We start from the raw sequence: 288,358 nt of genomic DNA on the forward strand, positions 1-288,358 counted from the left end.
GAGGTAATGACATACAGGGTATGTGCAAATGTACATGAACAGAAGAGACGGAAGAAGGTGATCAAACATAATAATGCAACTCCAACAGAATTTGACCTTATCGCTAGATCATGCAGAGGTGGTTAAGGCTGAGTGGGATTTACAGATATTATTTTGGCCACCAGAGGGTTCCCATATTTTTTCATTTGTGCAGCTGAAGCAGTGAGAGAATGAAGAGGGTAGAAAAGACACTTCAAAAAATGTGTGAAAGCAATAAAGATCAAACAAAATGCATCCGCAAAGTAATGCCAATAATCCACCTGCAGACCCAATTTCATTACTGTAAAATTCAGTGACTGCATTTTGCAGAAGGGAAATAGACATTTTCTGCACTGGTTGCAGCACCCTCATTCTGTTTTGCACCATTGCGCATGAGATGAAGATTTGAGCAGCTGACGATAAATTCCGTGTATGTAGGACACCTATTAAAGGTTTCATGTGATGTTAGAGTGAGTAGGCTAGTACAAAAGAAACCCCACAAAGTAAATAAGATTTCAAACGTTGTGGTATTGTCAGGGCAAAACCCCAGATTCCAAGTCAAGTTCAATCCTGCAAAGCTAGTAATGGCAGTGCTATTTTCCTAACTTGGCTTCAGTCACTACCGTGACTCTCAATTCTCAAATAATAGGTGATTCATCTTAATGATATTTAGGGAAGGAGTCACAATGGCTTTGATAAGTCAAATGATGGTCAGATATTTTTCTTACAGCTCATTAATTTTCCCAGGAAATAATGGGCCAAATTCTGCTGTTAGTTATGCTATTGAAGTCAGTGTACTGGAGATGCTTTTTAATTTACGCTAGATCTAGATGTCCTTCTGACACATATAGGATTGGCTCTTGGGTTTGTGTTTTCTGACATGCTTCATCAGACCTCTTGAGGCTCTCCTGAAAATGTCAACCAGAAATATGTTTGTTGCAGCAACCTGATAAAATCTCAGTCCAGAGAGTGTGATGAGGGACAGCCCCAGGTCTGAGCAGGCTCCTTGGAAAGTTTATTCAAGGTTTCATGGTTCCACCATAAGACTCAGAGCCCTGGAGGGGGAAAAAACTCCTTGTTGCCTGAAAGAGCAGCATTAGTATTCGTAGGGCTGCAGCAACTTTCCTTTGGGGGACAGACATCCAGGTGCTCGCTCTTCCCCTTATTGGTAAGTATGGTGACCAGAGGAGGCAGCCCATGAAGGTGTGCTTGTGGCTTTCCTTGTTTTGCCGCCAGCAGGAGGAGATTGAATCGGCTGTGCAGCCCAGAGAGTAGTTCTTGAAAGGGACTGACCATTCTGCTCCTTCCTGAGATAACTCAGAAGTCTTCACTGTTGTGCAGATTTCTCCTTTGTCAGCATACCAGGAACTCCACCAGCTTGTGCAATATGGTCCAAAGGTTCAGAAAAATCAAAATCTCTTTCCTTATTTGAGGTCAGAGACTGGTGCCTTCAATCATGCCAAAGGGAGACTTACTGCACAGTCCACTGACTTCAAGGAAGCTTCTCATGAAGAAATCTATTTATTCAGCTTGAATAATGGGCATGAGAGCTTGGCTTTTGATAACACAGGCACGACAGCTTCACAGGTGCTACAGCTTTCAGTATTATTCCAAAGATTCAATTTTTATTTCTAATAAGATGCTGACCTTCTAGACTTCATATGATGCATTATAATTAGAAGACTTATTGAGAAGCCTAATATAATATTATACCCGCTGGGGAGTCAAAAGTGCAAATAGTAAAAATATCAAACCTCAATATTTAATTAATTGAAACAAATTAAATTTCAGCCTATTTCTCATTTCTGTCAGCTACTTAAAGTTGCATATGAACTTTAGAATTTATGCAGATTTCCCCACACATGTTCCGAGTGGGAACTTCAAACAACTAAGATCTGTGTTTATAGCTACGCTTTTCAGCTTTTCAGAGACGTTCTCAACCAAGACCTTCCAGCGCTCTGTGTGGGAGCAATTCATTGAATATGACTGCTCTAGTCTGGTGCCTAAACGGGACTCAAACACTTGAGAAAACCTAGCCTTTCTTCTTGGTGCAGAAGACTTCTGGAACCCTATCTTTTAAAGCTCCCCAATCAGGCTATTCTCAAAGAGCATCTTCATCCCAAAATGTAGGCAGAATACAGAAGAAGGTATAAAACCCAAATTGTTTCAGCAAGGCAGTTAAAAGTGAAAGGCAGATAGAAGCAGCTTTCACAAGAGATGAGGTGTCTTCCATTTTTGTGACATTTCTGACCTTTATCCAGTGTACGCAAGGCCTTGCTTGTAGACAATGGAATTGTGCAAAAATAACTGAAGAGCTATTGCAGGTGTATTAACCAGATCACAAAAACAGTCTACTTGTCCCCATTCCTTGTAATGATATCACTACCAGGACTGCATTCATTTGGCTCACTGCTGGGTAATGATTTGTTTTTAAAAATATATAAATAAATGAAAACAGGCACTCAGTAAATGAATCACCAACGATGGACCTGAAGCTCCTCTGAGAAGTTTATTATTGCTAGACAGTCAGCACGGCTGCGGTTTGTCTGTGGAACTGCCATTCTGCAGTTACATTTCTTCACAGTAAAGAAAATTTACAGTACTCAATCAACTGCCACAGGTCCTTTGATTAAATGTGGATTTACAGTACATGATAGCCCACAGCAGCTTAAGTACCGTACAGTGTGTTGCATAAATGCATGTTCAGGATTATTACACATACCAAAATAGACATGTACTTGAGAGAGGTTGTTATGGTTTACAATTCCCTTTTCACTTTCCCTCTCTGTGGTAATAACTACACATGTATTGGCCTTAAACACCTACATGTTTTAAGCACAGGTTAAATTATAAAAGAGATTGCAACATCTTCTTTGTCCATCATCATCTAATAAATCAACAGGTCCATTTCTGTGGATTGATGTAATGGCATTTATGAGCATTGGCAAAGTCATATCCACTTAACTGATGCAATTAAGTAGTGCCGTGCTCTTATTATAATAATAATGGATTGACTGATGAGTAATTTATTTCTTTCCAATGTAACTGACAAAAATAGATTATATTCATAGACAACGCAATGTATTTGGATCATAAAACTGATGCCTTCTCAAATCCACCATTAGCTTAGATTTATCCTCACCAGAGAGTGGTGGAAAACACTTTGAACCAAGTACCATGCTTAATGAGGAAACCTAGCCCCGATGCCAGCAGCTTAAGCGTTAAGTCCCACAGAGAAGGTGAATATTTCACTAGCTATTTCTCATAAGAGAAGTGCTGCTAAACACCGTCATAAAGAACCAACTCTTAGAGCTGCCAGCTGAGCTCCCTCGTTTGGGGAAGGAGATGGTTGTGTTTCGTTTAATTTTATTTGATTTTCCAGGAAAAATATTTCCTTATTGCCACTTGTTACTCCGTGCATTCTCCCTGACACTCCTTTCCTATCAATATTGCCTGGAGACCTGTGCAAGTGAGTGCTTTCATCACCCTCAATGTGACCTTTTGGAGTATCTTGTTATTTCCCTTGTTTATGACTGTCATTTACACATGTGAAGATTAAGGGCCAAATTATCTACTAGCTGGGAATTGGCATGGTTTCGCTGACTGCAGCGGAGCTGCTCCAATTTACAGGCTGCAGGGGGTCTGGAGATGGGCAAGAACAAACACCCTACCTCCAGACACCCCAGAATTTCTGCACTGCGGCCTGTCTCTGCTCATGGCCCTTACTCTATCATCTGTTTTGGGTATAAAATCTCAGAGTTCCCCAGGGCATATTACATCTATTTCCATCATAACTCCCTTTAAGTTACGACAGCAGCAACCCTGTCTGCTGCTGAGTACAAGCCAAAACTTCTAAATTCTTATTTCACAGTTTCGTAGGGTTCAAGGACAAAAGAAACCACCAAATTGTTTCATTTGACCTCCTGTATAACACTCAAAGAACAGAAAATATAGCCTGAGATTCCTGCATTAGCAGGGAACTGATTAATTGGGATAAGCCCAAATGATCCCTGTAAGATTTTCACTTTCTGGGGAACAATGGAAGGGGAAGGATCCTGCCTTTTGCAATCTGACCTCATGGAAAATACCTGCCCAACTCCAAAATCTGGAAATCAGCATGACCTGAGTCCAGGAACGAGGCATGCCAGTCAAGGCTTGGGCAAGGACGATTCAACATGTCACCTGGGAATACTATGCTGTCCTATCTGGAGGCCTTTCTTTATCTGTTGGACATATTCTTCATGTTCCAGTATGTATTTATGTGTTTGTTTGTGTGTATACATGCAGTTCTTCACCATGGGGAAATTCCTTCCTTGGTCCCTGAAGCCTGAGGTCCAGTGTTTGTTGTTATTTGAAAGCAGTTCAATTTGTCAGAAATAACACGGGGAACAATCAGAGCTGCTTGTCCTCTGCATGGATTATGAATGGAAAAAAGGAGATTTCACAAACTCCAAGGCCAGCAGAGATCACCACAACCACCCCTTATTTCTGACCGAGCTGTCTGTGACACCCTGATGAGGAGGTGAACAGGCCTGTTGATGGGGGCAAACACCTTCACTGCTAAAAAAAGAGATGAGACCTCTATTTCTTCTCATCAAATGATGGCAAATACCGTAAGTTTCCCTAACACTGACAGGCTCATCTTCAGTGTTACATCAGGAAGCCACAGAGATCTTTCAACTACACAGCATGATCACTAACATAAAAGTAGAAGATGTGGTTAATAGTATTGGCTGGCCTAAGAGGGAGAGAGAGAGATCTACAGAGGTTTATTTACTGCTGTAAGTGTTAACAAAGTTTGAAAACAAGGTGTTTTATGATTAAAGACAACAAATAGGCTAGTTTCTGCTCACTGTATCCAAATATCTAATGCAAGGTTAACTCATTGCCCTCACCCCCAAGGCATTATGTATTTAATTTTCAAGGCACAATTGCACATTACATGATGACCAATAAGATCATCAATGTTGGCTTTTGTTTCTGCTCTGGAACCTCTAAAAGAAGAGAAGCATCTGATCTCTGAGAAGGTGTGATCTATGGCTGCACTCATGCACTCATATATTATTTATCTTGATCTACAAGTGATGTCTTATAAAGGGGCCCGTGGAGGAAAATAAGAGCCATTTGTGCTACCTTTCATCAGAAATGTTTATACAGAGTCCTCTCTCTCTGACCACAGAGCAGACATCTCATTCCTGAAACTACACCTCCTCACAGGAAGAAACTCTAATCATTCTCACCACTGCAGAATGTCTGGTTCTCGTTGTGACCTAAACTCACTGCTTTAAATGCTCCTTCTTCCTCACAGATGATGTAGCCAATACCCTTATCAGACTGCTGATGTTAGACCTTGAAGTACGAGCCTCCTAAGTCCCTTCTCTGATCCACCTGAACAGAACACAGGATCTTTGTTATCGAATAGCTGTTGAAACTGACTACATATCTTTGATGAAGCCCTTTGGCACAGGAGAAAAACAAAGGTGAAATAGCATCGCAGTGTCAAAGGTACAATGTTAAATGCTGAATCATGAGAAATTCCCACGTAATGAGTACCCAAGCATGCCTCTTCTAGGTGCAATACCAAGATACTGGCCTCTGAAAATTCAGCAGAATGGATTCACTGTACTGGTGACAAACATGAAGCAGGAAAATGGTAAGAAAGCCAAGAATAATGACACTGGTGGACAGGCATGATCCAATGAAGAGAAGGTTACAGCTTCTGGCTTATTTATAGCCCAACATTTTTCACTGTGCTGCCTGGAAGTTGAAGAGCTGTTGTGACACCACAGTCACCATACAGTTAAGGTCTGGAATGTGATGTGCTGGTGAGTTAAGAAAAACTTTTTGATTACCCATGCTTTGCACCTGGAATTTAAACCAGGGACTGGGTATGAAATAGTGATGGATGTGCTTTGGAGATAAGAACTCACTCACCATGCTAATAAGGTTCTTTTTTTTTTTTGTTACTTTATTTTTCTTGTGGCATTTATTCCAATTCAATTACAATAATTGAAGTTAATTTTAAAGACATATTTAGCTTATTGAAACTTGAGAGACATAGGGGTAATTGGCACTGGGTTTCAGATTTTTCTGAAAGAAGGATAATCAGTCAATTTGCAATAACGAAGCAGTGTCTTACTATGTGGTCAAAGGGAAGACAAAAATGGTCATGCCTGAAGAAGAAAGGGCTGCTTCTATTTTGGTGAAAAAAGTGAGAATGAGGTGGAGAAAAGCAGCAGAACTATTTTGATGATGGGTCAATAGTGTCAAAGGAGGATCATGTTCCTAGCCTGGGAGAATGGGCAGCATGAAAGATTAATGTTTTTCTCAGCCGGGTAGACTACTGGGTCCCAGCAAACTTCATAACCTAGAGATATGAGAGGAAACTTTGGGGGGAAAAAGAATGTTCCTGATTCTCTGGCTACTTCTAAAATACTGTCCCTGGTCTTTCCGCTTAGTCAGCTTCTCTAAGAAGGCCTCAGGGATCAAAAATCAAGACAGCTGTTGCCAAGAAGTGTGTGCAGAAACAGGTCAGGCTTGAAGGATCAGTAGATACTGAGTCTGCCAGAAGACGTGTACTGCTGTGAGATGCTGTGCCTCTGCCTATGGGTCCTGGAAATGAAGGCAAGCCAGACAAACATGAATAAATTGTAGCACACAGAAGTCGTCAAGGAATTTAGAGGGATTTTGTTTTTCATGTTTGGGGATGAGGGAACTGTGTCGAGACAGGACATGCAGCTTTTTTCTATCATGTACATAGTTGGAGCATGTTGACATGGGAGATACAGACTAGATCTGCACTGCCTTTTGCAGCCATGCCCAAAAGGGCCTCTGTATTTTCTGGGTCAAGTAGTGTTCATTGGTTCTCTCCTGTTCTGTCCAAGATCAGAGTCTTTTGGGTGAACATGTCACATCCATCAAATAGCAAGTACCATGGCACAATGCTACACAGATTCATGGATTTATGTTCACAGTTTTTTCTAGTTCATACCACTATCATGATAATATGCTGAAAAGCAGGGATATGGCCCAACCACTCTTCTCCTTTTTGCTGTCTGAGCAATCCTTGTGCTCCTGCTGTTGATTCTGCTGCTGTAACTGGTCACTTTTGCAAGTGTCAGACCACCAAGGATGTATGGAACAAGCATCCCTGTAAGATGAAGCAAATCTGTCCTGTGGTGGAAATCACAGGTCTCTCCTGTGATTAAGGGCGAGTGGAAGGTTGTTCTTTACCTCCCTTGGTGCAGATATTGTCTGGGGCCAATCCAACCTCCTTCTTCCTCAGTTTTTGCTGGTTTTGGCGAAAAGAAATGAGCACCTACTTTTTGGACTACTTGGTCCTGAAGAGCACGGTCCAAGAGCAGCAGGCAAAGCCTTCCCATAAGGATGCTTGTACTTCACAGTCCTGTGTGAAGAGTCGGTAACTATTGCCAGCATCCACATGTCACCTCAACAGGTCACCAGGTCAACACAGGTGCAAGAGACAAAGGGACATTTAATGAATGCCTTCCTGTAGTATCAGCCAGAGAGGACCAATACAGTATCATTTAGAAGTATCACTTGCTGGTCTTTGTAAGCCCCAGCCAGTCGCTAGGTATGATTTCACCATTAGCAATCTCCAGGGACCAAGAACTGACATCCATGTGCAGCTGACCCTTTTTCCTGCAGGAGACACAGTCATCAGCCGTGCTAGGAAACCACCTGGACTGTGGCTGTGCTGTATATTCCCTGTACTCATAGAGCCCAGCACAGATAATCGAGGCCCAACCAAGGATTTTAGCCAAGCCCAGAATTGCTGTAGACTAGAGATGAAGTATGGCCTTTGATTCACTCAAACCAAGATGCTGGAGACTCAGGAAAAGGCTAAACACCAAAGTCCCCAGTGCCATCTGCATCACTGCAGCCGGCTGAATCTGCCACAGCTTGTGGAGTCTGTCCAGCAGAAGTGCGTACAGGAGGAGCCAGTCCCACAGGCCACTTTTATGCAGCCTGACACTGGCAGTCCTCACTCCCAGTATGCAAGAGAAACCCAGGAAGCCATTTCCACTTACATATAAAGACAAGTAAGCGCTATGCACACAAAAAAGCTAAGGCTTGGGCCTGTGTTGTCTCTGCAGTACTGAAGAACTCTTTCCTCCTCTGCTGACCCATATCTCACTCCCTTTTTCTCCCACTTGAATATTTTCCTGCACCATCCCAAAGTCTGTGAGGAACAGTGTACTGCTGTCTAGCATGCTTTTTAGGAGGCCCCTTTCAACCGTACTATCTTCTCTTTATCATGAAGACACAGTGTATCTGGCAACAAGCCCCTTTCATGGCCATTGCCTTTCCAGGGAAGTTTCTCTGTATGTCCAGACACTAGACAGCCTGGACCTGGGAACACTTTCTGTAGAAGGCCAAAATCTATTGGGAGATGAAGGAGAGCACATAGCTTTGATTATAAAATGCATTTGTTTCACAAGTGAGAATTAAATGGCTTGGCCAGGCCAGAAATTCTAACCGAGCACATAATATGAATATAGGAAAAAGGAAAAAGAATAGCCCAAAGGCATAACATCCAGCAAAACTACCTTCAAAGTGGGACAAGGAATCAATGGTTGCACACATCTTTCCCCCTTTCTTTCTCCCTACTGGTGCTGTCATCCATAAATGATGGTGCAAAATATAAGGTGTTGGAGCATCTGTAATCAACAGCCTCTGCTGCAAGAGATCCTGGCTCATATTGACCAGTGGGCAGCCACTGCGTAGATAATAGCTAACTGACATGAAGTGTGAGAACAGGCTTCATGCCCTTGCGAGAGTGTCATTTTTTTCTCAGGACCTCTCTGCTTCAAGAAATTGAAATGAAGAGTGTCCATGGTATCACACTGCATGAGACACAGGCTCGGTGGAGTGGACATGCCCATTGCCCAGTAATGCAGACCACACTGAGATGGGGCTAGAGTTATTTTCAGGTCTTTCCAAGTTCCTCTGAAGGACTTGCTGAGCACCCTGCTTGTGTTTGGGTGTGAAGATTGGTGGTAGTACCTTGAGAGTACCTAAGTCTGAGATCTCCCAGTCAAAAATGTATGAGTTTGCCCCTGTCTCTTGCATCTTAAGGTCAAACTTAGCATGTGGATGGCCAATTTAGACCCAAGATGTGAACTGATTTCCCTGCAATGTGTATTGTCAAGGGACCAGCAAGAAAAAGAGAGCACTGCGACATGACATTATGTCTATTCCCACATTGCACTTAGATTCCTAACATTTTGTACAAGGTCCTTCACTGACACTGTGTAGGGAAACTGGGCACTTGTAGGTAAGGAAATTCTTGTGTGGACCAGTAACTAGATAAAAGATGGGAAAACAAGGGTAGGAATGGATGGCTAGGTTTCACCATGTTGGGGATTATCAATGGAGTTTCACAGGGACCTATGCTATTCAAAATACTCATAAATAAACTGGAAAAGGAGCTGAGCAGCAAGATGACAATTTTTTGTGATACAAAACTGATCAACAAAAGCAATGGAAAGAAAAATAAAAAACACCAAAAGCAAAAGTAAAAGCAAAAGATGATTGTGACATGCTGCTGAAGGATTTCATGTTACTTAGTGACCAGCTGAAAAAAACTGTCAGATGAAATTTAGTGTTGATAAATGTACGATAGTACATATGAGGAGAAAGTATCCCAATATAAGAAAAAGATGGTACGTTCTCAATTAATTATTACCACTCAAGAAAGGGGGTATCAAGGAAAGGTATCAAATAAAATTATCAAGCAGCAGATTTAAAACAAAAAAAAAGGAATTTTTTCTCAATACACATAATTAAACTGCGGAACTCATTGCCACAGGATGTTGTAGAGGCCAAAAGTATAAATGGGCTCAAAAAGCAATTAGACAAATTCCTGGCTGAAAAATTAATCGAGCGTTACAAAACACGAAGATGCAGATACAATCTCTGGCTCACGATGCCCCTAAGGCACAGACTGCTGGGAGGGTGTGCCAGAATAAAGTATCACTGTATGGTTGCTCTGCTTTTACACTCTTCCCTTAAATACCTGCTACAGGCCATTGTCAGAGACACAATACTGAGCTGGGGAAGGATTTCTGCAGCCACTGTTACGGGAATAGGTAGTTATGCATAAGTTAAGGAAATAAAATAAAAGTAGGAACTGAATCCATGTAGGGGCTGCAGCATTTGTGATTGCTAAAAAAATCAGTAAGAGAGGATTTGACAGTTGTAAAGTGAAAAGAGATTGCTGTAGTACTGAAAAACAATAGAAGAGAATATAAGTTTTAGCATAAGGGCCGATCAACATAAAGTAAATGGGTATCAGTCTTGCACTGTTGGGTAGAGAGGAGGCTATCCACTAAGTGGCTTGTAAGGCTTATGGAGCCATAAACCATGTTAACAAATGAAGTCCACACAGAAATGCTTTCTAAGACATCGTTTAGTAAAAGACATCAAACCAATCTGTGGAGTTATAAATGCCACTGCCATATTTCTTGAAGCTTACCTTTTTTTTCACTAGAATCTGTGAAAAGCCATCTGTATTTAAATGACTGTAGAAATGGTGAATTGTTTCATTTGGGAGTTTAATAAATGGTTTGCCCTAGTTTGTCAGAGTTTTCCGTAATTTTACATGACTGGCCACATAAATTTGCTGGAAATGATCAGATAGCAGGAGATTGGCACAGCAGAGGAATTCCAACAGAAGCACAGAGTTAATGAATCTCCACCCATGTCCAGACATGCGGGTGGGGAGAAGTCCAGCCAGCAGCACCCAGCTGTCTTCCTCCGAGCCAAGCACACCAACTGCGAGATGAATTGCTTTTGCACTAGTGATTGCACCCACAGGGCGGTGGCAGAGACTGCTAAGAATCTATATCCAGCCCCCTCTGAGCATGCCTCTAAAGATTTTTCAGGACATGTCCCAAAGAAAATTATTACGACACTGAAAATCATTGGTGTAGTGGATACAGACTGCTACGTAATATCTCCTAGCGTTAAAAAGCAAGTTCTTCTTGGCAACTCGCATCCACCAGGACGCTGCAGCAGATCCCACGTATTTCAGGGGAGCCCAGCTCCTGCTGAAAGCTCAAGTGCATCTTCAGCTGTGTGGGGACCATGGTGCTGGGTCGAGTGGGTGTCCTGGCCTCTGCGCAGCCCTCACCCCATGTGCTGGGGCTGAGCAAGGTGTGCTTCAGCTCTTCATGGGCCGTGGCTTGGTGTGGTGTGGCATTTCTCCTTCCTAGTACAATCAGTCCAAACGGCAAGCATTTGTTCAATTCCTGGGTTGTAAAGCGTCTCATTAACTGTTTCAGCAACAAGGTAACTTCTTTTTAAGTTCACAAGTCTATTATTCCCCTTAAGTTACCCATGTAGAAACTCTTCCTAAAGTTAATGAATGTGAAGGGAAAAATATGCCCTGAAGTGCCTATAATTTCTGGTTATCCAGATATTGTCTGTGCTCTGCGAATCAATGCACTTGAATCTGGTCAAATCTGTAGCCAGACAGGTTGAGAAAAAATAAATTCAGCAGAGGTTTGAACTTCTTTCATACATCTTAATAGGGATATTACGCTTAAAGCCCTTTGTGACCATTTAAGTGATAAGACTATTAAAACTAGTGGCAAGAACAGCCCTCATCATGAAAATGCATTTTAAGTGTCAAGTGGATACAGTGTTAATCTTAACTATCAGCACCCGTGCACAAAAATTCACGAAATCAGGAAAAATGCATTGCTGCTCCCAACTCACTATCTGGGGACAATTTATGGGTTTTTCCTGGTTAGTTCTGATGAAATGCAAAAGCCTCTACGAGGACAAGAACCTTATGTTTACAGAGAAATGGAATATAACAGATTTTTTATTTCTTTTTCCTCCTGTATATTTGGATTTCTTCTGCTCACAGTCTATGACTTTCAGCTACAGGCTATGACAGATCCCTTGACAACTCTAGTCTCTGCGATAAATTGTTCAAAGTCAGACCTGGGGCTGTGTCAGTTCCTAGAATATCTGGGTTTTATATCTTCTCTAGCCTCATTTTAAATTTAAATGATAACAAATGCAATCTGACCCCAGATGGAACAGAACATATTTTTACATCAGATTGGTGTTTTTACTAATATGACTTTGGTAAGCATCTCAAACCCCACAATCATTTATGCTGAACCCCTACACGCTTTCTAGGAGGAAGATGAGCCATGTGCCGCCTTGGAAATGATGCACAATGCCAACTACAGGCTGGCATTGCCTGGCAGGGAAGCAGTGCCATGGTCTTCTGGGCACATCTATTGTCACTTTTGTCCCCAATTCCTCTATTTCTTTCTGAGTTGGTTTTAGCAAATTATTTGTTTCTTGTGAGTGTTGGCAGTGCCATTTAAATGGATTTTTTTTTTAATGTTTTCTTTTATTATTTATAACTCATTTGCAGATTTATCTGTTGCATTTACCTGTGCTTTTGAAAACATACTGCGTAATCTGTACTCTTCCTTGAATTCCACAGTGACAGGATTTGGACCCCAAAGGCTCTTCCTTTTTCCTTCCCCCACACCCCTTTTACTAAAAAATAAATAAATCTGTAAAATACTTTATAACAGGCTGGCCCCACACCTCTGTTGTTTGGAAGAGGTGGTCAAGGAGGGCCTGAGGCTGCAGAGGACAAGCCACGCACAGAGAGGAGAACAAACCTGACCACACAGCTGCATGGCAAAAAGGCTCCTTTGTTTTTGTGGGCAAAGGGAAATGGCTTGTGGCTTGGGCTTTATGGTGACAGAGCTAATGGTCTGAACTGGCAAGGCACTTCTTTCAAATGCTGGTTGAATTCGCAAACCTTTTGCTCTGGTATTTAAACCTAGTTCTCACCTGTCAGTAATCTCTTTCCTCTTTTCAACCAAAGGAAAGACTTGTGCCATGAACAAAGACGAAAGAGACCCCACATATTAGTAGCCAAGATAAGGTACCAGTATTTAAACAACACCAAATGCTCAGTTCAGACAAAGAGGGATATCTCTGATGAGTCCAGTGCAAATACACAGCCTCACATCAACTGTGGTCATCTACAGTACCCGTTTTGGTTGGATTTTTTTCCCTCTTTGACCCCTCATCACCTCTTTATTCAGCCTCCCCCAAGCAGAGCATGATGTCTGACTCAAGCTTTTGAACTCTCTGTGTGTAAGTAGGTTTCAAAGTAAGCAAACAAGCTCATGCATCCCTTGCTTGTGTAGGTGTGTTCACATATTTTTATTTATTAGAAACAAAATAAAAACATGAGCTGATACAATTAAAGATGTCTTTCAGACAGTGGTCTGTGCTGAGAAATGCTTGCACCTGGTATCGTAATTTATAATGTCTAAGAAACAAGTTGGCATTAAAAAGAATCAAATGACAATGCAGACAATAAGATCCAAAAGTCCCTCCCAAACTACCAAACAGTACAGAATTGGCTAAGATCGCTCTGGCTATGTTTCTAATATTTGAGAGTACTGGTTGCCTGCTATGCTTAAGCCTTTGATCTTACAACTTTGCCAGCTGACAATAAGATAATAAGTGTTAAGGACAATACAGCAAGAATAAAAATCAGTGCATTTTCTAGGAAGGCACTGAGATGGGATGTGATCAGAGAAGCAAAGTGTATATGAAGGGCACATTTTGCTCTCAGTTGTCTAATGTACATGCAGAGTTCTGAATATGGCCCATTGACAGAGGATCAGTTCAAAATGTTGATTCAGCAAATAAAGGAAAAAGCAGTTATTCAACTTTTTTTTAACTCCCTGAGCTGATGGGACCTTTATTATGCACAGTTCTTGCTGCATCTGTTTGTTAATCACATAATATAATTAACACTACCAAAAGAGGACAGAAACTATATAACAAAGCAACTGAAAAACTATCCTCACCCAGAAGAAAAAGACTGAAAACCGGAACTTTCATTTTATATATATTTTCTGGACTGAGTGAAACAGTAGCTCACCAGGTCTGTAAGACATCATCTCAGAGTCTGGGAAGGACCATGAGGCAAAGCTCTGTGAGCCACTGAGCCTGGAGAAGGCTTGGGGCTCCTGAGCCCTCCAGATCCTGGCGAGACAGCCACAGTTGTGCCCAAAGTGACCATGGAGGTTGAAAGTGGGTGTGTACCCATCTCAGTGGCCTTTTTGGAAACACTAAGTAGCCACAGCTGAAAAAAATTGGTGCTGGCTTGTAGGAGACCACAGAGAACAACTGGGTAGTTTGCATCCAGGGAGGCTTTCGCAGTAGCCAGTGGGATAGGGATGGTCCCAGCCGTGGTGAGGGGAAGCTCCTGTGTGGTTGCACAGACAGCACACGCGGTCCCTGCCTGCATCTGTCCTCGGTGCTTGTGTGTCATTCAGGGGAGAATTTGGATCACAACCTGTATACAGGTCAGAGTGGCACAGAAATGCCAGTGGTCAGGGACCCCACTGCCTTTGCCTGGCTGTGCCTCTGTCTCAAAGGCTGCGATGCAGATGTGACTCTGCCTCGGCCAAGAGGGACTCCTGCCTTTTTGCCCTTCAGCTCTAGGTCAAGGCAGGGATCATCTTATGGAGAAGCCACCTAGTTCATCTGCTGCTCCTTTCCTGCAGCTGTAAGCCTTTTGGGTACTCCCAAATCCACCAGATTTTTGTAGTGAAAAGGGAGATGGGAATCAGCAAGAGAACAGCTGGTAAAACTAACTCTGCTCTCCTGCTTCACTGGCTGGTATACTAACTGTAGGCAACTGGCTAAAATAAACAGATATCACTGGCCCCTTGTCTTGGTCAGTTGAGGAATACATTCTCCTTCCGACCGACCTGCTCAAACCCAGAGTCTCTGTAGGTAGTACTATACATATTACGATGTATTAGAATAGGCTGAAAGGAATTCACACATATATTTTTAGCAGTATTATAGGAAAACAAACTTCCACTTTTCTCACACCAAATAAACACCAGTGACACTCAAAAACAATATTCAACAAAGGTAGAGTGAGGTCCAAAAACAGAAGTCCTAAGAAACCAGTTTGCCACCCCTATGGGATTTTCCAATGGTGTGTGACCAAAGTTCAGCCTAGAACTTGGCTCTGGACCAAACCCAAGGCCAGCAGCGCCTGAGTTTGTAGTTTTTTAAGAGATCCAGTCCTGCCATATGTTTACCAGCGATATCATAATTGTCTGTGCAGTACTCAGTCTGCTATGGATTTTGCAGCAGCTGTCAATAGCACTCATTCATCACGGGCCCACGATAATTGAAGCGCTCCATCTGCTTCAGGGCCACTGTTATCAACAGTGATACTTGTGTCAGTAACTTACTGAAGAAGGGCCTGAACTTGCTCGTAGTGAAAAATCAATGGGAGGATTCCTGTTGACAGAAGTGGAGGCAGCCCTAACCCTTTCAGTACTGAAACCCTGAGCGGCTGCTCAGCATCTGACTGCACGGCACCCATCCCCTTTCTGCCCCCGGATTGCTGGGAGGATGCAAATGCAGGCAAAGCTCTGCCGTGATCGCACAGCCTTTGCAAACCAGTCCTGCAAAGCACAATGGAGAGCAAATTGCCGCTGAGGGAGAGGGCAGGCAAAGTAGAAAAATCAGAAATGGGCTGAAGAAACAGATGATGTCAGCTCACTTGGACAAGAGAGGCAGAATTCAAGTTATGCATTCAGTTTAAAGCCCCTGACTGTATAAACAGTCAGGCATGTTTACGGGAAAGTGCTAAAGGAATTAATCTGTTACTCAGCAACACTAATCAAGACTCTACCCCATGCAGTTCATAAAGTCCTACATCTGTGCATACCTTTATATTCATGTTCACAGTCAGCCCCATTCCATCTTCTGTCTGCTGGACAAAGAGAAGGAAAAAAACAAGGTCTGTGCAGTAAAACCAGTTATTGTAATAAAGCATTATTTTTTCTCAGATAAAACAATTATTTTCTATCATTTGCAGTTCTCTTTTCTCCTATTTTTATCTACTTGTAAAAAAACCCACCACCCTCTTTTTCATCTTGCATTTTCTTCCAAGAAAAGAACAAACTTTTGAAAACCAAGGCAAGTTATGACCTCTTTAACAAAGAGGGGAAAACAGAAGTTGTTGTCCCGCTGTTGCAAGTGCAGATGAGATCAAACTAGAACTTTAAATCAGAACACCCTTGAACTTTCAAGGTCAGGTTCACATCTAAACTTTACTGCTAAGGCGAGTCAAAGCCTGTGCTCAGATAGATGTGGATAGCTCCCACTGAGTTCAGTCAGCATTCGTTGATTGTAACGGTAATATTTTTGTTGCGTTTGTTTGCTCCAGTGCAGATTCTCAAGGATCTGACTTCATTTTCATTCTTTCTTGTTCGTACCCTGTATAAGAAAGGCCGCTTGCTTGAATACATTTAGGTGCTCTTTATACACAGAACGATGTAATATTAGGAAAATGAGAACTTCAGCGAGGACAGCCGTCCTTGCAGTGTCACTTCGACGGCGAAAAACAAAGAGTGCCAAAGGTTCAAAGAAGATAACACTGCAAGGTCTCAAAATACAAAGCAAAACCTTGACTTCACTTTTCATCAGAGGAGGACAGAAAGTAAGGCACTCTTCTGTTGGGTGGTAATTTAGATGTTTTTTGAAATGTTTTGATGTTTGGTACATTCTAGACCTGTAAGGTTTTAAGGGATAGGTAACATTTTTTACTGGAGCCATGGGAATAGCTGGAAAGGGCAGTGCATGTTTGAATTCCCTGCCAGTGAAGGGACTGAGTCGCCCAGATTATCTTACAGCACCACAAGATGGAGGAAGGTCATGTACGATCTCTGTATTGAGGTGACTGAGAAAACTGAAAAGGAAGTTTCCCATGTTGTTGTCTTTGTCTTCTGTGGATGTCTCTTTACTTCCTCCAACACACAAGGAGTCAAGGTAGGGTTTTTTTCAGCAAAATGGGCAGGGAGAAAGGAGAGAAGAAAAAGCAACAATGAGGAATAGTCTGATGAGTGGCTGAAGTCAAACTAGACATGACCCCAAGAAACACAGACGTATTCCTTTGCTAAAGAGAATCATTTCATACGAGAAGGAAGAGATGAGATTGTTTTATAAACTTTGATTTTTAGAAGAGGCATAAATATTCCGACTAAAAAAGATACCTTTCTTTTCAATATTTAATGAGCCTTTATTTTTGTCCATCTACTTTCAGTACATGAAAACAAGCCTTTAACACAGGAACACACTCTCCAGCTGCAGTGTAACAGATGTGCAAACCATTAGTATCTGCTACCCATTCCAAGTCATTAAATCCGAAACCCTGCAGGAGGAGTCAAAGGTACCATCAGGGGACCTGTGGCAGTTATGATGTTTCTACTTAGCTGATTTCACTGGAAGGGCCAGTGTTTTACCTTGAGGCATAGAGGGGAGTAAGGAACTCAGAGCTGGATTAACTGTGGACAAAATGACTATGAAAATGTACAGCTTGGGTGATAAGATCAGTTTCCTGAGCCCCTCACCACGGTGAAGGGGAAATGAAGGGTGCCTCACTGAGAAGGGGAGGTGTAAAGAGGATCCAATGAACTTAAAACCAGAGTGAAAACAGAGAAGAGCCTAGTCTAAAATGCTCCAGTGTTTGAGGAAAAGGGCAGTGCCAGGATTTTGATTCATGGGAGGTCAGCTCCAATAGTGAACTGAATAGTTCAGGTTGGACAATCCAACAGGGCAGCAAGGGAAACCAATACAGAAAGTGGTTAGTGTCCAGGCAGGGTCTTCATCCACGGGGTGATGGGTGTGAAGATCCACGATTTGGGAACCACCCTGTCATTTGCATTCAATGCTCCTGAAACAGCCACCTCATCACAAGCTAACCAGCAAAGGGACAGTCCAAGGACTGAATGGAAAGATGCACCTGCCCAGGAAGCCAATGAAAGTGCAGGCTGGGGAGTTGAGGTGTCTTCTTCAGAAATCCTCCTGGCCCCTGCCTGCTGAGAACACAGGCAGCCCTGGTGGGTGCTGAAAATGGACCTTGGCAGAACCTGACTCGTCAAACAAGACCAGAAATGTCATGCATCTTCCAGAAACCCAGGCACCTTGGTGTGCCCTAGGCATCCAAATCCCTTTCCCAGTTCAGAAGATGCTACTCCTCCTAAGACAGAATTTCTCAGCCTTAGAATGCCCCAAATTCACAGCATTTTTGTAGACTGCCTGGCATTCCGGCAGCCGGATGACTTTCTGATGTTGCATGTGGGTGAGCTTTTGCTCACTCTCTTGCCATCTCTCTGCAAGCAGCGGGAGCCGGAGTGGGGCAAGTGTCACAGGCAATATTCAGAAGCAATTCCGGAAACTTTATTGCTCAGAAGTGGCACTCGGCCAGCAGAGGAGAAAGAGAAGAGCTCATAGTTGTGTGCTTGCACACAGTGACAAAACTGCTACTGATGAATCAGAGAGAGAAATCTGGAGAGGTGACCTTGGGAGGTCACAGAAGACTCGTTTTTGCCAACAAATATGAACATTTGCAATCAGACTGTGGCCTGGTGCCAGTCACTGTTTTATGTGCTATCTCATCAAAACATATGAATTTTCAATAGCTGGTTTAGAGGCCTACTTGCTGCAGTATTATATCTCTCCAACTCCTACAGGTTTTGAATTGTACAGATACAAAAGCAGGGTATTGAGGAAAGCTGGCACTTGGATTTGCATTGTTCTTGATGAACATTTTCCTGCATTCTGAAAATCGCCAACTGGTCAAGTGCCGGAAGGTCACTAAGCAGCGTGGCAAAACTGATGACAGAAGGGAGGCAAAAAATCTCTGGAAAATGAAACTCCTCCATTGTCCAGCCTGGAAGGTCAAAAATTGCCATTTTAAGATTGCTTGTGCTAACGGAGGCTCACCCACCCTAGGTGTCAGCCCTTCAGAGAGAACTACTGTAAATATCGCCATCTGTGATGTTCCTGGTGAAGGACTCTGCTGATGTAAAGGTTATTACTCATTTATAAACATATGGCTGTTGAAATCATTCGGTCCTCTATTCATAGTGGGATTTGTGTTTTGATGAAGCTCAGTTTCAAAACAAAGACGTTTTTTCGCTACTCAGCACTAAGGGGACATTATCAATTTAATTTATATTAATAAAAACAACAGCAACCCACTGTGGTAAATTCTTAAATCAATAGATGTGATTTGACATTAAAAAAAAAAATCCCATTGAAAGCAGTCGGTCTGAATGAGCACCACCCAGTGCAGCCTGAAATCAAATCTACAGTGACCGTGAAAAAGATCGTGAACAAAAAGACAGAACATTCTGCTGTTCATCATTCTCCCAACTAAACAAAATAACAAAAACTAACAGAAAATGTATGCCTTTTTGGCATTATTTCCATTTTGAAAATCTAGAAAGGTAAAATACTGAGGTTTACAGTACTTGAGCTGACAGCATCTTTTTAGTGATACAGTGGTAAAGAAGGCTCTGCAAGTGTGTTTTCAAACTATGGATTTTATTGCCTGTGTGTGTGATGTGTGAATATTTGAGCATGTGCGTTTGTGCATATACATGCCTTTCAAATGAGCCCTTTAGATCTAAGATCCCATTTCCTCCATATAGTCAACAAAGACCATAAAGCAATTTCTGTAGGAGCAAGAGTTCACGTAGAAGACCTGAAAGCTAAAAATTCCCACCAAACCAGTTCAGACACAATGCATAGCTTACCTGTTGTCTGTCTGCTTCCAGAAGCAAAGGGACCGGTTCATCTGACTTATTGTAAATGTCTAGCTCAGGCTGAGACGAATTGCTTCCTAAACTCCATTGACTTTGTGGAGAGTTTTTATTAGGCCCTTGATTAAGAGTTTTGATGACAGCAGAGCCTGTGTTTGCATGGCTGTCCCTAATATTATGCAAACTCTGAAAAAAAAGTATTTTATTTATTGCTGTATTGAGATATCTTGCAGTAAACCACACCCCCATCCACAAATAGGCATGGCTGGATTCCCCATACCAAGACATCTCTCTCCATACTTTTTACCAGCAGATCAAATAAAATAAGAATTACCAATACATGATCCTGTCTCCTAAGAAACATTTTTCCTGGTGGGAGACTCATCTGCCATATTTTAGATAATGTCTAAAAAACTTTGTCACTGATACTGCCTTCGGGTTACTCTAACATAATACTTTAGCAGCCAGCCCACATTTCGTCATTAATAATATTTATGTAATGCAGCTGCAAGGCTCAGCAGCCCATTACGTCATCTCAGCTGAATGAAGAGCAAGTTACACTTTCTAGATCACAGCACTGTGATGTTCACATTACATATGTTGAAATTCAATAATGAAAAGAACAAAAATAATGGAAACAGCTATGTTGGCTTTGGGATTTTTAAAATTAAGCTTGGGGAATGAAGATGAAGATGTACTTCAGCATCAGGAGTTTTTTACCTTTTTTGTGTTTAAATCAACTTAAAAATAATTTCATTTTCTGGAATGCTGAGGTAGTTATTTTTATAGGCAGTCTTAGGTTAAGACTAATACTTGAGCCCCTGAAATACAGTGAAAATCCATTGGAATCCATTGGAGAATCTTCATGACCATGAGAAAACTTCAAATACGGAGACCTGGACTTTTTGTATGTGAAAGTGCGAATATCCCTGATCTATGGCATCTGAACACCAAACTGCCACGGTCCTTCCTGGAGAGCTGTGGGACAACGTTTGCACTACAACAGAACACCCTGCACTTTCTTGTAGCAGAACTAAACATATCAATGCAGTTAGAAAGTTCAGTTTCTAACTTACTTTCTTCAGTTAAAAACTTCAGTTTCTAACAGAATGTGTAAAATTTCCAGGATTTGGAATTTTTGAATGGTAACGGCTACTATGTTGAAAAACTTCACCTGTACATGTTTATGTTTTTCCTCTAATACACGTCATTTAGTCTTTGAGCAAATACAGTTTCACCCTTGCTACATGCCTGGCAGAGATGTATTAATTATCGCTATTTGAACAGTAAAGAATAGAAGCACAGAGAGGATAAATAACTTGGCAGAGCCAAAAATAGAATCAAGATTTCCTAAAATCCATTCCAGTGCCTCAACCAGAAACCCATTCCTGGGAAAAGACCAGGAAGTTTACCATACCTTTCCCCCCCCAATTTTTTCCATTAAATCACTGCAAAAGGTCTGTGGACATCTTGCTACAGTTTAAATAGTAGCTTAATTCAGTTTATCTTGAACCTGTTTTAGATAGGCTTGAGATAAATCAAAACATCTGGGCAAGGCAGCTATAAGTTTTATTTTTAAGCCCACTGTTTAACTGCTGATGATTTCTCATAGCCCTGAGACATAGGTCAGAAGAATTCAGATCTGCTTCTCACACTGCAAAATTCAGAGATATTAGATTTAGGGACTTTTGTTCAATTAAGAATTACAAGCAGACCATTTGTTGCAGGTCTGCTTCTCTGTGAATTTTAACATCTTAGCTACAGTCTCTCTCCCCAAAGCCTAGAAAATTGTCTATTGTTTAAAAAAATTGTTTAAACTCCTTGTTTAAGAGTTTTTACAAAACAGATCCAGAGACAGTTTCATCATTCCAAGGCACCGTGCCTGGGGAAAATACCTGCAGTACTTCTTTTACTTTTCTCCCAAAAATTTCCGTAATAAACACTAGAAGTGAGTTTGCCGAGTCTGTACTTACAGGCGTAATCTCCTATTGACACATGTATAAATTACACGGGGAGAAGCCCTATCCAGTCACAGTGTAACGCTCTATCAGTGAGATTTCTGGGATTTTTGAGCAGTGTACTCTGTATATGGCAACTGCTGGCTAGTGTTTGCCTATTCTTCACTTGCTTAAAGCCTCTGGTTTTGTCCTGAGGGTCCACGTAAGGTCAACTTCCCACCCCCCAACAGTGGCATAGAAAACCGCACTGAAGGTGGAAGAAAATGCCTCTCCTTACTGAGCAGCCAGTGTTGATAAAACAGCTCTCTGTTAGAATAGCTTTAAGGGCAAACAGTGAGGAGGTTTACCCATTCAAACAAAGTTAAGAGTGAGCAAATTCTCTTAAAGATGTACCTATGTCTGAGATCTTTGTTTCGTTTTCAGTTACTTGATAGAAAATAAAGATAAAGCCAAGAGCAGGCTGTATTGAAAAAATCCTCTGTGCTCCTGAAAATGTTTCCCTTGTGTTCAAGAGAGAAATGTAGGAGAAGGCCACTTTAGCCAAACTGATATTAATATTTTTTAAAAATAAATAACAAACTCTTACAGCATTTTCTTTTTTTTTTTTTTTTGAGCCCTTTTAACCTTTTCTTTCTTGTTATTTTTCTCATTATTTCTGGGAGAGAACAAGCATGGGGAATGCGCATGTTTTGCCTTGTCTAATTTACTCGCTTTTACGTGCTCAGGGCTTAAGAGAAAGCGATCAAAGGTGAGGCTGCGCAGGTTGTAAACACGAGACTGTGGTTATGATATTTGCATGTGATTCTGTCACCCACTTCCGTTTGCTCGTCCTCTCCTGGAGCTTCAGATGGCATCTCCACAAGGACTTCCCTAAAAACATATCCATTAATAAAGTAGGACTGTGGGGTTTTCTTAGGGGTTGTCTTGCTTGGGGATGGGAATTGACTGGTTGGTCCAGTTTCAAATTTAGATGAGGGCCAAACTGGAAATTCAAGATGCTGTTAGGAGAGGACCACAAACGAGGAAGGAGTTGAGCCCAAAACATGGGGGCAGCCCAGAACCGCCTTTGCCATTCTCACCAGGATCAAATAATGACTCAGAGCTCCCTGAAAGAGGTGCAAGTCAGGAGCCTGCCCGACATGAAACACATCTCCGCCCGCTTCCGGGGGTGCATCCTTTGAAGCAGATGTCCTGAAAGACATGCATAGGTTGCCAGGGATGTGGACAATGGCTTCACATGCAGCTCCTATTTAAAGAGGAGGAAGAGAAATCTCCTATGTCTCCTCCAGCCTCAGCTTCAGCTGGTTTTATATTTTCTGCTCCTTGGAGGTGGAGGGGTCTTCTCTGCCCACCCATATTATCTCTTCCATAAGGCTGGTCTCACAATGAAGCTTTGCTTTTCTCCCAGGACGGAGCCTACTCTAAGCTAACTCAACAGGCAAGTGGTTCTCAGCAAGGACCATGCTGTAGACTACTCGTCCTGCTATCTGTGGGCCAAATCTTCAAATGCATGGAAAGGCTTTAGTAAACAGGCTTCTGTGAAGAGTTTTGGGGTGACCTCAGGACTGGCAGGACAGCATGGTCCACTGTGCTGTTCCCCAGTGGCCACCTAGCCACGGGGAGGCAACGGCCTGTGCTGCCTTCACCTAAACACTGGCAAACCAGGAAAGGGCAAGATGACAGCCACAATCTCGAAGACGCGCGCTGTGTTGTGTGCCTGGGCTCACTTCAGCCCTGCAACCCCCTGAAGCATTTCCATGGATGGGTCCTGCATTGTGCATTGCTCCCCTTGGATCAAGCTCTCTTCAATGAAGCCCTTCCACAATGCTCCTTCTGCTCTGCTGGCCCAGCTCTCCCATGGCAAAAAAAGCACAGTATTGCCCTCTTGGTGTATATTCCTGATTTAACAGGTTGTTATGGGACATGCCTATTTTCTTTATTCCCTCCTAGGTGGCATCTTCCATGGTGAGGAGCTCAGACCTGTTCAATGAGAGCAGGACCGCATCAGAAAAGGCAGCACAGACAGACAACTTTACCTTCTCGAGAGCTATGAGCTCATTCGCAGAGATAGAGCACTTAAAATGAATTAGTGTATTCCAACACAGCAAAAGCTATAAATAGAGCGCTTATAAATAAACCAGCTTTGTCCCTCGCTCAGGCACCAATTCAGCAGTCTCTCCCTCCATGCCTAACACAGGCGTGTACTTACATCCCACTGATTGCAATGGGATAAGGCACTTGCTTTCAATTAGGCATGTTTGACTTAATTTAAGCCATAATGCTAAATCTATCCAGGTACCAACCCTTCTTTCCTGCTAAATCAATAGTGCTTAGGAGCCTAACCCCCCTCTGTGAATCCAGTTCTTACATTTTAGGACAACTTCAATGTTTTATGAATGAGAGGTAGATGTTTCCTCTTCCGAACGCCTCTGTTCGCCGTTCCTAAGTGACTACTCTTCCTTGCATAAGGGAGCTACTATTTGCATAGGACATCTTTCTTATTCCAACACATAAGCAGCCTCCTTATGTTGTGAAAGAAAAAACATCACAGCTGTTACAAATCTTCTGAAACAAGGTTTAGTTTGAAAGCAAACGCGTGCAGTTATCACATGTAAGCAACTCTAAACAGCCATCACTATCATATCAAACACACTTTGATAGACCAAGCCAAAAAACCCTGACCCTTTCAGAGATGTGCATTTCTGGATTGGCAAGAAGAGCTAGAACATATGGTTCCAACACATCTGCTTGGTCAAACATCCTGAGGACAGTGCTGGCATACTCAAGGAAATAGCCAAACATTTGATATTATCACATGCAAACTTGGTTCAGGCCACAGCTTCACACCAAATATGTGCAGACTGAAGATAGCCACCAGCCATGATAATGCAGAGATGCTTAAGATGACCAAATCGATCTCTCTGAGCCTATAAGCAGTTTTTTATATAGCTGACAAGACGACCACGGTGACTCAAGCAGGGATCCTGGTGTAAGTGGACAGGGTTTGCACCACAATTTCTGTTCTAACATACCAGCTCTGCTAGCAGTATCTGATCTTGAAGTTTAAGTCTGGCTGGAAGGTTTATACTGACACACAGAAATACCTTGGGTAATAAATTAGCTTAAATACAGCCTTTCTTTACCTGCAAATTGCAAACATGGTTTTGTCCTTGCCATGTTTGCTAGCTCAAGAAATGTCATGTGGATATGTGAGACGCCTCTGAGCGCCTGCCGTCAGGTCACTGGCCTCTCCAATGAGTCTCACTGCCTCTTTAACCATTTTCTCCTTGGCTGATCTTTGCATCAGAGTGCAAAGCTTTTTCCTTGCAGAAGTGATGTGTGTTCCTGCTTACTACACTGTGTGCATTTCAGTTTCTTTAAATTTAGCTGCAAGTTCATTTTCTTTGCTTATTTTCACAAGCTTTCTGTACATGCACCAAAAATACAGTCATCAGTGCTTTATTTTGTTTTTAAATACAGCAGCTAGTTTCAGAATAAGCTGGCAGGAGCAAGTGAAAAATCTACCACATTTACATCAGCTGAGCAGCAGTCCCAGAGGCTGGAGGCAAAGCAACGCCCAATACCAAGATAAGATATTGGGTTTTGAAATGATCTTTTTACCCAGCCTTAAAAGCTACCTCTTCTAATTGAACCATAGCACTGGGAAGAATTTTGTTGCTTCAAAGAATTCTGACATAATTAATGCCATATATTAAGCTTAATGGTGGGACTGACTTTATATACTATGAAGTCATGCATTTAAAAAAATTCACTTCCCCTAGTGAGATGCCAGAATATGTTGATCTTCAGAATCTTTATTATTTATTATTTCAGTCTCTTTAAATGACAGAGTTCCTTGTATTTGTTTGTACACACAGTAGGAATGATTGCAGTATCACATGGGCTGCCAAATCATAAAATCAGAGAATCTTAGAATGACCACTGTGGGACCCTTCCACCCTGTCTCTGAAACTTTCTGAGGTTGTCACCAAACCTCTAAGCACAAAAGTTTCTGCGGAGCCCCCTTGTCTTCTGTAGGTTTTGAAGCAGCCATTAAGTTCAACTGTGCACCCCACCATGCATAATCAAGCCCATTTCTCGCAGGGGATGCTGAAGGTTGTTCCTCTCTCTTGTTAAAACATGAGGCAGAAAGCACTTTTGGGTTGTTCACATCTGTGAGTCATTTCAGAGAAATCCAGTCTGCAACAATGGCAGAAGGTATTTCACACACTTAGAGTCCATGCTGATGGTGTCCCAGGATCTTGTTCTGCACTTGTGTTCTCTTTAAAAACACAGTCTTCTCATTTCTCCTCAAAAGAGAAATAATTTCTTTGTGTAACTTTGCATTTTTTTTTACGGCAAATGGTAAGAGCATTGAAAATCATAGAACATTTCATTTTGTCTTGGTCAACGCTAAAAAATCTTATGCTTTAAAACAAATTTATAGTATCCTCCAGCCACGGTGTCTGGAGATGCTAAAAGAATCTGCAAATGTCACCTGGATCTTAAAAACAAACACATTCATCTTTAAAGAAGACAGATTAAAATAAAGGGCCGAACTCTACTCCCACAGAAATTTACCCAACAGAAACATTTCTAAGGCACTGAACAAACCCTGCAGTGGCTGAGTCCTCAAATATTCTGTATTAAGTACTGTCTCTGGAGAGGTGCTTAAAAATTCATAATACGGTGTATCTATTGATGTATTTAACGGAACTCTGGAGTAAGGAAGTAGAACTCTCCACCACTGTCAAGATAACACTGCCAAATTTTCCTTTGGATCTGTACACCTCCAGATGAAAACCTGAGTTCCCTTGGGGCCCAGATATTATAGTTGGAGCTGACAGCTTGGATCTCTATTGTGAGAAATTATTCATGATATTAGCAGTTCTTTCCTCTTAAGGTAAGCATGTGAAATATTACATCTTCACTCAGATTTCCTGCAATAACCTGATACATAACTCAATATTAGGAGACGTTCCTCGGCAAGAACAAACGTGTAAGCGTTAGCGTGGCAGTATAATATGATAAAACTCGATACCAGGATGTAGCTGTTGAAGGGAACTTGCAAAGAATAGCAACTATATAGACATTACATCAAGTCGGGAGCCTTTTAGGGAAGGCAGCTAGATACATGCACTGTGAGGCTTTCTCACTATATATCAAGTCTTTCCTCTGCATGAGAGGAGTTCAGCTTTACAATAGAGCTTCACTCTCTATTGCACTGTGAAAATATTTGCCCTTTTTTATCTGTTACCCTAGTCTAACACTGTCAATAAACTATTTGTTGAATATATGGGAGTAAGCTCTGTGTTGCTATTGAAATGCTCCATCTGAAAATTCTGATATCAAACATGCAAGAAACAAGAGGAAGGTTAAGCCCTGCTTTGGAACAGGGAAAACTTTCCATTGACTGTAGCTCCTTGGTACATGGTTTTCTGCTTATGTGACTCCCAGTTCAGAATTATACCATTCAGGAGTAGTGAGGCACGGGGAGAGGAGACGTGCAAGGGATGTACACTACGCATACCTAAATGAAAGCAAATTTAAGTCATAAGGGAGTCTCAGCTGGAACAAAGTGCAAATTAAATCAACTGGCATTATTCTCTACATTTGACCAAAAACTGACTGTGCCTAAAATGCTCTGAATACTGCATTTTTTGTCAGCTCCACATTCTTCAATGTTAAATCCCGCTTTCCCCTGAGCAAATAAACAAGGGTGCAGCTGATGATTTGATTTCAAAACTTTTGTTTCAGGTTTCACTGTGTAATCGTCTCACAGAGTATGCTCTCTGCTTGCTCAGGCCCAAGTTATGCAGACTTTGAAATACAAAGAGCAGAAAAGACTGAGTGCAAGCTCTTCTAACTTCAACACCTGAGTGACCCTGATCTCCTTCTGAAAAGGAGATTGAGGTTTAAAAGCAAATACTGTCCTGTGGTCTGTACAATTTTAAGTAATCATAGGCACATATAATGAGCAGCTGTAAAATCCTAACAAATGAAGCATCTTTCCCACCCAAAGGGGAACAGTTCTACAGTGTTATTTAACTTACTTATACTTTTCCAGATATGCTTGATATGAGAGGTATAGTCCATAGCTCATATTCGCACTGGATAGCTTTATACCGCATCTGCTTTTCCAGAATACAGCAATCCCTGAAGTACCCAAGAAAGTCTAAGGTCTCAAGAGGTCACACATGCAAAAGAGTTGGACCTGAATTAGCCCAAAGCTTCTCAGCACCACCTGTAAAATCAAATATTGCTGGACCAAGGATGAGGGGCAGGAGCATGAGGGAGGCAGGGATGCTTTTGCATGGGAAATAATGGTAGAGAAGCGGTGGATGTACCAGGGATGGGAGGAGAACTGGGCTTGTTGATCTGCAATGGCAGAAAAGGTTGGGGCAGTTGTGCCTCCTGCTTGCTGAGTGGGATCTCCCCCTTTCCCAGCAGGAAAGCTGCTATGGCCCAAGCCCCAGTCCCACCATCATCAGCAGCAGCCAGGCTAGCTTCTGGCACCCTGGCATAAGCAAAGTGGGCAGCGGGTCCCTGGCAGTCCTTGGCAGTCCTGACAGACAAATGGATGCTTTGCTGACCACAGATGAATTCACAATACTGCTCTGAAGGGAGTAACATTTTTTGTCTCTTTTTCACAAAATTACAAATGGAAAGATTAAAGAAATTGCTTATGACTTATCTTGTGGCAAGTGGCAAGAATAAAATGTGCACTTCCTGCCTAAAAGCCATGCCTTTACCCATAAGGCCACCCTTGCATCCCACTGACATAGCTGAAGAATTACATTGAATGAGTCACCGGTAACTATTTATATTTGAGGGCTTAGAGCACATGCTGTTAACCAGAACACAAAAGTTACACTGGGCTGCTGCAAAGAACAACTTGCGGATACCCAGGGAAGGTCTCACTTGCATTTTCAATCCATCCTCCCACGCTATCTTTGTCATAGGGCAACAAGTAGCACAGTGGCATTTTTATGTGTTGGTTTTTTCCCCACCCACTCTGATTTCCGCCTCCAATTTGACCTTTTGTCTGCCACAGATGTCCACTGGAAAGCCAACTGGGTCGCCACATCGCATAAGACCAGCCCCTACCCATTTTGATGGGCAGAAGTTTAGTGGTCTCCAAGACACTTTTCCACGTCTTTTCTACTACAGCTGAAAGATGTAAGGAGGAGAGCTGAAAGATTTGCATGGCCCGTTTTATACAAAAAGATCCCATGGACTCATGCAACATTGTGGTCTACAAAGAATGAATCAGGTAAAGTATGTTTCTGTTCTTCATGCAACTTACAGTGTAACACAATCTCATTAAGAGGTTTAAACAGGAACACAAGAAGCTTGTGTGTATATATATATTTGCATGGACTAGACCTTTGGGTGGTGTAAACCTGCATAATCTGTAATTCCCATGCACTGGCAACGCAGCCCTCTCCTGGTGTGGAATTTACTATGGCCTACGCGTATTAGGTTAAAAAGTCCAGATTCAAATGGAAAAATAAATAATTGAGCATTATGTTAAAAGCTATAATAAGGCTATCATCGATTATTAAGGTACGTTTAATAAATGGTGATTCAGTTGTTAGAGTCCAACAAGTTTCATGTAACCAGAGCTTACAAACATCTATTACATTTCCTTTTGATGTGCTTATAACCATCTACAATAATTATGTATGTAACACACTCATAAATCTACTGACTCTATATTAAACCTCTCTGAACCCTTCCTAAATGGAATCTTAATACAAAGAGTGAAAAAGGTACTCCATTATGGAAATAGATCCAGAAAGCAAGAAACATCTAACGTTAACAATTTCAAATGCATGTGAGGGACCTGCAGTATTTTGTCCTTTCTGTGCAAATATGTGCACAAAACATATTCTAATCAAAACTGAAAAAAAAAAAAAAACAATTCAAGAAATATATTCTGAAAACAGTGAGTTGTAGAGCAGTAGATACCTAAAGGCTGCACTATTAATATACACCTCACTGTATATATCTATTATGATATACCTCGGGTTTGTTGTTTCAAAGAAATTATCTTTTCTAGAATTTTTTTTCCTTCAAAACCAATAATGAAAACATAAACATAAATGTGTATTTCTAAACTTAAGTCAAGAATTAAGCCAAATCCTGCTCTTCACTGCAGCCGTTTTCCTGAAAGTGAAATCTGAACACTTTATAGAAAAAGCACAGTACTATCTTGGAGAGAGGTTTGCATGACATACTGCTTTAATAAAGTGCAAGTTTTGTCTCTCCCACATGCAAATTTGTTCCCATAGACTTCATTGGCCAGAAGCTCTAACACAATTTGAGTATTTTAAAAAGAAACGAATAGACGGATTAATGCAAAAGCGAAGCGCTTAGATAATTTTGCATAGGTTTGCATACTGGATTGTCTGCAGAAGCATTTCACAACCTTTATTAGTCCCTGACTAAGGAAAAGAAGGAGGCATTTTCATTTTTCAGAGATGCATTTATACTGTGTAATCCTGTCCAAGGATCACCTAAGTTTGATTGTTTAATCATTTCTTTAAAACAATGCAAATGGAAGGCAAAGTTATTTTGATCCACCACCACAGGCTGAAAGGCCTTGGCTGAGATTTCATACCAGACAATAGAAGAAAGACTGCAAAGAGATAACAAGGAAAACATGATTAAATCACAGAAGTGACATAAAATCAATAGAAGCAGGCAAGGATCAATAATTCTTTGCTCTGAGTAACAGTCAGTAGTGCTTGTACTCATTTTCAGATTTTTCCAAGATTATTTCCTATTTGATTTGTGTAGATGGAGACTTTCTTTACAATATTGCTCTTTTAGCATTTTTATTAAGATTATTCTTTTGTAGATATTTATTTCCTAATTCGTTAGCTACATTGGCTTCGTTTGTGCTGGCTTATACAGGACCCTATGACTAATCACAAAATAGCAACATATAGCAATTATTTAAGAAAAGTTGATGTGAATTTATAGCCATAGTAAAGAGGAATTTTCAGCTTTTCATACCTGTATAGCAGGTTTCATCTAGTTCTTCATTTAGTGTGTCAGTTCACAGCATTTGTTACTAAAAATCCAGAAGACAGTGACAATTCATTAAATCAAGACGTTCTAAAACAGAGCAGCTGAAGCAGAGAGATTCACTGCCATGGAGTCAGAAGGATCTATTGCATTTATGGCGGGGCAAAAGAGGAAGAGCACCAGACAAATTGCATATTGCAAATCACCTGAGTTGTACAAACACATCACAAATAAACATTGAAGCCTATTTCCCAAGCTTTCCTAAAAACGCCTGTTACAAAGCAGCCCAAGCCCGTACAATATTCCAGTAGAAACAACAGTACAGATACAGACCCGTAACACCACGGATTCTTCCCATAGTGGATCAAGAAGAGAATATATATGGTCCTAGTCCTGGGTTAACAATTAACACAATGCTAAACCTCAGCCCCTGAGAACTGTTCATGTACTAGATTGCCACTGGGTCTAAGGGTGTAACTGCCCCATATGTTATGCCCTGCACTTTGGGGTCATGGCAAAGTCTTAAGATGGGTGCCCAACATTCCCAGACCCCAAGCTGGGGTAGCTCGCCCATGGATGTCAGTTTTCATAACTATCCCCTGTGGAACTATCCTACCGTATCAGCAGATATGAGTGTTTAAAAATCACCAGTCAGGCTACAGAAAACACAAGTCTGGCTTGCAAACCTCAGGAGGTTAAGAGAAAGTTATTTTTCTTTGCAATCTAATGCTTGTACTGATAGGCTTCATTCCAGTCTAGTTTCCCTTTGCATCATCAAAGTTGATTTCTTCCTTATGAAGGAAGGAAAAGATGAAGTTCTTACCTAGATGACTCTCATAGTAGATATTTAAAACACCACCAAACCCCCCTGCAGTTTACCTATGTTTCAACATTTTGATCCCAGTGAGGCCAGGAGTTTGTCCCAAAGACTTGGTAAAAATCATGATAGTTGGTAACATCAGGCTGCTTTATGTCCTAGGAGGATTTTAGCTCTTACATTTAAAACCTGTGAAGAGCCCCCTCAGTTCCTTTTGGTGGCTCTTTCCCATCATGGCAGAGTAGTTGAAAGGGCTTCACTTTAGTTACAGCAGTATGAAGCGGGAATAACACCATGGCAAAAATAGGTCCCCAAAAAGGAATGAGAGGTACAGAGATTTTACATTATCTATCTCCAAGTATATCCTACATGTAATAATCTAGTAACTCTTGGTGTTCTTTCCCTCAGGTGTTTTGATTGTAACTACTTTCAAATACACCTGATATTTTAACAATAAACTTACTTAAATTGCAACGTAATGGAGCTGACCTCACAATCTGACCTTGACCCTCTGGCCAGATGAAACAGAAGATCACACAAAAGAACCCACTTTGAATTTTCTGGAGGTGGAAGGAATTTAGAAAAAAAGGTATTGAAAGGACAAACAGAAAAGAAAAATCCCTACAGCTCTGCAGATGGGTGTGAGGTCCAACAACTGTTCACCTTTAAGTATAAGGAATAGGAAACCATAACAACACAGTCCACATAGGCTCTGGGTAGCTTTTCCCTAAGGAGAACACAGCAGCCACAGATCCTTCCTGGCTCAGTGATCAGCAGAAGGGGAAAAAAAAAGAGAGAATAAGCTGAACTATTTAATCACCAAAATGTCCTACCCAGGTGGAGAAAACAACTGGAATAAAGCTGAGGCGGTAGGACAGTCAGCTGTGTGCCAATGTTGCCTGTTTTAGGCAATAATGATGTCCTCAAGGAAATGCACAGTTCTGCATGTGCACAAGACGGTGAAAGTCCTTGAACACTCATCAGTAAATGGTCAATATCCAAGTTGATCTGAGTGCCTTAGGCACATGAAGTAGGTACCAGAATTATAGAAAGCAGTATGCTCAAAAAATTATCCTAATTTCAAAATATTCACACTCAGTAGGATGTGGTTCTTTATAGACAAGTATATTATTATCAACCCAAGCTGATGAAAAACTTCTTGTTATATCTTGTAATCGTCTCACAACATTTCCTCTCAAGCCCATGTCCAGTGTTAGATATGGGCCAGACAAAGTGAACAGGAGACACTAGCAGCTGTCAAATTTTGTTCTTTGGGAGCTCTCCAAAAAAGAGCACAAGTTGCCAAGGTACAGAGGAGCTAAGCAGACATTAACTTCATATAACCTTCCCTTTCAAGCTTATTCTTCTAGAGATTAAAAAGGCCTTTGGGGATGGAAAATATAAATTTGCTACAGGGAAAACTTAATGCAACATCTATATTAGAGTCAGGGTTGCATCTTTAAAAGCACAATTTCGCATCTTTCATTTGCTTACACAGTAAATAAAGTGGAAGAAGTGTGTATGTATTTGGGGGGTATATACAACTTCTAGTGGTCTTCTAAAAACAGAAAGAGAGGAAAAAGACACAGCTCCAGCATATCCACTGTTTAGACAGCACATTAGTATTTGGCAGGGACATACCAAATTACACCAACCTGTGTGAAATCCCTATTGCAAGAGAGAATGTAGGAGAATGATGAGGTTTAAGCAGTAGACATCTCATGGAAAAGCTCAGTGTTTCTCTGTCTTTTTAGTCTGTTTCCAGATCACAAATGTCCATGTGCCCTAGCAATAGCATTTCACAAACTGCTGTAACTGCCAGGGCTAAAGCTTTAGCCCTGTAGATGACAAGGCTAGAATAATGCTGGGCAAACAATATGGGACTGGATAGTGACAGTACTCTTATCGTGACTTACAGGGCATGTCAGCAAAATGTTATGCAAAATTCAAATTCAGCCTGCCTAACTAACCCTCTCACCTCTAGCCCTCCCCATCGGTGGCTAAAGTCTTTGGTGGCCAACACAGCCGTACCTGTGAGACACAAGAGAGAAGGAAAAGCGATGTGAACATGATGGGTTTTCTAAAGACTCAGAAAATTTTAAAATAATTCATTTGTGAAGTATGTAATAAACAACATACAATTATATGGTGAGCTATATAGCAACCTCTTTTCCCTGTCAGTGAAACAATCCTTGAACTGTATAGATTCATACACCCTCATATAAGCCACAGTGGTACGACAATGTGACACATACATATACCTATACGTATGTATGCAAACACACAGGTTTAAATGGCATTTCTGGACTGTCTGCACCTGCTTGCACTGCTTACACCTTGCAAACTCAACCCAAAATTGTTTATATCTTGGCCAATGCAATCACATAATAACATACTCAGGAGCATTTTGAGGTAATATTTTTCATGTGTAGACAGTAACATCTCAGGCGAATGCCGTAGTGGGAAATAATATTAACTGATAGAAATGGAAATACAATATAGAAAACTAGCTTGGAGAACCCCCAAAATGGAAGGAGACTCTTTCATTGTGATACCAAATAAAGTTCTTTTCCTCTTCATGAGGACCTACAGGATTTACATTACTTCTTCAGCAAGGAGTGCTCGGGAGCACCCCAGGTTGTTGTTCCACAGTTCTTTTGACAAAACATGAGAAGAAGGTCTCTTTCTCTGGGCTGAGCACACACTGGGCATATAAATAATGAAAAAAGAAATCTGTAGCTGTTCAAGAGTGGTAGGGCAGCATGTTTCTAAAATACTCCTCCTGGAAAATCCACAGAAAATACGGATTTCTAGACGTTTCCTTTGCCTTGTAGTATGAAAAGAGGAAAATAAAACAAACCATTTATTGATTTTTTTTTTCAAAATACCACATTTTAGTTCTTTATATCTTGCTGTGATAAACAGACACTGCCTTCAAGCTGAAAGCTTTCATTTAACTAGTTTTTAATTGCAATCAGAAGTTTATAGTCCAACTATATATAACCCCGTAAATCATCATTAAAATGCCTCCAGTCATGAAACAATGACCAGAACAATAATCACTGTGTGTATATCAAAAGTGAGAGATTTACACTCCAACCCAGACAATAGCACAACAAAGCAAATGTTTGCAGTCTTCAAGAATATCAATGTCATTTATAAAGTATGAGTAATCAAATCAATACTGTTGATATTAATCAGTATCTGGGTGGACCTTGTTCTTGGACTTAAGACAGGCTTCCTGATAAGATAGTTAGCTATTCATATTCCTTTTTAATAAACAAAAATATATTTCCTTGAAGATATAACTTTCCAGCTATAACAACGTGCCAGTATGCTGATGATTTATAAACATATTATAAAACGCAGCAATGCAACAGCTGTGGAAATAAAATAATCAGCCTTCCACCTCTCTGTTACATTAGGTCAAGCCTCTCATTTGCCTGTAATGACAATAAGGAATAAATAAATACCCCGGTACCTGATGAGGGGGGTGAGGCTGGCTATTCTCAAGTATGTGCTTTGCATGGCAATCAATGATGTGTACTGAGGGAGCCGAATGACACATTTAACCACTCACTATTTATAGGACATGTAGACGATGTCTATTCCAGAGACTCTTACCTAGGCTGAACTAGAAAGGCACTTATAAAATTGAATCTGCTGCTCAGAGCTTGGACTCTGCTGTAAATTACAATCTATAGTTCTGCCTGACTGCTGAGCCATGATGAGCTCACCGAGCTGCTTGAATCCTCGCTGAGGCCGTGGTTTCAGTTTGCATTTTATGCAACTATCCTTCTATGTCAGACGCATACAAGAAATAATAATCAGGAGGCAGAGAAACACATCACCGGGAAAAAAACATTTTGCAAGAGCAGCTTCTGAAAGGATGTATTACTTCGTCTTTACAACACAGGCCTGGCTCAGCAGCCCTGCTGCAGTCTCATAGTAATGTTGGTAGAATTAATCCAAACTTGTACCAGCATTATGAAAAAAAGAGAGGAACTGCTCCTTTGCAAGTCACAATCTTTCTCTCTGGTTTCCCTCTCATTTGTACCTCTTTTATGGGGCTCCGTCACCCTGTGGCATTTGCAGGTCACAGTAGCATTCATTGGGTGTAACACTTATTTAAGCTTATCTGCAGAAAAGAACCTGGCAATGATCTACCTGGAGCTCTTTTGCTGCTGGAGATGATCCAGGTTTTCCTTTCCTTCCTTACCCCCCCCTTCTCATCGCACGAAGCAAATACTAAAACCTACCTTGCTGAGCCTGTATTTTGCAGGAAGGGGACTGAAGGTCCAAGGTCAACAGAACATAACTTCCTTCAAAACAATGGTATTATTTGGGCTTTTACATTGAATTAGGGAGAGCAGGTTTCGATCCCCCAGCCAGCACTGGAAATAAATCAGAATCATTCAGCTGTACAGTCAGACACACAGCACACCAGGTAATTCAGCTGGCTAACAAGCTGCAGCAAATAATATAAGTTTGCATCCGAAATTAAATTTGCATTTTTGTTGTTAAAATCGATCAGAGAATGGTTCATTCAATTCAGTTCAGTTCAAAGCCTCACAGTAGTGCTTGCATGCTTCCTACCTTTTGATTAAAGTCACTAAGAATTATCCCCATTGTGCAGAGACTAGCAAAGTAAAACTAAAATATTAAAAACTGTTTTGTCTGCCAAGCACAAATAAGTGTTAAGCTGGCAGAGCTTGGAGCCTGCCAGAACCTCATGATTTCTGTACTTGCGTTTGTCCAATAAAAATAATTCTGAACATTTTAGATCTCAACACAGCAACTCGCAGCATAAAAATAGAATGCTTTGGGATATCAATTTTGCAGGCAGACATACGCTTTCAGGGAAACCAGCTAGATCCAGCAGAGCTGGGACTGCTCCTGTAAAAAGTTCATGCTCATCTGAGTTCAGCAATCCAGAACACAGGCTGCTAAAGCAGTGATCTCAGTAGCAAGATTTTTGTCTTGTCTCACCCCACCGAAATGGAAAATACTGTAGATCTGGAGAACCACTGATTCAAAGTGTGAGTTGGCCTGAATGAGTAAGAAAGAAATGAAACAGGTCAGCCTTTTTTATTGATGCGCCCTCAGAAAAATAAATCTTTATACAGGGCATGTATATCTCTATGTGCATATGTATACACACATGCATAATATGTCTTATAATCCTAGAGGTACGTTAGTGACCATGTGTCCAAAGTCTTGCTGAGGCAGAAATGTAGTCTTACAGCCAGATAGATTTATTGCTGTCGTTGTTGTTTCTCTGAAGACAAATATATGATTGTCTTCTACCACATTTTCCTCTGCACACAAGTCAAGTCTTATCCAGGAAAGACAATCAAAAACAGTGCTTAAGATAAAAAGGACAAGAAGTTACAATATAAGCTGGAAAATTAGGTATGGCAAATCCAGCACTATGTCCGCAAGCTGGCGGAGAAGAGACCTCAGAGGTCTCTCTACCATGTTTACCTTCTTTTGAATAATTCTGCAGCAGGAACTCCATTATGGCTACGACTAACAGGTTTCTTCCTAGCTCCCCCTAGTGAACCCAGTGACTGCCTCCTGCTTCATCCCACTGAGATACCCTCAGCCTAGGCCAGGATTTACAACAAATTGATATTTTCCTTTAGTGTAGACACTCCTTGCATTTAGACATAGATATTATTTTTTTCCTGAGTCACTGATGGAAGAAGATGAGACCTTTGGAAATTAAGGGTGGGATCCGCTTATCTCTAACTACAGTCCATGATAAGTTAGATATTTACTCTAAACCAGTTGTCTGGGCTACACCTGCAGTCAGTGTAGAGAGACATAATCACCTCCAGAAGGCTATTCGTTGCACTCTGTCTCTTTTCACTGACAATAGGGAGGACCCTAGACAACCCGTTTAGATTAGATAACTAAGTGTCAAGGGGATAAATTTAGGTGAGATGAATCCCTTGTGATTGGACGTCTTAGGCTTAACAGTATCTTCAAGACCTCACCATACCTGCCTCGTTGAAAATTTATGTATTTGACTTGGCATGGCAAAACCTGGCCCTTCTGGTACTCTTCTTGTTAAAGCACGTTCTTCTTAACAAAGTTTCTTCTAGCCTCAGTACAGAATTATGAACAATTTGATTGAACAAAGTAGCACAGAACCTTCTAAGAATGATGAGCCCAGCACCATCACAAAGCAGGTAGCAGGATACCTGCACCTCTCTCCCACAGAAAATAACTCTTGAATGAAAATATAGAACATTTGAGTCCACTGCAAGTTCAGACAACCTTTGAACCATTGACGTGGAAGCATAAATCTCCAAAAACTAAGCAAATAGTTGCTGGGATGAGTTCATCCTTTCTTCTTCTGTGAAGTATCCATAGGAAAACATTTCCTTGAATATCTTCTCACTTTCACAGATTGGGTTTCTACATGTACCTAACAGACTATTCATAAAAATTTTGCTATGAGAATTGAAACAAACTGATTATTAAATGCTGCAATGCAGCAGCACCCAAAGGCACTGACCGAAACTGAGGTGCCATTGAGTGAGGGGGTGTGTAAGTACCTTGGGGCCAGACTCATGTACTTTTGCTCTCATTGGATAGTCCCAAATAGTCTCACAGAAGCCAATGGGATTGCTCAAGGAGTATGTTACTCAATGGGAATAGATGTACCAAGATTTGGTTTACCCTGAGGATCTTGCAAGACTAAAGAATATGGGTGAAATATTTGGTCCCATTAAAGACAACAGCAAAGAAAACAAAACAAAACAATTAATTTCAAAGAGAAATATTTCACCCAAAGAATAGGCGAAGAGAGGAGAACACATCATCTGCACGATGTAGTCAGAATGGCAGCAAGCACTGCTTAGCTACCTGTTTTTCATTCCCAAGGAAAAAAAACACAGAAACATATACAAAATTAGTGGAGAAACAGGCAATCAAAATGTCTACAAATGGTATACCATATATATGCACATTTACATCTCCATTGTACACTTCTCCTTTAGTTTGCTTTCTAATTTGAAAATATGAATTACACAGGTTGGTTAGATCACACGACATGGCTTTATTCCTCTTTCCTGATGGCATAAACCTACCCATAGTCAGAAATGGGTCTGAGCAAAATATTTTTCTGTTGCAAACCTCCAGTTAGGTGAACATAGTGCTTGTAAAAAAAAATCACACTCATTTAGTGGTGACACAAGCTCGGAGCAGAGGTTCTGATCAAAAGAAAATGTGCATGTGTATATGAGAAAGAGAGAGTAAAAGTCTGAACAATCTAATGGCTGGGACATAATGAGGGATTATTAAAAAAAAAAAAAAATTAGGATACTGTCCCTATGGTGATGAATTATTTATACAACTGATCAAGTTCTCACAAGGAAAGACTGAGAAAATTCACTCCCCAAACAGCTCAGGGGTTAGGACACACACTGGAAATATGGGAAACCCAATCCTCAGTCTTTGCTTTCCAGCAAGCAAAGCAAGGCCTTCCTGCAGTCTTCTGCATCCCAGGTGCAAACAGAGACTGCTGTCAAGTATGCTTTTCTGTCTCTTTTTTTTTTTTTGTGAAAAGTCTTCTGGCTCTTGCTTTCATCCTGATGTGGAAAGCGGTTGAACTTCTCATTATGCTTTATGGTGGGAAAAATTCAAGACAAGTTCTTCCACTGAAGACTCACATCGTTCAGACAATTGGGCTCACCTCTGCTATGGGAGTCAGCAGAAAAGCAAAGTTACTGAATTTTGGGAGGAAACTGTGCCACTTTTAGCATCATTCCTTTTAGAAAAAACAGCTCTAAACTCAACTACGTAATGGTAATTTCCTCATTTAAACCTTCAGCAGGGCAGGTAGGAGCAGGGCCCAGGAGTGAGCAATACCCACTCTGGGTCATGGGGTGAGGAAAGGACAGAAGTGCACTAATCCAGGAAATACCTGGAAATGTTGGGGCTCCTTTGAATATGAGCACCGTCTGATTGCACCATCGCACCTGCCAAAAACCACCCTGACTCTCAAACAGAATGATGCAATTTTCTGTGCAAGTGCTACAAAGGTACCCTCTAATCCTTGCCTGGGTTAAGTGCCTTCGTGTCAGGATTCTTAAAAGAAGTTTGCTGAATATTATCATTCTAACTGCCTTCTGTCCCATATAAAATATAGCACTCACAGTGGAAGCAGCCAGGTGTGGGTAAAACACAGCTTTCCACAAGAATTTCTATATGAAATGTCCTTCCCTCAAAATCAACGAAATATTTGTGGGTGAAGATAAAGGGGACACGCAGCATACGCTATACATAACTGTTCTTGTATTTTGAATCTTCATGATGATCTCCATTTGCCGAGCAGCTGGGGACAAGTTGGGAGTGAGTCACAGATTTTTACTGTATGTGTGTGTGTGTGTATGTGTGCACCCATTCACATGTTACACAGCAAAATCTTCTAGAGTTTGGAAAGTTCAGCTTTATTACAGAAAAAGAATTTCAGTCAATGGTAGTATAAAAATGATAACAGATTGCAGATTTTGATTCATAAACTGCAAAGTTACTGGAAACATTAATCAGGAACACAGTAGGGGAACACCTAGAAACCTGTTGTTTAATTAAAGATAGTTGACATAACTACAGAGAAATCATGTGTAAGCAAACCAGAATTCTTGACTTTTGGATATAGCACTGTGCAAAAGCATAACATCACATGTAAGTATTGGTTGAAGGGCAAGCCACTCTGTTGATAAAGAACTGGCCTATAGGTTAAATCCATGTGAATTCAGGTCAGTATAGGAAGGCATAACTCAAAAAGGTTAGTATGTGGATGAGAGTTGCTCATATAGGTATGCCAGTGACCTTAAAGAATCAATGAACCAGGTAATTAAATAAGCCAGACTTTACCTGCTTGGAAAGATGGCCATTAAAGAGTGCTCCAGACCTGGGATTAACATCCTGAATTAAGAACATGAGATGAATAAGACTGAATGCTATGGAGGATACATGCTGTATAGTAGAAGCTAATACTAAGGACAAGAAAGAAGTATTAAATAGAAGAAGAAGTGGAATTTTTTTGTGTTGGTCTAACTCTTCCTTTTCAACCTGGATGAATTTTAGCACTGCCCTCAGTGGCATCAGCTGTTGGTGCAATGCCATGTTAGACAAAGAAGGACCAGGTTGCTGCAGTGGTTAGTGGCTCCAGAGTGAAGTTTAGAGACTGAATTCTGCAGGAAACTGGACAATACTAAAATGAAAAATAAGAAATAAAAAAAAATCCACATAGCTCCAAGACTGCAAATCAAAGGAGACAGGTTTCCGCCAGAGCAAATCACCTATGGTGGAGGCTGTAGGGGTATACAGATAAATACAGGCCATGGAGGTCTGTCAACCTGAGACATAGACACAGTAGTGACCACTAAAGTGGATGGTAAAGTCCCAAGTCAAAGGGAACATTATCACCTCTACCACTGTGCAAATCACTTCTGCACTTGAGTTACAGTAACACCCTTTCCCTCTTGTATTTGTTTAAATAACAAGGTAGAGAGTTGTTTGTGATTTCACATTTAAAAATCAAAATTCAAAAGATGGCTCAAAAAGATGGGACCATGATTTCATTGACGGTTTGTGGTTGTCATTACAATAGATATACTAGTAACAATAATAAATGTTCATTTAGTTTTAAAAGGAGGGAACAGAAAGAGAAGAAACCAAGGGCACTCAGAGCAATACTTAGATTCAGGGAGTTCATCTGCACCATGTTCAGAGAGGATTGTTCACATTCATTATAAAGGAAAGTACACATATGGCACGGGGGGGCGGGGGGGGGGGGCTGATTCTGTGTCTTTTAAACTGGCAAAGTTCTTCTGATATTTTTATTGTAAGGTTTAGGTGATGAGAGAGTGTTAAAAAATGTCTAAGCATACTAGGGATGACAGATGCCAGGAGATTGTCTCCATTATTGGTAGACCTTTCCTGAAGACAAAAAACCTGAGAAGACAAGGCTGAAGATGACTACTGAAGGCATCCTCACCTAGACTTCTTTTTGCAGAGCTGTTGTAAACAGGAGCTACAACTCACACCTCGGACAGGACAGATCTAGATGGGCCCTTTGGCTTCCTTCCATCATAAAATCCTTAGGTTTTGTGAAGAAAATAGCAAATTCATGCACATGCTGCTTACTTCAGAGCAAAACTTGGTTTACAAACTCAAGTAGTTTAAGGATTAAAAAGTTTAGTCTATCTCTGCAAATGAACTTTATCAAAGTGCAGGTAAAATCGAGCCTTCAGGTAAACAGGAGCATTTGCCAAGTGGAAATCCCAGCTCTTTGTATATTTAGTAATGAGTGAAGATAAGATTTCTTTTTTTGACAGCATGATGGATACAATCATAAAAGGAATCATGCTGCTGTAACAGAGTATACTTGAAGAGTGAATTTGATGGCTACGGCTTTATTCCCAAACACATCTTACCTTTCTTTTATTTAACGTACATGAAAGCTAGTTTTTCTGGCATGTGAAAATGTTAAAGTTTTGTTAGTTTTTTTTTTTACTTCCCCCCACCCCAATATAGACGTGTTACATTTTATTGTCATACTCAGATCTGCTTCCCAGTTCAATAATCACTGACTCATTCAAGCATATTTATTTAATTTTTTTATAGGTAGAAAGGTACGGTAAGCAAAGAAACACAAGCTCTTGGGAGAACACAAGCTCATAAATTGTTACATGTGATTCTGCTACTGTGGGTTAAAGGAGGGGGCAGCATCAAGAATGTGGTGAAACCAGATGGTTTGAACCCTGGTATTTCAGTATAAAAGCCATGTTCAAATCTGCCACAGATTAAAAATGAAATTAGCTTATTGGTCTCAGCCTGTTACTATTTGGATGTTTACCCACATCACAAAAACAATAAGATCTGAGGTGACTGACAGTCTCTGCTTAGAGAAAGACATCATAGCTGCTAGCCACTTGTGACTGAAACCTAACGACCTAGCTCTACTGGAAAGCTCATGCAAACATTGATTCTACTGTACCTCACTGAAAAGATATAACACCAAGATAACTATCTTTAATTAGTCTTAGCATTCACCTGAAACTTGAAGGTGCTTGAAGCACTCACCCAGAGGATGTAGCTAAGCATAAGTTCCAAAGACATGAGGGGCATTCATCATAACTTACGCTTTACTAATTTGTGTGAGATTCTCTTTTCCTTCAAAAATCTGCTGAAGAAAGCCCAGGGCACCTCACTTTGTAACACTAAGTTCACAAATTGCACAAGTAACAGAGGTATCTTCCAGCACTCCTCCTTGGATCCTGGATGCATCAAGAGACCCCAGCAGAAAGAAGATGAAAGCATGGAAACAGGTTACCCACAATGCATTCTCAGTCATAGTGTCTCGTTCCATGACTGGCCTCAAAATGAGGCTGTGAAGTTGAAATTAACATTTTAGCTGGTATCAGCAGGCCAAGACAGTCCAACTTACCTACCTGGGAAAAGATCCCACAGGTCACTGCCACCTGTGCCTTGTTCTCTGTCCACGGAGGTATAGGGGCCTCCTCTGAACCAAGCTACATCCTTTCACAGTACTTAAATCATGCAACAGACATTCGCAAGGTTGAACTGCTCTGGTTTTAGCCTCTGATCAAAAGTAGATACAGGACCCCAATCTAAAATAAGATCTACACCTTCGTACCAAATGCAGTCTCAGTTGAGGTCCTTCACAGTCTGGTAGTTGATGGTTTACAAATGAAGAAAATGTTTCTTATATAGCAGGGGAAACTGCTCCTTTTCACTCTTCAACTGAGAGAGAGTAAGTAAAATTTACCATTCTGAAAGGAAAAAACAGATGTTACTTTTGATCATATTACTTCTTTAAAAGTCTTGAAGTCCAAATCCCTGCATTTCTCAGCAAGGAAGAACGTAACAGAGCTCTCAGAAAAAAACTAAGTTGAAAACCTAGATTTCCATTCATGAATACATGACAAATCACCCACAAAGGTGTTTGTTGCAAAGGTCCTGCAGGCCTCTGTTGCTCCAGGAACCATGGTGAAGGAGAGCAACCCACTGATGATCATCACTGGGAGAACTGGTAGCAACACCCTAAACACTGGGTAGAAGTTGGCCTCTACTTGGCACCTAATAGGTGTAAATTGTCTTGTCTAAAATGCAATGGGTTGGGAGATTTCAGTCATTCCAATCACAAATTGAGAGAGGAAGGATTGGAGATTATGTTATTAATTTAGTTAGGGTTTTTTTCCCCCTCAGAACCATTTTAAGCATTACTTTTAAAAAAATGATCAGGGAAAAATTGTTGGGTTTTTATGTCAAGAAAAAGATTTGCAGATTTTGAGCAAAAAAATCTCTAGCTTTGCTGCTTAGAAACAGGTCTTTGGAGTTAAGGTCTGCATTTTTGAAAATTTATATGTTTGTTCTGCAAACTCTTTATCAAATGCAAAAATAAATTAAGTTCATTGGAGAGGAAATATTTATGATCTCTCATAAATGATATTAGGCTCCAATAACCCTCGTGGGAGCATTCTGTGGGCTGTGCATATGTAGAAAATCTGGTCTAAGAGAGTCCTAATCAAACAGGTTTGTACAGAGAAGTGCCCCTAAGTTCAGCAGACATCCTTCCCACAAAGCGCTCGCCTCACAGCGCGTTGAGTGGCGTGAAGAAAACGCTGTGTTTTCTCTCCATTCTGGAGCGAAGCAGGTTTCCTGGCAGCTTTCATCACCCTTGATCTCAACCCTTAACGCTTTTTTGTTTTGCAGATATTCTATAGAAAATCAAGAGTAGGCATAACTTAACACATTTTAAATACTGTAGCATAGATCTTTGACGCTGTGCATTGCTTTAAGAGGACCTCTCCAAAGTCATTGTGATATGTTATGGAAATATACAGTACAAATGCTTTGTCAAGAAGAGCTCTGCCTTCCTACAACCTGTCAATGTGTTGCACTAACATAATCAGAGGTAAATCTTCAAAATGACATAGTATGTGAATATGCCAGATTAGGATATTACTCTTATAATTATTGACAGTATATGAACTAAACATGACTTCTGTGGAGTCATTCCAGTGAATTCTGCCAATGCACATCAGGAATAGTGTTCACAATACTTTCTTTTGAAAAATATATGAGTATATAATCCTCAATAGGAAGTTACATATTTTCCTTGGGGAAAAAAAGATTGCATAAAAGGCCAAAGAGTTTGAGGGGGACATAGAAGAACACTTCAGCCCTCCTCTAAGAAGAGTACGTGATCAGCACTTACCTATCAAGTACCTGCTGCTGGGGAATCTGCAGAAGGGCTAAAAGGGGATGTTGTAGTTCTCTCTCCATGAAGCACAACAGAAGATGCACAGTGTTGTAGCCAGTGCCTCTAACACACACTTGTTCCAAAAGCTGTATGTTTAGTAGTGAAGCCATTTATATGTGTAAATAGGTGATTCTGATCTGGCAGAAGAAGGAAAGCTAGATAAACTTCTTGGGATCGTTTCTGATTCTATCCCATAATTGTGCTAACCAGAATCTAGAGTTATTTTAAATAGCAAATTTGAGGGTTCTAATATTTTTCAACTTCAGGAAGAAGAAAAAAAAAAAAAAAAACACAACAGGAAAAAAGAAAGAAGAAAACCCTGTCCTTAAATTCAGGGTGTGAGAGTCATCTAATATATTAAAAGTACTACAGTTAGAACTAGATTTCCAGCACCCCAGCCAGCTGGACATGGCTTTGCAGGTCTCAGACTGCATGGATCCCAACAGAAGTACGTAGGTATAAACAAAGACAGAATTTAATTACAAGTGCACATTTTATTGCACAATACTCCCTCAAAAATGCCTACATGAAGTAGAAACTTGACGCTTAGTTTGACCATTTGTTCAAGGCTCTTTGTTAAACAGAATGAGTGCAGTGTAATACACGTAATACACTGACATCTTCTTATGGGTCTGACATTTACTAAGGTAATAAATTAAAGTAATTATGTTAATGTATAATAAATGTATTCAACAGGAAATAAAAAGTGTACAGTGCAAGAACAAAAAAAATCTTGTTTTTCTAAGTGGCTGTCAGGTACAGAAGACTAAGATCTCAGCAGAGATTTTTTGGAGGCTGATAATACAAGCATAGTTTATAATCCTTATTTCTAGCGAAAATATAATATAACACAATGAACTTCAAGACATCAGATTAGAAAATGGCAATACAAATTAAAGATATCCATTCTCCATGTGGTGTTTGTGACTTGAAGAAAGAAAGATGTGGGGTTCTTTTGCTTCTTTCCTCTGTAGAAGACTTGCCATCTGCAGTCTGATTCTTGATTCACTGAACAACTTGGACAACATTTTCATACCTAAGTGACATTTTCAAAAGCCACTTATGGATCTGTAGGATTCAAAGAAGTACTGCGGTGACAAGGCTGAATTATTTACCACACTGCAGCTCACCTACCATAACTAGCCACACATGCTCTCCTAGCTTATTGCACCTACCAAGCATCATGAGCTTGCTTAGACTGTCCTATAAACCTCTTCTCGTACATTCACCACGAGTAAGGATGCCCCTTTGGAGTGAAGCTGTTGCAATTTGACCTTGTGATGGAGCTTGCAGATGCACAAGTCACTCCTTGAGAAGGGCCTCTGTGCTACCAAATCACCAGGGGTCTTTAAAACCTTCCCCCCTCGGCTCCAGCCAGGCCCAGTGACTACTGTTGGCTGACCCTCAAAATGGGTATTTACACGACAGGGTGTTTAAAGGGAGAATTTCCTCCTGGCTCCAGATAATTAATGGAACTTTCCGTCAAAAATTACTAAAGCTCGCACATCATTTAAAACTGTCTACTCAGCATAGATACTCCAATTATGTAAGTATCCAGTCATTTTTGAAACACTCTGAATATAATTGCCTCAGCAATATCTAGAGATGAGGTTGGCCAGAAAGCTTTAAAATGTATGGATGAGACCTTCAGCCAAGGCAAGTGAGGTATTTCTCACACTACGTCCTATTAACAGCAGCTGAGGACTTTTATGATGTTTCATTTTGCTACATCAGATTGGAAATCTTAATATGCCTCGTTCTGTAGATTGTTCCACTTACTTCAATGGGTCTTCATGCAGATAAGGTGAAGTACAAACAGTACAAATAAAAGGGTAGGTTCTTTGAAGAAGAGACCTTCTTGGATTTGTTTGGGTAGAGCCTGGTAAAAGGGTGCTTGATTCTCTCTTGGCTTCTAAGTTTGGCCACAGTAAACAGAAATGAATAAAAACAGCAATAACAAGCTTCATCGATGTCTGCAGCCTACTTGACTTGCCCTGGGATTCAGCTGGATACTAATAGCAAAAAAATACTGATTAAGGCTAAGTAATTTTGCTCCAAATTGAATTCGTTTTAACAGCATAGAGGAAGGGGAAATATTATCCTGCTCTTTGCTCAGCAGATTTAGATATAATGACATAATATGAACGCATTCCAAAAATTGCCTGTCTTCAGGTAGTGCATTTTGGAGCGATTTCAGAATTCCCTTAGGTTATATCAGCAAAACGTTTTCCCCTGTCTCAAAAATCACTAAGCTCTCAGTGCCCAATTGTCTGTGTCACTTACCTTGTTTACATGGTGGGTTATTTTCTAGCCTACGGTCTGTGCCTTATTTTGCTAGGCCGTCCTTATGCTACTTTGTGACTATTTTGATTTTCAAGCCTCCATGCATAAATTATGATTTATTTTGCTTTCCAAAAGGAAGGCTGAGTGAAGTAATAGAGTGTGGGTTTTTTTGGTTTGTTTTTTATTATGAATATTTCAAGAGTGTGGTTTTTTCTTATGAAGAAAACTCTGCACTTCCAGCAAATTTAATTTTTTCTTCTATATAGAAAAATACACACAGAGAAGAGCTGAAATAAAAAGAAAAACAGTAACTTTTGTTTGAACCTTAAGAGATGCTAAGTTCTCATAACTCCAGCATTGGAGTGAGAGATACTTCATGCTCCGCAAAAGTGGCCTTCTTTGGTCACTAACGTTATTTTACATATAAGTGGGTACACTGTGGACGACGGTATTGTCAATGCGTTGTTACTCCATGCCCAGAGAGAAGCCATGTGCAGAAAACATGGTTGTATGAATAAAATAAGCATCAACATCAACACTGTCTGATTTTGAGCATTAGTAAGGCATATTACTCTTCAAGACTTAGCTGTTTTTACGATAGCGAGAGCCAAAAGATGAAGGCATAATTGAACTACTGCCCAAAGGCAATTACTGATTGAAATTGATTAATTCTACAAACAAATTTGACCAATAGATTAGTTGTCACGTTACGGCAGATTTGGGCAATACTGCCGCAGTTGTGAAGGAGACATAACCGTCTAGCGTGAATAGTTAATACAGTTTGTTACCCTGCAGAGTTGCTTGTTGAGTTACCCAAGGAAATCTCACTGGGGAACTGAGCAGGGCATGCTACTTTGATGCTATAAAACCATTGTGTTACCTCTCTGCTTTTATGTATGAATCTGAGGAATTGTTAACAGCACCAAGAGCAGTTTGCTCTGAGCATCACAAATGTAGTGGACTTAACATCAAAGTGATGCAAAATCCACTGAAAACAACAAAAAGGCTGTGACTGAATCCAGAGGACTTTGAATCAAGGCCTACCAGGGTCAAGTCTGCCATCCTAATGGGTTTTCTAAGAGGATCCTGTGGGAAATTGGAAAAAGGATTCCACTTTCTTGAATCCAGGGATTACCGAGGTTTCAAGATATTGCATTTGCAAAATCATCTGTTCAACTTCAGCTTCAGCTTCATTCCTCTTCCAGCCCGTGACACGACAGCACAGGAGCACAGAGCTTTGTGGTTGCACAAAGGACCCTTTGCACCCAAGAAACCTCCCTCCCTCCAGCCCCCCAGGAAAGATGCTTCAGAAAGCCATTTGAGGTAAAGATGATCGATGCTGCTACTGCATGCCCAGAAAGAAGCTGCACTAAAGAGTTCCTTACATCATCACGTGTCAGAGGATGGTAGGGTCTAGATGCAAATCTTTCTGCAGTTACCCAGTCCTTCCAAGCCTGGAGATTAAGTGGCTGAAATGGGCATTTTGTTACATTATTTCTGAAAACAACCCATAGACTTAAAAAGATGCTGAGTGTGGCAACCTGCTTCTAGCTCCAGCTTCACACTGATTTCACAACTGTTATTAGTGACTTGGTTTGCATGGGTTTCTACACAAAATTCGAGGCTTTGGTTTTAGCTTAGAAAGGCCCACGTGGCTTGAGATGAATGTCCAGAAGACTTCCTGAACTGTCACACAATCCAGCTGCATATGTGATGGATGAAAGACATCCTTCTGAGGTTTTCTGATGTTAATATAAGTAACTTGATTAGTTGACTGTGCAGAGGATTGGGCCCTTCTCTGTTCATGAGGACGTATTAGCTGATGGAGCATCCCACATGCAATTTCCTGAGCTCTCATATCTGCTTCTTCGCTTGGAAAGGACAGGGTTTTGTTAAGCTTTCAGGAACATTTCAGAGCCCTTTTTTCCGCTATCAAGGTGTTTTAGAGGGAAAGGACATAAATGAGCAATGTGATAGATATGGGGAGCTCTTATTTTGGTTGGGCAACAGATGAGGCATATGGGTAATTTATTGCACTATAATTGTGTTATGTGATATCGATGCTGCAGTATTAATGACTGCAAAGTGCCCAGATTGATTCAGATGGCCATTTACTGTCATTATTACAAATCTAAATAAATAAATAAGAGCAATTGAATTGATGTATCTAAGAAGTGTTTCAAAGTCACCCGGTGACATATATGTAGGCGCTTGTGAACAGAGAGCGACTCAAACAAAATCAGGGACATTTTTTATTGGGGTCAGAAAGAAATAGAACAATTAAGTCATTTTCAGTCATATACAATATACTAGGAACTGTTTTAACAATCACATTGCTAAACTGACTGGCATGAACAAAGCATTTTAAAAAGCTGGGGTGTAAATATGCCAGGAAAAAAGAAAGAAAACATGTAAACTATGCTCAAAAATAGTCTGCAAATGTAAGGAAACAAGAAAAACTAAGACAATCATGCACATACCTCTCCTGCTACCATGGCCCAGTGAATACAGTGGTTACCATGGCTGGATCTGGCTATGAGGTGGACTTTAGAGGGCAAGCTTTGTTTCTGATCTCTGCCCAAACAGAGAGCCTTGATCCAGTCTGTTGGTTTGTGTACTTTGGGCAAGCCAACCTCACACTGCAAGAGCCAGCAAGTTAAGTCTGAATTTATCTCATGCCTTCAGGCTTCTCTTAGCATCCCCTGTCTGGCTGTCATATCATACAGACCGGGAGATGTATTATCACTTGATATTCCAAAATATGACTCTGCACTTTTCCCCTAAAATGCAAGAACAGCGCAAGTCAGACAGCTAGCATTACTTGCATTTCACAATGCTATTTATGTATCCGCCTTTTTTTTTTTCCTGAACACAAAACAGTAGCTTAAAATGTAGATCTTGCTAAAAGGTAATTCTTCCATTAACCATTTGTGGAGAGTATTGATATATATCGAACACAGGCTCTTTTTTTTTTTTTTTTTAATGTTAAACTTACACACTTATATTAGCTTCAATAATCCTTGGTAGTGAGAGCAATGAGAGCAAGCCTGTTAAATAACTTTTTCATACTCAGAGATACATTTGAGAATAGGTGGGAACCCAAGACAGCCAAGTATCGATCTGCATGGGAAAAAAAATCTATTTTGGCTCTTCATACACCCACAGCCTCTAATGATCATTGACTCAGTTGCCCAGATAAATTCCTTAGATAAATAACCAAAGCCCAAATTAACGTACTAACCATTAATACTCCAGTTAACAATTTTTATAACAACAACAAGAAGAAAAAGATATGATTTCTTTTGAAGGTTTATCTTAACAGTGTTTATATGATGCAAACATTGGATCTAAGTCACCTGCCAACGACCAGTAAAGCAAGTCAACATTACAACCGGGACTAAACATTGGATATTCTCATACTCATGGCTGGTGCTTAAGCAGATACATTTCAATATCCCTTAATTTTATGGGTCATCAGAAACTTAAGAAATATGTGCCGTGCTTAATTCTGGCCTCCATGCTCACTCACACACATATATGCACACATCACAATTCAATGTGTAGATGGACAAGAAAATAACTTTCAAATACTTGGTTATAAAATTGCCTGCTATAAAAAAAATAAAGCTCCAAAACTTGTCCATTTGGTTTGTTGCTGCCTTTTTTTTTTAAACTTAATACCTGCTTTCAAACTTCCAGTCCTGGGGACTGCAGAAAGCTATGTAAGCTGTGAGGAAGATGCTCGGAGGTTACTCCCAACATCGAGCTCCCCTAGCGGCTGCTTCCCTCCCACCTTCCCTGAAACACCTCGGTTGGGATTTTCCCCACTCCTGTGCAGAGGGAAGTGGTTGAACAGGGATGCAGATCACAAACCAGGAAGGAAAAAAAAAAAGGTTATAATCATTCCTGCTTGGGGCTTTTGGTATGGGAAAATGTTGGGTTATTCAAGGAGAAGCGAAAAGACCGAAAAGAGGAATCTAAGGGTTTCTCAATAAAATCCAACACTATGTACTGCCCTGCTGAGAATATAAGGAATCCTGCGGGAAACTCTGCTTTAAAGTTGGTTTAACAGCAAATGTACACACAAAAGGTAGGTAACAACGTCTTAGGAATCATGCTGCCTGCATTATTTCTTGTGTGTATGATGGAAGGCTTTATTGACCATATTCAAGCCAGTGATTAGCATTAATCCACAAGCGGATAGAGATGAAAACTGCAAAATCAATGCACGTAGACACAGTTATTCTGGAAAGTAACCATTTTCTGCCTCTCCATATGCCAGAATATTTTTTTCCTGTAGCAGAAATGCTTATAGACCATTGCCAGACTAAGGGCATATTGAAGCAGATACCAGGCTTCAGCCACATCACTCCCTGAATTTTGCTGACAAACCCAAATGGATGGAAAACTATGAGCTTCATTTTCTTGTTGGCACCAGGGGTTTGGTTTTTTTGGAAGGAAATTCCAAGGAATAAGACCCATTCTTCTTGTCACTGTAAAGGTATAGTTGCCAACCTGCCTATAATTCTGAACTGAAATTTCTAAGTTGATTTTCAGGATAGATATCGCAATACCACCAGGATAGGCAATGAAGGATGTGTAACAATTCCTTTAAATAAAATAGTTTAGCATCTTCATGAAGGAAGGTGGGGTATATAAAACAAACAAACAAAGCTTTAGATGAAAAGCCTCTCTGAGTGTCCTTCCATTTATACCAGTTTTACTCTAGCATACCCTCTGGTTTCACTGAAGTTAGTCATGATTTACTTCTCTGTCAATGATCGCTTGGGTCCCAAATTTCCTGGGAAACATCACAGGTGCAAAGAGGCTACAAGAATGAAGCTTTAACACTCTAAAAATTGATAATTTATTAAAAAACCTTATACTGAGGGGGACCACAAATGGTGGCTGTTAAGGTTGGTAAGTAATTACGTTAAAAGCTAACAAACATTTGCCTCTCCAGTTTTCTGAGGGAAACGTCCTGTATTTTGGGATTCATCAACCAAAATATAACGGCGCAAGAATACTCAGGGAGCTTAAAATGGCCAATGAGCAACCTCACTTGTGTGGTCTGAACCCTTCCCTGGCTTTATGCAGAGCAAACAGCAGGCAGCACGTCCACATTTCAAAAAAAAAAAGAAGATAAATAATAACTGAGATCCTCAGCTAGCTTGGCCTGGGCCTGGGTGCACCCACTGCCGCCCCTCCTCAGGCCGGGCCCCGTGGGGATGGCGCAGGCCAGTGTGGCCCCACGCATGGCCCCGCAGGGTGAGGGAAGCCTTGGAGCTGCCGTGGGGTTTGGCGGAGCCACTGGAAGAGCCTGTACATCAGCGAGGAAAGCTGGGCCATGGGGCTGTGGTGGATGCTTGCACAAGAGCAAGAAAAATAGGGCTCCGTGGGCTCAGTGGTAGATGCTCCTGGGACTGTGGTGCTTGCTGCAGCCAGGAGAACCAGGGCTCCAGATGAGCCAGGGGGGTCCCCCCCATCCCACCAGGGCTTTGGGGCCTGACAGGGAGCCCAGTGGCAGCTCCATGAGGAACCCGGCTGTGTGGGCAGGGGTGGTGGAGCAAGTGAGTCTGCACCCAGGGGCCTTCCCCGGTATCCTCACCCTGGGCAGCCCTGAAGGGACCCTGGGGGCCGCTCCCTGTGGGGGACAGCAGTGGCTTTGGTTTCTGGTGGCATGGGGAGAGGGGTGCAGAGCATCTCACCCCCCCAGAAGACTGGAACAACCCCAGCCTCCCTCCCCAGGGAGCAAAAGAGCGGCCTGCAGGTTTGGGGGACAATAGGACACAACATTGATTTTTATAATCCACAATCGAGGGATTAATCCGTCTAAAGAAGGCATCAGTGCCCGACCGGTGGCTGTTGTTGTTGCTTGGTTTGGGGTTTTGCTGTTGTCGTTGTTAAAACGCGAGTGCGGGCAGGGACGGGTGTAGGTCGGGCACTGATGCTGCCCTCAGCAGCACAGGGCTCGGGCTGGTGGGTGCCTGCGGCTGGCGGGGCCCGGGGCAGGACGCCCCTGGGAGGGAAACCTCCTCCGGTCCCTTTACCCGACGACGTGACTTGGGGGGGGACACGGGGGTTATTTTTCCCCAGAAGCTGTGGCATTTAAAGAAAAGCAAAGCGTAACGTGGGCAGGCGCATCCCGGAGGCCCGGGAGCGGCGGGGCGGGAGCGGCGGCCCGGTCCCCCGCTGCCCGGCCCCCCCGCCCGGCTCCCCCCGCCCGGCTCCCGGCGGGGCCGCGGCCAGCTCCAGCCTGCGCTGAAACTGAGCAGACCCTCCCCGCACCCCCCAGCTCTGCTTTCTTTCACATCTAATTTGATAGGAGGGTGATTTCAAGCTTCCCACAGTTACAACTTTTCTTGATTTCTCCCTTTGCCCCCCCCTCCCCGCACATTTATTACTCGCATTTAATTAATTCCTTCTTTGCGTTTCCTTTCCTGTTAATCTTTGGGTGACTGCTTTGTACATATGGCAATCTGATAATGAGGGAGTTTATCCTTATTCTCTATACTTCTTCATTGCGATGTCCACCCGCCTAGTGCCTGGGATATCGATCATCTTTCCTTGGGGAGGGGGGCAAGGTAAGAGGGGTGATAAAAGATTTGCAGTATCCCACACCATTAAGAATAGCTTTTATTCCTTGGCACTGTTTAATCAACTGTTATATCAAGTCACGCTGTTTAAGCAACCACATCAAAAGAACATACCCCCTTTTGTATAAATTATATATTCCTTGTATCTGTCTTCTCACATGCACGCAGACGGGGAGATAAAACTTAAGTTTGTTTTTTAACAGCATGAAGCAGGTATTTAGCTGTTATACAACTTGTTTCTGCAACTAAGTTGGTTGATAAAAACCTAGAAGCCAAGCTGCTGACTTTCTAACTTTTTACCCATTCCCAAGTCAAAACTCCTAAATGTAAAGCTCGGAAAGAGAAATCAATGATTCATTGAAACTCTGCAAAGAAACATAAATAACAGAAGAAAAGTATAGGCGAAAAAAGAGGGGAGAGCACCAGTTAGAGTCGGTGTGAGAGCTTCGGATCACTTCTTTCGGCTCTTTTCTAAAGTTCACATAAAAAGACCACTTTGTCCCTTGAAAAGTCCGTGCTGTCTTGCTTGTTACAGTTTACGGATACGCAACTTTTTTACCACTTAAAAACCAATTTTAAAGGCCATTTTCACATGGTTTAAGTTGATTACGACTCAGCTCGATGTCACAGACCGGAAAACTCCCATATAATTGCTCGCCCCAAAGACCTTTTTTTTAAAGAGAAAAAAAAAAAAACTTAAATAAAGTTGATTCTTTTTGGGTTTTTTTCCTGAGAGAGTGGACTTTGAATTACTTCAGCATGTCGTCCTGGCATTTTTAAGAACTCCTAAAAAACTCCTGAAACTTTCTAGGTCCTAGGACAAATTTTATTTTTTTAGGAGCAAAAGTAAATGAGCTCTTTACAGGCAGAGAAGTGTTTGTTCATATGGGACTCTGCTTTTCTGTCTAACCTGCTCTATCAGCCCCATCTCTGCAATTTTGCTCGTCTCTCAACACCTTTGTCTGATTAGTAGCTTTTGGAGATCGGGATAAAGACATCACTTGCCACGCTGCATGAGATAACAATTAATTTAACATTAAACTTATCCCCTTTCCATTCACTTTGCTTGGATCGATCTCTGTTAATTGTGTTTGCGGATGTTTTCAACACTATGCTTTTCTTAAAAACTTAATGACACCCCGCAAGGAGGTGTAAGAGTCTAAAACGCTCCTCTTCGACTTCGACCAAAGAAACAAAGAATACAGCCCCAGCGTGCTCAGGAGACCATCTATTTTTAATCAGTTGACTTTTCATGCACTTCTGAAGATACAACATTATTTTAAAGTGGGTGATAGCCCTGGTTTTATTTAAAAAAAAAAAAAAAAAAAAAAAGGTGCCATTTAGATCTCTGCACACTGCAGTTGTGTGATACACAAGTCAGGCACGCTAACTTCATATAACTGCCGCCTCGCATCAGCATGGCTTGTTTCTGCCTTTAAAGTAGTCATTTATCAGCTAAAAGGCGAGTGTGTTTAAAAATGTATGTCTTCAGGAGGGAGAGCAATCTCCTTTTTCAGGGGGAAGAAACCTGTTACAAAGCCACTGAGGTGGGTGCGCTCCTAAATGGCATTATTGCCCCCTGGGCGTTCAGATTTCCCCAATACGTTTCTATTTGCACGGCCCCCCGATAATTCGGCATTTTATTTAACCGCAACTGCCCTTAGAAACTTGACTTGCACTGAGGCAGCCTGCTAATCTTATTTATTTTTTTTCCCCTCTTTCACAGAGGCATCTGTTCCTCTTGCTGACAAATGTACCATTCTGCCAAGAAAGTTTTTGAAAAAAAAAAAAAAAAAAAACACCAACCAGCGTGTAATTGATGTTATCCCAAGAAAGCGCGATCTCCACCCCTCTCAGCTCCAAGCCCTTCAGGTAAAAGGAAAAAAAAAAAAATCTTTCAAGAATTTGTTGCCTTTTTGAGGGTTAAAACATCAGAAGACAAGCTTGTCTCGCCTTGGCCAATCAGCTCTCGGCCCTGGCAGCTATAATATAGAACTAAAGGCAGACTCCTCTCACAAGCGTCTTGCTTTGCTACCATTAAAATCAGACCCTTTTTTTGTCTCTCGATTGCTGTCTCCCGACCAAACTCCGATGTGTTCCGTTATCAGCGACCTAAAGCCTGCCATTCCAGCACCTGTCTTGCTAGGGATCGGTGGATAGTATACGATTCAGAAAGCAGACAAGGACATAGGAGGAGAGAGAGCTCTAGAGAGACAGCCAGGGATAGGCACAGAGAGCTTTGAAGTAATTGGATTCAATGGACGAAATGCTGCTGTTGACAAGAATTCTCTTGGTGGGCTTCATCTGCGCTCTTTTAGTCTCCTCTGGGCTGACTTGTGGACCAGGCAGGGGCATTGGAAAAAGGAGACACCCCAAAAAGCTGACCCCTTTAGCCTATAAGCAGTTTATTCCCAATGTGGCAGAGAAGACCCTAGGGGCCAGTGGAAGATATGAAGGGAAGATCACAAGAAACTCCGAGAGATTTAAAGAACTAACCCCAAATTACAACCCTGACATTATTTTTAAGGATGAAGAGAACACGGGAGCTGACAGACTGATGACTCAGGTAGAGCCACAGAGATACCTGTATTTGTGTTTGTTAACCTCTCTGAGCAATCCTAAAGGACGCATCTGTCTTAGTATTTTTGAAAGCCCCCCCCTTTCCCTCTCCCCCTCCTCCCCCCGCCCCTCCAAACTCGGCTAGTTTCCCCCATTGAATGTAAATCCCATCTATCCAGACAAGTTAGCAGGGGCTGGAGCTGGAGCTATCTAGATATTTGGTGGGGGAATCGGTGTGATACTTACAGTCATTACCGTGCCATGGCGTTCCCTGTAACTTGGTTAGAGATTGCTGTTTGCGTTTGTCCCCAAGGATGCACTTTGATCAAACGAATTGCATACAGCTCAGAGGACCCCAAGTGTATAGTGACCGCCAGGCCACTCACTCATTATTACAAGCGCAGTCCTCGGTTGCTACGCCTGCTGACTTGATTTTTTTCCTATATTTTATTTCATTCTTTTTTTTTTTTTTTTTGCTTCATTTCATTTTAGCCTTCATTATTATTTTTTTTTCCTCGCGAGCATAGTCTAAATTTAGTAAGCATGCAGTCGTGCACTCACAAAAGGCAGCTGAAGCCGGATCGACCATTCCTCTCCTGATTCCGTATTATATAGCTCGTATTGCAATACCATCATTTGCAATTGTGCCCATCAGAGCGTAAATATATTGATATTTCTTTAAGGATGCTCGCCACCAATGCTCTGGTACTTCCATAGGGGAGGGACTTGCAACTTATCGGCATTGCATCACCTTCTCTTTTAAAAAATCTGATGGCACAAGGTTTACAACTGGGTAAATATTGGATCTCGGGTGGAATCAGATTGCGGAACCATTTTATGCAAAAAAGAGAGAGAGAGAGAGAGAACCTCTCCGAGAGTCACCTCATAATTATTATACATGCTCAACAGAGAGCTCGGTGAAGTCAATTGCTCTGCCAATCCCGGAGTTTCTGAAACTACATGCAATCTAGACACTGGAAATGGGTTTCCTCCAAATATAGGTCAACAGCGCTTTTTTAATATTAATACATTTAAGCCCCACCTTCAGCGCTACAACAGGACTCGCCGGGAAGGACTAGGCGGGGAGTGGACGCGGGGAAGGGGGGGTGGGGGGTGGAATTTCCCAAACTCTCCCCGTTCCTCGGCCTGATTTTCCGCACGTTTGCCGGGTCTCCCGGGGCGAGGGACCCGGCGGCCGCCACCATCTCCTCCCGACCACCTTAAATCGCACCGTACCTCGGAGCGCGGCGCCGCGCCTCCGCCCGCCCGCCGCCGCCCGCTGCTCCGCGCCGGGCTGCGGAGCGGTGCGGAGCGGTGCGGAGCGGTGCGGAGCGGGTGTCCGTCTGTCCCCCTTCCCCCCCCGCTGGGCGTTAGCGCGGTCCGCGCCCCTCTGCGCACCCGCGGTCCTCCGCCCCGGCTGCCTCCGGTGCGAGGCAGCCGCATCTCTCGCATTTTCAGCTCCACTTACTCCCCTCGCGTATCGATCGCGGCGGCTCTCGGGTTTCACCCTTCCCTCCGCAGCCCGGCGGCGGCTCCGCGGGAGAGGGGCTCCCGCCGGGGCACGGCGCATCCCTCTCTGCGCGGCGGAGCGGGGCGAGGGGGGCGGCCGGCAGCCGGCAGCCGGCCGGGAGAGGTGGGCTGCGGGCCGGGGGCTGCGGGCCGGGGGCGGCGGGCCGGGGGCGGCGTGCGGGCTGACCCCGGCCCCGCGGCTCTCCCGGGGCACGCCGCGCCGGCTACGCGGCTGGCCGCTCTCGCTGCATCAGCTGGCAGCATCTGAACTCCTGACCTTCTGTCAACTTCCCTCAGACGAACGAAACGAAAACAAATACTTTTTTTTTTTTTTTTTTCTCCTTCAGTGCTTATTCCCGTGCCTTAGACACAAAGGGGGGAGGTGGGCTTGAGGGCAGCGGGGACGGGGAGGCCCGCAACGCCGGGTACCCGGCGGCAAAGAGGGGAGCGAGGTGGGGGGACGCGGTCGGGCTCCGGCGCCCCTCGGCGAGGCAGGGAGCGGGGCTGGGGAGGGGCTGCCCTTGCCCACCCTCCCCCGGGCACGGCCGGGTCCGCCGCTCCCGAGGTGCCGTCCTGCCGCCGGCTTCCCTCCCTCTCCTTCCCTCTCTCCCTCGGCCAGCAAGCTCTCCTTAAATCCCAGCCTTTAAACGCCTGCTTCGCGAGCCCTTCAACCATGGAGAGATCTTCCCTGAACAGAATCGTTAAACTTGCAGAATAGTTGCCGAATGCATTAGCCGCTAGTTAATATTAACTCCAGAACGGGAGGGGGAAAACGCAAACAGAGGTAGGTAAGTCAGGTTCTCAACTTTGCAGGTGACAACAGCAGTTTGCTGAGGGCTCCCCCCTTCCTCCCCTCCCTCCCCCCCACCCCAGCCATTGGCTGGATCCGGGGGAGAGATAAGGAGGCCAGGTCAGTATGATAAAGCTGGAATTTGTATGAAATAAAATAGCGATCTCGTGTAATGCAGGCACACAACCGGTGCGTGATGTGAGGAATTTAGAGATCAACTTGGCATTTAGGAAGCCCACCAGGTTGTTTACACTGACAGGTACCTGTTAAGTGTTTCCTTCAAGCAATTCATTTGTGAAGAGATTAGGAGCTGGCAGGAGAGGGCTTGTTGAACAACTTTGCCTCCACACAAAGCGTTAGTGGAGGCAGCCCTGCTGAGCTTCACGGTGGCTGAACAGAATTGGGCTTGATTTGTGGCACACGACCCAATGAATTAATAAATAGTCTGGGCTTCACGGCTTTTGACTCTGACAATCCAGCTCAGGCAGCATAAAAGGGAGGAAAGTCCTTTAGGAGGTCGTTTCTTCTTCTTTATTTCGCCCGAAGCCGGGAGCTGGTGCTGGCAGGGCCGGAGCAGCGAGAGCCCCTGGGCGCTGCCCGCCCCGCTGCCCGCACCCCTGCCCGCACCCCTGCCCGCCCTCCGCGCCCGCTGCCGCCCGTGGGCAGCGGCGGGGCAGGACAGCGCGGGGCTGTCGCCTTATCAGCAGCTGAGACCTGTGATCCTTCGCCCCCTTCCCCCCGTAAATCGCTGGATCCATCCTCTCAGGTGGGCGAGGGAGAGAGGGAGGAAAACCAAATCAAACTCAACTTCCTTGTGCTGCTGCGCTTTGCTGCCGGGAACGGTGCCGAAACCCAAACACCCGGCTCTTTCCATAAAACGGTAGGCCGGAGAGTCCAAAGTGAGCTCACGATTGCGTTTGATATCTCTCGGGGACCTGTCTATTGCTGGAATTGCTTTTTATGGCTGTTGACAGGCACACGGGAACTTTCTTGTTGAGCAACCTTGTCACGTCCCTAAAGCAGCGTCGTCGGGGTAATGGAGGGGCTCTGCCTTTCTGGAAGCTGTGGAGGGGACCTTTGCGGTCTGTTACTGGGTGTGCTGGGAGCACACTGGGGAGAATGGTCCTGCAGAAGGCCAAGCATCCCAGGCAGGCCAGCCAAAGTGAGGGAACAGCAGTTTACTCCATCCCATCGTGGCTTTAATCCACGTCGATATTTGCATCAAAAGAGCCACACCGTGTATATCTATGAGTTATTTTCCTCTCAAAAAGGGGGGGGGGGGGAAGTTGCCAACGTGTGCGTTTCCAACTCGGTACCTTTAATCAAGGGCTTTTCAATGCTTTCGGTGCTGATTTCCTATTTCGGGGGGGCTGCGAGTCCTTTTCCCCTGCCGCTGGCGTGTCTATTCCCTCCCTTGGCTAAGAAGGCCTAAGGAATCCCCCCCCAAACTTTCAGGGTTTCATTTGGAGCTCACCCCCTCCGCGGCTGCAGTCCCTCCCTCCCCCCATCCCACCCCGCTCCTCTCGCTCCCCGCAGGCCCCCGGTGCCGCAGGGCCCGACTCAGCCCGGGGAAGGCCGGTGGCTCCGGAGGGGCGATGGAAAACCCTGCAGTGCTTCTCCACGGAGTTGGAAACGTTTCACTCCACACAAAGGGTCTCCTAGCTTGCATAGCATCCCTGCTTCGCTTAACTTCCCTCCTTGGCGCTCCCTTCCTTTTCATCTTCCCACTAAGAGCTATATTATTGTATGGATTTGCTCGGCTTTGTAGGCGAGCGCCGATGTATGTTTGAAGCGGAGTGAATGCTCCCAGCCCATGCTGCTTTGAGGGCTTTAATGAGTGATGGGCGAAGGGAGAGAAAAAAAAAAAACAACCCACCCGTCCCTCCAGCACATAAAGGCTGTTAACATGTATTGAGACCCCTTTCAACACAGAATTAAGCTGAAAAGACCCGGAGAGACATTCCGGGAGGGAATCCGTGACTCTGAGATACATGGCGAGTGTTTGTTCTCGGCAGAAACTTCGCTCTCGGGAAGGGGACAGGGCACTTAGCGGCAGGAATTCGCTCCGTGCAGGCGGCTGTGAGCCGGCCGCGCTCAGCCCAGCGCCGGCGGTGGGCGGGGGCCGCTGCCCCTGCGGCAGGTGCAGGGGGAGCGGATGGCTCCGGCCCGCTGGGTGTTCGTGGTGTTTCACCCCCTCTTCCTCCCGTGTCCCCAAGTTTCATCCTCCTCCTCCTCCTTCACCTGCCTCCCCGTCCCTCCCTGGCAGCGGGGGAGAAGATGCTCGGCCCCGGCTCGGCCCATCCGGCGGCGTGGTTTGGGGGCGGGGGGGGGGGGGGGCACTGCCGCCGATTTGGCTGGGGAGGGAGGGCAGGGAACAGCCCTGGGGGGGGTGGTGGATGGTGGTAGGGGGTCTGCTCCCGGCTGCAGCAGTGCCCCCCCGCAATGCGCCCTTCCCCGTCTGCCCGTATCCCCGCAGCGCTGCAAGGACAAGCTGAACGCCCTGGCGATCTCGGTGATGAACCAGTGGCCCGGGGTGAAGCTGCGGGTGACCGAGGGCTGGGACGAGGACGGCCACCACTCCGAGGAGTCCCTGCACTACGAGGGCCGGGCCGTGGACATCACCACCTCGGACCGGGACCGCAGCAAGTACGGCATGCTGGCCCGCCTGGCCGTCGAGGCCGGCTTCGACTGGGTCTACTACGAGTCCAAGGCGCACATCCACTGCTCCGTCAAAGCAGGTAAGGAGGGCAGCCTGGCCAGGGACAGGTCGGGGGGGGTGGGGGACACCCCCGGGCCACGGCTCAGCCCCCCCGAGCCCGCTCCGTCCTGCCCGGTGCCGCCCGGGCCCCCTCCTCCCCGGCGCCGCAGGGTCCCCACCAGCCCTGCCCGCCCCCTCGGGGCTGCTCCGGGGATGCGGAGCCTCCTCGTGCTCCCGCCGGCGCAGGGGTGGGGAATAAAAGGAGAGTGGGGGAAAAAAATGGCAAAAAACATTAAAAAAAAAAAGCCCAGCCACCTGCAGCACTTCTTGACAGCATTTTGATTTGGGTGATTTGCTTGCCCAGCCTTCCCACGAGCGCCGCGCCGCAGCCGCACACCCTTCTCCCCCCCCCCGTGGGATTTGCTGCTTTCCCCATCCAAAGAGCATGTTCAACACAAACACTAGTGGCCGTCTCCAGCCGCCCCGCTGGCTGCACGCCTTACTCGCGATCGCTAATCGCCGAGCGGGAGCCGGCCAGGAAAATAAATAAGTAACGTGGTCCCCTGCCTTCTTCAGCGGTAGCCGCTAGGAAATTCCCAGATAGGGATACACACACATATAAATTTTTTTCCCTCCCCTGTGCTTACAACGCCACACGCTGTCTCAACCCGGGAACAGCTCGCAAGAAATCCCCGAGTCGCCGAGTTAATTTTCTTAGCACTTGACACTTTTTTAGGGAGCAAAAGAGTTGGCAAGTGCTGGACCCCCCTGCCGCTTCCCTCCACCTGGCTGCGTGGCCAAAGCGCTTTCTAATAGCATCCTCTAGCCCAGCAGCCCACTGGAAGTGTCAAGAAACACTTGGCTGCAAAAGAAAATAATGAACTTTCTTTAAATATAGCCGTTTGCTTCAAAACCAGCAGCCCCACGGCAGGGAAATGGGCCTGGCCTTGCCATGCCTGTCTGCAAGAGGGGTTCATCCCCCTGCTCCGGCCCGAAGCTCCCCGGGGGCTGAGCCGAGGTAGCACCTCTCCCGGCCCACTCGGGCTTTGTCCTGAGAGCCCGCTACAGCTTTTGTTCAGCTCCCTGGTCCTTTCTAGCCCAAAAGAGGCCCTGCAAAGCTCTCAGCCATGCGGTGATATGAAACATCCCTTTCAATAGCGAAGATGGGCTTTATAGCGCAAGATGTCCGATTGTGGCGCACGATGACCTTAGCCCGAGCGTAGCCCGAGCGTACCCCTTAATCCACCCCCACGGGTATTTCATAGGAGAGGAGTAACCCCAAGCTGCTCATTGAGATTCGGCACACACGGACTTGGGGGCAATATTTAGAGGGTGTCAGGTGGGGTCGTGTGACTGTACCAGGCGGGCTGCAAGGGAGCAGGGTTGAATTCCACCCACTCAGCCTGATTTCAAACTGTCCAAACCTCGTTTCATGACAGAGCATCTTATGAGAAGATTAAACCCCATAATGCCAGGCAGGAAGATTCTTTATCTAGATCTCTGTTTGCAAAAAGTATGATCCCGGAGACTGGAATGCAAAGAAGAGTTCCCCCAAGGCCTGAATTATTGTCACCAGGACAGAGGAGGGAGAGGCAGGGGTGGTAAAAGGGACATTGATAATGCGCTACAGCAAGTATTTAGAGCAAGCTTCTACATTTAAAATTCAAATACAGATCTTGAGTGCCTTGGAAAAGTGGCTCTGCTGTGCAAATAGTGCTTGGAAGGTCCTGGGTTTTTTGGAGAGTATGTGTGTGAATTGGCACATAGGGTTTCTGCACCTGAACAAATAGGGAGGGGGAGAAAAGGGGGGGAAGAAGCTGGGAAAAAAAATGGAAGTGTCCTCTCTTCCAAGAGTGTCTGCATTTATTACATGAATCAGAATGACAATGCTGATCCTTTATTGGATTTTAATTAGAGAACCCAAACAAGCACTGCTCAAAGAAGCAGATTTTCACACCTCTGCCAATTCACTGGCATGTTTGTAGAGCTGCTACACTACTAGATCTATTCATCAAGTCCCTGAATATGCAAACAAAGCTCTAGCCAGACCTTTACCGCCGGCTTGTAGGAAGGTGTAGTTTGCTAGCAGAGGGCTCCACATAAAGCGCATAGCTTGTTTGTTGCCATGTCCTCCCTGAAGAGGCCTTGGAGATCTCGCTGCTTCATTTCTGAAGGAGAAGTGATAAAGTCGTTAGCAAATCAATAACGGTCTAATTTTCGCCCTTCCTGCCCTTCCTGAGAAAGTCATTAGGAGACACTCCAAGGATTTATTTCAATCATAAGAGCTTCAGTACCAGCCACACAAGCAAAATATAAAATCTGACCGCCTTTAGAAGATAAATCACCAGGACTCTAAACTGGCATAGAGAGTAATGGTGAGAAACCAGGAGACGGCAGGGAGGGATAAAGAATGTCAACAGATGTAGCAAAGACACTTGCTACCGTGACATACCATGGGCCACTACCCAATATGTAGAAAATCAGAGCTTTTAGGAACACTGTAGAGTCCCTCAGTTAAGCCAGAGACCAGCCTGGAACAGGGCAGAGGTCCTCTCCCACCTCCCCGCACGTGGCCAAGCTTCCAGAAAGGGCTTTGCAAGAGAGACTTAAAGCCTCATCGCTATTTCTGCTTTCCCCAAACCTGCGATTGTTCCTCTTGGTAGCACTGGAAAGCAGCAGCAGTTCGTGACAGCATTTAGTAACTAAACTCTGAGTAACTCCAAGAGCTGGAGGAGGTGAAGGAGGGATGTGCTGCGGTCTGGCACAGGCGTGGGGCTGCCCGGGGACCACATGCCCTGGGACAGGGAACCGCATCCTCCTTGCAGTGAGGTGGGAGAGGTGAGGGAGATGATGGTTTTTTTGGAAAGAGGAGTGAACTGGAGTGCTGGGGATGGCAGGCATGGGTATTATGGGGGTCGACATGTGCCTCAGAGGCCCCCATGCCAAGCAGGAGAGCAGGGAGGGCTGGGGGCAGCATGGGGTCCTGCAGAGGCAATGGAGGGGGGCTCGGGTGATCCAGGCTGTTGCGTTCCAGTGGGGCGATGGACAAATTCATGTGCTCCTCGGGACAAAGCCTCCTCCTGCTCTCTGCTGTTTGTTGCCCTAGATGGGCTCCCTGCGTAAGAGCTGCGTGGGGACCCTGAGCATTGAGCGCAGACGCTCACCTAGAGGAGAAACCTTATGCCAGCAAAACTGCTTGGCTTTGAAAGCCTGCGAGTTATCCAGCATCAGGTGTCAGTGCAGGGCAGAAAATAGCCAAGTGGGAAGCTCTTCCAGAAAAGATTTGTTCTGGAACAGCTTTCTCGTGGAAATATTTTGGCCCATTTCCTTAATGAGACAAACCACCCTTGTAACTCCTAACCCAGAGGGAGATGTACGGGCTCAAATCTGGCAGGGAGGGGACTCTCACTTGACCCACTGAGTGCAAACGGGGCATGGTCGTAGATGAACGTGGAGGAATTTCAGAAAGGAGTGAGGCTGCATCCTGCACCCGTGCCTCTCGGGCGGGTCAGGGTGGTCGGGGAAGTGGCGTGTCCCCTCGTGCCCCCATGCCCCGGCCTGGCGGCTGCCCCTTCTAACCCTGCTGTGCCTTTCTCCTTGCACAGAAAACTCGGTGGCAGCCAAATCAGGGGGCTGCTTCCCTGGCTCGGCCACGGTGCACCTGGAGCAAGGCGGCACCAAGCTGGTGAAGGACCTGAGCCCTGGGGACCGGGTGCTGGCAGCCGACGCGGAGGGCCGGCTGCTCTACAGCGACTTCCTCGCCTTCCTTGACCGGGAGGATGGCTCCCACAAGCTCTTCTATGTCATCGAGACACGGCAGCCCCGGGCCCGGCTGTTGCTGACGGCCGCCCACCTCCTCTTTGTGGCCCCCCAACACAACCAGTCGCAGGAGGGGACCCCCAGCAGCCGGGCACTCTTCGCCAGCCGCGTACGGCCAGGCCAACGGGTCTACGTGTTAGGCGAGGGTGGGCGGCAGCTCCTGCCAGCATCCGTCCACAGCGTCTCACTGCGGGAGGAGGCTTCGGGGGCGTACGCCCCACTCACCGCCCAGGGCACCATCCTCATCAACCGGGTGCTGGCCTCCTGCTACGCTGTCATCGAGGAGCACAGCTGGGCGCACTGGGCGTTCGCCCCCTTCCGCCTGCTCCAGGGGATGCTGGCTGCTCTCTGCCCCTCCGGCGGGGGGGCCCTGGTGGGTGCCCCCGCCGCCCCCGGTATCCACTGGTACTCTCGCCTCCTCTACCGCATCGGCAGTTGGGTGCTGGATAGTGACTCTCTGCACCCGCTGGGCATGGTGGTGCCGTCCAGCTGAGAGCATCCCGTGCTGCCCCGGCCACCCGCCAGCCTCCGAGGGAGAGACAGAGACACAGAGAGAGAGAGAGAGAAAGGAGAAAAAAAGAAAAAAAAAAAAAAAGAAAAGAAAAACCTAAAAGAAAAAAAAGGAAAAAAAATTACATATTTTTAAAAGAGAGCACGGATTAAGACTTAAAAATAATAATAATAAAATAATAATAATTAAGTAGGACAGTCCAAAGTAGACTTTAAGGGAAACAAAGACCCCAGGAAGTTCTGTTCTGTTTAGTTTATAAATATATATATATTTTTATTTGTTCTTTTGTTTTGTTGGTTTATTTGTCATTTTTTTTTTTCCTCCTCTCCTGGATATTTATTTCTTTGGTATTTTGAATAGATGTTTTAAATGATATGAACCGGACCTTCAAGAGCCTTAAATAGTTTCTTTGATAATTTATTATCATGTGAACTGTACTCACAGGGGAAAAAATTATTTTGTGAGGCCAAGCAAAACTGCGCAGAGTCTATTTTTCTACATGTCACGTGTGTCCTGACTTTCAGAAAGAAAAATTCTGTACTTTCCCATCTCTCCATTACATCGCTCCTTCATTTCAGCAAGTCTAAAAAACAAGCAAGCAAGCAAGCAAGCAAACACACAAAAAAAAGACAAACTTCATGGGGGTCCGTAAATTATATTTTTATACACAGAATTGTAAATTAGATTTTTTTGAGAGATCAATACTTAACTGAATCACATTTCGTTTTTTGAAATAGTGTAAAATATGAGAATATATTATTTTAATTTAAATAGTTTCAAATGTAACGTCATTTCCTGTATTGTTTTCCATGTTTTGCTTTGTAAAAACACCATTTGGCCACGTTCATGGAAGTCAAGACTGTTACACAAACTTTTTATTTGCAAAAGCCGTAAGAAACTTTGTTATTTTTAACTTCAAAAAAAAAATTTATTAGAAAATAATATTTTTTAAAAAGCGCACATGGCGGCAATTCTGTGACGATGGAGACGGTAGTTTGTACAGAGGGGAGAAAAGGATGTTTTGCATTAATAAATTGAGAAATAACTGCTGTAAATTTACTAAAATGTATTTTTGAATATTTTGTAATAGTTTTAATAGTTTTATAGAAATAAAATGTGCCATGCACAGTCTGGTTAGTATACAATAACTAAGAGTTCTTGGTGCATCCCATTTTTTTTTTCCTTTTTGCTTATTGGTTTAGGAAACATGATGCCTAAAGGAGTGCCCGTTATTTTATTTAGATGTGTTACTTATAACTTTTAATTTTGGTACTTTAATTAAGGAAACGAATCCATCACATCCGCGCGTAACCTGGAATCTCTTGTACTAACAGTAGAACCTCACTTATTCGCACGAGTGGCCGGGAGATGTGGTTTCCCTTCGCCGGAGCCCCGGCTCCTCGTCCACGCTCAGGCGATGCTCCCCTCTTCCAGCGCCCGCCCTGGCTCCGTGTCCATCTCCTGGTCTGGTCTGGAGACTGCAGATGGCTCTTAAAATTGATTTCTGAGGGCGTTAAATCAAGTTTGCCTTTTGAAGCATGTTAATCTGAAGGCAGGCAGCTGCCTTCACCTTGTGGCGGCACCGGGATTTTAATTGGCTTTAACCTGGGTGCCTGGAAGATGGAAATCTGGGGGACAGACACTGACTTTGGTGAATTAACTGGGATTCATGTGGCTGATGCTGGAAGAAGGAGATGGCTACCAGATTTCACTGACCACCTTGCCTGAGTAACAATGCAGGGCTTGGGGCCACCAAGAAAAGAACAAAATACCCTTTGCAAAACATAAAAAAAGAGAGAAAAATTTGTTCATTTATTCTGAGAGACATTCCTTAGCTGTAATGCATCAGAGTCTGTCCTGAGCCATTGATGGGTGAACGTATTGGAGATGTGTTTTAGGAGCCAAGTGGTGGGGCCAGTGCTGCATCCCCTGCCTGGTCCCATCCCCAGGCCCCACTGAGGGGCTCGTCCTCGACGGGTGCCGATGAGTGAGGTTCTGCTGCACCACGTGCTCCTCCCCGGAGGGTTTCCAGGATCCCGTTAAAAATTTTGCAAAACATTGTGTGTGCGTGTGTGTGCGCGTCTGCGACAGGACCGTGCCAGAAGGGAGCTTTCCTTGAATGTCTTCTCACCTTTTCTTCAGTTTCCATTACTCGCTGGTCTAGGACGTTCATCCATCAGGCAGCCTTCTGCTCCAGAGATGCAGCCACGTCCTCTGCCAGGATGGATGGCAGCTCCAGGTGGCCTCCTTGGATGTCCTCACCTGGGGCCACTTCCAGAGAGTGTAGACCATGCTCTCCCACACTGAAAGCCTGGGAGCTTCCAGAGCGGTGCCAGGAGATGGTGGCCAAGCCCCGGTCATGAACACCCCTGTGTCAAGCCCTAACAGATGGATGTGGTCTCTCCTTCCCGGCAGCTTCTCTCCAGGGCCACTTCCACCCTCCGAAGCTTGGACACGGCCAGGGTGGTGAGACTTCAGTGTGACCGCTGGTGTGCTGCAGCGCCCACGTGGACTGCCGGGATAGGAACCAAGCCACCCTAATAATGCCCACGCAGGGGAATGTGGACTGTCCAGTGGGTGCCGGGGACCTACTGCCAGCCCCAGCTTGGACCTTGCCACCTCCGTGTCTTTGGGGTCTGCTGGTGTGTCGGGGGCTGCAAACGCATCTGGTTTGGGGCATGTCAAAATGTGATCATGGAACAAATGAGTCTCTGCTGTAAGACTCTGGCCTTTGTATGGCAGTGTCTGGGCATCTGAGCTCTCTCACCCCTGTCTCTGAATGGCGGCTGGTGTCTTGTAAAGCCTTTACACTTAAAAAATGACCGTGTTAGAGCCTACCTTTTCCAGAGGTCAGGCGGTGGAGGTGTTTAGAGATGTCAGTGACCAAACTTCAAGCTGTTGGCTTGGGGGCTTCAGTCTAAATCATAACTGAGATGAAAAAGACCCATTAGACCAGAGCCCACACTTGTGTGAGGGTAGGGTATGTGCCCCAGTAGGGACCATATCAGATATTGCCACATTTAATCTTCACTGAAAGGCTGAGATGATCTCAGAGCTTTGTGGTGTGAGAGAAGCTAAGATGCTGTCTTATACTAGGATCAACCTGTTTCGCCAAGCAAAGAAATGCTGTGCCGTGTTCTCCATTGCGTGTATTTCGAGTGACTGTATGCCTCCCTTTCACCGTATATTTATTACATCTCTTCCTTTGGCGCCTCACGTCTGGATCACCTCTCCGTGGTATGCAATTAGAAGTGCTTCATTAGATGGACCTATCCAACCTATAGCTACAGCTCTCGTATGAAGGATGTACTGTCATAACATTGTGCAAAACGCCTAGGAGATGTCACCGTCCATTTTCAGGGTCCGAGTATGGCAATAGTTTGTATAAAATGTACACATAGTGGTGGCTACAGAATAGTTTATGACTAAATACATATCTATTACTGTTAAAATAATGTATAAGAATGTACTTGAAGCTATTATCCTTGTGCTCTGTTGTCTGAATAATTAAAGAAATTACAGAGACTTCCTGAAATGTGACAGCATTCCTATCGCACACTCTCAGCTCTGCGGTTTTTCCCCCTGTGACATTGAAATGGGGCACGGGGAGCCCGGACCTCGGTCCTGTGGGATTTGGTATGGGACCCTTCAAACATGGCAGGAATTGTGCCCATGCTGCTTCATGTGATGGTGGCAACCTCCCTCTTCTCCCACCTAGAGCCATGCAGACAGTCTACCATTTACCTGCGAAATACCGCGTGGCTCTGCAAAGCCAACTCATTTGGCAGGGTTTTGTGGGGAGACAGAGATGCCCTGAAGGTCAGCCCATCAGCAGCTGCCTGTCCTCCCCAGCCTCCCCCAACCAAGCCAACGTGCGAAGTGACCCTAATGAGACTGGGGCTATTTTGTGTTTATCTAACCGGTCTTTCACGCAGTGCCCCAGTGCTCAGACACCAGCTAAACCAACCGAAGGGAAGCTTGGATGTGCCCGTAAAAGAGGATCTCATCCACAGTGCAATTAAAATCCAAGCCAAGCACTGGAGCAAACCAGGTTTTTCACATTCAGGTAGCCATGCTGTGCCACAGCCAGCAGCTCCTTGTGCCCTCACATATGAAAGTTTGCTTAGCTATATCTTTATATATATATATGCACATGTATGTATACATACATAATATTATTATCCCTATATTAAGAGCTCAGCATATCCTACAAGGCTATAAATGTGTTCATGTTGGCCCTCCCAAGCATTTCACATCACACCAAGGTTGAGCAGGGAATGCAAATCAGCCCAGTTGGGTGATAATTGGGCAGCAGTTTTGCAACTCCAGTACAACATCTATTTCAATTACAGGGGGAAGGAAATCAGAAAGAGCATTTTATGTTACTCATTACTGCAAGCCATAAGGGACCACTAGATTTCCTAAGCTTTTGAAATCCTCTCTTCAGCAGTTTCTGCCTTAAAACTAGTGCAAACTTTACCGAAAAAAAAAAAAAGGTCAATTTTCCATGTACAGAACATTTCAGCACTTTTAGTGGAGCAGTGTTAATGTGGTCCTTGGCCTACGCAGGTTGAAAGGGGAAAAATCATCTTTAAAAAGTGCATCTTTACAAGCAACGGGATTGTCTCAGATTTTGATGGGAGCAGGATGAGGCCCGCAGGCACTGTTTATGCCAAGATTGTTAAATATGATTTTTAATACTTTGCATTTGGAGTGTTTAGGCTTACATATTTAAATAATTTTCATTTTCAGGACTGAAAAGAAGCGAGCAAATCCAGCCAATATGAGTTTAATAATCCTGTCCTGGTTCCAGTAAAATCAAAAGCAGCATCCAGAGCTGATCCGAGTGCACATGGAGTTGTTCTGTTACCTTAAAGCCCAGTGCAGGACCCTATATAACTTCTTTTCCTTCCATCCTTAAGTGAGAGCAAGCCAGCTCCTTGGACGAATATTACTGCAAATCAGGAGTGAAACCACAAGGTCAGGAAATCTGTCTGGGGTAAAAATATTTGTTCTGATGTCCTGTGACCTAAATGGGAAATAAATATTAGATTTGCTCAGTTTGGTGTAAACAAATGTCCGTTCATATTACTGAGAAGGAGAGGCAACAAGGGATGCTCTGTGTGGTGTGACTGCGGAGGGTTCCTTGGCCACCAAATTTGCATCTGGCTGCTGCCCAAGGGCAGGAGGGCTTGGACATGGGCAGGGCAGTGGGGACGCTGTAGGAGCACCCTGTGCTTTGTGGGGTTCCGCTTGACTCTGGGGATGGCACAGGGACCCTTTCCTCACCCCATCGCTGCGGCAATGCTTGCCTGGACCAGCTCGCTGGGACACCACGATGTCTCCCTTGAAATGCACTCACAGGAAAAATATACTTGGGAACGCTGTATCGTTCCAAGTCTTGAGTCTTTTGATGGCATTCGCTGCAAGGGAATGGATGATAAATCTGTATGCAATTACAGCAACATCCTTTCGGTATCATGACACAGAGGCGCTATGTCACAGACCTGTCATAGGGTTTCACTGGGCGGAGGAAGCTGATTTTACAAGCAGGGTACAGCTCAGGCTTTGGCTAATTTGCAGCAGCAAAATATTTCACGAGCTTTTTTGGAACAGTTTAGGCTGGAAGGGGGCTCTAGTGGTCCCAAGTCCAACCCTGGCCCATACGGGGCTGGCTTAGAGCAGGCTGCTGGAGGCCATCTTCCGTCAGGTCCCACGTGTCTCAGAGCATGGAAAGCCACCATCCCTCTGGATGACTGGCATAGTTAAGTTAACATTTTGCCTAAATATTTCAATATCGCGTTCCATCTACCAATAATCTTCCTTTATATTCTCTTTTTATTTCTTCTTGGGGGAAAGAGACCCAAGAGTTAAAACAAGATTAGTTTTAAGAAATCCCAGGTCCAAAATCCGTGACATTCAGAGTTCTGCCGAGCGCTGCTTCTGCTCTTGCAGCCCGCACTGAGCAGAGACAGCTGAAACATTACTCGCCCAGCTAGCCTCTTCTCCATAAGTCAGTCCCGTCCTGTTTTCCACAGCAGTAAGCACTGTTTTTAATTATTAGACTGTGATGAGTGCAAATAAATATTAGTCTCAGGATTGCTCATGAACAATTCTCTTGGAATAGTCACTGGATTAGTGTAAGCTTTGTTTGCTTTGCCAAATGATGCCCTCTCTACTCTGCAAAGTTTTTCTAGAAACAGGAGCGTAATAAATGTACAGTATCAAACAAGTCTGTTCTGGCACAGTATTTGTATGAATAACCATTTTGTACTAACACCAGTGGAAGCTACGGGGTTCACAGGCAACAGAAAATCCAACTGCCATTCAAATATTTGCAAATAATGAATCATGTGATCCCACAAATAACAACAAACCAACCTGGTTGCTTTCATTGAGGAAAATGATTATGAATCACTGTGTACTGTGGGCTCGATCCAACAACCACCAGCGTCAAAAGGAGTCTTTCCACAACTTCAAACAGGCAGGGAGCTGAGCTGTGTTTGCTCAGCTTTACTCAGTGTATCCCTCGCTTTCATATTGGACGATTCAATAATAGAATTTATCAGGCAAGCAGGAATTTCCTAGAACAGCCAAGAGTGGGCAAATGTCATCTTCTGACTGCATATGTGCAGCTCCCACTGATGTCAGTAGGGTTATGCATGGGCAAAATGAGGTCAGGCTGTGTTGTCCTACTTTACGTGCCCTGTGGTATTACACTCAATTAAGTTTTGTCTCCCAGGACACAGCCTCCCTCCCACTTAAGTCACCAGGAACTTTGTCACTACACACACACAACAGTGCAGGAGAAGGCATGAAAAACTAGTCTTTGATCTAGAGTGCAAGAAGGTTTAACTCATGTATTTAGGAGCATGCAGCTGTGCTTTGGAAAGGGGGGAGTTAAATTCAGTAGGAAAAAAAAAATCCACGAAATCCCAGTGTGGGACATCTTCAGGAGAAGGTAACAGCTTTGCAAGCTCACGCACAGCCTTGCAGAGCATGGTGGCCTCAGCAAGACCTTCTTCCCAAGGCAGCAGGGCATCTTCCCTGCCCTCTGCCAGCAGCTCGCCACAGTCCCTTGCAGAAAGATCCTGAATATCATGGGCAACACTTTTTAGGCAGCGCAGGAGAATCAGCCACATCTTCTGTGTGGGTGGCCACATGCTAGACTACTTTGAAAATATTAACCACTGGTTATGAAGTGAAACTATAAATAGCCGTAGGAATGCCAGCTGAAGGAGAAAGCAGTAAAAAAATCACTCATTACAGACAAACAAGTTGCCAGAATGATGCTGTGCTTTGAGTGAACTGGGTTTGGTCCTTGCCCCTTTGATGGGGTTTCTTCTGATTTTGAGCAAGTAGCTTGTTGTCTCTCTGCCTTCATTAGAGATGTGCAGAAAAACATCTCTGAGGATAATTTTCTGTGGCCTGTGTGGTTTACATGATGAGAAGCACAGGGATTCGGATAGCATCTACTGCCTTTGTGTCACTCTGAGGGATCTCCTCTGTGTGTACATGGTGATACCCAAGGATGATCCAGAACCTTTACATGGCAGCCTATTTGAAAGCCCTCCTATTTATATATTGGTTAACAAATTGCATTTAGTTTTTAAATTTCTCACAACTGCCAGTATTAAGCATCTTTATATATAAAATAAGCATGTTTCCTACAGGATTTTTAAGTCCATTCTAAATACTTCTGGAAAAGAGGATGGCTGGCTTTTTATATGATGTTAAATTTTGCACCACATGCATAAGTCACAAGAAGGACCCACAAGGCAGTAACCACCTCAAGGCTAAGACACAATTTTGGCTTCTGGTTGTGTCTCCACCTGTCTCAGTGTAGTCAGTGGGGCTCGGAGGGTAGTCTGATTCCCCCTGAAGTAAGTAGCCACTCGCTGGAGGGGTCTGGGTGGACAAGATCTCCATGGACTAATGAGGGAGCTGAGACACCAAGAGCTCACATAGACACCTGCAATTATGTGTCTGAAGGTAAGTGTCCTAACTTAGAGCTGAATCCTGCCCAAAATGTCACTTCAGCTCCCTGTTTTCCGTGGAGGCTCCCCATGGGCTGCTAGGTTACATTTGGGATGTCCGTGACTCATCCAGTGGTCCTGGTGTGGGGTGCATACAGACTTGCCAGAGCTCTGCAGAGTGACAGAGCTCTGGTCGTTGACATATTCACCCCGCCCCTGTGTCCACGCTGGGGTAAGCCCAGTGTAGTCCAAAGCCAGAGCTTTCTCTGGGGCTGGTCCTCTGCTGTGGGACGAGCTCAGGACTTCAGAGTGGCCACAAACCTCAGCACCTCTGTTTCCAAGAGTGAGGCGCACTTGTTCAGCCTTGCCTGCACTGGTATAAACACCGTGCACGTACAGTGTAGTTAATTAAAACTGTTCCCACTCAATTTTCCCCTGAGGGAAAGAAGGGAGAAGACATAGATGCTCATGGGAGAGGTGCTCATCACATTGCTTAATGTGATCTGGAGTGGGACATGCAGTGCCGTGGGGATAACAAGCCGCGGAGGGCTGAGGGAGCACCACGGAGCACATGGAGAGCCATCCCTGGAATTAAATTTCCCTTAACCTATGCACTGTCAAAGGGAAGGAGCAGCGTATTTCTAGGAGAGAAAACAAGAGATCAAGACTCTCCACTCTCCAAGGTGAGGAGGTGTGGATGGAGGCTTGCCCTGACACCCACCCAACGCTGACTTTTTGCTTGGGGCCTTTTGGCATCTCAGGAACCTTCTCTCCTCCAAAGCCCAGCTTTTGGGCAACTCATGGAAAGGACAGGAGAAGTCACAAGTGGCTGGGTGTGGGCATGAGACAGCCAGGTCTGCGCACTGGCACTTGGTCTCGGTGACTCAGCCCTGATGCCAGGAGCCATCCTGAGCGTCAAACACAGGAGAAGAACAGCCTACAGCTCTCCTGCCCGCTGCTCCCAAGTTACTCATGGAGACACCTGGAAGTCTTGCGGGCCTTTATTTTGTGGTGTGTGGGTGCAAAAGGACTCATTCACGGAAAGCGAGTGCCCTGGTCCGTGCAACCAACGCTGTGACATGCAGGGCTGTTTTCCACCTCTGGGAGAGGCTTGGTTCCCAAGCATGAGGTCATGTGTCCTCTGCACTGAGCACAGGACATGGGACAAGCCCTTTGGAAGCATTTTTTTTTCAAATCAGCTCTGGTGTCTTGCTTTTGTCAGTGCTGAGCAGCTTGGCACTGAACTGGTGGTGCCGCTGTGGGAGGGATGCAGCCGGTACCCACCAGTGCATGGGGTGGTGCCGCTTCATTGGGTGCCCTGGAGCCTTCCAGCAGGTGTTGAACAACACCGGGTGCAGAAGAAAAGGTGAAGCTTTGTGGGATTTCGCTGGTGGGCCCTGGCAGATGCTGCAGCGGTTTGCAGCAAAAGCTGACGTACGCACAGCAAGAAGGACCTAATTTCCACCTCCCTGGGTGAGATCCCAGAGGTGCGAGGGGGCTTTGCGTTTCCCAAAACAGGAATAAACCAGCTGCACGTAGCGATGGGCGGATGCTGCTGCTCATCAGGGCAGGGGGGTTGTCTCTGTGCAGCCCCTGCCCCATCAGGGACTGCGCGGGCAGGCAGCTGGGCAGCAGCAGTGCCATTTCGGAGGGAGCTGTGGCATGGGTTCCTCACCTGGGGCTCAGGCGCTTGTGACCCCACAACAAGAGGAGCCGGCAGCGTAGGGCCCAAGCAAGCCCGGATGTCCAAAATGAAAGAAAAGTCAGATTTCATGCTATAGGTTCCCGAGGAGGCAAACTGTTACTTTACAAATGTAAAAGAAGTCAAGTTTGGGCTCCCTTTGGAGTTGCTCTTTGCAGCAGGAAAATGTTTCGCCTGATCACGAGGTGTTCAGTTTTAGGGTTTTTTTCTCTCATGGAGGAAATATCCGCACTTTGGTTATCAACCCAAGCTGAGAATGAAACACACCTAAATATTATTTCACCTTTGGGTATAACAGAATAAGCAGCAAAATTAGAATAGCTTCTTACAGATTTATATATCGGAGCTATTCTTTTCCTATTTATAGGGATCCTGACAAGACAGAAGTATTTATTGAGAGTTAAATAATGACATCTGTTATCATGAATATCAAATCCAGCAGAAGCTGTTTCATATTAAAAAAGAAACTCAGGGCCAAATCTCCTCTTGATGAGTATAGGCACAGCTTTATAAACTTCTTTAAAGTTTCACTCTTTACACCAGAACAAAATTCAGCCTAAGGAGCTTCTGTAAACAAGTACTATACACACGTGCAAAAAGAGTTTGCTTTTAAAAAATGTCTCACTGAAAAAAAAGAAGCAGAAACAAAACTCCATACCTTTTAGGATTTGTTCCTTTAGATGGAATCAAAGTGACCTCTAGTGATTCCCCGTTAACCGTGCAGCTCAGCAGCCGCCAGCACGGAGCACGAGTGGTGCAATGGTACGATGCTCTCTCATCTGCTGTAAATGCAATCGATACCTGATTAAAGCTAAATTATAGCAATTAATGACTGTTGCAATGACCATTCCTACAATTCAACTACAAAATATTTTCTCAAACTCTACCGTTTCTTTTCATGCAAGTCGCGCACTGTTAAAAGAAGAGGATTGTTTTTATTAGCCCATTAAAAATAAGCAACACAATGAATTTATTAGTAACTTATCACCCATGTGTCTTCTGGCACTGCTGACGTGCTGTTCTTTGGGAATAGGCAGGATAGGAAGTGCGCTAGATTTGTGATTTAACTCGTTTGTTCCTATTTTTTGGAACAGTCACAGGCTGATCACAAAATTATTACCAGTTGTGCAGCGAGCGCGGAGTGCTCCTGCGGGGCTCGGCCGTACCCATCCCTGGGTTCAACCAGGCTGGACAACAGGAGGGAGATTTTCACCTCTCCAGGGTCATCTTTTTCTTCCCAAACTATCAAGTTTAAAAAAACAAGAGCATAGAGAGAGGATGTTGCAATTCATCAATGGTGGAGGAAACTAAAAATATGTATCAGCCAAATTATGTCGGTTTACCATGAAAATCAATAGAAAAGGGGGTTAGAAATGGGATGTAATCATTCAGAGGCAACACAGGGGAAGCTCAGTCAGCAGCGAGATGGTTTTGTGCTCTGCCCTAATATTCCCCAGGGATATTTCAGTGTTGGGGAAGGCAGCAAAAATCATTGATTCCTTTGGCACGGCAGATAGGGACGAGCACGAAGGAGATGCTGAGCTCTGCTGAGACTCAAATGCAGATATTTAAAAAAAATATATCTTCTGCAGGTTAGATGTGTCAATCTCTGAACCAGAACTGAATGAAAAACAGGATGCTATTCCTGCCAGAAAAAAAATCACCCAACTGCTTTAGTTTCATATGTGTTTTGAAGAAGTTCATCTCCAACCTCTTGTTTGATTCTTTCCCTCCCCATCTCCATTAAAGACCATGAGGTTTGGCATCTGCAGGAAGAAGGACAAGAACATTGCTTCCCTCTTGCTCTCTTTCCCTGTTGCTGGCTCTCCACGATGGTCATGCCGAGAGAAAATTGCTGTTTGAATCCTTTCCAGGGCTGCTTTAGCATTCCCTGTAATTTTCGCAGAGGCTCTGCCGCAGCCACTGTAATGAAATGTGCTCCCTTGTTGTGGTCAGTGCTACTTTCATCACCCATTTGCAATAAAGCTTCTTTTTTTTTTTTTTGCCTGGATTTGTCAGCACCTTCCACTCCCACCAGCAAGTATTATTTAGGACATTCCTAAGATACGTTTCAGAAGGACTTCTCATGGAAATGAGAAGTTTTGCAACTGGTGTCGTCTGACTTGCCAGCTTGGCCTGATGCTCTGCCCGCTCCACCAGCCCTGCGAGCGATGCCGCGGGACCCTCCTGCCTCTCTAGGGGGTGTCCGCAGTGTAAAACCGGGCTGTATTCCTGATAACTGCTGCTCTCTACCTGCAAAATGTCCAGGTCAAACCTGGATGCTGGGCTGTTATTAATTGTCAACCTATGGTTTCACCTGCCGCTGCTCAGGAGCATCTTCTGGATTCAGCCTCCTCCATCCTGGGGCATGAAGCAACTTGAATGAGTGAAATTACGCACGTGTTTGTCCAGGGCTTAGAAATTAGCCAGAGAAGATAGATTTGTCATCCAATAATGAATCCAGCTACCAGAGAGACCGGGCCCAGGCTCTCTGCTCTGCCCAGGTAAGCCTTCTTCAGAGCCATAGCTGGGGGGGCCAAGTCACGTTTCTCTGGTAAGTCAAATATGACTTTTAAGGTTTAGAGACTGAAGAAAAACATTTTTATTTGTCACGAGAAACAAAGCCAATGAAAATAGGTAGGTAAGAAGAAGCAGGGTGCTCAGTGCAGGATGATCTGGTGCTAACTCTGAATTATCTTTTAGACCTCGATATCTTTCTTGGTGTTAAACCAAACCAGCATCTTTCTGTATTTTGGTTCATTTATTTCCCAAAGAAACTTGCACATTTTATTAAGCTCCTTAGTAATTTTATTTTCGTTTTGGATAAAATGATATCATTTTAATGAAAGGCAACAGCTAGAAAAATCCATTTTGTCTCGAAAGAGTCACTTTCTGGTAAAGAACCATTGCCTTATTTTTAAAGCCGGGGCTGTGATAATCCGAAATACTTGCACAGCCTTTCAGTCCCAAACCTGAAAGCTGTAAAAATAGAATTTATTTCATACATGCATGCTGTGGGTTTATTTTTCCAGCTAAGGAATGAGAATACAGAAGCTGGTTTCACTTTTGTGGTCTAATAGGTCAGTGCAGATTTACCATTTTAAACATGTGCAGCCATAAATACATAACAAAACAAATTGTTGCTGCTGCTGTGATCCAAACCCCAAATTAAAAACAAATACCAATTAGAAATCCCCTTTAGAAGTCTCATCTGTCTAAAGCTGCTGAAATATCATCTTGATGACAGAACTTCTCAGATAACAACAGTGCATAATAATTGGACTTTTTAGAGTATTTTTACTAAACCTCTTTTTTGTTTGTTTTGAATATCCTAATACTTAGAGGCATTTTTAAATTTCTGACTCTGTGAGCCATGTGATTGCATGTGGATTTCAGATTATGTTGGTTTTTTTCAAGTTAGCTTCCAGCCTTTATCGTTTGCAGCAAAGATGTTAAGAAGGTGAACCTGAAATCTTGAAGACCTGAAGGCCAAAAAAAAAAAAAAAAAAAGAAGGAAATTAAAATAAAACTCTTGAGTTTAAAATGATCTTGTATTTATGTCATGGTAAAGTTTGCACAGTTGAAGTTGGCATCAGGAGACGAGTCAAAAGTAGCACAGTGGAACATTTAAATTCTTTGATGCTGGAAGCTACAGAAAAGTATAAAGCAGCCAGCTGGAAACCAGCCCACCCAGCTCAGCCTGTCTACAAGAGAGCAGGTCACCCTGGTCCTCCATGGGCACTCATTTGAAAGAGGTAAAACATGGTGGTATTGCATATTTTATAAAAGGTTCACCACTGTCTGAAGGAAAGTTTTCCTAAGGAAAGTAGGTTTGACAACCTGTCCCTTAGAAAAGGTCTCATCGGACTTCTTGGGAATGAAAGCAGTGGTGGAGTGCAGAAACAGAGACTACAGCCTGGAGAAATAAGTGGTGCATAATACGCTCCTGCAGACCCTTCACAGCTATCTGTGGAGTTTGTTTTTCCTGCCCTGGCACCCAAAAGTGGATTTAGAAATGCTGGAGGAGGGAGCGAGTGAGAGGAGAGGCTGACATTGGGGCTGGGGGGGCCCTTCTGCTCCCACCTCCCCAGTGTCTCCTGACATGGGTTTCCAAATGGAGTCAACCTCCCCGACTTCCCTCCTACCAGAGGGGAGCGAGTCACAAAATGATAACAGCACAAGGCTCCCTGGCTCTGGCAGGGCTGCGCAAGCTGCCAAGCACATTTTGGGGCCAAAAGCAAAGCAAAGAGTTTGCCAACAAAACCTTGTGTCAGCTGAAATGACAACGTCCTGACGCACATCATGAAGCCCTTTGGAGCCATTGAAACTAATGGCTGTTCTCCCTGTATCTTCCTGGGCTGTGTCTGTGTTTTAGCCAATTTTGTGATACCAATAAAGTGTTGAAAATGCATTTCTAGTCCTCTTTAGGCACTTTTGCACAAACGAGAATCAGACACTAACATAACTGCAGGCAGATCGCACTCCTGCAGACAAGCTGGCAAGCCACTGAGCAGCAAAGAAACCAATCTTTTTGAAGGTTTACAAGGAAAACTGCCAAAAGTCAGGTTTTGTAGCTTGGCTTTGCATAGGAAAAAACTAAAGGTTCTTGAAACATCCAGATAAAGAGGAAGCTGTGCAAGGATAACTTCGTTCATCCTGCAGAGAGGAGGGAGTCAAAGATAACTGAGGTACGGCTTAAAAAGTACCATGGTTTGCAGGAGGATGCTGGTATTGAACATGGGAGGAACAGAAAAATGGCTCCCGGTAACAAGGATATGTATGGGATATGACTGCATGCGCCATGGAAATTAAACTTGTTCTTTTATGCCCTTAAAAACAAGAAGTCTTGCTGCTCCCCATCCAAGTGCAGGAGGGAACCAACCTGTGAGATGGCGCGTGCAGGAAGGATGATGTTCAACACATCCATCAGATTGGCTGTGTTGGCAGGTGACTGGGCAACTGCGAAGGCAGAAACTAATTTGTGGTAGGGAGGAGGGGGCCTGAGCAATCGCAGGGTAAATACCTTGGCCCCAGCATTACACAAGAAAGCAGAACAGGTTTTAGATGAAAGAACGATCAAAGATAGAGAGCCAAACAGAAAATGGGATATATAATACAGGATTGATTCGATCAGTTAACGTAGAATGGTTCTTTGATGAAGTCATCAATTTTATTTTATTTTTAGGCAGACCAATTGATCTGAGAAGAATTTGCAATGATGTTACATTAGTATATGCTACCTAAGCCCGAGAAGACGGAAACAAGTGTGCGAGCTGAAGGCTTGGCAAGGAGGGGCTGTGAAAAGCTCATCATGAAAACGGAAGGAGGAGACAAATGGATTTCCGCAAGCATTGATGGTTTCACTCATCTGTTCTAATACCCCTGGCAGAAGTTTAGGAGTACACTGTGGTGGGTGATGAGAGCTGCCATGGTCAATAAAGGTGACCAAAATGCTGGTCAGGAAGCACGAGATGACCTTGACTAGATAATAGAAATGATGTGACAATGAATAATCAGAAGTGCTCCTTGTGCACATAAGGAGTAAAACCAGTTATTCCTATTAGAAACTGGAGGTGAGGGAGGAGAAATGAGTCCTACAGGCATTAGCCACCTCCATGTAACCATCACGAATGCGGCACGCCAATGCAAAAAGCTAATGTGATGCTAGGAGGTATCAGGCGAGGTATTTCCGTCAGTTAGGGAAAAAGCTTTGGGAAGCAGCATGTGCACAGGAAGGAAGGGGGTTTGAAGTTGAAGGTTTTGCTTAGGATTAGAGTGAGTCTGATGATGACAGAGATGTAGGAAGAAGCACAGGGGGCTGTGAACTCTGAAAGATGAAGGCTTAGAGATGGGTCCTTTGCTGAAAGGTTGCCGATCCTTCGGGCACATTAACACTGGTCAGTCACACCAGTAATGGAAAAATAAGCACTCAGCAATACATCACATCTCTCTAGGAATTTCAGTGGGTTTCACAGAAATCTCTATAGCTAATTACTTGTTATTTAGAGCAATATTTAACTTGCACTTATACGTCAGAACAGATTTTCAGGGCTGACAAGTCTAACCTATAGGTGTAGGAGCAGTGGTTAAGGGACGGATAGATGAATAGGTCACACTGAAGATATCCAGCCAGGTTCAAGCACTAGCAAATCAGGCATGTCAAACCCAGAGGTTAGCTGTTTGGCAGGCAAGAGCTCCAGACTCAGCTGCGGGGTGGGTGTGCAGAGCCGCAGCCTGGAGGGGATGCCTGGAGGGGATGCCCGGGCGGGCTCGCTTACAGTCGCCGTTATTTTGGGTGGCTGCAGTGAAAGGGCTGGTGTGATGTGGGTTAGGAAGTGAAGTTATGACCTCTGTGGTGTGGGCACAGGCCAGCTCTGCTCCTGTCCAGGAGCATCACCCCACCACAGAAGGGTGCACAGGGCAGTGCCCGACGGAGGGTCCAATTTTGGGCTGGAGAAACAGAGTGCTTTGGTCAGAGCAGAGCCCAGTTTTTCCCCAGTATGATGAAGGGACCTTTGCCTGGCCAAATTTTCAAGTGCAAAAAACCCACCCCAAATATCAGCCCCCAGCCCTGAGATGGTCTCTGCGCTCAGCACCATCCCTGCCTGCCCTGCGTCCTGCCCAAGCCACAGCCTGCTGTGGGACCTGCCGAGCCCGGGCAGTGCTCCGAAGCAGGTGACAGAGGGAGCTGAGACTGCAAACCCGTAATTATTTAAGATTAATTTGCATGTCGTGCTGGCACTTCATTTTCTGTTAGATTTGCTGGGTTAGTGCTTTGATCAGCGGGCAGGGTGCTTCCAGGGCAAGCACAGGCTCTTTTTTTGAGCACATAGAGCTGGTCTCTGTTTGTTTTTCCCCTGCTCTGCATCCTTCCCAGGACTGATGTGCCTGGCAGTGGGTCCGAGCCCCACGTTAATGGGCTCTCCAACCCACTCCTGGGAAGAACTGGGAGCTTCTAATCAAACGACACAACAGGCGGCCATTTAAAGGCAGCCAAAAGGAAACAGGGAGGGCAGGGGAGTGTCTGGGGCCCTTCCCTCGTCAGGAATGCGGGCGGCTGAGACAGGGCCCTGCCGCCCACCGGGGATGCCCGCTCCATCCGCCCCAGCCCCGGAGCCCACGCTGCCGCCCGGCTCTGCTCATGTCCGCTCAGGTTCCCAATTCACCACTTCTCATAGTGAGTTTCCTTCTGTTCAAGAACCTGCTTTTCTTTAATATATCCACTGTTACTACCGAATCAAAATCTTCCCGTTTTCGGCTTCAGTCCAGGTAAAGAAAATGACAATTAACCTGATTCCATTGTGAGTTAATTCATTTAATCTCCAGGTGCCCTCAGTCTTGAAATTAATAGCCCTAAAACACCACTAAATAGCATTCAGATCTCTTCCTTTAATTATATGTATAATGAAGCTCATTTAGAAAGCAGCCAGCAGGATGGAGATCACACTGCATGCTTTACGTGTCTTTCCCACTACCATCCAAAGCACTTTTTCCAGGTTAGGCTGACACTCAGGACCTCTCTCCCCTGCCCTGGATGCGGCCGTGCCGGCGGCTCAGGGATGCTCTGCCACCCTGCCCAGCCTCCCAGCACCACCTGCCGACACCGGTGCTAAAAACAGCCTCACACCGCAGCAGGCAGGGCCTGGGAATTTTCACCTCCACCAAATACGGAGAAGAAACGGTCTCGGTGGACTCAGTTCGTGGTGTGTTATGGTTTTCCCTGCCACCCACCAGCAGGTAGAGAGGTTTCACTGGCAGCAGTCGCTTCTCATTCCTCCCACCTCTCCCTGTATCAACTTTCCCCTCTGCCGCACATCAGCCAGGCTCCCACATCCCTCAAACACTGTAACTGAGCAACAAAATTGACTTAAACTATTGCTTTCTGCCTGATCTCCTCTATAACTCTGCTCCTTTGGTTTCCTACCTGGAGGAGGGCTGGGAGCTGGACAGTATTGCCACTGAGTCCTCCAGCAAAGCCCTTGCTTCCATCAGCAAGGATGACACTAGAGCTTGAGAAACCTTCTCCCCTGAGGCCAAAGCCCAGTAAAAGGACTGAGGACGTACAAATCTTGCCCAGGCCTCCTTTGGTCACAGCAAGGACAGTGACAGAGAGAGACAAATGCCTGCAGTGGGCTGCAGCCCCTCAGTGGTGGGCAGCGAGGGCAGCACGGGGGACGAGGCTGAGCCTGGATGCCTCCGTGCTGGGGGGTTTGAGCTCCTCTGCCATTGCTGGGCGCACGCATGCGGTACCTGGGCTCACGTGCCCTGGTGCAATACTTAGTTTTTTACTTTCATTTAGTTTTTTAGCAAGTTAAATGTTTCCTTCCAGGGTTACTTTGGATGAGCATCTCGAGCGGGTCACCTCTCATGCACAGGTCACTAAGGTGTGAGCTCGCTGCCATCTCCATCACCGGCACCAGGAGCTGGGAAACTGGCTTCCCTGGGTGTTTCACTTGCTTTTCACAGGTTGCAACTGCCCAGCTGCTGGAGATGTGTCTTGCAAGGGGCATTCCCCCTGCTACCCCACGCTTCAGCGGGCTGCGTTTCCAGAGCTGGTTTCTTCCTTGCCTGTCCGTTACACTTCTGTCTAAAGACTTTGCTGGGGATGCCAGAGGGGGAAAAAAATACACGCAAACCCTTTGTAATTGATTCCTGTAAATGGGTTTCAAGACTGGTTACATCTCTGGCTCGGTCTGACCTAAGGTTTTTCACGCCCTTTCCAAAATCACATGTTAAAACTGGTTCTCTAAGAATATTCTGGGGTGTTTGGTATAAACAACACTGGTCTAAAGCTGCAACAAGGGGCTCTGGGGTTTTTTTCGTGTTTCCCTGGCATGTTTCTAATAATGGCACAAGGACCATATTCCTGTGGGAAATGTGGTCTTGCTCTCCCCACCTGTTGCCAGCCCCCGGGGAGCTTGGCAGCGCCCGGCTGGGCAGCACATCCACCCACCGCACGCCTCTTGGCACACCAGCCCCTGCCCAGACCCCTTTCCCGGCACCTCTGGGTCTGGCAGGAGCAGGCAAAACTCCGGAATGACCAACACTACGTTCAGCATCACTCCTCCCTGGTGGCCCGGCATCACTTCTGCCCACCCCATTGCTCCATGTGGGTCTATGTCCCTCCATCATGAAATCTTATTGTAGAGACAGGAGGAGGAAGGGGAAGGTAAGCACTTAAAGTACAAAATGGATTAGACACGGGCTCAGGCTCTTCTTGGGATGGAGGGACCCACTCCCAGGTGGGCTGGGGCTCCCCCATCCCACCACCCGCGCTGGGAGAAGCAGCAAGAACAGGGCAGGTTCAGCAGGGGAGCGGGGAGGTGCCGTCCTGGGGGCAGAATTTCTCCCCGCGCCTGTGGGAATTGCATCATGAATTGTTGGCCTGAGGATGGGCAAAGGTGTGGTGGAAGGACATATACCAGACTTAATTATTTAACTTTATGAGGTTGAGGAAGAAGAAAAGCCCTTGTACCATCATGCCCAGCATGAGTCCTTGCAACCAGGGCCAAAAATCACCTTTCTTAATACCTTCTAGAGAGCTGGCAGCAGTCCTTCGCTCTGTCTCTCACACTGGCACATCCTCCCTTAAGATACACTCACCAACATAAGGTAACCTAAAAAAAATCCTGAGGACTTTTGTGAAGCTTGGCTTTTGTGTTTCTTGTCACGGGTAGCTTCACACCTTCACTCGGGAAGCAAAACCAAATATCTTGTAACTAAATATCACCTTCATGGAGAAGGTTCCCATCCCTTCTGTTGTCTGCTCCACACTTTTAAAAACTCAGGGGATTTGAATAGAGTATGTGAGGATTTTTTCATTTGTTTTCAGGTTTTTGATGTTTCAAAACACTTGCTTTCAAGTCCTTGACCCCATGGACAGGAGCCGGTAAGGAGGTGGGTGCTGATGACATGGCTTCTAGAGATGGGGATTTAAGGACACGGTGAGATATGGTGAGAATGGGACCCGTGTTTCCCCACAGGCTGAGCCTCCCTGGTGCACCATGGCCCAAACCCCATCCGGGGCTGTGTGCTGGGGGCTTCTGTACCCCAAACCCCTTCTTCTGCTTTGCAAAGAGATTTTTAGAAAAGACAGAAGCAGCTGGGTACAAAGGAAAAAAGCCTGAAGGGGAATAAACCCTGAACCACTCACTTTTTCCAGGAGAGAGGAAAACCCATTTCTTTCTGGTTGTCTCTGCACCGGAGCGTTTGGTCACCCAGACCATGCTTCGGTGTTGAAGGTTTCTCCTCACCTTCCCTCAGATCTCCTCCTGATCCCTGGGGTGAGCATCATCTTTGCCTGACTCCTCACCCACCAAGCCCCCTTGGCTGGCAATCCTGGGTCTGATTCATCTCCTCAATGTTTATTTTTTAGCAGACACTAAAGCTGGGAGAGCCACAGGACAACCACTGGTGACCAGGACCAGATGCTTGCAGGGCACTGGTGGTGGATGGAAGGACAGAAGTCCCTTCCTGGTTGGGTTTCTTCATTTGGTGGATTGGCTGGTTTTGCAGATAGGATTTTTGGGTTCTTTTGGGGTATTTTTAGGCTTTTTGGGGTATTTATTTATGCTCCTTGGATAAAATAAGTATTTCTCTGCTCAGTAAATCATCCTGCTTCGTTTAACCGTTCCCACAGGAGGAGAGGGAAAAGTGACGATGTGGCAGCTCCCAGATACATTTCTTAACCCTTCTCTTTTCCAGCAAAGAAAAACGAGTGGCTCCTTTCCTACTGAAACAGAGAGACCACCAGCGCGGCAGGGAGAGGATGCTCAGAGGATGCTGCGGCGGCTCTCCCCCAGCTCGGTGGAGATGCACCCTCCAATGAAGACCACCAGGGTCAGCCAGGGGCTGTCACTGGGGTGGCCGTGAGGCTCGGTGGTCTCTAGCATGCTGCCTTGTCACTGGTGCCCACCCCATCTCCTTCCGAGACCAAACCGAGGGGGAAGAAGCTAAGAAGGCAGCAGCTCACATCAAGAGGAGCAGCTCACATCAATGCTGCACGTGCACTAAATGGCCTGTTACAACCCACGAGACCTCGGCCATTTACTGGGATAGTCATGGGTGAAATTCTCATCTCAGAATGCAGAGTCTCATCAGAAAGAGCCACATAAAAGAGGAGTAATGAAGCAGAGACTGATGCAGAGCCTCACTGAGTTGTTCCTTCACTGCTGAGGCTCCACCAAGCACTGTTTGCACCATAGTGGCTCACAGCAGCCATCTGGTGACTATGGCCGTCATCTTTTAAAGACAGTAGGTGAGCGATGGTGACAGAGCATTGCCAGGCTGTGGCCACAGCATCCTCCCACCCTCCTGAGCTGCCCTGCGATGGTACCTGGTTTTGCTTGGGCAGTATGCAGCACAACCCTGATGGGCTCTTGCTCAATGATAATTAATTTAGTCATCTGTTTCCAAAGCTTTTGCATCCTCATCAATGCAGTAACATAACTAATACAGTCAGAGAAACATAGTGGCATTCAAGCCACTGCCATCACGCTTATTTTTGTGTCTCATTTCATGTTTCTTGCATGTTTGAAATATTTAAGGTTTGATTTGTGTTTAAAAGGATCTGGCTTCAGTGCGATCTGTGAGGACGCAGGTTTTGCACTGGAGCACTGCAAGTCCTTTCCTTCCCAGATCTAAGTCAAGGTATTCACCATCTCCAGCCTGCAAACAAAGGTACTCACCTATCTGTTCCCTGCAATTGATTAGAAAAGAAGGGGGGGGGGGGGGGCGGGGGAAAGGTGCTTTTAGATCCTAATGCACATCTTTGCAATAAGAAACACCGGGCTCTTGCTTTGAAATGAAAAGGGCTAAGAGACACTCACCAGCTTTAATCAATAATGCAAGGAATATTTTGGCTCTGGGCTCATCCCTGCAAGATGTTGTGTCAAGGTTTTGAACCTCCTTGGGACCAGAAAGATTGAAGGGATGCGCTGAGTCACTGAAGGACATCACCCTATATGAGAAAAACCTTAGCGCAAGATGCTTGCGAGGGGTTTAAGAAACGAAGATGTAGGCATAGAAAGTGTCGGAAAGGATCCTGCCTTCTCCTGGGACGGCCCCTTCATCAGCAGCATTCACTGTGCGAGGACCCATTTCACCTCTCTGAGAGGGGGTAATTATTTCTTGTCAGTTAGACTCAATCACTGAACTCTAAACAGCTGGTGGTAGAGAACCATTTAGCCTCATTTACCACCGTGATAGCCTTTTAGCTCTTCCACATTTCACACGGTTTCTGCCATTTCACCCATAAATTCTCCTTTAAAAAAAAAATCATAAAAATTTATGAGGGGAAAAAAAAAAGGCAGAAAATGGAGGCGGCTAAGAGAAAAGGTACTAAAATTTTCAAATGAAGATGAGGTTACGTACCCCCAGCTGTTTGAAGTGCAGTGATTGAGGGTCTCGCTGATGAGGGATGATTACATTCCTCCTGCTCCTCACCCCCATTAAAGGCGATGTGCATCCTCCCTTTGGATACGGCTGATTAACAGTAATGCAGGGGAGACCTGGCAACAACCGCACCTTCCCTGTGTTGATGTGATCCATGAATTTTCCTGACCTTAGTGAATGAAAACAAGCCCTTTCCAATAAGCTAGCACCTTTAAACAGTCTGAAAGGTTTATAGCAATAGGAACTGTAGGTATCACTTTGCAGAGAGGCCAGTTTGTGGCAGTCTTTAAGACAGAGAATATACAAAGAAATGATCTCCTCATTCAGTTAAACAGGGTTTGGCTTCCAGGACTGGTTTTGTCACACAAAAATCCAGGCTAGAAATAGAAAAGGACATATTTACAGTGCAGGTTCTCAAACAGCTCCATCGACCCTGGGCTCCATCAGCCAAAACCCAGTTATTTCCCTGGGACCCAGCTTTTGCATCCAGCCATTGTTTGCAAGAAGCCCCAGTTTCAATAATAAGGTTAATTAATAATGATAATAATAAAAAAATAAAAGTAAAGGATAGGAAGTGACAAAGAACAGACAGATCTTAGGGCCACTGAATATCTGCAAAGAAATATTAAATCCATCCCGGAGCAAATTCACAGCAGCCCCTCTGTTTTATTAAAGACCTAAGTGCAAAGTGGTAAGGATTCAGATGATGAGTGGTCAGAGCGCTATCTGTAATTTGACTGTCCATCGACTTTTCTTAAAGTGCTAGATTTCCGAAAGATATTATAATTTTTTAACAATTAGACCATGCTAGTGAACTAGATTTTGCCTGCATGCAAAATACTCGATGCCAGCCATGACTACTAACGTAAATATTACCCAGAGAACATCCTACGCTCCTGAGTACCTGACCCAGGACCATTTTGCTCTGTGCAGCGCTGAACAGACATTTCATCCTTGAGAAGGTGCCCAAACTCCCTGTGATCTGTCTTGGAAAAAACAGGTCGAAGACCCCAGCCTCCCCTGTAATGAGGGCTGCAAGAGGCATCCCAACCCCCTGAATACCTTCTGACTGCTATCAAAACAAATAAAACCGCTGCCTTTTACATTTTTCTTTGAAGCTTTTAGCTATTTTCCCAGCCCTCAAGCCCCGCAGAGCGGGATCCATGTTAGCTAAGGCTGTGGAAAGCACAGAGCATGGTGTCACGCACGCTGCATAGATGCATGAAGGAAAAACCCTGCAAAACCGCTCTCCCTCCGCCCTTACCAGCCTCGCTGCAAGGCAAGGTTGTGTGATGCTGCACAGGAGTACCCAAGTTTCAGAAGACACAGCCTCATTCGTTAGTGACCCAAGAAAACAGCATTGGAAAAGGCTGTTGGGGCTATTTAGTCCATCCACTCGCTATTGGCTTAAAATCCTTCTTACGGAAGCAGAATCCTCTCATCAGTAATTTAATGAAAAGTGGTTGTTAATTAGCTAACAATTAGTGGAATATGGGACTAGAATCAGAAGAAATGGAAATGCTCAGCTCCCAAGTCCTTTCCAAAGCATCCCTAATGCCAACTACATCTCCACAGAATGATTTTCCCAGGTCAGCATCTTTACTTTTTCACCATTTGAAGTCGTTCCTTCCCCAGGATCTTTTCAAAACAGCACGGATGGGTGAAAATATTTAATGTATATTCAGTAGTTACCAGAATTGACATTTGAAACCAAGGAGCAGTGGCACCGTGTGACCAGTCAATTCTCACTGAACCCATCTAAGGATGTTTTCTGTAGCTTAAGCCCTGGTCTTTGAAAGGCTGAACGTGTAGAGCAAAAGCAGAGAAAATCTTTGATAGCTGAACCATTAAAAAAAAAAAAAATCCCTAAAATAAATATTCACAAAGGGGTTTCTACTTAGGGCAGTAGGGAGGTGGTTGATAGGTTGATCGGGTTGCTATTTTGAAGTCCAGCACTAAATCTTCACACTACACGTACACATACTAACAGTTCAATTCTGGAAGTGCCTGACCCATCCATCCTAAAAAGGCAGTCACCTTTTTTTCTTATAGTTCACCACATCTGTAGATCAGCTATCTGCAATTAATTCACTGCCCTTTCTCTTTTCCCAGTAACTCTTACAGCAAAAATCCTTATTTATTAATACCGGAGTGCATGCTCTTGCACTTTGCAAGATTGAATTTAATCTCACCTCTATTAGAAGAATTCTCTAGCTCATCCAGTTCCTCCAAGGTGCTCCGATCCTCCTCCTCATCCAAGCCCTCCCTCATGCATCTCCCAACACGCTGGGTGAGCACACTCCAACTCTTCCTGCCCAGATTATTATGAATCAATTAAGGTCAATCAAGACCAATTTTTGAAGCACTCCACTAGGCATCTCAAAATTTGATTTTAAAGGTTTATTTGTACCTCCCTTGGTCACTCCCTTTCCATCCCTTTTAGCCCCACTGATTTCCTTCATCACTTTGCAGTTGTCAGCCTCCTAATTCTCAAAAAAAAAAAAAAAATCTAATTCTCTTAAACATTTTACCAGTTCACCAGCTGGAAATTTTGATTTCTAAAGACTACATGGACTCTTCTGCCCGATCCTAACCTGTGCTCTCCAAAAGGGCAATTGATTTTCCCCTGTGCTATGCAATGGTTAACCTCTTCAGTTTATTGCAAGAGCGGACGTTGTGCTCAGTGGTGCATCAACTTCACTAAAACACAAGTCCTGCCCCAAGACGGCAGATCAACAGAGGCAGGGAAAGAAGGTACAAAGAAGCAAGGAGATATAACTTATCAGGTTTGGGTTTTGAAGGTTTTTGGTGAGGTTTACTTTTGCTTGGAGCTTTCTGTGGAGGAGGAGATGGGGAAGAGGTGATGCTGCAGTTGGATGGATACTTACAGTGTGCTCCCACTCTAAATTCAAAACAAAATCACAAGTTGAAAACTAAGTTGGAACTCTGTAAGCAAAGATGGCTATTCTTACATTGCTCACTATAAACATTGCTGCATCACAGGCATTTTTTTTATCTCGATGAGCTTTCTAAGGTCACTGCGTTGCTGGTCACCAATATGTCCTCTATCGGGGTACAAGCAGAAACGAACAACTTGGGAGGATCATCAGTCTGCCCCAAGGTAACGACGTTCTCCTGAGATCCACCCCCAGTAATGACGGGCTACTAATGCTCCACTGAAAATATACGTGCTGGATCACAGGTACCCACTTCGAGTGATACCAGGGCGATAGTGGGATTTCTTACATTTAACTTTGTGAATCATTTTAACAAACTATTAAAAAACCCTACGAAGTGCAAGGCAGCCGTTTCTGACCTCTTTTCTTGCTACATAATACGCCAGTGGAATTAGCCTTCATTTATGTTGATATAATTGTGTTCAGAATATAATCGATGGTGACCATACTGAGCTTGCCGAGAGCTCCTCTTTATGTCAAAAATGAAGACAGGCAATATTTGAAAGTAGAGATCTTTTATCAGACATGTCAGTATGGCTGCAAAGAAGCAGAAAAGCTTTTACACTCACAGGTTTTCCTCCTGTATCTATGTTACGAGATCCTTGTTAGCCTCCAGACCCTTTGAACTAGCCACACAAGCACAAGCCCCTTTTACCTTCATCCATCCTCAGTCACTTGTTTTTCCATCTGGGGCACCTTCGCACAGCTCTGAAAGAACCCCACGCTACGATGCTGATGTAGAAGCAGGGGCCTAGAGATGCTGCCATAATAAAAATGGTAAAATAATATGGTATGTGAAGCTTTTTCTGACAAGTTTGATGTTCAAGTTGTACATCAAGTGACAACACAGGAAACATGATGAAGATCAAGTTTTATTGACATATTTTAGGTACAATAAATATATTTACATGTTGACATTTTAAACATGGAATTACATGTAAAAAGAACTTGTACATGAGATCATCTTTGTGTTTCCATTTTTACATTCACTTAAATAGGTATGACAAAAAGATCTCTTATGCAAGCCGAGGATTTGGTATAGTTCAGTATTACATTCAAGAAATTAGTAGTAAACACCTTGTGCAGATGATGCCGTAGAAAACATGAGGCAGACGAACTCCCAGTGGAGTCAGTATGATACAGTCGGCTGTTGAATTTATATCCTGAACTGCTAATAAACAAACTCTGTAATCCAGATTAAAGCAATAACATTTGAAGTGGTTGTCAAAACACCCAAATATATACAGTGTTTAAGACTTTACAGGTTAGGAAGGATCACATTCAGTAATAGTAATAGGAGGTAGAATCATGTCGACAGTGTTCGTATTTCTACGTGGCAATAAAAAAAAGTGCTATTACTATCACTGAATTCAAGAACAGAACTCCTGAAAAAGTGAAAAGGATAAAAGAATTGTTAATCCCGTTTCGCCTTGCTTGCCAAAAATGCTAGAGCATGTAAGCAAAATGTTTTAATTCTCCAACACGGCTAAAACTGCAAAGCAAAACTGTTAAGTGATGCTTCTCCAGTGCTTTGGGATGGGCAGCATCTCCCAAGGTGCGATACCTGTAAAAGCAACCTCGACTTTATGTACCAAAGTCTGCAAAGAAAAATACAGTACGATGTGCTTTCAGGGTGGGAGATCTAGGCTTCAGGCATCCTCAAAAGAGCTGTAAGAACAGAAAATAGAGGAAAAGATTGAATGCAATGCACTCAGGAAAAAAGTCTGGAGAGATGAACAAAGAGTGAGATGAGCAGGAACATAACAAGGATACAAATATCCTTGTGGGAGTGGAAAAATGGGGGCAAATGAGATGGAAATGAGGTAAAGCACAGGGCAGAGGCAAAGGGTACCACAAGAAAAAAGAAAGCTGACCTATTCTAAGGGCCCTTTGCATCAATAAAAATTGTATGCAATGGTACATAGGATCAGCTGTGAGTAAATGAGTGTTGGCACCTTGTCTTTGCTGTAGCTGTAAATGAAAATGTGTATTAATTAGAAGTTAAACCGCTGAAAGATGTTTCACTGTCTGAAAAAGAAATCCTGAAAAAAAAAATGGTTTTGTTATTACATAAATAGAAATAAAACTGTAAGGTTCCAAAGTCAGCCTGACAGACACTAGGAAAAATACAACGCATATTAAAAACCATCAGATGCACACAAAGAAAATCCTGAACTACTGAACGAACATACCATTAATACAGCAGTGTTTTAAATTGTGATCTTCCGAGTGACTACACACAACAGTGCAATACAGCTACATTTAACTGTACACAGGTTCTTTTACAAAAATGTTCTTAATCTGTAATACCGTTTAAAACCATTTAGATGGTAAAAATCGCTTAACCCAAGCGCTGTTACATTAAATAAAAGCAGTGTAACCTGTTGAAAAACAGTGTATATATAAAGCCCATTTCCAGTTAGTTAGAAAAATCAGTGCATCCAACCAAGAAATGAGAAAGCAACACAGGCACCTAAAAGACCCAGTGAGATTAGCTTTCCCCTTGAGGTTTTCTTTAGTGCAATAAGGACCATACTTTCCACCAAAATAAGCACAGAAGTAGAAAACGGAGGTGTTTTTTTTGTTTTTTGTTTTTTTTTTAAATAAAAAAACCCCCAACCCTGCAAAAAGCAGCATTATAAAGAACAAAATGATCCTTCCCAACCATATTATACCAGAAGATGGTATACGTAAGGATCCAATATGAATCAGTGTTTTTGTACACAAGACCCTGTGCTCATGTGGATAATAAGTCATCTCCATGATTAAAAATCAGGTTACAAAAAAACCTTACATAAAATCCTTAGGATTTGATACTAATTGAAGATAAAATACTTTCAAGTATTGTGCTTATGAATTAATTAGAGGTTAAGGCATGATTTAAGGTAACATTGAAACAAAAGCCCTATGTTACCCTAAATGACCTTTATAATATAGCTAACTTTCTGCAATCTGTTCAGTATTTGTTTCCTTCACATTTCTCATCCAACATGCTGCGAAAAAAATAAAAGCACAAAAAAATAATTAAAAAAAAAGGTTCATGTCACTCTGAACAAAAATGCCTTTTTGACAGTGAGCAGATGAAGCCAGATTTCTGCCTTCGAGTACCACGACTCACGTAACAAACAGTACCATGTGAAGGACAAGAACAACATAATACTACGCCAGGGAACAAATCCAGGATATCTCCCGAGTTAAGACAAAAAACAGGCAAAAAAAAGCCCCAAGAAATGAAACCCCACACCCTCCTGCCCACCCTCTCACCCCGGCTATACGGGCAATGCACCCACACACACATACAGACACGCAGTTACTGTGTGTAACGATGGGAAGCGCCTACGGCAGCTTCTGGGAAAATTGCACAATTTCAAGCTAAACAGATAAAAGATACCCTGTTTAAAAAAAATATTAAAAATTCAGCACCAAGTAAAAGGTTTTTTCTTATTCCAAGTAGCTAGATAATGTTAAGAAAAAAATGAAGACGACCCTCAAGGTTATTCTGAAATAACCTATGGTTTTATAAAAAAAGCTCTCATCTAGAGCCTTGCAGTGGAAAACTAACACCAAAGAACTAAAATGCTCAGCCTGCTTGGCACTGTAATGGCTAGAAGGACTTTTTTACAGAAATTTGGAAATCTGAAGTGAATCTTCAGATTTAAACTGGGGAGTAAACTAGGTATCTGAAGATACTTTACAGAGGGGGTGCCAGTATTTACTCCTCTTTCCCGAAGTCACATTGGAGATGTATGTGGGCCAAGAACAACATCCCTGTCTAAACTTATTCTCTACCACTATTTAGGGATAAACACTTGCATGGCAGCTCCTCCAGCTATGAAGATGCTACGGACCTGTCCTCCTGCCTAGCACCAATTATACCGAGCTTTTCGAACACTGCACATCGTTCCATCATACAGTATACGTGCCACATCAGTTGCTAACATTGTGATGAACCGATGTGTTACATGACCAACTTGAACTGCGTGTAAAACCAAAATATCCCAAACTTTTGAGAACAATATTACACGACAGATCTAATTTGTACTTGTACAGCACAATGGAACAAACCTAGAAACCCCATGCCTTGGTCTGACAGCGCACTGTATTTCCCCTCAAAAGTTAAAGGACAGAGATTTTTTTTTTTTTTAATTTAAAAAAAAAAGTAGAACATTCTACTAAAATACCACAGATCATACGGCCAATCCAATCTTTTAGTCAAGGCAAAATATGATTAGTTATAAAGTGAATTCTTCAGTGCTACAAGATGAAAACAAAATAATTTGAAAAAAAAAAAAGTTGGCTCCATATAATCACCTACTGGAGTTGCCTATTAAAATCATTATAAAATTATGCTAATAAAAACTGTGAACAAATAATACACAGATCAGGATATATGTATTGACTTACTAGCATCTTTATAAAAATTTGAAGATATACACAAAAACACATCAACATTTATGGAACTGTATCCATTAAACTTAGATAAGACAACACAAAAAAACTAACAAATAGCTAAGATGTGGTTGACTGTAAGCATTTTGAGTAACATTTTAATTTTAAAAGGTCAATATTTACACACTACATTAAATGCCTTTTTTTTTTTTTGCATCATATTTTGAATGCATGATAAAGAAAGAACAAGATAATGGTTGCAACAGATCTTCTAAGAAAGTTAACTTAAGATGCTCAGATTTAACTACGTGCTGAAAGAGAACATGGCAAGAACACGTCCGTCTAGCTTTACCTCTACTTCCTTTAGGTTTTTTGGGGAGGAGACAACAAATGGATCTAAAAGAGCTGTATCATCCAAACCGATCATTGCCAAGAGATCCACTTTGGAGTTAGAATTTGAGAACTAACAAAACACAAACATTTTAACAAATGACTCACCTAATTGCTACTTTTGCTACTGAGTTTTTTAAGATATCAGAGAGATATGGTGACAACACAGGGTGTAAGTACGTATGTATGTGTATAATGAAATGCATATAGACATACATACATATAGTAAGTTTACATATAGTAAGATACCCAGGTACTGCAATAAGCAGCTAAAATCACCACCAGCAATCTGCCCGTACTCTGTCTATGCACAAGCAATAATCTACTGCAACCGCTTTTAAAGAGGATGCATCTAGTCATTAAACAGGCATTGCTTACATTGCCTCCTACATTTAAACAGATCTGAGGCGATTTCATGTCTTTATTCTAAAGCCACGCATTTGTCTCAAAAAAAAATTTAAAAAAAAACCCCAACTGAATAAAAATTGTTAAAACATAAGTTGGCTGAACCTCAGCCTCTTTGGGACGGATTCAAAACCCAAAGCAGGAGTGTTTCTACAAACTTCTTTGACTTTTGAATCAAACCCATATTCTTAGGCTCCAAGAAACCCTCTAACCCCAATAACGTTTGCTTCTGACAGGACAGCTGATCAACTGCAGATGTTCCTACTGCTGAACTCAGCTGCTGGCCTGTCTGGCATTTGCATCTAGCCCAGATTTCCAGACACGCACTATTATCGCTCCACTCCAAGATGTCTTCCCATCCTTCTCATTACAGAGAAGCTGCTCCCTACCAGTGGGATGAATAACTGTTTAATGACTTGTTTGAAAGACAAGCATTTATTTCTTAAAAATAAAAATTACATAACCTGAGGAGGCAGCGTAGGGGTCCTAGTGCTCACGGTGCGAGGAGTTAAACAGCACGTGGCAGAGCCCGTCACCACGACCAGCTCGCATGAGTCTTCAGGGTCGGCTCCCACTGGGCACTTCCTACCTGCGGCTCATTCTGTCCTGGGCTTGGGTCTCCCCTGAAGCACTAACAGCACTTTATGTATAGTAATTGTGCTGGATGTTCTTAAGTATTATACGTAAATGGGGAACTATACAGACGGGTGTAAAACTCACTTCCACGCAAAAATTCTCATGATGTTACTGCATCTCATCACTACGTTGTAAATGGGCTTAGAGTATTCTTTAATTTTTTTTTCCCAATGCAATGTTTCAAAAGTACCACGTTATTCTGTATTATTTCAATGAACAAAGAGCTGTTTTATCTAGAAGACTTTTGACAGTACTTATTATTCAATCATTATTTTTAGTAACTTCTACTTAATTGAAAATCTGGACCAAAACTGTAATAAAGCCAATTATGTCTTTGTAACTTGGTTACCATTAAATCTTTAAAAAAAAAAAAAAAAAAACAAACCCTCTATGCTACCATAAACTTGCTTAGTTCATCCTTCCACGCTTGGCATGCCTATTTTGGACCCCATTCACAGCTGTTGCATTACATACCAATAGTGTTCTTCCGCAGTCACTCAGGTAACAAACCTTAAGGTTTCTGTAAGTCCCCCCATTCAAATCATAGGTGGAGTGCTTAAGAGTACTCCTAAAATAAAGGATGAAGCAAAAGCTCACAGTCTAAAAACTAAGGAAATGTTCATAAAAACTGGAATCCAATATAAACATGACATTTTAATAAGTTTATTCAGAAGTAACTGAAAAAAACTGTTCCTTTGGCAACACCATCTAGATGGTTCTAACCAAAAGGAAATATGGATCTTACTTTGAATAATATATAAACTCCTTAATGTTTGCACGTAATTTTTGGGAACTGCCACATTCACCAGCAGATTGACAATGTCCTTATAGTCCTGTATTTATCGGGAACACATCAAACCAAGTCCTTTCAGTTATGGCTTTCTTATGGTTCAGCATTAGTCACAAAATAAATCTCAGAGAAAAAAAACCTAATCAAAATAAAGCATAAGGCAATCATGAAACGCTAGCCCAAAAGAACTATTAGGAATGCACCACTCTTCCTGTGTAACATTTTTGAAGTGAACCATCAAATATTTCTTTTTCCTTGTATCTGGCAAAGTCCTTTAAAACAACCTAGTTACAACTTGGAGTTCACTACCCCACGATGCTACTGAAGGGCAAAGATCCTTGTTTTTAAAAACCAAGGGAAAATACAGCAATGTTATTCCTACACAGGGTTTTACGGAATAAGTGGAGTTGGAAGGAGAAGATGGAAGTCTGTGTTGGAATAGAAAAATGCAAAGACAGACTTAACTTATTTACAAAGATCGAAACTACAATTTTCCAGTGTCACCTCCAAAGCTTCTCAGCATACTGCTATTCAGTGAAGTAGACCACGTTTAAATCTATGCAGGAATACCTTCTGTGCTCTCAGATATACAATGTAACTAATGTGTTTTGTTCAGAAAAGTGAGTTTTCATTCAAATACCTCGCACTGAAGATAAGAGCAACCATTATCAAATATTCTTTGCTATGAAGGAAGTTTTTAAATCTTTCGATGTAAACGTTCTCTCTCAAGTCACTGTGGTCACACAGTAGGATCTTGAAGAACGGTGTCTACATGCATTGAAAGCATTTTGAAAAAAAATCTGTAGTTCCACGTGGTTACAACAGAACGTGAACAAACTGAACAGAAATTCCACCTTTGCGGATCCTCTCAAGTTCAGCTCTTCTGCAGGACATCTTGCTGCTTTCTGTAGTTCAACATAGCAAGTAAGGACTAAGCTGAAAAGTTTCACAACCCGATGGTTTTGCCACTGCGTCTTGTGTAGCTCCACAGTACGCTTCGGTTAGTGTCAGGTTTTCTCTCGGCAGACATCACTCAACTATCAGTGCCACGTTTATGTGGGACAGATCTATCATGTGCCTGTTAAAAGAAATTTAAAACCTGGTACTCAAACTGATTCTAGGGGTGGAGAACAGACAAGGAGGTTCTATGAACATCCCTAATAAACAGACGCTTGATTGGCTTAAGAGAAACATTGAGCAGAGGAGACTGCGCTTAATTATTTACCTGTGGAATTTCTGTTGAAATGCTAAAGCATGTGCTGGCTCCTTAAATTTTGCTATGGCTTTCCGTTGTTGAGGAAGCATCTGTAAACTCTGCAGAGACAAAAAGCCAAAACATATTTTTAGTATTCACTTAAAGTTCCCTTTAAACTAATTTTGCATCAAACCCATTGAAATTTTGGCATATTTCTTTTCTCAGAAACACTTATTGGTGTCCAGGGAATGGAAAAAGACTTCTGAGACTGCAGTCAGGGACCCAGCTGAAGGTGTTTGAGCTGGTGCATTCAGCAACTGTACCAACTGGAAAACCCAGACCATCACTGGTTAAGCAAAGGCAATAGCTCTTCAATTCCATCAATAACAGATGAACCAAACCCTGCAGCCAAACTCCCACCAACTGAATGAGAAACATTCGACTGGGCAGAGCTCAACTTCACACTCGAGAGCCTCGGAATCATTCACCTGATGTACATTAAAGGATTGGGGCTTTCCATGGGTTAAACAGGACAGAAACAGGAAAAAAGTGTTAGGTTTTGACCTCTACACTGTATATCCTCACACTATTTTAACAAAAACAAGTGTCTAGCTTTTGACAGACACTAATAACCACATGACCCCGATGAGATGGCTTAGGTCTCCACTTCCAAGTCCTCGTAGTAATGGGAAACCAAGCAAGACACATCTACCCAGAGAAGTCCATGGGACACGTGCTTCACAGTGCTGTAACTGTCAAAGAAACCCTGTGTAGTACTGAGGTCTCCAAAACTATAGCATGCCTCAGCCAGGGCTTTGGAGAACTCATGTCTCCAAACAGTACTCAAGATGAGGCCGCCACTCTACTCTGCACTGGTGCGGCCTCACCTTGACCACTGTGTGCAGTTTTGGGTGCCACAGTACAAAAAGGATACGAAGCTACTAGACAGTGTCCAGAGGAGAGCCACAAAGATGGTGAAGGGTTTAGAGGGGAAGCCGTACGAGGAGTGGCTGAAGTCCCTTGGTCTGTTCAGCCTGGAGAAGAAAAGACTGTGAGGGGAGACCTCATCGTGGTCTACAGCTTCCTCACAGGGGAAGGAGGAGGGGCAGGCACTGATCTCTTCTCCCTGACGCCCAATGGTAGAACCCGAGGGAACGGCAGGAAGATATGCCAGGGGAGGTTTAGGTTGGACATTAGGAAAAAGGTTCTTCACCCAGAGGGTGGTGGAGCACTGGAACAGGCTTCCCCGGGAGGCAGTCACGGCACCAAGCCTGACAATATTCAAGAAGCATTTGGACAATGCCCTCAGACACAGGGTGTGAATTTTGGGGTTGTCCTATGGAGGGACAGGATTTGGACTCGATGATCCTTGTGGGTCCCTTCCAACTCAGGACATTCTATGATTCTGTGATTCTATGTCCTTGCTCCTTGTTGCAGCAGGAAAAGTCCAGGCAATGCCAAGGTGATCCTGGAAAGCGGTCCTGTGATTCCAGTATGTCACAGCTGGTTTTGGATGTTTAATGGCCTACGCTGCAGCACGTTCAAGACAGAATTGTTCTGATTCAGCATCCAGTTTCCAATTATTCTTATGGCTTTGGATGCAAAATTAAAGAATTCCTAATATCTCTCTTTTCTGTGCCTGAGTTTCTACATAAAGCCAATCCAATTTTGTACTGAGCTTTATATATATATATATATATATATATATATGTACATATATATGTATGCACACACATACATATATAGGAACCTTAAAACTTTTCTAGATTCATTATAAGCTCCTGGTGGTTACATATAAATGTATGTACACTCCTGCATCTCGCCTGGAACTCAGCAGCATCCCCCTGCATTTGGATGATTCCAGCACTCTGATGGTCAGTCTCCAGGATTTTAGATTTCACCTGCAAAACCTCTGTATCATCGTCTAGACTATTAAAAAAAGGTACCACATATCTTTACATAAACAACTATTCCTTGGGAAACTACATACAACCACCACTCGTTGACACGTTTAAAGGGTGACATACTTTGAGATCTCTCAGCAAAAGAATTTTTAATTCAACTAATGTGTTCCCTGTTCATTCCATCTCATGCTGCATTTTAAGACATCAAATGCCTAGATGAAATTCGCTATTAAAATTGCCTACTTATATCTTTTTTTGAACAGGTAAGACTCTCATTGATAAGATGCTTATTTAACAAGAGCCATGGCACCTGATAGTCATATTTCTTCATTTCTAAGCCTGAAAATTCAGCTCTAGGCTTTTTCTGTAACTTATCTGTGATTTTGAAGTCATTCATTTTGGCAGTAGCTACCTTGCACCTTATTGTAATTGACAGGAAACTTCCCTCTTGCCAGGAAAATCACAGAAGTTTAATACTTCCATTACTTCTCTGATTTCAAAGTGAAAGCTGAGAAAAAGTTGAAGGCTTCAGCAAACCTGATGAGCTTCAGTGGGTTCCTTGCACTGTATAGTTTTTGGAAAGCTGCTACGAGGGAAAGCTTTAGCTAAGTCACTGCAACTTCTTAGTTTCTGAGCTGGTAGGAACAGGCTTTATCTTTAAAAACCGAAACACTTGGCAGATGATTTTTTGCGTTTTTTTAAATCAGAAAGCTCTCAACAAGGTTAAGCACATTTTACCAACGAGAATAGAGTCATGCTGCACAAAGCACCAATGAAAGACCTTGGACAAAGCTCAGCTCTCCTAGAGGTTATCCCTGGAGTGGGTGAAGCAGGTGCTGAAGTTTGTGTTCTTCTCCTTGACTGACATCTCTTTATTATGATTTATAGAACTGTATCTAATACACATTCTCTTGACACCACTTTTCTGGCTAGAAAAGGACTAAAGACTAAGTAAGTCCTAGTACTAAGGACTAAGTTTTGAAGACTAAGAATTAATCACAACCATTAAATAATGGGATTTAGAAACAAGAGACTTTTAAGACTTAAAAAAATTTCTGAACTGCAATTTAAAAAAAAAAAAGAAATCAAGAGAAGTAAATCTGGCTCTTGTTCCTTTCAAAGAACTCAAAACTTTTAATATGAGAAAAACCTGTTTGAATCACTGAAAGGATGAATATTTCAGAACAATGGGACAAGAGGAGCTGGAAAAGAACCTGGCGATGTATCCCTTCGGCTGTACCCTGCCTGTCCTGCTGTCACCTGCTTCTCTCCCCTCTCCTGAACCATCTCTAGCCCTCCTGCAGACAACTCATCCTCACAACAACATCAGGTCTCGCTCAACTACCACAGGAGATTCTCCCAATGCTTTACGCTCCAGACCCCTGTTGTGATCAACTGGAGAGGCTGCATTTAGTGACTTTTTCCACAATAACTGAGCTATTATTGTATTAAAATTCTTGAGATGCACAAAGGCAAAATGTGATTTTGCAGTTTATGCACTAATAATGATAAATTATTAAGCTGCTGCTTGATAATCAGCATCAAAAAATTGACATTCTGGTATAGTGCAGACTTATTAGCAAAATTAGGCAAAATTATCTAAATCTTATTATAGACAACTTATTTATACTTTCATATGAATTAATAAAGTTTACTGACTGACTAGTTTGGATAGTATGTCACAGCCTGTTCTTACGTTGTATTACTGCCTTATTTTCCAAAGCAAAAAAAATAAAGCAATCAAAACACTAAAATACATTTGAATTTTAATACTCAGTTGCTTTGGCAACAAGACATCAATTCTTGGATAAGTCTATTTAAAAGCACGTTTATCAGATTTTATTTCACTTGTCAATACAGACACAACTGTGGAAACAAAAAGCCAACCCATCTGATCCTTTGCTGAACTGCCTAAACACCACCCATTACACAGCCCAGGGGTAAGGCAGCAACTTCTAGCATCAGGGTCTTCTCAATTACTGCAGTTACACGTGCCTGTGCTTTAACAAGAGAGAGAATTAAGGACTTCAAAATGAAAGGCTAAACTAACGCTACACAAATGATACTTCTCCAGTTGGAAACTGCCCAAAAAATTCTAATGCAAACTGTTTTAATACAAAGTCTCAGCCTCCACTGCGCTCAAACTATGGTAGTGAAAATGATGCAGGATGACTTCATGTTTGTTTAGGTATATTAGGTATATACACCTTATTTAGGTATAAAAAAAAAAGTTCTGGTTTTGTTTTGCCAAGAAAAAAAACAATTACTAAACTAAGTTACTTTGACGATATGACCACCATGGCCTGAAATACCACCATAAATATCTTTGCTGCCAAAGATTTTTAATATCTCAACATAAATCATGATCTACATTGTGTTTTCAAACAAATCCTAATCTATCATGACTTGGAAGTATGAACATTATTCATCCTGCTAACAAAGATCTCTGGAAAATTTATGTTCTGATTTTGGGAAAACATCTACTTAATGCATTACTATTTAAACCCCGAGTTTTATGCTTAACAACATTGACTGTCGGGCACAGAACAAGAAGGTACAATTTTGCCAGAGTGTGTAGGTCCTGAGCTGCTGCTATCCCACCCTGAGCAGATGGGTTATCAGCCGGGCATACAAACCAGTGTTCCACTTCAGTGGAAACCTGAAGTAAAGTAACTGCATTCTCATGCTACTGGATTATTTCCGTCTCCTTGAATTTGGGATGATATGCAGTTTAGAGCTGATCCTGCATTTAGATGATGTTAACAGTGATAGTCTGAAGAAAATGCATTTTTTTTTGTGTAACCTGTGGAATTTTATTAGCTCAAAATTTTGTTCAAGGCATTATCTTAAAGACTTACTTCACCAGCTTCTGCTTTTGTTGATTCCAAATACATGTGCTAGGAAAATACATACAAAATTAATTAATTTTGCATATCTTAATCATGCTACCTTGCTAGTTTAACACACTTAATTTTTTTTCACCTTTTTTGAATAAATTTGGCAGCCATTTTTTTCAGTGATAACATTCAGTATTTCTAGCATCTATAACATTCTCAGATAGTTTGAGTGCTCACACATTCACTACAAGGTGATCTTGAAATAACCTCCTAGAGAGCTGTTATTTTTAATCATGCTCTTTCACCAATCAGACTATCCACTGTATTAGCCAGATTACTTGTAGAGAGCGCTCTAATAAGTTTCCAAAATGATTGGTACCACTGCCTAATGTATTTCATTAATGTAAAAACCCACACATGTGCAAGCATACATCTTTCATTTTTAATGTAAAACCTTAAGTATTGCGTTAGCTATCGTAGAGCTTGCACAAAAATAGATGCTCACCTATAATGTTTTCAGTATTATTTTTGTTTCCCCACAATATATCTAACTTGTATTTCCAATGCAGTACTGTAATCAATACATCAGGATAGATTTAACCTTTTGTGATTTCTTTTCATACTGCCTAACTGCTTCTGGAGAAGATGTTATAACAGGTTAAGCAAAAGTTTCACTGAACAAAAGCTCTTCTTGCATGATTCTCTATATAACTAAATCCACTAATCTAGCATTTGTACATTTTTATCTATTGACTTTGCTTACTTTTGAAGTTACTGGCATTTATTTGAAATTACTACATGTTCAGAGATGAGGGTTTTTTTAGTTAATATCTAATATCACGAACAGAAACGACATGATTTTAAAGGAAGCAGTTAAGTCTTATTTTTGGACTACCGACCTCAATGGCTGCTAAAACTTCCACGTGAAGCATGAAAGTATGGATTTCTCTCCTACAAATCACCATACGAGAAGCCTCGAAGCAAGAGCTAACTATAACAGCAAGAGGCTGGGGAGATCACTGCCAAAGTAAGGTGAGAAAAAATACAGATCAGGGCGGGGGGGCAGGCGGAATCCTCAGTGTGTGACAATTAGTAGGAAGCACAACAATTTTTAATCCTGAAGAAAATATTTCTGCTTGACAATGTTTAATATGGGCAAGATTTACAAAAGCTAGTTTGCTCAGAAAAGGTTTTGTCCCTCATTTGAGCCAACAAAGCCAAATGGACCTACAGCAAGTCTCTGCGAAAATATCAGTCCTTCGTGAGAAGTGCTAGTCCTCCTGCAGCACCGCATTTCCAGAAATACCACAAGGATTGCTACGGGGTACTGTGTCAGTGACCTGTTCTGGGTTCAAGTCCTTAACAGCTAGTGCTACGGCTGACACCCGAGTGCCACAACACAAATGTCTTGCATACTACTGATGGACAGTTGGTTTTTTTTTCCTTACAAAACCTAGATGACTTCCAGTTTGTACTCTAAGGATTGTGTTATGTCCTACTACACACATAACTATGTTACTCAAGAAACAGACACACTCAAAATCTCTATCAAATACTTCTTTCAATAATGTTCAGATACAGTGAGCACCACAGATTAACGGCATTTTGTGGTGGGTTGACCCTGGCTGGACGCCAGGTGCCCACCAAAGCTGCTCTATCACTGCCCTCCTCAGCTGGACAGGGGAGAGAAAATACAACGAAAGGCTCGTGGGTCAAGATATGGACAGAGAGAGATCACTCAAAGACTCATGGGCAAAACAGGCTCGATGCAGGGAAATTAACTTAATTTATTATCCATCAAATCAGAGTATGATAACAAGAAATAAACCTAAATATTAAAAGACACCTTCCCCCCAGCCCTCCCTTCTTCCAGGCTCAACTTCACTCCTGATTTCTCTACCTCCTCCCCCTGAGCAGCGCAGGGGAATGGGGGCTGCGGTCAGTTCATCACACGTTGTCTCTGCCGCTCCTTCCTCCTCAGGAGGAGGACTCCTCACACTCATCCCCTGCTCCAGCGTGGGGTCCCTTCCATGGGGCCACAGGTCCTGCCAGGAGCCTGCTCCAGTGTGGGCCTCCCATGGGGTCACAGCCTCCTTTGGGCATCCACCTGCGCTGGCATGGGGTCCTCCACGGGCTGCAGGTGGATCTCTGCTCCACCGTGGACCTCCATGGGCTGCAGGGGGACAGCCTGCCTCACCATGGTCTTCCCAGGGGCTGCAGGGGAATCTCTGCTCCAGCGCCCGGAGCACCTCCTTCCCCTCCTTCTTCACTGACCTTGGGGTCTGCAGAGTTGTTCCTCTCACATATTCTCACTCTCTCCTCCAGCTGCACAGTTTTTTTTTCCTCCTTCTAAAATACATTATCCCAGAGGCACTACCACCGTTGCCAATGGCCTCAGTCTTGGCCAGCGGCGGGTTCATCTTGGAGCCGGCTGGTATTGGCTCTGTAGGACATCGGGGAAGCTTCTGGCAGCTTTTCACAGAGCCACTGCTATAGCCCCCCCACTACCAAAACCTTGCCAGGCAAACCCAACACACATTTCTGAAAAAGTAATTCAGTGTGTTGGTTTTAGACCTGAGGTAGTATCACAAAGAAGCTAAGAGCATCAGGCAGGTTTTCATATAGTACTAATGACAGCTGTTCTCTCATTTTCAAAGAACACATAATACTGAAGTAATCCTTAGTCTTATGATCTCCATTATAATGACAAAAATATCAGCCTATCTTTCCCAAAGTATCATGCCTCATTAGGAATTTGATCTGAATTTAGTATTATTCCATAACCTACTGATTTTGAAAGGCCAGTCGGTGAGGCAGGGAATGCCCGGCCACGCAGCATGGCCTCTGGAGATGGGCTGGTTCTACCAAGCATCATGTGGCTTCCCATTTAATGGTGGGACACTCATTTTTTCCTCCACAGGAGGTTTCCCTGTTGCCACACTGTGCTCCACTAGAATCTCCTTCTATTATGAATTCCTAAACCAAAATATCACAATCTTCCCAAATGTCATAGCTCTGAGAAAACAACTTCATTCACATTTTCTCTTTAAGCTGACCTAGTCAGACGGTTCACCAGAGGATGAAAACCCCTTCCCAGATCCGCTCAGGTGTAAAGGATTGACAATACACACAATAACTTCCAGGGGATTTCAAATGACTGGTTACTTTACAGATTCGGGCGTACAGATCTACCATACAGCACTTCCCGAGGCCAGCCTGAGATCAGAGGTATTCTGGGCATGTTCCCATTCGACTCTGGAGAACCGGGATTACATCCTGACATATTCCCAGCATTAAAAATAAAAAACTGGTTTAGGCTGAGGAGGAGTATTTTATATGGAAAGGATTTAGGCAGCATAGAGCTCATACTCATCTTGATTATCTCCTTTTTCTGCTTCCTTAGGCACTGCCATGGGAAGATGCAGATCTTGTGTTGAATGGAAAATGCAACAAAACCAGCGTGTCACGGTCACTTGTGCTTTTGATTGAGAGTTTGCTTACAAACTGTTTTAAACACATGCTATTTAATTCAACAACTTAAAAAAAATGATCAGCAGCTCTGGCTTTTTCTGCAACTGAACTATTACCAGTGACTAAAGCATGAATATCATAAAAGGACCGTTCCCTCTGCAGACCTACACTGACCTCAAACTTCTCCTTTACACATGCTCTGTAATTAATTCTACACTTTTACATCATCACTGAAAATAATATTGAAATAGCCTGTATGATAATAGCAGCACAATAATCTCTAGTTAAGCTTCACTGAAAAACAAAGAGACTTGAGACAAGCAGCAGGACATCCATGAGTAGAAAGCAAGAGGTCTCCTGCAGAAAGCAAACATCTTTGACAGCAAAACTCTTAGAGGTTACACAGAGAAGAAGTTAAAAGGGAGATAACAGAGCACTGGGAGATGGAAATGAAGCAGGCAAGAGTGAGATTGGAGCAAGCACTCATTTCAATTATAGGAGACACACGGGAAATGACAGTTTCCTCCTTTACTTAATTTCTTTCACTGAAGTAAATGGATTACCGAATAGACTATCCATTTAGTTCATCAGTGAGTTTGGGACTAGGAGTGGCAGTCCATACAAACCTGCTAAAAAAGAGTATAAGCAAAAAGAAAGTATAAACTTTCCTAACCAACATAATCTCCAACCTGCTCTGCAACAAGTCGAATAGCAGCGCAGCAGGCATTTTCTAAAAAGAAAGATCAGATTCTATTTATTCTTCCCTCCCATCAATAAATGCAGACAGATTTTTATTATCGTCACAGTCTCCTGACACCTGAAGCATCTTTCCTGGGAGTGACACTTCCTAGCCATCACCAACAGGCATAAGAGGCTGGTTGTATTTATTTCAACCTCAGCTGTTGCAACCAATCTCATCCACCTTCTGCCCCTTGTTCCTGCTTTTCTGCCACCTCTGACTTCCTCCTATCCACCTTTAAAAGTGCTCAGCTTTCCATCTCCATATGCAAGGCGAGATGAAAAGAAAGGATCTTCTCTTATCATTGAGATGAGCATCTCTAGCTCACATGCTCTACAACAGGGCTGAACTGGACAGGCTCATCACGGACCTGCTCTTCTCTTTCCCCAAGGATGGAGCAGAACTGGCCATGTCTTCTTTCACAGTCGATGGAGCTGGCAAAAAGTCTTGGCTGAAAATGTTGTTACAGGTAGGAAGACCACACAGGTCACCAGGCCAGTCCTGCGTGCCTTGTTTTCTGTGTCACACAGAGAACCACCCTGCTGATCCTGGAGGAGCACTCACGTTCTGGGCATGCTCACCATTTCCACTGGTAAGCCTTTAAACTAAAAATAAATTAATCGATTTTGAACACAGTGTCAGTGCAGATAGCTGCCTTTACCCTAACTGAGCACTAGGTAGCACTGTCACTCTAAGAAAGCAAACCGAAGCACATCAACATGGCAATTGTTTTGCCCTTCCGAGACCAGAAAAGAAAGGACTGCGTTATCAGAGTAAAACACGTATTTTAAAACTCCTCAAGATACACCTACAAACGCTGCATTCTCATCACCTCTGATATACAACAGTGGAGTTTTTCAAGATTTTCTTTCTCTTTTTTTTTTTTTTTAACATCAGAATTCATGACCTTAAATCTTCACAAAGCAATACTGAGATTTTGCACTGATGTTATATGTTTGCAACCATTTGATGTAAGAAAATAAGATTAAAGATGATGATGGAACACCTCCACAGAACAATCACTCAGCAGTCAAGTTATCTGGAGATCTAGCAAACGATCCCCTCTACCTACCACCACCTAAAAAAAAATTAGTAACTAGCTGAACACAAGCCTCTTTCGACAGTATAAACACTAATCCTGGATTGAAGAGCACCAAAAAAATGCACTGGATTTTTCGTGACCTCTGCAACTTGTTAGCAATCTACTTTAGCAAGTGGTTCTGGATGGATGTGTACTGAATGTCACTGCTCCAAGCACAGTCTCCAGGAGGCTCTGTTTTGGTGGTGTGCTCAGAAACCTTCTGTACTTTCCAACACTTTGGAATGCGTGATTTTATTTATAGTATGTATTTATTTTAGATTCAGCCCTCAGATTCTACTGCAGGTACATTATTTGTATCTGAAAGCTTATCCTCTCCAGAAAGAGTCTGACAGCAAACCGTATGTTGAAAGGAAGTACTTTTCCTGCTAATTTAATCATGTTTGACTTGTAAAATGCAGCTATGACTAAGGGGCTGTTCCTGGAGCCCCAAAGATTTTCTTCTATTCAGTATCTTGAGAATCTTAATGGTATTTTTTTTCTCCTATGTTAATAACAGAGCAGCTTTAATGAAGCAAGGATGAGAATTAGAGAGTCTTCAGTGATTAGGCAATAGAGGGTATTTCAAAGCTCATATACAGGAAAAGAGAATTTTCTCCATTTCTAGGGTATGGAAGAGAAAAAAAATACTGAATTTCTAACTTCAACTGCAAAAGCCTCCTTCATCTTCTCTTATGCATGCCCAGCTATTCCCAAACCCTGACTCACAGAACCGTCATCTCAATGCAAACTGATGGCAAAGCTAGGGGCATTGAACATCATAAACTGAGGGAAGTTTTCAGCTTCCCTTCCCAAGGTTTGTGCAAGGTACTTGCACCTCAATAACGATATTGACATGAAAAAGCTAAAAATAGAAGTCCAACGCTTTTGTATCCAGAAAAACAAAGTAACCTCTTCCTCCCCATTCACCCCATTGATAAATTATAGACTGTTTCCATAAAAACGTTAAAACTTCGTTATGCCAGTGAAGATCCTCTTCCTGAGAAAACACATGCAGGATATGCACACTGCAACAAAATCAGGAGCCAAACTATTTTTTTGAAAATAAGAGCTGGTGCGGGATCAATTGCTCTACAGATGCACCAGTATGGAAGGTGCAGATTAAGCAGAGTTCCTGTACCAGGTGGGACAAGCGCTCATAATCTATTCGTGTTGTCAAAGAGCAGAGAGGTCACTGGGAAGTATCTCTTCCCGTTCTCTGGGAGCGATGCCTCAGTGCGGCCATTCCCATGTTCATGTCTTGACTGCATCAGAAACTGACACACAAGAGGCAATATTCAGATTTATCAGCTGCGTTTGCATGTCACTTTGAAGCAAGCAGCTTGCTTACCGTAAGAGGCATATGTCCTACAGTTTGGGAATCTTTACCCTTAACCAGGGATTTGGGTCTTAGATAATCAGCACGTGTCATTTCAAGACACCACCCAGGCAGGAGAACTCCTTAAGTTCTGATTCAGATTTGAAATTTCTTTTACAATTGCAAAAATAAGCACGAGTGACACACGCATCCTCCCCCCAGATAAATAAAACTCAAGAAACCGATATCTCAGAGTTCAGTTCATTAAGGAAAGTTTTGCTGAATATAGTCAACAGCTAAAGACTGGATATTCTCCACCTTAAAGATGGAGTCAGCTACAACTGACTCACCTTTCCCTCGTCTCTCTGTCTCTTGAACTCCATCTGAACCAGCTAAAAACCTGGGCACATTGCTTAATTTCCACAAAAGCAGCTACAATTTCTCACCTTGCTGTTTTCTTACAATAGCCATCTCCCTGAATCCCTCCTATTTCAGTTCATCAAGCTGCCACACTTCATCTTAGAAGATGAGAGCTCTGCACTACCCCACATCTCTGTTCCGGTCATGGCCATGACCTCCTGTCCTCATATTCTTCCTGTGAAAGGATCACTTCTCCCCTGTATAACTCACTATCCAAACTTGTGAAACATCATTCAGTCTCAAACAAGCCAGGACATTTCTAGCCTTCTACAAGTCAGACTTGAAATTCAAGTGCAGAACTAGCGCAAAAGCCTTCTGCATCGTTAGCTAAATTCAAGCATCTCTTTCAAGTACTACTTCTTGATCTCTGATAACGTGAAAATAGATGATGATTTAGAAACCAAAATTTCCAAAGGTACAGCTGATGCTGCTGCAAGAATGCAAGTTCTATAGGGCACAGGGATGCACCAAATCACACTGGAAAATTAGTTATCCATTTTTTCCTATAAGCACACCCTTCTAAATTGGTCTGTGACACTGAATTGAGAGACCAGAGTTTGGAGTCTGCTACGAAACAGCAAGCACTGAATAAATTTTTTAGCACATTCTCAATAACTTCTCTCAATTGTGAAGACTTCCTAGCAGGGTTTCTATTAATCTCCTTCTAATATTCTCATGCAAGATTTAGCAAGTAAACACTGAATAAATGTGCTTTGGAACTGTATGAATAATTTCCGAGAGTACTACAGAACATGAAGGGACAAAGTATTTTGCGAGAGTATTTTTGCTTTCACAAACAAATTAAACCTCTCTGAATTGACGACCTAAATAATTCAGCATTATTCCATTTACTAAATTGGGAAGAAGCGAGGCAGAGCGTACATCTTTAGGAGAGCAGTGTGTTTTGCAACAGAGAGATGATCCCACTTATAAAGAAGTCTCACAGAACAGCTCCAATTCATGCATTGCATTTGTCTGAAAATGTTGATCCTGCCAAAAGGGGCACTCAAAACTGAAAAAAAGAAAGGAAAAAAAATTCTTCTCGTCTGTATGTTTCATTATTCATTGACTGATATTTTCAAACGTACTAACAATAAGTCAGACAGGGCCTCCTAAGCCCTTCAGTGCTTTGAAAAACCTCCTGTTTTCCTAAAGTCAGTTTAACTGATGTATCAGTTCCAGGAGGCAGTTTATGAACAGAAGCTTCACAGTGTGTGTGTGTGTTATAACCTTGCTCACAGGCCCCTCCTAAAGAGAACCTTCTAAAAAAATAAAGGATAAAGAAAATCCTTCAAAGGAGACAGTGTTTTCATCTGAAAAAGTAGACGGTGCTACATGGTACAAAATCTCCACTGGGTAGTGGTCATTAAGTGCTCTTACTCCCAGACTGCAATGACAAGGATTGGCAAACATTAATGCAAGTCAACCATAAAAGCAAGTACAGCAACCAAAAATATATTCACTTTGATGTGATCATTTAGCTTTAACAACCTCACAGAATGGATGTGCTGGTATTGTCTAAGAAAATAACAGATAGTACAAGAACTCCAAAATGAAGGAGACTCTTTTGCAGCAGGAATGTGATGGTTAGCAAAATCCTACCGTACGTCTCGTGTCGCAATATCATCATGTGCTTGTCTTTGCTACCAGGTGTAGCATGTGTGGGTGAGGGTGCCTTCAAACATAAATTACCAATAAATACACATTGTATTTAGTGTCAGGGAATTAATTGAGCTTTCCGGAATGAAAGCCTTTTGGCACAAAAATGATAAACCGAGGTTGACCTACCTGAATGGGTCCCACTGACATCAGCAGGTTTTTCAGTTGGACATCAGTAGTTGATGAAGAAAGCCCTTCAACTGACACAATACAGGGCTGAGGTTTGCACTCCACCACTCGCAGGTTCTGTTTATTTGGCATCAAGCGTCCTCGGCCCATCTGGCCTGCTACTCCTCTGCCTCTCCCGTGCATAATGACCTGCCAACAACAAAAGTAACAGTATTTTGATTTACTTACCTAGTGCTTCTGCTCGCTGCATTTGACAGACGATACAAAAGTTGGTGATTTACTTAAAGACTTGATTAAAGTACACGTTGATTTAAAACAGCTTGTTGCTGTTTGCCCATTTGAAAGGCCACTTATTAACATATTCATCCACTGCTTATACAAACCTCTTTTAGAAGGATAGCAAGTTATATATTGGGTTTTACATATATGCATTGCATTGAGGCTAAAAGCCTCAGCGTTAGGACAGATCAACCAAGCAATGGAGGGTCTCAGACCAAAATATATAACCTAGTTTTCAACACTGCTCACATCAGCAGCATGTGTTCAGCTCACATATTTTGAGTCTGGCCAAAAAAAGCCAATCAGTGATCCCTCTCCCTTTTCGCTTCTCAACCCATGGGTAAATTTAATGTACCCGCAAGACCAGCAAACTGCTTCAAGCACCTCCGCTCTCTACTGCTACCAACTCTCGGGCTGTTATCAGGATGGAGTACTCGCATATGGTAAATAACTTTAAAACAATTTTTTTCAAAGTTCCTTTCCCCCAAACCCTGTAGGATCTGGCACCACAGTATCCTCTGGAGCAGGAAATGTGTGGATTTAATTCTTGTAAATTAAAGGTTGAACAGTTGGAGAGAGGAAAAACAGCAATGAAACAGAGTAACAAACATTACACAGAGTTAACACTTAACATTGAGTTAACACTCAACATGGTTTCTTGATTCCTACTTGGAAAGTCTATGGAGGGTAACGACTTTTCATACTCCTCCGCATCAGCAAGGAAACTTTATCCTTACATGAAGCAGGAAGATTATGGCCAACAGTTCAAAACCAAGATATAACTTAAAAGCCAAAATACCAGCTATTTTCAGGGAGTGTGCCAGTTTGCAAATGCAGAAAAGGCACACGCCGGTGCCACCCGAATCCTCTCCCTACCTCCTCCCAGTGCACAATCAGTGCGAAAATCCAGTTACGAGATCACCAACTATTTTGAGCGATACCAACTTTGAGGACCGACCAAAGAACATCCTGCAACAGTCACTGTGTGCTCCTACGTATGCAGGAAACAGCCGGAATAAAAGCTTAAGCACGACTTCAGAACAACTCTTGGTTTTAAAGCCGGAAAGCATGTTGGGTACCATCTCCTACAGTAGCTATCTTGGGACGCACGCATTTCCCCCAGGGAGTACTGTGCTGGCCAGAAAGTCAGCAGATGAAACAACCTGCAGGCATCTCCAGTCTGTGCTGGGTACAAACAGGCCTCTCTAGATTAAAAGCTTTATATGCAATTATGCATCTCCTGGGTCATGCAGCCCTGTGCTAGCAATTGACAAACAGAATGCTAGTTATTAATAGAGCAACACAGCTAGACAGTAAAACTTCTAGCAGCAATATGCATCTAAAAATCACCTTTTTAGGTTGATGGATTCCCTGGATGTTTTTGACTCCTTGAGGAGCTGCTGAATGGATCTGTGCCTGCTGCTGCTGTTGGTGCTGCTGCTGTTGCATTCCCTTTGTCAATGTGACCTTCCGTACTGGCTGCTGTTTCGGCTCCGGGGGTTGTTGAGGCCGCTGGGGCTGGCCCTCTGGGTGAAAAAAGCCAGCATCCTCTCCCCCCTGCTGAAATCAACAACACAACAGGCGGCTCAATGTCCAGGCACTGCAAACCCTCGCCCTGAGCAGCCTCCTGCCACATCCAGCTCGCTCGGCACGCAGAGACCGCCCATCAGCTTGCCTGCTAAAGCAAACCAGCGGCCATGGCAGGCGTGGGCAAGGGCTCAGCCTGGAAACTGTGCTTCAGCCTAAAATAAATCCGTGGTATCTGAAGAACAGTTCACTTTGTTCAGACTTCATTATAATTACAATGCTCGATAATGTCTTTTCATATACAAAGCAGCAAGGTGTTTTCACCTCTCTTTCCAAATCATTCTTCCTTCCAGGGTTACATGTGAACTATGGTGTGCATTTTGGGTTTGTTTGTTTGTTTTTGAAAGAGACATACACATTGCCAAAGAAGGAGCAAAGAACAGTGAAGGCTGGAAGAACCAGGCAAATACTCTGCTCATCTTTAAAACTCCAATCTCTCTTTAGTTAAAAACTGGTATTTATTTTGAAGCGCATACTTATTCTGCCAGCTTCTATTCCAGCAGCCTTTTAAGCAGTCTCCTTCCTCAAACACTGTCCGTACTTGCAACAGTTCTTCCCCAAGTTTTTCTTTGTTTGTTTTATAAAGCTCCTATTAGAGATATTTATAATCACAAACGCAATGAAACACCACCTCAGTGCCTCTCTCATCCAATGTAGCTCTTTTCACTACATCACTCAGTGCCATCAAGCACAGCAAAAGCATAAGCTGAAAGCACTAAGAGAGAAATGATTCCCTTCCACTGCCTCTACCCAAACAGTTCAGTGTTTTCTACAACCAGACAGGTGATTCTTGAATTTGTGTCCCGCTGTCCAGACCAGATCAATCACTGAAAAACATCCCATGGAGCAAGAGACAGCAGAGGCCAACAAAAGATCAGGTACTTTTGCATCTATAAAGCACATCACGTTATTGCATGGTTTCAACAGCAGTATCTGTGCCTTGACTGGATTCCAACTTTGGAACTCAAATGCTAGTGAACGTTATAACTGCAGCGGGAAGGCTTTGTCTAAGGCGCTAAACAACCTCAGGTAACCCTGCAAAAGTTCTCAAATAGAAGGCATGTCCAGAGGAAAAAAAAAAAAAATACGAAAGCATCTTTATTTACATGGGTTTTTTTCCCCTTTCCTTAAATATTCACAAGTCAAAACTTCTTTTGCATCTGTAACATATGTCACAAGCCAGAGGGTTTCATGCTAACTGATGCGCTTCTTGCGGATAAGGAGACAAAATACAAGGCTGCAGAAGGAATAGGTTTGTGGTCTAAGAGCAAGATTATCTTTATTGAGAACATAAATCATTTCCTCTCTACCAGGATTAAACAAAAGCAAAAGAAACACCTATTGAGGACTGGTTACTAAGTCTCTTTGCTATCATTTGAAGATAAATAGTCCAGTACAGGTGATATGCAAGATAGTCTCACGTTTGCAAGTTCACAATTCACATCCCTAAATCAAGACCTCTTTAATATCAAGTATATGCAGGCAACAACTTCTCAAGAACTCAACCACTTAAATCCCAGACAAATCAGCTTCATCACCCCCTTGCACCGTCTACACTTCAAAAGCACAATCGGTCATAGAGAAAACCTTGAAGTTCTTCCCACTTAAGGGCTTTCATCCGCAGTGTCCAAAGTGAGAAAGCAATAGAAAACTGCATCTAGTTTTTCCACTTCTAATCACATATGTTTTTTTCTCTGCTAAACTGAATGTCCCCGTGGCTTCACAGAAAATTTTGTATATAAACCTTTGAGAGCAGTAACTAGTGAGAAATTATAAAGCTTTTCCTTCAGAGTCTCTCTCTTCAATTACTGCTCAAAAATATAAAAGCAACAGCTCTCCTCCTCTCCTGAAAAACCCAAACATACGCACACAAACAAAACCTTACCAGGAAACCAGCATTAAATCCTCCTCATTTTAGTGTTAGTTCCAATATCAGCATCACCATAAGCCCTATGCCCTGATCAGATAATTTCCTTTATTCAACCCTACAGCAGCTGGAAGATGATGAAACTAAAAGGAACAAAAAAATTCTAAGAGGAATTTAAATGCAATAATTGGGAGTTAAAATCTAATCTCTGCTAACTGCCTGCTGTGAAAAACAACCATAAATATTTGCAGCCATTTCTTTCCAAACCAAAAAGCCATCCCAGCACATAGGAAGAGCATCTGAGAGCGAAGCCCTCAGGTACAAACACATTGAACAGGCTCATTACTGAAACTTCAAAAGCAAACAATCATTTCCCATAAAAGGCTAGGATGGCCACCAACCACCCAATATTTAACTACTAAGCCCAATTATCACCAAATAAAACTGTATAAACTAAACACACAACTATGAGTGTTACAGGCATAAGCACACAACATCGGTTCACACCGATGAAAAATTTGACGGGGTTTGTTCCCTGCTGGGGTCTCAAATGCCACTTATGCGTTCACTGCTAGCATGATGCTCCTGAAAAAGTCTGAAAAGGTGGAAACCTCTCCGGACTTTTTAATGAATTAATACATTTCAGAAATAAGAAAACCTATACAAAACAATAGAGAGTCCACAGGGGAAGAAAAAGGGGATGGAGCAAGGTCTGCTTGTTCCTGCAGCAAGAAGGAAGAAAGAAAGGGCAACTGGATCAAACCCTTTCTTTATACTACTGCTCTGAACATCTACTGCTTTTTGAGATGACTTGCAGAGGGGAAGCAGAGATGAACCTGCAGCACCACTTCTCAAGAGAGGTCCGAGAGCAAGCGACTTGGTGCTCGAGGACTGACAGTGCTCCCCGCAAGCCAGCAATACATTGTTTCCCGTCACAGGTAGCCCTGGCTTCAGCTGAAGACAAAACCTGGTGGTTTTCTTCAGAAAATGACAACCAAACGTAGACTCCTAGGTCACTATGTGCCTAACAAGCAAAACAACACAGCCTCAGATAACACATTTTAGCACCCATTCTTTTTTGACTGGTTAAAGACATGACAGCGCAACGAGAAGCACTGTCTGAGCCAAAATGAACAACCTATGCAGTAGTATTTAGTGGCAAATTAGATTCACCACCAACATCATCCTTTAAACTTCTTCTATGCAAGACAATTAGCGGCTTCTTCAGGCACATCCATGAAGAACTAAGTCAAGCAGAACACCCACAAAGAGCTTTTAACATCTGGACTCAAAGCTATAAAACCTCAGAACATTACTTACAGGTCACACGCTCATATGAGACCGTTAACATTTTGGAGGAAAAGACATAGGATTGTAAAGATGACCGTACATACGTTGACTCCTGATTTTCACTCATGAGGTATACAATAAGCTGGCACCCAGAAGGTAAATCAAAACACAGAGCAAAGCTACAGGCAAGCAGGTAAGTGAACTGAAGCTGTATTGCAGAAGCTACCCAAAATGATGTCTAAATCATGGAAGCTAAATTGCCAGCACCTCTTCTACTTAAAATGTCTCAGCTCTAGCTCCTTTGAAATCAGCTTTTGTTTTTCCTAAAGACAATTTCTGTATTGCTCATTTTTCATTAGCTTACATCACTGCCCTCCCCAAATTTAAACATGTAGCAACAGAAGGAGGTGTTAAAAATTGAAGTCTTCTCTTGTCCAAATACATTTTTATCTGTTTTTTTTTTTTTTAATGTAGCATTTTGGGATGTACAGGGCAACACTACATTTTTGAGATGCACCTATTCATCATCATGGCCTGCCTCATACAATTTGATGTACGAAGTGTTGAAACCAGGTAGAATACTTCTCAGTCCACCAGAGAGACCTAAGATTGATGGATACAAGCTCTGATTTTATACGGCAAATGTCCTCTCAAGTCCTCTGCAGAAAAGTGAATTTCCATTCTTTGTCTGCAAACCAATAAAGGAAGAATGTTTTTCTGTTATTGCTTACTGCTTAATTTCTATATTACAAATCATTCTGACCTTCCAGTTCCAAATTTCCAAGTTTTATAAAAGGTCTACCTTCCTAACATACAGCCAGGAAAGAGTTCTCTTGAATGAAACTTTACCATTATTCGGTTAATTCTGGAGTAATGAAAATGCCTTTTTTTAAGTGGCAGGAGTTCTGTTTAGGGGAAAGTATAAAAACTACCCTTCAAATTTGAAGTACTGTAAGACTGTTAGCAGTGCCAAAATGACAAGTTAATTTCAAATACTGTGTGTAATTAAACAAAACTCAAAAGATCAAGGCAAAAGGATTTGATCTACCTGGTGAATGGTTTTCAGACTTCTACCGTGGAAAAGTCTGCACAGTTTGATCCGAAACTGGTCTAACAACACAGAGAAATTACACCATTCAATGGCCATGAATTTTAGAACCGATTCCCTGATACTTATCGAGGCTGTTTTGCAATAGTGAGACCCTCTCACTATACATATATAGATTCAGTGTTGTGTTTTGAGAAACATAAGACCATTCTGTCAAATATGAGATCACAAATTCTAAAAGCAGAATTTTATGAGGGACTGCTTGAATTTAGCAAGCTGAAGCTCTCTATCATAATCATAATGACAGTTTTACAATGAAGTTTATTTGCCACCAACATTAGCAGGACAAATTTATTTATAACAAATGCTTTAAAATGTACTGATAAAAATGCCTATTGATACTGTCAGAGCTGCTTGCAATTTGACAGATCAAATCTTATTTTCATTCTTAAACCCCATGAAGGAATGGTATCACCAACTTGCATTCTGTAGTGAGCAAATTGATTAATCCCCCTCTATAGAAATCTCAACTCTTGATTACACCTATCAGACGTTAAGCAGCATTATTCTAGAGTGACAACACTTGACAAATTCCCAAACCATTTTTCTCAGCCTTTGTGGCCCTGCTAGCTTGTATTAACCCTGATGAAAAATTAATTTTCCTTATCTTCGGCTAAACCCCAAAATCCAAATCCGCCAAACTGGCAACTCTTTCTGTAAAGGTATTATGAAAACCTCTAAAAGATTAATTGCATGTCTTCAGGTGACATTAAATTAATTTCTGTACTCGTGACAGACATTTGATACTCCGTACTGAGAGGACAGATAACATTGTCAGGATACACAGAAGGACAGTGGTGCAGTGTCCCAGGGCAGCCTCTTATGAATTCTCCTTTCGATAAGGCCATACTTCACTGTCATTGGCACTGTTAGTGATCTTGCAGCCCATAGACCTCACTGCACAGGTTTCTATTAACTACGACAATGCTGTGTCTATCCATGTAATCTTTATAAAGCTAATTCAAAATCACCCAATAGTAAAGGGATGTGCATGCCGGATAAAGCACTTAAAGGAAATAAACTCTGGTTGATTTGTGTAAAAATAACAGAGAGAAGCAAAATGTTTTCTCAGATGCACGAGCATGATGAAAGTAGCATGATGAAAGCTTAAATCTTGCAGGGAAATCTCAATCCAAAAATGTCTTGTAATTGATTTCCTTTAAGAAAGGAGAAACCCCCCATCTGTTACCAGTTTAAGTCAATATTTCTAGAAATCGGTACCTCTACAGTATCACAGTAGATAAGAAGGGAAAAACCCCATCCTTTAGGTTATTAAATTCATCTTCACTTCAAGGACAAGAGAAATTACTATTCATCAGCTATGTAGTATGTAAACTTGTATTTTACTGACACTGCAATTGACTACAGTAAAAAAGATAGACATCTACACAGACAACTGCGAGCCCCATGTAACAAAGAAAAAAGCAGTAAAGCAAAAACCATGTGGAGCAAGAAAGACTGTCATCTAATACATACGAGTATTTTCTAACCACGATTATCAGAAATGTATATTAAAGACAAACCCCCAATAATTAACTATTTCTCTTCGACTGGTGCTCCAAATGCTTTACCACTTTGATACGGCCAGTTGACAGACCAGGGACCTGGGAATAGGAAGCCTAATCATTTGCCAAATATCCCACGACGAAGTGACATGACCAAGCACTCTTTCTGAACAGTTGAAGATCTGTTTTCAATCTGTCAAATGCCAATGGGAAACACCTGGAGACCTTTTTAAAGGCCTTCTAAGACCTTTAAAAGTCTTTTTTTTTAAATTCAAGAATAGCAGTACTTAAAGAAACTCCTGCTCTCCAGCCAGGCTAGAATACACTATGAATAGAAAACTCATCATTAATAACTGGCTTAAGACATACTAATGGTCTAGTTTTGACTCAGAGTACACACAGAAATAAGCTACAGACTACAGAAGTGGTAGAACAACCAAAGCATTCCCCATTCACACCAGAAAAAAAAAGACACTTCTGGTGCTGGCCAGTGAATTATGGGTTATTTTTCCCAGCCTAAAACTTTTGCATGGGGCAAACTTACCTCAAACAAGAGCACCCAGACTAAGCAATAAATAAAATGCAGAAACAGTTCCCTTCCTGGGATAAAAAGACACTGCTAAGCTGCTTCAGCGAGCCATGATGTGATTACTATCTTCTCTTCTGTGCCTAATGGCGTACGAAAAGTCAGAACAGCGAGAAGGAAACATCTTGTAAAAAAAGCAGCTAACTCAATTTAATCCCATGTACTAACAGAATTCTTACCTTAAGTATCTCCTCATCTGCCTGAGGAGAACTAAGGCATGGAGAAGGACTGGCCAAAGAGATGTTAGAGAATCCTAGCCACACCCATGCTACACTGAAGTTTTACCAGGAACGACAGAAACACAGTTGATCAGATGTCAAATCACAACATGTTTGTCTAGTACAACTACTCACCAGTCCATTATGAAAAAAATACAAATTCTGTGTTAAAGGTATGGCAAAATCAAGGTTCTGGACTGGATATGTATAATACTCTCAGAATTACAGACAGAAACATAAAAATGAAGGTAAAATACATGTTAGATGTCAATAAACACGTTTTTGAGCCATTTCCAGACTCCAGGATAATTTTTTGTACAGAGAATTTTAGCGAGGACTGGACACGCAGAGAAATCACCAAGAGAAAAGGCTCCTGTTGGAAAATATCAGCGATTCAAAACTTCTGACGGCCCAAAGCTCCTGAAGGAGCATTTCTCAGCCGGACACCAGCCATGGCACAGAAAGCCAGTACTGAATATCAGAAACTGGTACAACTGGAGCTTCCCTTCTTGTGCCATGTCTAGTTTTTCTAGTTCATGTTCCTTGAAGCTTAAAACTAATGGCAAGTTGAATCCCTCTGCTGTGTTGCCCTAAGCTCCCTGTACAGTCTTGACATGGACAACCTGCTTCACCTCCCTCCCCAGCCACTTACAGTAGCAGGATTCTCCCGACTCGGAGCCACACCTCTGTACTAAAGGTCTATTCCAAGTGCTCAAACCTGAAATACCGTTTAACAAAGGCATTTGTGACTTCTCGAAATAGTAAATTTAAATTGGACAAATCTGCGCGTTTCCCTCCCAAGTTCAGAGATTGCAATCAACCGATTTTCATTTGAAAACTAGCTCTTTCTCTTTGTAATGTACTTTAACAGTTACAGTTGCCTTTAGTCATTTCCCATCATGAAACTGGGCTACTAGACACTCTAACACCAACATCGTATCGATATGAATTTTGCACTATAACACGATGGCAGAAAAAGTCTCCTTTGAGACTTAACATGAGCGACAAGCAATACCAAACACCTTGCTTTCAGGGTGTTCGGGAGGAAGCAGCACTCTTCAACATACAATTTAAAAGTCTCCTGAGGAAAAGGAGAAACCTGTTCTGCAGTCTGTAATAGGAAATACTTTATTGCACTTTAGTTCCAAGTTATCCACAGCAAAGTTAAATTCAATTTAGGTAGATATCTCTTCCCCCTTTTGAGGATTTTATTACAAACCCATAAAAAGTACTATCTGCGTCTGGTGTGGTTGTCACCTTAAGTCCCTCTAGTTGCTAAGTGTGTCCACACATGCCCTTGTATTTCATTTTCCCAGTAACCAAATATGCCCCAACCAGTACAGCACAGCCCGCCTCACTAGCCCCAAGCCACGAAATACTCTGTCTCTAAGGGACCATCCTCACTGGAGGTCTGGGAGGACAGGGCTTATTGCTCATTTACAAATGTTTCATGAAAATACTACGCCTTTTTCATAACCTGAATACCACGGGGCTCCCTGACTTCCTTTTTCTGTCTTTTTTTTTTCTTTTTTTGTTTTGTTTGTTTGTTTGTTTGCTTTTTTTGAGGTGGAAGTAAGAAATTCATGTCCATTTGTGAAATATTTCCAGAGTGAAATCTTGCAGGTTGTGGCAGGCGAAGTCCTTTTTCAACGGCATTAGGACTGCTTCAAAGGTCTGGCCCATTTTGATACTCTCTAAATGACAAACATGGCATCTGAGCATTCAGGTACCATGGTTTCTGCAGCTCCTTCAGTCCGCTCCTGATAGAATACGGACATATCCGTACCTCCTTCAAGTACTGGGATACGAATAAACTGCAATGCCATTCTGCCTCTTAAGTAATAGTATGGTATGCAGCGAGAGTTCCTGCGTTGTTTCTCGCAGCCGGTAGGGCTGCAGAGCCGGGTGAAGGGCTCCCTCAAGAACTTGTCACGCAAATGCCAAAAATCTTAGTGTTTGTCATTCCTGACATATTTAGATGAAAGGCGCTATAGAGCTTTCAAGTCAAATATTTTAATTAAACTTGAACATACACATGCAAGCAGAAACAAGTACAAACATTGAGCACAGTTGGTTGATACGGTTACATTATCAAACAAGAATCATCTTAATCAGTATCTTTTTCCATATTTAGAACTCCATATTCGTCTCTTACACTTCTTAGTTACTCTAAAGATGAATAAAGTTGTCTATCTTCCATTCCAATTCTCTTTTTACAATCCGAGGATGTTTTTTGTGATAGGCTTTTCAAACAAAAAGAACTTGCCAAATCTTTCTTCAAGCTTTTCAGATGAAGCATCATCTCAGGTTTTCAGCAATTATGATCACTAATAAGATACTGCTTCTAATCCAACAGGGAACACTTAGATTTTTATGGATTTTTATACATATGTATTTATGAAAAAAGCTCATTGTGCAGCTTTCCACAGAGACAAAAGATTGGTGTGTTCTTGGTGCAGCATAAGAACCAGCATTTTCAGGCTTTTGGGACAGACACACATCTCTCTGAGCATGGCAGGCCATTTTCTGGCTAGAGAGAAATCACCCAATAACAATATAAGATGACTGAATGATACAGAGATTTTAAGATATTGCCATTTCGCACAGAACCTCCAACTAAATGAAAAAAACATGTTCAGCACATTTCATATGATCTTAAGATATTTAAGGTTGTAGCTGGCACAAACCTGTTCTTCCAGGACTAAAGACACGTCTAATATATTAGCTTAAGGAATTCAATTGCACTTGGTACTGGAACTATTTACCAACAGACAGATCACAGAGAACCCAAATGAGACCACCACAAACAGCCAACGTGTTAGAAACCATGCTCCATCAAGAGGGAGTGAAGGACATGAGCGCTCAGAAACAGTTAAGAGATCTTTAAAGAGAGAGACAGCCATGAAGAGGGATATAAATTCTTTCCCATGCCTCTTGAAGGATAATACAATTATTCATAGATTCAAAATTGCAGCAACAAAATATGGTTTGGTCACTGAGAAAATTGGCCAAAGAAACCTCCAATAATGAGATCTCAGAAAAAGGTTGGTCAAATCTGTCAGGAATGCTACAGAATTCATTCTCCCTTCAAGACAGAATAAATTATTTCTATGGTCCTTTCACCCCTATTTTCTATATTTTTATGATCACATTCTTAAGTGATTTTTTAGGGTGTTTCTTCCCAACAAACAACATTCTACAACCTCACTAAGTTTATTCTTATGCCTATCTTTAGGATTGACTTCAGGCTCCTCACCAAGCCAGGCAAATCTCAGATGTTTTCTTAGTAAAATATACTCGTACGAATACTCAGCAAATGTGCTGAACTCCCTATATCTGGAGAGGATGGCTCGGAAGACATGCCACACAAACCATAAAGCAGACCAGATCCATCAAAAGACTTTTGTGCTTCCATGAAAAAACAACCCCAAACCTCAAAAATCCACCTGCTAAACAAGCACTGCCTCATTTTCCAGGAACATAACATTAAAGGAATAATTAAAATTGAGAACTATTCACTGTACTGCCATTCCTGCATAAATTACAGGAGTATTAGAAAGGGATGGGCACATCAGTATTGGGGGGGAAGAGAATTTGTTTTAAAAAGCATCATACAATATCTAATGATGGTACCTAACATATGTCTGGTACTTAACATATGTCACCTTGACATGCAGACTTAGTCTGACATACTGGAAATGCTAAATCATTTTCTAGTTTCTTTAAGTATAAGAAGCCATAAATTAAGGCATCTTATGCATCAGATTAAGTGGACAAATGAAAACATTTCTTGGAATTTAATTAGTAATTCTTACAATTCCATAAAAATACTTAAAAAGCAAAATCCTCTGAACAGAGAATTTTGTGGAAACAGATGAAAGACCATTTTATCTTCTTAAGAAACAAGGGATGCTTCTACCTGGAGGTCAGAGATCCTCAGTAGTGCTGCAGTGCCCAGCAACACAAATAAACATAGTTAGAAGCTGAGACTGGGAAAGATATTGCCCACAAGAGAAGAAACCATTCTCTTCTGACAGTATTTGTACACCATAAATCTCACCAATACACCAAGTACATCTCCTTGACTGTTAAACAAAAAAACATCACCAGCAATGCAACACTACTTAATCCTGTTCTACAGATGGTCCTACTCAATCTAGAACAGTCCTTGCTACCAGCTCCTGTTTTAGGTCAATTAGCTCTAGATAGAGTTAGTACGGGTCTGGCCTCAATCAGCTCCTTCAGCTGACAGCTCTACTGTTGTGCTGTACCATGGCTGGCAGGCTGAAAGAGAAGGGACTTTCCAAGTCTCTACCAACACGCATATCAAGAGAGTTTCGAAAAGGAACGTGCGTTGTGTCTAATCGCAAGCCATCTCACTCACACATGGGTATTCGAAACACCTCTGCACAAAAGAGCTCTAGAAAGGAAAAAGGGTATAAAGCGATTAGACCGAGAGCAATGGCAGGGCTGCCTAACTACAGGATCAAGTCAGAGCGTATAGGTAAGAGATACCAGCCACCCCGTCGGCCAAAGGCAGGGAATTAGAGGAAGCACTATCACATGCTAAGGAGAACAGCTAAGAAAAATGAGATTTGGCTTTTGCTTTATATTTAGGGTTGAGGCAAAAGCTGTGACAATAAATAAAGCATGTGGCAGGAATAAACACTAAAAATGGAAACTAAATGTGATTTGTGATCTTTATAGTATACAGAGTGCAAGCAGCTTTTAATTCTTCTTTAAAATCCTGTCAAAATAGACAAGATTGGTCCTCCTGCTGCTCAATTTTTTCTTTTTCCTTGTGTGGTCAAAGAAACAAAGTCATAGATTCAGCTTGTCACTAACTGGTTAAAAATTAATCAACTATCTTGATCAGTGTTAAACAGCTAATTGCAATACTTGCTTTTATTCTTCCACAGTTGGAAGAAAAACTTAAAATGTCTATGGCAATACGGAAGAAGTAACAAAGGCTACATGTAAAGAACCTGCTTTACCTTGCTAAAACCTCGGTAGCTGAAAGTTAAGAAGGACAGAGCAAATCTGCTTCCGTATACAATAAAAGAGGGGTTACACATGCATTTAACGAAGCTAATTGCTCTTGCTTACCATAAGACTTATTGAAACAAATAACTTATGGTTTTCTGAAATAGAGCATTATGATAAAAACTATTTCATTGAGAATGCTAGTTTGGGCAGTGATACCCATTTGCTATGAAGAGCTGTATACAGTGGTGACTGGCATTGTTTTGTCTCACCACATAATAAAAAGTTGTGCACAATTGCTTTATTCAATTATTCATGAGTAACAAACCTGTCATACCTCTTGCAGGCCACTGGGATTCCTGCAGATATACTCAAAAATAAATATTTTTAGCCCAACAGAAGCAATTTCTTTGAACTTGTACTTTATTCTTCTGTACTTAAGTTACCATGTCTGAGGAATCAGACATCCTCCAAGTCAGGTTGTCATCAGCTCTATTTAGTCAATAACATCCTTTATGTTAATATTGTGAAAGACCACACGGTCATTACGCAATTCACAATTTTAAGTGTATTTAAGTTTTATGAGCTGAAGAAAAGCATTTATAGAAAGTCATTAAGACTTCGGCATTTCAACTTCCTCTCCATTTCTACAGAGTAAAGCAAAGCCTCCAAGGCCTTGTTCAGTCCCTGTTAACACACTGTTCACTTCGTCACAGATTACAGCAGTTCTGCAAGTTTCTCTAATTAACGCTTTGAATAATTTAAGAAGCTTTCTTCCAAAAAACACCTCCAATATACCACAGCATTAACCCACATCACATCCTTCTTTCTTCCTCAGCGTAAACCCAAGGACAGATTTCACACTGATAACACCATCTTGCTATGTCCCCTCATCCCAGTTTCTTCAGAGCCGTAACAAATTAATTTGTCTTTTCATTAAGACAGAAGAAATTTGGTTGAGATACTTTCTAACCAAAGCCCCAGATCTTAAATATGCACACTGCCATCAGGACCAGCATTGCTAGTCCTCCACAACACTGGTGCTCAAGGGACACTCTGCAGATAATAGACCCCTCATCAAAAGATAAGGAAATCTCATTTAGATGCAGAAGTGAACTGGTAACAGTTTAAACCCAGCCCCTAACAGAAAGCATCCCTCTCCAATATACTGCTTAAATTAGTTTCACAACACACTTCCCAAGAAAATAAAAACAATCTTCCCTTGAGTAGAGAAACCACACTAACACCAGCACCTGCACACAACTAAATTAGGTGGCTTTAACTACCAACTAAGCAGAGCCTAGCTTTTTAACCGAACCTTAAAAACAGCCATCCAAATCCTCTTCTCTGACCAATTATCAGAACTGCCAACTGTAAGCAAAAGGAGTTCATTTGAGGAGTCTTTCAGACTCAAGTTACAATGAACTTAAAAGAAAGGCATATTATATTTCAATGTGATTTCAGTGATAACTGCCTGGCAGTAAAGCATTATAGCAAACATCAGTTGCTGAATAACTGCTAATAACTTACAATTCTGAAAATATAAAATATGGATTATTAGGTCTGCTAAACCTGCTACCTCCCTCGTCAGCTTAGGCCCATTTTTTATTTTGGGATTACACGGTATGAAACACACAAAAACAAACGACGACGACACACACACACGAGATGAGCCTTGGAAACTTACCCCTCCTGACAACTTAATCACCCTGACTTTGCTGCCGACATGGGGCCCATCTCCACTACCACTGTTTGTCCGCTGCATGACAGTCCTTTTCACGCCAGGTTTCAGTTCCTGGGGCCTTGCTTGTGCCGAAGCCACTCGAGCAGCCTGTGTCGTGGGCAGCGATGCTGCAGCAGGTTTTGTCTGTAATACTTTCTGCGGTGTCTGAGGCTGACTCGGAGGTACTGTCCTCGTCTGCCGCAGCTGCTTCACTGGCTTCATCTGCTGTCCTTGATACTGCATATTCGCCCCGACCTGTGGGAAATCTGTGGGTTTGGGTTGGATATTTGGAACTACCATATCTTGCTTTTTAACAAGGAGTCTGTTTTTCACATTTTGCCTGGTCTGTAAGCCAGAGTGGGGTATGTAAGGGCTGCCATTGGTGGGGAACTCAGAGGAGTCGTCCTCCTGCTGCATGTAGGACTGTTGCGTAGAAGGTTGCTGCTGCTGCTGCTGCGCAAGTCTTTCGAGCAGTTCTCTCTTTCTAGCACCAGCCTGCTGCTGCCGTCTCAGCTCCTTCTGCTTCAGAATTTCTTCTCTTAGACGCTTCTGCTCCTCTATCTTCAAACGATACAATCTAGTTTCTTCGTCTTCCTCTGGATACTACAAAGGAAAATACAAATGGATTTATAAAATTCTCAACAAATGCCCAGCTTGGTCAAAACATTAAATTTTGTTTCAGATGTCACAAAGCTATGACTCTCTGAAGAGCTTTTTAAATTATCCCTGATACCAAACTAAGACTATTAGCAGAGTATATCTACTGGTAAGGTTTATTTGCTATTCATTACAGACAAACAGCTCAAATCTTGTTTAGGACTTAGATACACTACTTCCTAGATGGAGGGGGTGGGGGGAGAGCTTTAATACCAGTTGAAAAATCTTATCAGAATACTAAAAAAAAATAAAATTAAGTTTTACAAATTGGAACTCATTTAGAAGTTTCTAAAACCAATTAAACTATTAATATAATTCAAGATATCAAAATATGTTTCAAATGGAAAGTAACAATACGGAGGCAACCCACTGTCACACAGGTTTTATCTTGCTCTTTTCTGACAAAGTAACAAAAGGTAGGGTGGTAAATGACCTGAAAGGCCCTGATTAGAACTATTGATTTTTCTCACAGAATTTTCAGCCTGATCTCAAACTCATTTGTCACACAATAATTGGTTATAATGAACAGCGCAAGTCAATCTCTCTGACCTTGAACTCGTGCACTCTCTTCAGAATCAAAATGTTCCCAAATGCAGTGTTGGAATATTAATGGTATATAGAGAATGCCTTTAATATTCCAGCCCTGGGCCCTTCTGAAAGTATTACACACCATCAAATAACCTTTCTAAAGATTCTCCAACTTTGGCACAACAGGTTCTTATGAAAAGCTGTATGAAATGGGTAAAAGTCAAGGAAATGCAGACTCTCATCATTCTAGAAAAAAAAAAAATCAAATTGCTCTTGTGATACAAACACATTCACTTTTCAAAATTACAAGGCATACTTTTTCATTATGTTATTTTTGATTTCTAACAGTTTGAAATATTAAGTTAGAGACTTGTAGAGACTGCTTACAGATGGTAACGAGCATAACATTCTACTCTACCCTAACAAAAACAGGCTCTCAAAGTAACAATACTTTGCATTTTGGTACAGCATAAAGAATGCTAAAACATTTCTCACATACTAGGAATCCGTGATGAAGTTATTCACCTTGCAGTAACTGGGTGCAAGCTCTTGTCAACACAAATGCCATTTTTTGCACATACAGGACCCAAATGTGCAACAAATTTTTTTTTTTTCCTTTTTTTTTAAATTCAAGTGCTTTTATCCCTGGTACATCCCAGAATCCTCCCCAACCCAAGGAAAAAAAGGGCAGAACAGATCCAACCATAAAGTTTGTTCACAGATATAAAAGCCCAGTAGAGTAGCATTTGTATTCGCAGAATCCAGATGCACAAATCCTGAACGCTTGTTTCCTTCAGATATAACTGCTTCTTCCCTGAGCACCTACTGATAGGGATTATTCCCACAGTGACTAAGAAATAGCTGCATGTCTCACGCTAGAATTCAAGCCTAAACAACGGTTAAAGTAAGACTTCAACAAAACTGGATTTTTTTTATTATTTTTTTTTTTACTATGGGCTATAGTTCTGAGATGAGGTCTGACACTGTCCTTTTTAGGAGAATGATTCATATACCAAAGGGTTCTGATCTTGCTCTATACTTTTCAGACTGCGATGGTAATGATTAATGGCTAATCACTGTAACAACTAGATTACAGGTCTTCACTGATAGATGGTAACAGGAACGTACTTCTACAAAGTAAAATGGGCAGTAGTAAGAGACTCAAATATTTCATCTTAAATTGAAAACTGGAGATGATGGATTGTAGTAAAATAAGGCTCTTACAAAATACAGCAAAAGGGTAAGACCCTTAAATATAGTTTGCATAGGATGACAAAATACAGATAAGCTCCAGATAGGAGGAGGATGTGCTGTTATGCAGATCCTGATGCAAAGAATAAAATTTTCAGTCACTTTCAGAGACAGTAAATATCTCAATTACTGAATTTGTCCAAACACAAGACCTCTTCCACTTAATGAGTTAGTTTATTTACTTACTTTGCTTTAGATCAGAATAGTCTACATTTTATCTAAATGGGTTTGATAGATGCCAGTGAGCCAGTACCAAATTTACGTTCGGAGGTAGCACTGTGGGTTTTTTTCTCTTTATTTTTAATCGAGGGTGTCAATACCAGCAAGAATCTGCATGAGACCAGCTCTTCTATCAGCTGTCCTCTATTATCAGGGACTTGTCTCCTCATATTATCATCTAACCAGTTCTGAATGCCTGGGAAGATGTAGATCACAATCCAGTAAGTACAAAACACTAACTCAAAGGCTACATATAGCAGCACAGAGATGCGTACTTTGTGGCACACTTAAATGAGTCTTGCCAGCAGACAAGGAATGAATGTCCTGAGGGACTCTGACCAATACATCTGCGCAGCAGGGACAGATACACTGATTTCAACTACACTAGCAGTAAACACAGAAGACAACTGACAAACTGTATTACCAACACAGATGAAGTTAGATGAATGCTTAGTAAAATCTTCAGGCAACTTGATCTCAAATATAATCTGAAATTTTCCTTTCAGGAACTCAGTAATTAGGAAATCAGTACAGATCCTATGAAATCAATTCCTTCTTAAAGGGTAAGCTTTGAAATCAAGGTCCAAGAGCTCCGAGGTTATAAGACAACTGCAGATCAGCCTGTTAACAGGCTATAGGTACCCCTAAATCCTTCACCTACATAAGCAAGTTGCTACTACTGTTAAGTTCTCAGTAAAATACCCTTGCAGGTAGAGTAAGACCAAACAATATAAATGACCCTGCAATCATTAACAAAGTGTTCGAATTAGGAAGTCAGGTTTAATTGGAATTAGTTGTGCAAATCACCCAACAGTACAGATTCAGAATGGGCAACAAACTCCTCACTAGGCTGAAAATGGGCAGTTATATCCTCTGCTGCTCAGGTTTAAGAGGACCTTGTATATACTACACTATAGTGTGTGTGTATATATATGTACATATGACCTATAGTACATATAAACGACCTATCCTATGTAATAAGGAGCTTCATCATACAGAACAGGCAAGACAGTACATCAGGTCAAGATGGGAACAGCACACAACACCTATTGCTAATGATTTTTATCCCATTAGTTTAATAAGTCCGGTACAGATTTCTCCAACAAGCAGTAGCACTGCCAAAAACAAAAAAAAGAAAGCAACTGGGAGAAAGTAGATATCCTTCAAAGATGTCAAAGTTCACAGCTTGTGTTTGGAAGTATCCTGCCAAAAGCAACATTATCTGTAGGTGAAGAAGCAGAAGAACTTGAAGCAGCCTTTTTCCTAGATAACCTCTTGACACTTCACCTTTTTCTGTAGAAAACTCCACAACTTGAAGAAATGGTATATTGTAAGCAGCTCCTCCTGTTACAGGAGGCTACAGAGTACAAAGCCAGAGATGCAAAGCAGTTCCCTTGGTTTTGTGGAGGGTTTTTTTTTGTTGGGTTTTGGGGGTGGGTGGGGAAGGTTGGTTTTGTTCATTTGTTTTTGTTATTGCTGTTTAGGTTTGTTCAGTTTTGTTTGTTTGTTTGTTTTTGAAAGTGGAGATTCTCATCTGCCTTTGAACAGTTCTCGAACAAAAAACTTATTTCATTGCAGTTTGAAGGGGAGACCAAGCCTTAGCTATAGGTTTTCTTCTGCCTTAAGGTCAAAAGAGGCTTTGATGGAAAGTGCCAAAAGAAGGTGTTACAGGCTGCTTTTCCAAGTCTAACTGAAGAGCAGCAGTAAGAAAAGCAGCAGTTCTACAGCATTCTCCAGGAGAACTTAGAATGGCACCGTTGATTAAGGAAAAGAGCAAAGACATGCTCTAAAACAAGGGTTTAAGTTTTCTACTGTAATTTAAGTCCTAGTATCAGTAGCTTGCTTCTTATATAGTGAATAAAAAAACCAAACCCACACCTTTTTAGACGTCTGCAGGCTTTATTACTAGTTAATAGAATTAAATGCAGAGTCATAAAAACCAGATACTATAAGTGTTCTGGTTTGCTATCAAGGAGCAAAAAAGGAATCTTGCAGCCAGGCTCACTTGTGTCCCTCGGCAGAATGGGTGCAAGGACAGAGCAATCAAAATGGTTTGATCTGTGGCACCTACACAAACCTGTTCAGCAGGTTTATCTTTACTTTTTCAGTTGTAACAGAAGAAACAAAAGAGGCTAGAATCGTTTGTCCAAAAATTTGTGACAAGTCTTCATAAAAGGTAAGGCCAGATCCAAATGACATCATTTGGCTTCTTGTGTTCAAAACCACAAAGTATCTTCAATAAAGGCACCTGCATACACATCACACATTTCACATTACTGATGACATCGGCTCCTGAACCCCAGGAAGGTACGAGTCACCCTACAAAACACAGGTGCTGTGCATCTTGGGCAAGCAGGAAGAGAATTAAGAACAAGGTTACAAGTTACTCTGAGAAGCACACTGCCCTCTTGCCATCTTCTAACTGGAAGAAGATAAGAAGAATCTTCTAAGCACAAGACAGGAGGCACCATTATAAAAATTTGGAAATCAAAACTATACTGGAGAAAACTCAAATTTAGACACGTACAAATTTTCAGGTAGTTAATTTCAAAAAATATGAAAAGATTTAGATAGATTTGCTCCAATAGCAATGTAGCAACTATTTTCCATATTGCAAGTCTCTTTAAAAAAAAAAAAGAAAACAACAGAAAACCCAACAACCCAACTTCAAAATTTACTGGATTTGGGAGAATGGAATGTGAAGGCTTTCTTTCAGTACATCAGGGACATTAACTGCAAAGTAGTTGATAGTAACAGTAGTAGTAGATACTAAAAGTAGTAGTATCACTACACCTGTGATTATGCAGCACTCCACTAATTTCTCTCCTGTCCTGAGCTCCAATATCCATTTCTGCTAAAGAGATTCACTTCACCTTTCTACATTCCCTCCCTTCTTTAAACTCAAAAATGCTTAATATTGCCTTAATTCCTCTTATCCTAAATTGACCTCAACAATTAGGCCCACAGTCATCACCCATGCTTTCCTATGTCATTGACAAAATGATTTTTCAGACTGAGGATATGCAAGCATAAATCCTGGAGAGTAACTGCTATTCTAAACGGACAAAGGCATTTCAACTCAGTGTTTTGCAGCCTCACAGGAACAGGAACACAAGCATACCATTAGTAAAGTAGAAATACAGTTTTTAATCTTCTAGTCACTCAGGTTGCAAACCTTTCAAATATCTATTTTGAAGGTGAGCAAAACCTTTAATAGCCAATATTGCTATTTTTTTTGTGCTTCCTGAATGACAGGGCATTCATAGATATGGCCACTGACTCGTTGGGAAGAAGGATGCAAAGAAAAGTCTTAATAATTTTCCAGTTGAAGACACTTGCAAAATAACCTGCCCAATTCAGTTATGAGCAATACAGCTAGAAAAGATGACAGAACTTAACTCTTTCTCATCTTCACAGGAAGCAAAAGAACAGGACGAAGTTAGCTAATTACAAGAAAAACACACAAAAAGACTGGAAAAAATTATAATCTACCTAAGGGGAGAAACGTAATAACCTACATTACAACAATAGTGAAGAATACAATCAAATGCTTGGAAACGAACATTACTAGCGCAGCAATGCTGTTTGTAGAAGTGACAATAAGAGGCATCAGTGAACAAGGCTATCGCAGCGGCACAGCTGAAAAGGTACAACTGCTACTACACCGCTGTTTGCAGCGCAAGGCTCTGTTTCAAGCCCGCTTTAAAAGGAGAAGCGTTCTGCGTGCGCACACATTCACACAGTTTTCTAGTACTTGCTAAGTGCATCTACAAAGGCTTTACTTTTCTGGTTAAGAATAGGAAACACTAGGAGACATCACCTTTTCCAAGGCAACTTTTTTTTTTTTATCCTGTTTTGCAAAATCTTACGTGAAACAGGTATCAAAGTGTTTTCAAAGATAGCTTTGACATAGAAATAAAAAGAAAGCTTTATTTGTAACACCAAGAATTCACATGAGTAAGATCAGTTAGTCTTATAACTACAGGTTTGTTAGAATATGTTTAAAACTTAAAATGGAGAGAACAAGATGACTGCTTTGTTTGGATTTTTTTTTAATTCATTTGATTAAGAGGAGTGAAAAATAGTCATTCACGTTTCTAAACACTGACAGAGATATTTTGGAACTAATGCCTTAATTTTCATATGACTAAACTATAAAAGAACTATAAAAGATGTTTTAGATGAGGAGGCCTGTAGCTGATTTTCTTCAAAACTTACCTTACTAATGTCCTGAAAGACAGAGGCTTCTCTAAGAGGCACTGCATTTTCTGTGACTTAGATTATTCCAAGAGACTGAACTGAGGGGAAGGGGATTACTTAAGTCATTTTTTCAAAAAAGATCAAAATTAAAAGCTGAAAAGCTGAAATAAGGATTTTTTTTTTTTTAATACTACCATTGAAAAGCAAGTGCACAGGAGGTCAAACACTGCTGGCTATGGGTTTCTTTTGTGCCTCATTTGTGAAAATTGGTTATGACCATCCCTAATTCAAGAGCAAGATGAAAAGCTAATTATGAGCAGCTTAAAGGGAAGACAGTATTATCACAACTAAAGCTTTCAAAAGTTGTTGAAGAAAACCTGGTCCTTGAGACAAGATTAATGGTCAACTAAACTATAAAGATTTACAGTTCTGCTCAGAATAACCTGACACTCGGAAATGATACAAGGGGCATTTAGCCATCATGTTCCTCTGGTACCTCCTGATGTTCAGGATTAACGGCACCATCAGTGCGATCCTACCCACTCTCTCAAGCTAACAGCACTCATGGAGAGTCTTCTCCAGCTTCCAGGAGGATCTGCGCAGGGAGACAGTCATCTGTTCACACTGCATGATCCAGTGGAGCCCAAAGCACTGGCATCTCATTTTTCAATTGTGCAGAGTACCAGCAGAGCAAACAGCATAATTTTCTCCAAAATGAAAAACCTGAGAGCATCTCCTATTTTCCGTCACATCAAAAGGTTTCATAAAAGAGAGATTTTCTTCTTCAAGAGCAAGAAGCTCCATGGACGATGCAGTTGCAACCTCCTGCTCAAGACCCTAGAGGAGACTGGGCAGCCTAAAGAAAAACAGCATGAGGAAGATAGCTCTCTTAAATAGGCCTTTTTTTTTGAGCTATAAAGCATCATAGGAAATGGAAGGGAAGAGGTTTGCTGGCTTAGAAAGAAGTGATTACCTGAAGAAAAAAAACAAAAAACCAAAACCAAACTGATTATAATCCTGGAAGACAAAAATGGACACGATGGGCATTTCAGAGGCTTCTGTCTTTGATGACGTCTACACAACCTGTCTTTTCATAGTAGAAATGACTCCTCCTCCTGCAAAACAGACTCACCACAGCCCTGCCAACCTTCCAGACTTCTTTTTTTATCAATGGAGACTGGTTTTGCTATCACATTAAAGAGGAAAGTGCTACTCAGAAGGGAGGCCTCTAGTGGCACCAAAAATACTGGGTGACATACATTAAGTGTGCTTACAGTTCACAAGTCAGACTAGAAAAGTTTTTAAAAGGTGGGAGCTTTTTGTTCGTGGTTTTTTCTTTTTTTTTTTTTTTTTTTTTTTTAAGAAAGAAAAGCCTTACCTCTGGTTCAGATTTTACTTCTGGTTTTGCTTGGCCCACTGGTGTGATTGCTTTAGCTTTCATCTCAGGCCTTCCCTGTGAGTTTCCAACACCAGCTACAGATTTGGTGGCAGACATCGTGCTGGTAATGGGTTTGACCTGAGCAGCGGGGGTTGAGGTTCGCCTGTTGTTGCTCATTTCCATAGCATGCGATGGTGCTATCGGCAACTCACGCAAGTTACTATTTCTTGGAGCAGTTGACTGTAGCTGCTGATTTGGACGCTTGACAATATTTTGTGATGGTGTATTCTGAAAAGAAAATTTAAAAACCACAGACTTTCACTACAAACCAGACTAAAGTGTTTCCTGTTTCACATTTTCATGATTCAGTTAAGTTTGAGGGGGAAAAAAAAGCTTTTCCAAGAGGCACAATATTTTTCAATGTGAAAAAAAATTACCAAAACGAGAACATTTTAACAATGTTTGTGTTTTTCTTTAATTAAAAGCAAAACTGAATCTCACTTGTTTAACATCTTTCTCAGAAATTGGCTGCACTGTATGATTTATTTTCCTAAGCAAAGCTGTTATTCTGAACTAGAGTCACCTTGTCTTGAGCACTGCTTCTGACTGTTCTGCTACCCCAACCTACTGGAGCAACAGAACATGCTGCACTGAGCAAACTCAGGCACTATCTCAACCAGAAAGCTTATTAGCAGTGGTACAGAGAGGCCTTCAAACTGAAAGACAGTGTCAGAGAACTGGGCTGCAACACAATCACAGGCTACCAGCAGTTTTAAAATCTTACTAAGCAAATCTATCCTCCAAAACCCCTTTATTGCCAGTTCTTGGGCAACTGCATCATCTCTTACTGGACCCAGATCAAGAAAAACACTGAAGACTGGAGGAGAAAAGAAAAAGGGAAAAGCTACACATGCTATTTTTGAATGTAGGTTATAAAATGATTAAGGCAGAAAAGGAGCAAGAAATGGTGAAAGAAAGTGACAGAGCAGGATGGAATAAACGGGACTCAAAAACCATGCTGGTTAGTTTTGAAACCTGTGCTTACATGCCTGTTACCCACGCAGAACTACGCATGGCCCCACTGATGTAAGTGGTACTTACGTGTCTTGGCTTCATTGGACCCTGTCGCGGCTGACACTGCATCCTGTTGTTATTTGGCTGCTGCTGCGTGGCCTGCATGTGAGGCCTGAACTGTGGCTGGTTCATGGGCATCAAGGGCTGTGGTGGCCCTTGGAGATGATGATGGTGTTGCTGCTGCTGCTGCTGGTGATGGTGCTGCTGCTGCTGCTGGTGATGGTGCTGCTGAGGCTGAGGTTGTGGCTGAGGCTGTAATGGAGGATGCAAAGGACCCTTCACATAAAGAGAAAGATTGGGTTTAGCTTCAAGGTAATAAACTCCTGAAAAGTAGCCCCAGGCTCCCAAGTCCTCAAAACATCTGTAAGCAGCTATGGACTGGGCTAAATCAAGTATATACTGAGTATAAACCAGACTAACAGAAGCTGCGCAAGGCAGTTCTACACTTAAACCTGTGTTAAGTCAACAGCTGAAGTGGAAAAAGACAAATGCAAGGGTTCCTGCCCTCTGCCCCCTTTTGTAATGACTTGTAAACTGTTTGGGTTTTGGTCGTTTTTCTTTTTTGTTTTCTTTTTTTCCTTTTGTTTTTCCCCCAACATCACCAGACCACAGGATTTCCCGACGTTGAAAACACAGACACCAGGAAAAGAACCCACACAAAGCCCACCGACCACGCAGGGCCCTTCACATCACCCTGCAACATCCCCAAAACATTGACCCGCTTCAAGCTTCGATTCAGCTTCCTCCCGGGTTTGCGGGAGGCCCCCCGGCTCCCTGCCGGGCTCCGCAGCTGAGCGGCAGAGGGCGCTCCCGCCCTGCCGCGGGCTCCGCCGGCCGGGGCCGGGGCTCCGGGGCCGAGCCGGGGCTCCGGGGCCGGGGCAAACACTTAAGGAGGAGCCAGGGCCGGGCCGCAGGCTCACTAGCGGAAATACATTAGTGCTGGCAACTGGGGAGAAAATAAATCACTTTTAAATGTTACAGGTCCATCTGCCTCCTACCTGTAATCTCAAATAATCCCACTTTAGTTACGTGAGTCCTGTAAGCCTACAAGGGGCCACTCGGCATGTTCCTTGTAGGCCCCTTCCCGCTGCAGCCCCGTACCTGCATGCTGGGCTGCGTGTGTGCGGCGAGGAAGGGCTGTCCGGGAGCCTGCAGGAACTGCTGCCTGGGAGGGATGAACGGCCGCGGGTTTGCTGAACCCGGCTGGTTGAAGTGGAGAATCCCCACGGGACCTTGCGGCTGCATGTTCGGCCGCACCGGCCGCTCCCTGGGAAACACCGGTTGCTGTCCCTGCTGATTGAACGCTGGCCCAGGCTGGCTGAACGGCATCGGATTTTGGGTAGGGACAGGGTGCGCGCTGTTAAGAAGCGGTGGAGGTGGCGGTGGTGGGGGGCTCCGCTGCTCGAACAAGTGATGGCTTGGAAACCTCGGATCTGTGGGAATCAGGTAAGTACTTAAATGACAACCTCCTTGGGACACAAACACACTTTCAAAACACAAAGCTCTATTTTGACTTGGAAAAGTAACCTGAAATTTGTAAAAAGCAAAAATCTTATGAGATGTTTTAATTTTAAGAGCTACCCTCAAGGTTACATTTCTCTTGCTTCTGCCACCTGTGTATAAAACGAACTGATGCTTGAAAGATCAGCGCAACTGGTAATTCGCCTGAATTAGGAATACCTTTTAGGAATTCTATGAAATCAATGAAGGATTCCAGGGATTAGAGTTTAAAATATGCAAGAACCCACAAAATTTTGATGCCATTTGCCAACCAGATATTTAGCAAAGTTTTATATATTGTGTGTGTGTGTGTGTGTAAAATATCTATAAAACATACATTATATATATGCACATTATATATATATATATGCGTATCTATATATACACACACACTATTTTGTTTGCTATGCTGATACATTTTAGCTAACCTTAAGAGATTTCTTACAGTACGCATATAGTCCAGATGGTTTAAAGAGTTACTATTGGAAACCAAAGTGTGTGGAGAAGTACCAGTTATCTAAAAACGTAACAAATCACAACAACTTTATTGCAACAATCACTTAGATACTAGTTTTATTTTGTAGCTGTATAAATACACAGATTGATGGTAGTTACAGATGGAGACAGAAGATTACATCAGGGAAGGAAAAAGATACCAGACCACCGGAATTTCTGGCATGTACTAATCTGGTTACAACAAACAGGGTCTTCTGGTCGTCAGGCTCTTCCAAACACTTCATGTTATATGATACACACTTAACACGGCATAACCACTTTACAAAAAGTGGATTTTGTACGTTCATGGGAATGAAAATGCCTACCTGCCATGAAGAAAGGATCTCTTTCCTGAGGAGGCGGAGGAGGGAGTGGTGGTGGCGGTGGTGGTGGCCCTCTCCACTGGTCCTGGATCGGCAGCCTTGGGGCTTGGGAGAAGTTGGTAGGAACTGGTCCAGGGGTATGCTGCTGAAAGTCTGGAGGGCCCTATTTAATAAGAACCGAGATTAAGACTACCATCCAGCAAATTATGTATAGCCTGCTATAACTTTTTTCTCTTAAAAATACAATTGCTTTATGAGTTATCTCCTATCATCTGTATAAATTGGCAGCCCTTAGTGGAAGAGATATTAAACCCCAGTACAGTATCTTGAAATGAATTCACAATGTTTTAATGATCACTAGCACCACAGGAATGCCATTTCTTCTCAAGCTTATTGAAGTCCATGCAATTATTGACCTTCTTTCCCATTAATCCAAAAAAATCTGAATGTCTACTTTAGAAGACATTCCTGACATTTATCTTCTTAAACTGTGCTATTCTTCACCATCAATTTAGCACAAACGTAAGCTACAGAAATGAAGCAGCTTTACTTAAAAAAAAAAGGGGGGGGGACGACAACATGACAATTTATGGCATCCAGAAAATTAAAGAGATCATCTTGCAAAAGCAATAAGAGAAGAGTAATGCTTCTCTCTATTCACAACTTAGCATCTGAAGCATTATATGAAAGAGTGCAAAATTATCTTTCTTCCAGTAAGGTTTTTAAATGTAAAGTGAGCCTTTACATATTGCAGAAAGCAGGATGCTAATCCAAAAGCAGAAATTTGCAGAAGCCCCACTTAAAGTCACACTATAATAATTTTTTGTTTTATATCAAAAGTTGACAAAATATGTTGGCAACCTCTGATAACTGGAAGAAGCCATGCCTCACATAAATTATATTAACAAACATTTCCTTATTTTGTGTGAGTAAATCAAATAAGTAATGAAAATAATCTAAGAACATCTGTGTTTTCCTCTTTACATGGATTCTGAAATCAGTCATGGCATCTGTTCTGTCTACATTTGATGCTCAGCTTAAAGCTTGCCATTGCTGAAGACAAGCTTCCCAAAACAGATTTCAGACCAAACACTCCCTGCTAGACTGAAATAGGGTCATCAGGAAAGGACCAAACAACTAAGGTGCAGTGGCTTATCATTGATCTGTTGAGCTGCCCTCACCAACAGCACGTGCAGTCTCACTCTATCCTATCTGTACTGCAAAAATACTAGCATTTTAGGAAAATAATTTCTCACAGAGCAAAAATGGGTATTTGCCCTGGAAACTGAAGCCCACTCACCACTGAAGTAGCACAAGACAAAGCTGCTTCACACCCTTCTACCAGCATAATACAACTGGGATTGGCAAGGCCCAAACAAGCAGTGAGAGGGGCACTGAGGATCGCAGCCATTATAAAATTGGTGGCCTTCTTGAAAACACCTAAATGGGGATATGTGAGCTACTAAGACCTCTCATTTGGAAGTGAGACTGACTACTTATTTTATGCCATTATACAGCCATCAACTGTAAATACGTTATCATTCCTACAGATTAAAGGGTCTATATCCCGTTGCCAGTGCTCCTAGTCAGCCTGTCTCCTGTGGGTATTTCATTTAGTGGAAAGACATTATGTTACACTCAAGCATGACAGTCCTCATAACATACATACTGTTTGTAGGAGGAGCTGCTACACTTCTGCAAGTGAACAGTTACCAACGCAAAATATTCTTGCCACCTTGGAAGGGACTAATGCCTTTGAATTTCACAGGCTGTCTGCAAGCACCAGCAGTTGGAGGAAGAGGGAGCTGAGCTATTTAGGCTGGAGAAAGTGACATTTGTTTGTCCCATCAAAATCCGTTCAGGTTTAGCTGAACAAGGCTGTTCAACTGCACTGCCCTTCCCTGGTGTTGAGCAGGACGGCGCTGGCTGCCTGCCAAAAGAGCAACCGAACACAAACCTTGAAGACCCTGACCCTTCGCTCCCAAAACGCGCCTCTACCATCACCACATGTCGGAGCTGCCAGAGGTACTTTCAAACTAAGGTTAAATACATTCCCTCATCTTGGAAGCCTCTGTAATAAAAGCCTATTTCTCAAAGCACTGCTCTTACAGCCATCCTAGGGAATACACAGCGCTTCCGCAAGCCGCGCGGCCTCGAAGGAGGCACCCAGCAAACCAACTGATATTTAGCTATTTAGTTATTAGTTTATCACTGCATAATGCATAAGGTCATTGCAACAGAGGCAGGGGAGAAACCAGTTCATCAGGGCAGTTTTCACACAAGATGGTTTTTATCTTGCATCTTATTTACCACACGTAGTCACATGAACATATTGCACCTGGGGACAGAAAGCAGTCTCAACACACAACCTGCTTTTTCCTATTTTCTGAGAGCTTGACTTGGAAGCTCCGAAATTCTCTCTGTATTTTTCTCTAGACACAATATATGCCTACATATATCTTAGTTATTTCTAAAACAGCCAGCAAAAAACAAATTATGTGGAAACTTACTGAAACCCAGGCTAATAAAGCCTAAGTATCACGTATTTGCCAGCTGAGCTGAAGATCTGGCAGCAGTAATGATCAGGCTGGGCTTGTTTCCAAGCGCCAAATGGCACTGCAGCGACCAGTCTCCTCTGCCTGCTTCTTCCAAACGCAACATATTCTGCCCTGGTTGAGGTAACAGTTCCTTATCAGTCTCTCCCCTCGCTCCCAAACTTCAGTTTTAGTGCTAGGCTACAAAATACAGGCTTAGGCTACAAAATAAGCAGGCATCTCTGCTTCTATGACCAAATTTGTAACCCAGTCTCAAGCATCTTCCCCAACATTAATTTGTTGTCCAATTAGCCTTACTGTTCTCCTGGTCCTGCGTGCTTTTCAGATACATTCTCTCATCCCCATCACGCCTTTCACTCTGCCCGCTGGTTCCTAATCCCACCGTGGATCCAGCTTCCCATCTCCCTGACTCCACGCTGGTGGTCTTGCCTCGTGGCGGCCGGTCAGGAGCTCCTATTTGCCCCACCCAGACCCTGCCTTCCTTGCCCATACACTTAGCCCGGGCAATTTCCTCTCTTTTTGCTGCTAGGGAAGGAGAAGTAAATGAGAGCACGGGTTGAAAAAGACCCTCTATTTGTATTTTAAATACACACTTCTTCATACCAGCTTTCCCTCTCCTGCCAGCCCACGCCCTTGTTGTTATGCCCAGCTCTACCTCATCCCAAAGCAGCCCTGAATTGCAAATGCACGGGAAGTCCTGTTGAATTTCACACAGCTCTTATGTACCGAAACATCCTCAGTGCAGCCAAACTCAATTTTCCTCCTTGAAAAATAGAGCAACAATAAAACATTTCTAAATAATCTAATAAAACATTTCTAAATAATCACTTGGGCATAACAATATTTTTCCACCATTTCAATCTTGGTATGAAAGTATTTGGAAAATTTGAATCAAAACAATTCAAAACGAGGCAGGCAACCTGCACATCATCTTGGTTCAAACCACAGAAGTCTGGTAGTACTGCACATGCTGAGAGCAGCTTTGTATTTCCCATCATAAGGAAACTAAACCCGCATGAAATAAGCTCTAGTTATGGTTTAGAACTGAGTAATACAAGGTTATTTTAGATCTAAGAAAGCTCACGCTATTAAAAAAACGAGATTATAGTTTATTTACAAAAAAAATTACAGAAACCAATAATCAGCAACATATTTTACTGTTAACGATACAAGTAATACTGATTTCTAGCTCCCTTCAGTACCAGAGGTGTCCATCCACCTTAATTTAAGAAGCAAACATTTACTGTCCTCTAAATACTTTCACTCATTTTAAGACAAACTAACAGTTATCCAACTGTTATCCAAAAGCTGGGATTGAATAATCAAATGCTCACCAAGATACACTAAGAAAATATTTTTTTGCTCTAGTTTTATAAGTGGTATATTTCATACAAGTACATCCCCCAACACAAGTTTGGGCCAAAATAATTCCAAAACACTCCAACAAAATCAAAGCAAGAAGGTAGTATTTGAAGTTTGGAGTTCTTCCCATTGACCTCTCCCTATTTTCCCATCCCTCACAGTTAAGAATTCAGGGGTTTTTTCACTTTTTAAGTAAGATTCCAGTTAAACTTTGAGGCTGAGATGTTTTTAAAGATAACAAATATTTTTCCAATCCTAAAGCTAATTCTCCTTTTCCATTTTGCATTTAAAGTAACATGAAGATCCTCTTTATACCATGCAACAACCATGAGCTGTCCCTCAATGTCAGGATTCATTAGTGCCAAAACAATGCCCCTTCCCTGCCAGAGCACTTACTCCACACACAACGGAACAGAGGGTTGGGCTTTTTGAAACCTAAAAGTTTCAAAAATTGCAAAACTACAGAAGTACGGCTGATATAAATCACACCACAGTAAAGTTGCATGCTACACAGATAACTGAGTATCACTAAGAAATAGCTACTTACGTGGTCACTGAACAGATTTTATGGATATGAAATTTTGAAGAACTACTAAAATATGACTGGTCACATTTCTTGGCTGATAACCAAAGGCCAATCATGCAAAATTAATTGCAAAGACATTTGTTATTTGCAAAAAAAAAAAATTAATTACCAGTATTTGCTTCTCAAAAAGAAATTAGTTTGATTCTCTTCTGTTCACCATCCATGAAAAAGACCAACCTTCACTTTTTTCCTAACCTAGCTTTGCTTCTACTATTCCTGAAGAGTGAAATGAAATTCTGCCGTAAAATTAAAGTAACATGGGCAGGGGGAAGCTTGTATTTTCAGATTTTACGTTGCTGAGATTTTTCTTCTGAAAAACCTTTCAGGACAATTCCAACAGGAATTTTCTTGTGTGATGGATTAATTTCACACACTACATGTGAAACTAAAACTCTAAGGTTCAACCAAAGCTACTACTTCCAGGCATAAATGAACTTTTTTTTTTTTAAAGGAAAACTATAGCGAATATAAGTTATGAGGTGCTTGCCTATTATTCTGAAATACCATTACAGTTTTATTTTTTTCCAATTTAATAGGAGTACACTAACACTACAACTTCAACTTTTACTTATTCCAAATTTTAATTGTCCTAAAAATAGTACAAAGTAAAATAACTGTTGTCCATTACTTAAAGTTTTTGAGGGTGGTTTGTTTTTATTTTTTTTGCTTAACAGTACTTCAACTATAATTCTAGGAGTAGATTATTTTACCATTAGTGTTAAACTCTACATTCAGCAAGTATTTGCTGCTAATAACCCCCAAGTGCCCTCTGATATTTTGTAGAAAAAACCCACACAGAGCCATTTAACTTCAAAAATTAATGAAGAGCAGGTGCAAAAGCCAGTTTTCATAATGGTCTATTTTTGATAAAATAAGCATACTGTAACATAGATGCATAATAAATCTTTATATGCACAGTAGTTACTCCCATTTTTCATGGTTTTGCTATCCGGACAGTTTCAAATTACAACCAACTATTCAGTACACACATCAACTAAGACTCCCTACAAAAAAATACTTTTAACCGTTATACTTTTTAGGAAACTTCCCAACTTAATACATCTCAGAGTCTTCAAAATACCTGTTTTCTAGTTAACAGGTTTCAACCGAGCAAAAGGGAGAATTGCAAATTCATATGATCAGCCAAGGCTGCCAGGTTCTACATTTCAGTCCAAGGCTGGGGCCAACTGTGACGCTGGGGGAAAAGGACAAAATATTTATGTGCCTTTCCAGCGAGACCCCGCAAGGCTGGATCACATTCATACGGACAACGGTTCCAAAGACTGAGTTACCAAACGTCCACGTGAGAAAGACCCGGCAGAGTGTATATGGTAACTTTTTGGAAGAGTCTTCTCCCCTTCTCATTGTTATCAGATGGATTATTTAGTACCATTATTATTGATTTAGTATCGTTATTGTTGAGTATCTAGTATAATTACCAGACTGATTATTTAGTAAAAGTGCACCAAAAGGCAAGGAAAGACTCCTAAAACAGAGCTTTTAGCTAGGTTTAAAGCTGGTTGCAAGAAGAGCACAGAATCAAAAAACAGCACAAGACCTGAAGCAGACATACTCACCGCAGTCTGGCCTAGAAGTCCTTAACCCATACCCCTTCCCAAAACTACAACCACTTCAGCACTGTAGTTCCTTCTAAACCACCACCTGCAGCCCTGGTGTTAACGAGCATTTCAAAGATCTGAGAGAGAAACTGTAGGTTTTGAAAGCTGGAGGGCTCTTGAGTGGTCTTCTCAGCAAGGCTTTGTGGGCTGCGAGGGGGGACCGCTCTGGCCATTCTTTCTTACCTTCTGTGAAAACTAAAACATACCAATGCCTGAACACTGAAAGCGAGGTACTAGACATCAAGATTTTTCTTAAACTACCAAAGAAAGTAATTTTTGGTCTGTATTTTTTCCTGTTTTTAAGGAATGTGGTGAAATCTCATTTAATTTATCCTCTTATAATTGTACTTTGAAAATTCTTACTTTTTTCTTTTTTTTAATACAAGAACCGAGGTCTAGAAGGAAATGGCATTGGAAATGGGGTTCTGTGTGGATTTCCAGAGAGACCACACACAATCACAGAAGTTTTAGAAATACTTAAAACAAGAAGATAACCGCACACTGAAGTGCTACTGACAGGTATTTTATTGTCTTAAATCTTTAATTTTGTGAAGTTCACTCTGACAAAAAAAAACAAAACAAAAAAAAAACAACCAAACAACCCTACCCACTCTTCCTCCCCACACACTATAATTTATAGCACTTCAGACTGACATTTTCATACAATTCCGCATGCCCGCAGATTGCACAATTTGCCCTTTTACTAACTTCCGTTATTCAATATAGCTAAGGCATAACTTACACCTTATCAATAATTTTTGGGGGAAAAAAATGTAATGCAAACTTATGCTTACAATTCATTAGAGTTGTGAATAGCTCATTGAACATGACTTTCACACACTCACGCAATCCCACCTTCTGAAAGAACACGAGATAAGGTTACTTTAATCCTTTCAAAGAATTGCACTATTTTGCCTTCCTTTTATCCCTTTAAATATCCTCCCTAGTTAAGAAATTAACATTCTCTCTCATACAATTCTTACACAAATTGTACTTTTACTTTTCTGCATCTCTTGCTAATTACATGATGTTATCTCCAATAATCTATTCATGAAGCACAGATAACTTTGGTTACCAATAAAAGGGAAAACTTAGCATAAATTGCTTAGCACAAAGTTAATCTTATAAAGCAAGGAATAAAGAGGATCTAACAGCTATTATATGACTTATCAGCTTCTCTAAAAGGGTCACTCTACTTTTTTTTGTGGGACTAATTAAATACCTTAACAATGTCATTGAAACTTCATGAATCTTTCAATAAATTACACCCTGCCTCTACAACATGTTTTCATTTATTAATCTCACTTAAAATGCAAAGAGCTAGGAGAACCCCATTGACAGTTAAGCAGGGCCACTCAGTTAATTCTTCTTATATGGTTTAAATGCAAAGAATAATGACCACTATAACCTATGACAATTAAAACTATAGCCATCTGTCACAAGATGTTAATCCTCTTATTTCAGCAGCTACTAGGCTTTTTGAAAAGCTTTCCTAAAATGCCTACCTTCCAGTGCAAGGAACTGACTTTCCATCCTCTTGTGTGAGAAGCCCTGCTTCATATATCTTGGATATGGTTCAGAAATTTTCAAATAGAAATATATACATCCCACAAACCATGGCTCTTCACATTCAAGTTTCATAGTATTCTCATTTACTGTGCACAGCATACAGAAAGGGAATGATTCACTGGAATTTTATAATAAAACATGTTTTGACTTTTCCTTAAATATCATTTAAATGACTCATTAGTGTCCCTGTGATTCTGTAACAATCATGTAATTTCATCAAGGTGAACTAAAACCTAGCAAGCACCATGATTCTCCAAATGGATTTGGTATTGTAGACCCCCTTATATAAAAATTCATGCCTTAAATACATTACAATCAAGAAGGACAAAAATTGAAGTTCAGAGCGATCATAAAACTCAAGTCAATGAATGTATGCTACCCATACATGAGTCTTTTCAAAGCTTTTGGAATATATTTTCTGAAGGGAAAACACAAGGAGATACCAAGTGGTGGTTCAAGTACATGGACTGCACAGATCCTAGTACTACGGGCAGATTGAGCCTGAGAGAGAATGGGTTCATATTTCCCTCAACAGAGCTGAAAGTATTTTTTAATAATAAAATGTTGCATATAACTTGGACAAGCGTCTCTTTGATACTACACAACTTCAAGAGGTAAGAAAGTGTGTTGGGATGTTAAGGCACAAGTCCAAGTCACCTGTAACAGAAATCACCAATGTCCAATTTCACTGTTTAAGGTCCCAGAATGTAACTCAGCCATCATGGAAAACCAGTACAAGCAAGGAGAGAAAGGCATGGAATCCCTTGTTATTTAAGCCAATTCATGATCAAGTAGCTAAAATAAAGACACAAGTGATACAGAAAAAGAAGGATACTCCCAGCACACTAAGACAATCCCAAACATGTCAGGAGATTAAGCTAAAAGTTAGATCCATTGTATATTAAAAGTATCCCTTTTCAGCAAGTTTCAGGGCATCCCCCCCAATTACATCAAGCAGGGACATATTCATGTTGCAAATGGAGACAAAAATACTCACAACTTCAGCGTGTTTCTAAAAGAGAAGCAACAAAGCAGAACAGCCCACAAGCAATCAGTGTTACACAGAAGGATTGCTTCACAGATAGGTTTCTTGGCCCTCCATCTGCTCTACCATCGAGGTATGTACGTTAGAAAAGGAAAATCTGCAGGGTAAGTGGTGCCATTCAAGAACAATTCTCAAAAAACACTCCTAAATGAAATGCAGGCATAGGAAAGATATTGTTAACTAAATCCTAACTCTAGCTTTAAATTCCTAACAGTGCTGATGTACAGAAAAACCACGCTCCCATCTGTTTTGTATGGATGAGGGAAGAACGTCTCCAGCAAGGACAGGCCATAATAAGAAATAGTGTGACAGACAAGTTGTAGCAGCCTGCACTGCCTGAAGGAAGAGTAAACCCAAACCTCTCAGATTAGAGCACAAACCTAAGTAATTTCTTAAACAGGTATTTTAAACTAATTCATTTGGAAGATTCAGTTTCACTTCAGTTTGCAGTCCTCTTCAGGGGTATGGTGTAGAAGAGTGTGTGATTATTTTTGTTTAGTGCCCTCTAACTTTTTAAGATTAAGTACAATATAGAAATATCACAAACATAAATTGGAGAAAAAGTGTAAGAGACATTAGTGCCATTCAGAATGATGAACTCTCCTGTGAAAGAAGATAATTTAATAATCATTTTATTTAAAGAGAATAAAACCCTTCTGTGTATTTTTGTGCTGAAAGCTAACAGTTTTAGGGATGTATAAAAAATTAGGGACCCAAAAGTTTTGGACCTCCTCTGCTTTCAGAACTATTGAGATAAAACATCTAGCAAAATTCATACCTTATCCTTAGACTTGCTAGGGACTAACTCCACGGAAATATTATTACAGTGTTTATTGACCTAGTGTATCTTGGTGACCTGCAAGTCACTGATAGTTAGAAACAACTCTGAGGTCAGAACTAAACTGGATCATGAATATAAAATTCAGGATTTCTACATTACACTCCAAGCTTGAAGGTGCAGTTATAGTCAATTTAAAAAACAATCTGAGAACCTCAAAGATAAATACATGTGACTTGGGGATGATGCTTCTCCCTTCAACAAAAAATGCTCAGATTGCTAAAAAAAAAAAAAGTCAAGCAGCAGCTAGCTTTACAGAAGACAAATATTAGAATTGCTGCTAACCTGGACTTTGATCTGCATTAGAAAATGCCATTTCAGACCTGACTATTTAGTAGTTAAATGACCTGATTCCTGATTTTTAATTCTGTAAGGAAATCTCATTTTGGTGATGTTTTACACATCTCTGACCTTGCAAATGCTTTGACGCGAGAACTTTACATATCCGAGCTCCCAATGCGCCTGCAAGTACGACTCACGTGTTGCACATGAAGGATTGAACATTTTTTTCCTTTTTGGGTATCCTACTGTCAACCCATAATATTCCTCTAAATTAACTCATTTTACTGTAACATTTTACTGTACGACTTGCTCTTTGATAATGAATGAAGCGTTTTTTCCTTTAAACATTCTAAAGAAATGGCAAGAACTGAAGGTGCAGAGGGTGAATAAATGCCAGTTTATAGATTTGTCAGGGTTTTGTTTGTTTGTTTTTGGTTTTTGTATTGGGATGACATAAATGTACTGAATTATCTTTTAAAAGGAAGTTTTCTCAGCTCAGTGAAAATACCTTAAGAGAACTATACTATCACCTAGAACTCCATATTGTTATACCTAATATATTTTAGTTATTCATTCAGTGTTTAAGCATTATGTTAGCCTTACTGCATTGTAGTAAGAAGTCAACTGTACGTTTTAATTGGATTCCTTTATGAGTCTTGACTTCTGCAAAATATCTCTTTAACAGTGTCTAATTAATGACTACATAGCTATACGCATAACTTTTTTCCTCTTTGTCTCAATAAAAATTTCTGCTTTGCTCTCGCAAGGCTTCAAAAAGTTCAAACTTCATTCATAAAACTGTATCAGCATCACAGTGTGTAGCTATATATATATAAACATATATCTATATCAAAACTCTTTTACTGTGAGGGTGACTGAGCGCTGGCACATGTTGCCCAGGGTGGTTGTGGAGTCTCCATCCTTGGAGATACTCAAAAGCCATATGGACACGGTCCTGGGCAACCGACTCTAGGTGGCCCTGCTTGAGGTGGGACAAGATGACCTCCAGATGTCCCTGCCAACCTCAATCATTCTGCGATTCTGTATTTAGCAGGTACCAAATAAAAGCTGAGACTGAAGAAAATCTAGCATCATTAACACAGGGGGACAAAAAACAACAACAAAAAAATCTACAACTCTGGTTCCCTTGGCAGTGTTAAGCAGCAATTACTTAACAGAAAGGTAAATAACAATAACTACAAAATATAAATACACAACTTTTCTGTTTGATTTTAATATCTACAGAGCATGTGCACACTGGAGCTAGCATGACAAGTTAAAGGGTTACTGCATTTAGAAACCATCTATTTCTTTCTTATTTAATAGCTGTTACCATCATGTTTAGCTGCTGCTGCTCCTCCTGCAGATGGGAATTCATTGATATGATTAAATTTGATGGTATGATAATGTATGGTAATCGTGATTAATCAGAAGCCCACTAGCAAATGGAGGATGTTGGGTATTATGTCACCTGCATTTTAAACTGCATTCCCTCTATGCCAGCCTGACAATATTTGACAGCTGGAGGGATCTCATGCTGCATCTGCTTGCTACTACTTATAGATCTGATAAGAGAAAGTGCCCATCATTCCTTCACTATCTTAAGTGCTGTAATTATAGGGCTTTGCAGTCAAGTTGTGAAAACAGTAAGTGTTAAAAACGAAAGCTTTTTGCTAGCTGCTGAACAAGCTCTGTCTCACATCTGCAAGGGCTATAATCTGAAAGAAATGTAATTTGATGCAGCAGTCTCATTCAAACATGATTTGCATGAAATGCTGTATAAAGCACTATCCAAGAAATGTCAATCAACACCACCTGATACCATGTATCCTGTTAAATGAAAACAAAATGCTTTCTACACTACCTGTGATTTGCCACTGCTACACAGTAATAGAGTGAAAATTTCATTTACTGTTACTCATTATAGTAAAGCCATAACTAAAGAAGAATAATTGTGAGGAAGTAGGAGAACCATTTTCACAAGGCTTTTTATTTCCATTAACAGTTTGTCTCCTACATACATACTGCTGCAAACATGCACTAGTTACTAAAAATCATTAATTACTAAATATCAGTTTAAAATAACTGCCTGTACTCAGATGCAGGACTGTTTAAATTGTCCTTACTGTGAGTACTGCAGAATGTGAGCCACCACCTTAGTAACAGTTGCTAAAACCCTTATTCACTCGTAGCAACTCACAATCAAATTCGAAATGATGGAAAAAAAAAAATTTACTCCCTATTTGCATTCCCCACAACAAACAGCAAACACTATTGCAAGGAGGTTTGTTTTCAGAAGCACCACAAATTTCTGCTTCTACATGCTGCAAGAGGTGTTTACATAAAGGCACACCCACGGAGCCAGGTACATTGTGATAGCTGTTCAACTGACCCAAGTTTGCTAAAACGGTGTTCTAGGCTGATCCAAGTCAGTCCAAGGGCCACTTCAGGGAAAAAGCAGTAAATCATATTTTAACGGACCTTTTATAATTAATTTGCATAGCACTAATACATTGTTTGTCTGAAAGAAATGTTTCAAGGAAGTGGCAATGAAGGACACCGACCTCTGAGCAATAACTGGGCACCTGTTTAAAAACCTCTCACAGATTTAAGCATAAAGAAGCATTTAAAAGCAGCATATGAATTTCAAACAGCACTTGAAAGCTCAGAATTCGTCAAACGAGAGCTTTCAGAAATGGTGAAAAAACTGAATCAAGACTCATCAACTGCCTTTCACAGCATCCATTTAAGATAACACCTGACGTCCTGGAAATCAAGTGGAAGGACGTTGAATGGAATATAAAGGAAGTTTACTAAGGTTTTTGCAGCTTAAGGGGAAAAAAAGAATCAAGCATTCTTTTGGGAAAAAGATGATTTTGAAAGGAAACTGTAAGGTAAGTTCCAAACCCAAACCATATCAAAACCCCCTGGGAACTGAAAAGACATGCAATGTAGAATATTCAAGGGCCCGAGGACAAGTTGCTCTATTAAAGTCTTATTTTTATACTGAATAAAACATAATTCATGTTATACAATTCAACTTTTTCAGACTTGAATTCCACAGTTACCTGAAAGGTACCCGGTGCACAAAGGTGTCCTGTCAGAGGAGAAAAGCTGTGTGTGTTAAAAAGCATCAAAGCCTTCCTGGCATAAGTGAGTCAGGCAGACGCTAGTGCCAGCTCATCTTGTGCTTCGTGCCACTGCAGACTACTCCTAACTGCAGCTCTGAAACTCAAGTTGACTCCAGTAATAAAATGTGTCTGTGAGATGGACACTTGCCCAGCTTGCGCTACACCCAGGGTGTCAGGTTAAAGACAGAAGCTGAAGTGGAATTTATCCCAATTTCCTGAAAATTCTCCCGGATAAAGATGCAGAGCTGCATTAACAGGCTCTCCTCTCTCTGCAGCAGTTTCAGAGGAGGATCCAGGGCAGAGACAGAGGGGGGAAATGGCCTCAGATCTGAAGAATTCCTCTCTTCTGCCTTGAGCAGCGTGAGGCAGCTTCTCCCCAGCTTCCTCTTCACTTCAAATGTCCCACTCCAGCCCCAAATTTGGATGCTAGGGATACCTCACAATTTCTGCCTGAAGCATGTTGACAGTGAAAACACCTTCTCTCTACCATGCTCTATCCCAAAGCAGGCATGACACTCGTTCCCCTTTTATATGTCCTTAAAAAAATGGCACACGTGCCACATATGAGTATTACTTCAGTGTTCATTAAGTTAAATAAATTATGTTTGAAGCAAAAATTCTTCATAAATTTTTCTTCAGGCAAACACCGAAACATTTCAGATGCAGAATGTGCTGGGGGACTCACATAAGGGATGAAAAGATCTGGACCATCAACTTAGCTCCTAGGTTCATATTAAGTAACGATCTGGCCTCTGTAATAGTCAGTTAGCAGCAGCCGACATACAAAGTGTTCAGAAACACCTCTTCCATTTTCTATTTAATTTCTTCTTCCCTTGTTTTACCCCATTCTTCTTCACAGAACACAGAAGTTGAAAGAGAAATTAGCCCAGATAACAAACACCAGAGGACAGGAACCATGATGGTCCCCCTTGTGTAACAAGAAAAACCACAGGCTCCGTACCTGCACTGGGGCATCTGCAAGAATTAATAATTTGATCAGAAAACATGTGAAAAGTTCAGAAGACCCATACAACTAGTTTATGAATAAAGTCTACTGTAACCTTCCCTTCAGTCCCCAAAGTAGACTGTTATTTGTGAAATACCAACTGCAACACAGACGGGAACTCGGAAAAAGGCATCTTAACCACCTAAAAGCAAAGGCAGATGATAAAGCAAGACCTTCAGAAGGACTTTGCCAGAGGTCAGCTTAATCTGTTCTTCAAACAGTTTAAAGAAAACACACAGTTGGCACTTGCACAGTTCCAGGTTAATTCAAGCACCTGGAAAAATATTAGCATCGATTATGCTTGAAGATTGGATTACTATCACCTACAGCCACCTGAAGAGTACTGTGCAATTCAGACAAGCACAGAAGCCTTCGCAGAACTCGTCTTTAACTCCCAGTTACCACAAGTTCACCAGGTTTCTCAGCTGTAACATGCCTCCATTTATTCAGTCCTAATCAGTTAAATATAGCTCTCAAACATCATTCACACTAAGTCACCTTGAATGCTTACAGAGTAAGAGATAGACAACTTCCTTGCTTGATTCAAGATTACTGTAAATGTTAAAATAACTCTTAAGTAGGGAACACAGCTTCATTCCATTATGTCCTTTCTAATACTTCCTCTCTAAACGCTTCAGGAGTTAAGCTTTAAGTAAGAAACAATTGAAGAATGAGTCCTATCCTGAAATATTAAAATTTAGATTCAAGGTTAAGTGAATTTAATCAGTCCCAACTCCAAGCAGGTTCAATCCTGATCAACATTACCCTGATTTAGTACTACATTATTTTCCTATAATTTAGAACTCACACCAATATGTGAACATGCTCATTACAACTTTGTTCAACTCTTCAATTACATCCTTCTGCAAAAGGCTGTAAGAATTAACCGTTACATGGTTACAAGTCACTTCATTAGCACTAAATTAATAACACCTGGTTTCCAATGGATTTACGACTTGCAATTGATTAGCTCTGATTGAAGCTCTTCCCATGTTCGGAGCACACACAAGCCCTCTGTGCTGAGAGGTTTCTCTCCTGGATAAGACAGGAACTCAGAGGCAATTTTTCCTTCAGTTAGGGCCCTAGCCACTTTTCAGTCTCTCCCTTGCAAGAATTTCATTACCTTTAATGTTTCCACCTCTGCCACATTCAATCAAAATAAACCATCCAGTTCAAAGTTAAAGGGGAAAGCAGGCTACAAATATTTAATTCTAACCCCACAGTTTTTTAGAAACAAAGCAATCAGAAAAATGAGTTGACTATTACCCTTTGATTAGGCAATCCTAAAAACAAGAGCAACTTCAAGTTATTACATATACAGATATTCTTTCTACAATGAGGAAAAGGATGAATGAACTATAATCTGGAATACTTCTTTGATCTTTTTCAAATGGCTTGTCAAAGTTGTCTAACCATTGCTATATTGCTATAAGTCAACATTTATACATAAACAAGTGAATTATAATGCCACAAAGGCATTTGACATGTGACAGAGCAAAAAAGGTAGTTCTACAAGATAAAGCGTTCAAGTCAAAGCAAATTTGTCTTCAGCTCAAGAGCTAACATACTACATTCAATAAAACAAACATGAGATATGTACACAGTGACACTTAATTCTTAATCTTAATATGACTGATAACCTATGCAAAATTTATGAAGTACTTCATAAGGGAAGTCCATATTATACCCATTTTTTAACTCAGTGAGTCATGGAAAGATTAAGTAACTTTCTCAGGGTCATATAGCAGGTTACTAGCTGAAGTAGGGGAAAAAAAAACCACCAACACTCAGGGCAACCAAACCACAGTACTAGATCCTCTTAGTTAAGCTAGCCCTCCTCCTCTTTGAGAAAAAAAAAAATTACACTGACTCTTTGCTAGTGTGTTGTTTACATAAAAAGGCAGCAAGCAGTCAAGTATTTTCCTTCAGGCAAAAGGAGCAAGAGTCCTACCAAGAATGTTCAATCTATTTTATTCCCTTTTAAAAACTGTTGCATGCAAGATTAACTAGGCTTGCAGTACTTCTCAACTTGCAAAACCAAAAGTGAACAGAATTAAAATTTAATTTCACAGTCAATTTACAAAAAAAATTAATTTCCAATTTCTCTACACCGATGTAAACACACTTCAAAGATGTCAATTACAATGCCTTTACAGACATTCCTCCAATTTCTTTTCCATCCCAAATTGTGTTTATTGGCAAAGCAACTTAGTGTTAAAGGAAAACAAATGCAAGATACTTGTTTTCATAAAAAACAATTAGCATTACTTTTAAAATGGTAATAAGGTCTTCACATAATGCTGAAAGCTGCTGAAGAAAACTATTTCCTCTGAAAACCGCAGTATTTTTTAATAGAAAAATACCTCTGGTTAAATTGTTGATGATTAAATGATATAACATGAATTTACTTAATGAAACTGTGGTTTTACTGCTTAACCTTTTTATACTGCACAGAAGAAACACGGCAATTTAAAAACTCAGCTACTGTACAAAATACGGACATCAGAATTCCTCAGCTAGATGTCCTGTACAAAAAATATTCTGCGTCAAAAACAACCAGGTATGTACCTAGCAATGAAAAGTCACAGCAGGTTTCTGAAACCTGCTTCTTTCAAATATATCTGATCTTTATGCAAGTAATTCACTGTGTGATATAAACATCTACTTTCTTCCTTCAACACTGCACACATTAACAGAGGATAATTTTTTGTGTTTTTTATATATTTGGGATACATAATACATGAGTCTTTATTTGAAAATATTTAAGGCAATACTGCATGAACTATTTACTCTTTTGCTTATTTTAATACTCTGCAAACCACGTGAACTAAAAATTTAGGACAACAAAATTATGAAATTATGAGAAAAGGTCTAGAAGTATGTACTCTGCCCATTCACAGAACTAAAAAAAATTATCAAGTGAAATTAGCCTAGTGAAGCAGCTATGTGCCTTGTTTGTTTTGGAAGTTAGAAACATATGAGAAAGCAAGGTCATGCAATGCCATTCCCATTTTTTACATAAAAATATGAGGGCATTTAAATGTCTGAAGTAATGATAAAAATGAAATTTTGCTGATTTTTGCAATAAAAATATATATATATACACTGCTTTTTAAGCTTAGGGATTATTTCAAATATTCTTTTATTATATCAAATAAAATAAGGATTCTATTTATACAGAAGGAGTCAAGTAATAAAACGAAGCCCATATTCCTTAAGACAAGATGCATTCATGCCTCTCCCACTGGAGAGACTGGTTCAACAATTTTACAGTTAAACAGAATTAATTCTACTCTCAAAAATCCATTGACCTTAAGCTTTTAACAAACATTTTCAACTGCAGAGTGTATTGTCAATATTTACAAATCCTTAAAATTATATTTCACTAGAACAGCTTTTATTTGCTATATTAATATTTCCTTGCAAATGTATGCTTATCCATATCAGAGAAGAAGAAACAGCTGCTACTCACAGGAAATCTCTGGGGTCCTACAGCAGGTCTTGGCTGGGCTGGAACTGGCAGCAAGGGCACTGAAACAAGAAGCGCCTTTTAACACCATTTGTTTTACCTAACAGTTGTTGCTGTTATTTCCAAAAGCCATTGCAGTAAGAAGCCATGATTAAAAATTTACCCTCACATGTCAGAGTTCCTACAATTAACTTTAAGCAACCATTCCCTCCCCCGCAACATGCAACAGGGCAATTAGGATTCTCCTAGTTAATTTACATAATTCAATTCTGCATTTTCCAGAATTAAATTGCTCCTTGTTGCAGGAAGGAAAACTAGAATACTTATTCAGCCAAAGACATCTCTTAGCCAAAGCTGACAGAGACTCTTAACAATAATTTCATGTTTCAAATGGAAGGATACATCGTTAATTTGTCTTCTCAACTTCATGCCCCTCAGGATTTCTTAAGTATCTCCCAGTCTCACCACCAACCTCCCACAACAAGCATGGGCATGAGAGGCTCTATCTGGTATAAATCACTGTTCACAGGAGGGTAAAATGAGGCAGACAGTGGCAATTAACAGTAAGCAAAAACTGCTTCATCGGGCCTTGCCACTGTAATGGTACACACAACTGTGATCACTGTGCTGATCTCAGATGAAAGACTGCTATTTCATAAGGAGACACCAAGAGGAAATACGAGAACCTCTTCCTGAAAAATAACCTCCATAATTAGGATTTCAGGGGCATTAACCTGGATGACTTGTCTATACAACTGCATTTTGAAAGACTAGTCACAAAAAAATTTCCCAAAACATTCACTTAGTATTATGGCATAATGCATAAAGTATCTACTGCTGGATAACTTTGGGGACCAAATATCTATTTGAATCCCCAGTACAAAGTGTAATGACAGACTTCCCATTTTCCAGTGCAGTTTTTTTCCTCATTGAGTTGTCTAAGTGTTAAAAGCACAAATTTTCAATGTTAAACAGAAGGCCTAGATAAGTTAAATAAAACATTTCAATCAAACAGCACTGAACTTGTTTGCTCATTGATTAAAAACTTTCAGTAAGTTTATTTTTCTTCAATTTGTTTTCAGCATTTCTGAAAGTGACAGGGCTAAACATCGCCTTTGTAGACAACTACTGTATTACACTTCAGAGCAGGAAAGATGTTGTTACCCAACTCCTCCCTTAAACTAGCTGCATTTCCCAACAGAAAGTTTGGTAAGATGCCTCAGAAATCCCTTTTTCCTTGGTAACTGAGGCACAAGAACTAATGCATTAGTGGTTATTTTTAGTTCATGTGTATGTCTGGTTTTTATCCACTTTTGTTGAGTACTTGTGGTTTACTAGTTCAGGGACTGACAGGGTAAACTAATCGCACCAGTCTTTCAGCGCCGAAAGACCAGACCGTGTGCAAACTTTGTATCAGGTTACATGAGAAAATTAGTCGAATAGTCTTATCTTGGCTTCTAATGAACATCTGTCGATATCAAACAGCCATGGCCACCTGGAAAAAAACTGACAGGGTGCTCTTGACAGACCTAGGACTAAAACAGTTCAGGTATTACAGGTCAGAGAGGCACTGAGAAAAATCGCATAAGGTGGGAAACGTAGAGAAATGTCAACTGAACAGGGCACTCGTGTCTATTTCAGTATCCTGCCTCTGGCAGTAGCATACAGAGATATATATTTATATATTTTAAGCAAATTAATTTAATACTCATGAAAGATAGTAGTTCAAACTCTGTGCCCTTTCAATCCTTGGACACTTGCTGAAGCAGCAAAGAGGACTCAAAAAAACATTAATTTTCCTGATGTCAAATCTTCCATAGGTTTGAAAAAGTATGTTTCAAAAATAATATGCAGCATGTTGTTAGACACTGCTTTAAGAAGATTATATTGCTTTTGGCTGTAAACTCCAATGCTATACCTGAAAAGATGAAGCAGCAATTCCCATATTGATTATTTAAGAGAATTATAATGTAATTTTTCCCATGATACCAAACAGCTTTTAAAAGGTAAATGACATACTAATCTACTGAGCTGCCATAAACTGCTCATTAGTTCATGTCAATTTTGGCAGCACCACAGTATCCTTGAAATAATATTTATACCACAAATAACTAAGGGGAAAAAAACTCAATACCTATTATCACAGGTTGAATTAGTATTTCATAGTACATCCGTGTACAGTCCTCCAGCATTTGTAAATTGATTGTACTCAGATTTGGACATGTATTCAGCCAAAAATTACTACTTATAACTCAAAACTAATTTACAGAATAGAACACAAAGAGAAGAGAAAACTATATGACAAGCAACTAAAAGACATGAGATTCAAATGCCACAAAATGCACAGCTGAACACCAACTGAACAGTATCTACAGCAGGTATGTGCAGAGGCTCACATAACCGTTTTAGGGGTTTTGACAGACTGAGTCCTTCTTAATCACTTATGAAGCTTCTAAGACTATAAATAGTAGAAATTTGTTTGAAACAAAACTGACTTGAAAGTAACTATTTTTCTGAACCAAGATTCAAGGCTGGGCAGGGAGATGGTGGCCACTGCAAGAGATTTGCCTTTGAGACATCAAAGGAATAAGCCAATGACAGGATTCTTCAACTCACTTTCAGGTGGAAGTAGCTGGCTACTAGAGCTCTTGTACACGTTATTTTATTCACGTGAAAATTTCGTAAAAATTTACAGGAGGTTTGAGTCTATTTTAGAAAATATTGATATACTTGATGCATTTTAAGACTAACTCAAACAAAAAAAGATGTTGAGAAAGTATATTTCTACGATTTGCAGTTAGAAAAAGTGTTCCTGCTGCTGACAATTAGAAGTATGTGAGCTTAATCCTGCCATAAAATTAAAGAGGAAAAAAAGGCCAGTCTACACTAAAACATGACAGTACACCATTAAAATTACCAGAATCTAAGTGTGCATATCATGCACTTCCAGACATGGCATTTTTAGTTTCCAGGCATCAGAGTTTCAACAACAGAATCCTCATAAACTTTGCACCTATCTAACTGTATTCTCCAATGTCTAAAAACCCTCATGTATCTGGAAATATATTCAGCCAAGAACGGGCAGGACATCAAGAACGTGAAGGCAATCTGATCTTCCACACTTCCTGTTACCCTAAAATAAATGATGCTGCATGTGAAACACATCCTAACGCTGTCAACCACCAGTCTCTGCCTATTGGGGCCTCAAGCAGATGGATTAAACCGAGGAGGACTTTTCAAAAGGAAGTTTAGAACAGCTCTCCCTACTCTGGAATTTCTGTCTACCGTTTGCCTGCAGTAACTGCTTAAAAATTCATCTTAGTATGCAAATGCCATTGAAGATTTTCGAAAATTATGCTCCTCTTCCCTGAAGAAGACTACTGATTTCCCACACATTTTTCTTAGGTGTGCAAATGTATACTTTCATGTAACATAACTGTACTGCTGCAGACTGAGACTGAGATGGCCACTACTCTCAGCCACTGCAGAAGACTCAGCTTCCCGTACATGCTCTCTAATGAAGATTAAAAATCTACAGTGATTTAAAAGATTGCATTTAATAGTACGCTGCACACCTATTAGCAGAAATATTCAGTAGTCTTGCTGAGGATTCCTTCAATAAAATGGATGGCACACAGGTATTTCATATGAACCAGCTGCCATCAACATGCATAGCAAAGATCTTCCCCACTGAAATACAGGTCTTACACCATTCAAAAATGGATCACTCATTCTCCAAGGCTGCTCACTCTAAGAGGACAACTAGACTTTTACCAGTCAAGAAATGAATGTGCACACAAAGTCAGCAGTTATAAGAACAAAAAAAAAAAAAAAAAAAAAAAAAAAAAAAAAAAAAAAAAAGACTAGAAATCCAATATTGAAGATCTCCTAACATGCAGGAGGTACACAACTCTTAAAATGAGGATCTGAAAGTAAAGATAGGAAAAAAGACGATGCTCAAGATAAAGCAAGGCCCCTGGAATACTCACGGTGCCACAGATGATGTGGTAAGGCTGAGACAAGCCTGAAGCCACCTGATAATGCGAAAAAAACTCAGACAAAAGAAAGAAGATACACTGGTATACTTCTGACGTTAGGCAAAAGCAAAAATCGTCAGTAGCCATTGCTGGCATTAGGAGGAAACTTGTTCATCTAGATGCAGAAGATTTGTTGACTGTTTCATGGGGGGAGAGAGGAGAGGCATCTAGCATAGTCTAAAGAATTTTTGCTTTTCACAATACAAGAACTGTTGCTTCGGAAATGTTAGGAAAATGCACAGAAGGCATACATCCAAGACTAAAGGACCTTTTGGACTGCTTCCAGATAATCTGTCCTAATGCATAATTTGGTGGGAAGCACTGGTTTTATTAGACAGGAAAAAGTGAAATAATCTCTACAACGCAGCTACTATGAAGCCATCTGTGAGAAGCCTAATAGATCTCTATCAACTGGCAATATCCTACCCTGCAAATTCCTACCTTTCATTGGTCAAATAAATGAAGCAAAGATAGCACTGGCCTGGAGCTCTGCTGATTTAAAAGGGTGAAAAAAACCAGAAAACCTAACGGTAAATATGTATAAATATATATATGTATTTCTTTACTTTGCCTAGTCGGAACAGAATCACAAATCAGAGCTGTATCGGTGTCTCTTTATTTATCCTCTTAGGGATTAAACACTTCCCAAATAAGTTGTAATGTTAACAGCTCTGCTGAGAGCTGCCCTAAAAAGTGTAGCCCAAAGAATGCTTGTGTTAAGTTAGGGAAAAAGTGTGCTTGCAGGCTGCAAATCAAACAATCACAAATGTGGCACTGAAAGGAGAACTGAGGGCAGGTATCTTGTCAAGCAAGGATAGCAGCTGTTACCTTTCCCAGAGCAATTACAGTGCAAGGAGTGCCTCAGTGCACTCTCACTGAAACAGGTGGGTGGTCATTCTGTGAATGCTTCGCTGAAGCTGGAATGACATGGGAAATTATAAACTGCAGTACTTACCTAGTTTTGAAAACTGACGTTTGCTACTTTTAAAAAGCATATTCTGTTTTCAGTTCCCGTTTTTACTGCTCTTTGCAGGCTTTACAGTAGAGTAACAAAGATGATAAAGAAGTTGAAAAGGCTTTACTATTTCAGCTGGCCACAGTCAACATTATGTCTTACTTTAGGCAAAACATTTGTTTCAAGCTTAAGGAAAAAAATATCAGCCTGAAGCACATTTCCATGAAGTAATAAACAAACAAATTGTTGCATCCCTGGCAAAGAATAGGATGAGTCATGCTCGCAAGACTGCAAGGTGTTGAGAAAGCTCACCTTGTACAGGCGTCACTACTGTCCCCTTGAAATGCGGATTTATGTGTATGTTCTTCGGTTGCTGAGGTGTCACTGGAGGTGGAGTCATCATTATTCTAGGTGTTTCTATCTGAGGGGGCATATGTAGCCCTGGAGGAGGAGAAGAATGATGCTGATGCTGTAAAGGAAGCAGAGATTGTAACTGTTGCTGCTGCTGCTGCTGCTGCTGTTGCTGCTGCTGCTGCTGTTGTTGTTGTTGTTGCTGTTGTTGCTGCTGGAACAGACTCCTAACAGGTTGCTGGTGTGTTGGAATTAACCTCTGTGAATGAGTCTAAAGTCAGACAAAAGAATAAAGTCAATAGGCTTTACAGTTAAAATATCCTGACATAAAGCAGCACAAAACCAAGACACCTTTGGAGAACAATTAAGGCCAAATATGAACAGAAAAACTTCTTTCCCATATCATCAACTGGAACTGTTAAGAACCATCAGCACAGGAAAGCAAAGGAACAATTGAAGACATTCATGTGAAGGAGAGGATGGCAAAGAGCAAGGAAGCACACAGGGAATGCAGACATTCATTCACTTATTTTTAACAGTGAAACTGCCTAGTTTCATATGTAGGATTCTGCATATGTCACTGGAAACTGCCATCAACTGCTATAAGGTATATGTGATGACGACCAGAAATCTGAGTCCTAGTATCAAAACAAATCCACTAACTTTCGTCTCACATATAGAAGAGCCTCTCTGAGAAAACAGACCTAACAGTAGCAACAAAAGTCCAAATACAAATTAAGCTACATCCTTAAGACATCTGTGCAGCCCACCTATCCATAATGCTTGAAGAAAAAACTACTTTAAAGATACCTTTCAAAGGTACCTTTCATAACATAGAAGAAAGTCTCCTGCTGCTCAACACTCTCAAACACAAATGGCCAAAATCAGCTATAATTAAAAAAAAAAAAAAAATCATGTTTCTCTTCAGAGACATTCTTCTGCTTCTGAACTCACTGACACCAGGTATCAGTCCTAGCCCAGTAACTTCCAAGTGGCAGTGCAAGAAGAGTCCAAACAGGCAACCTTTTAGCAACAAAGATGTGACACATCGTTTTTTTCAGCAGGCATATACATAGAGCAAAGCAGCTACAAAGTATGCACAAGAAGAAGATATTGTGATGAGCACAATATGTTTACAACATTTAAGATCAAAATAACCAAAGACTGCAACAATACAGAACAAAACTATTCCACCTTCGCTGTTTTAAAAGCACGCAATATTCTACTGCAGAGCTCTCAACCGCTGAGATATCCACCGACTCCTGCTAGTGATCAGCACCTAGAGTTACTGCTGTTGGAAAAAATCCCCTTTGTTTAATACAGATGACCTTGTCCTGCAAAGACATACACAGGCTTTGTTCTACAATCTCAGCTTCCAGTACATTTTATGACAGTTTGCAAAAATAAGTGTGGGCTACCTCTTGACCACACACTTGCTGGGGTTTTTTTTTGGATGGAAAAAGTAACATCTTATAGTTTGTGATACAAAACGTGGCGCGGGAGTCACAAAGCTAAATTTCATCTGAAATCCCAAGATACTAATTTATCTAGTGGTGATTACCGTCCTACGGTTTTCTTTGCCTCTATGGTAGCATGGTAGGTATATACACAGATTTTTCTATAAGTATCAGCAAAAACATTAGTTTGACAAAAAACAAGAAATATTTTTACAGAATCATATTTTTTAAAACTAAATTACTATTCATAATGTGGGACTGAACATGCTTCCATCTTGCATGTAAAGGACTTCTCAGAAGAATTAACTTTTTGCTCCATCCTTATGCAAACCAGTAGGTAAGCCTGATTGCGTTGTACGAGTCGAAATCCACTTTTCATTTGGAGGCCCTGAGATTCCTCAAGTTGAGGCTGGTAACAGGACGAAGCACATACTTTCACAATCACCATGTTATGCAAAGCCCACCTTGCCTAACAGTGCCCTGAAAGATCAAGAAGTGTACATTGGAATATATATTCCACCTTTGTAAAGGTTCACGATTCAGAATGCATTTCTCCATAATTTCCTGAAAGTATGTTCAAAGAATACTAAGGATTAAAAGGTACCATTGTCGATGGCTGGTTTGGCAGCAGTGCAGGCCTGTGATCCTTCATTCTTCCCCTATCATTATTGTCTCGCCTTTGTTCTCCCATTCCGTGGCACATAACTGAGCCTCCTCTTCGCCCTCCTCTCCTTGAGCCATACCGTCCCTGTTTAAGCTGCCTTTCCCTCTCTTCGAATTCAAGTAATGCTGCTTTGGCTTCTGCAGAAAGTTCTGTTAAAAGAGAGAGATGGGGAAAAATATTTAGCTTCGTGCTGAAGAGATGGAAAATATCTGAAAAAAAACATTGCTAGAACTATAGAAGCATCTCTGCAACTAACAAATTTTGCAGGCACTTTGATCTCCTTTAGGTGGCATGTTAACATTTCATTGAAGACATCTTTAAAAGGAAAAAGCACACGGATACTTGTGTCTGTTGCACAGTCAAAAAGCAGCAGGTAAATGAAACAAACATGAACAAAAAGGTTTGGGGGGGTTTTTTGTTGGTTTTTTTGAAATGCTATTGAAGTTTGCCTTATGCTGTAAGAGAAGGCTGTGGCTCCTATCACATTTGTGTTATCCTAAACAACATCTCACTTATCTGCAGAAATGTCAGGCAGCACAGTGAAACCCCCAGTAAACTTTACAGTAGAAGATATGTTGAGTCTTCCGTATAAACGGATTTTATCTGCCAGACTCTTTTGCACATTGGCCTGTTCCAAATAAGGATTTTCTGGTCGATGAAGTGTTTTTGCAGTATGTAATTACTTAATATTTTATCTATTATACGTGGTTGAAGAACCATCTGTACTTCACAAGTGATAATTTCACTTAGAGAGAGCACACTTCAAAATCTGTGCTCAGCTCAAGTCAAATACACAGCCACTGATAACACCCACTCAGCTCACACCACAGGCAAACACCAGACAGAACCCAACGAAGACTGCCAAATTTGCTTGAAACCTGGGACAATGCTGATAACATTAAGAGAAAAAAACCCATGCAGTAACAGGCCCAGGTAATCAAATTGCTTGGAAACCTAGAAAAAGTCTACAACAAACTTCAGGAAACACACTGTGACAGTATGAGCAGTGCCACTCACCAGGTTTCCGTTACGTAAAGGGGATAAACTTTAGCCCAAACACGCAGCTGAGGATTTTGCCATGTGCCAGTCAGATCCCTTGTTACCCTCTAAAATTGACTTCTGCCTCTAACAGGGCAAAATTACTCTACAAGAAACACATTCCTGACAAATAAAAACATATTTTGAATTCATATAAATGGCAGTTAGTGCAAGAATTTCATTTTTCCATTTAAAAAAACCTGCTTTTAATGTTAAAGGAGACTGGGTACAGGGACCACTTTTCAGGACAAAGTGGTTTTACTTGCTAATACTACACGTAATGGCTATAATATCTGAACACCAGAATAAAAATAGTTTGTGTCTGGCAGCTGAGACACTACTACAAAGCCTCCACATCACTACATATGCTCCATCAAGAATACATAACTACAGCAATTAGAAAACTACTAAAATTTTTTGCGAGTCTAATAGCCAAAGCTACTTAAACCACCACCTTAAACATCTTCGTAAGTAATCTCAATTAGTCTTTGAGGTTGAGGATTGACAGAAGGGCAGAAAAGGGCGAGGACCGTGCGTTCCCACCGCGGCAATTGTTCTTACTTGGCTACAAAAACTACCTGCACGACTGAGCTGCAAAGACTGTAAATTTGCATGGCCCAGTTTTCAGAGGCGTTTAGTACCTCCAGAAAGCAGGGGCTTTTTGATTTAAGAAAAAAGTTTAGAACTTGCTGACAGCCTAAGAACACAGCAAACGTGACAGACTTCTACAAGCCAAGGATCTGCCATATAGTCTCCGATTTCATTTCTGCATGTTGGTGATGAGACAAGTTTCTCTACCTCCTTTTCTCTCCCCTCTTTGACACTGCAATTAAGTGGCATAAAGCCTTAATTTACAACCACACCAGGTATTCTTACGAAATGCTACCTTTGCCCTAGCACCTGCCTCGAGAGATCGGCAGAGCCCAAGACAATCAGGCTTTATCAGGAAAATCTCACAGCATGCTTAGAAAGGGGCAAGGAATCACACTCCCTCAAGTCTTAGTATGGTATTAAATGTGCACACTATGGATTTCTGAGAAAAATTAAGACAAATGTACTCTTATCCAAAGCAATTAAAAGCATTAGATGCAACTAAAACAACCACCTTATCCATCTTTAGCTGTCAGGGATGAAAAAAGCCCGTTTAATGAGAAAAATAGAGCTCTGGTTTCAAGCCTCCTTCCTGTCCACACCTGAAGCAAGTTCAGTTTCTTCACAAGCTTGCAAGTGTGAAAGGGCTAATGCGGGCTTTTAGTTGGTCTGCAGGAAAGACAGACCACTAGCTCCCATATACTCATGGGAAGAAATGGTGCCATTACATTGCAAAGCAACAGCTCTCCTCCCTTTAACCAGAGAGGATCCAAATCCTGCAAGGCGTCCTGGGCGTGCTGCTAGTTGGAAAGTCTTCTTTTTTTCCAAGAATAGGACAGGCAGGGCAATTTTTCTGCCATCTTCCACACTACAGCTCTGAACTCGGCAAGGTAGTTTGGAAAACAAAGTTCAGTCATTGCAACAAGTACCTACCACTGATATTCGTTCAAGATGATAAGAAGCTATTTCCTATTAAACAGATTACAAGTCACATGTGAGAAAAGCAATTCTTAATGAACCCAGGAATAGAGCTAGGCTTCCTACAAGGCCAGATCATGTCTGAGTCTCTCAGCCTCTTGAGCACATATTGAAGGACACTGAATACAAACAACTTTAGAAGAAAGAATGGGCTGCTCCAAACAAAATGACTTCAGAGAGCTGTGCTGATTAAGCTTGGGGAAGGGATGACAGCATCCAGAGCAAAGTCAGTCCTGATGATCTTCAATGTGCAGGTACTTTTCACTCTCTCTAAAATGAAAACTAATAAATTGTTTTCCTACTCACTTCACACGTAAGTTGTCAAATTTTAAAGGCTGTGTCTTTAAAGACACAGTCCACGTATTCAGTTTTTCAGCCAGAAAAGTGAAACTGTGTGTAATGCTGACCTTGGAAAAGATATCCCAACCAAAACAAAAACCCCTGTGCATTCACTGCAGCAAGCATCATTACATTCATACCACATCTATGATGAATGAAGTACAATATAACCAATTTGATTTAAAAAAAAGAAGATTACATTAACATCAAGCACACTTCCCCCACAACACGCCACTGAAGGCAACAGTGTCCCACCTGTGAAGAATTTTGCTTACATACAAAACTGCAGGTTCAGAGCCTCAGAGACAGACTGCAAAAGTGAAGACTCATGCAGTGAACTAAACTTATGAATACCCTCAAGTGCTTTATATTGCTGTCAGTCACCACGTAGCACAATATACAGTCAGCTCAGTTATTAGGTGGGCTGTTTATCGAATTTGAGAGCATTGTGCCACACATACAGAGATCAAGGAGAGGAGAGAGCGTGGAAGACAGTTTTGCAGGGAGGGGAGCATGGAAAATAGCCCGTCTTCCCTGAAAGCAAGATCAGACTGCTAATTAGAAAAGAGGTGACGAGCAGAGGAAGAAGAGATCCTCTTTCCCTCCCTAGACTCTTCCAAAACACAGCCAGGTATTCACATGAAAAGGCCCACCGCTTCTCCCTGGCTAAGCGCTTGTGTGCTTTGTGGCCAAAACACACCGAGCCAGGCTGGATGCTGCCATGCCCCCTGCACAGCGTGCGCAGGCTGCTGCAGCACACGGCCACTGGCTCCTGCCTACCCCAACCCTGAGCACAGGTCTCTGCGGCTACATCTGCCTTGGGTGGCTCCCCGAGAGCAACAGCATTTCAAATCCCCAGGTTTGAGAATCCCAGAATCCGTTTTATCCTGGATAATGCAGAGATTTACAACATAAATCACATTCCAGAACAGCTATTAAAAAAAAAAAATATATGCATATGCATTTACATATATATGCAAACTAAATTAAGGAAGAAAGCAAATGTTTTCCTTTAACTTTTTTTCTCCCCATTATGCAGACTTGCAACCTGATTACACTATGAGCTTCTGCACACACTGCAACAAGACAACAGTGAAACCATTCATTTTAATTTCCTAGTTTTGCCTGAAGTCTCAGCCACTAGTTATCAGAGTGAACATAAGCCAACTAAGCAGGATGTAACGAAAAGTACTATCACATCCAATAACCTTTGTTATCACTTTGCAAATGGCTCTGTGTAAGTGTGGAGTTTGGTTTTGTTTTTTAAATTAGGTACAGAGAGAATACTCTAGTTTGATGAGCCATTTTTCTTCACATTCCTTAACAGGTAACTAAATCCAGAGCATAATGACAATTCCAACTCTGAGAAGACTTTAACTACACGCACTGAAAGAAGTCAAATATTTCTCATCAAAGATGATAAACTCAGTATCTCTAGAAATCAATTGCATAGTTGTCCTACAACACCTCTCCTTTAAACTTTTCAAAACCACTACTTGCATTATCTTGGATAAAGAAATGTCTAGAAAAGATCTCAGATACATTCATGAGAATACTGTATGTTTTTACATATTTTTACCAGCACACACTTATTCTCATCTTGACTGTACAGTTCTCACACACAGTTAATGCAGTGAATCAGCAATTATTTTTCTAGTGTCTCTAAGTGTCAAGATTAATTTCACTATCGCTGGTAATAAAATGGTTTCAAATGACATCTTTAATCAGCAAGTAAGAATGCACTCCTCCAATAGAGACAAGCTGTCACAAAAGGTCACCAAAATGTGACAGGATGGAAATTACGTTTGTAACTTCAACTGAAATGTTAATTCCTCTTTAAGTGTTTTCTCAACTATGTTCAGATTTTAAAGTAAGGAGATGTAGATCTGCAATGAAGTTTAATTTTTAAACCAGTAGCATCTGTAAAAATTTGCTCTATAATCTCAAAAGCAAGCAGATATTCATATGCAAACAACAAGTATTTTTTGTTGCTTATCTTTCCACCCCATGGTCAATCATTTGGTCTCTTTATCAACAAATTAACATGAAAAGCTAGTATGAATAGAAACCACTTCATAACAGCAAGATTGTATTTTTGACAAAGATTAGTTTCAAAAAAAGCTCTTTCGTTATAGATTCATCCACATTTGCATCACCTTTTCCTTATATCTCAGAGCTATATCCCAAATCACTTAAACTTAAGAATAAGTCTAAATTCAAATCACTGTTCCTTTAACACTCAAGCTCCACTACAAGGTTTCTCCTCATTGGCTGGTCTTGTCTTCACATTAAACTATAGAGTAAATCCACAGATATCTGAAAATGCATGCAATTGTCATTTAACCTTGCAATTATGTGCAGAGATTTAGCTATTCCAGTGCACTCTTATTCTTAAAATATTCTGTTTTGTAAAGCTACCAGCACCTTTTGTATAAATAAGATATAGTCTGTTCGTGGTATGTAGAAATACGGTCTTATGGCCGAAAACACATTTGGAATGCACCTCAGCTAAAATATTCCTTGCCCATATATATGACCATGTGCCTCTAGAGGGTTCCTTTCAGTCTTATTCTAATCCGAATCCATTCCTGATTATTAAAACAATGCTGAATAAAGGCCCTTAATGCACACTTTGCCTGAAATTGCAAGTAAGAAGAGCTAAATACAAACAACAGATGAGAAAGTGCATGATTTTGAATCAAGATCTGACATCTCACTCACAGCACAACATGGCCTACACAAACACCACTGTGAGAGTCTGGTTCAGCCTTTGCAGCTGACTCCTTGCTGCTCACAAACAAGTCCTCTTAGCCACAACACCTTTGTTACAGAATTAAGGCTTCTTAATTTTTGCAGGCATAGTAAAAGCCCAAATTCCTTGCAACCGAATTAAAGAATTAGGAGGCTATGCAACTCAGAAAAAAAAATCCTTAGAACTAACATCCCTTGCAAAGCAAAGCTTTTAAGGTAAGAGGAAAATTTCATCAGGACGAGTTCTGGCAATCTAGGTATGTGCTCTGGGAACGTAATTCCAAAATGCCCTTTTGTCCCCAAGACACTGACCCATCTGGAAAGAAAGCAGAAGCACCCAGCCACCAAGCTCACACTGCATGGCACCCATCTCAAAGCAATCTCGTGTAAAGAATTCATCCCTACAGTCTGGCGAAACTTGAAGTATCATCAAAAAATACACCTTCCTCCAGTGGTATCTGACAATTAGCCAACAGTATCTGACAATTTGCCTTCATTACCAGTTCACCTCTCATGCATATCTTGATTATCTTCAAAAGATCAGGGCTTTTTCTCCATAGTTTGAATTGATATTTTGGTTCAGTAGCAAAACTATGAGAAAGGTACACCTTTCTGAAAGCAAAACCGAATATCTGCCCATCTCCCTAATATCACCTTTTTAATTTGACTTTTTATTATTATTTATTATTATTACCACCATGGTAAAGCCAACATGAAGAGGCAATATAGTTATCCCCAGCGGGGCAGGTACAACACCAGCATCAGATACTTGAGTACACAGGACACATCAGGGGTCTTCAAGTTAACTCTCAAAACCATAAACCAATGTGATTTTATTTATAGACTAAAGAAAGCTGCAAATCTACTGCTTCTACTGAACTAGCAGTGGCGAATTCATTAGCTACATGGAGCAGCGTTCCTAGAAACAAACACACTTGTGTTACACTACTCAAATACGAAGAAAATATACCCTTTTAGACACTGCCTAAAGAATCAAGGTGGTGTAAAAGATCCACATTGTTCCATGTTAGAACAGCTGAACCCAGAAAACAGGGGTTTCCATATTTTTATAACACACTCCCCAGCAAGCTACAATTTCTCTAGGCCAATCCAACAGCAGGCACACAACGGTTCACAGCACGCTTACGTTCCTGGGGGAAAACAGCAAACACGCAGGTACTTCACAGCAGAACAAGTAACAAGATTTGTGTTATCAACTGAAAATCTTCCAACGATGGAAGTCCAAAGGAATTCCTTAAAATGTATTCCACCACAATACACAGTGAAGCACGGATCAGACAGCTGCCGCTTGAAAACAGGAAAGCTTTTAAAGACAAAAGTCTCAATGAACAAACATTGCACTGGTTTTCAAAATATGATACGCTTAACCATTACTCCCAAGGAGACAGACACTACACGTACTACAACAGACTACATATGACTTTGGACAACTTGGATATAGGCCAGTCTAAGTCAGAAGGCGACCGTTCTACCTTTTGCCATTAAACTCTTTTCTAAAAGCTTTGGCAAGCCTGTCTTTTACTTTCTTTTATTACAGCTCTTCAAAATAGTCCATTGCCACAAAACCTCACCCAAAGTTTCTGGAATGTTTCTCCTTTCTCTTGTCACATCTGAGAGCCTAATTATCGTTCCTTCTTTCCGTTCAGTTTTGAAACGTAATCGTCCAGACTCTTCGTCATCATCCTCTTCTTCATCAGATTCTTCTTTTGCTTCTTCTTGAAGTTCCAGAGATTCAATAGCTGCCTGAATCACAAAATAGAGGACACGCAAACTGAAAAATCTACTTTCTTGTGATCAATGAGTGTCAAGAGACAGCTTTCTTTAAAGGTCCCATTATACAAATTTTGCTAGCATTATACATTATTCTCATACATAACTCAGTGAACATTTAAGAGCTTGGTGAATTTTTTTAAAATATAAAGATCTGAATTATATAATAAATTATACAGCAAAATCTATTGAGAAAACATATTTTGCTGCAATATTTCAGGGAATATGTAAACTCCAGTTAGAACCACCATCTGACTAGTAGCTACTTTTGCACACAGAGTGACATTTTATCACTGAATTGACTAAGGTGCAAACCTGGGATACCACCAGATTCAGGTAATACAAACATTAAATAACTTTTGTTTTTCCATTTTATAACAACTGTCAGTAGCATGTTGTTAAAAAAAAAAAACCAACAAAAAACAGATAACCTCACATGTCAATTTTTTTCCTGTAGATATGTATAACTGTACTTGTCTTTACTTTTTCTACTCTTTGAACACTTCCCAGTTTTAATTCAGCAATTGATGAAGAGAATGGAGAACAGGATTGGATAAAATTTGAATATACTAAACTTGTATATTAGAATACAACTCCCTTGTCCTTATTTACTTTCCAGTTCTCTCCATAACAGAGAACATTTATTTAGATGAAACAATGTCCTAAATGAAAATGGATCACTCTCCTCCAAATTAAAAAAGAAAAAAAAAAAAAAGTCAATTTCATTTTCCTGTGCTGGCATGATAAAATTAATGTTCAGAATGTTACACAAGTTGTATTTGATTTCTAGAGTTGAAAAATCTAAATGTCCTAATATAGTACTATTTTCCATAACATATTTGGTTACTGTGTATTTGGTTATTTCTTGTACAAGCCTACTTGCTCATTTCTTAGAGCCTGCACATGCATTTTAATTCTTTGCAAAGCCACTAAATACATCATAACTTTTATGTGGCTTGAGGACAGTTAAAAAATGAGCGAAATAAAACATGCAAAAAATTGTTTAATGTTCTAATTAACAAAATTGGTGCAGTAATTCATATGAAAAAGGCACAGCACGTGTGTCAGTCAGGTGAGCAGATACTAAGTCACAAATCAAGAAAAAGAATTAATGGCAGAATGGTGCAAGAGATTGCAAATTCCCTTATCCAGGAGCCCAACTTCATCCAAAACCAAAAAGAAACATGGGAAGCAAGATCAGAGACAGGATCTGGCAAGACAGTTTCTACTTTAAAAGACAGCACACCATATGAACTCCTGCTCAAAGCTTCTCCAGCTTTGGTCTGGTGAATAAATGATCTGCATACTTAGTTACTGGGCTACTGATCTGAAGTTATTTTAATTTTATCATCTCCTTATCTCAGAATGTGTTTTATCCATTCCAGGCAAACATTCAAGCACTACATTTCCTGACCTCACAAAAATGCTTTAAGATACAGCTAAGAGAATAGCCAAAGTTTACAAAAAGCTTTAAGGCTTAATTTAAAAAAAAAAAAAAAAAATATATATTTACTTTTATATAACAGCTTTATTCTATCAAAAAATGCAGCTAACAACGGACAGGATAGCACGCAAAAAAAACCACAACATCCTTCAAGACTACAAGAAATCCAAACCTCAAAAACAAACTCAAATTGAGCACAACTGGTCTGATTAACATAACCGTGTATAATCAAAGCACCTCTGAGGACAGGCAGTTGAGACTCATGGAACAGAAGAGGGATGTTAGCAAGGAAAGAGATGCTAACATGGTTTAATAAAAACAAACAAAAACAAGGGAGAAAGACACAGTTAGCATTTTACTTTCAAAATAGGGCCTCCCAAAAGAGAAAGGAGTAGCAACCTCTCTATCAAATCCATGTTTTTAAATATCATAAACCCTGTAATTTTACTGTCCCAATGTTGTCTTTAAAAACTTCCCCTTCAGGATCAAGATTCAGAAGTCAGAACTGGAGTGGCTGCTTTGCAAGACATGCTCTCTCACTACACTGAGCCTCCTGCTTTACTTCAGAGCATAAACCCCAGACACATCCACTCTCTATGTCGATGCCCCTTAAAAGCTACATTGGAATTCCAGTTTTTATTCACCAAAACTCGTCTCAGTCACGTAATCTCATCTGTGAGTGCAAAACTTACTCGCACAAGGTTCTACATGTGGCTCAGACTAGAATGGTTAATGCAGTCTGCATTGTCCCGAAAAATTTTGCAATGCTTTAATGAAATGCTACAGAAAATACCTGTGGAAACTCTGTTGCCTTTTGATAATTATTCATTCTGGGGGAAAAAAAAATGTATCTATTAAAAAAAAAAGCAAGTTGTAACAGACTACAAGACTTCTTTCCTATGCAACAATAAAAAACATTTCTCAAACTTTTCTAGACCAGAACTATTCTATTCTTAGCTACTTATGGCAATTCTGTAGTCTTCTGGGTCTAACTCACTTAATTCATCAGTACAATGCTCATGCCACCTATTAACAAACAACAGCCGTACAAGCGTTAAATATCAAAGACAAAAAAAAAAAAAAAATCAAAGGAGCTAATGAAAAAGCAGGCACCAAGGAAAGGCAGTGCTCGAGAATGCTAACTGACCCATGTCCAAGTCTGATTACACGTATTATTGAGGGATTTATATTAGTTGTGATGGAGACACAAACATGTCTGACAGCTAACCATATGTTCTCTACATACAGCTCCAGGAAAGGTTATCTGAGCTGTGTAGGAGCATACACCCTTACCCCGCAATTTGTTCAATAGCTGTAGCATGCAAGACTTCTTTAGATCATCTTTTCCAACTTCCAGCCTAACAGGATGAGGTGCTTTGCCAAGATTACAGTATATGAATGGATTCTATGTTTCAAAACAGATTTATACAGGAAAAGACACAAGTGCAGACATAGAGTTAATACATACTAGTACTCACAGGATTCTATTTAATAGTTGCTAATCATGAACATCTCTGAATATACATAAACAGCCCTTGAACGGCCACTTGAGGTCACTTGACTGGACTAGCCAGCCAAGGCTTCTTAGCAGCTGTCCTCAAAGGCAGATTAACATTTCCCATTATGACACTTTACACAAAGCTACCAAAGAGCTTTGCCGACTCTTCCTTATGAAGAAAAATAATGACCTTTCTTCTATCACAAGGTCAGTCTCTTCTGCCATCCTCATTAAATAATTATGCCATAAATCCCAGTCACTGACCAGAACTCCCCACGCTGGGTTATGATCTGCTATGGAGCAAGACTGAGTGCTCCTGCTCCAAACAGCTTGCTGTGCAGTTGCAGGACTGATAACAGACGTAGCCCAAGGAAAGCAGGGGAAAACACTAGTCAGCATGATAAATGCTGATCTTAGCACAGGATCCTCCTAAACACGGGACTGTCAAGTGTTCAGGAGAGTTTTGTGCCAGAGAGTGCTACGATGTACAGAACAGGTAAGCACTGTGAAGGCTAAACCAGATGCCTTCCACGTCAAACATTATGAAGGTGAAACAAAGAACTTTTATTAACTACCTAGAAAATAAGCAGTGGATGCTTCTACCAGAGGCTAACACTAAAGCAGCAGCAATTGCTCAATCCTAAGGGATCAAGAAATAACAAAGAGCAGATAAGAAGATGTTACATCAATTCCAAGGGCACCTCCACAGATGAAAAACAGGAATAAAAAACAAACCTATAAGCTTCTAAATGTGTTTAAAACTTGTTGTTTTGATTTGCACTCTCTGAAACATTTTCCTCCAGGCTGACAGGTAGTATCTTCTAACTTGAACAAAAGAACTAAAATGCTAAGTTTTGGCTAAACACAGATGGAACAATTCAACAGACAGACACATTGGCCTTTTTTTTCCAAGTCTGTATTCTATCAAAAGAAAAGCAGTGTGCAGCACTTCTTCATGATTTGCTTGATTAAAGTCCTCCTAATTTCTTACCAGCATAACCCAAGACACGGTTTAAATTTATGCAATGAGGAAACCCCCTGTCATAGATTTCACAGGAGATTAGTTCCAATATAAAACAAAGAAATGACGAATTCTAATTTTTGGAAGTTACATTTTTATGAACATTTCGTAGAAATAATTAGTGATATTATTACTCTAAAAATATTCAGGATATGGTAACTCATGTAACTGACAGTTTTACCACACCTATTTGCTGCTGAAACTTCTGGGTATTGGGTTTTGCTACAAAGCAAAATATTTTCTGAAGCATTGCTACATTTTTCAAGAAAGCTCCACAAAGAACGTTATTTATTCAAAATCCATCTAAACACTGTTTCAAATTAAACATCAAGTGAAAAAGCATGCCTTGAACCTGATCTGGCCAAGGACACAAACTTTTCCTGCCTCTTCCTCACATCTCCCACCCGAGTGCCACCCTCAACAGGTCTCTCGCTTCCCTGATTCACCAGTTTCCCCTCATCATGTTCCAATTCCTCAGCCAGCCAGCTCTTCTCTTGGTTTACAAAATTTCTTCATGCAATATAATAAGAGGCTTTATTTGGTTTTAATGTGGAAACTGCTTAAAATACAACACTACCAAACCCTTTTCTCTAGCAGCTTGCTCTCAGTTATTCAGATGCCAACTTTCAATCAAGAAATAATAATGCTATTTATTTGTACTGCATCTATTACAGCTCCACTCTTGTGTTGCATTTTCTACAGGAGAATGCCAACAATTACCCTTGTTTACAAGCAGTGAATGTTATAAGATTTAAATATAACACTCAAATAAAGAACAAAACTATTCAGAGCTAGAGGCACACATCTAACCATGTAATAAATAGAAGTGCGTACTCTACAAAGGTTATCTCTCTTGGTGGTATTCTCATTTGGAGAGTGCAACTGTGAGCCTACAGACAAATGTAAATAAGGTACTTATGAAATAATAAAGGAATAAAAAGATGGTATTATTTTAAAAACAAGAAACCTGTGGCAATCTGCAAGCCATCAGAATAATGCCATAATGTACATTAACAGAATAAAGATGTGGCCAAAACATTCATATTACATGATGAATAAATTCTCTAAAACCTCTATTAATAAAATCAATTAAAAACTTGCATTAATGTTACCCTTTGAATGACAGGAATTTAGTTCTGAATCAGACAAATTTAGACAACATGATTATTACAGAATCCTCACTAGTTCATACTCTAAAAATAAAGCTATGCTTTTTTAAAGCAGTAAGTTTGACAGTGAATCCCAGCTATGTTCTTAATTTTACATGATGTGCGGTGCCCTCCATTTCTTACAGATTGTGGCTGCAGATAGCACAATTGTGCCAGGCTGCTTTTAAAACACCAGAAGGAAAGCGTATATAATCCAGTGAATGAACAAAAAGTGTCGAAGTGTTTTACAGTTCTTTGGAAGGGTAGATTTAATAGTTAGCAAATAGGAAATTAACTATGTTTAAGGTATATTTGGTGTAAGATGTCATGCTTGCAAAGGCAAAGACTGAACAATGCAGGTGACCCCTTTCAATGGATCTCTCTCCACCTACCAAAGAATGTTGTTTTATTATAATAAGTTCCATACAACTAGAGAGTACCACAGCACACCCACTTTTTAGAACTTCATAGAAGAATGCTGCTGTGTCTTTGAGGAATTAATTGCCTGATGAGTTAAAGCTCCAAAGAGGGAACACATTTTGACTACACTTCTCAGCAGGTAATCCATTCAATCCTATTTAATTAAGAGGTGGAATAAAAGCAAAATTAAAGCAGATTCCTGTTGGGGAAAGGAAAAAAATCCCACATCAAAAACTTGCTGCAAATTAATAACAGGTATGATACCACTGTTCCAGGCTATAACCAGAGAATGTATACTTGATGGTTTTTGGCATAGGCTTTCTTCTTGCAAATGAAGGAACTCATCCTTTTTCCTAATCAAAGAATTAAGACAAACTTCACAGAAATTTCAGTCCCAATACAACTTCTTTCAAAACAACAAACAATCTGAACTTTGCCTTTCTAAATATAGAACCTTCCATGCTCTTGCTCCTTCTCAAAGTGGGATACCCAAGAACTGTATCTACATTCCCAACAGCAGCAAATGATCCATCTGGAAAGCGAGGCACCATAGCTATTAGAGATTTAACAGACAGCATGCAGTATTACTATCATTCTCCTACCAAAAGGGTCCCTGAAGTTTCTGATGTTGAACCTAAGATTAAATATGGACATTTTGAGCTCTCCGTTATGATTTTCATCCCAAGGGGGAGAAGGGATCTGATGTATCCAACAATATAGATGCTATCACAATTAAATCTTACACAAAGAGTAATACCACCAATAATGCAACATTGGCAAAGCTTCATCAGTTCTTACCCAGCAATATGGACAATTCTACAAATTCCAATTCTGAAACAATTGGTTATTTTAAATTTCCATTAAATTCACAACATACCTCCTCTGATTCATTTGTTATTGTCTGGGATTCTTCCAGCTCCTCATCAGCGGTATATTCTTCTTGTTCTTCCATTGCTTGCTCATTATATGATTGCATGTAATCTTCATCCTAAAGGCAATAACACAAGGTGAAAAGTCAGAGGCCAACTTTACAGAATTGCAAACCCATTAAGAGATGGGGTCTGTATGCGTTGTTACTGTTTCCCGAACTGGAAGAGAAGTACTGTATCTATCAGAACTGTCAATTATAAGTGATGTATCATATAAGGTTGTATTGCGTTTGTATGGCAAGGTTTTGGTAGTGGGGGAGCTACAGGGGTGGCTTATGTGAAAAGCTGCCAGAAGCTTCCCCTATGTCCGATAGAGCCAATGCCAGCCAGCTCGAAGACGGACCCACTGCTGGCCAAGGCCGAGCCCATCAGCGATGGCGGCAGCACCTCTGGGATAACATATTTAAGAAGGGGAAAAAAAAAACTGCATAACTGCAGCTGGAGACAGGAGTGAGAATATGTGAGAGGAACAACTCTGCAGACCCCAAGGTCAGTGAAGAAGGAGGGGAAGGAGGTGCTCCGGGTGCTGGAGCAGAGATTCCCCTGCAGCCCCTGGGGAAGACCATGGTGAGGCAGGCTGTCCCCCTGCAGCCCATGGAGGTCCACGCTGGAGCAGAGATCCACCTGCAGCCCATGGAGGACCCCACGCCAGAGCAGGGGGATGTCCAAAGGAGACTGTGACCCCATGGGAAGCCCGTGCTGGAGCAGGCTCCTGGCAGGACCTCTGGACCGTGGAGAGAGAAGCCCAGGCTGCAGCAGGTTTGCTGGCAGGGCTTGTCACCCCATGGGGGACCCATGCTGGAGCAGTCTGTTCCTGAAGGACTGCACCCCATGGAAGGGACCCACGCTGGGGCAGTTTGTGAAGAACTGCAGCCCCTGGGAAGGACTCACGCTGGAGCAGTTCGTGGAGGACTGCCTGCCATGGGAGGAACCCCCATGCTGGAGCAGGGGAAGAGTGTGAGGAGCCCTCCCCTGAGGAGGAAGGAGCGGCAGAGACAATGTGTGATGAACTGACTGCGACGCCCATTCCCCATCCCCCTGCTCTACTGGGGGAGAGGAGGTAGAGAACTCAGGAGTAAAGTTGAGTCCAGGAAGAAGGGAGGGGTGGGGGCAAAGGTGGTTTTAAGATTTGGTTTTATTTCTCATTACCCTACTCTGACTTGATTGGTAATAAATTAAATTAATTCCCCCAAGTAGAGCCTGGTTTGCCCATGATCTCTCCCTGTCCTTATCTCGACCCATGAGCCTTTCGTTATATTTTCTCTCCCCTGTCCAGCCAGGGTCAACCCACCACAAAGGTATAATTAGCAGGGCTTTTAACTAGACAATAATTTCAATGTTATCAAAACCATAACAGTTTTCATTCAGATCCCAGCAACGTCATCATAAAGATCCCATCTACTTCTGTACTTCTACATCCTTTGACTACAAATTCATAGAGCAAACATTGTAGCACTTTCTTACCAAAGGAAACATGCTCCTGTAGCACATTGCATTAACATCAGATTTTACCCCATCAAGAATATAAACACTCTTAAAACATTCTGCAAGTGCTCACACATAAACGGGTTTAATTCTGAACAATTATGAACAAAAAACGAGAGCAAAATCCTTCCCAAGTTTGCTTGTATTTTAAAACATCTTATTGATCACATACAGTTTTAATTAAATCATTTCACTAGCAATTAAAGCCAGTGCATGTTCTCTAATACACTGCTTAAATTATATTGAATTATGCAGGTGACATTTTCTGAACTAACCTCCAATCTCTTTATTCAGGTTTAGACAGTTCTCAGTTACAAAAAGGATGAACCAGCAGGACATCAATCACTTTGGGATATTAGCACCTTAAAGATGTCTTTAGCAGGTCAATAATCTTTTCACCTTCGAAGGACTTTATCAGATCTTGTCTAAAGCCTGGATAAAAGCTTTTGCATTAAGTACTTCTAACAATTGGCAGTGTATCTCCACCACACAAAGCTGTTTTCTTCCTTAAGGATACAATCCTCAAGGTCATGATTCTCCACTGCCTTCCAGCATGACAAAGGAGCATTACCTACCGCCAAACAAGCTGTCAACATAAACTTTGTCACAGCCTAGATAAAGAAACTGGCAGACAGTGATAATAGGTCTAATTTCCCCTCCTCCCTAGGGAGGTAAACAGATTTCAAATCAGTCTAAAACCCTATGCACGTGAAGCAACGTTATCTTTGAAGATACAATAGAAAGAAACTCACTGGAAATTCATCTAGGGGTTCATTGATTTCAAGGTCTAGCACTTCATCTTCTTCTCCAGGTTCTTCCCCATATTCTATTTGGTCTTCTGTCAGTTCAGGATCATTGCCTTCATAATGTCCTTCCTCTGCATACTCTGAAGCATATACTTCAGGTGCTTCAGATCTGTCATAAACAATTTCATCTTCCCCTTGGTCATACTCGGACTCATGCTCTAGCGATTGATCGTTGATCGTCTCAGAGAGCTCGTATGATGTGAGTATGCTGGACGTAGCATTGAGGCTAACTGTGACACCTTGAGAACTATGGTATAGGGGGAAAGAAATTCAGAGGTTGAAGCATAACAGTCAACTACTCACAAAGATTTAGCAAAACAAAGCCAACAAATACAAATTCTCTAAGTTGCTGGACAAAATTATACCTCGCACACTATTTGATTCCATGCCATATTCTCATAATGCATACTGTACCGCAGCTTATCACCAGCTGCAGGCTATTTGACCAGGGGAATCAAACCAACCAGATGGTTTAGCAGCTCAAACTGGCAAAAGTCCTGCTTGGTAACGAAAGCAGACTGGACTCAATTTTAATTCAAAGACTAACAAAAAATACACAAAATTACTATAACTGCATCTGTTTTCCCAGTATTTCAGAATAAGCTAGTAAATTAATTTTTATTAAACGTATTAATATTGTTCCTTCTTTATTCTCTTGAATTGAAACTTACATTTTTATGACAGATTTAATGTTCTACTTAAAATAATGTAAAATAGTCAAGAACTGCCATTTAAATGCCTAAGATTTATTCTAACTTAGTAACAGCACTGGCACAGGCACTAAAAAAAAAAACCAACAACACAAAAACTGGCAAGTTTATAATCTGGAGGAAAAGCAAAACCTCAGAATTTACTGTTTACAATAGCTAGTGCCATGAACACATAAAAGCGTGACTAACCAACTGCAGACTACTTATAAAAGCAGGGGGGAAAAGCTCTTCGTGATTTGATGGCTCTGGGTACAAGGCAAACAATTTTCTTTTATTGCATTCCTATTATTCACTATTTTCATAAGTTTGGGGGAACAAGATCCAGTCAGCTTTGAGCTATTTGCATCTGTAAGACGGAGATTTAACACAAAAACGAAGACATTATGCAGGTTTATCATTAACCTCCCAAGTATAGAGGCATAAATGAGTTTGAATGGAAATAGAGGAAGAAGGGAGAGGAGCGGAGCAACGCTCTCACTCCCTGGCAATAAAACTGCTAAAAATGCAAGACTTGTGTACAGAAACCCGCTTCCACTGAGCAATATTATCACACTTTAGATACTTTCTCATCACTCGTGCAGTCACATAGCTATCCCTGCTGCCCAGGGCTCACAAGGAGGAAATCCAGAGAAGAAACAGCAAGGACTGTAACTGGGATTCCCCACTTTGAAGGGAACAGTCCAATCCTCACTCTTGCAGGGAGGAAAACAGCAGCCAATGGAGAGACTGATGGCCTGAGGTATTTCACTACACCTTTATCAGTCCAACACAGGGACAGGACTCCTTATCCTAATTCCAGCCAGGGACAGAACAGAATTCTCAGAGCATATACATATGCATATATGTTATATATATATTCATACCCCTTCAGACAACATGCCTGCATAGCATGCAACAAGTAAAGGAAAAGCTGGCAAATCACACAGGCCATTAAAAGCAGCAGTGGTACTGCATCACAAGCATCTTCCTTCCCCCTTCAGTCCAGCTTGAAAAGTAAAAACGTCAAGACACTCATTATGACTTGTAATGCCCATAATTCAGTTGTGGAGCTGTATCACCACAGGGTATTCACAGGGCAAGATCCTCAGTAAACTCCCATGGAAGTACCTGCTCAACCCTATGAACTGTGTTCTGCTGTGTAATTGCATACAAATATTTAAGCCACAAATCAAGCCTTACAAACTATGAAGCTCCCCTCCTCAGGGTCTTAGGAGTTAAGATATATTTTTAAAAGAAAGATAGCAGAAAAGGAAGCTGACAACAATACCAAGAAGGCACAGAAAAAAAGCTCTGTAAGTATTTATAAATAATTCTAAACACATAGGAGATGACACTGTTTCTTCTTTATAAACTTTAAGAGATTTGAGTTAAATTTATTAGATTTGAATAAACAAAAAAATTTTACTGAAATGTTAAAAATGCTACTGAAGACATTATATATACATCATTAAGTAGCTGACTAGGTAAAAAGCAAAACTATTTAAGTATATACCAATAACTTCAGTTTAGTAGTTACTAGTTATCAGTAGTAGTAGTCATTAGTAGCTTAGAGTTATTCAAAACACAAGACTTGCAAAAGAGATACCGGAATTCTTGTTCCTCTTCATTGTCACTTTGCAGAAGATCATCATTCAGCTCTTCATCTGACAAGTCTGACTGATTCTAGGTTTCAGAAAAAGTCAATCATGAATATAAAAAAGGATATAAACTTTTAACTAGGTACTGAAACTACTAAAACTTCTGAACACTAAGTATTTTTATGAAGAATGCATCCCAGACTAGAGATCATATCTTCAATGAAATTACCTAATTTGATGAGAAAAAAATACACTACACAAGACAACAAATCTGAAAAATGTTTGACAGTCCTACAGAAATTTACAAAACTCAAATTTGCCTAGCTATCAACGCTTTTCACTGACACAGTCCCAAATATAGCCAAAGACAACAACTCACTTAAAATACCAGGAAGAAAGGTTAGCTTTAGTGCTCTTATTTAACTGCCTTGTGACCTTGGTACATTAGGCAACTCAAGAAAAACCACTAAGTTACTGCAGTTTCTTGGAAGCAGAAATACTTAGGAGACTGGAGGAAAGGATATGATGATATGAAGAAAACTGAAAAACCGTATATTAGTTTGTAAGTGAAGAAAAAAAAAAAGAAGAAAATATCATGCCTTTTCTGAACTCCCCTTAATTTGTCTACCATACTTCCAGTTGTTTTGTTTTTTTTTTTAAATAATTGCCCACTAGGAAGAGATAACTGCTTTTTTTCTCAGCAATGTTATTTCCATCCTCTAAAGTAGTAGGGGCAGAAAGGTTATACAAGGGTAGATTTATCTAGGACTGGGATGAGATTAAGTAGAAGCAAGTTTAGCCTAAATAGCTCAGGGAAAACTTCCGGAGAAATCTATTATTACTCCATCACATGACTCCATACCCACAGGTACTGCTCAGAGACCTGTAACATGGCAAACTGCAAACAATAATAGAAAAAGCACAAGAACACATAATACATTGGAGAAATCTAGTATTGGTTAGTATTCATACAGATAATTTTTTTTAAGATAAGTAAGTGGCTTTATCAACTCATGTTTCAACTATAAAGAGGTATGCAATGTTAACTGGTTATGTTTTTGATAATTGCATAACACACATCTGCAATCCCTATCCTCCCGGTATTTTATTTTTTTAAACCAGTATGAGAGACACAGGAACTTCCTAACTTTAATAGGGATTACTTACAGAATAATTTCAAGAAGCTAACTTCCAACATTTAGAGTGTGATTATAAAAAACTACATCAATTAAAACTCAACTTTTACCAGTTCTGGGTTTCTTAAACCTATTCATCTCCAGCTAAAACTTTAAAAACTATTTTCTAAATTAATTCAGTTAGCAGATGAAGTGGAGAAAGCGGTGACCAGCCAGTTTTGATTTCCAAACAGAAGCCCTGTCTTCTCCTGCAGATATCTGGCAAATCCAAATACACATTTAGCTGTTCTCATAGAGTTCAATTTTGGAAACAGGTATGAGAGTGAGGTGTCCACAGCAGACATGGGGGAACTCATTTCTGTTCTCCAATGCCAGCTGCTCCCATACCCTCCCCTCACTGTAGAAGGGGATATCCTCTGCCTACTCACTAGACAAAGTAGTAGTGGACTGCGTGCAGTGAGTAGATCTTTAATAGACACCACTGATTGCTTTTTTATTTACTCTTTGGTAAATACTGATGGTATTTTGATGAGTAACTTTTAATAGCCAGGAAACTGGCAGTTGAACTGAATTCTCCAGAACGCTAATCAGCACTCAGGAGGCATAATTAGGTTTTTTTTGTTTTGTTTTGAATTGTTAAGTCAATACGAGCTACAGAGAAACTGATTTTGAGAACCATCTCCTTTTTGAACCATGTTACCTCATGGTAGCAGAAGAAATGTCACCTCAGAAAAAAAATATTTTTTCTATAAGTTTTATTTTAAAAAGCCACACTTGGAGGTACGTCACAAAGGGAAACAGAGCTCTGGGGGCAGAGCGCTCTGGCAACAGGGCAGATCTCTGGTACCTGTGGCTGTCAGGCTTTGCGGAGGTGACTGTAAAATACGTACAAGGCTATACCAAACAACTGAAGTAAGTGGGTAAGTTGAACAACATTCACATTTTAATATCTGTAACAATTCACTTCAATACACATCTCTTACCTTTTTGCCAGTTAGCAAATCCTCTCCAAGCAAGTCATCATCAAGTTCACTGAAAAACATTAACAAATTTAAGAAGCTGAACCTTAGAAAATAGAAACAAACACCATATAGGGTATACACCTTAAAAAACTAATTTGAGGAGAATTATCACTGAGTCTGCACAAAGCTTTCCTTTCAGCAAAGTATTCAGCAAGTTGAAAAAGGAGATATATATACTTTTAAGTAAAAAAATAGACCATACATATTAAATAAGACTACTGTTGCAGTCATTTCATTTCCATATGCTCTCCTTTCCATAGCCCTCCAACTGTAACACAGCACATCAACCTAGACAAAGTGCAGGCATTTAAAACATGGTTAGCTAGGTCCCCACTCTAGATCCTTCCCTTCAAGGTTGTTTAGGCATGCTGTCCAAAGTGCTGTTTCCCATCTCTCGAGGGAAAAAGCAAGGGAGACAGTAATGTCCTGTGGGCAAGACTCAGTCTACAGGCCACCATGTGGCCCAAGCTGCGCTTCAGCAGGGAGGCGCTGGGAGGCCAGCTGGCCTGGGAGCCACTTAGGCCTAGATCTTTCATAAATACTTTATTCCCTCCTCCTGAAGTTGAGGGTAAGGTCAAACAGACATTTGTAGGATGACAAAATCGAATGCATGTTTCACCATCTTTGTAAGTGTGGCTAAGAATTCCGGAAGCATAGAAATACCTGGCTTACAAAACTTCTGCCATCACGTAGCACCTGTCCCATAAATAGGATGCAACACAAAGAACTACAGTCCAGATTAGTTAAGATTTAGCACAACTGCTTAATCTCATTCTTCATTCAGTGAAAGAATTACCTAGTGACAGGAGTAAACAGATTCCTCCTCCTAGAATAAACACTTATTACTGACAAATGCACATATTAGAACATGCATATCCTAAGACTAAAATGAGATGCCAGTGATTTGAAATATGAGCTGTATTTCAAGAATGTGAACCTATTTCTCCCTGCACACCTTAAAAAAAAAAAAAAAGCCTTAGATACTCATAAAAATTAAATACCCCAAAGTGAGAATGGGCTATATGAACAGAATGGAAATGTGTATAAGAGTTCCTTAGGACTGTATAGGAAGTACTTGAGAATGGGGAAGCCAATCCCAAGACATAAATCAGTGCTAGAAGTTGTTTTAGCAGACGGAAACATCTCTTTCAGAGCTGGCTACTGTACAGACAATACAGGAGGGGAATAAAAATCTTGTGGGCTAAATGATATTCCAAATCAGCACTAAATAGGATGTTATCATCCATACACAGTATTTGTTCATAGTTACTACCTCAAACAGTTCCAGGAATGACTGAACATTAACAAAAAGCAATTGTTTTGCGCTCACTGCAATATTAAACAAAAATTGGGACATAAGACATTTCATACATCCCAAAGAGCAAACTGACTAGAACTTAAGTCCTTTATTTCAGAGACAGAAAACTCTACGTAACAGAAATGGTTTCAGAAGAATTTAGAGCCAAAATTGAAGCAGGAAAAAGTCACTAATCTCTTCAGCTGCCAGTAATCTGACAAATGCACCAAAAGGTTTGAAAAATATTTCCCAGCACTATGGTCCACCACTGACAGCTTTTAATAAAGCCGCATTAGAGAAATTCCAAAAGACAGCAAGAGTATGTGTTACAGCAACATTCAGAGGAAAAGCAAGTTCAGGCAGTAAGAAATCCAGATCAAGAATGAATGGAAAAGAAGGCGAAAGATTAAATTAATTATCTAAACATAGTTAGGGCTATTCAACACATTACTAAAAAATATCCTCGATGCGATTTTTTTTTTTGAAAGATTAAACATTTGGTCAATAGAAGTAATCACTTATTCTAGTTTTTTTAAAAGCTTTGGCTTATTACTTGACAGTCAAAAAAATTCACACTAGCACATAAATGAAGCTCATAACAGAAACAAAAATGTTTCACAGAATGTCCCTCAAAACATATTAAAATATTCAATGTTATTCAATATTTTCATTGATAAATTAAAAAAAGAAAAATCACCACTGGTAATTTTTTGAATAAACAAAGTAATAGAGAAAAGCCTGCAAAGTAAGCAAGCTTCTTTTAAAATAGCCAAATCTGAAGTTATCTATCAGAAAGAAGAGGGGCCAGAATTACCAGATCTGACTAGTGAAACAAAAAACCAAAAAACAAAAAACAAAAAACCACAAAAAAACCCACCCACCCAGATACTAAAAGACCTTAGGTTAGCTGAGAAAAACAGACAAAAACGAATGGTTGCAATCTGATACCACATGAAGCCACACAAAATAAACTGGAATAAAAGTACACATCTGTGATAGTTCCGAAGACAACTCACCCTCACTATCATCAAGACACAAAGGTCTTTCCAAAACCACAATTCTAGAAAATTAGGGTTAAGATTATCTAAGAGTTCACTGCTCTCAGAAGAGACGGACCCATTTCCTCCCCTTCCTCAACTCCCAATACTCAACATTCCCCTCACTGAATGAAATCAGCTCACCAAATGAGGAAGAGAATAATAATAAAAAAGAAAGACAACAACAAGTGGAAAGTTTTCTGCCACTGTAGAGAAATAATCTCAGAGAAGGGTCAGAACAAGCGAATTTCAGCAGAAGTCAACTACTAAATCAGCCCTGTCATCTCACAGGATCGCACCAGACCTGCATGTTTTTCCCAAACCCAAGCCTTGGGCTACTTATAGAGATAAACGTATAAATTAACAGCCTGTGATAAAGACGTCAGACTGGCCCTTTCTGGCCTCCAATTTCATGAGCATGCCTCATTAAACATGAGCAGTAGCAAGGACACAAGTGTTTCAGGAAAAGAATTTGCAAAAAAAATGTCATGGGGAAAGTTCTCCAAGAACAATGTTACATTTGTACTCCCAAATAACTGGGGCCTTCCAGCTCTCAGTTATGACCCTCCAGTGCCTGAGAAAGGAAAGTGATCTGCAAATTCAAAATTATTTAAATGACTGGGGGATGGTACTCAGTTAAGTAGCAATACAGTAAGAGTTGATGGTTGATCAGGATGTATGACTAACAGCATAACTCCTTCACCCTCCCCCACAAAAAGTGATTTAGGTTGCAAAACAAAGCATGAAGGATTAAAAAAACAAGTCTACTGTGTTCATTCGGCCTTTTTTCCATCTTCAAGAAACTGTATCCTATACTGAATTAGGCCAGTAGTTAAAAAAATTAAAGCAATTACATCAGGCAACAATATATCTATGTACAGCATTTGTAATTGCCCAGACAACCATAGAACTTAACACTTCCAAAGATAGCTTGGCGATCTGAAAAGAATTAATAATAATAATAATAATAAAAATAAATAAATAAAAATTCCAACACGTGCAAATAAAATAATATTCTATTAGATACAGTTGCAAAAAAACATTTTCTGAAATGATCAGCAAGATGAAACTCTGGAATCTCCAGCACTGCACCTGAAACCACTTCCCTTACAATTTCACTAAAGAATAAACAATATGATTTTTGCCCACCTATTTTAAATTATATGCAATTAATAATAAACACAAACAAAAACTTTTCTGAAACTGAATCCTTGTGTGCTTCAAAGTCTCAGCTTAGTGAAAATGCTCTATAACCTTTCTCAAGTCCTATAAAAATAGCTTTGCCACAAGGAGTTAACCACTGGCAATAAGCTTACAACTTCCGATACAACAGCTGTTTGACTCTTCCAAATTTTCTGAAGTGGCAAGAGTGGGACAGCTAAAAACAAATGTGACCAGCCAGCATCTAAGAGCCCACCTATTCATACCATGAAGTCAGCAAAGGCAAAAAGTTCAGAAAATGTTCTAATACAAAGCATTTCACCTGTAATATTGTCTTCAGTGTTTCCAAATACCCAGAGCTGGGGCTGGGAGGCAGCACAGTACAGTGACCGAGGCTGAACAAGTTATTTTAATTACACTCTCCAACCAGATCATTTCCTTGATGCAGTTCGCCATCCAACCCACAAAGAAGCTGTGCTGGCATGACAGAGAGCAGACACCCCTCAGCAGCATTGGGCAGAACACCCTGTACACTGAAGCTATTGTCCAAATTCCTTATTCACTCTTACTCACCTCCTACAGCAATGAAAACTACCTACTTAACCTAGCAGAAAAGCACAGAAGAGGAAACTAATCCCTCTGGAATGACGATAAATGTGGAGTAGCTGATTCACTCCAAGGGCTCAGCTCAGCGGAAAACTACTTTGGGTAAAATCTGTTTACTACAATCACTTGAATGGTTATTAGAAAAGACAAAAATCTGTTTGGAATGTTTTTTCCCCCTTTTTACAGTGAAAACCACTGGCAAAGTCTGAACAAGTCTCTCTGTTGCTAAAAAGGAATAATAAAAAAGCAACCCCACAAAAAAGTGAAAAGTTTTCTCCCAGAAAGAATAGACAAGTCTAGCCAGCAGCTTGATTCAAGTCTTTCCCAGCTAGAGTGCCTTCACATAAAAGAATATGCTCTTATTCTCCTCCAAAATAACCAAATTCATACATACTTCTAAATCTTCACAACAGTCATATTTTTTCAATAGAAGCCTATACCTAAGCTCCATTACTCTTGCCCAATGTAAAACTGAAGGAGGACTTTGAGGATAAGAATTTAAACATCTAGTTAAAAAAAAAAATTAAGTTGAGCAAATTCAAATACTAGCAAAATCTAACTATTTAAACCATTGAGATCTACTTAATATTTAAAAGGAAAACCAGGACATTAATTGCAGAGTTAATTACACACCATAAATACTTTGTATTTATCCAGTTTTAAGTGGTATCTCTTCACAGTGCTCTCTATATTCCTCAAGGCAAGTACATGTTTGGCACAATCCAGCATCGGCTGACACACGCATAACAACCAACATCTTCATTAGTATCTAAATGTGTGCTATCTAAATGTTAGAATACAAAATGCCAGAATGGGAACACAGAGCAGTGTAATTCAGCATACAGAAACTGAACATGAAGATATTCTACCTACCTGTCCCAGTCGTCATCTCCAGCTCTTCTTCTCCAAGACCTTTCTGCACCAGGCTTATCAAACTGATCAAAGTCATCATCTGTAAAGAAGGTGACCACATTAAGTAATTCTTACTGAAATGAAAAGTTTCTGAAGTAATCACTTAGGTGGGATTGGGGGGCTGTTTTTTAGAAGATGCAAAAATAGCTTTTTCTACTTTCCATTGTAACGTGAGGAAAACAGATAAATACCAACATGCTTCAATAATAAAAAAAAAAAACCAAAAACAAAACCATCATGTACTATATAGCTTTCCCTCTTCTCACTACTGAGGTGAGAATGACCCAAGGAAAACAGATAGACCATGAGAGAAACCACTGGTAAATGTTGCCAACGAAGATCATCCCAGAGACAGAAGCTCCCCAGAAATGCATGAAACTGAGGTGCAACGGAGGCGAAGGGAACAACGCCTGCCAGATCTCTGCTTGCCTTGGGGGCCACTGGCTCATCTACCCGTGCTGAGCCTGCAAAGGCTCTTTGAAAATAGGACTGAACCTCAGGTCAGCACAAGGCCAGACAGTACCAGCAACCCGAAACAGAAGAGGGAAGTCAGGTGTAATACAGCATCAATTATCTCGACTGGGGCATTAAAAACACTAAAAGTCATTGAAGCAGGTTACGCTGTGTACCTAAGCATGCACATGCCTTCCAAGATAAAACTGGTGCTCCATATATTTCTCTCAACAAGCACCCTCACTTTAGCCTAACAAATCACAAACTACTCTTGTGTAGCTTAGTTTGCAAATGATAATTTTGCTACTTAAAAATATTAAAACTTCCATTTATCTGCAAAAGAAATGCAAAGCTCATCTGCTCTGTTCAGACATCCAGGTCTCATCTGTAAACTGGAAGCACATACCCTCTCCCACCCTGTCGCTACAGCCCAACAGAGAATGCACACCTGAAATTAGTGTCTTTTTACACATTTTAATGACTTTTGTAAGAGTCAAACAAGTGGGCAAATAAAATTTATGCTCAGCACATGGGGAAACTGGCTGCAGTTCAACAGTCTGCAAAATACAGGATGTGGAGCAATCCAGTCCTTCCAGCCTTACAGTCTGAATTGGTGAACTCTAAAATGCCATATATCCAGTCATTCTCCTAACTCTATTTGCACTCAACTCTTTGACCAAGTACAATGCCAAGGATCAACTCTTTTTTGAGTTTGTTTGGGTTTTTTTAATGAACCTTCAAAACCAAATCTGTCTTCAGCCCTTTAAACTCAACCCAGTATCCTTTAGTGAATATTCCCCACATGCAATGACAAACCTACTCACTCCTTACTTCATATAATCAAAATACAGCTGTTAGTGACTGATAGAAGTTTAAAAGCAGGTAAAAACATTAAAAAGAGAAAAATCGGTTCTTGCAGTAACTAAATTAAGAGCTTTCAAACCAGGAATTTCAATCATAAACAGTTATGAAAATAAGACTGCTGAGTATGAATTACGATGCAACACAAGTCAAGTGTGGCAACTCTTGTTTTGAAACAGTAGGTAAAAACAATTCCCCTTTATCAGGTTCCCCCTCTTACTCCCTACAGATACTTTTATATTTTAATTAATCTTCTACATTTAAACTAATTTACATGGGCCAACACCATCGAAACAAACAGTTGTTTTACATTTCTCTGCTCAAACATCTACATATTGCAACCTCCTTCAATTCCAATTCCTATTTCACCCAGAGGGGAAAGCCAGACAGATATCGAAACATTTACTGTCTTCCTCTTGAACACTAAATTTTGTGATCTCTGAAAAAAAAAAAAAAAAAATGCCACCTTGCTCTCCTCATGGTCATTCAAAACCACGCTGCAGTGATTATTAGTGCACTGCCATTTTAAGGGCACAAATATTCTGCACCGCCATTGTTCTTACAGCCGGAAATACACTGACTTGATGTAAGCACTGCCAAAGATTTTTATTTTTTTTTTAAGGTAATGCAACTGGTTTTGCAGCAACCCAAATTACGAGTGTCCACATACTGACTAACACAGCTCAAGACAACGACCACCATCAGGAAGACAGCAACTTCTGTTTCAGCTATGCCTGCTTGCTTGCAAGATACTGTATTTTTTTCATGCCAGGCACCACTTTGAGAACTACAGAGAGCTGTATTATAAGCCAACACCACTTGAAGACAAGATCTTAGCTCTTCAGCACACAATTCTTACACAGATGGACCTTCACATCAGCCAGGTTTAAATCCAGACAACACAAAGTTATGTGCCAAACTTTTTCTCTGTTGAGATCTCTCTACAGCAAAAAGAAACACTCTTCATTATAATTCATTGTGCTTTTCCAGGCCCAATAGTTAACTTTCACGGCCGTAACAGCACTTCAACCTAGTATTACTGCTAGTGAAGAAACAATACCAAAAGAGGGTTCAAGTTCCTGTCAAGCTTCTAGTGTAGACCTGGACCCCACTCAGCCAACACCACAAACCTCCATCCTCCAGCTCTTCCAACCCCTCCAAATTTCTCACATCCTATTCCTGATTTCTGAGCAACTCCTACCAAAATCCAAAGCTGAATTACATCCATGCAAAGCCCTTTTCACAAGTCCCCTCTTGCAGGATGCATACAAAAGCCTCAAAAATGACTGGTCAATCTGTGTGTGGTGACCGCAGCTTTTAAGAACTATTCCACCTATGTCCCCACCACCTCCCTGTTCTCATCACACACTTATGATATCAAGATCTTCGGGACAGAGGGAGTCAGCTTTTCTTTTTTATGCTTGTTTGTTCTGTGACAGCTGACACTAACAATGAGCATTACAAATTACACCATTTTGACATTAAGTGTTGTCAGAGCCCAAAGCAGGTTGTAGCTCTCCTTTAGAAAAGGAGGTCACAACAGTCACGCATCTACAAACAGCATTCATTGCCAGCTTCATCGTTTGTGAGACAGCAAGCATTGAAACGGACATAGGCCTTACACCTGCAGTGCGATGTGATACCTAAAAAACCTCAGTGAGGCATCATTTTTTTTTTCCATTTCTAGAACTACACATATTTTCATTTTTCTTCTACTTGTCTAGGCAATAACACTGGAAAATACCAGTAAACAACAGTCAGTGTAACATTTATGGATGTTTCTCCTTAAGAAATTCTTGTAAGTCAATGTTTGCGTCAAGCATGGTTAAGTGCCTGTAAAACATTAACTTGTACAGAAAGAGGCACACTCGGCATCAGCAGAGCACAAAACCACTGAGAACAACAGCCAAAGATTATTTTTTTATATATATAATTTTCAGTACTACTGTGTGGGAGGTGAGGAGAGAAGAAAAAAGGGAGGGGGGAATCCATGAACATAAGCTTTTTAAGCAGGAAAATATCCGTTGTGCGAGTTGGAAGAGGTTTTGTATTTCTTCCAGCAGTATCTGCAGCCTAGAAAGGCAGTCGTACATAGCAACTGTTACTAAGACGTGCCGCACAACGGGTACGGCTCCTCGCCTCAATTCAAGGCTCTGATGGCAAAGCTTACCAAGACATGCGCGCATTAGCTGGATATCAACTGGAAGATCCTGACAGGTGATCACTAAACACACTAAGGACCCTCTCTAACTTCCAGGCAGCACTAGAAGGAAAAGAAAAACAAGACCTATCAAATACCAAAAAAGCACTGAGTAAGTAAGCAGGACAGACCAGTTACACAGGAAAACAAAAGGAATAATCCACCACTTGCCTCTTCCTACTGCAGCTCTAAGAAAATCGCCATTATCAAAGGGACAGAGAAGTTGCAGGATGCTGCAGAGATGGACTAACATTGGCTGTTTTGTTGACCAGCCTGCCTCGCCAGGCTCTGGCCAGCTGTGAACCAGAATAAGCACAAAGACAGCCAAACACACTTGATTCCCCACACTAAAAGGTTCCTGTTTACTTTACACTTACCCTGGTGTAGCACCAGTACTGCTATAAGCTGTTCTATACAGCTTTTTTTTTGGTTTTATGATATATGCCCAGAACTGTTATCTTTTTTCCTGCTTAATAAGGACAGATCATCCACACTAGAAATCCACAAAGCACAAGCCTCATTTCCTCTTTGGCTATGCTGATGGTAGTTTCTAACTCTGTGGACACCCTTTCAATAAAACCTTCACTAATCATTTTTCTATGTAAAATGGAAGTCCTAAGCTACACAGTCAAGTCTCACAAGCGTAGAAGATGAATCAGCGGGAACACTGCAGAGCTCTTAACGTCTTAAAATGGTACCAACATAGCCTAAAAAGGTAGTCCTACATAGCAACTGTTGCTAAGATGGAGTATTTTACTGCAATGAGATGGCCAAGACTTCTAGACTAGGAAAAACATTTGATGACTGCATTGTTTGTTCTTCCTAGAAATACACCTGCACACTTTCTGGAACACTAACCACATGCTGTCTCATAAACCTCCATAACAGTTCAAAATTTTCTATTTTGGTTCCCTTCAATATTACACTGTCATGAATATCAAACATACTATTAGTTTTAGGCATTGAAAAAGCATCAAAGATTTTTCCTTATCCAAAACAAGATGAAGAAGCCACAATGATCCAATAGTTCAATGGATAAAAAAGTATTACACACTGTTTACCCAGCAGGTCATCCAAGAAAGTAATTAAGTTGCACTGCTTTTGGGCAGAACAGGTAAGGGAGCTATTAAAAAAAGGAAGAAAAACAAAACTAGAGGAAAAAAGTCATTTACCACGTGAAAAAAACACCACTTCTCTATGCTTAGATTTAATGCTGAACATAGCAAGTCCATCTTGATCTATCCCATTCCCCAGTATCATATTTAAAACACTCAACATGACAACTTGACAGCATTTCAAGCACACGTCTCCAGATTAAAAACAGCTTACCATCTTATCTTCATGTAATAGTTTGTATCTACAGAATATTTGTCTTCATATTTCATTGCAAAAGGTTACACAACACATAGGTATTGTAGTGTCTTGATTTTCAGGAACTGAGTATACCATTTAAAAACAGACCTATGCTTCTGCCCCCGACACTGAACTGAGTTTCAGTATCTCTTGCCATGCGATACAGAAGAATAACAGGTTTCATGAGAAACAGCCGTGCCTAAAACACAAGCTGGCAACATAACTGTACTACTAACACCAGTTGAATGAAAACTTCTGGTAACGAATCACAACAACTTCTAGCAGTAAAAGCACAAGGTCAACAGGAACTCCTGAACCCGAGTCTGTGATGTAAACCTAACACATTATGAAGCACACTATGAATCAAGTCCCATTTATTACAGAGAATCAAGCTCTCTATCCCCATCATAAAAATCACGTTCACTCCTACTACTGCATTATGCACAAGAACACACATGCACAAATACACCACACAAACACAAAGGGTGTAGTTTATCTTTTCAGGGACAGACATCATGGAGTCTTTATATTGGTAAACAATTACTCACAGAAGCCTTAGGTATTCAGTGACTAAGTATTTGTAACAATGTAACGATTGCATAACATGTTCCTCAACTAGTGTATTTCATGTTTTCCTTCCAAATTACTCCTACAGGACAGAGTTTAGCTTCCCCAAACAAATAAAGTAGAAAAAATTAAGTTCTACAGGAGATAAATTCTTTTTAGCTTCTCAAAACCAACTTTTTTTAGAGAGTTTGTCATGGTGCAAAGCAAGTCACTAGCTTTTTTTTTTTAGATAAACTACATCTAAATCCAGAACCACCAAACCACAAAAAAAAAAAAAAATTCCAAAGTCTGCTTGGATTTGAAAAGATACTTGCTTTGGAAAAACATTTTAAAAGTGTCATAAGCCTTGCCTCACAAACACTGAACAGTGAATGAAGGCCAAGGGTTTAAATGAAATCCACATGAACTCCGTTCCCAAACGGCTTTAGATACTGATGAGAAACTGCAACTCTCCAGAAACTCTCCAGCATCTTTCACAGCCACCAAAAGTTATAGTTAAAACTGAGGCTGCATTACAGCAGAATGTAACACTGGACCAATCACATCACTTACTTGGAGGTTTTGTTGGTCAAGTCAGTGACAACCATCACCTTAACTTATCCTGGACAACAATTTGTGTGTGACCTAAAATCTGAGGTTTAGCATTTGATGCAATAAAGCATCGTTTGGCTTTTGTAAAAACAAGTGATACTAAGGCTATGTTTAATTTAGATGACCTGAAATGAGGGAACATTCAGAAGAACGTGACTTTCAGTGAAAGCTTGTCAAAGAAGCATAAAGAGATTAAAAACTGCTACGCTTTAAAGCAAACCTGCCTGCCACAAGTTCATTCGAGTAGTAATATTTTTTGGCACTAGTCCTTTAGCTGGTACAATAGCCCATGATCATATATTTGTATTTCATAAATTGTAAACTCTATAGGCCTTTGACACTTAGAGGAGTTTCAGTGTGTGCATATTCCAATATAACTGTTAAGTTTTAGTGACCAGTTGCATCAGTCCACCTAATAAAGTAGGATGCAATACCCACAGAGACCAAAATATGGCCAGCACTCCATCCACTTTCACCTAGGCACAAATGCAGAATCTATTTCCAGTCCCTGTATGCTGCTGCCGAATAGCCTGAAGCACAAAAAATTCAATGGAATTTGTCACACTGGGGAATTTTTACTACATCTTTGAATAGGATAGTGACCCACAGCACAGAGAAAGATGCTTGCTGTGCTAGCAGTATAAGCTTTTTTCCAATTTTTATCAACAGCTTCACAAGAGGTTTTTAAAGCCACTACATTGCTGAGAGCACAACAGCAGCCCTCAGATTAGTTAAAATGAAGCAAAACTGATGACAGCTTAAGTTCAAGCTGAAGGAATAATGTAACAGGCTCAGAGGTAGAGAAACACCCACTCAGCTACTCTTGGTGCAGGACTTCAGCAGGAATATGGAGTAGATGTGTATAGATGGGGCCCTCTTCAGCTCCTCCTCTGCCCCATCCCCTGTCGTGATTTACACCCCAAGGATATCTACACTCAAAGTCTTCTAGACCACTAAAGTTCATCAGCAGTGAATTAATCTGAAAGGAAGAAAACTTACAACAGTTTTCCCTTACTTCAGTATGGCAGACAATCGAGATAAGAAGAGCTCCTTGCTTTGTTTTAGTGATGGTTTGTTGTTTATCCTGAAATCATCTCTCCCTAAATGAGATTAAAATCTAGCTGTAAATTGATTGTAGTAAATACCAAGAAAAAATTTCACCATCTACACAACACAGTTATTACATTACACTATAAGGAGATGATCCCTAAATCATAGTCTTTTGAGGTCCTTTCCAACCTGAGCTGTTCTACCTGGTCCAACCTTTCGTGGGAAAGGGAGCCTAGATGAGAAGTTATCTAGCACCCTGTCCAATCACATCTTGAAAACCTCCAGTGATGGAGACTCCATCATCTCCCTGGGAAGGTTTTTCCAGTGAGGGATTGCTCTCATTGTAAAAAAAAAAAAAAAAAAAAAAAGTCTTTCTTATATCAAGTGAAGCCTCTCCTGGCGCAACTTGTAGCTGTTGCCTCTTGTCTTCTCCATGTGGCTCTTTGTGAAGAGAGGGCCTTCGTGCTCTTTGTAGCCCCCCTTTAAGTAAGAATATGTTACTCAACTTTCGACATGTTTGCTTTGGTTCTGTTCTTATATGAAAGTTTGAATCAAAGTTTGGGAACCATTGACTTAACCATATCAATGGACTAATGAGCAACTATAAGCCCTCAAAGTGCCTCTTCATCACCAGCATACCCCCCTTGAACTTCTGTGTTTCAATACAGCCATTCTAGAATTAGAAGCAAGTTGAATCAGGCTCCACTGCAAAAGAATTTGTGAAGTAATATGAAGCTGTGAATCACTCCCAGAGACCTCACAGACCACCACTTGAAAACTTTCCAGTTTATGTTTGTGAAACCTACCACCAAAAGAGCCTTTACCTTCATCCTTAGAAAGCTTAGCTGAACCAACACAAGTATCTGATCAGACAAGTACATACGAATACTTTATTCTTATGAATTAAGCCAGTATTTCCCAAGAACCTAAAAAATTAGAAATGACCAATGAGTCCACACATGCTGTCCAACAGACAAATCACCTTCCTTCCATCAAATACATTTAAGTGTTCAGCCAACATAGCCATTTCACATTTCATTTTTCAGCCCTGCAACGTATCCTTACAGAAGATTTAAACTTTAACCTGCATCTTCAAAACCAAAACTATCTCACTTTGCCAACTGTTACCCTGCAATGTCATCAAATTAACACTCTGTTTTTCCAAGACCTATTTTGTATTACTTTATCAATCACTAGATTTTTTATTTTTTTTTTTAGAAAACACTGGGGTGCTGTTACTGCCATATTTCAAAGTCTTTCCCTCCCCCCAAAAAACCCAAAAACTAAATCCAAAATATTAATTCCTACAGTTAAAACTTTAACTGGTCAAAAACATTTAAGCCAAATAACCACTTAGTCCTGGGCTTCTTTCCCATTTGTTACCACTATTGACGTTGGATAGTAGTCCCTTTCCAAGAAGAGTTGCATATACCATTCCTGTAAGTTCTAGGCTTTTTTACCAGGTTTTAAGTGTGTATTTAACAACTTCAACCAGGAATTTTCCTTGACTAGTGATACAGACATAAGTGTGTGACACCTCTGGGTTTCTTCATTCAGGCAAGTGCTGCACAGCAATCATCTTGACTAAACAAATACTGCTTATACGAGCAAGGGTCATATTTAATTGGCCACCATTTATTGATGAGCATAGTGTTAATGCTGAACAAACAATTGCTTGTGCCCACTTAATACAAGCGGATCCTAATTAATGGTTAGACACAAATGGTACTAATCCACAACAACAAAAAAATAGTTTTGAAACTGCAGTTTCACCACATAGTTGAAGGTTGTCTGCTGCATACACCCTTGTACATGAAAGCATGCTCATTCAACTTGCAGCAGTTTTAAACACAAGAACCAAAATGCTCCAGAATTGACACTTCCTTTACTCTGTCCTCACAATACTACAAAAAAAACTTCCAGAGATAGAACGTGCATGCAAAGTTTACTTCCACACCACATGTAACAGATCTGAACCACAGAAACTAGCACAAAGACTTTTGTATAATAACTTACATTGCAATATATTTAACACCATTAAAACAATGCCCAAGATATTAAAATATTTACTGTTTTACCAATCAGTGCTGCCCTTCCTGCCTTCTTCCCAAACTCAACTCCTAAATTTGGGAATTTCTTTGTAACATTTACCTTTAGTAGGAAATTTAGTTGTGTTTATGTACTTTGTTACCAATTAAGCTAAAAATGGTGAACAGTATGACCACTTAGGTGAATGATCACATTGACAAATCACTCTCTTCTCTGTGACACCTACTTACAGAAAAAACACTGACTAAAATCATGACAAACTTTTGTACAGACGTGGACGCGTGGGTCAGCTGATGGCTCTGACCAGTCTTTATCAAAACTGTTATTCCTAGTGAAACAAGGCCCACACCACCAGAAACGGACATGTTTTCTTAACTGTATCTCTTCTGAACACCTCAGTGTGATCCCTGCAAGTCTTTCTTTTAATCACTGAACCAAACGTTCTCATTTTAAAATTTGCTTAATACACCAGTCAGAGCCACAGAGGGTTTTGAGTTGTCATTTAAAATGCTGTGAGAAGAAGTGTCCTTAGTCAAGAAGAAGAGAAGTGGTGCGCCTGAGAGTCCTGGGGCCAAGCACTGACTTCATTTTACAGTTTCCAAGTGAGACCTTCTGCTTCTGGGCAGTCTGTAAAATAAATTATAACTACTTCCCAGATGAGAGGCAAGTTATTCAAGCAGGTCACATACTGTAGCTGTAAAAAGTACGGGAACGAATGTCTCTAAATAAACACATCCATCTCGCCCGGAGGTCCCGCACCTGCTGTGAGGGATGAAGCTGCTGCCCCTTCCCGGCCCACCCCGGCCGAGGGGAGACAACAGCTCCCATCACCGCACGACGCCGACCCCCATTAGCACGAGGGGAGCCCCTAGGGCCTTGCGGTACCGGGCGAGCTTCTGCTCCCCGCCGGGAGCGCGGGGCCCACCCGCTCCGCGCCCCGCCGGCACCCCCGAGCCCGCCGCCCCCACCCGGGCGGGAGGCAGAGCGGCAGCGGCGCCACCGCCCCAGAAGGCCCCGCAGCCCCCGGCTCCCCTCAGCCCCGCCGGCCGCTCCGCCCCCAGCCAGGCCCCGCTCCCCCAGGCGAGGCCCCGCAGCCCCGAGCCCCCCCGCCCGCCCCCAGGCGAAGCCCTTCGGGGCCGCGGCACCCACCTGCGCCTCCTCCCAGGGCGGCAGCCATGGCTCTTCGCCTTGCCCAGGCGGCGGCGGCTCCCGGCGGCGACCCCGCGCCGCCCCCAGGAGCGGCGGGGAGCGGGGGGACGGGGAAGGGCTGGGATTCAGCGCCGGGCGGCTCCCCCTCCCGCCGCCCCTCCGCACGCACCCTCGGCAGAAGAACAACAAACTACCACAACATGGCGGCCGCCGCCGTCGCTGTCGCCGCCGCTCCCGCGCTGCATCATGGGACGGCGGAGGACCGGACCCTCCCTCGCGGGGAGGGCGGGCAGCCGGCGCCGCTGGTTGGTTAGCCGGGCCCCAGCCGCGCCGCGCGCCGGCTAGCGTCAGCGCCCGCTGCACATGCGCCCAAGGGCCTCCTCCCGGCGGCGCAGGAGTGCGCGTGTGCTAGGAGCGGCACGTGCCGGGGCGGAGGGGCGGGGGGGCGCATGCGCGCGGGGCGCGGCGGTGGAGGCGCCATGGCGGCTGGGCCCCGGCCCCTGCCCTTACGCCTACCCCTGCCGCGCCGGCGTCCCGCGGGGTGCGCAGGGTAGGGCCGTGGAGCCGTGCCCGAGCGGTTCTGCACCCTGCCCGGCGTCCCCGCGGGCAGTCCGCGGTGCCTGGGCCTAGCCTCCCCCTCACGGGGGAGCAGGCCCGCCGGCCTCCGGCCCTGGGGCAGGCTGCTGTCCGCAGCCTGGCTCTGTGGGGAGGGCGGCCGAGTCGGCTGCTGTGCCTTTACCTGACCGGGACAAATAGTGGGGAGTGGGAACGGGAGATTCAGGCGCTGCTTTTCAGCATCCCAAGCCTTCCTGATGAGAGTCTGTAGATGTCTCTCGCCAAAGCGGGAGGCTCCTCGTGGCACCTCCGAAATGCCCAGCTCACAGAGGGCTGCTTCGAAGTTTCAGTAGGTTGTAGGTCCAGCTGTACCCCCCCCCCCAAGTTTACCTGCCTCTTATGTGGAAAAAAACCCCATGAATTAGTGGGATTAAAATGCACCATGAAAGGGACAATTTGGGCTATGTTAGGTAGATCTGTGGTTCTCCATCATTTAAGGCTTGAGCGTTTGAGGGGAGTTAATGCTTGCATAAACTAAACTAAAATAGTTCAGGCCATGTTGTTCTTGCTTCTCCACTCAGACCTCACCTGGGTATGTACTTTACAGGTTCAGTGTTACAACATGCCAAATCCAGTTTCACTGCAAGCTAAAAGTCCTTTTCTGCTAGCCCTTTCTCTAGGCGCTTCCCTCCTGGCTGCTTAGCTACGTGCTCCTCCTCTCCTTTTCAAAGAACCTAGTGATATTGTGGCTGCAGAGTAGATTAGTTTGGGTTACTTGATCCCACAGAAAACTAATTCACCAAAAAGACTTTTCCTTTTGAGTTTCCTTCCCGCCTTTTCCTAGTTTTCCTTTTAACGGGGGTATCAGGACTTGTGGCATTCTGCACAGACCGGGTTAAACGCAGTATAAAATTATGCCTTCATATAAAACAAATTTTTAGGTTACACCACTTAAGAAGAAGCCCAATCTGATCTAAAACAGTTTAACAGAGCCTAGTTCAAGTAAACGGCAAAACTTTCCCAGGTGGATGAGTCTTCATGGAAATAATTAACAATGTTAGTATTTAAATTATCGGCATTATCTGATTAAACCCTCGCTATGAGAATAGGGAAGTTCTCATGTCACTTTGTTCCGGGCTCCCTGCAGACTTATCTCTGCATTGCATTTGGTCTCATTTTTTAGGTTTCCTTCACAACTGTACAGCTAGAGATTTATTCTTTACATGTTCCTACAAACTCACAGCCAAATTCTGACTTTAATTTAGGAAACAGACCATCAGTAGGCGATGCTTGCTGATAATTTAATACATAGTCAATCAGTCCACCTCTGACTGATTGCCTGATGTGGAGGTGGTGAAATGTGAACTACTACTATCAATGGTAAAAAAACATGATGATTTCCGTGGGGCCAGGATTTCAGCCATTGCTGCTTGGTATCGATCTTTCTTTTGTGTAGCTGGTTTGCAATACAAACAGATTTCCTGGCAAGGGGGGGAGTTTTCTGGACGCTTTAAAGGCTGGATGGAGGAGAAGTGTGTGGGGTGACACTCGACCAGTCTCAGCAGCAGCCTGTTACAGTTCACAGCTCTCTTCTCATATTTCTCTGTACCTCTTCTGCTTGAGGCTGGGAAATTAAGCGTTAAACTGTCCTGGTTTCATCTGGGATAGAGTTAATTTTCTTCTTAGTAGCTGGTATAGTGCTGTGGTTTGGATTTAGTATGAGAATAATGTTGGTAACACGCTGATGTTTTAGTTGTTGCTGAGCAGTGCTTACACCAGTCAAGGACTTTCCAGCTTCCCCTGCTCTGCCCGGTGCACAAGAAGCTGGGAGGGGGCACAGCCAGGGCAGCTGACCCAGACTGGCCAAAGGGCTATGCCATACCGTATGGTGTCATGGCCAGTATAGAAACTGGGGGAAGAAGGAGGAAGGGGAGGAGGTTCGGAGTGATGGCGTTTGTCTTCCCAAGTAACCGTTACGCATGATGGAGCCCTGCTTTATCTGGAGCTGCCTGCCGATGGGAACTGCTGAATGAATTCCTTGTTTTGCTTTGCTTGCATGCGCAGCTTTTGCTTTACCTATTAAACTGTCTTTATCTCAACCCAAGAGTTTTCTCACTTTTGCTCTTCCGATTCTCTCCCCCATCCCATTGGGGGAAGTGAGTGAGCAGCTGTGTGGGGCTTAATTGCTGTCTGGGGTTTAACCACGACATAAACATAAGCAGTATTCGCAAGGAGCATCTTTATGGCATTCAAATATGTAGAAGAGTGTATTTTATAGGTATTTTATGCCCTATATTTTTTCTCGTTTTAACGGCTGATTTGATTTCCATGACTGACAGTCCAAACACAAACCAAGTTACTATTTGCTTAACACACCGATCCAATATTAAAGAGGAATAACAGGATAGTTCACTATTACTCTGTTAATATACAGGTCCTTCAGCCATTTTGCACAGCTCTGGTACAAAAAAGTGGCCGTTCCCAGATGTCTGAACTTCAGCAGGTGTGGAACAGGGACCTAAAATATGATGATGGATAGAAGTATGGTCACTCACCTTCACTCAGGACATTCCTTCAGTTTTCAAACTCCAGGAACTATAGTTGCTCTGGATTCTGTACAAAAAACTCCCACTTTTTCTCAATACTACCTAACCTGTGCTATAAAATAAAAGTATGCTCGTGCCTTTTCTGTAAGTGGGGGTTAACATACTTGCTGCTTCTGGAATCCATGAATTAAAATGACTTTATATGAACTAATCATCATCAATTTATTTAAATACTTTTGGAAGTTCTGCATGAATAATGTATTTGCCTGTGTGTCTTCCAAAGCAAATCCAGCTGCAGTTGGGAATGCAACAGATTGTCTTGCAAGGAGATTAAGTGAATAACTGAGCCAGAACTCAAGAAACCTGTAATCCTCATTCTGCACTCGCTTGCTGCATTACTGGGGCAGGTTGCCTTGCATCTGCTGCCTCAGATTTCCCTCTCTAAGCTGGGGAGAAAAATGCTAAACTTCTTTTTTTCTGATTATTTGAAGCCTTTTGGTAGTAGTTATTGTGTCCTAACTTCTCCACATTAAGCTGTTTCCGCTGCAATAGTCACTATCAGTTTTATATACACCAGCTTTGGATTTTAACATTTTTTTCCAAAATACTTAGTAGCTTATTTTTTGAGCAGACACATTAATTTCTGATTTTTTTTTAATTTATTTAAATTATTATTTATTTTTGCATGCACACTCAAATGGTTAAAAAATGCCAGTCAGAAATCCAGTAAAGCAGACTTCCAAATTTAATTCCTTCAAACACTTAAAATTAACATGAGGGTAGTAAGAACAGTGATATCAACAGCAAATGGCTCCTAATTCCACAGAGAAAATGTGCTTCTGGCTTATTTTTTAACCACAGTTACCTCTTTGGGAGCTTTCATTCTCGTCTGGCAAAACCAGCCTGAGTTTTTGTAACGTGGCAGGCTGGTTGAGATGGGTGGTCCGGTCATGGGCTTGGCTCGTAACCTTCTTGTGATGAACCTCTCAAAGTGACACCTAACGCCAAGGCACCATCTTCCATTCGAAGTTAAGCCTGTCTATAGACGAGTTCCTCCAAATTGGACACTAAACAGATCTTGGGTTATTTCAGCAAAATCCTGTGATGCAGCAAATGTTCTGTCACACCTGGCAGGAAATTCTGGATTTAAAGTGTACAAATGAGGGGTGCAAAAGCAAGTTCACTCTCTTGTAGGTGCCACTGGGCCTGATCTATGACCTATTGACAGTGGCAGTGATCTAGGGAGGCAGCGGTACCTCTTAAAAGATATACACAGGTGAAAGATGCTTTTTCTCTTCAAGCGTATTCCCCAGAAGGGCAAAGGCAGAGTAGGAAATGGGAGAGACTTTAAAAACTAACAAATATCTTACTTAAGGAAAGAGAACAGTATGAGGATTGAAATAATTAAAATATACGAAAAACACTGGTGTGATAAACTTTGAACAGAAAACATTCTGGTTGTGTTACAGCCTCCGGACTAACGGTAGTTTCAGAGCTGCAGGCAGTGTTAATGTGTATCAGCTTTTATAGCTGTAATTTTTCTTTCGGTTTCCTCCCCCATTCTTGTTACTTATTTATCCACTTGTTGCAGCTTATCTGCCTTGTTGTCTGCAATCCACTTGATGCATCTTATTTCAGCTGTAATTTCTTCAGGGCGGCGTGACCTAAGGACCCCTGAAACAGCTGCTAGGGTGGAGAATAGGAGAGCTTGTGTGCTGAGAAATGGTCTAAACAAGACATGTGTCTGTCAAGTGTGTTATTAATGTGTCATGTGTGGAGTCCCTAGAAAGCTGGTCACCCACCAAAGATCAAAATCTCAATAGAATGCATATATTGTTGAAGTATAGTGTAAAATATATAAATTATTACCAGCTCCAACTGGCTGCAGGGAGGTTTGGGCTGTAGCTTTGGGTTCTGAACTAGGAGCAGCACGCAGGAGCCTGGGTATTGCCCTGGACCCCAGTGTTTGCAATATATTTTAGGCATCTAGAGAAAAGAAATCAAGACACTTCAGAGGAATCCAAGTGTTAAACATATTACAGCATTTTATTTGTAATTTTTTTTTTTTTCAGTCTGTATGCTGGAAGACTTACTGACTAAGCTTTGCTTTGTTTCACCAAGAAGCCCATCTGGTGTCAGGGGCAGCAGGGGAATCAGGGTGAAGCTGACAAATGTGAGGTAGTCCTTCCTTCAAGAATGACTCAGAACAAAGTGGAGAATGTCTAAGATGCCCCATTCTTAGGCAAAGGGAGTGGTACCCCATGATAAGCATATCAGAATAAGTAAAGGTTGAGTGTTTCCCAAGGTTTCCCAACAAGGAGCCAATATACGGCATTGTTGCCCTTGCCTGAATGCTGGAGTTTGGGAAGGGCTTGCTTCCTCCGGACACAGGCCAGGCTGGCCCCTTGCACTCTGTAGAGAGCAGAAAGACGTGGTGGCTCTAGGCAAACCTCAGAGCATCACAAGCAACTTCTGTGGCCCAGGGTCTTGTGGCCCATACCTGCGAGCAAAGCCCCGTGCTCTGTGGAGCCCCACCGAACATAGAGACATTGTGCACAGGTACCAAATGTCAGCTGTAGTACATGAACTTCCAGATCAGAGCTTCCCTTCCTAAGAACTCCTCGTACCAGAAGGCTATAATCCTGTTAAAAGCCTCTGGGAACTACTGCAATGCAAATAATAGTAGCAATAATTAGCTCTGCTTTAATTGATACAGTGTATTCCTCAAATGTCAGTGAAAATTTACTCTGCTAAGCCAACAACTTCTCCCCTGGAACTCTGCTGGCTTTAACAGAATTACACGAGGGGTGAATTTGGATCATTGTAGGTTCCTGGCATAAATTATCAGCTGTTGATTCCTTGCCCTTTAAAACTTGGCAAGCATACAGGAAGAGTTTGCCAGACATGCGAGAACTAGGTCTATGCATTTATGGGGAAATCCTTCGGGACTGTGCACAGAAAGGAGTACAATTTGCTAGAAGTACCCAGCTGTGAAATCCAAGAACTCCTGCACACAGCTCTAGCAACTTAGAGCATATTTAGCTTGGCCTCGATACCAGTGGTTCCTGGAAGCAGTTTTTGGGCCCTCAGCTTTATGAAAGCATGAATGTGATTGTAACAAACCCTGTAAATGTGTGGAGATGCTAAGTTTACAGGATAGCCCTAACAGGGATGATTTTGTTCGGCATAATCTAGAGTCATTTTATGGTTACTTCTGTTTAGCCCAGTGGCCAAGAGTTGTCTCTGCTTAACATTGACAATATAGTTCTGAGCATATCATTGGCATAAATAAGTAAAGATAACACACTTCAAAGCAATCACCATCTTCAGTATGAACAAGATCCGTATCTGGACATTTTGTCTTACTGAGCACCCAAGAATTTTGATGCCCCATCCTTCATGGACAGACGTCTGTGTCATAGCACAGCTGCGTGCTCAGACACTCCTTGGGGATTCCTTCTAAGGGAAGAATAAATGTTCTCTAGCTCTAGCTGGCTAGAAGTTAGATGCCTAATCTAAACTCACTGTGTGAACCTCCTCTATTTAGTTACATTAGATGGGCTGAATGGTGGCTCTTAGCTGTGGGAGATCTGTCTTGATAAAAGTGAAGGGAAATAAATCCCAACCATAGAGTCTCTATTTTGACAGTGCTAAGCAAGATTAGAGCCAGTAGCAGATCCGAAGTCTAAAATTTTCCACATTTGCCAGGAAAAGACTCCTGGCTTGTAGAGCTTCAGTGCATATTGCAGGATCAAGCCATCTCTGTGTTTTCTGGGCCTAATGGGTAGTGGGTTTAGGCTATAATGGAGTCCTTCAGAGACTCAGAGATACAATGCACCTGATTTTATGGATTATCCATATGTACAGAAGTGTTGTTGCCAAACAAACTCAGGAACAGATCACTCTAGCACATTACCAATAAGCCAATTAGTGAAATGAAGCATTGCAATTATTGGACTTCTTTATGCAAATATGTTTGTCTGCGTGGACAAGAGAATCATTTGGGCTGGGTTTAGTATTCAGGAAGACCTTGCCGGTATGATATCTGGTGATAGTTGCTATAGTTATTATTGACCGGTTTCTTTTTTCGCCCTGATATGTGTGGATGTAAATGCATTTCACATTCAACTAATTTCCTTACAAGGAAGACTGACAGAATTAGGCCCTACATATCAAATCAGTTTCGTCTGGGGACCTTAGTTTATCTAGTCGATCCAACAGATTTATTTATCGCAGCCCGTCCACATTAAGCTGAGCACCTTTTCTATAATGAGTTCCTTGCAGCCCAGGAGCAGGTTACAAAACATGACCCATTACAGCGTGCCGTGGTACAGGGAACCAATAGAGATGCGTTATCCAATACAGCCATGGCTTGAAGTGCTATCTTGTATAACAAATTATTGACTTCATTGTACGTAGTACTAGGATTTAATTAAGCGATAAGGCCCATCATAGTGGTCCTTTATCTAGCAGATAAGGATTTACCAAGCTTACCCAAGAGGTCTTTATCTGAAAGATAAGAAAAAGGTACATAAGGTGCCTTCTCCTGTTTTTAAATCGTTAATTGAAAAGACCTTATTTTTTAAGTTCTAGGTTGTTGTCTTTTCTTCATAACTTAGTATTAAAATTCAGATGGACTTTTATAAGGGAGGTTGTAACAGGGAAGAATGTTACCAGTGGCCTTCACTGGGTGAAATTAATAGGATTTATGTAGTTTTTATTCACAATGCACCAGCTCACAGCTCAAGTGGAAATTCTGCCTCTGATCTGCAGGAGATTTTCCAGTGACTCCATGATGCCATGGCCATAAAAGAGATTCGTTCATTGCTGATTTCAGAGGGCTACAATTGTGATTATGTTGTAAAGTTTAGAAAAAATTGGGATTACACAATAGAAGAAAATGGGGGATACAGATAATACCAAGACAGTTCTGTTAATGATTGTGTTGTCAGCTAAATGATGCCAAAATCTAGTCCTTTACCTGTGTCATGTAAAAACATATAAGCAGAAAACATATTAAAAAATTAAGGCTAATGCAAAGATCTGGCACTTAAAGTAAGATGAACACACTGGAAAACACAAAATAATCCTACTGCTAATGCTCAGTGGAGAAGAACACAGAGGAAATTCCAGAGAAAGGAGAGAAGATCATATGGTTTTTGTGGGAAAGGCACATAAGGGCTACTGTGTGGTTGAAAACAGAACAGGATCTTTGGACTCAGCAGAAGTAATCCCTAATGTTACAGACACTTTTTTAATAGAATCCTTTCATAAAGGTTCAAGGGTTTTTAGAAGTAGCTAGACAGTTGCCTCCCCCTGCCTTAGAGGAAGGCTGTTGTGCAATGTCCTTATACTAATAGTTACTGTAGTAACTTAGTGTGACTGTATCCCTGGCCAGTCCATACTTGTTTGTTCTTACATGTTGACATTATCTTTTAGCATAAGCGGCATTTCTTCCTTGCCAGCATTTTTCCTTCCCATCCCCATGTTAGCCCAGACAGCAGTCAGCCTTTACTATGCTACATAAACCGAGCCCCCCTTGGACCGTTCTGCCCTTGCAGGTCCTGAAGTGACAACCACGAATTGACTCTCTACCCCGTCGGGGATCAGGGAGGTATCAGACTCACCGTTCGTTCCACCTCAAGTTGCTTTGTGTGGGCTCTGTGAATTTCTCCTGAATTTCCAGGCATCCAAGACCTTAAGCTGCCAGATACTGGAAATCCAGTAGGTTAGTGCCCAAAGCAGTTGTCTACCACATAAATTGATAGCATTGGCAGCTCTGCTTGTGAAAGGCTCCCTGTTCCCCAGATTGTATTAATCATCCTGTTCTGCACCTGTTCCAGCTTGAATTCTTCATGCTTGAACAGGGGCAGTAAAGCAGGGTCTGAAGGGATCAGATTGTATTAGAAGTGCTTGGAGCAATTCAAGCCAGGACTGAGTAGCAATTATAATGAGAGATACCCTCCAGGTTACATGAGAGGCAAATTGCCTCAGCAGTGAGTGGAAGTTTGTAGTACTGCTCTGAGCCTGTTTTTTCAGTAACCAGGGGATTTCATTTCCATTGTTGACAATCTGACACCTTTTATGGGCAATTGATTCACTTCTTTAAAAAGTATCTGGCACGGAAGCAATAAGTGAGTGGAAAGGTGTGAATTAAAATGTGTACACAGCTAAAGACGATTACTCAGATATTTGCTGAGACCTGAAATCCCAGCTGCGAAGCCGGGATTATTCTTTCTTGCTCCAACTACCCTTCGGTAATTGCCTCATGAGCAATTTTTCTGCTGTGTCTTTTTACTTATTTATTTGCAACTTTGAAAACTGATTGAGCTTTCTGCCTTAGAGAAAGCTATAAGCATGGTCCCTCACCTTAATATACCCCATATACAGTTCCCTCACCTTGGAGTAGCCTCTCATTCCTTTAAGCCTTTGAAACAGGTCTCTGATGGCTCATACTCCAGAGGAGCCAACAGACCTTCATCCACTGGCTTCAGCAGAATAACTTTCCCATCACATACTTCATGCTTATTTCACTCGGAAAAGGATTTAATCTGAGTGCTGCTAGCAGGCACTCTGCTGTCCTCTTCTGCCCTGACAACTAGGGAACAAAATCAACCCCCTTCGCTTACATGTATTTCAACATGAAATTATTTTGCTTCATACATCTGAATGATATCTTATAAAAAGGGATTTTTCTTCCTTCAAATCATGCTCTGGTGGGGCTGCCCCAATCAGCAACGTTTGGTCTCTCGCTCTCTCTGTGTAGTTGTTCCATTAAAGTAGTGTGAAAGCTACAACTGTGTGTCCACTGTCATTCTGTATTAGAAGTCAGGGGTAAGGTAATGATATGCAAGCTTGATCCTTCTGTAATACTTTCCTTGGAAGTACGGCTCTGCCGTTTCTGCTGTCAGCCTGCATTTAGAGTGCGGAGAGTGCAGCATGACTTGAAAGCAGCAGTAGGCAATTCCCAGTCTAAGCCTTAGACATTTACATATTTATGCTCACTTCAGCGGAGTAAATATGCTATGAATAAATCCTATTATGTTTGAGACTGTACTTACAGTATAATAAAAACACACAGTACGGTGGTGCAATCTCAGGTTTTCTTTCAGTGTCAATATGGGCATATATTTACTAAATTATGTATTGTTAACATGGCATTCAGCTTCCAGCAGCTGTTAGAATTCCTTGTATAATATGAGAAAATAATGAGGGAAAAGTCCTTTACTCTTTAAACAAGAATTGAAGAAAAAACACTGGCTGCAGGTAAAACAGTTCTGCGGGAAATGGCCAGTCTGTAAGGGCTGACTCTACAGCTGTAACTTTTGTTATTATTGCTTTTGAAGTTGTGTGCATCTGAATGTGCCGTCTAATGCAAGTGAATCTTTCAGAGGACATTGCCAGGTATTGCTGATACAATGCCGCGATGTTGCACATGTCACAACCATATGTTGGCGCTGTGTTCTGGGGAAGAGATCGTTTGACACCATAGTAGGTGCCTGCCAAAATTTCTAGCAGTTTCCTTACTGGAAAAGGTGGCTGGCTGATGCTTGGGTTTACACGGTCCCCTCAGCGGTTACTTCAGCATTATGCTAAGATGAGGGATCCCTATGAGAAGAGAGAGGGTGTTTTCTTGTTACGAAAGCCCCAGCCAGAACACCTGGTTTCTGTTCTGAGTCTTGCTACCGACCTTTCCTGTGACCTTCCTCAAGACACAACACCTTTCTCTGCTTCCATTTCCTTCCCATCCTTCTCCATGTGTATGGTGTGAACTCTTCATGATATTATTATCCAAAGAAATTTGAAACGCTTTCATTATTTGAAAGCAATGATTTTTTTTTGTGTGCAAATCCTGAGCACCAGCCATACAACGTATCACCCAGAGAAGTCCCACAGAAACCAATGAGCTGTTCACTGTAGGAGGCTCTGTATTAGGCTTCACATCACTGTGGATATCTCTGCTTCTACAGCTTGACCCTAAATCTGCTGAAGTTGAAGAGTTTTACATTGCCTCAGCACAGACAAGCCCCTAATGTTTGCAAAAAGCCTTTCAGTAAAGCAAAAGATCAAGCCCATCTGCTAGATCATGTATGAAGCCTACCCATCTAAATTGGAATAGGCGTAAGACTTTCCATGGAGTATTTTACAGCGTCCGCCTAGGCTCAAGCTTTCACTTCTTCAGAGATGACCTGTACTGCAGAGGGAGCTTCCAGGCTGAGAAGCAGACTCAGAGGAGCTGAAAGTGTAACAATTTTGTATATGTCCTCCCACTACAGGGTATGAGGAGTCCCTTATGGAGAACCTACACAAAGGAAAAGATGCTTACAAGACTTGTGGAGTAAGGAGAGTTGAAAAATAAAAAAAGGTAAAGAACTATAAAAACTGTAAAAAGAATGAGACAGAGCTCCAGCTAAGCACAACAGAACTCAAACCGTAGACAGTCATGTAAGGTTGTTGATGATAATTCAGGCTTTGCTGGACACAGGGATTTAGGCTGAATCCAGTAATGTCTACTTGACAGAGAAAAGATACGAATATCAATTAAACGCTTTGATATTTGCCATTGAGACCAAAATGTTCTTAACTTGAGGGAATAATGAAAAAAAAACCCTCCAAAAAGGTGTTTGATGCTCATTTTTCAGACAAAATATTATCTGTGAAATTTCCAGATGGAATGCTTTTTAAGAAAGACCAATTTTAATAAACAGTTGCAGGAAGAAGTTTGTGCTAATGCAGTCTGCAGCCTTGAACATGCTGTGGACTGTGTGTTGAGTGTGTGATGGGTAGAAGAAGAGTTGCTGTGACCTGTGCTTATCTCAGAAGAACACCTTTACGCAATACCGAAGTGGCCGTGCTTACTTTAGGACATAAAATGTGCAACTTGCTTTATGTGGAGTTGGCATGCTGTGACAGTGGCCATTTTACTTCTCATAATTGCCCCTCTTTCCCTTTATGATCCTCAGGACTGTTTTTTAAATATATTGGTTGTCTTGCTTTGTACATTTACTTTGTGAGGTCTTTGAGGTAGGGACAGTCACGAAAGCTAGGAAAATGCAGATCCCATTCTCAGTAAGAGTCTCCAGGTATGATGAAACATGAAGACCTCGTAAGAGCATCACTTTGCTCAAAGCTTGAAGAAGATTAAGAATCAGTATGCAGTTATACTCTGAGCAGCTACTGGAAAAAGTAGCTCAAGAAACAGAAGAAATACCTCGTTTACTTCCTTTCATTGAAGTCTGGATCAAATTTGCTTATATTTCATTGCAGTTTTGGTTTAGGGAAAACAGATTTCCTTCTGTTAGGCATCAGCATTCTTAGGAACTGTTGAGATTGTGATACATTCACAGGCCATTTATTCAGTCAGCACAATCTCCCTTCACGCCATTTACCATAGGATCATTATTTAAAAAGCAAATGAGTCCTAGAATGAAGAGAGTGCCTACACCTGTATCAGTAAAGATAAGACATCAGAGATTACCCTCTGACCCTGGGGATGAGTGGCCCGGCTCACTGAACTCTGTAACTCCCAAAACAGGGTGGCCAGACTTACCTCACCAGTCAGCACTGTCATCCCCATTTTAAAATGAAGGATAAAATGATACAGGAAAACTAATGGTCTACAGAGATATTTGAGCTACCTCAGCTATTGCTAGAAGTCTAGTGTCGCAGGACTCAATGTCGGCTAATTTTCAGTCTTTTCAGCTCTATGACTACAGATATACCCTCAGGGTTACAATGCAGATCAGTGTAGAGATATCAGCATGAACTCATCCAGACCTGGCTCAGGACCCAGAAATAAGCTAGCCACAACAGCATGAGGCTCCAGATACACCAGTTCATCACAATCAGACTTCTTCCCAGACAGTGCAGTGTAGACCTTCACAAGGGTGTATCCAAGATCACATAAGAAGTTTGACCTTATGGCAAAAATGAATTCCTCTCCCCTAAGTCTCCACAGGACTGTTGACTCATTGTTTCACTCTTTAGGAGATTAGTTTTCATTTCTGTGGCAAATCAAACACGAGTCTTCTGAGGACCGTTGTTCCATGGGGTGCAGACACCTGACTGCTGACAGTTTTTCCCAGACTTGAAGGCCCATAAAATAAATTATGTGGTTATCTGTTGGGGGACAGCAAGATACTTTTAAATCTGTAACAAATATATTGCTAGATTGAGTCTGTTAAGATTGTAGTCGGTCGGAATTTTGCCACTGTTCTCAGTGAATATAGCCCTGAGAAATTTGAAAGCGCTAAGACCTTGAGTGAGTTTTCATTTTAGAAAACATGAGAAATGGTATATGAAGAAAACTTTTGTACAAACTACAGTAACTTGACAGATCTTCTGCTGAGGATAAAGCGCACCAGAGCAAACCAATATGTCTTAATTAATAATCCTGTCTACTCAGTACAACTGCAGTAATACTAATCATCACCTGAGAAGCTGTGGAAAAGTCTTGGCTGAATACAAAGCCTTTTTAGATTTCTGTTTGATTCGCTCTTTCAGAACTGTTGTGTTTTGAAGATAAATAAAAACTGCTAATGAATATGTATATGTTTCCTGATGTAGAGCATGTCAGTGAATATTCTAGGATGGTTTTGTAGTCTGCAATGAACATGCTCCTTTGAAGTTTTTACTGATTTAAAAATGCAGTCATTATGTTTGGGTCACACATCTGTTTACTGATTTAGTTAGAAAAAGAAACTAAACTTAGACAAAATATTTCAAGACAAGAACTCTTTTCAACCTCAAATGGCAAAACACCTGGAAAATTCTTTTCAATAGCTGCAAGACAGTTAAAAATTCTTGTAACAATATGGAACAAGCTTGATCTTTACCTGTTAGAAAAAACAACAAAACCCACCATTTTCTCATCTGCTTAAACAAGAAAACTGAATTTGTTAAGAGACACGGGAGGACTAGAGATGTCCATATCAAGGTCGTCTAGGGACTATACTGTTCAGTGCCTGCTGTCCAGCATGCTGACTTCATGCCCTGCCTTCCAGGGAGAGCGGTGTCAGCTAGGGTCTAGTGGGGCAAGCACCCATGCTCTGCACCCCTGGGCAATCCCAGGGACAAGAGAAGAACTGGCTGCATGGCCATTTACTCGGCGGCTGTTCATGTGGTCTGATTTCAGAATCACAGCTGCAAGAACATCCTTTGACTCAACTTTGATGGGAAGCCAAGGTGGGTGAAATGAAGTCTTCAGTTTTACTTCAAAAGTAGGGGGAAAATGGAGCACCCAGTACTTAACATTAGATTTCTGTTTTATCTTTGTGATTTTTAACATTCCAGTGTCAATCAAAAGACTTTAGTGAGAGCGTCATCCTGGTGCATAAGGTACTGCACAAGCTCAGGTACTGCAGTTCCTGTCCCAACAAAATGACAGTCTAAAAGATAAAACAGAGGAGATAGGAAAAGGAATAAGGGCTTGAAGAGGCAAAGTTGCTTATACCACGTTATAAGAAGTGAAGAATGTGATGTCCCCTCCAGTCTAATTCACAGACTGGCAATAGATTTGTGGGCAGCAGCCCCACAGAATCACAGAATTGTTGAGGTTGGCAGAGACCTCTGGAGAGGTCATTTGGTCCAGGTCCCCTGCTCAAGCAGGGTCACCCAGAGCCAGTTACCTTGGACCATGTCCAGATGGCTTTTGAGTATCTCCAAGGACGGAGACTTCACAACCTCCCTGGGCAACCTGCTCCAGTGCTCAGTTACCCTCGCAGTAAAAAAAGTGTTTTCTGATGATGACGGAGCCTCCTGTAGTTTTATTTTGTGCCCATGGCCTCTGGTTCTGTCACAGGGCACCACTGAAAAGAGCTCACCTCTGTCCTCTTTGCAGCCTCCCTGCAGGTGATATCATTGATAAGGTCCCCCCTGAGCCTTCTCTGCTCCAGGCTGAGCAGTCCCAGCTCTCTCAGCCTTCCCTTATAGGAGAGATGCTCCAGTCCCTTCATCATCTTCATGGCCCTTCATTGGACTCTCTCCTGTATGTCCATGTCTCTCTTGTACTGGGGAGCCAGAACTGGACACAGCACTCCAAGTGTAGCCTCACCAGTGCTGAGTAGCCTCCTAGATATTAAAGGTGAAGCACTCAGGGAACAAGCAATTAGGGCTACCTAACACGAGCATCTATGAGAAAATGCAAGCCAGATTTATCCAGTGATCTCCTTGCCTTTCACTCTGTGGAACATCTGGAGGTGGTTTGTTCTGAGCCAGTAGGGCTCTTCCATTTTGTACCAAACTGACACCTAAAATTGGATGATGGGGAAGGCATCTTACAGCCTGAAATCAGCATTCCCCTGGTGTCAAAAGGGGAAGGATGTGTTACTAATGTGTACTTGAGATTTGAGTCATGTCCTGTTGAAATATGCTCTTGGAGTCCTGAAGAGTGGCTTGCTAACACAGATCATGTGCTGAGAAATATGGTAACGGGCTTCCTTTGCAAAGACCATCCTGCAAATAGTGCGTGGAGCTGTCTGAAGACTCTTGCTCTGTCCCTCACCCTGACGAGCTGCAGCTCTGCAACATGCTGCTGGGCAAGGTAACCATGGGGGGACATATGTACGTGAGCGAAGCAGCAGGTCTGGAGAGTCATGTGGATGAGCTGAGGGAGGAGCAAGTGGTGAAAGTGCCTTAGAGTGGATACTATGAGGATTTGTGGGAACACTGGAAGGTGTCGTAGGCACAGTATGGTCATGTTTGCAGATATTCTGAGGTTGCTTTAAGGATCTGCTGTGTGGATCTAAATAAGTAGTCCTCATGAATAACCTAATAGTAATGTAAACATGGACAATGTGAACCCTGAAGTTAACAGAGGTCTCAACCTAGTTGCATGAACTCAGGATTTGCTAGAAGCCAAAATGCATAATATTTTCCCAACTGAATCCACCTTGCTAGATTAAGCTTTATTTTGTCAAACAAATGCTATAGTCAGTGCAATCCATCCAATTTGGTAGTTGAAATTAACTGTATAGAATAGATAGCATTGCACTGCCACTTAGATACTACATCCAGCCTCTCCCTAGTACAATCAAATGGTTTCAGGTATTATAAACACCATGCCAGCGTTAGAGAGATGTTCATTTGAACTTTTGATAGTCTGGGATAAAAAAAGCTGAGCTGTTTAGATCTTTTAGGTGACACTTTCATCATCATTTTAGCTTCCTTAATTGGTTGCTTCTCTCCAAACCTGGGTGTGTCTGTAAAAATAGAGCATAGCTCATCTTCTGTATGTGAGCGCTGATTTAACCTTCCCATGGATACTCGTGGTTTACTTTTCAAGTAAAAATAGCTTTGACATCTTTGCATATCTCATGGATCTTGTTCTTGGTACCAGGAACAAGATTCCTAGATAATCTAGATTACTAGACTGTGTCTAGTAAATTAGATAGATGAAACCTTTCCTTGCTCTTCTGTACCTCTCCAAATTGCTCTGGGCAACATAGCTCATTTGAATTGAGTTGGTTTTTTCATGACAGGAAGCAATTCTGCATCCATCTTTGGAGAAAAAGGGATGGCATTAGTCCTAGGAGCACTGCTGGTAGCTGTGTGCCAAACAAACCACTCAGATCAATCTGCAGCCATCAACAAATGGGACCCCACTCCCTCACTCCACCCATTACTTAATGAGTGAGATCAGAAGTGGGCTTTCAATACGTATTCCATATATTTATTTCAGTTAAGTACAGAAGCTTATCTCACAATTCCTTCCTGGATTGGACCTTCTTGGGTCATTCCTGTTGGAAAATCTGTTAAATGCTGTAATCTCTAAAAGAAATGCGTGCACGCATAAATGTACATATGTGCTTATACCTAAAAATGTGGTGGCTTTCTCATGAGTAGAAGTCTTCAAATCAGGAACAGAATGTTTGCTTAACGATACTTCTTAGCTTAGCCAGAAATAATAGACTGAGCAGAGGGCTTGATGAAACTCTGTTGCCTGTTCAGTGCAGGAGATGAGACAAAATAATTCCCGCTGTCCCTTCCGATCTTGGAGAACTATGGAAAGAGAAGCCGAGAAATAACCGATGTAGGAGAGGGGATACACAAAAACTTAAAGCAGATAAATGCTCCTAAGTGTCATATAGATCTTTTAAGCAAAAACTTACACTTGATTTGAGTGGAATCAGAACAATTTTCCTGGATACGTAAATGCCCTGGGAGCAGCTGCCTCCCCTCTGACTCCAAGATTTCATAGAGCTTGAACCCTTGGTCCTGTGCAAGTGTGATGCCTCTTAATTGCAAGTCTGCATGCTTTAGGAGAGCCTGAGACCAGGAATCAGCACAACCAGATTGCAAGAGGTGTGCCTGCCTTGGACTCAAGGTATGTTTAAGCACAATGAGGAGATTGGAGGAAGTCAAATCATGAACAGGATTGATGCAGGGTAAAGGCATGGAAGGGCCATCATTCAGTCACCAAACATCTTTGTGCAGCTGTTGGTGCAATAGCAAAAATCCCAACCTTAACTACACCTTGAGGTGCATCAATGAATCTTGAAGTGGAGGCAGAGATTTCCAATATTTGTCGATGTTAAGATGTGCCATACACATCCCTTCACACATACACACATATATAACACTTTCCAAAACTGCTGTCCTAGCAGACCAGCCACGTCCAACCATTTGGGTTGCATTTAAGGTTATTTTGGAAGCAGTGTTCACCTCTGCTGTGGGATGAGGGGACACTGCTTAATATGAGAGCATTTATAAGACTCAAAGCACAGAGAGTTGACTTCAGCCACCAATGCTGAAGCCATTGTAACCTGCAGCCCAAACCTCCTTACAGCTCTGAAATCCTCACTCTGAATCTCTCTGGAGCAGATGCTGTTCTGTGTGTGTGTGTGCACGCTACTCCTCTGATGCAACTAACTGGAGATTAGTGAAACCCTACTTTTACTGATGACTTAAAGCAAGATTCCCAATCCCTGCAGTGGAGGGGACCGCTTCTGCAACCAGCAATGCTCAGCATCTGACATAAGTACGGCACTGCAGTCCTGTAAGAAGATTAGCATTACAATCAGCTTTACTGCATCCCCCAGAAATCCGGTAAGGAGGAAGTCTCCAGTGAGGTCATTTCATGCTGGGTGGTTTGCCATGGTAACTCCAATTCCAGCCTCGCACTGGTGCTACCTGGCTGGAGCTTCGTGCAGTCAAGGCAGGAGGCTCTGCCGCTGAGGCTCCCCGGTTCCTCATTCACTTAGGTCCCTGGTGTCACCCCCTGGATTGGTGGCAGTAGCAGAGAGCCCTTGGAGCAGACCCGTGACATGCCGGCAAGTGCTGTTTCTCTCCAACGTAGGCACCAGATTGCAGATGCCAATGGGAGGAAGGACACTTATCGATCGGCATCGGGCTCTGAACGAGTCCAGGCTGAGCTCAGGTTGGGCTGCCTGATCCCAGGCAGAGCCGGAGGGTTTAGGGAAGGTTTCAATTCCAATGATGAAGCTGACAGGTGTCAGGCTGCAGCTGTGGAGCGAAAGCTGCTCTTTGATGGGAGCTGCTGACCTTCTCGCTAATCTGGGGGAGAGCCGTGGCCAAGTGCTCTCTGCAGTTAGAGATTTGCAGGGAAAACTGCAGCATCTTTCACCTGCTTGATGTTTTGTCTATGTCAGGTTTGACAACCACTTAGAGAAAAGATTAATTTTGTTGGGTTTTTTTCTTGACAAGCATTTTGTGTTTAGTTATTCAGAAGCCAGGGATTAACAGTTGCATTCCTTGGTTTCCAGCAGGAGCTATGCCAAAATGCACATTTGCTTGCAGTCAGGAACCAACGCTGCCTGCTGTGGTGCTGACAGTGCTGACTTTCATTGCACCTCCCAGAATCTGCTCAATTTACATTGTCAATGTGAATGAACTGAGGAGCAAATGTCTTGGTCAATGATTGCACAAGTACCAGCTCGTGTTCAGTCCTTACATTTACACAGCAGCCTGCGGAGCTGTGTTAAACAGATTATTTCAGAAAGTGCTTTCGGACCATGCCAGGTATCCATTAAGCAGAACAGGTTAGCAGTGCTGGTTAGTGCCTGAGTTTAGCAAAAGGGATCTTCTGCAGCAAGCTAAGGGAGCGCTGTTACGAAACGTTTCTGGCTCGAAAGCCAGGCTTTGTTGGACTAAACATCCCGCCTACCAATTTGATCTTGTTCCAGCAGTTATTCCAAAGAGCTGACGTATATCTAGTTTGTTACCATTCTGACTGTAAGAAAAGAGCCATCTCTGAAACACATTGGACCAATTCTGCAAATGCATATAGGGTAGATGTCTCTGCGAGTTTTGGATGTGGAAGCTCTGGCCAAAGAAGGATGTCAACGCCAGGTTTTGTCTTGTGCCTCCCAGGAGGCTCAACACAAGACAAGGGAGGAAACCGGCTTCATGATGTCTTTGCGTTTCTGGGCCTCAGGACTGATCCAAGGGCTGGCACAGCTGCCAGCCGTCACCCCAAGCGTTGCTATAGCTCATAGATGCTGCCCACAGTTGCCCACCAGCTGCTATGCAACCCAAAATAGTCTCAGCACAAAGCACTCCAGGAAGCCCCCTCTTCTTTTCCCTTCATGTCCCCTTCATCCAGCGCTCTGATGTGGAGGGGTTAGACTGAAATGAAGAGGTTACCTCATGAATGAATTGAATTAATTTAATTCATTTTTAATGAAGTAAAAAAAAAAGCAGATTTTCTCTTGCAGATTTGAAATGAAACATCATTTTGTTTTTCTAATGGTTCTTAGCATTTATTTTCACTTCTTAAGATAATGTTAATGCTTGCTTCATCTCTTTTTGCCTTGTAGGAAATAACAAGAGATATTAAGGATTTTTATTTTCCCTTTTCCATCTGCTTTCCATCTTGCCACTCTGTAGCTATTTAATACTTGTCTGGTTATTACAAATGGTGCAGGGAAGAATGTTAAAAAAAACCCATTTATAAATGTTACTAAATTGATGGCATTTCTTTTTCTTTTCTATTTTTCCCTGTGAAACAGTTCCAAAATGTGTAAATTTAGAAAAGCTAGGTCTTGATCCTACAACCATGTAAGAAGTTATGTACCAGGTCAGAACAAAAGTCCATCTGGCACAGTATTTTTCTCCAAGAATGACCAGTAAGAGGTACATAGTGCCAAGACTGAAAAAAAGGATCAAGAACAGTTATATGTACTCAAAATATTTTCCAGACATTTGTGGCTGGGGGACTAGAAATGATACCTTGGCATGTAATACTGTTTCACCCTCATCACTGCCGTCTTCTTTTTCGCTTGGTATGGGACCAAGGTTCAAAGGCAAGGTTAGATCTTTTGCTCCTGCGGCAAAATTGAAGTAATGAACAACCACAAGTGACCATTGAATTTGGGAGGGGGGGGTCCCCAAAATTTCAGGTCATACACAGTGAAATATTTATAGACATTCTTAGTTTCTAAATGTGTTGTGGCCATTCAGCACAGACTGCCTGTGAAAGACCCGAGTACAGCCATGGTGTGGGATGAAAATATTTGTTGAATAGGCAATACCAGTCAAGGAGGTTGCTGGAATGCTTGGATGAGAAATTAATCTTATCAGAGCCAGTAGAAAATGGAGAGGACATATATTGAGAAAAATTGGAAATTAACTGAAAAATATGTTTAGGAATTTTCACTTAAGCCTCTTAAAAAATAGTGTAGAAAAGCAAGACCCATTTGTTTGCTTATTCTTTTTGTATTTCTCTTTCCCCTTGGTGTTGTATTTCTTCCTGAATAAAGTAATTTCTTTCTAAAAGGTTTTACACAATTTTCCCCTTTATACAGCATTGGTGTATATTGCAGCGTAGCTTAAACATCCCATCTCAACATCACCTACGTTTCACTGTGGAGGAGGTAGTCCCTGATCACCCACACACCGATATCTCACGACTTTGTCTGATGGATGCTGCTCGGGAGGTTTGTTATGAGAAACCATTACTGTTCAACTGATCAATGCAAAAAATCTTACTGGGGTGCTGATGGGTGTGCTGAGAGGACAACAAGGTCCCCTGGCCTCCCAGCCCTGATCACGTTATATTACGATCATGGAGACGCTCTGCTCGTGGAGAGGGCTTTTCACTCTCCTTTGCCTGCTCAGCTTTTGACAGTTTTTCTTTCTCATTGAAAAAGACATCCTGCATCCTACAAAAGATGATTTAAGTGCCGTCTTTGAGGCGTGCAAATTGTAAGCAGGATTTGCTGCTGTGAGTTAGTATTTCATTCTCTGCCATGAAGACAAGTGCAGGACAGCTCCTGAGGGTCACCCTGCCATGCCTGCTGCTAACGTGCATTTGCCACAGCTTTAAACTTACCTCTGAGATAGGAGATGAGCTGTCGGAGAGCCTGCATTTTTATTCCTCCTCTTCCCTCAGGTGCATTGCTCTGGTTTGGTCATCCTCACCAGGATGTTTAGAGCTTTGCCATGAACCAAAGGTTTTTGCCGTTGACCCTGTGAAGCCACGTGAGGTTTTCATCCCTTGCTTTGGAGCAGAGGGCTGGGAAATGCAACATCATGGTTGTACCCTCCTAGTGAAAGAGGCTGTCAGGGAGAAGATGAGGAGAAAGAAGGATGATCCTAGGGAGCTTTCTAAGGGTATCTGGTCAGCTTTAAGGGAGAACAAAGCTGCCTTAACACTTGGGTTTGTTGCTGACTTTTAGGCTTGGAAAATTGCCCATTTGGCTGCTGAGGCAGCAGCCTGAATTGTTGTGCAACTTGGCTGTGAAGGGAATGCAAAGGGATTTCTTCCCCTTCAGGTTCACGCATCACTAACCATGCCAGGCGTGTTGCTCCATACTGTACACCCTGAATGAATAAACTGCTTCTAATAAAGAACCGATGTTGCTAATATCTTCGTGTAATTTAAACCAAGGCTTTTTGAATTTAGCTCATTTGGGGAAGAAAAAAAAAACACTGATGTTGCAAACGCTTATGCATCTGATTAACTTTGCCGTTTAGCTTAATTTGCAGGATCAGGGCCTTAGCTATCAAGAGGCTACATGGCATTACAGCCCTTCTATACATCTTCATTAGAGTATCTAAATCTCACGAATTTGCTTTCATGCGTGTTTTTGCAACCTCAGTCATAAACTGGATTGTATCTGCCAGCAGCAGTGTTTAACTATGTCAGCTCCTCGGTGCCTGAGCTAATCCCTTGTCCTTCTTGACAGGAGTCGGGGGGAGTGCTGTTTCCTAAGGATCGATGCACAAAAGTTGCCATGTTGCTGGTCATTTGCCTAAAAAATTGAGGAGATCATGAGTTTTTATGTGGGCCAGCATTTATGCCCATTCAAGGTTTTTTGTTTAGGTTTTTTTTGCAAATTCGTATAAAAGCAGAATTGTTATTTCTCTCAAATTTACTCATTTTCAGGATTTCAGGTGGGCGGTTTTTCCTGCTAAGCTTTCTCTTTCTTGTATTCCTCTCCTTTCCATTCTGGTCTCCCCACAGTTTTTACTCTTCCTTTTCTATTTTTTTATATTTCTAGTCCATTTTCTCTTCCATTTCCAATTTTTTTTCAGTGACATGATGGCAAAATAGTTCCTCACAGCTTCCTCCAGCTGCTGCGGCTGCTGCATCTCCTATTTTCAGATTTTAAATCTGGCAACCCTAGTGGGTGTCCATCTGGGGAATTATACAGGTGCAGAAAGGAGCAAGTGTTTCTCCTCGCGAAGGTCTGCGTTGTTGCTGCCCTTCCTGGCGCTGAAGGACATGCTCCCTCAACCGGCAGCTCCCTCCGAGGTGCCATGACTCTTGGCTGCCCCCCACCCAAAGCACTGTGTGAAAAGCTTGACAGAGGCTGAGATATGAATGCAGATATTAAAACACAAAGACTTCATTTTTTTTGAAGGGTTGCACCTAATCCTTTCCCTCCTGGGGCCCTATTTTTTGGAGTTCAAATATTTGTTACAGGACTCGTAACTTGTAGAGGCAGATGTAGCACTGGCAGCCTCCCAGTTGTAAGAGACATGGAGGAAAATTTCGGCTACGTGGGGCTCCACATAAGTGCTGGTGAAGCATCCCCAAGCGGGGGGATCCTGCCAGCTGTCTCCTTGCCATGCCATCAGAGACGCAAGTGCAATATGTGGGCACTCAAAATAAACACACACGGGCAGTCCCTGCTGAGAGTTCATGGCAGGCAGAGCTCTGCTGGAAGTTGCTTTAGATACAGGGCTTTACATGCCTCAAAGATATATATGCATAATATAGCTGTTTATTTGAAAATTGTTTTATAAGTTGTTGGTTTTTGTTCCAGGGGCATGTGAAAACTTAAATTATGAAAGAAGTAAATTATGGCAGAAGTAGAGAAGATATCTGTAAATTAAGATATCCTTTCCATTAGTCACAGTATTACGTTAGAGTGCTTTAACTTTTTTATTTGGTTACATCACTTGGTAAATTAGGCCCCAGTCCTGCAGTGTGAGACAGGAGGAAGGAGCCCCAAGTCCACACAGAGCACCCGTGAAATCTTTGCATAGAGCACCTGCCACCTTGCTGCATGAACTGGACATCAGTCAAAAGTTGCATTTGGTTATAAAAAAAATCCAGGATGGGCAAGGGTTGGTCATTTGGTGCCTAGGAACTGCTCGCTGGCACCTCCAGGTCCCCTGCTATCCCCAGTGGTTTCTGGAGCTGCTGCCTGGTCCCCCTGGAGCTGGGGCCACCTCGCCCACCTCTGCTGGTGCATGGAGCCCGGCCAGAGTGGGCCTAGGGAGCAGGAGCCTGCGGAGCTTTGCAGAGGTGAGGGGCTCCCTTGGGGGACTGTGTTCGCTGAGGCCAAGTGGGCTTTTATAAGGAGCGATGGGCACAAGTGTCTGCTGGTACCCTGAAATGCTGCCTCCCAAGGCAGCATCCCAGGTCTGAGCTTTGAAAACAGGTTTGCAGAAGGGCTGAGCACCACCCGCAGCTGGGAGCAGGGCTGGGAGTGGAGAGGGAAGATCTTTCTAACACTGGTGGAAAAAATTGTATTTTTTTGGTTCAGTTTTCAGACAGACTTTCTGGCATGCCCACCAGCCTCAGAAGTGCTTCCTCATCCCCAGGGAGCTGCTTTGCTGCTCCTGCTGCTGACTTGGGTCTTCCCCAGGGAAGCAGTTGAGTCTCTGTCCCTGGAGGTATTTAAAAGACAGGTAGACATGGTGCTTGAGGACATGGTTTAGTGGTGGACTTGGCAGTGATAGGTTAACGGTTGGACGCGATGATCTTAAGGGTCTTCTCCAACCTTAATGATTCTATGATTCTATGATCCCTGGAGGACAGCAGTGCTGCTTGCCCTGGGGAACGCCACCAGGTGCTACTGCCTGTGTGATGGGAGTAGTGCCATGAGAGCAGGGCAACCTTTTGCATTCCAGTGAAAATAAATCTGATACCAGCTCCTATTCTGCTTGGTTGCAATAACTGCCTCAAAGAGACCAGCCAGTGGAGGGTGATCAGGACGGGCTGGCTTTGCAATCCCCTTTCTGCAAAATTTTCCTTCCTAATGAAATCCCCTTTCTGTAAAATTTCCCTTCCTAACCAATGTCCCTTTTCTGTAAAACTTCCAGTTTTCAATAAAACTACCAGTTATAGTCCCCTTCTGTAAAACTTCCCTTTAAAACTTCCAACCCGCAGGCTCAGGAATAGACCCTGTCATACTGGAAAAGTGTCAGCTCAATATTAAAAGGTGCGATAATCACCCCTGAAAAAAAGGAACGTTATTGATGCTTAAGTCAATAGCTGCTTATAGCCGTTGGGAGACTTGCCGCTCACTTTGTGTTTGCTTTTTCCCCTGCAGGACTCTGTCGGTCAGTCAGCAGAGCACGATTTCCTTCGCAGTCTGGAGCGCTGGAGACACAGTGTTTAGTTAAGCGCACACCAAGCCTTCATTGAGAGCTGCAGCATCTCCACAGAGGCAACAGTTGAGTCTTTGGATTTTTTTCTGCATCTGAGATTCACAATGCCGTTGCCAGATGGTGATTTGGGGCAAGCATCATCCACAGCCAGGCAACAGGACGGTCAAATCTGCAACCGGGGCCACACGCTGTGTTGCACAAAGCTGCATGACCTCCTCCTCAAGCTCTGCTGCTGGAGCCATCGCTCAGTGCCCTGCAGCCAGAGGGATTTTGGGGACCTGACCTCGCCGGCGTAGGCTGGCTTTGTTCATTAAGCTCGTCTGCACACTGGGAGCCAAGGTGCTTGGGAAGACCCGTGCAGCACCCTTCTTCCCAGGCACGCTCGTCGTGGTGGTGATTCCACCTGGCTCCAGCTAAGAAGGCTTTGGCATATATTGACAGTAATGCACACAGGGGGAAAAACTCCCCATCTGTGGTCGTGCAGCGGAGAGACAAGTGGCTGCATTTCTTAACAGATGGCATAACAAACTACACGAAACGCGCGTCCCCCTGAGACATATAACCTGACATCAGATAGTTTCAACAACATATTGAAATAAGTCCTCCCTGATGAATGCCGTGGCTTCAGACGCAGCCGTACCTCTCTCCCCGAATCCCTTGACAAAGCTGTGGGTGATGGAGGCACAGCAGTTTTGAGGGGTCCCACCCTGCTGCCTCCGCCAGCAGCAGGATTTGGGGTGGCAGGCTGAGCAGTGACTGAGACGGCCCCCAGATGCCGGGGACTGGAGTAGCAGGGAGCTGAGACGTTAGTACTTCTCCATAGGTAGTAAGTCTTTTCAAGCTGAATAAGCTCTTTGTTCTGAGAATGCTTACTTTAAACATCTGTGGTAGGAGTTTTAGCATTTTACTTTAGGGATAATAGGCTTGGGGTTGTCTAAATGGAAGGGGAGCAGAACCACCTTGAGGAACAAATACATTCAGAATCTGGTTTTGCTTTGCATGGTGGAGCGCTGCCCTAAAGCTGGGCAGTGGGCAGGTCGTCCTGGCCTTTGCGGTACTCTGGACATGTGAAACAATGTTCAAATATGACCAAATTTGAGAATCTGGGAGCTGCAAATCATAGTGCTCAGCAGCCTAGATGGACCTGTCAGCACCAGAGGTGCCTGGTGTGGCTGTAGGGGCCAGGGCAGGGCTCCCGTTCCATGTCTGCCCAGGGCTGGGGATGCTCTGTACCAGTACGGCAGTGATCCACACCTCTACTGTGTCCTCAGTGTCTGCAGTGAGTGAGGAAGAGATGGAAACAGCCTGCCTGACATGCAAATAGCATCAGCATCAGATGGAGTGGGAGCTAGCGGGGAAACAAACATTAAATTAATTTAGTTCACAACTCTCCTGTAGGGTATGGGATCTCCCTGTTTTCCCAGGAAGAAGTCTAGAGAGATTAATGTCAAAAAGATCCACTAATTTTGATGACCCAATTTGCATGCCTAATGACCTGATTTTTCTGAACACTTCACGTTCTCTAGCACTTTATGCGCTGGAAGGACAGTGCCCTTGTTTTCTTTCACAGCAACGAGTGCTCAGCAGTTTTGTGAATCACAACTTGGGGCATTAATTTATGCATTCAAAAAACAAAACCCCACACAATTACCAAGACAAAGCTTTCGATGTATGGTTTGGATGACTTGGCAGTATCTCAGAGAAACTCTTCAGCAGGGACAGAGATAGCAGCCAATTCCCCAGGACACCATTCAGCTGCCTTCACCATGTCTCCTTCCTCCTTCTCAAATTTCCTGCCTCGTTCACTGGGCAGCTTCCAGTTTCAGCAACAAATGAGAGGGGAATTCATTGGACACAGGGCTCTTTCCCAGCCGACGCTAACACAGGCATTTTCTGACTTCTGAGATCCTGCTCTGCAACCTTAATATATTTGTGTAATTACTTCTGTATAGCACAGCATCTTTTTTTAGCTCTTTTATGGTTCGTTACATCAGATCCCATCTCCGAAGAACTTACACCTTCTTTGAACATCTGGAGTATCTCTGTAGGTTCCTTCTTGGGCTCTGCAGTTTTGCATGTGGTTTTGAACCCAAGGAGGTCCCCAAAGGCCACCACTGTGGTCCCACAAGGAGCATTGCCACCAAAAGGGGAAGCTCTGCCCTTCCCACCTCCTCCACTGCTGCTTCCCACAGTGCCACCATCGCAGGTATGTGCTGCAGTCACGCAGTGGGCCAGACCAGAGGATCGACCCAGGCTAAAACCAAGGCTGAGACTTCATCCATGGAACTGAAATATAAAATACATTGCAATATGGACTGGCTGCTGAAAAGGAGCAATATTCGCTTCAGCCTCCCACTGTTGGCTGCACCCGTTGGGTGCTGGTCTGGCCCCACCATGGACCAGTGCAGAGGGACAAGCTGGCCAAAACCTCTTCCCTGGTATTTGTGGGGTATTTGCTGTGTTGCTTATCCCAGAGTAACTTGTTCCTGATATGAGGAAAGCCTGCCTCGTGTCGGGAGGTTTATATTCACTGCACATACGTACGTGCCAAACGCATACTGTCCTATCTGCATGGCGCTCTGCCGCACTATATAGAAATCCAGATCTTTGGGGGGAAATGTTTAAGTGGCTGATCTGTACCTAGGCTGACCTGCATGACCCACAGAGAAGCTAAAATACAGCAGCCTTCAGGAGGAGCGGGGTAGACTTTTGGCTGTGACATGTTACACACGGATTCAAGACAGACAGTGAAGGAGAAACACTGGTGGTTCTCTTGAAATCAAATGTCAAATAAAATCAACACAATTTAATTAAAAAGAAAAAATCTTTCAAAAAAATCTTTGAATTAGATTGAAGACTCTATCTCTTAAGAACATACTGCAAGCTTAATTTTTGATGTTACAGTTAAATAAAGACATACTTATCTGATTAGCTGTAATCCTCTCATGTTTATTCCTTGAGTCAGAGGCCTTATAAAAATGTATCTGAGATTTAGGAGTGGGACCCAAGGACAGCCTGCACCTGGTCTCTGCATCTGATTGCAGGGAGATATCTCTGTGGTGTTAACAACAGAAAATTACTCTGCTGTTTTGATAATCTCCATTGTGCTCAGAACTGAAACATAAAACAAACCTATTTGTCCATCTCCTTCCACAGTTACCAGTTTTCACCTGAGATTTTTGGATTTTCCCCACCTTGTAACAGAACTGGAGCATAGACTTGACCAAAATCTAAAGACCCCACATGAAGGGGATTGAAGCTCTCCACATGAAGCTCTCCTCAACCATAAACAAGAACCTCCATCCCCCAATTCGGGCTCCCTGAAGGAGAGTCCTACATAACGTCCTCGTTTCAACCACCATCATCCTCGATGGCTGAGCACAAGGGCTTTGTTTTCTGCGTGGCGTCTCCTTGCAGTCAGGTCGGGCAACCTCCACCACGCATCTGAAACGGTCGCCCCAGCTCCACGTACAGGCAAGGCAGAATTTGGCAGTGAAATCAAGATCATGATTCATCCCATGCCTGAAATAGGTCAGACCGTCAATGGGAATCACACCCTGGATCTTGCTCCCCTGGCTGTAATGAGGAGGTAGCCCTAGAAGTCTATGTTGCAGATGTCTGAAGGTGAGATAAAACTCATCCAAAGAGACTAATATTCAGATTATTTTCTGTTAAACTCATATTCTGACTGTGGGAACGATTCAGGAAAATCTAGCTGGTAACTGTATTTGTAGACATTTAAAACAGAAATACCAAAAGTGGGGTGAAGAACATTTTGCAGAGTTGTTTCTGCTCGCTCTGCTCTGTTGGGAGCGACCGAGCTTTCCCTTGCTGCCGTTAGTGGGAGCCATAGCACAGGGCAGGGCAGGACCCTGCTCTGCTTGGGTTCTCGCTCCACTTCTGCACTGCTTGGGATTTTCTGCTGCAAGAATTACAGAAGCCAAAGTCTCAGAGAATGTCTCAGGTGATTTTTTTTCTATCAATTAGTTCATTTGTTTGTGAAAAAATGCCGTTTCTGAAGACCAAAATTTCCAAAAACTGTTTGGTGAAGAGTTTCACTGGTGCTCTGCCCACTCCATAGTAAATCTTTAACATCTTTCGAATAAATTAGTTTGAATTTTCATTTTAAAGTAGTCTTTTCAGCCAGAAAATTGTCAATGTCTGCCATTGATCATTATTTCCCTTTACACTTGTGTACTCACAGCTCCTTTACCTGTGAGCAAAAGTTATGTACTACTACTGAAAAATTGTTAGATTTATAAATCATAAGAAATGGCATGCTGAATGGCTCTTCTCTGGACTTCAGTCTTTCCATCCGCTAGCCATTTTCTCAGGTTTTATATCTCTCTCATGGTAAAAATCCCATTATATATTACGTACATCAGACATCAGACTTGCGCAGGATTGCATTGATAGTGATGCTGTTTCTGAAGCACCCATGGTAGGAGTGGAAACTGAGTTTGCAGGCCGCTGGAAAAACATTTAAAGAACACAGAGCCAGAGGTCTCTCAATAATCTTTCCCATTTGCAATATAGGGACATATACAAAGCAACTGCTCTTCTCGATGAGGAAATGGGTCTGATTGTGTTTCTTGCCCCTGCAAGCTGCTCTGCTGTGATGCAGAGATGCTATCCATCCTTGCGAAGACCTTTCCTTTTCCAGGGACTTGAGGAACGGTCTGACTTCCACTGAAGTTGGTGATAGTGCTGTTGCTTTCGGAGGGGGTAGGATCAGGTCCTCCGTGCTTAGCAGAACTGCATTACAGAATCTCTGCCTGTGCTTTGTAAGCCATACAGATAAACAATCAAAAAAAGCTTTTCTAACTGATTTGAGAGCACAGCTGTGATAAAGGTGTGATAAAAGGACTGGCTCCAAAACCTGTGTGATCATGGTGGTCCTAGTGTGAGTTACAGCAACATTTCAGATATCTGTTTATTTTAGTTAAAGAAGAAAAGTTTCAGTTACTGTAGACTTAACAGATTTTTATCTCGTATGAAGTATGAGGACATGCTTCAGTATGGTTTCATTGTTAGCAGACCTTCGGCAGTTCGTGTCAAATATCAGTATAACGGACTTACACACACTATTGATTTAATGACAACTATCACTGCGAGGAATTGATCTAATGTTTTCATTAGACTTAAAAAATGTTTTAACAACAAGTTCATTCAGAACTGGCTAATTGCAAAGCCCTACATGGCCAAAGATCACATTCCCTATAGAAGTGTAGTTTAGATGATCTTTCTAGAAGATAAGTAGATTAATAATAATAGAGGCACAGTTGAGGGAAATGAAAGCTAGTCTTCATGCCTTAAAAGCATAAATAAATTGCATTATCACCTATTATATTACTGGGGGGAATTTTCTGAACTTTTGAACAAATCTTAATGAATATGCAACAGTATTTCTTGCTCTGGTATGCACAAAATAACTGTTTTGGTTAGCCCTCTGTCTTTTTGCCTGTCCTTTTTGCTCCTTGCCCACTGGACGTTAGCAGAGATGGGTCTCTTCTGCTTGGATTGGATATAAAATTTTGTTCGTTTTTAGCAGTGATAACATCTTTTGCTCTTCTATGTGAACAGGCCAGGGAGGGGCATTTAGTGAGAGATTTCAGGAGATGCTGTCCTCATGGGTACATCAATGATGTTGGACTCTCCTCCAAGGAGAGCTCCACGTTACTGGCCGTGATTGAAGCTACGCTGGACCGATTAGTGTCTCTGCATGAGGGCATTGCCTAAATACGGGTGGAGAAAGAGGCTTCCTGTTCTGACATGGAAGCTGCAGACACATATGCCCCAGGTAACAAGTGGTTTTCTTGCCAAACCATCTTCAGCTTCTGCTCTGCCTTATGCAAAGGCTCCTCCCTTCCAAGTACCTTGGTCGATATTTCAGGTTTTTGCTGACACTGGACCCAAAGGCCACACTGCATGTGCTTACTGCGATGGGTCACAGCTTGTATGTGCTGCTGGATCTTCCTTGACATTGCAGGTTGCTTGCTGCTCTTTGTAAGGGACTGCAGCTTTCATGATGACTCTTGAGAGCCCATCCTGAGCCCAGCTGAATGGGCATTTTTAGTGTCTCTGTGCACCTTGTGCTCTGATTGCCTGCAGAGTCTGTGGTGCTCAGATCTTTAAGCCAGATCTCAGATATCTTATGGTGGATGTTTGAAAATATGAGTAGACAATAATAGGGCCACTTCGAACATGACGGTCTCAGCCTTAACTGGAATAAAGCCTGGGTCTTCTCTCTTCCCTCCCACCTATGGAAAGACTTACTTGTACATAAATTACAGACGTCTTTTCCTACCAGCTTTACTTTAGACTGCATTCTGGGGGGTGTAATAATCCAGGAAACTCTAGAATAAAGAGTTTGCAGGGTTATCTTCACTGGCTATCAAATGGAACAACTCTGAACCAACACGCCTATATGCTACCTCAGAAAAGTCTGAAGCTCCTCTTTCAAGGAAAATCCTGCCCTTTCATATATGTCATGTAGCTTCACCAAACTCAGGGCTCTGGTTGGCTGTATACATTTCCAGTATAACCATTAATATCTGATTGGGGCAAACATTGGACCTACATGGAGTCCTACCACAGAACAAATCTGGGAAGTAATGTAAATTGACAAAAAATTCCTAACCCCACCCAAACTACCAAACTACCAAACTATGAGATATATTATTAAGTGTACTCTTGTAGCATTATATTTTGTAAGAAATACGATAGTGGATCATTCTGATGGTCCTGAAGATGCTCAAAGTGAATAAGAACAATGGAATGAATCCACCCGATCTCTTGCAGCAGAAGTACAACCTACAGCTGCTACTCTGTTTCTGCCGTCAAAAAGCTGCTTGCAGGCAAACGAACTCTGTGGTTAACTACTGAGGAGCCCAGGCATCCCAGCACAGCCACACGACTAAAACCTTTTGGCTGCAGAGCTGCAGTCTGTGCCACTGTGGCAGGAGGAGAAGAGAAGTCCCTTCCCGAAAGCATGGCAAGCTGCAGTGCGGCAGACAAACCTCACGTGCTTTGTGGAGCAGTGAGACCAGAGGCACATCGTGGGTGTCCACGGGATCGCCCTGGAACAAGGCTTGGGCTTCTGAACGACATGACATTTGCTTTAAATAACTTCCACAGAAATTCAGCCACTGTGGGAACTGAATGTCTCCATGTGTCTTTTGGGGCCAGGATTTTGTATGCTTCAAGGTATAACAAAGATTAAAGGCAATATTCTTAAATGAACAGGGAGATGCTTATGCCAAAATATACATGAGTAATCTAGAGCATGGTACAAAAATGCAAATGCAAGAATAGAAGGAAATCAGGACACTGTAATGCATATTGCTTTAATTTGAGGAGCAAAGGGATTTGAGTGGATTTCTAGGGTATAATGCAATACAGAATAATACAGTGTTTATGTCAGATATAGCTGATGAAAGCTCCCAACAGATCAATGCAGGAAAAGGGTATAAATCAGTAGTATTGGAAGATGTCACTTGAGAGCAAATCTATTCTCAAGCTAAGGTAATATTTTCTGATACTCCCTGTAGTTGAATACAGTTAATGTGAAACAATGTGGGAAAGAGAAAAAATAAATCCAAATGGCACTTGAGGGGAAAATGGAAGTTTAAAATATCATCTCCAGCATCCGTCTTCTGTGCAGAGGGATTTGGGTGAGAGAGAGCACCCATCCTGATAGCAATCACGAAGATAAGGTTTCAGTGGCCAACTTTGCAGCTGGGACAGAGGAGAACTTCTGTTTGCCCAGGGCAGGGGACAGCACCCTTCGCCGAAGCATTGCCTCAAGGTGTTGCCCAGCTCTTGGCTCTGTGGACAAACCTCTCCTCTAACAGAGAGGCAGGCACAGCCCAGCTGAAATGGCAGGGCTCCCTGCAGGCGGGTAGGCAGGCGTTGCTCGTGAAAGGAGTAAAAGATGTTGCCACACGTTTCCTTTGCATTACATGATCTCATTCATTTTGACCGTGTTAAATCACTTGAAGTTAATGTGCTGTATACTGGTGTATGATGGTGTAAAATACCACTTACAAAGGTATCTGAAACAATCAGCTTTCCATTAAGCATAGACTTTACTGAGCAAAAAGAAAATGAATAAACATAACTAAGAAAACTACTATTCCTGTCTCCAGTAATTGCTTCTCCTTCATCGTCTGTTGAGTGTTAATATGTAAATGAATGGAGAGAGCCTTCTGGCTTCGCAGTCTCTGTGACTGAAGGTTCTTGATGACAAATACAATTTTGGAGAAAAAGGGAATTCGCTATATGGTGAGCCCAAGACAGGACTCATTTGTACTGCTTTTAAATAGCTGGACTTATTTCTGATCATTGCTGGCATGCAGTCAGACCAAGGGAGCACCGACAGAGCACCTGGTCTTCTGCTTGGGCTCAGTTCCTCCCATCCATGCTGCATGCCTTCCTACTCATTTTTTCCCTGGGTTGTTGTAATACTCTTCCTACAGTAAAAGAACAGAGAAAGATGAGTAGGTCGTTGTGGGTAGGACAAGAGCTGGCTGCAGCGGAGATGTGTGCCATCCCAGTCCCCTGGGACACGTTTGACTGTCTCAGCTGAGCGCATCGCTTCGCTCCCGAGGTTGTGCATGTGAGGGCAGGAGACACAGGCTGAGTAATTGCCACTTTTCTCTCCAAAACTGAGTTTAGCAGTACTTGTAGGGACATCCTCTTCTTTTCTGCCTGCAGAAATCATTTTACATGTGTCCACCTGCTTTAGCTTCTGCTTGATTTCTCTATGTACCTAGAGCTTGGAGTTGAGTAGATAGGTAGATGGGTTTGGAGTTATCCTCTTGTGCATGAATGCCTGTTTTTTCAGATAAAATTCTCTGACATCTCGAACTTCTATCTTGAATATATATTTGACAAGTTGCTTCATATATATATATATTTGCAGTGCTCACAAAGTGATAGCTCCATTGAAGTTTCTGTTAGAAAATGCTTTTTTCCTGCACAGGCTGGAGGCGAGGGGAGGGCTCAGGTTTGTAAACCAGCCTCACAAGCTCGCTCTGACCTGGAATTTGGTTCACTGCAGGGTGAATTCTCAAATGCAGAGAGATAGAGAAGATAGTCTTGTCCTTGGGCCACCAACCCAGATTTGGGGTGCGCATGGTTTCCACTGCCTCGCCATGTGCCTGAGCCCTCCTGTGCCTCCAGTGTCCCTTTTTGGGGGAGAAAGAAGAAGCTGTCCCTTCACCCACCCCATGCCATGATTTCTGGTCTCTTTGTGGGGCTTCTCTGAGCCTCTCCTAGTCCATCATCTGGTGGTAGCCCTGGGCTGCTGTCCTGGAGGCAGTTTCGCAGCAGGGACCGTAGCAGACCCACGGTTGAGGTGATGTGACCTCCTTCCTCCAGTCTGCCACTCGCAGATTTTCCCCAGATTTCCCCTAATGGCATTAGCCATTTTGCACCCTGGCTTTCCACTGGTTCCAGTGCAGCCTGCCTGGAAGCTTGTCCGGCATTCCTTGTTTGCCAAGGAATTACTTTGTGTCTGACCACACCGATTGCCCATGCACAGCTCACCAGGTGAACATCTGTGATTTATCCTTTTGCTCTCAATCACACATCCAATGTCTGTGCATTCTGATGACGGTCTTATTTTTTTCCTCAAATGGCGCATAATAAGAAAGACCGAGGACTTAGAACTGGGACTCTTTTAGAATTATATTCATCTAATGGTAATTTTCTTTTATACTTACCTTTAAAGGCCTGTTGTTTAAAAATTTCCTTTTCACCTATGATGTGCCAGGTTAGTTTTGGTTTGAGTTCAGTACCTAAGCTGTTTCAGAGTATGGAGTAAATTATTTTATAGAAGTCTGTTACACGTTAGAGTATGATATCAAGTTAACAAACAGTTACCTTTGTGAACTCACACTGCGTTGCATTAAGTACATTATTTTTTATATCTGTTATGAATTGAACTCTGAACCAGCACGTCATCCTTCCCAGGAGCTGGGCCAGTGTAGGGTTTGGCCAGGTCATTTCGCTTTTGAAAATCAGTGTAATGTTGACAGTCCTCCAGCCCCCTGCAACTTCCAAGACTTATTGAAAATTCATATTAATGTTTCAGTGCTAAGGCTTCTGGGTAGGTTCACTTACATTTACGTAAATAAAAGTTTAACATAGCTGAAACTGAAGCTAGCTCTGAGGTGGGAAGGAAGCAAAGCATAAGCAGGGTAGATGGGGTTGCTCAGCGCTCAGTAGGAATCGCTAGCCAAGAGCCTTGCAGTGGCTTTGAGAAGTCATTAAGCACTCAGGTTCACGGTAAAAGAGCTGCTAAAATTAGAAGGAGGACTAACTTGGGAACTTTGCTCCTCTGTCTCTTCCAGCAGTGCAAACTGGGAAGAGACGTGCTGAAGGAAGCCCCAAAGGAAACCCAAGGAAAGGAACTGGGGATCAGACATGAAGCTGAGGACCGTGTCGGGGTCTGACTGGGGAGCTCAGAAAGCCACGCACCAACTCCCCAGCCCTCAGACAGGGGCTGCAACTCCATGTTCCTCTGTTGGGGGGATTGGATCGTATGTGCACAAGCCCCCGGGGAATTTCAGGATTAAATGTCACTCTCAGGAATGCAGTAACTTCACTTCTTTATATTTTCAGCCCTTTGCTGATGATTAAAGTTCAAGGTCGAGATGCATCTTTCCTTGTGGACATTTGCTTTGATTCCTGATGTACTTTACTGAAAAATCTCAACGTTCAGCAAAGGAGGTGACAGCATGTCAGAGAACTACATATTTAGTTCTAGCTGCGAGTCAATCAGACATCTAGGCAATTACCCTCTGCTCAGGATGACAACTGAGAGATGTGTTTATTCTGTCTCCAGGAATCTCTGTTATTTTAGGATCCTTTCCAGAGTGCAACCAGTGCTAACTCGTCAGTATGTGGAGACTCCTGTTTATGCTTTGGTTTCCTATCTGGGTGGGATTATTCAGCTATTGACTTGCTGGCCCCCACTCAACCTTTTAAATTCATTTCTACCTTCCACACGATTTCTTGGCAGGAGCTACAGGCTGTCTAAGCCCAAGCCCTCATATCTTCATCTGTGCTGATGAATCTTTTATCTGCTTTTCAAAGGGTATTAGGTCTTCCATGAGCTGTTAGGCAGCACCTCACTATCACTGCTAAGGCTCCTGTGTTCGGCTGTGGTTTGGCATCTCCCGCAGCCTGACACAGCAGTTTGCTGGTCCTTCCCAGAGCTTCTTGCTGTGATGGCCCTTGCAGAGACAGGCCTTACTCTGCTTGTAAGGTGGGATCCCCATGTAAAACCCTGCTCTCCTTTACATCCCTATAAAGTCATTGACCTCAGAGGCATCACTGCAGGTCAGTACCAGGATACCTGAAAGCCGGCTGCCGCCCGTCCTCTCTAGGTATACCGTAGGCACGCTGCAGACAGCAGCAGTTACAACTCCTGCCTGAATCTGATTAGCAAGCTGAATATTTTCTGCTCCATGGGAGCACCCAGTGCCATATAAGCTGGAGGCTTCCCTCAGGCAATGAACAGATGAGTTTAGCTGGAACAGACTTTGTTATCTTTTGACACTTTATTGGGGAATCAGTTACTTCTGTGAAACAAAAGGTGTTTCTGATGGCGTTCGCCTTTCTGAGTGATGCAAAGCCTCTGACAAGCTACAGAAGTGAGCCCCACCGCTCAGCTCAAGGGTGGGCCACTGTTAGCCCCAAAAATGTCCCCAGCTGGGGCAGGAGTTATAAGCAACCTACATACAGTGAACTCAAGCTCCCCCTTTTCATTTGAAGAGGATTCAATATAGTAACCCGTCCTGCCCTGACCAAGCAAGCCCCAGGGCCCCCAGCTCCCGCCGAGACCCCGCAGCGTGACCCAGAGCCAGGTGCTGCAGCATCACGGGCAGGGTGTCACCTGAACCACGCACAGAGACAACCCTCTCCTACCCTGCTGCAAACCTCTCCCTGCTAAAACTCTCCCCCCACAAACCCACTTCTCCCCCTGCATGGCTGGAGGACAAAGGGGGGTTTTGCAGGTTCAGGAGGCCTCCCTTTATTTCTTTTCCTGGAAGCCTGGTTATTATAGCAGTAGCCTCTAGCTACATCTGTGAAGAGGAGCACCTCCACCAGGCATCTCCTGTAATAATGACTTCTTTTTTCTTTGAACTTGCGAGGCACTGTTGTATGACATTAAGAAGGTGAATCCAAAGAGGACCATAGATGTAGGGTCATTCCGAGTAAACCCTGACGGGACACAAGAGAGGAGTAAGGTAACAGAAAAATGATATGACAGCACATAATTGCTGATATGTGCAATTACCAACCACTTATCCAAACAGCAGTTGGTCTTAATCTTACAACCTTTTTTCTTGCTAAGGGTATCAGCCACTAAATTGCTTCTGCTTCCTCTGGGACCCAAAGTAATCTTTAGGCTTGAAATTGAGGTATTTTCCTTCCTTTTCAGTACCTACATTTCTTTGCCTTTTTAATATTTGAAGCAGTATTGTTCCATTGTTAATCTTGATAAAAAATAAATCAGAGCTACATGCATTATTAAGACAGAGAAAGAAAAAGGGAGAATGAGAGGGAGAGAATATGCATTCTACCTAGAGACAGACCCTTATCTAATCAGGCATTGCACTGGAGGTCCAGATAGTGTCCATTGCTGTCCATGGGCTTCTTGTGGGTGCTGGATCCCTTCAGCTTCCGTTGCCCATGGTGGGAACTGAGGGTGGTGGACCAAGCCCTCACGTTGCCAACTTCCAGGAGCAGAGCTTGGCTTACTCTATATGTTTTGCAGTATGGAAAACATGGATCGTACTAGATACATGTAAATAGAAAAGCCTCTGGAAATATTTGGTGAGCTAGGTCATTCATCAAATATTTCAGAGAATTGTTGTTGACTCAGATAATGGACTTTTCCATCATCGCTGTCTGTAAGTTAAGAGGCTTAAGAGAATATTTAAGGCATAATGACGATGAAAGCTTCTTCTTTGTAAATGGCAGCAGCCTTCTAAAGATGTTGCTTCTCTGGCCTGGCTTTACATGTCTATTCCTAAGCTATCACTGAGAAGGACTGAGGACCAAGCTGTTCAAGGATATGTATGGAAAGAGGCCACAGCTTTCCAAGGCAGCAGGAAGTGAGATGAATCAGAAGCTGTCCAAGACGTTTGAGTCTTCTGAAGTCCAATTCCAAGAAGTTTATCTTTACTGTCAGTGGGAACTTCAGGCTCAGGATACCATTGTGGCCAACGGTGTGGTCAACAGCAGTGGTCAAATAAGATTAACAACTAAGAGAAAGTAGAAACAAGGGTACAGTGGCTTGACTGACATTGCATGGTTAGTCCATAGCAGAACAAGTGATAGCTCTTGGGGTGCTCCTGGAGTGGTCCCAGGTCAGCACCCCAGCCCCTGGGCCTTGCTTCCTCTAACAGCATGGGTTGGCGTCAGACTTCAGTAGTGGGGTGATACGTCTTCCTCGCTTTGAGCAAGAAAGTCATTTCAGCACACAAATGATGTCTCGATGTGGGCAAGAGTATGAATGGGTGCTCACACCTGCCTGTGGACACACGAACACACGGGAGATGATTGCAGTAGGTCTTGGTGCAAGAAGTAAAGCAATACAGAGAACTAACCATACGTTAATGAAGTCTGACTCTAGCGCATACTGCCATTCTTGTTTATTCATATGTTGACCCCAATATTAGCAGTACACATTTCTTAAACAAAATCCATGTCCTGCACTGCTAATTGTTAACATAACAGAGGGTTCGTGAACCCATCTTTCATCACATCACTTAAACATTATTTAAACAGTATTTTATTACATTTATTTCTTCAGAGGTAAAAACATTTCCTTGCTATGCCTGTCAACTGATTTGAAAACTAAATATCTAAATTGCTGTAGTTTATTTTTCACAATGATTTCTATATTGTTTCAGCATTAGCCTTTGAGAATAAAACAAAAAATGTAGCTGTCTGTTGTCTTAATTTTGGGATATCAGAAGAATTCTTTCCCAGGAAAGAAATATTGGCTGGCTTGTTAACAGAATGAGTTTCAGACCCTGGTTTGGATCTTCAAAAGTGAGCAAGGGAGTTAGATGCCCAAACCCAGTGACTTTCAATGAGAATTGGTTACTTAAAATTCAGAGGCCTCCTTCAAAAGCTCATCCCTAATCTCTTCAGAACAATTTCTGCTTCATTGTAAGGGGGAAAAGGATCTTTGCACTGGAGTTAGCAGGAAAAAAAAGAGCTTTAAACTAGATTTGAAGGGGGAAAGGGATAAAACCAGGCTAGCTAGAGACAAGCCTGAAGGTGGCACGCCAATGTTTGAGGGATGGTGTGCTAGCGAGGTCCTTCGGTCTGTCGTCTCAGTAGAGGTAGGGGACGGAGATCCATGCGGCAGCAAAGATGTAAGGGTTATTGATGTGTTAGAAACCACAGAAGCACCTGAGAATGGTCACATAGAAATTAGGGCTTCTTTCCCCAAAAAGGTGTCAGGATCAATAGCCCAACTGAAGTGCATCTATGCCAATGCACGCAACATGGGCAACAAACAGGAGAAGCTGGAAGCCGTTGTGCAGCAGGAAAACTATTATACAGTTGCCATCATGGAAACATGGTGGGATGACTTGCACAACTGGAGTGCTGCAATGGATGCCTATAAACTCTTCAAAAGGAACAGGCAAGGAAGGAGAGGCAGTGCGGTATCCCTGTATGTTAGGGAGTGTTTTAATTGTCTAGAGCTTAATGATGGTGACGAAAGGGTTGAGTGTCTATGGGTAAGAATCAGGGGTAAGGCCAACAAGGCAGATATCATGGTGGGAGTCTGTTATAGACCACCCAACCAGGATGAAGAGGCAGATGAAATATTCTGTAAGCAGCTGAGAGAATCGCTACCCCTTGTTCTTGTGGGGGACTTCAGCTTACCAGATGCCTGCTGGAAATACAATACAGCAGAGAGGAAACAGTCTAGGAGGCTCCTGCAGTGTGTGGAAGAGAACTTCCTGGCACAGCTGGTGAGTGAGCCAGCTAGGGAAGGATCTGTTGTTTGCGAGCAGAGAAGGACTTGTGGGTGATGTGACAGTGATGTGACAGTTGGAGCCCATCTTGGGCATAGTGATCATGAAATGATAGAGTTTTCGATTCTTGGAAAAGTAAGGAAGGGGTTAACAGAACTGCTACCTTGGAATTCCGGAGGGCAGACTTTGGCCTGTTTAGGAGACTGGTTGACAGAGTCCCTTGGGAGGCAGTCCTGAAGGGCAAAGGAGCCCAGGAAGGCTGGACATTTTTCAAGAAGGAAGTCTTAAAGGTGCAAGAGCAGGCTGTCCCCATGTGCTAAAAGACAAGCAGGCAGGGAAGAAAACCAGCTTGGCTGAACAAGGAGCTTTTGCTGGGACTCAGGAAAAAAAGGAAGAAGGGGCAGGCAACTCAGGAGGACTACAAGGATGTTGTGAGGTTATGCAGGGAGAAAATTAGAAAGGCCAAAGCCCAGCTAGAACTTAAACTGGCCACCGCCGTTAAAGATAACAAAAAATGTTTTTACATATACATCAGCAACAAAAGGAGGGCTAAGGAGAATCTCCATCCTTTGTTGGATGCAGAGGGAAACATCACCACAAAGGATGAGAAGAAGTCTGAGGTACTTAATGCCTTCTTTGCCTCAGTCTTTAATAGTCAGACCAGTTTTTCTTGGGGTACCCAGCCCCCTGAGCTGGAAGACAGGGACAGGGAGCAGAATGAAGCCCCCATAATCCAAGAGGAAATGGTTAATGACCTGCTACACCACTTGGACACACACAAGTCTATGGGCCAGATGGGATCCACCCAAGGGTACTGATGGAGCTGACGGAGGTGCTCACCAAGCCACTTCCCATCATTTATCAGCAGTCCTGGTCAACTGGGGAGGTCCCAGTTGACTGGAGGTTAGCAAATGTGACGCCCATCTACAAGAAGGGCCAGAAGGAGGATCCAGGGAAGTACAGGCCTGTCAGCCTGACCTCGGTGCTGGGGAAGGTTATGGAGCAGATCATCTTTAGTGCCATCACGTGGCACATAGGGGACAACAGGGTGACTGGGCCCAGTCAGCATGGGGTTATGAAAGGCAGGTCCTGCTTGACTAACTTGATCTCCTTCTATGACAAGGTGACCTGCTTAGCAGATGAGGGAAAGGCTGTGGATGTTGTCTACCTGGACTTTAGTAAAGCCTTTGACACCATTTCCCACAGCATTCTCCTGGACTAACTGGCTGCTCATGGCTTGGATGGGCATCCTCTTCGCTGTGTAAAAAACTGGCTGGATGGCTGGGCCCAAAGAGTTGTGGTGAATGGAGTTCAATCCAGTTGGTGGCCAGTCACAAGGGGCATTTCCCAGGGCTCAATATTGGGGTCAATTCTGTTTAATACCTTTATGAATGATCTGGACAAGGGGATCAAGTGCACCCTCAGTCAATTTGCAGACGACACCAAGTTGGGTGGGAGTGTTGATCTGCTGGAGGGTAAGAAGGCTGTACAGAGGGATCTGGACAGGCTGGATTGATGGGCCGAGGCCAATTGTATGAGGTTCAACAAGGCTCAGTGCCGGGTCCTGCACTTGGGTCACAACAACCCCATGCAGCGCTACAGGCTTGGGGAAGAGTGGCTGGAAAGCTGCCCAGCAGAAAAGGACCTGGGGGTGTTGGCCAACATCCAGCTGAATAAGCCAGCAGTGTGCCCAGGTGGCCAAGAAGGCAAATAACATCCTGGCTTGTATCAGGAATAGTGTGGCCAGCAGGACCAGGGAGGTGATAGTGCCCCTGTACTCGGCACTGGTGAGGCCGCGCCTCGAATATTGTGTTCAGTTTTGGGCCCCTCACTCCAAGAATGACATTGAGATGCTGGAGTGTGTCCAGAGAAGGGCAACAAAGCTGGTGAAGGGTCTGGAGCACAAGTCTTATGAGGAGTGGCTGAGGGAGCTGGGGTTGTTTAGCCTGGAGAAAAGGAGGCTGAGGGGAGACCTTATCACTCTCCACAACTACCTGAAAGGAGGTTGTAGCAAGGTGGGGGTTGGTCTCTTCTGCCAAGTAACAAGCGATAGGATGAGAGGAAACGGGCTCAAGTTGCACCAGGGGAGGTTTAGATTGGATGTTAGGAAAAATTTCTGCACCAAAAGGTTTGTTAATCATTGGAAGAGGCTGCCCAGGGAAGTGATTGAGTCCCCATCCCTGGAGGTATTTAAAAGACGGGTAGATGTGGGGCTTAGGGCCATAGTTTAGTGGTGGACTTGGCAGTGCTAGGTCAACAGTTGGACTTGATGGTCTTAAAGGTCTTTTCCAACCTAAACAATTCTATGATTCTAACTGTGGATTTAGACTTCAGTATAAATTCACCTTGACTAAAATTTACAAAAGCATCCTGAAGTCCTATTTTCAGAATGGCTCAGGCCGCAAAGAGCCCAAGCTCTACTGAAAGTCCCCGAAGTTACTAATGCCATTTCTAAAGTGTGGCACTGGAGACCTTTTCTGAGCTCCTAAGTTCAGATGCTTGCACCTGCCACATCCAATTTCCATCCCACAGTAAGTTCTGTGCACCCATCTCCTTCCCTCCCACCAAGAGCTGGGCGGGTGTGGGCTAGAGAAGGACTGCAGGTACTCCAGCTCATTCTGGACCTGGTGAAGGTGACCAGGATGGTGAGATGTGCAGTGAAGCATACCTGCCCAGACTCTGTATGTAACCCACATCTCCTGTGGCCATAAGGTTTAGGAAGCTCAAGCTACTTCAGTGTTTTGAAAACATTAGGTCCTTTGTCTTTCTAGGGTTTTTGGCCATGATGTTTTGGTCTGATGGGTTGAGCAATTAAAGGAATGCATTTTATTAGGGTATTGGTCTTCAAGAAGAAAGGAAAGGTTTGGCTTGGTATGAGTGAGTAGGGGGTTCATAATGTACCTTGAAGTGGATGTAGAGAATGGATAGATGTGGACATAGGATTTCTCTTTTCAGATGATCTGCTGTTTAACATGTAAAGCAGGTTTTAATTGTGGCATAATTGTCTCCTGTCTATTGATTCCTCTTCCACTTTGGCAAAGAAGAGGGGGCAGTGAAACCCAGTATTGAAAGCAGTGCCAGAAGAGCAAAGAAAAAACCTCTGGAACTTTAAGATTCCCACTTCTCTTGGTGTGAGTGCAGGAGTTTCAATTCTAGGCTCTGTTTCTGCAGAGCTCTGCATGTTTTTGTGCACAAGTTGTTCTGTAGACCTCTTTGTTATCATGATCCCAGCGTGCTCCTATGAGTTCTCGAAGTCAGAGCTGCAATCTAGAGGCTGACTCTCTACTGCTTCACTGCAAAGTGCAGTTGGGTGGCAAATGGTTTCCTGCCCCAGGAAAGAAAAAAAGAAGTCTTTCAAAGACTCTCCATCTTACATTAGAATAAAACAAAAAAAAAAAGGAAGCTAAGAAAAGCCAGTAGTTTGTATTTTCCTGTAGGCCATTACTGGAAGCTCCTAGTATATGGGAAACCCTGGATTAAGATTTCCCATCTACTGATTCACACAAGAGCCTTGAATTTTTTAGGGGTTGGTGGGGTTTTTTAATTCAGAAAACACTGATTTGCTGCTGATGATGATACTTTTTGGAAGAATCACATGAACCAGCTCTGACAATCATTCATGAGGGCAAGTTTTTTAGTTCAAAGAGGACATTCATGTATAGCACTTGATTGCCACCTAGACAGAGCGGTTCTTTAGAAAGAGGAGGTTAGGTGGGTAGGTCTGTGCTGGTAACCAACAAGGCTAGGACCAGTTCCCTGCCCTGCAGTCAAAAGGAATGACATGAATTGTGTCTTGATCCATGCTAAACACTCTTCACCCTGAAGTGCTCAGTGCATCCTGTGCTGTCCCCAGACAATACCTTAATACTCTTAAATAGTGATATCTGGGATGAGATCAATTCAATAGTATGGATAATACAAGATCAGTGCCTGAGCTCGTGTGTGACACTTGGCAGCCAGAGCCCTGCCTGACTCCGGCTCTCCTTTCCAGGTACCACAGGCGTCAGCAGCATCAGTGCCTCTGCCACTGGGGGTGTTGGACGGTTTTTGGCACCCTTCTCTCTGATTTTCCCCAGCAGAGTATCGATTATTCTGGAATTCATCTTTTTTCTTGTTTTTGAACAGAAAATTCATCCTAAAGCTGAGAAACTTTTTTTTTGATTAAGCTTTTGTGAGGCTTGTTACATTCTGTAATCTGTTTTGGTTCCAGCAAATCAGGCTGGATGCGAGTGCGTGGACAGAATAAAATACACCTCAGAGCAACCTCCTTACAAACAGCTCTCCCAGTCAGAGTCTCATTCTACATTTCTGCCTCTGATTTTGCATTGCTTGTCTAATTATGTTGGCTGCTGTGTAATTATTTTCATGGAACAATAATTTTAACAGCATGCAGTTTATCAGAGGTGCAAATTATACATAATAACATACAGCAATTTTCAGTTAAAACTTTCATAATGTTCAAAAGTCCTTGCATTTCTCAACAAATTGCAGAGGAAATAAATATTCTCCATTTTTTATCCTTCTTTTCCTTTTTTCATAGAGAAAACAACCTACTGATTTTCTTGGAGTCAATTAAGCCCATTTGAAATAAAGCACTTTTATTTTGGAACAAGACTGTCCACATGGGGAGTTAATCAGGAATAATTATTCCTCTCTAAATTCACATCCTCGAATAATTTGAATTAAATCCCCAGTATAGACAAGCCCTAAATGTCAGAGGAGGTTAAAAAAAAAGTCAGCTAGAGGAGATCTATCATATCAGAAAGCAATGAGAATAAAAACCTTGTCTAGGCACCCAGGCCAGGCCGGTGAGGAAAGCCGTGTCAAGACTGATTCAGACTCATTCACCACACTTGATTACACATGCACTTGCTCCGTGCTTTGAAGTCAATCACATATACATTTCAGTAGCATCATCTGTACGTACGCACTGTGGCGGTGATAGCAGCGTCAGGGAGGGAGATACTGTGATCGTCAGAAGGGAGCAGGTTTAAACATATTTCAGGGAAAGAATTTTGCTCAGGGATGCCTTTTCCTCTTGCTTTTCCAGCAGTCTGAAGGTAACATGACTCACACGCCTTTCAAAGAGGGGGAGCTATGGGGAATTTAGGCAGATTTGCACTTCCATCTCGGATTTGCCAAACTGGGGTTTTACTAAAACCCAAGCTCTGCTTTCAGATTGCAACTGAACAACAAGGCTTGCAGCCATTATTTCTCTAAAACAACATTAACACTGCAGTGCCTTTGCTGTGCCAAGAGCCAGCGGTTGCAGCAGGCTCCGGAGAGTCTGGAAGCAGGACCAGGCGCCCCCATCCTCTGCAACCCCCTTACAGTAAAAGAAAAATACTTTCACTGTATTTACCTGCATGACACTGTACCCCTCAAGCAAACCACTGGCTGCCAGCAAGCAAAGGCTGGAGGCAAATCCTGTAGCCATCATACAAACGCCCACAGTGGCAGGTGGCTTGGCCAGGATTTCCATCCACAGAACTTCAAGGTGCTGTGAACGTCCAACAGGGTCAAGCTTTTATCAAACATGAGGCATTACTTATATTTTGAGGTGATTGTCTGTTCAGCAGAGCTTTTCCACCAAAGCATACACCGTGACTGGCTCCCCTGCAGGTTTCACAAAGAAAACTGGGCTATCAGACAGAGATAAAAGGAAGCATCTTTATATATAGCTTGATGCTCCTCTTATGGGAGGCAAGCCAGGCTAGCTCACTGGGCTCGGTCCCATAGCACAGCATGGGCTGGGATGATTGGGTTTGCTTTTTCTGGGTGGAAAAAAACCCTCAACTATTCAGCTCCTAAGGCAAACAGCCCCTTGGCTGCCATCTTGGGGAGAGGAAACATGCCCAAGCAGCACCGCATCCCCACAGCCGCGGTTCTGCTTCATCTCTCCCCCTCCCCGAAGGCCAGAGAGCAGCTAGCATTTGCAGCATAGGAGAGTGCAGACCCCCCCTCTCTTCCCCACCATCCTGTCCCAGCTTCCCTGTCCCCTCCTGTCCTTTCCCTGAATGTTCAAACCCCCAGGGAAACCCTGAGTCCTTTCTTGAACCTGAGTGCTTTCCTTGAGAACCTCAGGGAGGGTCTGTATGTGTTGGGGAGGGAGAAGAAGCTTGGTCTCTTGGAGTTGAGGGACACGAGTAGCCACTGGAACTATTTTTGGAAGAATTTCAGTGTCTCTCTCCTGAGGTGGGCTAATGGGGACAAATTCCAGGGGTGGCATCCATCCAGAAGGAAGAGCATCACCATGATGCACAATGAAGAAAAGAGGAGATGGCCAGCCATCAGCGGTGCCTCTGACTGGGCACTAGTGCCAGCACGCAGAGGGAATTCCTTTGGAGGCAGAAAGTCATAGAGCAAAAGCTCAGATTAATCAGACATCAGAAAAAAAATCAAGTTACAGTACTTGGCAGGAGTACAAACCATATGGAAATGGCTAGAGTCCTTGATCGGCGAGAGGATAAAGCAGCACTTGGCAGTCGGTGACTAGGTCAAGTGCAGGGTGCGATATAAGACACAGTACTTGGTGCCCAGCACCTTGGCTCTGCCCTGCATCAGACCCAAGGACTGGAGCAAGGTTTTTTTCCAGTTTGGGGGAAAATGGCTACTTATAAGTTTATTCAGAAGAATGTCATTGGATGTTGTCCAGAAAGTTTACTCTCTGGAGTTATGCAACACCGCCTCGTCATTCCTGTGCTCAAGCGACCCATGGAAATGCCAGGGTGTGAATGAAATCCTTTTTCAGCTGCTTTAGGTTGAGGCAGTACAATCCTTCTTCTGTCCAATTTGCAGCTGCGTCGATGAAGAACCAGCAGAGCAGGGCTCTGCATCCAACTCTGTTCCCAAAGGAGGCTGGTTTTCACATTTCCGTTATGCTGTCCTGCAGACGGCTCTTCCACACTTCATCTGGAGGGCGGCTTTCCCCAATCCCCCAACATCTGATCGTTACTGTTTGATCTGACAAATACTTCTCTTTCTGGATCACGGTAGTATTAACATCGGTTTTAAGGAAGAGGAATTCATTGGACAGTTATTGTGGCTTTTAATTGGGGTTTTTGTCTCAAAGAACTGCTGGAGCCAGCACCAAGACACTTGTTTCTGGAGGATCTCAAATTCACTATAAATGCAGACAGATGGAGCCAAGGAAGTGAATCTGGGCTGAAGACAAACAGCATTGGGTGCAAAGTGTTTCAGAAGAAAGTTGACAGAAAATTGCAATGACCATACAGGAAAACAAGTGGCCTCACAGAAACAGAAATCCAGGTTTCATCAAAACCTATGGTGGATGCTGATCTCCTGTTCACATGGGGCTGTGCAGTAATTCCTGTCATCTCTTTCTCTTCTTGCTTTCTGCTAGCAGATGTGGTTGGGAGAGGTTTCCTTGTCCATTCCCCCTACTGTGAAGTTCGAGTGGAGAATTGCACTTGTTCATGAGGCACACATGCCTGTGCTATGGATGCCAGCTGTCGTTATCATTCCAAGTCCCAGTTCAAACCCAGGGTTTATCTCTAGAATAATGAGAAGGCTCCATGAATCCATGAACGATGGCTCCAGCAGCCAGAGCAGGGATTCATGAAGATCCTGAGGCACGTCTGAGGGTGACAGGTTCTCTCTCCTGAGCCATTCATGTCAGCAGGTCTGATGCGGAGTGCACAAGCAAACTAAGAGGAACAAGGTCAGCTCAGCCCAGCTCAGATATATCAACTTGTCAGTTTTAGGTGGAGAGGTGTTTCCTCTTTCAGGTGCTCTACCAGTATGCACTGCTGCCAAGGGCAGATATCACTGAGGCTTCCGTTAAAATAAATTAAATTAGGGAGCTATCCCATCTTATAGAAGTCATTTTGGTGTGCTGGTGGCAGACTTCCTCTGCATGTATCAAAACCTAAGACAAATGAGAAGAAATGAGCTCTCATAAGCTTGGGGCATTTCTCAGATAAATGCCTTGCCACTTTTCCACTGCTCTCCAGAGCTGTAAGGCAGAGAGGAAGACCAGAAACCTCTGGTACTGATCATCCCTTTCTGTCATACGGGTTTTCTGATGATTTCTCTCCAGCCAGTTGTCTTTGCTCTGGATCTTTGGCTTCTTGTTTGTTTTTTTTTTTCCCAACAAAGGTTTTCTGTTGAAAAAATTCATTAAGGCAAGTGTCTGTCAGGCCGAAGTATAGAGATGGACAAACTTCTTAATGCTGTCCTTGACACTCAGAGAAGTTAATGCACAGGATTTTATTCTAGTGTGATGTGAAAGGTTGTTCTTCAGCTAATACTCTGGGCAGGTTAAATGTAACCGCAGCATCAGATCTTGCAGCAGGAGCAAAATATTTAAGCAAAATGTCAGTTCTATGTGACACAATGTTACCATATTGTTTGGGGAAAAGCTCCAAGTATTAAAACTGTTGTTACATAAATAGTTCTTGTTCCTCCTTCACAAAGCTGCAGACCATGACTTTGCAACAGTGTTCTGGATCTTACATTGCTGTACTGGCTGATCTCTACTTTCTGTTCATCATGTATAAGTAGAGTCTCCAGACACATGAATTTCAAGTCAGGGACTTTCTCTGAATTGGATTTTTGACAAGTTCTATTGTTGGATTTTTAAGCCAGATACAGAGTCCTCATAACTCTCAAAATATAAAATTGTAGAAGTTCTTTAAGATCAAGAAAATGTTTAAAATCCTTCAACTAATTATCAAATTCCAACCTTCAGTAATAAGGCAGGAGAACTTCCTAGCTAAGGCAGAGTACTCAGATGAAGACTGGTGTGGATCTGTAGGCTGCTTTACTCAAATGAAGTGTTTCAGGAAAGCACAAGTACGTTTTCTTGACTGTCTAAAATGTCAGTCTCAAATCCCATTTCTTCCTTGAGCACTGAGTGCATGAAGCATTTTGTGGGTGACAGTGTCTGTGGATAGCTAAGTTTTTTTCGACCACTCTGGCTTCTGCTATAGCTACAAGGTAAGACATGTTGCATTTGTCTCCTGATCTTTGCTACCTATGTTGGATAGACAACTACAAAAAACCCACTCTCCAACTCAGTTAAGCAGATCTGAACATCTTTATTGGATACCTTTTCAGCCAGGGACTTTTCCACTGAGTAGATTAAATTCACTGTATACACTATATTTCTCACTTTGAACATGAACAGGGATTTACTTTTTTTCCCCACAGCTGTTTTCCATTCTCATTAGAAACAGCATATCAACAACATGAGAGACCAACGCTAGCAGCTTTCACGCAGAATCAAGCACCTATATTGGTATTTCCTAGCACCCATCCGTACGGCCACGCACCCTTCCTTGGGGGGGGAGCATCGTAAGGGGTGCAAAGGGAATAATGTGCCTGTGACCCGTCTGTCTCCTTTGTGCTGAGATTACCCGCTACAACACTGACTGCAGTCGTTTTTGTGATTTGTGTCCTTGTTCCTTAATGGCACGAAGCCGTTTCAAAACCGTGGGAGATAAGTATGCTCAGTGTGTATGGATACTGCTCAGTGAAGCAGCTACCAAATTGCATTTTGAATAATGTCCCTGAATTTACTAATCTCTGCTTATAAAAGCAAGATATTTACACTACTGAGTCAAAGGCTGGGCTCTTCGGTTTGCTCAGCACTGTCTCAAGTCTGTTCCTCTTGGATACAATGGCAGATTTACCATCAGCTTCTCTGGGAGTCATCGTCAGGCCAAAAACAAGGGCTTATGGAAATACCATCCATAGTTCCTAATCCTCTGCTTGAAGACTTTCCAGAAAGGCTGTACTGTTAAACTCTCCTTCCCCTTCCTCAAAAAGTTATATTTGCATTTTATGTAGTGCCCCCATTTACTGGATCCTTTAGTGAAAAATCTGAAGCAAGCAGAGATATTTAACTTCCATACAGCTAGCACTGTGTTCCCCTATTCAAGAATGGGCAGATTTTGCTTTTAATCTAGACAGACCCATCTGGTCAGGGCAAGGATATATACTTTATGAGATGATGAAACTGGATCTTACAAGTAAAACTATATTTCTAGGCTTCCAGGTTCCAGTATTTCCCTTGCATGCTACAACTTTACTTGTTCCAAAGACAAAGTAAACTGGACAGGTAGCATAAAATTAGTTCCCTAATCCATAGGCATAGCACAAGTCTTCCTTATAATTCTCCATTTGTTGTTCCAGTCCGTAGCTTGTAATTCCTGTGCAATGCACAGCTCTCCATAAGGACTGCTGCCTACAGATCATCAACTCAATGGCATTACCCTGCATCTCAGCAACTGCTTTATGGCCTCATTTCTGCCATGGACTGGATACTGTCGTACTGCAGGCCGGATCAAAGAATATGGAGAGAAACCTGTTGCCATAAGAAAAATAAAGTCTTCATCCAGAATAGTCCTGACTACTTCTCAGTGTGATGAGACCTGTGATGTAACATATTTGCATCTCTTTATTAGTTCCTTTATATATATGGCTTCCTCATTTCTCGCATTTTCTATCAAGATATCCAAGATTTATCTGTAGACTTTAAAAAGAAGAGAGTGCGGTCTGCCTGAATCTCAGTGCTCACTGAAGGTATTTGCTGCTTCATGCAGCGTTGCTGTAAGCTCTCTGCGCTGCCTTCTCTGTTTCTCCTGGCTACCTTTCAGCCCCTAGCTTTCCATATTTCCTAGCCTGAGCTCCCCTGAAGGACTGAATCAAACTTTAGTGTTTAAGAAACGCGACAGACATCACCTTCTGTGTCGTCAGGTGTAGTGTTGTTTGCTCACTGGAGCTGTAAAATGCTCTTACAGCCTTGGCATGTGAAACCTGGCTCTGCAGCAATGAAGCTCGTGCTTTCTGTCTTCCACAGCAGAAATCTGCTGGCTGACTTCTGAGCTGGATTTTTTTTTTAACCCTACAATGGGACTTAACATTTTTGAGAGGTTTCAGTTTGCATTCAACAAATGAACTGATTCTGCTTTCATCTGTCAGAAGTCCTAGGCACTTTAGAGCCTTTAAAGTGAAATGATCCAGGAGGCCTGGCAGGCATTAAAGACCTCTCATTTACTTGCCGATCAGTTATGTTGCTTACAGTCTTCCACAAACAGATCTTAACTGGGCTGTGGCAGAAAAAAGGGAAAAACTTCACTCTTGGCATTTCCCTGAACACCCTTCAGCAGTGTTACAGCCAGCCAGTGAGCACATAGCTCTCTTGTGTTTTTCTTTAATGAGTATCACTTCCAGTTATTTTCTGCCCCATGCTGCACCCCTACCTTTTTTCAGAGACAAATACTATTCAACTTCTTGCACAGGCATGTTTTCCAGGAATATTGGGATGTTTTATCACATAGTCCATATACTGATTGCTTTTCTTTGTTACCTGTCCCTGAAGTCCTCTGTCAGGGATGCTCAGGTTTTTTGCTTTATGTTTCTTTGAGCTTTTTTGTCTAACCTCAGGGCATTGAAACTTGGACCCTTTGATATTCTGTGAGGGCTTCGTATGAAATACTTATCAGCTAACTGTTCTGACTTAAATGTTGGTCTAATCTGGAGTTTAGTCAGACAAATTTAGCAGCCGACCAATCTCATGTCTTACTCAGCCTGGACTAGCCACAAGACTGACTCTACTGTACTTGGATGATAGGTCTGTGTGAATCAGGCTGGAGAAGACCCTCAAAGAGCACAGGGGAAGGCAGCTCAGGCGTAGGTGTCTCCCTCTGCAGTGTGTCTGGTCCAGCCAATTCCAGCTGCTTTCACAGCAGCATCACATAAGCGGGGTTTTGGCAGCCCCAGATGCAAGCCATGAATAGCCAAGCAGCAGCAGTGCAGGACATGCTAACCTGTGTCAGAAAAACTCTTGGCTTAAGTCAGCTCTGAAATCTGCAAAGCTGTAACACATGCTAGCCTTTGTTTGATCTTTTCTTAACACCACCACCAGCCTGATACTGGTCAGGATGCCCACATGCAGCCATATCTTCTCCCTCCTAGATGAGAGGAGACTGACCTGGACTTCAGTGCCCCAAATGACGAGCTCTGGTACAAGAAATTGCTAGAAGCGGTAACTCTGGCTAAGCTGTGCTAATGTCTTCACAAGCTTTTGGAGGCATTTCAGGAAATATTAATATCGTGACTTTTGAAAGAAACTTCTGCTCCTGTACAGAGCATCTACTTCTCCCGGTGTCATGGGGAGAGCAGAGTGGGTTCCTCCCTCTGCTCTGTCATCTCTTTGCCCCCAAAATCAGACAGACATTGGTGTCCCCTTTGGGACTCTCAATTCCTATGCACAAAGGTCCCGTCAGCTGTGTTACACTAGCTCTAGCCCATGATGGGTCCCTGAATGCCTTTTTAATCCAGTTGACACTGGATCACTGAGCCCTCCCTGTGGAAGATGACTTGGCAGGGCTGGTTTCCTTTCACAGAGGTGGGTGACACAAATTCTGCCAGAGCCCATCCTTAACATGGCTGGCCAAGGTTCAGCTGACCTAAAGTCTGAAGACAACTCCTCCTTCATGAGATGGGAAGGTGAGAGCCGGGAATCGCTGACTCCAGTGCAGTTTTCAGGAGAGAAGTATTGAATTATTGAATTTTTCCCATCTGCTGCTCCTGTACTTCAGCACAGCCTTTTTCTCCCACTCTGCTCCAGTGGTGATGTCTGCCTTCGTTTCTGTTTTAAGAGAGGCCTCATTATTACGTAAACTCTTATTACAGCTCTTCGTTGTCTGTTCTTAGTGATATTGAGCTTACTTTTCTTACCACTCCCCACCATTGTTTCCAGTCTGGTGGCCCTTCTTTTCCAGTCCCTCTGCCCTGTGGGAAAGCGGGTCCCCGTGGTAGAGCAGGCAGGAGGGCTGCCAAGTCACCTTTCCCCAGGCCTGGTGCACCCCATGTCTCCCACCCACTCACAGGAGCAGCAGCGCCCAGATTCGCTGCACTGATTGCTGTAGAGGCAACTGCAAGTCCACCAGGTCAGCTCATGTCCTCTGGTTCCTGCTGGTCTTCCCCTACCAGACCATGCTCACTTCTTTCCTGTTCCTACTCTAAATTCCCTGTGTGGCTCTGAAGAGCTGTTTGTATGTCTCCCTACCACCAAGCTGGCTTCTTTGTTCTTCCTCCGGTTACGAGCTGCAGTTGCTTTCCATGGGAAGGAGGTATGGGAAGCCACCCCAGCTGGGCTGCTTGGGCTGTTGGAAGAAAAACACCTCTGCCAGGTTATATACACAAAAATATAGCTGTTTCCTATCTCCGTAGTGTCTATCAAAACTTATTTTATATGTACATTTGTGGTTTCTTTGCACCCTCACGCTCTCAGTGATGGCTGAGGCTGGGAGGGAATGGAGGAAAGCATGACTCCTTTTGGGTCAGAAGCATTAGTTTATGGCTAATTGGCAAGTTGGACAATTCAATAAATTGCTTAAGGCATTCCAGAAGGCACAGCAAAGAGCAGCTTTGGTGCGATGTGTCCTACAGGCTTGACTCATTACCTGCCTGCCTTCTGGTGCTCACGGCCACTGTACACCACCCATCTCCCAGGCAAATAAACCGCCCGCTGTCCTCCCTGTTGCTGCCAGGATTCGGATCCTGGGAGTCCTCATCTCTGTCTCCTTGTGGCACTGCTAAGCCTCCTAAATTGATGAAGGCTGGTATTGGCTTTTACCTGGAGATTTTGATACAGAAATATTGAAACGTTAAATGACTTTCCATTTCTTTGGAGGCTCTTTGGGATTTTCATTTCCTGTGTCTAAAATGGCATGTGATTCGAAGTGTCGTCTCTCTGGCATGAAGTCCTTATTTCCTATATGCTGAATCTGACTGATTTGATTGCGTCGGTCTTTCAGCCGCAAAAATATCCGGCAGGGCAGATCTTGCTCTTGCAATCAAATAAAGGCATTACTGTGTTATAAAAGACTGGAAAAATTACTTGTGCAGCCATCCAAGTGTCTCATAACAGCATCGGGAAATGCCTAGACAGCACGGTGCGAGTGTGAGAGACAATAAGGGGTGAAACAGCAGTGTGTTGTGCTGGGATCAATGAAAGCTTTTCACAGTCCCTGCTGCAGAGTTCCAGCCCTGGGATTTGCCTGAGCCGCGGGCTCCCAGACCTGCCGAGGAGCTTGTTGGTTTTCCACTCCTGGATGGTGAAACAAGTGGGGATGTGATCTGGAGATGCTGTAGCAGAGGCTCGTTCAGTACACCTGTGATAAGTGGGCTCTGAAAATTAAAAAGGGAAGGAGTTTTGCTTCCAGTTGCAGCATGGAGCTGTAAAATGAACAGCAAGTGTTTGCCTAAAAAAAAACAGGCATGTGGTGGGTTGACCCTGGCTAGATGCCAGGTGCTCACCAAGCTGCTCTATCACTGCCCTCCTCGGCTGGACAGGGGAGAGAAAATATAACAAAAGGCTCATGGGTCGAGATAAGGACAGGGAGAGATCACTCGCCAATTACCGTCATGGGCAAACCAGACTCGACTTGGGTGAATTAGTTTAATTTATTACCAATCAAATCAGAGTAGGGTAATGAGAAATAAAACCAAATCTTAAAACCACCTTTGCCCCCACCCCTCCCTTCTTCCTAGACTCAACTTCACTCCTGAGTTCTCTACCTCCTCTCCCCCAGTAGAGCAGGGGGATCGGGAATGGGGGTCGCAGTCAGTTCATTACACGTTGTCTCTGCCACTCCTTCCTCCTCAGGGGAGGGCTCCTCACACTCTTCCCCTGCTCCAACATGGGTCCCTCCCATGGCAGGCAGTCCTCCACAAACTGCTCTAGCGTGGGTCCTTCCCAGGGGCTGCAGTTCTTCACAAACTGCCCCAGCGTGGGTCCCTTCCATGGGGTGCAGTCCTTCAGGAGCAGACTGCTCCAGCGAGGGTTCCCCGTGGGGTCACAAGCCCTGCCAGCAAACCTGCTGCAGCCTGGGCTTCTCTCTCCACGGGTCCAGAGGTCCTGCCAGGAGCCTGCTCCAGCACGGGCTTACCATGGGGTCACAGCCTTCTTTGGGCATCCACCTGCTCCGGCGTGGGGTCCTCCGCTCCGGCGTGGGGTCCTCCGTGAGCTGCAGGTGGATCTCTGCTCCAGCGTGGACCTCCATGGGCTGCAGGGGGACAGCCTGCCTCACCATGGTCTTCCCCAGGGGCTGCAGGGGAATCTCTGCTCCTGCACCTGGAGCACCTCCTCCCCCTCCTTCTTCACTGACCTTGGGGTCTGCAGGGTTGTTCCTCTCACATATTCTCACTCCTGTCTCTGGCTGCTGTGTCACAGTCTTTTTTTTTTCTCCTCCTTCTTAATATGTTACCCCAAAGGCACTGCCACCATCACTGATGGGCTCAGCCCTGACCAGCAGTGGGTCCATCTTGGAGCTGGCTGGCATTGGCTCTATTGGACATAGGGGAAGCTTCTGGCAGCTTTTCACATAAGCCACCCCTGCAGCCCCCCCACTACCAAAACCTTGCCACACAAACATAATACAAGGCAGAAAAAACCCTGTATTTAAATATTTCACACATAGGAGCTTAAAGTCTTAAGTGTACATTCCCATTCTCCTGCGGTTTACAAAAAGATAACTGAGAGGAGCTATCAGGCTTTCCCTAGAACAAAACCTGCTCTATTTATGTGATGGCAATGTGTTTTCATACATAAAAACGTGAAGGATCACCCAAAACCTAAAAAGCCTCATTAAGGCACCCTGAGGTCTGGCTGCAGCCCCGCAGAGCCGGCCTGCGCTGGGACTGGACTGCACTACTGCCGTTACACCTCTGGGCTGCAGGGCAGGCACTCTTTCAGGGCAATGCTTTCCCGAAAGGATGACCCCAAAGGTGGCCTGACCTGCACTAAGACACAGGGGGAAGCAGGGATAATTTTTTTTTAGCCTGGCAGTACCCATTTCCTAAACACGCATCTTTTTGCTCAATTTTTTTTTGCCACAAAAAATAATCAAGGGAAAATTTGCACTTGGGTTAGGTGAATTGCAGGAGGAGCTGTGGACTTGAGGCATTAAAAACTTTAGCTTCTGTTTAAAGAGGAGCTGTTGTGCCATGTATTTCTTTAACTTAGATAAAATAATTTTATCTTTCTGAGCTTTACTTGCCCATTATCCTGATCTTGCAAAAAGTTGGTCAAAGGGGATAATGCTCCTATAAGCATCACCAAAATTATATGATCCTGTACAGTATGATTTTTCACTCAAAAAATAAGCTGATAAAGGAGTGGCTATTCCTCTCATTTTCTGCAGGAGTTTGCTGCAATTCAGCCTTGATACTCTCAAAACAGACCTGTTCTAAGTATTTTCAGAGTAGCTATGTATGACTATAGTTTTCAGAGTAGTCACAAGTTTTCTTTACATTACCAGTGTTACAGTTTCTGTGAATCACTGGTAATGTTATAAAGCAAAGAGGTAACTATAGCTTTTCAATTCCTGAGATTCCTGTGAGTCCTTCTGGGTCTGTGTGATTTATTGACAGCCAAGATCAGATGGGCTTTGGTTGCCTTAATCCGGACTGTAAAACATATGGCTCCACATATATGAATTACAAACAGTAGCTGATACTTACTGCAACTGTTGTGCTAGAAGCTTTGCAGCAGAGTATCAGGAAAAGGAGAACTATTTCTTTATTTCTCTCCTTTTGGATAACTTGGGATAACTTTCCTTCTTTTTTTTTTTAATCTTCTTGATCAAAATATTGTACAAAAAGCAGTTTTCTGTAAAACTTTTACTGGAAAGAAGAAAACACTGGGCCAAGCCTGGGTTCTGATCATGCCATATACATCATCCAAGAGATGTGGCAGTGGCTGAGCTCCCTGCTAAGGCTATGAGACCTCGATGTCTTTTGGCAGGGAGAATATAGCCTGCTCGATGCTGCCGAGGGCAAGCAATAGCAAGACCAAGGCAGCCCCGTACCCGCAGTCCAACCTGGGACACTGGGTTAATCAGGTGAAGATACATTGCATGTTCCACACCCAACAGGGTGAGTTGCAGATGGAAGATTTACAGTCATTTCCTTGGCTTGCTACCCCTCAGGCCCTATCCAGTGCATTATTTTAAACAGCATTCTTAATATTAATTTATATGTCAGTGTCCAATAAATATCCATATCTTTAATACTCTGCAGTGTAATGGAAGTGGAGGCTGTGAGTGCTTTTAGCAGTGTTCCACAACAGCCCTGAGGACAGCCTCGAAGGTGCTGCTGCATCCCCAAGAGATCCCGCTGAGATCCTGGAGCACATTGGAAGCAAGGCCACGTAGAGCTGAGAGGAGAAAATTAAGCCAGAGGCAAAACTATAAGATTGACTGTAGTTGGAGGAAAGCAGAACCTGGGTGACTCCGCTGAAAAAAAGAAAAACCAAGAATAAAGAAATCTGGCCAAAACCCAACATCTGCCATTGAAGATAGAGGTCCCTTATAAAATGTCACTCTCTACCTACCTGCCAGCCTGGCTGGCTTTCATTATTCAACAGAGACAGGAATATCCTTTGGTGATGTGTGTGCACACAGCACCCAGCACAGTTGCTGTGCAGTCCCAGATGAAGAATTGCTTGTGTATGTACACACAGATATACATATATATATATATGTATATTTAATGTGCAGCCTGTATTTGAAATCTCACCTACGTCCACACCAAGCTAATTTATGGATAGATGATGGAAGGTCATAATTAGAATTAATTAATCCAGTGGGAAATCCATTCCCAGGCAGCTCTCAGCAAAAGGCAGATTGGCAACATACAGAGGATAAGATGTACTTCTAAAGCTCTTCTTAGGTATTCTTGTCACTTCCAATATCCCCCGGGGTGTGAACAGGTCTAGTCTCCCACCCTGGGAGCCACCCATTTTACTGGTGTGCACTTTCTCACAAGGAGGAGAAGCTAAAGACATAGTCCAACACCTTAAAGATGCTGGTGAAATATAGATACAGAGCAGCCTCACAGTCTGCTTCCCCAAATCCCTCCAAACTATCCAAATGGAAATCAAAATCTCTGTCTGAGGCCAGCTCAGCCCCTGGCATGTACATAGAAGCAAGGCTGCTGTTTCTGAACATCTTGGTGGGCAAAGAGAGGCATAAGTGACTATGTGGCTCACCTGGTTGACAGTGGAGCTGAAACCTAGAGCCTGGTGCTACCATCTACTGGACCGTGCTGTCTCCTATATGGAGAACTGGTGCCTAGCTTTTTGGAGAAGGAAGCAGATGCTTCCCCACTCCCAGATATTTCCAAGATTTTCTTGTGAGGAAGCTAAACAGAAATTTTCACAAGAACTGGATTTTGTGTTTTGTTACAAAACAAACAAATTGATTTTTCCTCAATAATCCCATTCTGCAGTGTTTGCACCATCTCTCCTGCAGCAAGATGCACTAAGGATGCACTAAGAACTTACTACTATTTAGTGCTGGCACCTCAGTAGTACCAAGAGTCTTAATCATGGAGCAAACAACTCTATACCACCCAGTATAAAGACATTACAGAAAATCAGCTTTTGCCCAAAGGTGTTTCTAATCCAAGTAATTTTAATAATAAAAATAGGTATTTTTTAAATAGGTAAAATCAGAATTTGCCCTGAAAATTTGGAAACTGGAGGATAAAAGGAAAAACCATTCCATCAGAGAAGTTAAAATTAGCTGTGGTCTAAATTTCAGCGCAGTATCTCATGAGCCTTTGGTGCTCTTCAAATGTCCCACACGTATATTAGTTTTATACCCACTTGAGAATGAAGTCATTTTCACATAGGATTTTTAATGCTTAATTATTCTTCTTTTGTTCTTGTCTCCATCACTATGCGAGTTTTAAGTTGTTTAGTTGCTCAGTGATTTGAGTTTTTCCATTTCCTGAAGAGAGATGGCAAAGGTGATGAGGGAGAAGGTCCCACGGACACAAATGGGGATTTCCAAGAGAGGGCACTGCGGCTAGCCAGATGGACCCAGGGAGAACACCAGCACCCAGTAAATGCCAAATTCAAACTCATAAGGAATAAAACCTTGTATGTCCTCACCCAGTTGCATCTCTACTGGCACCAGCCTCATACTGTGTGCACACAGGGACATTAACATCCTATTTTTAACAGCCAGCCACCACGCAAGCTTCCCTCTGAAATGTAATGTTGGCGATAAGAAAGTCCAGACTGGCTGCATTTATCTCCATCAAGTTTCTCTAGAAACTACATGTACTTTATCCTCATTCGTCTCAAGCTTGTAAAAATGTTTACGTCCCATAAAATCCTTGGGAAAGCCCACAAATCCACGAACATTTCAGCAATGCATACCTACCCAAAACTGCCATATTTCTTGATCTGGCTCCCTTGCATATAAATTTTTAAATATTATTTTTTTAAATGGGAGAAAAATCCCAGGGAAAACATCTGCATAAAAGGAAGACTAAAGTTGAGAATGTATTCATAGAACTTAAGAGCATCTTCCTAATGGGTTGCGATTATCCTTATAAAGAGCATAAAACCCCCAGGAAGTCAGATCTAAATATACACTACCAAAGAATTAAAAGCATGTTAAGGTAATAAACACAGAAGTATCCAATGACCTGATCTGGTTCCTATCAGATAAAATGGAGAGTATTATTGCTGTCAATGAGACACGGATCCTGAATTAGCCATAGGGTGTCAGGGGCAGAGGGACAGTTGTTCGAAACATTGATCACGGGAAGTCAATAGCAGCTCACCACAGATGTTAAAAGTTGATATCAGTTTTGTTTGCGTGTTCTGCACTGTCTTTTCCTGTGTTCTTTTTGCTATCTGGCTGTTTTAGACAGCTTTATAATGTCACATATTTTTTTCTTGAAGTATTTAATTTATTTGTGGATTTTAACATGCTGAGCTAGTTTTTAAGGAAATTATTTTCACGTGACCAAGGTGTTCTTAATGAGTGATTGCAGTTTTGTTCCCCAACAACTGTTTCTTCACTGAAAGAGGTGAGGCAATCTTTTAAACCCACTGACCATCCAGCATCTCCCATCAAAATGCATTTGAAAATGGCACTACCAGTTTAGGACACAACTCCAGGAACCCACCAAAGAAATATGAGATTTTAGCCTACAAGTGACTCATGGAGCACCATCGCCAAGGGGACTGGGCAACCCCGTCTTCCCAAACGGGAGCTGAAGGGGGCCAGGAGCTGGGCTGAGTCTCACTCAGGGGATGCCAAAATCCTTCAGGAATCTGCTGCTTATCAACCTGGGCGAAGGAAGGGCATCGCTCGATAGGTCTAGGTTAGCAGAATTGGGATGGAAAAGGTGATTTCCAAGAAAAAGCTCCCAGGCATCGCTGAAACACCCTGAGCTGAAGTCTTAAGTCATGATCAGACTTCTGATTAATAGTTTGGGCATTTTACCAGTGAATTACAAGCCCAGGAATGGCAATTTTTTGCCAATTCTTTTTTAAGTTGTTGGGGTTTTTTTGTTTTTTTTTTTTTTTTCAAATTGCATGTTAAAAATTAAATCTAGCCAGGACCCATGTCCTCATAGCTCTGTCTGGGAGAACATCATCTCACGAGTTGTGTGAGTACCTGCCACTCCTGCCGCAATGGCTTTGGTAAAAAGAGGCGATTTGGGAAGGAAACGCTCCAGAGAAATTAAGCCCTTTTATACAGGTAATCAACTCAAGTGAGTGAAAGGGCTTTTCCTCCCGAGAGCTCCTCGCCCTAGTGGAAGCGATTCTATAGATGCTATTTTGAAAGCATGTCATATCCATTGTGTTTTGAAACATTTAATTATTTGTGACTCCCTTCAGCGTGGGAGCCTTTCTTCAGCAGTGCTAGGTGGGGTAGTACTCTCATAATCATCTCAAGAATATTGCATGGAGCCTGTCGCTGTTGGATGGGGAACCGGTGACAGCCAGATATTCGGGGGTTGAGTGGCTGGGGTTCGACACAGATTTATGCCCATGGTATTCAGCTCATGGCATGCAGATATGCCTGGTTTTACACTATGTTTTTGTGTATGTAGTCATCCCCATTAATTTGTGTTTGCTTTGAAAACAGATGACTTTGGTATTTGTAGATTTGTGCGCACTTTTGCTGTACAAAAACACCCACGAATGCTTACCATAATCTGGAAAATTTGTACAGCTGTATCTAAGGCATTATCAAATGTACCCTTAAAGCAGATGGCTCATAAAAATACACATGTGCTCGGAATATTTGGATCTACCATCCCTAGAAACATTCTAGAAACCAATCTAGAAATTAGAAAGGCTTCACTGTGGAAAATTAGGCTTAATTCACGAAATGAACTGCTCTCAACTTTTTCTTTTAATTAAAATAAAATCCTATTGTATCGAGTACCTTCATGCACTGAACAGAAAAGCAGCCAGACTTGGGTTTTGTTCTACCAACTGTACAAAAGGGATGCTTCAGTGGCAACCATCTCCTTAAGATAAAAGCAGAAAGTACTTCTTACTGTTAATTTCCTTGCGTATATAAACATTTCTCAGTGTTTAAGTGAAATCAGCTCTTGGTTTTCTGCAGAATGGAGGTTAACTCCCTGGAGAAATGCAGAGAGTCCCAGCAAGCCGCTGGAAGAAGCTGACCTTTGGTACCTGTAAGTGCAGCAGAGAGGCAGCCGCTCCTGCCAGCTGGGGTGATAATCCCCCTTGCCTCTCTTAAGCGATAGCTGATAAGTCTGCACAGAATTAGTTGGTGATGTTTATTTATCAACTGAGTCTCTTTTCACCACTCAGTTACTCAGAATCAATTTTTTTGGGTAGGGAAGCTTACTTTAGATTGCTCATAGGTGAGGTTATGAAATTTCCACTGGCTTCCCCTGGGCACTATGCAGGTAGATGTGTTGGAGTTGAGCTCTAAAAATTTGCAATAGATTTTTTTTGAGGAAGAAAAAGCAAAAAACACTGAAACTTCAACATTCCTGGAATACCTTTCATGAAGGCTAAATGCCCTTGTTTTTGTTCAGACTGAATGAAGGAAGAGGCAGTACCTGGCTTTCTTGCAGCTGCTGGGATGCTGGTGATGCTCATTGGGGCTCGCTGAGTGGTAGCGGGGAGGCCCATGGATTTTGTGCTCTCTTTCCATGTCCCAAACATCCAGTTTTGTGAGTTACAGCTGTCCCTAGTAGGAGGGAGGTGCAGAGCCCTGAAGCTGGGACAAGCCCTCTGCTGTCCCTTGTTTTGAGCAGGATTTATACCACACAAGACATAGGCTGGGACTGCGCATTGCCATAGAAAATCTGGTGTAAAATAGATAAATCTCTAGGTGGCTGATTGCCCTTCTCTATACAGAGCTCACCTGGATCACATCTGCTCTTGATCCATCGTTCAGGGAGCCTTAAACTACGTTTGGACGTCCTCTCTCAGGATGGGCAACCTCACAGCAGTTTTGTGCTGAGAAACTGGAGTGAGACTGTTCTGGACCTTCTGGATCCAGTGTGCTTAGATACCCGCTTTAAGGTTGACACATGTATGTAAGCGTGTATATATGACACATATATTTAAGCATATGGATATACGCTTATGTTCCACTAAAGTCAAAGGATCAATGTGCTGAAGTGCTTCATTGTATGTGGGGAATAACACAATGCTGTGCAGTGTTTTAAAATACACCTCAAATGGACAATTTGCCATGGCTTTATATTACTTTGTGACCCAGCAATATCTTTGAACAAAACCTCCTGCTCACTTCTTGTTTCCTGGACATTCAAAAACCAATGCAGCATGCAACTGAAAGCTCTATTAAGAAACAAAAAAGAAATTATGTGGTAAAATCACATCGCAGCCCAGCCAGGGCTGTGTTTTGTTGGTAAGCCTTTTTCTTTTTGTCTGCTAATTTATGGTCCTGTCCTCAAAAAGCTTTGTGTCACTGGGCTGGGGTGGCTTAACAGAGGTGGAAAGAGCTTTCTCAGGCAATGAAAGGGTGTATTACCTTTTGTCCAGGAATAGGAAAGGAAAAATGAAAACAAATCACTTGCTGTTGACTGAGAACAGGGAATATCACCCCAAGCTGCTATCCATGAGGACTGTATGATGTGTTTCATCGTTCCTTGTACAAGTGGTGATGTGCATATGGGACCTTGAGGACAGAAATGGCCCTGTCATAGTAAACAGAGCAGTGAGAAGTGGCTCTGTGCCGTGGATCAGGGGTACGTAAGGAGCTTCAGACACATGTGGAGTGAGTGGGGATGGAGTAGGCAGAGGAGACACAAAATCCAGCCCCTAAGTTCTCCTAAAAATGGAGACTATCACAGCTCCAGCTGAGGCAGCATCCGTGCTACTAATGCCATGCTAGAGGTTATTTTCAGTGAAAATTAAACTGCTTTAACTGCATCCCCAAGCAAAGAGAAAAGCCAAGATAAAAGTATGTAGGAACCATCATTTATGTGGAGACCTGTTTTTCCAACCCCTTGTACTCAAAGAGGGATGAATGTGGGCACCAGAGGACAGTCAGAGGATAAGCCATGTGCTGGTATCCTCACTGTAAAGTTGCCAGAGTTGGCGACTTTGGGTAAACTGGGATGGGATTCACCAATCCACATCCCTACTGATGCTGGGGAGACATAGCCCAGCTTAAACCTGTCCCAGCTTCAGTCAGTGGGCAAAAAACAAAAAAGGGATTTCAGCTAAAACCTAGGCAGGAGCCTAGGTTAACTGCAACATGAAGTCATGGCCAGATGGTTACCATCCAGCAGAGGAATAATGAAGGTATTAAGGTTAATTTAACAGGCTTAAGTCTATAGGTGGTCTTAGAAGGCTGCAGTGAAGTAGCTGAAACCTGCCACCCTTTACTTGCCCTGGAAGTGTGGAAGCAGCAGCAGTGGATGGAGGCTTGTGCGATATTCCTGGTGCGGAGGATGAGCTGGATTTCCCCAGGGAGCATTGGGGGAGGCTGCAGACCTGTCTTTCTGAGCAGAGGTTGCTGGGGGAGGAGGGCAGAAGAGTTGGAGAAATTCTGAGCTTTTAGCAAGGAAATCTATGAAGCATAGAAATGTCCACGGATTAGAAAATTTTATCTACTGTCATGTACAAGACTAGTTAAAAATTTCCAGCGGGGCTTCCCTCTATCAGTGTTATTTCCTGCGCTGTAGTCACAGTCTGTCCCCTGACAGACGTGTTGCTGCTTTAAAATTACGACTTTAATAGAGCAATGAGAAGAACCTGCTGTTTTATTTTGAACATCAGGGAGTAGCAACTCTTTCGACTCACCTGCTTGCAGGGATGGAAAAAGAGGTTCAGGAGGTGCAGGGTGTCACCCCCAGGGAGGAGGTGGCACAGCCAGCATCAGTGGGGAGCGTCACCCCCCAGCTGAGAACCGATGGCTCTGGGGATGCACCGTTACTCAGCTCAGAGCTGGATCCCATGGGAATCCCAGTAGGCCAGCATTTTATCTCAGCTTGCTTTCCCTAAACGAAACTCCACAACATGCTCTCCAGCACCAAGGTCCCGCAATGAGGGGTGACATCCATCCATGCACTCCAAGATGCGGTGTTCACCTCCAGCCTGACCTCCTCAGCCCTTCACCCCACAAGACCTCCCCAGCTGTCCCCACCAAGGAGCTGGCCCAAGCCCAATAGCACAGACAGTTGCATTTCAATGCCTGTGACGGTGCCTGTTGAGTGCATTAGCCCAGATGTGGCCCGTGGGACTGAACACTTAAACCTTCTCCAGCACAGCAGACTATATCAAACTTAATTTTTTTTCACATTTTCTCTCCTTTGCTGGGGACTCGGTCACGTACATGAGTTGTTCCCAGTTTCCCTGCCTAGTTAGCCTTTCCTAACAGCATCCAGCGTCCCTCGCAGGCAGCCCTTCGTTAGGAGAGCTCATTTCGCCTGGCGAAGAGGTAGGAAAGGTTGATCAAAGCACGTGGGTTCCTCCTCAGCCTCTTTTTGCTTTCTGAGTTTATCCAGTCAGCGTTTGAGCACATTTGAGTCCATCCTGCAGAGCAAGGGAGGAATAGGGCCCTTTGTTTGCTTGTTGCTAAAGCACCTTACTTCTAATTAACAGAGTGATTTAATTAACATTAGGCAGAATCTGCCTGGTTTTGTTCCCTTAGGGGATAAGGGGAGGATAGCAGGCAAGGCAAACAGGTAACATCCTCTTCTGACACTAATTCTCCAGGGCATGGTCCTGATTTCTGAAGGCTGCTCCAGGCTATCTTCTCCAGACGCTTTGGATCTAAGGAAGAAATAAAAAAACGGAGTGTGAATAAAGTTCACATTTGGGGAGGAAGGTTGGCTTTGACTGACTATTTGTTTCCTCAAGTGGTGGTGGGGAGGGGGGGAGTTTTTGAGAGATCACAAACAACTTCTGAACGGCTTAGAGCAGAACTTGGGAAAATAAACCCAGTGATTTTTTTTCAGCTGAAACTGGTGTGTACAATGTCATCTTTTTCCGCTGTGCTGAGATCCTCATTATTCAGAGGAACAAGCACTTGCTGCTGCAGATTTTATGTGTATGGATCAGAAATGTGTTATGGACGTCTACTTGCACCAGCTAGGTCTCCACCCAGACCTCGGTACAACAGTTTTATAATACACTATATGAGGCATGATAAGTTTATAATATATTCACAACATCACCTTTATTAAGTATGGGTTTGTTGGATTTTTGGCATTGCAGAGAGCATCTCTGTGAAGCACAGGACCAGAGATATTTGGGTACGGCACAAAGAAATGAGACATTTTCTAGGCAGCTACAGCCTGGCTGCATGGACACCTCGCCTGGCTGTAGTGTGGGTCATCTTCTGCCTCTCCTCCGCAACGGGGCTGGCAAGGCACTTGCTGTGATAATGTGGTTTTTTTGGTTTGGTTAAATGTACTGCTTTAATCGGGGCTTCTGGTTCTTTCTTAATGTGTTGCTACTGATTATTGTCGACGGGGGAAATAAAATGCCCTTCTCTGAATGCTACCCTAGCACAAAGTATCCTGTCTTTATTATTTTCAATTAATATTAAGACTGAATAGTGCAGCTTTGGCACAGTCTAAAGTGCGAACAAGGCGAATTAGACAAGAGATTACACATTTTTGGCATTCTGGCATTAGCTAAAATAGTTTAAGCTTTGTCTTTAGTGGTGGTCTTAAAGCAAGTGGAATGCAAGGGTGGAATTCGGGACCGGCTCCGGAATACCCTGGTGTGAATTTCTTCCTTTAGAAGAGAGTGCTTAATTCCACATTTTAACATGTTGGGCTATCTTACTAAAAGTGAAGTTACGCTGATTAGTTACACTACAGAAGCTGAAGTATGTACATCTGCTTGAAGCAGGCATTTAATGGCAGGAATAATGGCTAACTTTGCTCATGTAACGTTTCACTCTAAGCGTCTCGAGATGCACATAACTGACTCTACAGCTGGGAGAGGGGTTTTTTAATTTATTTTTATTTTCTTTTAAATAAGCAGAATTCGAATCGTTTATTTTTGAAGTTATTTCCTCCCCTCAGATTACAAGAATTTCACCTCCTTCCTTACTACAAGAATTTCACCTCCTTCCTTGCTAAAATGATCTCTCCTTCTCCTAAAATAAAACTACGATGAATGGAACTAGAAAGGTAAATTCTTAAACTTTCTTTAAAATATGCCGTTACACAATAAAGTTCCTGGTATTGATTAAGCCCAGGTGGTCTGCTCGCCCAGCAAACAGATATTTTACAAAGCTTTATTATGCCTCATTAGAATTCACTCCTTTAGAAGATTTCTAATTATATTGTCTAATAAAACTAAACCTTCGAAGCTATTTGCATATTATATGAAGAAATCTCATACAACAAACTCACAGTGGATTCAATTAACATAATAGCTAATTATATATCCCATCAGCCTTTAGAATAGCTCAGCATTCATGTTGCTCCTGTTTTAGCCTAGAGCAAAGGAGGTTTGAATTTTCACTTCTAAATATTGACTTTTAACTAATATCAAAAATGATTTGAACACTTTTGTGGATGAAAAGATAATGATTAAACTACATGAAACATTTTTAAAGACTTATTTCCAAGTCTTTGAAACAATTCCTATTTAAACTTAAAGCTTCGCATATTATCCATTCCGAGTCTGTCTATATTTTATAAAAAAAAAGGCCAGATATGTCTAATTGTTTTGACAAATGTTTGATTGACAGCTCGGTTATTTTGAAACTGCCTACTTCCTGCAGTTACATTTTGTATATTTTTCATTGCACTTTGTAATGCAATTGTATTCTTGGCCGGTTGTGGTATCTATCAAGCAAGAAATTTAGGACTAGATTAACAGAGACATAGTAATGAACAGGCATTTGAGCACCCTATAATTGACTGTTATTAGGGTGTCATCACAGTAGTCCGTAATGAATTCTCTTGTTTTGTTTTGAAATTGGAGGAGGTATTCTGGAAAAAAACCACAAAAATAAATGCGAAAGTTTCCTTCACCCTTAAAAAAAGCCCCAAAGAAACAAAGCCCTCTTTTTTTTTCCTTTTTAAAGATTTCAAATGATCTGAAGGTGCTTCCAATTTTGAAATGCTCAGTAGAAAAAGCAGGGAGGGAAGGATCAGATTTTGTGACTTATTTGAAAACTTAAAAAAAAATTGTGCATTCATCAACCTCCTCGTCAAATGTAATGAAAAATCTGCTGGATATCATATTTATATTTTTACAAAAGATAGCAGATAAAGTTTGTTGCCGAGTAAATGGTTTTCTCCCATTACAATGATGGCTGCCTTTTCATTCATATTTTAATGAGGTTAGTATCTCTGAGACAGCTTTTTCGGGGTGGAGGCCCATGTCTCCGGTACAATTACAATAGGAGTTGCTTTATTGACAAGTACTATTCAAAATCTTCACAGTATAGAAAGAAAGGCTTTAGTTTTCCACCACTTGTCCAAATACTTATTCCTCTCTTACTATTAAAACACTTTCAGAAAGAGCACTCTCAACTGCCTAGAGCCCTGTACGCCCGGGCAGAGCACAGCTCAGCAAGAAATACTTCACTTAAATGCAAGTTGCATTTATTTCTGCAAAAATTTCCCTAGGCAAAACCCAACAAATTGACAACAGAAATTAACAGATTATCTTGGCAGCTTCTGCATCCACAGATTTACAAGAAACATGCTCTTATAATAATAGTTGCTACCCAAAGTGTGAGTCTGACTCCAAACAAACGAGGGAAGACAAAGTTATTCAGAGATTACGCATCCAATGTGTAATTTATTAAAGAGAAACAAAAAATGAGTAAATCCAACTGTTGGCAAGTTATGCTTTTATGGTTTTATTCATCTTCTTTATGTATATGCTATCTGAAAATACTTTTCATTACTGGGGGAAGGGAATACAGCCCAAATCTAAATATGTTGCTAAATACAAGCCATGCTCAGCCTGAACCACATCGTTATAGGGGCCAGTACGCATACAAAAACTTTCTTGTGCATCCAAAAGAAAGTACATACAGCAAAACCATTTCTGTAAATTTGTGGGATTTGTCACATTAATTTTGAGCGTTCGTTATATTTTTCAAACATTGGATGCATTTTCTCCTGGGTCGGTGCTTGGCTTTGCTGCAAGTGATAACGTTCAGGAGATGTGAGTGCCCTGTCTTTGGGCATCTGTGGCATCTGCGGGCTTTGGCTCGGCCACGCTCACAGCGTTCTCCACCAGCCAGGCAGCCACGGAAAGGGGCTGCAGAGGGGCAATAGAGGATATGACTACACACCTGAATATCAGTTGGAATATAGACGTGGAAAAATCTTTTTTTCCAGAATTTACAGAGTAAATCTGCTTATGATACTGAACATCTCTATGTGTAAAGAAATACAGCCATGAAAAGTGGCTTTCCCCATCAGCTGACTTAAGTTACTGTCCTGGAAGTATCTTAGAAGGGGGATGTAATTTAGTGCAATTTATTGCTATAGCAATCAGATTGCAAAAAAAAAAAGAAATCCCTCCCGGAGCAACACTGACCTCAATAGAAGTGATGCCAGGGCTGAAATTAGATTGTGAGGTCGAATCTCACCTTCTGTCGTAAGGGCTGTAACACCTTCCTCCCGCGTTCACAAGTTATTTTATTTTCTACTTTCAGAAACTGCCACGTTTTTCTTTTTTTTTGGAGGGGGGAAAAGCCCTTGCTGTGTGTCTGAGAGCTGCCTGAGCCTCTGCACTCCCCGCCCTGGCGGGAAGAAGCAGCAGCAGAGTTTGGAGCACAAGTTTCAAACGCAACTTCTGCCACCACCTTCTGCCGCCACCAGCTTTTTTTTTTGTCAGCTTGTGGGACATTGTGCTTTCCTGAAAAAACATATTTGCATCCCAGTGGATGAGACTGACTTTTGATAGCAAAATGTGGTTTTGTACAAGCCTGTCTTTACTGTAAAATAGGTTACGCTGCCCTACAAACAGGGTTGGGAGTGAAAGACTGCAGTCTTTTTCTTTTTTGTTTTTGGTCCTTTTTTTTTTGGCACTTTTTTGCTTTTCCCAGACTTTTTATTATTTTTTGTCTTTTTTTTTTGTCTTTTTTTTAGGCACTTTTTTGCTTTTCCCAGGTTTCATAAAAAGTACTCTCCCCATCCAGAATGCGACTGGGGGAGGGAGGGATTTCATAATGGGCCCTGGTGCAAGAAGAAGACGAAGGCGGAGAGAGAGAAAAAAAAAAAACCTCTAAGCTTTAATTTTAATTCTCCTGCCTTTATTTATCTGATTTGTGGCCAGATGGTGGTGAAGCAAGGCAACCCCTTTGTGCAAATGAAGCCCACATGTGAAAGTCCTTCTGTAATGTAATCATTGAGACCGGAAGGGTTCATACTGTGTCTGAAAAGAGACAATGGAGCCGGGATATATCAACATCGCCGAAATCGAGTTCATTTGCGATGCAGGCCCTTTGACTATGGTTGTCATGAAAACTTCCTACTTTGATCAGCAGAGGGTGGAGAGAAAAAGAAGAAGAAGAAAAAAAAAAAGGAGTCTTCTAAAGGGGCAGGGATGCGGCGCGGGTGTTTGCTGTGCACTTGGCTCCGGTTCACGCCCCTTTCCGGAAGACGCAACAGGGAGAGGAGCATCTTGCACCTTGACCTGTCTAGACGGGGCGCGAAGTTTGGGGTTTTTTTTTTTTTGTCCCTGTTTCCAAGGGCGAGGGTTGCTCTTTGACCCCCACCGCCAGCGGTGGTGGCTCTCGGGGCGTAGGTAGCGGCCGGAGGTTTCCTGCCGAATTCTCGCCGCGGCCGGGAGGGAAGGGGATGGACAAAGACACGGACCAGCTGTTCGGAAATAAAGCTGAAATAGTAGAACCTGGGAGAAGCTAGGTTTTGTAAGCTATTATTTTCCGCACAAAACCCCTGGGAGGTATTAAACAGCTGCATCTGAGCTGGCGAGCAGCGGCTAAAAGACAGAGCAACAACTGAAAGCCCAGGACTTTTGCAAACTCCGCTTCAACTAGAGAAACAAGTGGCTGGAGCACCAAGGGCTTTCATGGCCCGAAACATCCGCCGCCGCCGGCTGTCTCCCTTCGCCGCGGTCTCTTCGGGCTGCCGGGAGGTTTCAAACCGGGCGGCTGGCTTCTGGAGGAGGGCGAGGGGCGTGAGGGGTGCGTTGGGTGTGAGCCAGAAGGGTCTGTGCAGGTTCTCCAGGGCCACCTTAGCTGGAGCTGACGTTTTTCATTACGTGTGTAATGTAATGTGTCAACAGTTCTACATAGCAAGAGGGATGCTCTTTTTCTCTTTCCTCAATCAAACTAGGCATTATCTGTATGAAGTGGGGTTTTTTGGTGATATAATAAGCAAAAAAAAAAAAAAATTTTGCCTCCATGAGGTTCCTTTAGCAAAGTCAGAGAGCAACTTAATGGAGTTGTTGGGACAGAAAAGGAGATGGGAGAGATTTGCTCCTAGGTGAGAAGAGAAAAATCTGTACAGACTTTAAAAAAACCTCAGGGTTTAGTCTGATGCTTACAAACCTTTGAAATTTGTGGTAAGCCAACATAACGAATGAGTAACCTTTTATTTTCCAGCGAAAGCTGTGTCAGTGTACCCACTCTTTCTCGTCACTAGGAAATTCATGCAGATTGTGCCTTGTTTTAAGATTCTTGCCATATTTTAGCATACTCCATACTGGCTCCTCACAGAAGCTGGCTGAGTATTTGGAGATAACACTGTGTTTTGTCAGATGCTTTATAACGTTATTTAGAAACATATTCGGATCTATTTAGGGCTTCATAAATATGAATAAAGCATTTACAAAAGGCACGTCACTTGCAGAAGTAACCCACGGATTATACCAAATGCTTTATAGGTTACAAATTTCCTGAACTCCAACAGTTCAAAACTACATTTTACTTGGGGAATTTTTTTCTAAGTGATTAAATATAAACCAGCGTTTCCCAGAAAAATATCTGTGTTGATTTATGTGCAGGAAATAAGGGAATTGTACTAGTGGCTAAAAATCTAGATTGCTACTAAAGTAGTTTCAAATATTTATGGACAAATTAGGGGAGGAGGGGAGGGATGTCATCTTTTTTTTCTTAGGCCTCGTGGCATAGGGATGGATTTTTCTCAGCTAATTCTGCTAAAAATGCTGAGATGCTCTGCTTGGCTTCATGCCAGTGCCTTCTTCAAATATATATATGTATATTTTTTTTTTTTAATGCTTTTGGGGTCTTTTTTTTTTTTTAGCTCTCGTGGAAAGCATGTAAAAAAAAAAAAAATGAAGACCCAAAAAAAGCCATGAGGTTGTGCTGGCCGGGGCCTTTCGAGCAGTTGGGGACTTGAAAGAGGCAGGCGAGCGAGCCAACGTGCACGCTCGGAGGGCTGGAGATCCTGGCGAGGAGCGCAGGCAGGAGCTCTGCCTCGGTCACCGGCAGTTCGGGGTTAATGCATGTCCTGGCAGACACTGGTTTGATTTTTTTTTAGCAAAGCACAGCAAAGGGCCTTTTTTTGTGTGTGTACTGAGCACGATTTCCAGCAAGCAGATTTTATTTCAGTATGTTTTTTCTCCACCTATGTTAAAGGGCTTCCCCTTGTTTATGGGTTGAAGTCTGGATTTTGGGGACAGGAATTCCCTCTTAATATGAACCCAGGCTTCCCAAAAGGTGCCAAACACCAGGCTGGATGGTGTACCCCCTCGGAGCCGCGCTCCTCCACCCTTTCCAGGGGATCAGACACCCATTTCGTGGCACGGAGGCGAATTACCAGCAGCTCCCTAAATACTGGGGCGGGGGGGGCTCGCCAGCTCATTGCTGTCTGCTCTATCTGTAGTGAAATCAGAGCTGCATCTGCACGGTCAGGGAGCTGTATTTATTGCACATCGTGACCACTAATATCAGAATACAAAATGGGCTTGTTTTATTTAAATTTCTAGTGCCTCCTCCCTGAGTCCCTGTTGAAAGGGGGGGGGGGGTTGTCCCTAACCGAGTGCAATGCCTTTTGGAGGGGTTTTTCCCCCCCAAGCCATGAATGTGGTTTGGAAACAACAGTGAGGCTGGGCATAAAGTTTAAGTAATATTTGGTAGCATTAATTCTCGGGCAGCCCCCATTCATCCCTGCGCTGCGTAGGGCAGGGAGAGCGGAGCGAGCAGGGGGCTCCACGCCGCAGCATCGCAACCGCCTTGCTTATTTCTAGCTAAAAAAAAAAAAAAGCACAATACGAGTATCCTTCTTTTTTTCATCCTTACAGTGGGAAAGTATCGTAGAAGAGTATGAAGATGAAATATTCTCACTTATCGCCCAAGAGGCAGACTATCTAGCTGACAAGCTGTGCAGTGAAAAATCAGGTACTGTGTCTGATGTAACATGTGCTCTCTCTACAGCGGTGTGGGGTTGGGTTTTTTTTCAAACCCAGCGTACTGCTTTGGAGGAGAAGTGGGCTGTTGTTGAATAAGCAATGACACTACATGACTTTTTAAAAAAACATCCTTTTTTTAAAGGCTTTTAATTCTTGTAATTCTTTCGTGCATATTAATGCAGCATAATTTGAGCATCCCAGCTAACGCGGCGTGTTTTCCTCCTGGTGATTTTTTGCTCCTTATGTGTCTGTTGCTGTCATTTCCAAGTCAGAAATGAAACTAACCCTCTTGCAACAAAATACAGGCATTTGTGTCTCCCCTTTAATTGCTAATTGCGGCCACTAAGCTGAACTGCGAGCCATGAGAGTGCAGGTTTAGAAATGTGCCGTTCATTTTTAGATGAACTCTTCGTTGCCATCAGACAAGAGCTGTCCTTAGAAGCGCTGGCCAGCCCACTGCCATCACCTACTAGGATGTATTTTATAAATGTTTTCTTTCTCTGTAAAATATGTAATTTCAAATAAGTAAGGTCTCTTTTCAATCCTGACAAAGTAAGAAAATGCTTTCAAAAATTAATTATAGCTTATTTAAAATCTTCCTCCAGTGCACTATGTTGCCCTCATTTTCAGTGTTGGTTTTTTTTTTTAGCTTTTATATTCATTTCTGAATCTAAAAAGCACATCACTTAAGGCACTAAGTACTATGAGATTATAAATGGAGTTGGATTATCCTTCCTCAACGTGCTGCCTTTAGTGATAGAATATGCATGAAAATATTGATCTCAGAATCAATGCTTGTAAATATTGTTGTGTGTTTTTGAGATTTAAAGGCTGTAAGCATTATTTGGGATGTAAGAAACAGAGCCCATAAAAAGTACTAGAAGTTGGCGAAAGCTGACTCACTGGAAGTTCATAGAAATAAGTTTGTGTACTTTAACGCATCAGTGTATTTTTAATGCTTATTGAAAAAGCATAGTCCAGAGTACTAGAGACCTCCATCTGTAATGACACAAAGTTCTCTCTATATCTGTGCGGACAAATAATTTCAAAAAAAAAAACTTTCCAGGACAGATTTGATTTTTTTGCAAATAGTTCTTATTTGTCATATCTGCCATGATGGAGCTACCCTCTGTCGCGCCAGAAGAGCAGACGCACCGAGTAACAAATTATTTTGAAAACAACGTACTTCCTCCAAAATGGACGGCAGGATTTCTGGTAGCGGGACTTGTACAGAAAAACTTTCTGGGCATTTCAGAAACAGAACCCAGAAGGGTCTGTGTGATAACATAGAAAAATCATCATCTTCCTGAGAGATTTTCTCAGAGAAGAGGAGACTGGGATAAATCCCCTCTCCTCGATGCCTCCCCTCATAGCAGCCTTTTTGGAGAGCAAATTGCAGTTTTGTGCATCTTTAGTAATACTACAAAAATATTTGCCAAAGGTGCACGCAAAATATTGATATCAAATCACCTGCTGTTAAAAATCTCCCTTTTTTTTCATGGATCTTCTGGAAAGCTTTTTTTTTTTCCCCTTTGAAATTACATTTTGGGTTTAAAACCCACACTATGTGCTCATCCAGCCTTCTTACATCAACAAAATAATTTCCTCACTTCTGGCAGAAGAGATTGCTGTAACTGCACGTTAGCCTCCTTCACACAAATACCCCCCTGCATATGTGCAGGGCTGCTCCTCCTAACTATAAATAGTGGTCCGCAGAGAGGAAAGAAGTTTCATTTTCTTCCAGGCAATTAGCACAGATAAACAAGCTGCCGTTTAATAAACAGAAGTATAAGCCCTCATCGTTGCAAATATAAGATGCCTGCAAAAGTGGCAGGAAGACTACAGGGTGATGCTGAGCTGCCCTGGCATAAAAATAAGAGCAAGAAATTAATCTGCCATTCCCTGTATCGCCCCATTGCCCATTTAAAAAATATCAGTATATTAAAGAACAAAAACTAAAAAAAAGCCACAGAGAGGTTTTTTTTAAGCTAATTCGCTCTATGTATAAAGTGGGATGAAAATAAGTGTATTAAATTGCATTAAAAATAATGAAAACATGTTTGCATGAACTCTGCAGCAGGCAGGAGCTGGGAGAGGAGCACAGTAGTACCTGACAGAGCAGGAAAGTGCCTGCCTGGGTTTTTCCAGGGAAAATAAATTCAGGCTCTGGTGGCATTGGAGACGGTGAGGCTTCGAAATTGTGTCAGGATTCACGCCAGCCACGCAGCACTAAGATATAACTTACCAAAGCCTCCAACTCACAGAACACAATGAGAGTTATATTATTAAGTCTTATCTATCTTACAATGGCAATATTCATTAATACATTATATTAAAGCAATATCACACTCTTATCGTCCTACTGTAAATTATTGGCTCTTTTTATTCAAAGCTCCATGTGTTCATTCAGAATGGCATTTCTAACTTTGGGCGGGGGGGCAAATTATCATACTAAGCGACAGAAATAGTATAGAAAACGTCTCCACGGGCCAGTTGCAGATTTTGATGCTGTGGATCTCCCCATAAAGCAGCAGAAAAAAAAAAAGAAAGAAAAACAAGTCAGTGGTGTATTCATTTCACTATTATGCTTTTAATTCTGTTTTAAAAGGCTGCGCATGTGAACATGGCTTATTTCTTGTGGCCCATTGCGGACTTATTAATATTGGTGTAATCAAACGCTTTTTATACTGTACTATGGTAAAATTATGAGGGTTGCAGTTTCCTCTCAGCCTACAAACGTGATATTAATGGAAGTTCCATGTTATAGAAAGAAAACCCCTTATCCGTAAGTCCCGTTTAGTACTTTTTTTTTTTATTCTAATATCATACTAGCCCGTTTTCTATGGGTACTGGAGGTGGATGTTTCTTGTTTGATTAAAAAGTGAGAAACTTCAAGGAAGTCTTTTAGCATGATCAAACCGTTTGATATTTACAAGCATAGATCCCTTCACTGTCATGTATTCTTTGATCACGCAAAAAGTCTTGGCGCTAGACAGGCAGGCAAAACCTGCTGAGACACACCTGCAGATCCTCTACTATTTTTAGAAGCTTAAAAAAAATCTAGAAGTTAATTTTCAAGGAGATTACCTTTTTTTTTATTCCCCACCAAATAGGAGGTGCAGCTGCCGGTCAGACCAGTGGAGTAACAGAGGTTTTTTAATTGCAGAGCCCTTTAATTTTCTTTGCTGATTGCAATCATTGTCTGCCTGATCTTTCTGGGTTTATATATATTTTTAGTTGTGATAGTTGGGGTTCAGTGCCATGCCAACAGCATTTCATTCAGGGTTAGATGGAGTTATGCGAAGACCAGTAAGAAGTCAGAAACCAGCTAAAGCTTGTGCTAATGTATAGACCACGGCCAGTTGATTTATAAGTGGAAAATAATTTAATACCGCTTCTTTTATGAGTGCTGAAAGCTACTGTTTAAGTAACACCGGGACTTCTCCTACATCTTTTTTTTTTTTACGTGCTCACAGCTATGAAAATGTTCTGTTTGGCTAAAATCTTCCAGTCGCCGTTTTATCTTAAAAGTGGCTTAACCCATGTATTTCTTTATTTAGCTGTTTGGAAAGTTTGACTGTAATTTAGGCACCCGATGTTGAGTTACACAAAAGTGAAACAAAACGCTGTTATTCAACTGCAAAGAAATCCAGAAGTCTCTTTCTGCACAATTATCGCTCAAACTATTGTGTTTTTGCAAACTGATACTTTCTAGGAGGCTCGTTCCCAGTGAGAACTACTCTCCTGGAGAGTTTAACAAAGCTAGCAGCTACATCAATTAAAAGCAACTAAAATGTCTGTTATGGGTATGTGCAGAATATTAAACTGCCATTAAACCATTTACCATTTACCTTAACACCCTCTGCAAGATTATGGTTAATAAAGGCAATATATGGGGTATGAAGCTGTGGTTTAATGCTGACACAGTACCCTGGAATTACATATTTTCTCACATTTTTCTCCCCATGCAACTAGGAAAAAGAACAGTATAGAGAGAGATTAGCCTTTGAGTCCCCTGCCCTGCAATAGGATCTGTGAGCACAGATTTCCCTGAACGCTACAAGGGATTGAAGGATCCAGATCAGTGGGGTTTATTAAAGAACTGGGCCATGACAGTCCTTGTTTTAAAATACCAGGTTTGATTAAAAAAAACCCAGATTTTGGCTGCAGCAATAAGATTATACTGGGAAGACAAGGGAAAGTGAATTTAAACACTAATGTGACCCCCTCTGGAGAGAGAGATGGGATATTTTCTATGTTTACTGGTGTAGTTAAATTTTTCTTAGGGTGCAGTACGCTGGGGTCTGTTCTCCAAGGCCGATCCATGGCCAACCCCATCCACGGGAGCACCAGCAAGCACCCAAAGCCAGATGTGAAACCCACCTGGGCAGCAGCAGGTTCACCATGAGAGCTTGGGTGCTTCCTGACTTGGGTTTCTAGCAACTATTTCTCCATAAACTGTGTTTATGTGATGTGAAAATCTTCAGAAACCCTGGCGTTGTGGGATAATTTTTCAATTAAAATGAGCGAGAGTTTTCAGGGCTTTGCAAAAATGCCACCTCACGTGGGGATGCACGGGTTGTGCCCGTGCCCTGTAAGGGAAGAGTTGGACCCTGAATTATTTAATGCGTTTGAGGACAGGAATTGAGAATGTATTGCTTTACTCTGTTTTGTAAAAGTCCTTCTTGCTCTGTTTCGAAGATCATATCTAAAACAGCCTGACTCACTATCAGCGTGTCATGGTTATGCCTCATGCTGTTCCTCCTTTCTGATTTATTGCGCAAAAGTAGTTCAACGTGCTTTAATTTTCACCTTAACACTTTCAGTGGTGGAAGTGCTTCAAGAAGAAAACCTGTCTTTTTCTCATTCGAAAAATATATTTTTTTTATTAAAGAAACAAGTACTTTTAGCAAAGTGTCACTGTTCAGGACATCAGTAAATCACAGGGAACTTTTCCTTCCTTGGGTGCCCGTGCAGAGGCTGCTGCTCGCACAGGGTTATAGAAGACATCAGCTCCTCATTTCAGAGTGAAGTAAGATGAAAACATCTTTTTTTTTCTTGTGTAATCAATTCTTGCCATTGTAATATGTCCTGTATTTTCTACTTTTAATCTTTAAATGTGCCCACATTCCCTAGACTTTTTTTTTTTTTTTTTTCCATTTTAACAGGTTTTCTATTTCTGGTATTTTGAAATGAAACACGCAGAGTTTTTGGCGTGAATGTGAAGTTTAATGGGGAATTGGCTATTTGACTGTCTTTCTGTGGTCAGGTTTTTATTTAGCCTGAGGTATTCATCTCAATTGTGCTGATTTTCACAAAATCAACATCTGATTGTAACAGAATTAGTCTATAAAAACCGAGCCTCCTGCTCCAGCAGAAAAAGATAACTAAGATAATTTCAATAAACCTGTTATTTTTTCATGTTCATCTGTCTGTTTTAACAGATGATCAATTCATCTCTATTTCTGCACTAGAAAAGAGTTTATAGCTAAGAGCTGCTAAGTTTCTATTGCTGCTGTTGAGATGGCGATGGGAAACTTTCCAAATATTTCTCCTTTTAAAGGTGAAATAGCTTAGTGGGATGTGTGTAGTTTCCTTAAAACAAGCCATTCCTTTAATATTTCCATACCAAAGTCCTGTTGATCCCAATATAAATGTTCACTCAACCTGAGCACCACTAGTGTAATAACTTTTTTAAATTAAAGCTTTCTTGCTGAAGAAATAGCAAAAAAACATAAAAATATTTCTGACAGGGGTTATGCCTTTCATCATTGGGGTTTTTGTTTTGGTCCAAAGTATTTATTAATCAGTATAAAATATTCGGTCATAAATCTCACCCAGAGCTGGGACTCAGTTCAGGTTGTCGCTGTGTCCCCAGAAGATAAAGTAGGAGAATATCTGCTTCAGGCTCCAATACTCTGTGAAAGCACTGTTTAAAAAGACTTTAGCTACTTATCTGTGGTTTTAAGGTAACAAGGATAGTTTATTCAAAGCAGTAAAATATTTAGAGAAAAAGTAAGCTTTATAACAAAAAAGCAATTCTAAAATTATATATGTCACCTTTACTGCAGATTGAGTAACCACTGAAGAATATAAAATGATGAATTGTATTGTGGAAAAAAAAAACTCACAGTGATTAAAAATCTGTTAATATGTGTCACATAATTTTAAAGTTTATTTATAGATTTTTACAATATTTGTAAAGTTAAATATTTCAACAATAACACAGTCCATCCCTCCGTGAGTGTAAATTGTTCAAGCTTCACAGAAGCCATTAGAGCAATACTGATTTACAACAGTTTAACATCTGGTCCCCTAAATCCGTTACACAAAGACTTGTTGTCTGGTTTAATGTTTTTAAAAAGACTCTTAAGTTTTTCCTTGGGGCGGAATATTTTCTGCCATATCCTACTGACAGACCAATTTTGCAGAATACTTCATCAAAGTTATAGTTTGAGTATCGTGGAGCAGCTATACTATATAAAATGCAAATGCCTTCAGTATTTAAGGAAGACTTTCTTCACACTTAATCCAATCCAACACCTTCTTTCATGTGTATGTAAACACCAATTTTTAAAGAAACTTTCACAAATTTGAACTCTCTTTCTACTTCATTCTGCTTCCAAATAGCCAATTTACGCTGAGATGGGGTCTTCAGTATGGATACTGAGCTCACCTCGTATGCAAAACCTACAGTCAGCTGGCTGCGTTTAAAGTCCGAGAGCAGGAAAATGTTTCTTATACATTACATGGAAAACTAATACGTGTACATATCAAACTAATGGGAAAGGTTTGGATTCCCCTCCTATTTCCATTCTGTGAAATCTCTTTATTTTTGAGTGGACAGAAAAGACAGATTTAGCCCAAAGTGTGCTTAAAAAACGTATATTACCAGGTCACATAAAAGGAACACAGGTGCTGGGAATCTGTGCAGCTATTTTAAAGTCTAGCTAATTTTCACCTTATTTTTCATCATATCTTTTTTTTCCCCGAATTTAAAAATATTTCCCCTCTCTCCAGCATCCTCTTTTTATCATTCAACGTGAAAAACCCATAAAAGCAACAAAAAAAATTGATTATCCAGGAGAACAGCATAGTGCAAGTGGCCGACCATTATCAAAAGATCAAAATAAACAAACCAAGATGGCAATAGAGAGTAATTTGTGGGGGTTTTTCCTTTTTTTTTTTTTTTTATAATTAGAGGGAACTTATGTGCTTTCTGTAACAATGACTGGTATATTATTTCAGGTGGGTATGTTAGAGTTTTCTTCTCTGTCTTCTTAAAATTTTAGTGCTGTCTTGTACTTTATTTGATATGCCCTCAAAATTGATCACAATCATGATATAAAAGAGCTCCTGACTACCTGGCCGGGTTGTTTTGCTGAGTATCAAGTCCTCTAGTGCTGTGCTCGATCCATGCATTCAGCCACTGAGGTTAGTGTGGTTTATGCTGAGAAAACACTACTAGATGATAGTATTGATATCCTCAGAAGGAAAGTCTTTCTTTAAGCTGTAGTTTTCCACATTTATATTCTGTCTTTGAATTTCACAGTGAAAAACTACCAGAGGATTTTTGTATCTGTTCCTTTTTGCATCAATGATAAGATACAGGCCAGATTCATCCCTGTATCACCTCAGTCTTATCCTGGTGTAACTTGGGTGCAAATGGACCACATCTGATACGTACTGTCACCAGCCTGGGGTATTTATCTGTGGGGTAAATACTCAGACTGTTTCACTATTGCTTTATTGAAGCAGATGCTGAGAATCAAACTTAAAAATTTGTGAGGCCCTTTGTGAAGCCAAACTCATTTTGGGTTCAGTAAGAAGTGCTCTGTCTGAAAAAGGATTCATGTGTTTAGTCTTCTGTAAGTTAGCAGATTAGGTAAAATGATATGATATGATATGATATGACATGACATGACATGACATGACATGACATGACATGACATGACATGACATGAACTGAACTGCTTGGGATCCCACCTATCCAGATACTTATATAGCTGAATTCAGCTGGTCCTCTCAGTCCCCTCCAAGAGATGAGCATCTCAAAACCTATATGGAAAATCAGAGAAATATGTCCTGACTTCAGACCCTGTCTTTTGTCCCTTATTTATCTCACCCTACTCTGATGAAGTCAGAGATGTATCCAAAGGCATGATCGAGCCTTTTATCAATGCAACAGAAATGTAAAGGTCGTCTCTAAGAAAGGAGGACCAGATCCTTGTCCAGAGCAAGAAGCTTTAGTCTGTTGACTTGGGATAGAGCTGTTACATTTGACCTGGGGAGACTGGGGGTCCCCGGTTCATGAGGACTGTTAATACATTTTGTTTAAAATGCTTTATTTCATTTTCCATGCCAAATATACTAGGCAAAGAGCACTTTCCTGGTGACAGATTTTATTTCAAACGTGGCTTACGCTGAATGAGTTGAGGTCACTAAATTCATTTCGCTGAGGAATCAAAAACGGATGAAGCAAGATCCTGAATGGGCAAGATCAATGCTTTATTTACTAAGATAAGCCCTAAAACAAGGTTGTTCACTAACTGGTCATAGTTTTTATTCATATTTGTCTTTGTGGTCTGGCATTTGCTCATAGTGTGATAGCTTCATCAAAATACAGTTTTTAGAAAGTGCATATTGCTTGTCACTGTTTCATTGACATAAAGAACAAGCATGTTAGAATTTTATGAGCAAAATATTAACTTGTATGGTGTTTCTAATGCATATTAAGTTTACCAGAAATGAGAAGAGCCAGATACGTATTAAATGAAATACTATTAATGGGTCTTATGGCAGGAGCGGTGAGGAATACCTCGTAATTATGGCGTACACATCCAAGTACAGCATACTTTGTTCTGCAGGCTTAAGTAGGCAATTAGTATTGCGGTTATAGAGTTGTGAGTGATCTTAAATTATGTCAGTCTCTGAAAATTGTCCTTACTTTTAGTGCTGGGATGGATATGGTTACTCTGAGAACAAGTCTTTTGGAGTTACCCACTGGGCAGGAGCACCTCTGCCACCGGAGGGGTGGAGGTGGCAACAGGAGACCAGCCAGGGCTAGGGAAGGGAGCGAGGGGAGAAATGCTCTTGATATGTTACTGTGGGCACAGTGTACATGTAAAACCAGCACCTACACCCTATATTGTCTGAGCAGCGGATTTCTGAGGATGGATGAAAAGGAAGAAAGCTTTTAGTAAGGGAAGAGCATGAAAGGTTAGCAAATAAATTCAAGGTGGAGTTGCTATGCTTGGCAACTTCCACGCAGCCGTGTCTATGCCGGAGCAGCGCTGTAGCAGCGTATATTGCTGTAAGAGCGTTGATTAACAGCAGAACTGTGCTTAATGCAATATAGGTTAATACAGAGTCTTTCTTTAGGAGCGCCTCAACAAGGCTGCGTGCGAAAGAGTAAGAGGAAGAGAGAGACCAATTCACAAAGCTCATTTAAACTGAGCGAGAAGCTTTGGAAAACAGGGGTGTCTTCGAGCCTTTAACCGTATTTACAGACCTGGCTGGTTTAATGGCATTCAGCAATAAATTCCATCGCCTTCGGGAGCAATTGATAAAGGTTCTGGTAACCGCCTGCTCCAATCTACTTTGGGGAATGTTAATAAACCGGTACCCAAGGACTCCTAGGTGTGTGCCGTGGAATAGAGGGAGCTAAATGTCAGCTAATTAAGCAGAGCTGAGACCATGAAAGACCTTGTGAGTTAAAAGTTAAATATTAATATCAGTTTCAAACTTTATGAAAAGCTGGCTTAGTGGCAGGGAAGCAGAAGGGATATATATCCAGCATGTTCGTGACATTTTCTATTTCTAGTTAACCTTGCAGCCGCATTCAAAACTAGCTGAAGTTTTCTTAAAGCAAATTCTGGAATAGCAGCCAATAAGGAATTATAACAACCCTTGAGGTGACACAGACATTAATGAAGGAAGAAAGAAAAAGATTTCGATATGGCAATGTTTCTCAAATAGTAAAAAAAAAAAAAAAATCTTCCCTGTCATATTAAATGTGACATGAGCAAAAGGTGAGAGTTCAGAAAACCTTGGCGCTCGGCAGGGCTGTATTCATGACTGCGCGTGTTGATCAGTTCTGCTAATTCCCGCAACCGGGGCTGAGCTCCAGCCGGCATCAGTGTTGCAGAAGCACAGGAGCAGCACTGGGTTGCTGCTGCTCAGACCTGTGCCAAGGGCCAAATACACCGAAAATAAGATCAGTGCCAGCCATTTGCTGTTTAGCAGGACCAAGGGTTAGGATCTAATTTTCAGGGTGACACTTGTAAAGAGCGGGAAAATGAAGGTTAAGCACTGTGCAAAGTGTGTTACACAATGACCAAGGTATCTTGAGCTGATCTGTTTTGTCTTTGAATTTCATTGTTATCATTGTTCATTATGAGCTGTGTTAGAGGGGCGGCTCTCAGCCCTGGTGGGAATCGGGATCCCATGTGCTTGGCCTTGTATGAGCAGCAGAGTTAATTCACCCGGAGCTCTGACTCCTGTCACCACGCACCAGATGATGCAGGAGTATTGCTCCTTATTTTCACAGGTTGAGAATGGGCAGAGATTAAACAACGTGCCCACCTTTGGCCTTGCTGTGGCCAGGTCTTAACCACGCAGCCATCTTTTCGGGCCTCCACAGGGATGGTAAATTATTAGAAAGCATTATTTGGGGACAGAAAAGAGTGATTAAATGCCTGTTTGCTGATAGCGAAGGAGATGGAGATTTGTCTCAACTTCTTTCACTGTGTAAGCTGTATCCTGGTGACTAATGAATACTTCTCCATTGCATTTAGTTCAGCTGGGGATTTTCTGCCCTGCTCAGCTCTGTTGGCCGGCAGCAGGACGGCTTCGTTGTGCCCCCAGCCCACTGCACGCTGCTCTGCTCATTGTGACACATGAAGTAAACTGCAAAATATACCCCGTTTCATCCACTGAGACACTCCTGGCCCTTCTGGAAGAAGAAGAAGAAGGAGTCTCCTTCCTAATCTGTGACATTTATGACTGATGGATGCAAAGAGAGCACCCAAGCACCCTGTATGAGCCTCCAGGTGCTATGTGCCTACTCTGCTAAAGGCAGGGGGGAGCTGGAGCTGTGCCTCCTATGAGGCTTTGGTTATCAATATGCCCCATGTGTGTTCTTCCCCCCTAATTTCCCCATTACCACTGGATTTCAGAATATAAAACTGAGCTGTCTAGGTTTGGTAGATCTTATGGTTTCAAATATCTTCCCTCTTTCCAGTCCCCTGGGCTTAATTCCAGTGCAGGCAGTGTTGCCAGCCCTCAGCCCCCAGTCTGTGATGCTGCCTTTCCTAAAGAAGCTTCCCATGCATAATTAAACCCTAACTCTCAGCCTGTGCTTTAACACTCACCTACTTGCAGTGGGCTTTGACTTAAGCCACCGTGTCTCCCCGAGCCCTCCTGGCCATGTTTTACACGCACATGGGAGCAGAAGGACTCATGGTCACCTGGGGATGGTGCAGCTTGGGAGGACAGTGATGACATCTGAATCCCGGGGTGTGGGAATATGCAAGGTTGGTTTTCTTGGAGTAATTTTGCTTTAACTTTCAAAGGCTTCACTTTGCATGACCAGGTAAAACCATAAAAGGAATTTCAAGATATTTGGTGTTTTCTGAGCCTGAGTCATCTTTCATATAGCCTTTGACTTTGCTTTTCATCAGAGCAACCTAAATATGCCAAAGCACTTTACCAAGGTGAATAAGTATCTTTACCCACAACATAAAATAACAAGGAGTAGAGACAAAATTTGGCAGAAATGGGACTAGAAATCACACATCCTCATTTCTTGTCCAACTCCTGATTTGCTGCACCACGTTACTTAACATAGGTACTGGGTTGCAGACATACATTGCTTTTATTGTTAGTTATTATCATGATCTTTATATATCCATGCTACAGGCTGTCATGAATCTTTGCATTGGAAGGTTGTCTGTGGCATGCTGCACCAAAATCAAGACTTTCTTTCTCCTTTTCAAAGCCCTTGATTACACTGGCCCAGGTGAGAGGAGGACTGCCACACAGCGGGTGGTCACAATTTACCCGGATTACTGGCCTTCATTCCCACCAGACACAGTTTCCCCAGTTGTGCTCGCTTTGTGGTCCTTCTGGGCTGAGCCACCTTTGTGCTGGGGACACTCGGGAGCAGCAGGAACAGTTGGGAAAGATGAGAACTCAGAAGGGTTTGTGGTTGCAAGGCTTTCTCATACAATAGCACAGCGTGGTGCGCAGGGTAGATCCTGGTTTCAGAATGCTTCATCTCCCCAAAATGAGTCACTCTCCGGTTTTCCCCATCTTTTTGCTTCTCCTGTACAGTCAATTCTTAAGCTCTCAGGAAACCTACCTGTCTGCCGTCTTCCAGGTTCAAAAGAGGGACAGACATGAAGATCTATCTGCCTGCAGCCCTTTCCCACCCAGAGCCTGTAAGGAATGAGAAAGTTGCATCTTCTTTCCATGGAGGAGTCTTTTTAGGTTAAGACTGCTTCTCCTTAAGGGTGATTTTGTCAGTCTGTTTCTTTCTGCCCAGAGCTGCTGCACTGTAGGGGTTTTTAAAAGTACTGGGGAAGAGCCTTGGACTATCACATGTGGAATAAGAGAGAGCTACCCTCTCCTTAGTGGGAGCCAAAGGCTGGGACACCAGGAAGGATGGGCTGTAGGCACGAGCAGTCACTCACCTCTCACTGACTTTGCAAAGTCTTCATGGTGGGATATGTTCCTCAGCCCCTAGGAACAAGCATGTGTTTTGTGGCTTAACTTCAAGCATGTTTCTGCTCCAGGCAGAGACACAGACCTGGCAGCTGCAGCACCGGTGGGGTGGCCATGGCCATCGCTATGTGTTCTTGTGCATCCTCCATGTTCCTCTGCCGCTCTTTCATCAAGTGCAACGGTCCTGCGGAGCACCTTGGGGCTGGCCATCGTTCAACCCAAAGTTCCCAGGAAGGAACTGAGGATTAACTCCAGAATTCTGTGTTTGAGAGATTCCTGTCTTATCTTCTCTGATGGGTGTGCAGGGCTCAGTCTGTTACTCTGTTTTATATTTAGAGACTGTATCTTCTTTAGTCACTGTGGACTTTACTTCCCCCTCGCTTTTCATCTTTTTTCCTTTTTCTCCTCCTCTACCCTTCAGTCCGATCTTATTTTATCCACCTGTTTTCTGTCTTCAAATAGTAAGGGCAGAGCTCTTTCTTTATTACATGTTGATACAAAACTTAACGTCATGGGCAGTCTGATTTCAGGAGCTTCCTGAAATATTGCTGTGATAGAAATAACAAAGAATATCACCAGCTCTGGCTGTTTCTCTTCAGGAAGGGTCTTCCATCTCTCCTGAAAAGCCTGTAAACAACCCTGGATACATCTAAGAAAGCCCTGCCCTCATGAAACTGAATGAACAGCTCCTTGATTCATTTGAAGATGATAAAAAGACAAAACACAAATAGCTGAGATCAGCCATCTGATCTTTCACCTTTGTGTCCAGATGAAAACACAGATTCTTAACCTTTGAGCCCTTCAAATGATTTCCTGATGAGCTTCAGCAATGGCAACAAGACTTAAGCTGCCACAGTTCAAGGAAAGTCAGCTTGAAAGCCTCTTTTATACTTCACAGCTTCGGGATTTAGTTCTATATGACAACTGTTTTTAATAAAATATTCGTTTACCTTGACAGGAAGCTGATTTTTGATGGCTGTATTCAGGAAGGGAGGTAGGTTACCCTTCCTTAGCAGAGCTTTCAGCAATAAGTTGGTGTCTGCATGGACAATACTGCTACCTGCTCCATAGAGATCAAGATCTTGTCTTGACTATGCAAGAAATGAGGAAGAATTACTTCAAAGCACATGAAACACACAGGGGGAATTGTTTTCCAGACACTTCCAGTTGTCAAAAGCTGTAAGTGAGGAGTGATTGTATGATCTCCTGGCACACCTGTCCTGCTGGTGGTTTATTTACTGGATGACTTAAGGATGAAAAGCACCTAGCTAAAGTCTGGTGGTACCTGGGATATAACTTGTGTGTAGCTAGAGCATTGCATCCAGCAATGTGGTCTGGAGGCAGCAGAGTTATTCTGAGATGCTCTTCAAATCTGCATGATGGGTTGCCATTTACAGCAATGCTTTCAGGCTTTTTAGACTCTGTAGAAGCCACAGGTTTGTGTGGAATGTCCTGTTTGGATAACATTTATGGGAACATCTACAGAAGGTATCCAGAACACCTTTCACGTAGTGTGTACTCTCTTCCAGTTCCACAGACACTGCAGGGAAAGGTGGTACATGTTATGACATTCATATCACTCTCCTAAATGCTCTAAGTGCCTGATTCTCTTCTTGCTGAGACTTCTTTTATACCAGAAAAATTTCAGGGATTTGACTGAACTTACTCTTGATGCTCCCAGAGGAGAAATGAACCCCACATCTAGATGTGGTTACAAGAAAGAGTTTTTCTCTTTGACTAATTGTCCAAATAAGATTTCTGACTAAACCAGTTTCTTCTACAAGAGCCTTACTATTTGCCTGCTTTTAATTGGACTTCCATAAATCTGGATATAAGAAATCCATCAACCTCAGTGGGGCACATGGAGTTTATTTAAAACACACCTCAAACATTCTAAGCTCTTTTATTTTGACAGGCTCTTTCATGGTTCTCTATTACTGAAGGCAATTCTAAGAGATGCTTCAGAGAGAAACTAGGAGTTATCTCAGACTTTTTGAGAATGGATAATTCCTGGAAAAGCTAGGTTGTATGGAAACATATAAAAAGCTGAGTTCTGTGTATAAAACTTTATTACCAAATCATGGCAACTCATCTAATATTTGGAGCTTTTCTTGTTCAAGTTAAGAACAAATCAGCAGAATTTTTTAACTGGCACTTCATGGACATTGTCCATATTAACATGAACAGTTTTCTCTTTGTCTGCAAGTGCCCAAATCCAGGAACAGTCTTCTCAGCACCAGGTCCCATCTCTAGCAGCTCTTATTCAGGATTACATGTTGGATGAAGAATGAGTTATACCTAGAATATGCAGGTTAAGTTTTCTCTTTTTTAGCATGTTTTCCCACTCTTTCTCTTACAGAGGGGAAAGATCTGAAAAAAACTTACTTTGGTGAAGGAAAACACAAATTCCCTCCAGCTCTGCTCCAGGATAGGAGGGCTCCACACTTCCTGATGGACACGATCCTTCTGGATGGAAGTCCTTTCTTGAGACCTCACAGAAATCAATAAGAATGGGATTTCTCAACTTTAGTTCTGCTTTTTGTGCTTCTGAGACCTGGCATCACAACCTCCATCTCAACAGCCAGCCTTTCTGCTTCTTCTGTAGCAAACCCAAGATCATTCAGATCAGAAGCAGCTTGGCCACAGAGACATTTCTAGCTTCAGAAGACATGGGTCCTTCCACAAAGAAAAGCTGTGGGTCTTAAAGGCTGAATGGTGTCAGACTTGCTTCCTTTGAGGTAGTTACCTTCAAGAAATCTCCTCCAGGTAACGATCAGAAGGACAATTTTGAAGTTATTAATGTGTAATCCTTGAAGCAAATTAATGTTCTTCACCATGTGAAAGCTTCTGAATTAAGGCAAAGAACAGAGAAATAACTAAGGCAGAGCTGGGGCACAGTCTTACACTACATAGCCTGTTCAGTAATGTGTACTCCAAGGTTCATGGATGTCTAAAGGGCTCAAGCTTGGTCCCTGCCCTTTCTAGAAATGAAGACTTTGTGGGTTGTGTCCTGCTGAGTGTTTACGTCCTTTCCATGGAAGGGTCTGAAACCCCATGGAGAAGCAAAGAGGTAAAGTCTAGGGAGGAGCCAGGCTGTAGAAGAGAAGTGAAGGGCTGGGACAGAGTCAAGAAAGCTGAATAGGAGTGAGGAAATATGAGAAGAATAAAGAAGAGGGAAAAGGCCTGGTGTAGATCAGGGATTCGAGCAGGGATGCGTGAGGACAATGGGTACCAGGCATTGGAGGAGGGAAAACCCAAACCAGTTGAGCACATGAACAGACAGTAGCTATAGGTGTACCAGGGAAAATTAAGGAATGTTGGGGGTTTTTTGTCAATAATTGCCTTTTTAAGGATTTTTTCATAAAAACAACTGGCACTAGCAAAATTGTTAAAAACTAAGAATGTGTTGACTGTCCCTCCCCCAAACAACCATGACAGTAGTGCAAGCAGCAGTGCACCATCTGCTGAGGGATGCAGGAAACACTGGGTTGCACTTCTTTTCCTCTAAAA

The 288,358-nt window shown here is 42.2% G+C and overlaps 2 protein-coding genes across 11 annotated transcripts; one reads left to right on the top strand and one right to left on the bottom strand.

Annotated features, from left to right (window-relative positions):
* The first annotated feature begins 55,705 nt into the window (after nucleotides 1-55,705).
* SHH (sonic hedgehog signaling molecule) lies at nucleotides 55,706-68,871 on the top strand. Of its 2 annotated transcripts, none has more exons than XM_087763051.1 (3): nucleotides 55,706-56,226; nucleotides 60,995-61,256; nucleotides 64,822-68,871. In XM_087763051.1, exons 1-3 carry the CDS (start codon nucleotides 55,918-55,920, stop codon nucleotides 65,526-65,528), a joined length of 1,278 nt encoding a protein of 425 aa, XP_087619177.1. In that variant the 5' UTR covers nucleotides 55,706-55,917; the 3' UTR covers nucleotides 65,529-68,871. The 2 variants fall into 2 exon arrangements, with proteins under 2 accessions (XP_087619177.1, XP_087619244.1); XM_087763118.1 differs by lacking the exon at nucleotides 55,706-56,226 and adding an exon at nucleotides 60,667-60,697.
* A 22,557-nt stretch (nucleotides 68,872-91,428) lies between these two features.
* On the bottom strand, nucleotides 91,429-199,890 carry RBM33 (RNA binding motif protein 33). Of its 9 annotated transcripts, none has more exons than XM_087730115.1 (20): nucleotides 199,602-199,890; nucleotides 189,290-189,368; nucleotides 184,277-184,325; nucleotides 182,166-182,242; nucleotides 179,817-180,117; nucleotides 177,528-177,638; nucleotides 170,921-171,092; nucleotides 163,572-163,780; nucleotides 161,472-161,781; nucleotides 156,171-156,229; nucleotides 138,709-138,868; nucleotides 137,489-137,820; nucleotides 136,415-136,639; nucleotides 135,314-135,601; nucleotides 128,419-128,511; nucleotides 127,045-127,683; nucleotides 113,564-113,773; nucleotides 111,935-112,123; nucleotides 98,410-98,498; nucleotides 91,429-98,262 (listed from the first exon to the last, which is right to left on the bottom strand). In XM_087730115.1, exons 1-20 carry the CDS (start codon nucleotides 199,627-199,629, stop codon nucleotides 98,214-98,216), a joined length of 3,669 nt encoding a protein of 1,222 aa, XP_087586241.1. In that variant the 5' UTR covers nucleotides 199,630-199,890; the 3' UTR covers nucleotides 91,429-98,213. The 9 variants fall into 9 exon arrangements, with proteins under 9 accessions (XP_087586241.1, XP_087586239.1, XP_087586238.1 ...); XM_087730113.1 differs by having other exon boundaries at nucleotides 113,564-113,770; nucleotides 136,415-136,663; nucleotides 199,602-199,889; XM_087730112.1 differs by having other exon boundaries at nucleotides 136,415-136,663; nucleotides 199,602-199,888.
* Nucleotides 199,891-288,358: the final 88,468 nt, after the last annotated feature.

The sequence above is a fragment of the Nipponia nippon genome, unplaced genomic scaffold (genome assembly GCF_047370975.1).
Source record: "Nipponia nippon isolate SJK-2023a ecotype South Korea unplaced genomic scaffold, ASM4737097v1 scaffold_1, whole genome shotgun sequence".
Lineage (NCBI taxonomy): Eukaryota > Metazoa > Chordata > Aves > Pelecaniformes > Threskiornithidae > Nipponia > Nipponia nippon.

What these genes read in the sequence shown, in the direction of transcription:
- SHH (XM_087763051.1), top strand. Translation starts at nt 55,918, where the DNA reads ATGGACGAAATGCTGCTGTTGACAAGAATTCTCTTGGTGGGCTTCATC. An exon ending in CTGACAGACTGATGACTCAG is followed by an intron (nt 56,227 to 60,994) that starts GTAGAGCCACAG and finishes GTATCCCCGCAG; the next exon opens with CGCTGCAAGGACAAGCTGAA. An exon ending in CCACTGCTCCGTCAAAGCAG is followed by an intron (nt 61,257 to 64,821) that starts GTAAGGAGGGCA and finishes CTCCTTGCACAG; the next exon opens with AAAACTCGGTGGCAGCCAAA.
- RBM33 (XM_087730112.1), bottom strand. Translation starts at nt 199,629, where the DNA reads ATGGCTGCCGCCCTGGGAGGAGGCGCAG. An exon ending in AAACATTCCAGAAACTTTGG is followed by an intron (nt 163,781 to 170,920) that starts GTGAGGTTTTGT and finishes CTCTTTTAACAG; the next exon opens with AACTTTCTGCAGAAGCCAAA. An exon ending in AAGTAAAATCTGAACCAGAG is followed by an intron (nt 128,512 to 135,313) that starts GTAAGGCTTTTC and finishes TTTTTTTTCTAG; the next exon opens with AATGATGAGAGTCTGCATTT.